Below are 248886 nucleotides of genomic sequence, written 5' to 3'. Positions count from 1 at the left end.
AAAAAAGAATCGTTGTGAAACACTTCTTACCTTATCAATAATCTATGCCAGCTTTCTAATTTATACCTGAATTATAAGGTATAAACTTTATCTTGCTCCTTGAACAATATGCTAACACTAACGTAAGATGGTGCACAGCTTGCAACAAGAACAAACAGTAATAAACAAATGGAGAGAGGCCAAGAGCTCAAACCTCGCAGACTTCGAACGAGCTAGGAAGAGAAAAATGACGTCATTTTGACGTCACGTTTCTACTCCTAGGGAAAACCTGAAACCTCGCACTTTCGAACGGATTTTGCTAACGGGCTGCGATCTTCATTTTCCCTCCCATCTATCGGAAAGCTTTCACCTAACAATTTGCTGGTGAAAGCGATTCGAACGTTCGAATAGGATACGTTTAACGCTGGGATTAAATTAGATTTCCGATTTCAAAGATAATTTTTACCCAGATATTTTATGATTTTTTATAATCATTTACCTAGATATTTTATGAATATATTTCAGACATAATTTTTTCTCTTACAAATTTATTATTTCATATAATAAATGGATTAAATAATTAGTTTCGGTTTCTAGCAGAACTTATAATAAAATCTATAATAATCTTGCACGACTTTAAATAAAAGGTGAACATTTTTTCTGTTCCAAATTTTTGTGTATTCTTCGCCATAATATGTTTAGTATAATTATTGCCATGTTTTTATTAACTTTTATTTTAATTACCTCGTAATATTTTCAAAATAACTGCAGAAAAAAAATGGAATTTTTTTCTTTAAAAAATTGGTGAGTTATGACTGAGATTAGTGCCAAATAAATAAAAAAGATTACTATAACTAAATCGTATAAAATTTAAATAAGAATTACTATAAATTGTATGCTTATTTTTAATCCGCTATGCAATTTTCTATCGGAGATTTGAAAGAACTGAAGCTTTTAGAATATGATCGGTTTTGTAATTTTTATAAAGTAGTTGATTAGTTTAGATGCATAATTAAGAAGCATAATTTCATTTATTTTCACTTGTCTTTTGAGTTGGGTAGTATATAAGTGGGTAATAAAAAGCATGGAATATGAAGAGCATAAATTTTTTCGATATAATCGTTTTTGAATTATTATTAAGTTGCAGTTAAATTTAGATGCATAATTAAGAAAGATTTTTATTATTTTTTTTATTTTTCTGTTCATACTTTAAATGCGAAAATTTCATCTTTTATTTTCTAAGACAAAAAGATATTTTTACTCTTATATCTATCTATAATGCCAAAATATATTCGACAATTTATTTTTTGAAAAATTATCTATTATTTTTAGGAATAAAATTTGTTAAGATTAAGATTTAAAAAATTCTAAAATCACCTTTTTTAAATTTTTTTTTGTTAGAAATAGCATTAAAAAAGCAATTGAATAAGAAAAGCGTTTTAGAGTTATTTCTTAATCTTCTGTTTGACATTTGATCTTTTTAAAATAATTACTCCTTTAATAAAATGGTAAGTAATAAGTTTTAGGGTGGCAAAAAAACTTATTTTCTTTTCTGTTTCGAGATTCTCCATTAAGTATCAGCTAAGTTATTCTAAAGATATTCACTTATATTTATTTGTTATTATTAAACTAGCGTTATTATGTTTTTATTCAAGTAATACTTTAAATTATCTTAATGTATGCGATTAATTCTACTTCAAAAAGCTTTTTTCGAATTTTTGCGACGTGTAAAAAGAGAGAATTTCTTTTGAATTGCTTTAGCATAATTTATTTATATACAGAATGGTAAATCATAAGAAAAAAATATCCTGCGTCAATCAGAAAAACAATTGAGAAAATTTTGTTCTTAAAAATGTGTGCAATAAAAACTAGTTGATATTTGCATCGAGCTAAACTACTAACACTAATTTGTGATAAAATAAAATCACGAATAATCCTTATGGCTAGACCATTTTCCATTGCTGTACAATGGAAATGTATAACTAAAAGTTCTAACTCCCAAAAAGTCTAACAAAGTTCTCATGACTTGGCACCCTTGTCTTCTGAGTTGGATTCCATATAAGAGCATAATAAAAAGACCGGAATATAAAGAAAGAAAACTTTTTTAATAAAATTGTTTTTGAATTAATTGTTTTAAAGTTGCTGGTAAATTTAGATGCATAATTAAGAAACTTTTTTTTATTATTTTTTTCCTTAATTTTCCTGTTCTCAATATTCCAAGAAATTTTTTTTTATATTTCTAGTTTTATAATTATGGCATCGAAATATACTCTAAAATTTGTTTTTTAAAATTATATAATATTTTATGAAAAAAAAATTGTTAAAATAAACATTAAAAAATTTCTAAAAAAAATCACGTTGTTTTAAATATTTTGTTTAAAAATTGTACTAAAAAAATTCTAGACTAAAGAAAACTTTTTAGTTATTTCTTAAGCTGTTGTTTGACATTTGAATTTTTGAAAATACTTATTGTTAGTATTACAAATTTTAGGGAGAGAAAAAATCAAGCATAATTGTTTTCTCTGTTTTGAGATTTTTTTTTTAAATATTAGTTAAGTATTAATAATTTGCTAAGTATTATTAATTTTTAAATATTAACTAATATATTCTGTTTTATCTGTATTCATTGGTAATTATTATACTAATCTTTTTTTGGTATTATTCGAATAATATTTTAAGTTATCCTCATTGATGCAATTAATTCTAATTCAAAAAGTCTCTTACAAATTTATGTGGCACTTAAAACAAATATTTTTCCGAATTACTTTTTCATAATTTATTTACATACACAATGGTAAATGATAAGGCAAAAAAAATAAAATCCAGCATCAAATATAAAAACAATTGAGAGCATTTTGAAATTGAAAATGTGTTTAATTGAAAGTATTAAAAATACTTTTAACGAGTTAAACTTTAAAAACGAATTTGTGATATAAAAAAAATCACGAACTGCCCTTATGGTTAGAACGACAATAGTGAAATTGTGTAACTAATAACTCTAGCATGAAATTCTTAAATAAAGTACAACTACTTGGCATCCTTGTCTTCTGAGTTGGGTTTAATGTAAGAGGGTAATGTAAGGCAAAAAATCCATTGCAGAGAATTTTTTTCCAAATCTAGTTCAATATAACATAACGATTGAAAATACCATTTCCAAAAAAGAGATAAATTATTAAATTTGAAAAATAAATATTGCATTGTTTGAGTTGCGAATTGTAATTTATTAAAAAAAATATTATAAAAAAGAAGAAAATAATGTTTTTCTTGAAAAAATAACTTACAATTATTAAAATCTATAAGTCTGCAATTGCGAAAAAAAAAGGAAAAAAAAAGAGGAATCATAACAAAAAAGAAAGTTAAAAATTGAAAAAGCAGTTTCTTTTAAAATTGTAAAGCAAATTTTTTTTAAGATTATTTAAACTAACAATTATTTAAAAAATGCTAGTTTAAAGTTTATTTCATGCATTCTACCGATTTATTAAAGTTTATTTATTGCGCGTTATTTTGATACTTATTGTAGCTTTAAAACTAAAAGATTTTAGTGTTATAAAGTATAAAGCTACACATTTTATCAATTGCAAATAATAATAAAAAAATAATAATTATAAATAATAGAAGGTAATGAAGTAATCATAAATATAATAAAAATTTTATAAATAATAAAATAAGTAAAAATAGAAAATTGCAAAATTTTGTGAAATTAAATAACCTTTATTAATTATTAGTTCTTTAAATCTAAAAGCACTCGATAATATACATATAATTTCTAAAGTTTCATAATCTAGTGATAAAATTTCTGATTGACTCAATTACATATATTTAAAACAACATTCAAAGTATGATTTTTAGAAAAGGTAATAAATAAAGATGTATTGGATTTGTATTATTTGACGTATTATTTTTTATTTTAAGAATATTTCTTTTTTTTGGCAAACTGTTAGTAAATATAGTTATAAGTGAATCGATTCTCTAATAATAAATACAATAATGCAAACAAGTTTAAAACGAATACTACATATTAAATTCTTGAAGAAAGATCAAAGATTAAAATATGTAGATATTTATTTTAGACTATGTATGCAACTGTCAAAATGAAAGAAGAATACATTCTCTTTCTGAAAGAACACTGTAAACTCTGGGATAGAGGTCACGACCCCTAAGCGAAGGGAGAACGATTAAAGGATAAACAAAAGTCATTGGTCACTTTCCTATAACTATCGATACAAAACGTCACTTCCTAGGGGGAGGGTCCGAACCTTTGTTCGAGGGCTGGGATTCCCTTCACCGCTCTCTTCGGGAGTTGCGAGGTTTGGATTTTGTTTTACTATCGGACGGTGGTATAGAATAGACTCCGGGTAATAGTGACGTCACCGTCCGTGTTCAAAAGCTGCGAGGTTTGGGGTCCAAATCAGGACTGCCAAAAAAGCGAGTTATTCAAAATCTAGCAACCATTTCACCTTTTTCAATAATATATCTATAAATAACTAAAACAATCACTTCAAACTCACCAGAACAGGGCCGGATTATGCATACGCGGGGCCCTAGGCCATTTAATTTTTTTTTCTCATATATTTTTTATTTATTCTAATATAAAAGTATTTATATATCTTTTCATTTAAGAAAGCATATTTAAAATAATAATAAATTGAATTTTACTTTATTTTGTTAAATTAGAACTAAAAAAATTATCGTATTTTATTAATATATATTTGAAATTGATTTTTTTTAAATAATTGTTTTTCTTAATTTTTTAAAATTTATTTTTAAAATTTTTTTTTAATAAGGACCCTAATCATTGGGGGCCTTAGGCCATCAGTCTGGCCTAATGGGCAATTCAGCCCTGCACCAGAATTATTCAATATCATTAATATCTTATGAAATACGACAGATTTGAGCTCAGAAATTATCTAATTTATTTCTTTTATTAAAAACAAAATTATCCGTTTAAAAATGGATGGTGTTTTCAGTAGAAAAGTAAACAATAACAATCTCGAGCTCGGGACCTACTCTAGTTCCGGTTAAAAAGTTTGCAGCTGCTTACTACATGTTATTCTGATAGGCGATGTTTTCAAACGGATAATTTTGTTTTCAATAAAAGAAATAAATTAGATAATTTCTGAGCTCAAATCTGCTGTATCTCATAAGATATTAATGTTATTATGTAATTCTGGGGAGTTTGGAGTGAAAATTTGTTTTAGTTATTTTGTAATTTATTACTAAAAAAGGTGACATGGCTGCTAGATTTTGAATAACTCGCTTTTTTGGCAGTCTTGATTTGGCCTCTTTCCATTTGTTTATTACTGTTTGTTCGTGTTGTAAGCTGTGCACCATCTTACGTTAGTGTTAACCCTTTTAGTATTGTAAACACAAGTATTGTTAGCATTGTAAACATAAGTAATAAGTAATCAAATACATTGCTTGCAAGAATCTCAAAACACAATGATGCCAAATGGCTTTAAAATACAACTGAAACAGTAACCCGGAAATTTAGGCAGTCCCGAGCTTGCAGCGTTCCCTAGTGTAGAAAACACCATCCATATCACCTCACAGAATAAGCTTTAGTAAGCAGTTTCAAACTTTCTAACCGGAACTAGAGCAGGTATGGAGCTAGAGATTGTTATTGTTTACATTTACATTGAAAACACCATCCATTTACTTCCTGAGAATTTGGTGGTGTCAAGGAACAATTGCGCCAGTATGAATTTCTTTCAAAGCTCTTTTTAATTGAGATGACTTGATTTTTTTCCCACTGATTTATATGAGCTAAATTGCAACGCATATATTTTTTTATTTCATGGACATGGATATATAGGTTAAACAATTAAAATTGATTCGAGGCACTTTCCTGAAACTCAGAAAACTAACTAAACTTCGTGGAAGGGAGAGTGACATGCTTGCTGGGATCTTAACATTACCGTCCTTGTGTATGGGCACATCTGGGCAATGTCTGGGAGCACTGACGTCGTAACCAGGGGAGTCCGAACCCCCTCCCCAATAAATGGGAGGCCAGGGTCCATTATTTTGAGCAAATATTTCTGTTTTGTTTCTAGGTCTTTTACTCTCCTTTTTCTCCTTTTTTTACATAGTGCTACTTATTATATTCTATTATTAAAAGAAAATTAATTAAAAATAAAATAAATAAAAAATGCACTACATAAAAAAATGAAACAATTGCTTAGAGAACTTCAGAAATTGACATTGAATTTTTTCCCTCTTCCATGACTTTTCGTTATTAGATTAAGCGAAACACATTTTTTAAGAAGTTCAGTTAAACAAAATAAAGATTTAACTGCCGATATTCAAAAAGACCAACGCATTATAGTCAAAAGTTACCTCAAGCAAATTTCTCCTTTAATTTTAATCTCAAAAAAAGAACTTTTGTTTTTTATTTCAAATTACCCTTGATTTTAAAATATTTAGCCTCATAGAAATGTTGCAAAAGCGAAACTATGAACAAAAGAAACGTGATACATGGGTTCAGATGTGACTTTGAGCTAAAATGCCAATTGTTTTGTTCCTTGAGTTTACCTAATGAAACAAACCAAAAGCTATTTCGTTATTAAAGATTTTAATAACGAACTTTTGTTTTTTATTTCAAATTACCCTTGATTTTAAAATATTTATCCTCATAGAAATGTTGCAAAAGCGAAACTATGAATAAAAGAAACGTGGTTAGAACGTATGAACAAAAGAACATGGATTCAGATGTGACTTTGAGCTAAAATGCCAATTGTTTTGTTCCTTGAGTTTACCTAATGAAACAAACCAAAAACTATTTCGTTATTAAAGATTTTAATAACGAACTTTTGTTTTTTATTTCAAATTACCCTTGATTTTAAAATATTTAGCCTCATAGAAATGTTGCAAAAGCGAAACTATGAACAAAAGAAACGTGGTTAGAACGTATGAACAAAAGAACATGGATTCAGATGTGACTTTGAGCTAAAATGCCAATTGTTTTGTTCCTTGAGTTTACCTAATGAAACAAACCAAAAACTATTTCGTTATTAAAGATTTTAATAACGAACTTTTGTTTTTTATTTCAAATTACCCTTGATTTTAAAATATTTAGCCTCATAGAAATGTTGCAAAAGCGAAACTATGAACAAAAGAAACGTGGTCAGAACGTATGAACAAAAGAACATGGATTCAGATGTGACTTTGAGCTAAAATGCCAATTGTTTTGTTCCTTGAGTTTACCTAATGAAACAAACCAAAAACTATTTCGTTATTAAAGATTTTAATAACGAACTTTTGTTTTTTATTTCAAATTACCCTTGATTTTAAAATATTTAGCCTCACAGAAATGTTGCAAAAGCGAAACTATGAACAAAAGAAACGTGGTTAGAACGTATGAACAAAAGAACATGGATTCAGATGTGACTTTGATCTAAAATGCCAATTGTTTTGTTCCTTGAATTTATCTAATGAAACAAACCAAAAACTATTTCGTTATTAAAGATTTTGCAATTAACGACGTTTTTTAACTATATCTCAAATCTTATTTTTCAATTCGATTATTTTCAATTCGATTTTCGTCAAAAAAATTTCCATATTCTCAAAATTTTTTTGGAAAATGACATAGTTATGATTATTAATTATTATTTTCTCAATTTATCTAAAAAGATTTGCCCACTGTTGGATGGTTTCATATTTGTCACGTTTGTTTTATTTTCTTTAAAATTTTATTTTGATTAACGATAACTTATTTAAATATCACAATGGTATAAATCATTTTTAAATCAATGAATAAAGCGATGAGCTGTGGTGGCGCATGGGATAAAGCACTCGCCTCCCCGTGAGATGATCCGGGTTCGATTCTCAACGATGGCTGCTCGAAACGAATTCCGCATCCGGGTTGCACCGACCACAGTACTGACGTAAAATAACATCAGTGGTAGACAGATCAAAGGTTAGAATCCCCTTGCCATCAAGCTAACCGGGAGGGGATTCATGTTTTTTCTCTCCATGTAATGCAAATGCGGGTTAGTTCCATCGGAAATTCCTCCACGAAGGCAAATTTTCCCCAATTCTTGATCCAGGATTTCTCTTGTCTTCTGGATTGGGTTCAAAATTACAAGGCTACGGAGTTGAACATTACTAGTCGTAACCGAAATTTGGGTCAGCTCTTCAACGATGGTTATAAAAACAGACTGGTTTAAGCTGTGATTGGTCAGGAGATAGAGCGTTCGCCTTCAAATGAGGTGAACCGGGTTCGAATCCCATTGATGGCTGGTTGATACAATTTCCGCACCCGTCTGACACCGACCACAGCGCTGACATAAAGCATCCTCAGTGGTAGACGCATTATAGGTTAGAGCCCCCTCGCCCTCAGGTTAACTGTGGCAGTTTTTCGTGGCTTTCCTCTCCAAGTAACGCCAATGCTGGTTAATTCCATCAAAAGTCGTCCACGAAAGCAAATTTCTCCCAATACTTGATCCAGGAGTTCCCTTGACTTCTAGTCGCAACCCAAAATTTGGGTCGACTGTGCAACGACAGTTATAAAATAAAATGATATCAAACTGGTTTTAAAGTTTTCAATTCCGTTTATCTTAATAGTAATTCTTAAGATTTCCATCTAGTTTTTTCCCGCTCATAGTAGTTTGCCTAAATAATACTTACATAGTAGTACTTAATTTGTAAATTTTTTTAAAACTTAATTCTTAAAGACAATTCTAAAAATACCTATGAGGACGAACACTCTGCATAGTATCAAGCTGTTTCAGTTTTCATAATAATGTATTGAATGTTAGCAAAAGATATTGTCTTTGGGAAATATAATTATTTTATGTTTGATGTCATGTTTTTGTCATACGTTAAACTCTACTATTATCAATCTATGTGAGTATGTATTTCTGATTTTATATATTGATTTTATATATATATATATATATATATATATATATATATATATATATATATATATATATATATATATATATATATATATATATATATATATATATATATATATATATATATATATATATATATATGTGCGTGTGTGTGTGTGTGTGTTACGGTGAAACACCGAAATCTGGAGAATGACGACATTCACCGGTGAATGTCAATATTCACGTAGTCGCTTGGTGTATGTCCGAAATATTTGCTAAATATCCTTATTTCTGACTCTCACCGGTGAATGTCAACAATCATATAGTCGCTTTGGTGACTGTCCGAAATATTCGTTATATCCAATTTTATATTAATTTATTCGTCAATATTATTATATTTATTTGATATATTTATATTTATTCTATATTTTAATACTTACTGACGATAGATTAGAAGAAACATCAGTGTTTGGAGTATCGGGCAAATGTATACCGGACAGTGGTACTTGACCTTAAAAAAGGGGGTCCGGTGTCATCAACTGAACAAAAACAAAATTTAGAAATGTAATGTATGCGATAAATGTAAATAATGTAATATCTGCTTGCTTGAACGGGTCCATTATGATAATTTACAATTATCTATATTATATAAAACGCTAATACGTACGTACGTATGTATGTATCAATAAAACCGATGATATTTCTTTTCTCGCGCTGGCAACACTTTTCATTTTTAATTGATTGGATTCGGCGCGCAAGAGCACGTAGTTAGCAACCAGATAACAACAACCAGAGTGAGCATTATCAGGTTGTTCAATTCAGATTCATGCACTAAAAGCAAGACAAAATTTAAACTCGATTAGGAATTAATTAATTAATTGAAGTGAGAATGCTTTAAAAGGCCGCTGTTGAATTGATATTTTTCTACTGGGAGCTACCTTAACGTCTAAAAAACGTTTAAGTGTTTGTATTGAATGCATTGAATTTTTTTTATATTTCGCGTTTATTTATGCATTGAATTTTCACGCTTTAAAATGCAGAATAATTGTGAAGCAATATTTGATAATTTATTTTGCTAATATGTTTCTTATTTAGCTAATGTTTTGATTTTTTCACCAAGTACAATCTAAATAGCTAATATACTTTTTTAAAAGCCAATAAGAACATTGGTAGAATTCTTCTACATAAGTACAATACTATGTCTTTGATGATAAAATACTATGTCTTTGATGATAATATATTATGTCTTTGTGCTAGAATATTGTGTTCATTGGCGAGCGAGCGCAGCGAGCCATGGTTCACGGCGTGAACCACATAGGATTGCGTAGCAATTCTCGGGGGTTGGCGAGCGTTAGCGAGCAGGGGGCGGAGCCTCCTAGTGAAAATGTAAAATTTTAAGAAGTCATCAATGTGTGCGTGTCTAAGAAAATCAGACAAATACTAAAAAAAAAAAATTACTAAATTTTTTTAAAAAAAATTAGTTATTTTTAATGCTAATTATTATTTGCATTTATAATTGCAATTAATTAACAATTTTTTTGAGAAATATACTTTTTATTCATTAATTCCACTAATTTATTATGTTACAAAGTAGAATTAAATCGAGTCGAGCATTTTTGTTTAAGCAGTGGTAAATTAAAATGAAAGACAGGCCATGACTGCTTGGCAGAGCATCAGAATGGAATGAGCCGTCCAATATTTCATTTTACGTTGAACAGCAGATCTAATTTTAGTTTACCAATGTTCAACTCCGTAGCCTTGTAATTTTGAACCAGATCCAGAAGACAAGAGAACTCCTGGATCAAGTATTGGGAGAAATTTCCCTTCGTGGAGGGCTTTTTTGATAGAACTAACCCGTATTTGCGTTGCATTGAGAGGAAAACCTCCCACTGTTAGACTGACGGCAAGGGGGGGTTCTAATCCAGGATCCGTTTACCACTGATGTTATTTTACATCAGCGCTGTGGTCGGTGCGAGTCGGGTGTGAAATTCGCATAAATCAATCATCGCTGGTATTCGAACTTGTGTTATCCCATTTGGAGGTGAGCGCTTTGTTTCCTGAGATCAGCTAGCTATATATGTAACAAGATTTGTGTTTTATAAGAATTTTCTTTTTTGACATTCCGAAATTTCCAGAGAGTAATTGTCTCTGTAGCCGATAATTGTATGCAGACCCATAACTGGGAACTCGAATTTATTTTTCTAACATTATTTTCATTCATCTAATGTCTTATTCTACAGATTAGTCAAATTGCTAAGATTTTTCAGATGTCACTGAAAATACTGATTATTAGAACAAAATCTTTTACTTCAATGTTACTTCGACCGTGAGAAAGTAAAAATTAATAAATATGTAAATAAATAGGTACGTAAATAAATAAAAAAGTAAATAAATAAATAAGTAAATGAATATATAAATAAATAAAATACTATAATCCTTATTTTTATTCCATTAAATAATATCTTACTATATATAAAATTCTAATGATGGTGTCGCAGTTTTCCATTGTTGTCGGCGCATTTTTATTGGGTGGAAAATCACGTGGTAGGATCCAGTTTTCCCCCATTCATTTCCATATTGTTTAGGTTGTCATCAGCATAAAATTAACAAAAGTCGTGAAGGTATTGTTTTCCTTTAAATATTTTTGTATCCCTAATTTAAAGTTATTTTTCAGTACTGCTATTATTAGTGAAAATTTTAAATTATGGTTGTGAACTCATCAAATTTGTTTGAACAATATAATGTATTAAGAATATAAATGTTATTTTAAAAAAATGATAATTAAAAAATCACTTCTGTTCACCAAGAGATCTAAATGTTTATAATACTTTGGAAGTGGGAAGTAGAGGAGCAAGAGAGTAAGTAAACAGAAATCCTTTTAGTACATAGATGTTAGGTGAATATCTTTACTTTTAGTAGAAAAACTGTTTTCTGGCAAGAAAAAACAATTATTGCGAAGCAATCATCGGGGTTGGTGAGCGGTAGCGAACAGGGGGCTTTGCCCCCTAGTACTTAATATTTACCATTCTTTTAAAAATGTAAGCTAATTTATTTGCGGTTCTACCAACGAAGGTAAAATATAGGGTCAATCAAAGCTAATCTACAAAAATCTTATATTTCACTGTTATTTTCAATCTGGCTAAAAATGGAGAAAAAAATTTTAATCATGCTTTTGTTTTACTTATCTGTTGAATGAAAACAAAAGTTCAAAATGCCTTACAAATAAAACTTTTAGAAAATTTTTAACCGTGTTTCATTTTGATAATTCTACATCGAAGGTAAATACTTGATCAATCAGGGCTAATATGCGAAAAAAATCGTAAAGTTCACTGCCATTTTTAATAAGAATTAAAAAATAATAAAAAATTCCCGTATTTTTGTTTTACTTCTTTATGGATAAAATAAAGTGCTAAATATATTAGAATTAAAATTTTTAATAAAAATTCAAATAGTGTTTCATATTAGCCTCAACTTCCATGAAAGAAAAACAATGATTGATTTTAGAAATTAAGAGAACGTTTTAAAATAACACTTTTCAATGCAGTAACTAGGGCATGATGCTTGGTTCGATGTTCTTCGTAGCAACTCATGGCCAAAAACGATCGATGCTTTAGGTGCTGTGATGGCTCTGGCGCATTCCAATTCCACAAGACGCAAACGTTTCTAGAGAATAAAGACTAACAAATCATTCTTTCCAAATAAATTCATTTTGTCTTCTTTCGCAACCACAACAGGTAAGGGCATCAATATTAATTTCAAATTATTTTACAATCAAACTATTTTTAAAAATAGTTTTAAGAAAAAAATCGGAATAAAAACATTATTTACTGACAAAAATAGCATAAAATCTTGAATTGCGTCATAGTTTAGAAAACTTATTAATTATAATTTTTTAATTTGATGAAGTTCAGAAATCCGTTGCTTGCGGGGTAAGTTTTTCTAAAGTTTAAAAGGTAAGTTTCACTATATATATTAGTGAAAAATAAATATTAATAAATTAAATTTAAAATACGAAATAAAAACTAAAATAAATAAACAAAAAGATTTGTGTCATGTTTTATATTTTAATAGTATATACTTTAATTGTCATAACTTGTAATGTAGTTATACCTTAATAAGTTTTGCGAATCAGTAAATTTTATATTTTTAAAAATAATTTGATTCTTTAATAAACAGTTGCCTAAATCTGAAATTATTGTACTGCATATTATTATAGATTTTTTTTTTAATAATTGATCGCTATTAGCATCCTGCCAAACAAACTTCTATTATCCAATAGCCTGGCAGCTCATGTTTAATAATGAATTAACGCATGAGTTAATGAGCTAATAAATATTGGGATAGAAGTTTATGCTTGTTTTCATTTAATAGTAATTCAAATTTAATTGATAACTTTTTTCTGGTGCAGAAAAGGAAAAATTTTCGACATAATAAATACTGATTAAATCAATAAAATTGAAGTCCTTAAAATAGAGATAAAATAAGATTTTGAAAAATATGAAACACTACGCATAGCTCTGCATTACTGGCTCTTATGAGGCCTTAAATGGCAGAATATATTACAGAAATGTGTAGTTAGAAGTAAGTAATGCCAAAAAATTTTTTAAAAAATCTAATTAAACTTGATTAATTTCTCAGTTATTTTTTATTATTAATAAAAATAATGATATTTAGATTTTTTTATAGCATATTGTAAGTATATTTTCACTCACGATTTTCACAATGTCAGTATATTTTCATTCCCGAGTAAGACTAACTTTACGCGAATTTCTTATAATTTTACGATGTAACAGAGCTCCAACCAACAAGCATAAATCCAGTATTATTTTTTCTAAGACTATCGCTTTGTAAAGCATTGTCCAATATATTGGACGCTGGGTGTCTCAAGTGGCTATTATCGCGAATTTTCTTTATGTTTATGTTTCAGTTTTGCATTTTTTTATATGCAAATTTTCAGCAAATTTTTTTTATTTTTTTTTCTCTAAAAATTGCAATTTAAATCCCTAAAAATAAATAGTTAAGCTTAAAAGTAATCGCCCTCCGAATACCCCTCTTTAAATTTGTACCCCTGTTTACTTTTGCTAAGACCTAATAATGTCTAATAAGACCTAATAATTCGAAACCTCTTCGTAGTGTATTGTGGGAGATTGTTAACTTGAATGATGAAACTAGAATAAAGACTATACAAGCGAAAATAAACTGACCAGATGCGCTGACCGGTTTGCATGGTGGTCAAAAAGTTGACCTTGTGCCAGACAGATCCGGAGTTCAATTCCCTCTTCAGGCATGGGTGTAATAATCTATCCTTATTGTTTCTTACCGTCTATATGGTGCCCCCTTTAAAGTGATTACTGAAAAAGTTAGTTTCATTAGACGCTACTAGTTTCTTCCTTTTGGGGGGGGGGGGAATAGAATGATGAAATATTGCTTTAATTTTGACAAAATTCGTTTCCTAGAAGAATGAAATGTTGCTTTGACGAAATGTTGCTCGTATCATATACCAAGAAACGGTTTCGTCAAAAACGAAGAAAATTTCGTAATGATCGAGTATCCGTTTTTTACAGTTCATCAAGCAAAAACATCATGCTAAAAGATACAGAATACAAATAATTTATTATGATTTGATGAACAACTAGAAGCGTGGTTTTTTAATCTAATGACGTAAAGCCATCGGCAAGTGCCAAAAATAATAACAATTAAAAAAAACTGATATTATTTTAGCTTTATTCATTTTATAAGTTTTTTAGTTTTAAGCGGATTTTTTTTCCTTTGTAGTGTTGCTCAGTTTAGATTTATTGATTATTTACCCCCCCCCCCTAATGAGAACAGGTTTTCAGCTAATAAATGAATGAAATAGAATATTATAAAAACATTAGGAAACTGCTAAAAAATATATTATCGTTAAGCATAGCGAAATTCATTTAGGATTCTTTTCATGATTTATTAAATCGCTTCTAAATTAAATGAACTCTTACCACTATTAGTTTTTCCCAAAGCTCGGAAATTCAGGAACATTTCTTTAAAACTGTTTCAAAATTTGTTTAAAATATAACATGAGAAATCATATATTTCGACTTCTTAGGGAATAATAAAAATTGTTTCATGAATTTTTTAAAACGTTTTCTCTAACAGTAAAGGAATAGAAGAGGTGATATGAAAGCGATTAATAATGAAATGAAATCAAACCTAATAATGAAAGCGATTTCTTAATAGTATGCTACTTAATTTTTTTCATTCTTTATTGAATATCTATTTACCTATCTGTTTTAAAAGGATCTGAAAAGTATCTCTGCACTTGAGGAGTACAATCTGGCTGGCTTTGAAGAAATAGTACGAGCATCTGATATTAATAACTGTAACGAAGTAAGTAGAATTTGGAGATCTTGTACCGACAATTTTAATCTATATGTTATATATATTATCTATATTTTAAAAATATTAATTATGCTCTTATTGAAAAAAAAAACGTTTTATTGTATCAACTAACACAGAGTTGAAAAAATTTAAAAATAGCAGTAATAAATCTTATGAAATGGTGAAAGTATAAATTTAGGAAACTAAGAACGGGGAATATTAAACTAGGAATTTGGGATCAGGATGCAGAAAACCAGGATTCAGCTAGATATTGATAAAATTATCTAATTACATTGCAAAAACTAATAGTAGCTAGAGTTAAAAGAAAAAAAAAACTTTTGGATAACTTGCCTTCTGGTAACAGGATTTCCGTGTACTATATTGCAATATTTATGGTTTGAATTGCATTCTAGCACTGTCTCGCAGTGGTGGATGACCACTTGGTTACACTTGAGTAGGGACCCGAGGGTGTGCGGTATTGGTCCTCGTTAAACTGTTCTACCGTAAAGTGCTCAACTTCGTGTGAAGATTGTCGGGCTACCAAAGCGGGGGTGCCATCTCCTCTACAGAGGATCAAAATTGTGATGGCAAGTCTTCGGATTATCCTCTGGGAAGTTTCCCAGACCGTTGTCAATAGCCCATTGTGCAGCTCTAGTGCGACGCAAATGAACTACAACAACAACAGCATTCCAGGACTAGTTAATTTTTGCTCACCATTCGGAAACCTGATCCAAAGCGTGTTTTTTCTGAAAAAACATACATAATTTTAACCAATTTCTTATTCCCTTAACTGTGTTGTGTTAACCTTCAAATTGTAGTTTACATCAACACAATTAACAATTCCAATAAAGAGTGAAATTTGACACCATTCTATGTTATTTCTCTTCTTTGCTATATTCGGTGAAAGTTTTATAAACACAACAATTTTCTACATAATCCGTTTTTATGCATCGTTTAGTAAAACTGCGAAGTGTCTACGAGCCTCTTTGATTTCACGTTTGTACTGAAGGTCTTTCCTTACCTCAGTTGTAGTTGTAGTAGTAGTTCATTTACGTCACACTAGAGCTGCACGATGGGCTATTGGCGACGGTCTGGGAAACATCCCTGAGGATAATCCGAAGACATGCCATCACAATTTTAATCCTCTGCAGAGGGGATGGCTACCCCGCTTTGGTAGCCCAACGACCTGCACGTGAAGTCGGGCACTCTACGGTGGAACAGTTTAACGAGGACCAATACCGCGCACCCTCGGTCCCTACGCAGACTAATCCAAGTGGTCACCCACCCGCACACTGACCGCAGCCAGTGATGCTTGACTTCGGTGATCTGATGGGAATCGTGTCTTAACGATCAGTCCACTGCGGGACCTTTCCTTACTTCAGAAGTAAAAAACGAAAAAATTAAGGATGCTACTAGATGCTTCGTATTTTTTCTTAGTAATTCCGAGTTTTTAAAAAGGATTTTGGGTACTTACTGTAACATACACAATTATATAGCTTGTTTGATCGGAAATAATGTCCCTTTAAACACTTATTAATCTAACTTTTCTTTCTTATTATTTATTGATTTAATTATGAGCGAATTCTTTTTTAAGTGAATTAATTGTTTTACGTTATTTTATATGCAATTTACTAGTTTTCGCGAAATAAGAATTGTCAAAGTTTATTAAGTAAGAGAGGTTTTGAAAAGCGTTACGGTTTCCCCTAACGATATTTGAGTTTCACTTGCGTATTATACTATTTTGTTTCGGGATAGAAAACAGGGTCAGCGTTGTGCTTACCATGAAACAAACGCTTTGCAAAATCTCTCTAGTAAGTGAACTAAATACACATCGTAACGAAGTATATTAAACTAAAATCCTTAAAGCCGTTTATTTGCTGTGTAAATCTCTAACGCGTTCCTATTGACTACTTCGATTGGACAAAGTAATTAATGCAATAACTTTTATTGAATAATGTAATTAACATATTCATTTCTATGACAAAAATATTGCTATAATACTTTTTAGTTCAACGAAGCAACTATATGATGAATCTAATTTTATTTTGTGACTTTGATTCGCCAGATTTTGACTACGTGTTTACTTTTTGTCCTATATATTATGTTATATGTATACTTTAGTCCTCTATATTTGACTATAATTTGATATATAGTTTAATAAACGACAAACAATAAAAAATTTCATTTTAACCATTTTAGGAGGGAGAATGTTTCGTCCACATAGCTTCTGGCATGGGTCAACTGGATGTGTTGAGATTCCTTCATTTCAAAGGTGCAGATTTATTTCGGATTGATGCAGTAAGTGGTTTTTGAATCTCAGAGAAACGATCAGTGATATTTCAAAGAAGCATAAAATGTCGAAATTTAAGATTTAAAAAAGAGAAAAAAAAATCACGTTAACTACAAGGTTTACGAACAAGGATTTAAACGATACCACAATATTTAAGAAAAAACTAGATACGTTTAATTGCGGAGCTTTAAGAACTGCTGATGTTGAGATACCGTCGCATATAAGAACTATCATGGTCCCTTGACTAGAGTATGATGCAGAAAAATGTCATTGTAATTGTACAGGGCTATTCATAATTCCCTCCGCCTGTAAACGCCATTTTTCTTTACTACAACTGGCTTCAGTTGTACATGTTACTGCCATCTACCGGCAAGTGCTTAAATTAAAACTTGAATACTTTCGGAATAATTTCATATGTTCTTTTTGCCATATTCGTCTTCGTTTTTTTTACTACAACGCTTCGAAACCCCGGAGGGAATTATGAATAACCCTGTAGTTATCTTGTGCTTGTATGATAAGGAGCGAATTGTGACAGGGTTCTCAGTTGTGAAAGCCCCTTACACGTGGCAGATATGTGACAAATACTGTTGTGTTCAATACCTTATAGGGGCGCTTAGTTCTTCGTAGCTAAGCTTGAAGGGTTGCAGTGTCGTTGCGACGACAGGTTGAACGCTAGTTCAGTACAGGGCTAAAGAGAATACAAGGGCTAGTTCACTCCGCTCTTAGAGCTGAAGCTACGATTTCCCTCCTCATGACGTCACTGTGTCTACAGATCTCGGAGATCGCAAGCAAAGATATGATAACTTTGCATCTTTCTCTTGTAAAAATAAGTTAGACTTTTTCTGGTTATTAGCCTTCAAACTTTACGTAATTAAAACATTATTTCAGTTCATAAACATAGTTCAAAAAAAACTTTCTTGGTTATTATATTAAAAAAATACCATTTTAAACTTATAAAAATGTTTTGCTAGTTGGTGAAAATGACACGATAAATACTTTATTTTAAAAAGTTCAGTTTTAACTTTAACTATTAAGAAAAATGAAGGCATATATCGACACTTTTTTTATCTACATATTCTTTTATAAAGATAAGTTAAGTTAAATTTAGAATCCCTGATTTTAAAATATGTCGTTAATAGCAATTTGTTCATACTTAATCATTAGGAAACATCAACCTTAAACGCTAATTACTGAAACAAAATAATAATTTAGGTTCATAATGACATCAGAAATTTTACAATTGTTTATAGACATTTAAATTTACGATGATATAATATATAGATATTTAAATTGAAGAGAATATAATTTTTAAAAAAAATCATAAATATTTAGAATAACTACATTAAAAAATATGTTATGAAATTAGGAGAATTTCAACTATATACTATATATTTTATTTATACTTTTTACTTACATTTTAATTTTCTTTGACTTTATCTATTTTTTAATTCTTTTCACCTGCCTTTCTTTATGAAGTAGCGAGGCGGTTTCTATTTAGATAATGAATTTTTCTAAAGTTCTTTACGACAGAATAAACGTATTGCGGTTTTATATTAACTGTGTCATTTCGGAATCCATTCTTTACATAGTTGTTCATTTACTTTAGGGAACACGAGAAAAATTATACTTTTTCCTTTTGTTTTTATATCAGAATTTTTGCAAGTTGCAATCGCGCAAACTGGCATTTCGATAATAGTTTTAAATTCTTGTAAATTCACTGCAAAAACTGAGGAAAGTCATTATAGAAAATATCAAATGTCTTAGAATATCTCGCAAAAAGAAATGATCCAATATTAGTTAGAGCTAGTAAGGCCAAACGCTCCGTTCTTGAAGTAAAAGTGCGAGCTTTGCGCCAAAGTGACGTCACTAGAGTGACGTCAGAGGATCGGCGCGGCAAGAGATACTTCAAAGGAGTGAACCAGCCCTTCTATTCTCTTTAGCCCTGAGTTCAGTAGTGAATTTATTGAAGAGTGATTACATGACAGGTGCGGCAGTAGAAAAATTGTAACGAAATCTTCTGGAACTAGATTATTCATAATTACAAATGGATTCCCAAGCTTGAAAGTAAAACTAATACTCATAAAGTACGTTTATATTTGAACTTCGGCACTCCATAACTTAACCAATTACTCTACCAATAACTTGGTTAGAACTTAAGTAATTTTATTGGTCTTTTCTGCGGGTTCATTTCGCACCACTACTTAAAAAAAAATAATACAGATCACTCGCAAAAAAAAAAGTCATTCCATAAGTTGTTTCTGTATCCTAGCAACCAACATTTCCTCTTCTGTCAACATAAAACAGCGGCTATTGTAAATCATATAATTTCAACATTTTATCTAGATTTGATCGAAGTACATTCCCTTCCCAAAGTCAGACATATCATTGAATAGCAATCATTTTGCTAAATTACACAGAGGGATAAAGTGAGAATGCCATCGCTGTGATTGTTCATTAAAAAAAGGTATTGAACCCATGAGAACACGCACATTTATTAGTTCATTTTTTACGACATTCGCGTTCAAAATTATGTGGGATACGTAGACCACATAATGACCAGATCTTTTGAACAGATTTAAATGAAATTGTCTTTGAACGTAGATGCGAAGCATAAACAAATGAATAATAATATAATCAGAATTGCAGGACTCTTATCGATCGTAATCGGATGGTGTGAAATCGAATAAAAAAAAATTTACAGTTATATAAATTCACATGCAGTGATTATGCAGTTTATGAGCTATTGTGGCGATAAATGTAGTTCAAAGGCGCTGTTTCTGACCCTGGGTCATCGAAGGAACACTGTTGCCATTTGGCATATCTTTTCATTAAATCGTCATGAGATGTCTAAGCTGACATCTCTTCAATTATTTGCCAGCTGAAGATTCATTCATTATTAATCAGTTACTCGAAGCAACCGATTGGAATGCGTCTCTTTCTTCAAACAACAACTTCTTGTGTGAACAACTGATTGCATTCACAACCACACTATTAAGGGTACGACGATTCATTAAATGAAGTGATATAGTTCAGCCTCTGACTTGCACACCTCTATGGAGTGGATATCTTGGGGATCTACTTTCAACTTTTCAAGGATGCAATTAGTCATGATTTGATTTCAATATTTATAGACGACAACGAGAAAACACACACACACAAATTTAGAGGTCAGGTTCGAGTTCAAATAGTTTTTCTAGGCTTAGTTTAAATCAAGGTCTAGGCCTAGTTCAAATGGTTTTTTCTTTCTTTCGTAAGGAGAAAAATTAGATAAATATTATATAGTCAAACACTTTTCGAATTTAAATTTTTAAGCAAAAAGGTATTGCTTAAAATTATTTTTAATTTCTTAAAATTAAAAACAAGTATGATGCATAATTTTTCGTTAAATTGTGTATCATTTATCGTTAATCTATTACGTGTAATAATTTTATAATATATAATCGAAACTCAAATATTATTAATCGTAATAATTTTACTCTTATAAAAATTAATTTATAAGTAAAGAACATTTTTAAATAATTAAAATGCAAAGTATATTAAATAGGGAGTTAAATTAAGTATGCATCTCGACAACCTTTGTGAAGTAGGAGAAATTTAAAAAAAAAAAAAAATCTGATAACTTTTTAGAATTGTTACATTATTTCAAGACTATTCAGAATACTATGTCCTTTATTACATTTCAAATCGCAAATGCGTGCAAAATAACTATTATAGCATAGCATTTTCTTTTTCTTCCAATTAACTGTATTTTAAAAATGTTTTATCATATATTCCAAATAAAGAAAAAATAAATAAAAAAATTGTTGTTAAGTTTTCCTTTCTAAATTTAGAATGGTGAGAATGGTGTTCATTGGGCTGCTAGACAAGGTCATAAAAACGTGATTGTGTTCTTGCAACAGCATGGATTATCGCTGAATTCGCCGAACAAAGTAAGTGGCTATAACATACTTATTATTAGCAAATGAATTGAATAATTTTAATTGTTAGAACAAAATTGAGCCAGTAAAATTTTACAGTTATTCAGAAAAAGAAAAGCATCTAAGGCCAATTTACACAATAATATGACACCGAATACGACCCAAATATAATCTGTATATGCAAAGAGCTCCCCTCGCCATTTGTCTGGAAAATTGACGGTGCCAATGGTTACGAGGTTTTACTGTATCAAGCAAGTTGGGTCAGTATTTAAGATAGATTTAGTGTCCAACGAGATAAGGGAAATCAGCGTAGAGAGAAACTCCCTATATGAAAAACAAAGAGATATGAAAAACAAAGTGCATTTTTAACAGGACACACATTAGGTTGTGGCAAACTTACGAATAAAAACAGGGTTTTTCCAATCAGCGACCTTAAAAATTTAACAGATATATTAACGCAGCTACCGCTGCTCTTTTATTAATTGATTTTAGAAGTTTAAATTAATGGAATGCTAAAATTAAGCGCTTACGGCATTCACTCAAAATAACGAGTTTATTGCTAACAGAACCTTAAAAATAAATAGCTGTAACCTATTTATTTATTTATTATTATTTGAAAATGCGAGCTTTTTTCTGGGATTCAGAAAAGTTTAAAAATTTTGATAACAGCCTTATACCATTTGAGTTGATGAAGTTTTTGTTGCAAAAATGATTCATTTAATTTTTGTTTGTTTCAGTATGGTGATACACCGTTGCATTTGGCTTCCAAGCATGGTCATTCGCTCATTGTAGAAATGCTCATTAAACATTCGGATGATATTAATCAATTAAATGAAGTGAGTAAGATCCTTATTGTTAGAGAATATTTTGATCGGCTTCTTTTTTTATTACTTGCTAAAGTTTTAATTTGTTGCCTAAATATCACTAACTTTTAAGTTGGGAGGATTTGAAACTAAAACAGGCAAGTGGAGTAAGTCCCTTAGTGTTGACTAAATTATGGGTGACTTGTGTGTGGTTCTTTTTGAGGAGAAATAGATTTTCTCCCTCAAAAAATTTAAACATAATTAAAGTTTCCGGAATATTTCCTTTTCAAAAATATAAACAAATATACATAACTAGTGGGATGCGCCCCCTGCTCGCTAACGCTCGCCAACCCCGAAAATTGCTGCGCAATTTTCGACCGAGCTTTCTCCATATCAAACTATCAACCAAATTCACGCTACTTAAACTCTTTTATCGGATAAATCGACCATTATGGAAGCGAAAGAATGGAGCATTTCGCGGCATACGATAAAGTTCAATTTACATTGAGTTTCAAAATCTTCGCAAGCGCGTTTAGGGCATTATGAATGGCTGCTGTGGTCATGTTAATTGACCCTGGGATCTATATTTGTATTTAAATTTATGTAAATTTATATGAGAAGAAAAATGTTAAGTGGACATTTTAACCAAATTTCTTGTTTCTACATGTTCATTTGTTTTTAAAATATACATAGAACAGTTGTACCTTTACTTTTGGAGGTCAGTGTATTTATTTATTCACAACAATATTCAAATGGGCTAAAATAAAAATTACTGGATATATCAAGCAGGATATCAGGCAGGTTCGAAAGAAATTTAAGCTTATTTTTGTATAACATTGTAAAACTTTTAAAAGTATCACAAATAAATTATTTTTTTACTTTGTAACCAATTTATTGTTATTTTAACTCAGATTTTTAGTTAGAGTCAAAGAAAATGTGCATTTAATGTTCGCAACGTTTCAAAGGTGAAAGTTAATTTCGTTTTAAAATTCCTTACTTTATTGTATATTTTTAGGAAGGAGATACTGCGTTGCATTTAGCAGCCTTTCGAGGTAATCTAGATACAGCTCGTTGCCTTATAAATGCTGGTGCTAAAATGGATATGCAAAACAAAGTATGTATTTGTGTTATAAATTTGAACTAAATGAACTCTAACAATGTAATTTTTTTTTATTGTGATATTGTTGTGAGTGGAATTCACTGATCTGTATTCGGTAGTTGGTTTGCTGATTCAATCTTGTAGTCCACTTTGTCAAAAAACGAGAATGGGGATGAAGTTAGGTAGAATTTTGGCATTACCGCATTTCCGTGCAACTAATCCTCCCTTGATTTTTGTCTATATCGATAATAAGGAAGTAGACGAAATGTATTTCTTATATTAAATAAAAGTTAACAATAATTTCGTTCTATGATGTAAATAATTCTGGAATCTGCTTATAAAAAATTAAAATGCTGGTTATTTGTATAATTTAAGAGATAACTTTTAGAAAACAGCCACTCCCACAGAGTTTGTCATGCTTCAATTTACGAGATCAGTGCAATCCTCTTTATCGAGATCAGTGGAAGAGTAGATACAAAGGTGTGTAGACAATCTCCCTAAAAGTCTATTCCGCAGAGCCAAATGAACAAGAATGTTCTCACTCATAACTAAAATATAGTATACCTGTTTTTATCAAAATTAAAATTGTTCCATTGAAATTAAACCGATTTTGTGCCGAAATTAGGAACAAAGGAAACCAATGAGTAAAAAAACATATAGTATATTAAGGATGACTAATACATATTTTTAAGGAGTTACCTGGGTTGGGGAAAAAAGTGTTCCGTCTAAATAAAGCCTCTATTGTTAATGGCAAACATGTTAGATATGATGCTACCTACTATACCAATCCTTGGAGAACAATCGCTTGAATATCATCCCAAAATTCAATGATACCAGCCTAACTGAACTTTCAGCCATTGCACTAGATATGCTAATAGTGGTTTATAGAGTATACCCTCTCACATTTTTATGAAGATAAGGGGAAAGGACATGAAACTTATTATCTAAAATCCATACACACGAAGACTGTGTAAATGGTAATAATTCTAACAGTTTTGGAAATCCACGGCAGGGGAAACGTGAAGTTTTTTTCTGACACTATTATTGAGACACCATTTTGCTGTCAATGGGGCGTTCGCCTTTTCTTTTTATAACTACTGTTTTTATATCCTTCAATCAATTTGCGACTTAGTTTAACAGTAGCTCAGGCTCAAAAGTAAGCAAAGAAGTGCGGAATTCCAGCGATGTCTGGTCGATACGAATTCCGCAACCAGCTTGCACCGACCATAGTGCTGACGTAAAATATTCTCAGTAGTGGGTGGATCATGGGTTAGAGTCCCCTAGACGTCAGGCTAACCATGTGAGTTCGCGGTTTTCGTTATTTTCCCCTTCATGTAGCGTAAAGGCGGGTTACTTCCATCAGAAAATTAACCACAGAGGAAAAGCTCTTCCAATACTTGATCCATGGGTTCCCTATCTTCCAGATTAGATTCAAAAGGCTACGGAATCGAACATCAGTAGTCGTAAACCCCAAAAAGCGGAAGATATATATACATATATAAAAGATATATAATATATATATATATATATATATATATACACTGGTTATCATAAATTAAGGAAAAATCACAAAAATAGCGATAACTCTTTCAAAAGTAAGCCAAACCGTGCAAAATTTGCATATGTTGTCCACTAAGAGTAGCTGAGTAAAATTGCAATATGCAAATTAGTGGCGCTGCACTCGGCTTACGTCATCTGCCTGGAGCATAAAAGTCCAAGTTTGAGAGAAAGCACACAAATTTTACTGTGATTGCGACATTGAAAATCTGAGATAGCCAATTCGTAATAATGACCTCTAGGCATCATTTGCCTGAAGAACTACGATGGAGAGCCATCGGGAGACTAGAGGCAGAGCAGAGTCAATCAGAAGTGGCCAGATGGCTAAATGTGAGTCCATCTGTGGTTCATAGACTTTGGAGGCAATTTCAAACCACAGATTCGGCATCTAGGAGGTTCAGTCAAGGACGGCCAACTGTTACGACCAGTGCCGATGACCGATATTTGACATTAAGTGCACGCAGGAATAGAACCGCTACTCCGACACATCTTAGATCCTCTCTTGCTGCAGCCACCGGAAGGTTGGTGTCAACGTCAACTGTGCGCAGAAGGCTCCACGAAGGTGGTCTGTATGCGAGACGACCAGCCATTTGCGTGCCGCTCACATCACGCCATAGGAGAGACCGTTTGCAGTGGGCCCGACAACATGTCCACTGGACGTCAGATCAATGGAGGCCTGTTCTCTTTACGGATGAGTCCAGGTTTAGTCTAGAAAGTGACAGTAGACGTTATTTGATATGGAGAGAACCTGGGACCCGTTATCATCCATCAAACATCCGTGAAAGAGATGCATACGGAAGAGGCAGTGTCTGTGTTTGGGGAGGCATATCCTTAGGAGGGCGCACATACCTCCATGTCTTTCCAAGGGGAACCGTGAATGCTCAGGTTTATCGAGACAACATCCTTGATGCTTATGTGCGCCCATATGCCGGGGCAATTGGTGATTGCTTCCTGTTACAGGACGATAATGCAAGACCACACAGAGCTCGCATTGTTGATGATTATCTTCAACAGGAAACAATTACTCGCATGGAGTGGCCAGCTCGATCCCCGGACTTGAATCCTATCGAGCACGTTTCGGATGCTCTAGGGAGGCGTGTATCTGCCATCAATCCGCCCCCTCAGACCCTTGCCACGCTTGCAACTGCTTTACAAGAGCAATGGCTCTCACTTCCTATTGAACTGATAGACCGCATAATTGAAAGCATCACACATCGCTGTTTGTGCTGTATTGCTTCTAGAGGCAATCATATTCCATATTAAAGGTACTTTTTCTATTGCAAACCGATACTTCCAATTTGTTTATTTTATACATGTGCTAATTTCTATACTACTATTAATGTCTGATAATTTCTTTTTATGTTGTTTAATACCTTACTATGTGTTGTATATTGTGGGTAAGTTTCATAAAATTCCATGTGTAATTTCTTGAGTTATCGCGATTTTTGTGAATTTTCCTTAATTTATGATAACCAGTGTATATATATATATATATATATATATATATATATATATATATATATATATATATATATATATATATATATATATATATATATATATATTGTGGGATTGATTGGTATCTTTGTTAGAGTCCCCACTTAAACTCTAAAAAGAAATATAACTCTAGGAAGGCGTTCCACATGAAAATGTTTCTGAGAACGGGTTATAGGTTTCTTCATGAATAACACTAATTTTAAATATATAACTATCTTTATTAACATTTAGGAGACTTGTAAATTTAACTAAAACATTTTAACATATATAAAACTTAACCACTTTAACATGGAAGCAGCATAGAAATAAACTGCGAAAAGGTAAACGGTGAGAACATGCCGTATTGCTAGCTAGAACCGACGGGGAGAGAGAGCAAGCTGTGAGGATACGGCCAAGTTATATCCAAAACATACTGTGCGCATTTTGCTGATTTCGTCCTTCACGCATATCTCCATTCAGGTATGAGGTTTACGTCAATTATCGGCTGCGAGCGACGTAGTCCAACGTCAGAGATTCGTAATTCGGACTTTGCATTTCAGACCACAACGCCACAATATATATATATATATATAATATAATATAATATAATATAATATAATATAATATAATATAATATAATATAATATAATATAATATAATATAATATAATATAATATAATATAATATAATATAATATAATATAATATAACATAATATAATATAACATATTTTTCAGTATATTGTTACTTACGTAACAGTAACAATATACTGAAAAAGCTGAGTATGCACAAAATAATATTTATTTTCAACGTGACTTTCCTAAGAAGAAAAAATTAACTCCTTTAACATGGTAGTGTGTCTGAAACACAAAGTATTGCGAGGCAGATACAATAAAATTATATGTTGAAGCCATTTAAGGGTTATTTTTCATCTTTCTATTTTTTAATGATTCATTCGTTAAAGAAATTTTCGCATTTTCCCTTAATATGTGGAAGCTGCAATTTCAAGTTTTCGATTTTCTTAACTCGTCTTAGAGTTGGAGTGATTTTCGAGTGTTGCTTGTTGGTTATTTATTACCAAGACACTAACCTGGTTCTTTCCCCCGAAGATTACTCAAATAATGTTACTAACTTCCACTTCTTCTACCGAGTATCTTCGGAATTAATAGATTTAAGATTATAAATGATTTTTATATATTTAAGTAAGACTAAAATAAAAACTTTTTCCTATAAATCTAAATTTTTTGCAAAAGTGACATTTACCTGGTTCTTCCAATAAGCTCTTCATTAAGAATGATGTTTTTTCTATTTTTTACAGAAAGGATGTACTGCTTTGCATTTAGCTTTACATAAACACCACACTGCTCTCGCTATAATGCTTTTGCAAAGTGGATGCAACATAGAAATATTGGATAACGTAAGTTAATATAATATTGTATAATGCTATTTTAATAAATAATGGATAATCTTAATTTATGTATATATATGAGTCATTCTCACGAAAACTGTCATTTTTCAGTTCATAAAATCCCAAAAAAGTAAAGTGAATAAAAAGCTCTGAAACTTTTTATATTAATAGAAATATGTAATGGCATTATAAAAAAAAGTATATATCCTATAAATTATACTTACGATTTAAATTAATATTTTTTAAAAAATTATTTTATAATTAATTAATTAATAATAATTAATTAATTAATTAAATAAATTAATTATTTTAATAAATTAATTTATTAATTTTTTAATTTATTTTTCAAATTAATTAATAAGTAAATTAATTATTTTCACTATTTAAAAAGTGAGGGAATGATACTAATAGTGAGGGAATGATATTTTATTTTAATACATGTTTCTATCTAAGTTACATCTGCCTAAAGTTTGAAAATGATAACATACTAAGTATATCTAATATTTATTATAATTTAGTCTTATATATTTAATAGTTTTTACAGGTTTGGGAAATAAAATTGGCTGGCACGATTGAACAAAACAAAATTTGATAATATACTCATCTTGAATCATTCCCTCACTTCAGCGTCATTCCCTCACTTTATACACTAGTGAGGGAATGACGAATTCAATAAAATTTAAAAATAACAGTTAGGCCTAATTAATTTCTGAAGTCAATCACATACAATTATATTCATGCAAGAAAGCAACATATAATTATTCACTTTCTCGATGAAATTGTATTTTATTTTACTCTAAAAAATGACATGAGGGAATGACAAATGTAAAAAATTTTACCTGGTTTGATTCATTCAAATTTATTCCACACCAAAGTACATACTACAATTACACATACTACAATTTTGTTCTATGATGCCAGTTGTTAACTTCTGAAGTTTTTATTAAAATATTTTTATTCTAAGAAGATTGCAGGTGATAAGAGCATTGTTGTGAGGGAATGACGCGAAACACTGGGGACAAAGTTTAAAATAGTGCTGTGTTAATATTTTTATCAGAAATTAAATTTAAAATTTATTTTCTGAATTCTATATTTCAATATTCTCAAATAAAAAACACAAATTTGTAAAAAAAAAAGTTTTTATTTCAGAAACAATTTTTTTCTTTTTTTAAATCAGCAGTGGGGACAAGTGAGGGAATGACATATTGGTATATTTTTATTACCTAAAATCAATAAAAAATAAAAATTGATAATTTTATTTTTATTCTTTTGTTAGCTTGCATTCTGAAGGACACTTTCCCTGAAAATTTTTTTTTCGTAAGTTGTAAAACAAACATAAAATATACTGGGGACATGAAAATGACTGTTTTTGTGAGAATGACCCATATATGCATTCATCTATAATTCTCCTACTTTCCATGAAGTGTTAAAGGGCGAAAATTCAAAACATGTGTTCTTTATGCGATAAATAGAAAAACAAATAAGTTTCATATCGATATTTTCTAATAATCGGGATAATTATGAACTCCACATTTTCTCTGCTTTGTTAAAATGTAATTTACACGATTGAAGTCAATTTCAATCATAGATGAGCTTGGGAATGAAATTAAAAAAATTAAAAAAGGCAATTTAAAAAGAAAATGCCGCATGACGAAATTTTGGACATTTTTTTGCGATTTTAGGTGTTGAAGAAATAAATTAGATCTTGTTGATTAATTTGAATTTAATTATGTGCAATGATTTATCGTAATATAAAATTTACTTTCAACAGATTAAAATTAAAAATCATTCATTGACCTCTAATCGACTCCTAATTAGTATATCATATCGACCGCCAGGGATCGATATGAGCTACTTATTCTACGCTTGATTTTTAATCGATTAATTCTTGTTTTTTCTACAATTAAATGTAAAATGGTATCACATTATTGGGGAAGTGTGGGTGTTGTTCGGGTATTGTCTTATTGATCTTCTCCATTCCAGAGGTTATAGCTATACAAATCTGGAACTTTTTCCGTTGCGCCACTCCGGAATCAGTGCGGGGGTCAATGATAGCGGGATCAGTTTCTTTTACATCTCATTATCAAAAAAAAGCTGTTTCGTTATGCTTTTTTATTAGCCAAAGCTCTCGTGAATGTGGCAAAAATACGTAAATTATTGATTTACTGATCTCTAGCACTTGAAATAATTTTTTTAACTAGAAAATTAATGTTTCGTCCAAAATTAACAGTGTTTTTGGCATATTAATTACATCAATAACTTGTTCAAAAGCGTTAAGTATGGATAACATAAATTAAATGAATAATCCCAAGAAACTAGAGCGGTAAGATATTACCTGATGGAAAACTTCCTACGCTTCAAAAATATATAAAATTGAAATGACAGTCGACATATTTCAAGCGCATCAAAAATAGATAATCTAACAAAAAACCAAACCTTTTCAGTAACTTTTACGTCTGTCAAGTATTAAAAATGGCCACCTATTTCTGATGCACTTAAAACATGACGGCTATCATTTCAATTTTATGGCCATACTATAATTTTTTAATTATTTCTTGAAATATATAATGGGTGCTTAATAACAAATTTGATGTTTTGAATGTTTAAAATTAGTTAAAAAAGTTTTCCGAAGAGTTACTACAATTTATGTTTTTCGCTTAGTGTGACGGAAATAAAACTATATTCTCAGTTTTGTTCAATTTAAAAAACATGGTTTATAAAAACTTTTTTATAATACATAAATGACTTAAATTATCAAAATAATCTTTCATAATTTTTCTCTGTACCTGTATTTAAATTACTTCATTCTCTTATGTAGCAAGGAGAAGCTGCAATCCACATTGTTGCTAGAGAAGGCTTGCTACCAATGGCTCAAACCCTCTGTGCTTTTGGCTGTAAAGTTGAAGTTCAGAATAAGGTATTTATATGGATTAAACGTAAAAGTTATACTAAAGAAATTTAACAACGACATACTTGCTGCAACATAAGAAAAATAATAGTTTTATTGCAGTTTTAATTTTTTTAAACTAATGCAACAACGTTCTAACAGTGCCGGGATAGCCTGGTCGGTAGGGCGCTAGGCCCATGTCCGAGAGTTCGCGGGTTCAAACACCGCCGACCGAAGACTCCCCGTGTAGTAAAGTGACTGATGCACGTAAAATCTGTCGAGTCGCAAAAGTTTTCCATGTTCCCATAACAAATCAATACCTCTGTGGGTACTGGATTGGAGATCGATCGTTCTCTGATTCAGGTCAAAATTACGATCTGTGGATGAATGAATGGATGTATGAATTGGTCCGCCCTATAAACAGGTGCGACATACGGTGTGGCAGAAGTCGAATTCTTGGCCATAGATGGCGCCACTGAAAAACAAGAAACGCACACTCTGCCTTAAATTTCTCGGTTTCACCAAGCAGACTTGCCCCCGTGTGGCAAGTGGCATTAGAAGCAACAACAACGTTCTAACAATGTTCCAACTATTTTAGAAATTTTGTGACAAATCTCCCACAAAAATTCCTGTGTTATTTCGGAGAAAATAAATTTTTGTGTCTGGTTTTCTAACTTCCAGCTTAAAAAATTATTCGAATCATAATAATCTAAATCCAACTCCTAAATGTGAAAAAGCTTTGCTAGAATTATTATGTGGTAGCAACTTTATGAGAACCACAGTCCAAAAAATTTTATATTTTTTTGTTTTTTTGCCTAAAATTTTATACCTTCGTAATTGAAAATTAAGTATCAACACAGACAAAAATTAAGTTACTCTTGGGAAATATTGCTGCCAGGGAAATTTGAAAATTAACCAAACTTGTACTTCAGATTAAAAATAAGGAAAACAGCTAGGTCAGTCAAATTTTAAAAACTGATTTACCTTATACCATATTAAATTTGAAAGCATGCTTTGTATTTCATTTTGTGATAAATTGAGTTAAACAGGTAGTTATGCAAAATCTGAGAAGACTGATGACCTTTTCTGATTATGAAAGCAATTTGTCCTTACACATTTTTCTTGAAATCCTGGTTAATGTTTGTAATAAAATACCAATAAAGAAAGTAGAAAAACAAGAATGCCAAATGTAAGAACAACAAAAAAAAAAAAAAGAAAATGTTAAAGAAAAGAAAATTTTGGGAGTAAAAAAATTAGAATAATAAGAATGTAAGCAAAGTGAATTTAAAGAAAAACAAAATAAAATATGGACTGAAAAAAAAAAAGATTTATAGTAAAATTGAAAATAATCTTGAATTTTCTGATATTCCTGAGACTGATTGTGATAACGTGTGTGGGAAATCATATTATTTTCGCCTTTAAAATCCTTACGGGTAAAAAAGTCTACTTTTTTATGTTAACTTATTGAAAATGCTATTAACATATTGATACATCTCTGTTAACATATTGAAAATGCTATTAACATAGTGATATATTCCTGTTAACATATTGAAAATGCATAATTTCCAATCAAAACATAACTTCTTAATTTATTAAAATATTTTTCGAACACGAATATCTGCTTCTCCGAAACAAATTGAAAAAATAAAATAAATTACCACTAAATTAATTAATAATTTTGTACACGAGAGTCAGAAATTTTTTTTTAGCTATTAGCTAATAATAATTCGACTAATATTAATGTTCTAATCCTTAGATTTCATTTTTGATGAGTATTTTAAATATGTTTCAAATGTTTAGAGCAGTTATTTCAGAATACCTTAAATAAATAGTACAGTTAGCGATATTTATGAGTAATTGTGTAGTAAATTACCTTATTATATTTCAGGAAGGATTTTATCCGTTGCATTTGGCGGCTAAGAATGGTCACACTGAATTGGTACGATGTCTATGCTTGGCTGGATGTAACGTAGAACTGAAGAACAAAGTATACATTTTCTATCTTACTTTGATTTTATAACCGTCGTGAGCTAGTTTAGCTGCTGGAAAAAAATCTGTTTAGCGTGAATTTCGCTTAACCTAATTTATTATTTGAAACTGTAAAATCGGTCAGATCTGTAATACTAAGTTTTCTCGTATTGTTAAAGTTTTGTGGGGAAAATTTCTGTGGAAATAATAAAGTAACGGATCACACTAGGCCGGGCTGTTATTTATTATGAAAATATCGAAAAACAAAAAGTTTTTTTTTAATTTTGTTCTTATAGACCTTTTCAAAAAATATGAAATTTTGCGCATTATTAGAATAAAAATGCTAACGAAGCGTTATTAATGCGTGCTTTATTTTCTAGTGTTTCTTTTTTCTAAGTGGATTTTTTTTTCTTTTTTAGTTTAGAGTGTTAAAATAAGTAGAATTGTGATCGTTCCCTTAAGGCCTGGTTTCTTAGGACAGGACGCAGTCAGCTGGAAATCAGCGCTAACCCCTGATTGGTCCATTTGTGAGTTTGATAGTATACGTCATCGAACGCTCATCTTGAACTACAATTGCCGTCCAACTCAACTGCAGTTGGATTACAACGTGACGTTAACCACAGAAGCAATGGCGGACAACATTTAACAGCACATTGAAATCAGCCAAGATTTCAATTTTGACATTAAACATAGCTTCTTCATTAAACATAGCACTCTTCATTTAGCTCAGCTATAATGTGTTTTTTCTTGGACGAAGTCATTATTTGTTCTCAGAAACACTGGTCGACAATAACAAAATCAATACAAACTCAAAATAAATATTTGTTTACGTTATTAACGCATGCGCAATGAGAGATAATGTCTGCGTTGGACCGACTGCTCACGTTGAGCTAACAAAAAAATATTTTTTTGGCGTCAGCTCTACGTCAACTTTCCGCTGACGTCCAGATAAGGCGCTAGTTCTAAGAAACCAGGCCTTGAGCTAACAAACCAGTATTTTGTTGGCGTCAGCGGGACGTTGACGTCCCGCTGGCACCCAGATAAGGCGCTTGTCCTAAGAAACCAGACCTTTTACGTGTTCCCTTAGATGTGAAATACGTCAATTAATTTTTTTTTATGGTTATTAAATGATTATGTTTTACTTTTTCGACAGTGTATTGGCTTGTTAATGTAATACATATCTTTTTTTTCTCTTTTTTTGCTTGGAAAAGGTCCCTTATAGACCTTTTTAAAGTTTCGAATTAGTTTTGAAGTTTTGAAATTTCAGCTTTTTTTGAAATTCCTCCTTTATTGAAATTTAACCTTTTTTTTTTTTTTGATGAATTATGGAATGTCAATACACGGCAACGGGCTAAGAACCACTATGCAACATATTGTAATAGTGTTTATCTACATTAAAGAAATTACTGTTTAATTACAAGTGTAATGAATTGCAAAAAATTCTAAAATGCTCTATTTTGTGTTTCAGGACGGTATTGTTGCTGAAATAACTGCTCTTGCTCAAGGTCACAACGAAATGGCAAATATTTTAAATAGGCTTAGAAACGTAGGTTTATTATTACAATAACTCACATTTCATAAACTATTAATACAAGGGCACTGGGATTTAATTTCTTGAAAACGTTTTAATTAAATGATTATCATTTCATTTCTATTCCTAAAGAATTGTTCAGTATGAGAAACTAAAAAGAAATCAATGAGTTTTTAAAACAGGTAATTTATAGTGGATTTCTAGACTGGGTGATATGTTACCTGACTTATCAATTTAATTACAGTAATTACAGTAAAAACAATGAAGCAGGTATGTTGCGTACGGATGAAAATAAGCACAGAGCTCCTGAGTTCGAGACTGAGGAGATTAATCACGTGACTAATTCGAGACAAATTGAAAATATTGTTTCCAAAAACGCATTGAGAGATTTTTTCTAAAATCTCGGACTGACATTCTATGAAAAGCGGTTGCATTGCCCTATACACATTCTTAGAGCACAGTATAGATCATAGAGTAAATTGGAGAGAATATAATTTATTAAAAATATACTGCCCTTTAAAAGTTTAGATATAACATCTTTTCTATATCTAATTTTAAAATGAGTGAACATCGGAGCAAAACATGTGAAGAAATGTGTATTTAATAGTTATTTTTTAAATCCCAGATAAATATCTACATAAATTCTAATGCAAATATGATTTGTAACAAAAAAAGCAAACTAGGCAAGAATGCTCTTTTCTAAAAAAGCTAATGCATCATAGTTTCATGTGGAAAATTATCACTAAAATGTTATAAAAATAGATCCTAGTAAGGAATGTGTCCCCTCCTTACAGCAATGCATTGGCGGCACTGATTTTCAATTAAGTGGTCGAGGAGGGAAATAAAGGACGAAGGCCAGTCATTGAGTTAACTTTGGTCCAACTCATTTAACGATCGAGGATATGTACTCAAAGCAGCAACTTACCTGACAAAATAGGCTCTGACAGGCGCCTATAGGCTCAATCTTGTCATAAATGTAAGAGTTTTTTTTTAAAAAAAAAATTTTGGCATGATTTATGGCTGTGATTTATGGGCTGTGCTTTGTCGTTCTCAAAAATGAAATAAGAAGCAACTGTATCCTAAGAAAACAAAACAGAAATAGGGCTTTGAGAACGTATTTTTTTGCTTAAATCAGTTACAGCAAATCTTTTAAAGACAAAGAGGTCGCGTGACTATCCAACATGTACATAATTCCTACTCTGACCGTCGAACTTTCGCTATTAGAACAGCATATCTTTGGATATTAAAGGGCCAGTAGCGTGGCCCTGATAAATACTTTTGTATAAAGAGGGGTCTCTCACCTGCTGACCGAGTTCTTGAGCCGTTACGAAAGCGAAAGTTTTTGATGGTCTCGTAAGGCATCTTATGTCTTTATCGCCACATACCTACTATGCTTAAAAGGGCGCCGCTACTAGATTAAATATAGAGGTGTGTTCTTGGAGTCCTGTATTTATTTTTTTAGGGATTCACTTGGCCTTGATATAATTTCAATGGGTCATTTTTGCAATAGAAAACTGAATTCAGTTTTGAGTCCTGCTGTGGCAAAAGCAAATTGTTACCATGGGACTCATGTATGTTTATCAATGAAATGTAAAGAGTTCATTGTTTCGTTAAACATTGTTTAAGACAATATGAATTTTTTTTTTATTTCAAAGTAATGTTACAATACCGGTAAAAATTGTGCATGGCTCAAACAGGCATAGAAGGTGGGTGTATCAAAATAAAAATTTCAGATTAACGATCTAATAGTGCTTCACTAGGAATAGATGAAGAAAGTGTAATTCTAAGCTAAGTTTAATTACAAAACAATAAGATAAAGAACAGTTTCATTTTTATAAATGTTAAAAGAAATTGAAATAGCATTTATTTATGCAATGGTTTAAATACTATAATTTAAATGAAAGATCAAAAGTCAGAAATGATTATTAAAATTTTAAAAAAAGAAATGACTTTTTAGCTCTAAGTCAATTTTTTCCATTTTCAAAATAGTGGCTCATAACTTGATTTGATTTAAACTCGATATCTCTATGTGCTGATAACTATGTAATATGCAAGTGTGATATTCTAATTAATTCCATAACATTTGATCCTAATAATTAAGATTATTTTGATCCTCCTTTCAGATATATTTGAAAGAAGAATTTATATCTCAGTTAATCCCTTCAACGAAAACAATATCAAAGATTAAATTAAAACTATTTGGACACAGTGGTGTGGGAAAGACAACTTTCATCGACAGCATCAAGTGTGGATATTTCACTTCATGGTTCAAACGATCATTGGGATCCATGTCACCAACTCACTCGAAGAACAAAAAAGGTAAAGTCCCTCTTGAAAGCATATTTGATGACATTTAAAAATCTTTTTTCTCTATCTGTTTATTAGATTTTCGACGAACCCAGGTAAGAGACATTTTCAGAGAGGCTATAATCAGGGTAAGAAGAAAAAAGTGATCTTCTATTTTATACCCGATTTATTAGAAAGCAGGATAAAGAATTATTCATCCTATTTTACTTTCTGATGCCTGATTTGAAAATAAAAATTATGCAGGCATGCAAAAAACTAATGTTGATTAGTTATGTTAAGTTCAAGTTTGAAAGCAAAATAAATTTTGTCACATAAAACGTGCCTATATTAATTCAACTACTTTACTTTATTTTCACTGGTTCATAAGTACCCATAAAAATGTCACTTACCTGGTTCGTCCACTAAGCTCTTTAATTACGTAAGTATATGCCTTTCAGTTTTGAACATGATTCTGTAGTGTTGCTCAGTACTGATTAATTGATTTTTTTTATTCACCCCGCACGAAGAACGGGTATTCAGCTTGTTATTAAATATAACATTAAATGAAATAGAACATTTTCAAATTTTGGATTTAACAAGTGAGGCAAACTGTGAAAAATTATGTGGTAGAGGAAAAGAAAAAGTTTACTTTATACGCGAGTGATTATTTGAGTCTCAATACCTACAATTGAAAATTTTTTTTGTAGGAAACATCACTAATAAATCTATCATAGAGCTTAATAGTTCAGGATCAGCAGAAACCAGATTAAGTTTTGATACTTGTTACGATACTTATAGCCGAGGAATTGATATCCAACAAGTCAATATATCAGGTATGTACTTCACAATATGCGTTCCTTTGTTTATTTTGTGCACCGTTAAAAGCAATATAACTACAGGGCTATTCATAATTCCCTCCTCCTGCAAACGCCATTTTTCTTTACTGCAACTGGCTTCAGTGGTACATGTTACTGCCATCTACCGGCAACTGCTTAAATTAAAAGTTGAATACTTTCGGAATAATTTCATACGTTCTTTTTTGCCATTTTCGTCTTCGTTTTCTTACTATAACGCTTCGGAGCCTCGGAGGGAATTATGAATAACCCTGTACACTATCGCATTGCTTTTATCTGTCAATATTATACTTCAATAGTTTATCCAATAATCATATGTAGCGCATTATACTTTTAGGTATTGGAAATGTGAGTATATGGGAATTTTCAGGACACGAACCTTATTACATGACATACGATAACTTCATAGGAAACACCAACTGTTTGCACATTGTTTTCTTCAGTCTCAAGGACGAATATGATATCCAGTTACAGCAAGTACTTTATTGGCTGGCCTTCCTTCAATCTAGGATACCTATTCAGGAACCACTAGGTATAAATGATTATTAGATCTGATAAAAAAAATGTAAATTGTTCAAAATTTCGATTATAATAATAATGTTGCAATATTAATAATGGTATATCAATAATAATCTGTGCTAATAGTAGTACGCTAATTAAAAAATTTCTGTCGATGATGTCAAAATAATCTCATAACAATGCAGGATCAGAAATGTAACAACAACAAAAAAATACTTAAAGCATATGAGTCAAGAAGTTGTTGCGAATGCTATCAAACGGAATTCATTGTGATAGCAAAATAAAAAATTTCAATCCCGGAATTGAAAGACCATAACAAGTCTATACCTCTGGTTCAGGTCAAAATTACGATCTGTGGATGAATGAATGGGTCTGCCCTATAAACGGGTGTGACGTATGGTGTGGCAGAAGTCAAATTCTTGGTCATAAATGGCGCCACTGGTAAACAAGAACAATCGCACTCCCTCTGCCTAAACAGGCATACGTCAACAACAACAAGACCATAAAAATCATTCTTCTTAACTTATGAAGGTCCTTGTGGTGTAACAAGGCATGCACGCTAAGAAATGCGCTGAGCGTTTTGAAATGGTGCATCTTCGTGGACCCTGCGCATTACAAACGTTTGAGATTCTACATAATATCCAGATTAGAATTTTTGTTAAGAAATTCGTGACTTAGCAAATTTTCATTGCTACTTGAAATCACATTTACTCTCCTAACATACTCCACAAGTTCATCTAGGATTGCATTTCCGACTTGTCATGTGGTTATGCTCAACGCTCCAGAGGCGCAAACGGTAAATCCAAAGCCTCCTAGAGTAGTGGCTTTGGATTTGGCCCCTCTCTAGGAGGCTTTGGTAAATCCCTCCACTGGTGGAGAGCTGCGGTCACGATTTCCATCCACTGAACAACAAGTGTGCCTCTGTGTTTAATCTGTCGTCATCAGTCACAAGTCCTCTCGTTGGTTGTGATTTAGAAGTTTGGAAACAGGGATTATACCAGTTCAGAAGTGGTCCGCGTAGTCTATCAGGGATCAAAATTAAGTTGTAATCCTAGCATTGCCTTTAGAGATAAATGATTCCTAAAAAACAGAAGTAGGGGCTTGGCTATTGTTGGGTGCTTTGATGTATTATAATACATGATTCTGAATCATATGCTAAGTGTACCCAATCTCTCCTACAAGTTTGGTCCCATGGTTTTGAATCATTCTGTAGACGTGTTTTGTCTAAAATAATTTTCCATGATTAATCTATAAATACCTGAGTCACAATATTTAGTAATATTTTGTAAATTAATGTTAAATGCCATGGCAGCAACTAGAAAATTACTAAATATCTTGGTTAAATATGTCTTACTTTTTTGTTGAAATATTGAACATTCATAAAATATCAGAACACAAAATTTTAAACAGCACCGTTTTCTAATGTTATGTGAGACCAAGAAGAAGTATCCAAGAAGAAGAAAAAATTATTCTTACTACTGAATGTTCCATGTTTGCTAAAAACTAATTAACAGCTTAAAATAACAAATAAACAAACTTTACACTTTCATTTTTATTAGAGAAAAATAAACTACTTTCGATTTAGATTTGATTAAGAAAAATTGTATGATCAACGGAATGCTTAATAATAATATAGAATGAAAATAAATAATAATAATAAAAAATTCAAAATAATACAGAATGCTTTTAAAAGTAAGAAGGATGATTCAAATCAAGGATTCAAGAATTCTTACTTTCAAATCAAGGATTCAGGATTTTAATTGAAGTTGTGATCATTCTGTTTCTCTTTTCATTGTAGGTTTCTGTGGTAAAAGCAGTAAGCCTGCTAGAATAGTTTTGATAGCGACTCATGCAGACTTGGCCTCATGCAGCAGGGTCACATCAACCGGAGAGTATCTGAGCAGCGAGGCCTCATCAATTCTGCAAGTTGCACGTCTTCATTTTGGCAATGTGTTTGATATTCATGACTCAGTGTTTGTTCTAGATGCACATGTTGTTGGTTCACCGGCCATAAAAGCTCTGAAAACATACATAGCACAGTGTAAGGAGAAATTAACGCAGGTTTGCATAAATTTAAACCTACATTAAATTGCGCACTAGGAATTTTTTTTAAAATGAAAAGAAAATAACTCTTAGTAAAGACTTCCAACGATGACTCAATTCAAGTCCTTTTTTTCAGCTACAGTACACGTACAGCAGACATTTAAATTGATATATTGGGAGTACAAATTAGTTCGGTCCGTTTTCAAAAGATGGCTCTGACTGTGAATGTTTCATATAGTGACAGCTGGTTTCGGTGGTTTCAGAAAGGTTAGACATCTGTCAATAATATCCAGTTTATATCGCTTCGAGTTTCATACAAAAACCCCGTTTTTTAATTTGTTGAATATGTCAAATTTTGTGCTAACTAAGCAACATTTGCGGGAGGTTTTATGTTTCTGCCTTAATTTTAAGAAAAGTGCAGCTGAAGCGCATCGAATGCTTGTAGAAGTTTATGGTGACAATGTTCCATTTGATAAATCATGTAGGGAATGGTTTCGACGTTTTAAGAATAGTGAATGCAGAATGGTGTTGCATACTATGAGCTGCTACAACCTGGCGATTCCCTGACGGGCGATCAGTATAGGCTACAATTGATTCGTTTGAGCCGTGGATTACGAATAAAACGGTCGGAATACGAGCAAAGACATGACAAAGTTAATCTTCTGCATGATAACGGTCGGCCTCATGTCGCAAAACATTATTTGGAAACGCTCAAGTGGGATATTTTACCGCACCCACAGTATTCACCGGATATTGCTCTTTCTGATTACTGGTTGTTCCGAGCATGCAGCATGACATGCAGCATGATTTTGCAGATCACTGGTTCTGAACTTGGCTTGCCTCAAAAGACGAAACATTTTTTCGAGATGGTGGGATGGTGGGGATGGTGCCCGAGAGGTGGGAAAAAGTAGTAGCCAGCGATGGACAATACTTTGATTAATCTGTTCATTCCTTTTGTTCTGAAATAAATGCATTTTTGACCACAAAGAAGGGTATTGAACTAATTTGTACTCCCAATAAATTCATTTAAACAGCCGTTGATTCTCTTTCATTTTTAGATACTAAGGGGTAAGGTTACTTTCTTTAAGGGGTGGAGCAGCTCTATCTCTTTTTCCATTGCTTAGGAATTTTTTTAATTGCTTAAAATTATGTAACATAAAACTTACGAGCAGAAAAAAATATCTGAGAGTTCGAAATATGAGTTTTTGTATTGCCTCCAGCAATCCACTTCGCCCATCAAGAAAACCAAAGAAGTGTTTTTTTTTTTTTTGTTTTTTTTTTTAAACTGTATTTTTTAGTCAACCGAAATATAACTCAAGCTTTTAATTTCTCTAATTAAATATTTTAAAAACAGTTTTGTAGGTTATAAGATTCGAAATTACCTTAATAAACTTTACTTATAAAGTCTGAGTTCCGCCGGAAGAAGGTTGATTATTTAGGTTTCAGTAGTCGAAAAAACGGATGGTTTAAAGTTTAAACCACAATAAAAAGGGGCGTTAAAAAGTGCTGAAAATGAAATTTCTTGACACTTTGAATTACTATTATTTTGATGTTTAGCAGCAAGATTTACTTAGATATTTATTTAGGGTCTACCAAAAATGACGGGTTTCTTAGAAGCTATTTGTGCTCAACTTCCTGATTGGAGAAAATCCCGAAGTGGCTGTCCCTCTCTATCTTGGAAGGAGTTCACTGATTTTATTCACTCAGAAGTGAATCCTTTGGCCGGTGAAGAGCACATGAAAGAACTGGTGCAACAGCTTCAGATCATGGGGGAAGTATGAACCATTTTTAATGTAGTAAAAAGAACATACTTTAATATAAAAAATGCTTAAAAAAAGATAATCATGAGGGAGAATTCCATACATCGAATCTCCCAGAAAAGACCGAGGCTTTGAAAATCAAATAGGAAAAGTGAAGGATTCAGAAATGTTTTATTTGCTGCGTTCTGTTAAGGAAACTAAATTTATTTTCACCAAGTTTAGAAATTAGTTACTAAATGAAGAAAACTATAAAGTAATGTATCGAAATAACCACCATTTACAGCAACAAGGTGGTGCAGTCTTGGTCCGTGCAGATAATTCATGTTCTGACAAACAGCACGAAAATAAAATTTTTACAATAAACAGGGTCATCTATTCATGAACTTTGTAACTAATTTTAAAACTTGGTTGCAGTAAGAACTTCGTTTGAATAAGCAGAACGCAACAACCGATCATTTGTTAACAAGAAAGAAAACTTGTTTGTGATTTTGTTGTAAGACTTTGCATGTAATTTGAATGAAATGCAAAATAAACAAGCGTTATTTTCTACGTAAGACATCCGAGGTTCCGTTTAATTGTAAGGATAGACATATAATAATTTATTTAGTGTGCATAGACAGATAAACATTTCAATTACGTGAAAGAAATTCTTTTCACTGAATTGCCACGAAGAACGAAACACAATCATTGTTCCCGTTTAAATCAGACAGCTTGTTTCTGAAAGAGAACTCATTTTCTCAGAATTATACTGTGCAGAGAAAAAAGTCTTATTATTTGCAAAATGGAGGAAAATCGTTTGATTTTAAAACCGCTCACTCCGTTTATTTGTTTATTTTCTCTCTTGGCGTATAATATTTTCCATTTTGAATGCTGAGCGTATCTTAGTTTTTTTCCCACTGGGTTTAGTGGTATATTAGAAACAACTAATTTTCTGTAGTTGATATTTTGTATTTGATCTAGAACCGTATCTGACACGAAAGTAACACGTTGCTTTCAAAAGTCGTTAGTAAACATTGGTGGAAAGTTGCGATTTGATTATTTTGTCAAAAACATATTTTCTCAAAATTCTTTTCCCTGATCAAACTGCTTACTTATTATTTATTTTTTTATTAACCCTAAGGTGCTCCTTAATAAAAGCAAACGATATGTGCGGAATAAAACCGTTTTGTTTTAAAAAAAAATTTAAAAAACTTCTACTTCAACTGTCTGACATAGAAATGAACCTGTAGCAGGCTCATTTCTATGTTAACAGAAGTTTCTCTCCCCCCACTAAAAAAATGTCTAGAAAAGTAAATGAACGAAAAATAGAAAAAAGAAGGGGACGCGCGATGTGCTGTTTTCTGTTTAAAGAACCAGTTAATCCTTTCTTCAAAAGTTTGAAAATTGTTTACAAAGTTCGATAACAGATGGCGCGGATGATTGGAAAAATTATCAAACAATGTCGACTGCTGCACGCCAGACTATCTAACTGAAATATTTTTATACGGATGCCTGTTAATTTCCCTCAGATGGGGCCGTATTGTTGCTGAAAGTTTAATTCCCACTTGAACACTGACAAAAACCACACAACATTGTTGTGTGGTTTTTCTCAGTTAATCGTGTGATATTTTGATAAAATTTGGAACTAATTTTGAAACAAAGAAAAAACCATAGTTTCCTTTAGCAGAGCGCATCAAGCTATGCATTTTGTTACAAAATTAAATTGAATAATTGGATAATTCAGTTAATTCAGGCATTGGTGCCGTTATACAAGGTATGGGATGACAAAAATATATTGAACAGTACGAAATTATGACCATTCATCATTAGAAGAGGCGAAATAAATTCAATTTGAAGGAAAATAACAAACAAATATGTTGAGACCGAAAATAGAAGGTAGTGAAAAACTAAAGGGGAACGTAGTCGCTTGCGAAATGTGGTAGTAAATAACAAATGAGCAATCCAATAAACTCAATGGTCAAATTATTTGAGGTTGAAATTGAACCCATTGATACCTTTAAAAATATTGAGTAGGGAAGACATAAATTAAAAAAAAAAAAAAAAAAAAAAAAAACAATCACATTTGATAATTGACGATATTTAAGTCGACACAAACATTTTAAAATGCGAGTCGACGATGTTTCCATTAACAACGTATCCATAGGGAAAAAAAGAACAAAATTTACTCACTGAAATGTTATGCTATTTATGAGAAATGGCAATACAAAGTGAGTCCGGGATAATAGTGAGTCCGGGATAATAGTCCAAAGTGAGTCCGGGATATAAATTTGCCTGGTCGGTAGGGCGCTGGGCCCATGTCCAAGAGTTCGTGGGTTCGATCCCCGTCGGCCGAAGACTCCCCGTGTAGAAAATGGTGACTGGTGCACGTTAAATCTGTCGAGTCGCAAAGTCCTCCATGTTCTCATAACAAATTAATACCTCTGGGGGTACTGATCCAGGAGTTTCCTTGTCTTCTGGATTGGTTCAAAATTACAAGGCTACGGAGTTGAACATTAGTAGTGGTAAACCCAAAAATTGGGTCGGATGTTCAACGACGGATATAAAATTAAATACATCAAAGCGAGCCGCGATGGCTCAGGGTATGGAGCGTTCGCCTTCCAATGAGGCGGACCGGGTTTGAATCCCAGTCGAAACGAATTTCGCATCCGGCTTGTACCGACCACATTGCTGATATGAAATATCCTCAGTATGGGTTAGAGTCCCCTTGCCGTCAGGCTAACCGTGGGAGATTCTCGTGGTCTTCCTCTCCATGTAACACAAATGCGGGTTAGCTCCATCAAAAAGTCCTTCACGAAGGCAAATTTCTCCCAATACTCGATCCAGGAGTTCCCTTGTCTTCTGGATTGGGTTCAAAATTGCAAGGCTACGGAGGTGAACATAAGTGGTTGTAAACCCATAAAACTGGGTCGGCTGTTCAACGGTTATAAAATAAAATAAAAAAAATCAAAGTAAAAATGAAGGAGCACTTTTTGATTATTATGATCATAATTTATTTTCCACAAACAAAATTAAAACACTAACGGATTTAAATTAAAAAACTTATTTTGACATGCATATGACCCGACACACACTGGAGCAACATTTAAAAAAAATATATGCATACACGATTCAACAAGAACATTTTTTTAAAAAAAACATAACACAAACAAAATTTATTCATAACACTTCTAGATTTTTCCTTTAGAAATTGGTAACAGGAGAAAAAAGTCAACAAATGCCAATTACACCTGATTTACTAAAAGAGAATCTGAGAAAGATAAAGAAAAAAAAATGATAGATTTAAGGATATAGTATCACAAGACAGGAATAAGCTGTAATATGTTACTTAAAAAATAATTATTCCTACATATCTCAACACAGTATGGTAGAATTTGGTTGTTGTGCCCATTAAACTCTACAATCAATCGATATTCCTATTGAAGTGCTGTACATTTTCAACTGGAATTTATTTTCCAGAATTATCGTTTTAAAATAAATTTTGCCATGTTTTGTTTTTTCCCTTAGGTGTTGTATATATCATGTGAAACAGAGGATGTTGTTATTTTAGAGCCCGCGTGGTTATGCAGCACTATTATTGGCTACTTGTTGTCACAGGAGAGTCTAGAAAAAGCCAGGGTGACAGGAATCTATTCTGCTGACGACATTCAACTTTTGTTTCCCGAAGCAGATGGTTTAAAACTCTTACAAGTGAGACTTCTGCTACTCTAGAAGAATAAATTGTTCTTTAAATTAGAATATATAGTTTTTAGTTTGTTTTTTTAAGCCCCCCCCCCCTCCATTCCAGATAATGTGCCATATATTTTTCAGTAATAATTATAGAGTAAATATGAATTTCTTGAACTGAAAAAAAAAGCAGTGTAATTTCATTCTTTCTTCGTTTTCTGAAAGCAATTTTTCCCCTTCTTTTTCTGTCTTTGAAATGTCTCAAGATTTTTTCTCGTGCTTTGTTTTTTGTTTTTAACTTTGAAACGTATTTTTTTTTTTTTTTCAAAAAGAAAAAACATCGTTCAAATTTATATATTTTTTATTAATGGATGAAAACTGAATATGTTGTGTTTACTTTTCAAGAAAATTCAAATATTTCCTTACAACAATCGTGTCTGTCTTTTCAAAATTACCGGGATATTTCAAACTGTAAAAAATTTTAACTGTTTTCTGATGCCAAAAATACAGGGTTATTCATAACTCCCTCCGCCTGTAAACGCCATTTTTCTTTACTACATCTGGCTTCAGTGGTAGATGTTACTGCCATCTACCGGCAACTGCTTAAATTAAAACTTGAATACTTTCGGAATAATTTCATATGTTCTTTCTTGTCATATTCGTCTTCGTTTTTTCATTATAACACTTCGAAATCCCGGAGGGAATTATGAATAACCCTGTATAATATTTAGTCAAAAAAAATTTTTTTTTTACAAAACGTCATACTTAGGAAATTAATCCCAGGAAACTGAAGCGGAAAGATATACTGGTTAATGTAAAAACTTCATTTGAAACATTCCATCTCTATAATTTTTTAAACAAATGAAATCTTAACAAATGTACCTTACTTTCAAAATTCGACCGTCATTCGCTCTAAGTCAATTTTAGTTTTATCAAAAATTACTCTTTAAAACTAAAATTGAAAGAAGTTTCTTCACGACCAAACTTTTCTTGTGTACTTCTCTTCAAAAAAAAAAAAAAAAAAAAAAAAAAAAAAAAAAAATGAAAGTTGATAACTTAATTATTTCTTTCAACATCAATTACATATACCAATATTTAATTAATAATAATAATAATATGAAATAAAGTAATAAGAATTTAATGAAATATAAATAAAATATAATGTGAATTTAATTATTAATAATATGAAATAAAGTAATATGAATTTAATGAAATATAAATAAAATATAATATGAATTTAATTATTAATAATATGAAATAAATACATTTACCATTTATTTACCAATATACATTATAATTAAAGTAGTTATATTTTGATCTGAAACTAAGGATGCGTAACATTCTTTTGAAACTAAAGTTATATTTACATTGGAAATTATTAACTCAATGTAAGTGAGAATTCCCTACCACTTTTTTCATAACTTTTTACATCACTACAAAGTGTTACACAAACGCAACGTCAACAGGAAATGGATTAATATCAAGAGATATAAATTGTTAGAAAGTTCGATTTGAATAAATACTTAAGTTTTTTTTTCTTTTAAATTTAGGTATATGCATGTCATCAAATCGTTTTGCGAATTTTTGAGAAAGGGGTAACTTTTTTCCCCAAATTAACTGAAATTGACTCACTTAACAGCTCACATACTAGTAAATAACAAATAATGATGAAAAACTTAAAAATAATTGACGTTTACAATGTATAATGTGTTTGTACTTACTTTTGCATATATGGAGTGGAATATGGCAATTGCAAAGTTGACCATCATCCGTCTAGCTAGAGCACTCAAATCTTTATTAGTGCTTTGTATCTGATGAAAATGCAATTTTCAATCGCTTCTTGTCTCCACAAATATAATTTATAATAATTTTATTTCTAAATAAAAGATATCGTCGATCGAAATTTCGACTAGCTAGATGATTCAAATTTCGTCTGGAGCTCTGTATCTGATTACAAAACAAGTTTCGTTCATTCGTGCTTCAATCAGAATTCATCGTCTTCCTACCTCGAAAAGGAATTTACAGTCAACCTAAATTCTATCCACTTATTGACTAACTCGGGATTTTTTTATCAATTGATGGCAATACAAGTAAAAAAAAATTGTTTTTTGAAAAAGGAAATCAAAATTTATCATGGAATAGAATTTATAGTTTACTTTCCAACATCAACAGGGAGACGGAAAAAAGAAATTAAAAAAATGAATAAAATAAAATTTAAAAAGGGTTTTTCAAATAATCTTAAAAGAGGAACTGATTTATGTTTTAGCTGACCTAAAAAAGATGTAACATTTAATTCTCTACTCGTCTTTGTAAGGATTTCGTATGACAAAATTAAAATTATTTTCTTCTTTTTCATCAACTTGTAAAAACGTAGTTTTTAAAATTTTAATTTCATTTGCCATATTAAATTATTTTGCTGCAAATGAGGACGGCATCTTGCAATCGAACCTTTGACCACTTTACGACTAGCATAAATGTCTGAATACTCAAATCTCAACTGGATCCCAATATATTATGATTATAAAAGTTCAATCTATGAAGTATCTATATCAATAACACCTGAATACTATTAAAAAAATTTGATGCCACATGAAGTTTCAGTAAAAAATTAGAAGCAAAAAAACTAATGGACACAAACTTAATAAGATAATTGGATGCCTACAATTGACGTCCACGGCATTTGTCTATTCAGATGTCAGTCAGGTTCGATTCACAGATGTGACGTCGCTAAAGGCATCCAATTAAATCTGATTTAAACCATATGTGGGTAGGCATAATCACTTCACTTTTTCTCGAGTTGCAAGTACCCAACTACAATTCAAATAGTAAATACATGTTGTAAAAGTAGATACTGCGTCAAGTTGCCTCAGAGCTCATATAAATCTTGATAGGCTAAATTAAGACTTACCTATTGAAACGCAGTGCTAGAAGCGAAAGCAGAGAGCACGCCGCACTTTACTATACTCAATACTCAATAAAAGTAGATTTAAATGGAGAAAACAATATGTCATAACTGTAAGGCAAAACAAAGGAAGCTGTTTTTTTTTTTTTCATTTTAGGTGCGACAAAAATCAAAATATTTTTTTTTTAATTTTCAACCAACTTAAAAAACGTATTTTTTTTAAAAAATCATTTTACATGTATTTTTCATTTTATTTCTAGAGCATCTATTATTGATTAGAATTAGATTTAAGCCAAAAATTGTTTTTTCTTAGATACTGGAAGCTCTTCAGCTTTGCACAAAATGTGAAACTGAAGATGATGTCGAATATGAGTTTCCTTGTTTTAACATGATGGAAATGCTCGATGGTATCTGGTCTCCTGCACAATACACTTTCTACGGAGGAGTAAGTTTAATGTGCAAAGAAAAACCTCTCCTAGGTTGTATTTTCCCAAAAATACAGGTAATACACATACACATACGTAATAATTAGAACATTTTTTACTTAGCTTTGTAGTTCACTATTTCAACGAATTCATCCTCTCTTACGAAAATTGTTTCGGTCAAGCGAGAATCTCCGGTCGTGGATCTTGCCCACTACATTAAGTGACTGGATATACTTGAGTTTCGGATATCTAAAGAGAGTCATAACTAGGACTGGGCTATAAATCGATATATCGAGACATATCGATTTAACGCCTATATCGGCAGGCCGATACAGCGACTTTCGTTCCAGACGATGCATCAGAAATCTGATTTAAGCCGTCGAGTAAAGAAGACGAACGCAAAACGATATAGCGATACAGCTACTCTCGCTTTGTTCCAGGCGATGCATCAGAAATCTGATTTAAGCCGTCGAGTAAAGAAGACGAACACAAAACGATATAACGATACAAGACACGCAAGGATCTTCTCTTACCTTCCGATGACAACTCGCGCTGTGGAAGACAATGTTCGCTTCGTTATGTTGAAATGGCCTTGATTGATGAGTGGTAGAATCAGAACCATAGTTTTGAGAATATATATCGTTTTCGCACCTCATAGTTTTTTTCTTTTCTTTGTCGCGACTTGATATCGTTTCTTGTAGATTATTTTCAGTGGGACAGACTTTGTGATCGCCGTCGTTACCTTGTTCTGAACGTAATCTATTATTGAAAAGAATATATAAAGAATGGTTTCTTAATTAATTAGGTAAAATTTTTTTAAAACAGAACGTTTTTTTTCATTTTTAAATGTGAAAATTAATTTTTTTATTATATGGTAATTTTTTACATTATTGAATTTATTACAGTCGGAAATCTAATTTAAGGTGCCTATAAAGAATTAAATTACAAAGTAATTAAATTTGTTAAGCTATTTTTTAATTTATTTAAAACTTTTTGGACAAAACTTCTAATAATTTAATGGGTTTTTATGACTGATTTTAAATTTATCAATCTTTAGTTGTTTTTATTTTTATAAATAAAATATAACAAAACTTATTTGTCCTCTTTTGGATTAGGACATAAGTCAATCAACTTTGTTTATTCAAAAAAATTAGTAAGGTTTGAGACTTCCTTTTTTTTTTTTTTTTTTTTTTTTTAATCATTTAGCACTTCGTTTCAATAAAGAGTATAATCGTGTTTTTTAATTTTCTTTCAATATAGTCAGTTAAATATATTATCGAATATCATAATTATTTTGTTTTTATTTTTAAGAAATTAAACCTTACTTTGTTTTTTTGTTCATAATTCGGAAATAATTCAATTTAACATATTTATGTGAAATAATAATGATAAAAAATAGTGTTTCAAAAGCCTTTTTTTTCTTAATTTATTTAGCACTTTGTTTTAAGCATACAAAAAATTTTTAACGAGCTTATTTTTAAACTAAGAAATCTTTCGTTATTTGCGCGATCATTTTTAGAAAATATAACATTAATATCTTTATTAAGCAAAACATATGTATCTTCAAATTCATAAATTGATTTAAATCAATCTGAGTATGAAGTTTTGATAGAAATCCGACTTTCTGTGCCTTACAAGTAAATGAAATTCAAAAATACTATATCACGATACATCGCTATATCGCGATGCAAAACTGACGATGCATCACGATATAAAATTTCTTATATCGCCCAGTCCTAGTCATAACTAACATTTCCGAAATCTTACAGAATAGGGAAAGGACATAAAAGAATTAATGTAGTTATACTTAGTGAGGTTTCCTTTCCTTTCTCATTCCACTTTCTTGTTATCCATATCGCTTTGTTTTCTTTCTTTTTTTTTGACAAAGCCACAAGACATGCAATCATGCCAAATTTGCACAGATTGCCGTTCAAATGATTCAGCTCTTTAAATATATCAAGAGAGTTATATTATTAGCTTGTTTACACGATGTTCAAATAATTAATGCTTTATTAAAAAAGTTAGCATTTTTTTTTTGGCAGATAATAACATAATTGCTAAGATTAGCAGTCAGCAGTCATGATATCTTTTAAAGCTAATTATTTCACAAATATGAATATTTATTACTGATTTTCCACGTAATAAGAGTAATGAATAGCTAAGACTACCAAATATTAAATCCACGAAAACGAAATTCAGACTCATAATTTTAAAATTTTGCTGTATAAAGATACATTGGGGATATACTCCATGCATCTGCATTGCACATGCACTCCATGTTCGCGCTGCTAGGGCATATTAATTTGATTCTCCACCATTTACACGCAACTGTTACACGCAAGTCAGAACTATTTGAATTACGTTTGCCTATAGCAGGGATGGCGAACCAATGGCACGCGTGCCATTTATGGCACGCGACACAATATTTTGGGCACTCCACCGATCACAATTGTTCTTAAACAAATGATATTACACTATGAAGCATATGTAACCATTAAATTAAAATTCACAAAAACAAACAAAATAATAAACCATTATTAATATAAAATTAGCAATTAATGCTAAAAAACAAATAGTAACCAAAAAAACTAGCAAAAAATAACTAGCAAAAAAATTTAACAGTCCTGCTTAAATTAACATCTTACAACCTAATATAAGTCATTTGTCATCTAATCTGCAACAACAGAAGTCACACTGATCTGATGTTACTTTAAGTAGAATTACGCGTACAACTGCGAAATTGCAAAAAAAATTTCTTCAAATAAAGAGTTTTGAGTTGATAGTATTTAGTATTATTATTTTCCCAATAATAACGAAGTCAAAATTATTTGACGGCACGTCTGTGACCTCATTAAACAATTTTTTAGAAAAAATGGCACGTTGGTGTGTAAAGGTTCGCCACCCCTGGCCTATAGGAACCCTAATTGCTAGTAAATCAATAAATTTTAAATTTTTTAAAGGGATACAGATTATTTATCAAATTAATTAACTGAATCATTTATGAAATGATAATTACGGAGTACAGTGCACAAAAAAAAAAAAAAAAAAAAATGGTGCGTGGAGTCCCTCCGCGCGGAAGAAGTGAAACTTCGTAATATGGAAATGAAAATAGGAAGGGGAAGAAATTGATTTTTAGTCAAATCATATTGTTTCTTTAAGACAAACTTTATTAACATTGCTTACAATTCACAATTGGTCGCATATTTTAATTATCATTTTCGAGTGGAGAAATATCCAAATCTATAACATTTACAATGGGATTATGATAACTGAAGTAAGATACGAAATGTTTGAGTTCTATTTTTTCAATATTTCTTGCTAAAACTGCATCAATGGTAGTTCCCCCTTTATTTTGTTGGATCATTCCTACCATTTATCTTTTCCAATCCACATTTGTCTTTAAGGAAGGTTAAATAATGTTTCAGCCTCAGGTAACGAGAAATTCACATTAAAATCTCCTGCAAGGATCACAGGCCGCTCGTTGCCATGGTAGCGTTAAACGTTTAACGCAACCTTGTTGGAAGTCGCATTAGAAGTTTCACTTCAAAAAAGACTTTTGATCTAGTGATCGGATCTTCACGATCTAGGACTCATTCTTAATGGTTCGTGGGGGTGATCTCAAATATGATAAATAATTAGTGCACACGATACTTTAAGTTACAAAATCAAACACAAAAACGTACTTAATCTGAATAAACATACCTTTTTTTCCACGGATTAATATTTCTGACCCTCAAAATATAGGGGGAGCCGCAGTCTGAGAAATAAGGTCCCAATAGTTTGGTCAGGAGAGCTGCTCAAAGTTTGGACCCCTTAATGTTAGCTTTTTCTTGCGTACTTCGTTATATCTTGACAACTTTTTAAGCGAATTGAAAAAATTTTGTACATTTCGTACATTTGTTTATCCAAAGATAAATTCCATGCAAAAAATTAATTTCAGTAAATATTTATTGTTTTAATTCGTTTATTTAATAATAGTAAAAAATTACTTGAATTGTAAGGTATACAATTTTTTTACATCATTTTAATGAATGTAATTTTACATGGCAAATTACAAAATTTGAGAGAAATCCGTAGAATAGGTCCTGGGAATTCGAATCTTAAAAATACGACTTCTTTTAAATTCTTTAAAATAGTGTAAAAATTGGATATCTTGTACTTCAAAATGTTTAAACGTTCGAACGTTATTAAGAAAAATAAAAAATGATTATTAAAAGTTTTTTTTCTTCTTTTGCATGGAATTATTTTTGGATAAACGAATTTTGTAATTGTGCGCAAAAAATTTTCCGTTCGCTTAAAATGTTCTTGATATAGCGAAATAAGCAAAAAAAGTTACCACGAAGGGATACAAACTTTGCACCGCTTTCCTGGCTAAACAATCGGGACCATATTTCTTAGATTGCGTCTACCCCCTGTATTTTGAGGGTCAAAAAACGAATCCTACGGGGGGAAAAAAGATATATTCATTCAGAGAAAGTGCGTTTTTGTGTTTGATTTCATAACTTTAAACATCGTCTACACTAATTAATTAGGATATTTTAGGTCAAGTCCCTCGAACCATTCAGATGAAGTCATAGAACGTGAAGATCATGAGAGCTAAAATTACTCAGTGTGGTCCGTTTTCTCTATACCCTTTTTTTTTCTTCTTTTGCTCACTGTACACTTCAATTGCACGTTAGTAGTAGTACTGGATCTTAAAAATTCGTGAGAAGTATTACTACTCAGGATATTGACAGTAAAAACACTTTAAACTTGTTACAACTCTATAAAAAAAAGTTTTTTTTTTTCAAAAATCGAGTAAAAAGTGTCCCTTTAAAAAAATTGTAAGACTATTTGCGAAAATTAGCATGTGGCATAAAAATAAATCTTCAAACTTATGCGGGTGCAGTGGCGTACGCAAGGGAGGGGTTTAGGGGTTTAAACACCCCCTTGAGCTCAGACAAAATGGCAAAATAAAAATTTTTGTAGAAATTATGCGAGCTATTATTTTTTAAGACTGTATATTTTTATTTGCCGCATGCCTACTTTTTTTTCTTCACGGTATTTCTCAGAATACTGTAAAAACACTTACTACACATAATAGGGTTGTACTTTTGAAACCAAATTCACGTGATACTGTTACGAACTGGTTCCTTTCTGTCCTGCCAGTATAGTTTTCGAGACTAGCTGTCATTCGCGAGGTCTTAACCATAACCTGGAATCCTAGACGTTCTGTCGTCTTAGAGACAATTCGAGAATTTTGGAGATGTGGTGAAAAATTATATAAAAGGGTGAACGGAGTATAGTGGAGTTAGTTAGTCAGACTAAGAGTTATCTCTGCCGCTTGTCTTTCGGAGCTTGTCGGTAAAACTGTTTTGTTTTGTCTTAACAAAAAGTTCATTCAATCGCAGAACTCGTCGTCGCCACTATTTCGATTAGTGAAAAAATCAGTAACAGTACCATTGGAGGTACTGTGCTCGTCAAAGTTATTCATTCCAGCTCGAAATTTTGAGATCATTGCATAGCGGATATCTCATCTCTATACCAATATATATATATATATATTTGCTGTTCTTGGATCTTTAGGGTGTCAAAGCGCAAGAATTTAACAATTTTTTAATTATTTTGAGAAAAAATAACGACCTGAAATTAGTGAGGTGACAGCATCTAGTACCAATGTAAGTTTTTCTGTTGTACAGAAATGTGATACTTCCGTTGAAGAAAAAGTTTCTAACATAACAAAATCTGATGAGTGTGAAAGTGGCCCTCAAAGTGTTACTTCCCACCTATATGACATTGGACTTTTTTTAGAAGATATTACATTATGTTCTTAAACTTAAAAAATCAAATCAAAATTTAACTAAACAATGTTGTCTAAATAAAAAGTCAAAATTGTCTAGCTGTCTAAATTAGGGAAATAATAGTGCTTTATTACAGACTCGAATTTCTTTTAGTAGTTTCAGAAAATTATGAACACCCCCCTTGAAAAAATTCTGCGTACGCCATTGTGCGGGTGTAACAATAACCTAAGTTATCCATAATTTTTTTTTTTTTTTAATGGCGGGCACTTGGAGCTATTGTCCATTGGCCACAGAAAGTGCCAGAACTGCTAATTCTCTTTTCGTTACCCAGTGGGCACCTGTGGCGAAGCCACGGCGGTGGAACAGCGTCGCCCACGTCACACTACCACAACCCGTTTATAGGGCGGGTCACATTCACACACAAAGGAGAAAGGACATAGAACACAGATAGAGGGAAAGAAACATCCATGCCTTGCCCGGGATTCGAACCCAGAACCTTTCTGATGCAAGGACAGTTCCCTGCCCCCTACACAGACTGGTCGGCAGTTATCCATAATAGATTCTGTGAGTTTGTATGCGAAAAAACATTATTTTATCAAGTTGCTGGTAAATTCCAAAGAGAAATCGGTAGGTGAAGGTATTAGCGTTCGAAAACTGTTATTTACAATTTTAGAATTAGAAAAGATCATTCCATAAGAGTTAAACAACTTGAAAGAAAAAGAATTTTTAAGAGCAATGTACAATCGAAAATTTTTCCTCGTTGGATTAAATTCAATTTCTACTATTATATTTTAAAGGTTAACTTACGCAGAATGTCCAAAGCAAACACAGAGAACGATCTTTACCAGTGGTGCCAAGGCAGCAAGTTCTGTTGCGGTCAGATAGAAGGTCTTGTTACGGTGAATGGCACAGCTTATGAAATCAGAGTGAGAGGAACAATGAAATCAGAATGGTAACATTTGATCTCTTGTGTATAATTTTGATAATCAATGATCCTACCCAATGAGGTGACCCAGGCTCGAATCCTAGCGATAGCTGGTTAATACGAGTTCTGCTCCAAGCTCACACTAACCACATTGTTGATATAAAATATTCTCTGTGCAGACGGATCATGTGTTAGAATTCCCTTGTCGTCGAGATCCGTGAGAGGTTTTTCTCTTAATGTAAAGCAATTGTTTTTATTTTTTTATGTTGCTGAACAGCCGACCCAATTTTATGGGTTTACGACTGCTAATGGAAGAATTTACCCCGACCCGCCCTTAATTAGGGCATACGGGTAAATGTTTATTAAAATTTTTAAAAAATCCAGAAAACAGTACAAACATAAAACACACATCAGACATGTCAACAGCCCATGAACATGGCGGACATAGAGCAGCTAAAATCATGTAAGGTGATAAACATCAAAACAGCAATATGGATGGGTGATCGTGTAAAGCTAAGGGTGGTGGCGCTAGTGGTAAAATTGCTCTTTCATGACTTCCGGGTTACTGCTTCCGATATATTTTTACGCCGCAGATTGAAAAAACGCGCCATCATATTATTGCATCATATCTTTTGCAGTATTTCACATGTACCGAGTTCTTTCTTTCAGCCTTTAAACTTCAGCATTATCATATTAATGTTATAATCATTAGAATATTTTCTAATTAGGCTATCTTAAAAAGATATTTTTAAAGATATTTTTGGCGACATTTTATTCAAATGTAGCCAAATAAGGGATAAAATACAAAACATGGCAAACCTTAAGAATTATTCCCAATGAGATATTAACTTTCCAAAATTTTTTTTGGCCTTACCACCTCTGAGAATCAATACATTTCTGAAAGCTCTTATGAATGGTACAATTATGTTTAGATTTGAACCCAAATTACAATAACAAAACTGCATAGAATATTAGGCTTGTTCACACATCGCCTCGTAGTCATAACATAAGCGGAGGGATACACCGGAAATTTTCTAAATTTCTTCCGGTTTAAGGACGCTTGTTATTGTTTACATTAGATCACCCATCCATATTAAAAGTGTCAATTAAAAGAATAATTTAAAAGATAAACGTGCAAAATTTACAAAAGAACAATAATGTAAAACATTTAAAAACAGTACTTTTAAAACCAATTAAATAGTACAAAAGTAAATATCAATAAAATTGGAGCAAGTAAAAGAAGAAGAGTTTATAAAAGACATAGTAAAAAAAAAATGAGACACCCAAGCTGGAAGGAACAAGCTCCGAGACATTATAGACCGTCCCCCAATACATCCTCTAAAGTTTGTTTAATAATCTTTTTTATGATATTTCTACAAGTCAGGTTAGCATAGCATTGATGTTGACCAATATTATTAAAGTTATTGCCCCGGATTGTCTGGAATTGAGAACAATTCATTAACAAGTGATCAATAGATTGATATTCACCACAGTAATTGCATTCTGGAGTTTTGTGGAATAATTTATATTGGTGTTCTCCAAACACTCCGTGGCCTGTTAAAAATTGATTAAGATAGAAGTTTGCTTGTAGTCTATTTAATTTCGGGTCTTTAAAAAACTTGAATGTCAGTCTCCCTTTCTCGGAACTCCGCCATTCCAGCCCCCAGCCCTTCATGCTATATAATTTAACCTGAGTTCTAGTAGTTGAACAGTTCTGAGTAGTTGAACATTAACGACTGCTAATGTTCAACTCCGCAGCCTTGTAATTTTGAACCCAATCCAGAAGACAAGGGAACTCCTGGATCGAGTATTGGGAGAAATTTGCCTTCGTGGAGGACTTTTTGATGGAGATAACCCGCATTTGCGTTACATGGACAGGAAGACGACGAGAACCTCTCTCGGTTAGCCTGACTGCACGGGGACTCTAACCCATGATCCGTCTACCACTGCGGATATTTCACGTGAGCACTGTGGTCGGTACAAGCCGGATGCTGAATTCGTATCGACTGGGATTCGAACCCGGTTCGCCTCATCGGAAGGCGAACGCTCTATCCCCTGAACCATCGCGACTCAAAAGCCGCAAGCAAATGTTTATTTTCAACAAAAAGTCTTCCACGAGGACTAGTTTATGATAATGCTTAAAGGAACGCCATACCACGGGGGAAACTTTTCATCGCAAATTCGTTTTTATCTTCATAACTAATTTAAATCGAGGGAAAAAATGAATTCAGACAAATCTACTGTAAGTCAGGAAGCTTCAATCGCTGAGAAAAAAATTCTAAATATCAAAATGCTGAAAAAAATAATGGAAGAATACTTCTCCATTGCGTAATCCTAAATTATCTTCTCATATTGTATTTTTATTTTGATACTTAAAAAATTTCTTATCAGCATTTGAAACTTTATGGTTTACTCTAGGTTTGTCTGAACTCACTTATTCTTTATTTTAAATCAATTAATAAGGAAAAGAGAATTTGCGAAGAAAAGTTCTCCCTGCGATGTGGCGTCCTCTTAATACAAGAGTTACCTTGTCTTCTAGGTTGGGTTAAAAATTACAAGGCTACGAGCATTGATAGCCGTAAACCTGAAAATTGGTTGGTCTTTTAACACCAGCTATATAAAATTGGCGATGATCATACGCTGATTGAATTCAATGTAAGCAGGGCCGTTTTATCCATTAGGCACTGTAGGCAACTGCCTAGGGGCCCCGCCACGTTCAGGGGCCCTGTGCTACAGAGAAAAAATTGACAATGTTTCTTAAACAGTAAAAATTTAATTCGAAATTTCAATGACGATTGTCTTGCGCTGTACATTACATCGACGCTATTTTAGTACATTTCTGAACGCATTCCAAATTAGATATTAATATTATGGTAGTTAGTTCATATATAACGCAGTAATATAATCGCAAGCAATTTTATCGCGGTAATTTTAACGCCGACTCATCAGATGACTATACAGCAAGAGCAGCTTTTTTTAACACAACACGCTTGAAAAACGCGCAAAATTCTACGTTGTGAATGCACACTTACTGTTCTGGTACCTACCATAGGTATGTATATTCTATGGCCAAGCTACCAAAGAGTATGTAAAAATAAGGTTGGCAGTACTGGTTCTTTCGTCGCATGACTTGGGAATTCCCCGATCCGCTAAATACATACGTTGTATTGTGTCATCGGCAACATTTTTAATGTAATCGTTGAAATTTCACTTCGTGCAATTTACTTGCGAGTTTTACGGCTGTGAATGAAAAGAGAGTTTTACAGTATTTTTATTGAATAATGTGATAATATACCTATGTAGTAAAAAACAGCGTAATTATGAATAAAGTGTTGTGTTAGCGAAAAAATATATTAGGAAGTTAGAAGACGGTAGGGGGGGGGCGAGACGAGCATTGCCTAGGGGCCGCGACATGCATAAGCCAGCTCTGAATGTAAGGGCTAAATGCACAAAGTGCAGAAAATGACATGCTGCACTGAGCCTAAGTTGATATCTTTTTGTAAGTTTGCGAGGATTAAAAGTTTGCCGTTTTATATTTTTGCACCAGATGTCAAAAGCTGCTATATGCAATGTACTGAAATCTTTAGACAGAAATAATGAAAATCTTGGAATTTCAATCAAAACCCAAAGGCAAAATATGCTAAATCTAACTTTGAAAAAAAAAAATTAAGAAGAGAGAGAAATTCTTACTCTTTTCGTCAATTTCTCCTTTTGTTTAATACTTGCCATAGATTTTTGAAACAGAATTTAGAATTAACAATAGAAAATTTAGATAATTTTAATAATTTAACAATTGAAAATTTAGACAAAATTTATATTTTTTTAATTTATTTTTTCCTCATCTAAATATTTAAAAAAGTGGTTTAAGACGTAAATCTTTAGGCAAGCATAATTGGAAAAACTTAGTAGTTACCTGAAAATTTGAGGTTTTTATTAATTTTAATTGTGGTAATCACTGGTAGTGATTTTGTTGAAATTGATAAACAGGCTATTTTGCAGAACGTTAAAAAAAATCATAATTGTTTTAGATTTTCTACAATTAAAAATTATATATGTACTGCTATACTTATTATGATTTTGATATTTACAATATTTTTTTCTTTTTTTTTTGTAAAAAATTAAAGAACAATGATGAAAAAGAATAATATTTTTAAGGTGTTATCTAACAACAAACTTAGTACATATTTTTAGAATCCTTATAATATATGCAATCGTTAAAATCTTATTATCGTGAAACGATAACAAGTGAAGAAAACAAAAATGTTATGTAACTAAATGTTCAACCAATTAATAAAAGGTTAGAACCACAAAAAACTGTGCAATATAATTAAAACTAGTTTGATAGAATAAACTGAAAGGAGATTACAGTTTCGGTGTCTTCGGATAAATAAATTGATATAGATATTTTAATGTCACATTTAATGTGATTACCCTAGAGAGAAATTTTCTTTATGCTTCTTTCACCTAAAGCATTATTTGAATTTTTATGTATGCAAATTTTTATATCTTCTCAAAAATTGTACTAGTTTTTTAAGGACAAACTTCAAAATATTGGCTGAAAAATTTTAAATGATTAAATAATTCTTAAAGTTTACTTTTAGCATGATTTTTCATAAATTATGTTGTAATTTTTTTCGATTAAACTAGTTTTCTAATTGGGTTCAAGGATTTTATAATCTGCCTTCTAATTTTAGAGATATCACGAAAAGCCTGAAATGTAAAATTTGACGTTAAAGTTTACAAACTACCTATACTACAAAAGTTTGGGCCATATTTTTTTTATTGCAGCTACCACCCATATTTTGAGAGTTGAATGCGGTTGCATGTTTAGGCAGAGAAAATACATTGTTCTAAACTCATTTTACAGGGATAATCAATTAATAAGTGGCCCCTTAAGGACCCCTTTTACTCCTTAACTATAGGGATCACGCCACTCTCCCTTCATGGCCCACGGTGTCACAAATATGAAATGATTCCACGGATCCCAACGTTAACTATTTTTCATTTCAAAATGTGAAAATCCAATCCCTAGATCAAAATTTCATTAAGTGTGATACTTTCTTTTATGCTCGCTGCACAATTCTTCATTTTATTTGCTTTCGTGCCGAAAAGGAATTCACTACAATTTTCTTTATTCCAGTTTCTATTTACAAGAGGAGTTGATCACTTTAATCACTCAAGTATTTGCAGACGTTTGTCCAGGCATTTTACTTGAAAGGCACGCCCTCAGCAGTTCTCAATTGCAAGATCATTCAAAATACACTTTTGCTTATCCCCCAAATGTACTCATGAATACTTTGATAAAAGATGGTATATATGGAACGGTTACAAACAAAGTAACTGGAGAAAGAGAAACTCTTTTGTCCATTTTATTTTTCAACGAGCCAAAAGTACTTCAATCGATCAAGCACTCCATTCCAACAGCATCTGATAAGTTACTCATTCCTCGAAGCAAAACATTTAGCTCATCGTTTCAAAATCAATCACTTTGTTCTAAAGCATGCCAAAGAAGAGGGTCCCTGCCACAGACTAGCAACAGCCTGCACTATAGCACTTCAAACTCTGCTCTGCATGACACTTTTCTTCGCAAAGACCGAGAAAAGTCGCCAGATTTCAACATTGATCAAAATATTGTTACTCTAGCACTCGATTTGCATGCCTCATATTTACCAATAGCATGCATACAGTGCCTTTGTGCAGTTCTGGATCCTCAGGATTCTATGGGTCGAGACTGGTGTATGCTGGGAGTTCTCTTGGGGATGGTACACAAAATGCCAAAAATTGATCCGGGTGACAATCCTGCATTTAGTCCTACAGCCTGCATTTTCCATGAGTGGATGAAGTCGGAGGAAAGCAACATTGGCACACTATTGTCGAAGCTCAAGGAATTAGAAAGAACAGATGCAAGTGAGAATTTCATACCTGTTTTGCCTTTGTTCAAAATTGAGCGTTTCAATGAAACAGCATTTAGTGGCTTAAAGACATGAACAGGAAATTTTTTTTATCTGTAATCATTTACTGGTGCGGTTATAGCTCTGTTTTGGTTTTTGTCAAGAACATAAATTAATATGTTTGCAGCCTTCTTTGAGATGTGATAATTTAATTAATGTTGTTTATTCGAAAATATTCTAGATGATGAATTTATGTAAATGTTAACATATAAACAAACTTAATCAACAAACATTAGACGTCTGATTTTGTTTTTAGAAGGTATATTTATTTTGCCAATTGGTCCACTTACATGAACTCAACTTCTCGCAGTTTTACGTGACTCTAAGGACTTCAGTAGCAATGTTCTAAATTCATGACATTGATATTTTAAATTGGAGGAATAATAGGGAATTTTCGTATTGCATTACTGTTTCCCCTCGAGTGCAAACGTAAATCAAGCTTCACAGAGCATTCGTGAAAATTAATGTACAAAAATAATGTATGCCTTTAAATACAGCTTTTGCATTATATGTGGCAAAACCTTAACACTATTTCTCAGAAGCTGCACATGTAATGATTTTATTGCTCTGTGTGCCGATTGTTCGCCTATCCGAAAGCATTTTTTCTTTATTTTCATTACTCTCAATATTCTTTATTTTCATTATTCTTCTTAAAATATGAATAAATGGCGATATACAATGATATAAAAGAGTGGTAAAGAGGAAATGCTTTTGCTGTTTCCTCTAACTTAGGTTTGGGAAGAAACATAAAGTGTATACAAATTTGCTTTAAATACAGTTACAGTTATTTGAATTTATTTAAAAATAAAACAAAACTGATACTTTTTTTAAAAAAAACTTTTTCCTTTCTTAACAATATATATATATATATATATATATATATATATATATATATATATATATATATATATATTGTGGCTTGAAATTTTGCTGAATTGTTCTCCAAAAAGATAGGTTTTATTTCTAATATTAAGAAGAAAGCCATTTTAATTTTGCAAGAATTTAGTAGATGAAAATAATTAATTAAATACAAATACAGAAGTTCTTTGTAACGACCATCTTGAAAGGTGAAGCTTTGTATTTCATAGAATTTTGTTACATAGATAATTTCTCATATCTATATAATTTCTCATATCCAAATAACTTACAACTTACTTTTAAAACTTACCTTCTGAACATAGAACTATTAGTCTGGAACAGATTACTGATAAAATGCTTCAATATAATATTTAGATAGAAATTAAAAAATACAAAATGGGCAATTAAATATTTATTACTAACAAAACAAAAACAAAAATTGAAATTTTTTAGAGCATTAGAACTAAATTAAGTTTATCCCTTTTTTTGTTTAACTTTTGAAAATGCATACTATTTGAACTATTAAATAATGTATATATAAAGTTAGTTGTTCTTGATTAGTTACAATTTTAATTTTTCACAGCTGCAAAAGTTAATGTGATTTATGGAGAATTATGATTTATAGTAATGTGTTATATAGATCTTCTACAATATTTGTCTTCTATTACATAAAAAAAAAAAAATTTCATTTAGCAGCAAAGATTTTAAAACTTCAAATAAGTTTTTCCATTTTTATTCATATAAATTTAGTTGAAAATATTTTCAAAATATACAAAATTTTTATACAACAGCGGGAATAAATATGACACTGACATTACTTGTATAAAAGAAGTATATAAGAAAGTATGAAAGAAAATGTTAAGATATTTTAGTTAAATGCTGTCGTGAATATTCCCAAATGAGTATAGCTCCACTAACATGAACATTTAGTGATCTAACAACTCCTTGTTGGGGTATTTCAACACAATAATCTAGCAATTGAATTAAATCAACTGGCAAACCTTCTTTTTCATGACCCAACAATAAAACGGATTTTTCTGGAAATTTAAAATTTTGAAGATAACAACTGTTCTCTGTTTGTTCAGCTCCTATCAAAACATAATCTTGTTCTTTCATTGAAACTAAATAATCTTTGAGATGATACGGTTTGACCTCTTTAATTGGGATCCATTTATCTGATGAGACAGCAAGTGTCTGGAATTGTTTATCTTCAACATACTTCAAACTTCCAATAACAAACTCTTTGACGCCAAATATTTCGCATGTGCGACAAAGGCCCCCTAGATTTGGTATACGATCACAGAGAGAGGCAACAACTACCAAACCATGTCTCATTAAATTTTGTTTTTTGATAAAAAGTTCTGACATTTGATCACCATCAAAACTTAAAAAATCTTTTAAAGGACAAATCTTTTTCTGAAAGTTATAGTCGAAAGACTCATTCTCTTCTGCGGTCTTTTCTTCCAGAGGTTTAAATGACCATTGGATTTGGAGACCACCCTTTGTTATGCTATTATCATTGAACACTCTAACAGCTTTGTTGCATTCTTCATCAAATAACGATGGCTTAATCCATTCATCAGGAGGAAGATTAACCAACCGAGGCAAATCAAAGAATAAAGTTTCTAAACTAAAATGACATATTGGGCTAAACACAGTAAAATAGAAATCTTCAGAGAGTTTCTTAATATTTCTAGAAAAATTTCCTTGCTCTGCTTGAATTTCATGCATTTCAGACAAATTCAAAACAAATTCATACTTATTTAAAATGTTTATAAAATTTCTTTCCTTACTTATGTGGAATAGTTTTATCAAAGTCATTTGAGCATAAAGTCTAACAGTGAAATTCTGTCCCATACTTTGGATAATAATTGAGGGAAAGCACTGCATTATTTCCCGTTCTGTCATTAGAACTTGATGGGTTACTAAAAGATACAATACTGTAACAATGGAAATAATACAACTAGGCCTTTTCTCTGGTAACTTATATAAAAAAGATAAGTATTTAGCTATCAGCATATTTTCAGTTTTAAGAATATTAAATATAATCCATTCCAGCTGATAACGAATTGAAGGTTGATGGGTTTTATTTTCTAGGGCAACGAAAATTTGGTCCAAAATTTGTTCATTAAAATCTACACTCGTCAGTAAAGGTTGCAGTAAGCATATGGATTGCCAAATTCTGTTTCTCATACGGTGGCTTAATGAGTTGGAGAAACGCGAAGTTCGAACATTGTAATGTTCATTATCGGCATCTAAAAGACCACTGATCAACTTAAATATAAAATCATCTCTAGACTTCTCAACATTTTTAATATTTCGCAACACATAATTAATGATCGCAACTCGAACAAAATATGATGGTTTGGTACAAACTGGTTCTTTATTAATAGGTAGCAAAGAACTGTTTTCTGTAATATAAACTAGGGTATCTTCGATTATTTTTTGTCCTTTTTCATGTGTTGGACCATATGTTAAAGCTTGCACAAACAGTTGCACATAATTAAATTTAGATTCAATTAAGCAAGGAATAGTAAAAGTGTTGCAAAAATGATTAATAACATAATAAAATATACCAAATGTATTTTCAGATAACGTGCTAAAATGGTCAATAAACTCATAAAGGATGTCAAAATAATGGTCTTCAAACATTTTCTTTTGAAAAACCGTTTTAATAAGGGAACACACAGCAGGTCTGAAAGCTTCACTCCCACGAAGCTCCAAGCACGCCTTTAATGACCCTATTAAGGCATCGTGCATTATTTTTGTATCTTCTATTCTAAGTTTGGGGATAATAAACTGTAGGCATTCAATGGCACAAGGTATTGCCACTTTGGGACCGTTATCAAAAGCTAGGTGAATTTTTTCAATCAGTGGTAAGAGTAAATTGGCAAGGTTATCACAAAAAGAATATTGCAAAATATCTGAACATGTGTTCCAAAACTGACAAATTGAATTTTCCACAAACTTTAGATTTTCCTCATTGTCTAGTTTTTTAGTGCCAGAGTTCCTAGTTAGAGAATCACATAAAAGGTTATTGTGAACAGCTTGAGAGATAACAGAAAAGTTGAGGGATTTTAAATCATCTGATTTTCCTGGAAACGAGCAGCAAGTATTTCCTTGTGAAAGGAAATACATTTTATTTGCTATAATCCATAAAGGTATCAAAAGAGTTGGTTTTAATTTTTCATCTTTTGCAACAATTGCACACCTTTCTATTATTTTCGGTACCATCATAAACACTAATTCTTTGAGATTAGGTTCGTGTACAGAAGTGTCTAAAAAGATGAAGATAATTCGGATCTTTAAAATGTAGTTGTCACTTTTTATCTCTGAAAATATCACTTGAAAAATAAACTCCATTGTCTCTGGACAATCTTGAAGGCACTTCATGAGAGGGGACATTAAAACGTGATATTTGTTACAATTTTTTCCCTTTTTAAGAAGATGAATTATAAGTAGCAGTGATGAAAGCAACATAGTAATTGGCATGTACGATCGTTTAGTTACATTCTGCAATACGTCAATAACAGGATTTAATATGACCTTCCACGACAAATTTGGTACATTACAGTTCTCATTTGAAGAAATAATTGATGCATCATTTAACAGTATGAAAATATTACAGATTTTTTCTATCAGCAGGAAATCAACCGAACCTTAAAAAGGAAGGAAAATATATAAGTTGCATATTATATAAATTAATGTATATTTACAGTAAATATTCATTTCTATCTTAGTATGAGAGGAATTATAACTTGACTATGTCAACCTTCATCTATCAAAAGGTACCTCATGATAGAATCAAGTTAACATGACTAGGGAATTGTCATTTAATAATTATAGTGGTAGTTACGCCACAAGTACTTATTTTGAAGGCAATATAAAGCATGATTTATTTTGTGCTCAAAATAATATAAATATGGGAATAATATTAGTATTTAACATTAGAATTACTAAAGGTCGCAGTAGCAGAAACCTTCCGGATATAGCATTGCGTGCTACTGATTAGTTTCCATCTTAATTTTATTTTTAATAAGTAAACAAACATAATGGGGAATTTCTCGAGACTCTTCGATAAGACGTTTTAAAACTTGTTACTAATAAAAATTAAAAAGCTAAATTGAGAATACTCCATGAAAACTCCACAAATTTTTTTAACGAAAAGTTAAAAAAATTCGTGTTACTTAATAACTTAATTATATATGGTTTTATTTTATAAATAATTAGATATGGATTATTTATTTTTTCATTATATAAAATTCAACTTTAATTGAAACAAAGTTTTCATGTAAAATTTTTTAGGATTTATCGTTATCAATTTTGCTACATGTATGTTAGATTATGCTGAATTTTGTAAGTACAGTAGAGTCCTGAATATCAGAGTTTCCGCTTTAACCGAGCTAACAAATATTTCAAGGATTTTTTTTTTGTTCTAGTTTATTTTTTACCTTTAAGACTACCGCCGAAAAAATCTGAATTTTATTTGCCAAACACTCAGGAAAACGAAATCCAACAACTTGATATAAAGAATTTATTGTTAATATTGCCGATAATGAAAATCAATCTAGCGAAGATGATGAAGAGAGTGATGATGAAAATTAACATTAAATATCTTTCATACAGATGGATTAAAAGATATCAAAAGTGCTATTGAATATATAGAACAACAAGAATAAGCGACACCAGCCTTCTTGTTATCCCTTAAAAAAATGGCTAAACATTGCTGAAGAAAAGCGCCAAAGTAATGTAAAACAAAAAACAATTCAAGACTTTTTTAAGTAAAAATTCTTTAATTCTCGTAAAGTGTGCTCTTTAAGTGTTTTTAACTAAGCTTTTTAGTTATAATATGAATAGTATGCAGTGTACTCGTATAAATTTTATATTTATTAAATATACAGTAGAGAACCAATTATCCGGGATGCTCGGGACCATCGCTATCCCGGATATCTGAATTTCCCGGTTTTCTGGATCGACCAAAAAGTGTCGTTAATCGATGTTTTATCGAACCCGAAGTACAAGGAAAAAGTGTAATGCATAAAGTAAGAGAAAAAAAAAAGGTACTCCTAACTTTAAAAAGAAAAAAAAAAGGTAGAAATATAACATTTAAAAGAATAAAAAAATTTGCAAGTTTAGACAAGAAAATCAAGTTTAAAAAATACAAAATTCTCATATTTATCTTTTAAAAATAATTACAATTCCTAAATTAAATAATATAAACAAAACCAATGATTGAATAACGCAATATATTTCATACCTAATTATACGGGGAGAAACGATAAAATAAAAAAAAACTTATTAATCTAAATAAAAATACTTGAAAATTATCGAACCGAAACGATAGTTAAAAAAAGGCAGTAGCATAAATATTAAAACCCGGAACAAGGCAAGATCAACGGAATTCAAAAAAAAAAAAAAAAAAAAAACTAATGATAAAATTTATGAATAAAAAGAATTAATTTATTGAGTGCGAAATTTATCGCGAAAAGAAAAAAAATCAAACGCAGTGGAATCAGAAAAACAAAACTGTAATCTGCTTCATAAAATAATCCTATGTTTAAATTAATAAACAATTCTCATTTTATTTTATTTTTTTTTGTTGATAAAAACAAGATTTTTAATTACAGCAGATGTGATTCCACACCAAGAAAAACTTGCAATTGATATCGCACTTCCAAAGAATGAGAATTTATTCAAAAGAAAAAGATTTTATTTTTATTAGTCGATGTCAAATAAATATATTTTTCTCTTTTCTTTTTCTGTTCACTGATATGCTTGCAATGCATTTTCCCCACCCCCCTCGTAAATCAGGCAGAAAACGAAATCAGCATGCCACACCCTAGAGCAGGGGTGGCGAACCTTTATTCACCAACGTGCCATTTTTTCTAAAAATTTGTTTAATGAAATCACAGACGTGCCGTCAAATAATTTTGACTTCATGATTATTGGAAAAATAATAATACTAAATACTATCAACTCAAAACTCTTTATTTACATTGAAAAGAAAATACATTTTGCAATGCATCAGTGGGACTTCTGTTATTGCAGATAACTTATATTAGGTTGCAAGATATTAGTTTAAGCAGGACTGTTGATTTTTTTGCTAGTTATTTATTGTTAGCTTGATTTTTATGGTTATTAATTGTTCTTTTAGCATTAATTGTTAATTTTTTTATTAATTATTGTTTATTATTTTGTTTGCTTTTTGTGAATTTTAATTTAATTGTTACATATGCTTCATAGTGTGTGTGACATTTGTGTAATAACAATTCATAGTGCAATAACAATTATGATCGGTGGCGTGCCCAAAATATTGTGCCGCGTGCCATAAATGGCACGCGTGCCATTGGTTCACCATCCCTGCCCTAGAGTTTAATTGACGGCCTAAAGAAAAAAATAAAGCATTTCTCCCTTCCCTGCCTTCAAGGTCACGGAGGAAATGACGTTTCTCTGGGAAAACGGGGAAATAATTTTTCCCCTTCCTTACATTTTTCCTCTACTCAACTTCAAGGATGAGTCCAATTTCCGCTTTTTTCGTTTTAGATTAAAATGGCGGGGAAATCGAGCAAAATTTTTCCCGGTTATCTGGATACCGGATAAATGGTTCTCTACTGTATTACATTTATACCTACTATTTTTCATTCCCTTTTTATACTCTCTTTTAACCGAGTTTTTTGGTTATCCGAGTGGTCCCGTGGTCCACATTAAATCGGATAATCGGGACTCTACTATATATATCTCTGACTGTGTTGAGCTTGCAGATAAATTTGGATTTAAGAAGATAGTGCTGTAGATTCCCTCCATAAATTCAGCTATGGGGCTAAAGATTTTAGGCAAACTACTTGAAAACAGATGAAAAATAAGTTTTGTAAAAGAGTGGACAGTCATAATGATTTACAAATTTTATTAATATTTTAAGACTATAGTTGTAGTCAATTTTTACAATACAGAAACGAGAATACATTTCTTTTTTGTAAAGTTTTAAGAAGAATCCTATAATTAAAATTTTACATTCGACTCTGAGATATTTCTATTTGTGTTCAGATTTCTGACTTGTTAGAACAATGAAATTTTTGAATTTTTACATCTAGCAATTATATCTTATAATAATTGTTAAAAAAAAAAACATTTTAAGTACAAGTAACTAAGAAACCAAATTTTAAAAGAAAGATATAAAAAATCAATCAATTTACTGAAATTTTGAAGAAAACTGAAATTTAAAATATGATCAATAAATCACAAATTATTTAAGAACCATTAAGAAAAAACAATACTTTACTTGAACAATTGGAATCTAGGATTCTTTTGATGTTTACATTGCAAAATTCTATTGCTCCACTATAGTTGTTCGAATGCTTCATGAAATTTTCTTTAAACTTGAATGTCATATCTATCCAAGTATCAGTATTTTGAAGATGGTTGACATTTTTAAAAATCACCAACAAATCTGCCAAATCTTCCAGATTAAAAGAACTCTATATTGAAAAAAAAAAAAACTTGAATTATTTTTGTTTATATTCTTCATGACTAGTACTAATACTTTCTAACTAATACTTTTGATACTAATTATATTAATCTTTTTAATATTAATCTCTTCATTGTTTTGGTATTATGCTCTCAGAAGGGAAGTGAGTTTTGATTTCTGCATCAAGCGAAACTTCTGTGCATGTGTTGGGGATATTGATTGTTAAAAGTCAAAGTGGTACAACAAAATTTTTCAAATTTCTATAGGGTTAATAGGGAACATCATGGGCTCATCACAAGCAAAAAAGTCAAATCTAGATATTTTTTTGGAAGAAATCCCTTAGAATCTTTAACTGCAGGGATAAGAGTTAAAGCCAGTTCACTGAGCTGCATGCAACAGTCATATTAATTTCTAGAACAGTTTTGATGCAGTTCAGGGCTAAAAGAAAGATCAGGAGAAAAGCTGTGAAGTAGAACAATCTTTAATCTGCCTGGTTTTCCCATGTATCAAACAGTCATTGCTATCAAGCAGTTATTGCTTCTCAGGTGAACGCCGATGCACAATTATCTCTATTCTCATCCTTACTGACTTAATATTGTCAATAGTAGGCCACTCCTTTCCTCTGGCAACAAAATTATGACTGTGGACTAACCTACACTCGGCTCGGCATCCTCTATCTACACCCATTGTTGGGAGTCAAAGGATTTTTTTTCAAGTTTACCCCTTAACCTTTATATGAATTATTTTTTTACGATTTAGTCTTATTTGTTATTTGCCAGTTTTGTTTACAGATCTTATTTTAGGAGAATTACTGTGTTTGGGAGAAGAATTCACCAACTGCAGGGGAAATGAAACAAAATTTGAAGGGGTAAAAACAGTGAGGACAAATTAAAGAATTTTATTGAACTTATCTCAGTATCTGTGAGTAATTTGTTAACTTTTCCTGCAGAAGGATAATTGACAATATTTCGTCTCAAAACCACAAATTTCTCCCTTGTAAGAGTATTGTTAAGTATCACGACAGTTATTAATTAACTCCGCCAAAGGTAAGGTCAGTATATTGTAATAACATTGTATAATAATGAGTAATGTATAATAATGAGTCTTCAATGGTGACAAATAGCGATGTATATTATGCATATCTGATTATAATACGGGCAGGGCAGGAACCACAAGAAACATCTACAATAAATCAGGGTTCATACACAAAAAGAGGACATTTTTCCCCTGACTTTCCCAGATAAATTTACATAAATTCCAGAATTTACATTTAATAAAAATGTAAATTGTAATTATAAATAATATCGCAATTCTAAGAAAGCATTACAGGAACATTAATCTAAGAAGGGAACTACAGGACATTCCGTGTTTGCTGAATATTGTTTCAACTATAAAGCTTTTCTGCTAGTCATGATCTAGAGTTTGAGTACAATAGACTTCTGGCTAAAATTTTGAAAAACAGGATATTTTTTTAAATTATAACATAGGAACTTTAAAAATAAGCCATTTTATTATTATGACTAATACTAATATTCATAATACTATTTTAAAAATAGGCCATAAATTTATTGACTAACTTTTAAAAAGCACCTTATTTTGTATTACATAAACTATTGAATAAAAAATTTAAGATAATGTTAAAATTGTTCAATTACACATACAAATTTCATAACTAATTATATACTTTTTAAACTCAATTATTTTTTTCAATTTACCCAGTCTAAAAATAAGCAACAGCACTTGAAAATCATATTCTCCAAAACAGATCGAAATGTTGGCTCTTGACTTCTTTGGCAATCAGAAACAATTTTTCTGAAAAGTATAGAAATAATCAATTGCAACTGCTTTACACCAAATCATATTTTATAAAAGCTTTTAAGTAAGATACATTGCAAATAGAAGAAAATGTGTCATCAATACAGTATTTTGAATGGTTTTATTTAAAATAAATATATACTTGAATCATAAATTTATAGAGTTAACTTCTTACTCTAGACATTTTCATAACTATAGGAATTATAAAAATCTTAACATTGAATATTTCCTCTATCCTATAACTCAATTGTTTCGATATAAAGTATTCACAAGACATCCAATCTTGTTTATAAATGGTTATACAACTTTTTTTTTAAAAATTATCAGCATAAAAAATCAAGAAAGACAAACTATAAAAAGCATAATTTTCTCCACTTGAGTATAAAGAAAGTAAATTTTATTGCAAAGAAAATAATACTATTTCTAATTTTGCAATTATTTTGCTTAGAGCAGAAAGTTTTAACAGTTGCCAGTATAATTTTATCAATATATACTTCAGCATGGAAAATTTTTCTAGTACAGTTGCATTAAAAAAATAGCAATTAATATTCTCTCATACCAATATGCAATTAAAATTTATAATTGAGTTCAATTTTTCTTAATAAAATAACTTTAAAGTAGAGTTTCAATAATCTTGGCATAAAAAAAACAGTGAATAAACTTAACATTTTCGTACATAAATTTCAAATGATGATCCCTCAATTCATCGTCTGAAAATTCTACAATATGCTGCATTGTTCATAGGAATTGATCAAAATGAAAATCAAAAGAAAGAGACAAATCAATAATTGTGAAACAGCAAAACACTTCTCTATAAGATTAGTCACAGTATTTGCTGAAAATAATATAGTCTAAGACCTCTAAATTCATTAACATAAAAAATTAATAATATAAAATTGTTAAATGTGTTTCTTTTTCATAGAATGACTGAACTTTCAAAAAGGTTAAAACAATGAATGCTATGGGTAAGGTTATAGGTTGCACCATCAATATAACTAGTAGACAGTTCCTAAATTGGAAGTATTAAATTTTGCACTTTCTACTATCATTTTTGATAAAAATAAAAAGATGTTGGATCAAAAATCTAAAATTTTTCAATTTTCAAACATATTTTTTTTTAAATTTTTTTAACTGTATTCTTAGAAAATGGGATGTTTTAAACACATACAAAAATAAAAAATATCAGGACAAAAATATTAGGAAAAATAAAGACAAAATATTTTACATCAGGAAAATTAAGAATACCAGGACAACCACAAAAAATTTTGGAGACTTTAGCTAATAAAATTAATTTAAATTTGAAAAGTCAAGTAAGAAACATAGTTTTGAACTATGACACTTATAGTTTATAATTTATCCAACATTATAGCTTCTTAACACATACCTATAATATTTAGCAAAGTAGTATATAATATGCTGTCACACATACTTGAAAAAGTTCTGATACAGGATAAAAAAAGTTTTTAAAAAAAAAAGTTTCAAAAAAATGTGAAGAAAATTTTAAATATTTGGGTCATTCATTTCTGTGGTTACTTCTGTTCTAATAAAAATTAAAGTTTTTTAAATTAATTTAAACGAGTCATAAACCTTAATGAATCATAAAATATAAATCAAAACAACAGTAAATTTAGAACAAAATATTACATTTATTGTTCAAACCTTGCACATAGGTGATTAGTCACATCTGTGACCTGACACTCCCACTGTTTCCCAGATTCCATACCTGCCAACTCTTCCGGATTTTCCGGAAGATTTTATTTTCATATTTAAAGTGGTAGTAAATATATACTATTTTTTCTTTTATAAACTTAATTTTTAAATGATTTTGATCACCACTATTCTTACAAAAATTAAGCACATATATCAATATGCGTTACTATCATGGTTGTCAACTTAAGTTTTTTCAAATGCAACGTATTTGTTTGCTTAAAATTGAAGTTTTAATTTCATTTTAATACCACTGGGGAAAATGATAATGGAAGGGATTAAAAGTTTGCAGGTATGCAGATTCCCAAGTTTATAGTTATAGAAATATGAAATAATCTTAAATAACTTTTTAATTGAGAATGTATTTAAAATACTGCACTTATAACAAAAAACTATATAAAAAATTTCAATGTAATTTCCATGTCAAGGTAAATACCAGTAACCAGAATAATGGGTTACAACAGATAACAGAAACAAAAATACCAATAAATTTTTCGGAAAAGCAGCAATATGCTATTACACTTCATGCATCTTTTTTGAAAGTGCCATTTTATTTAGAACTACAAACACAAGAGCATACTTGGGTAAACAATACAATATATTCAACTATATTTATTACTAAGCATTTGTCAAATTTTTGTTATATACTGAGATCAACACACAATGTCATATATGTGGGCCAACAGAATTTATATAATTTGACAAACTATTAAGTAAATCACTATATTTATAGATTTAAGCATCTAAAATGTGTTACAAATTTTTAGAACATATAGTCTCAAATGCATGGGAGTATTCACAATAGAAAATAATAGTTAAAAAATAAGCCTAAATCTAATTAAAAAATTTGTGCATTGAAATTCCTGCATTCTCACAAAATAATTCATATTACTAAGCATTTGTCACATTTGGAACAAAAAATGTGTACTGCAAAACTAAACAACTATTTGAAAGTAAAATTATTATGAAAATATATGTAGAACTAAAATCAGTCCTTATTTAGGTGAAGAAACACAAAATACACTTGCTTTTGAGAAAAATGGAAACAAAGTATATTATAAAATGTTTTGTTGTAAAAAAATGAGCAAAATAAATATTTTTTTAAAAAACCTTTTAATTTAAAATAATAAAAATTCACTTTTATTTTATAGAAATAAAAATATATGTACCTAATGTTTGGTATATCTTTAATGGTCCAAGCAGGAATACTATGCAATTTGGTTAAAGCAGATATTACATGAAGTAATGGTGCTATTGACCATGATTGTGAGGCAATGATGTGGAGGAAGCTCTTCAAAAATAACACTAAAATTCAATTTAAATATGCTGTATACAATACTGAAAATATAGCCAAAAATAAAAACACTCATTTTTCGCAAAATTTATGTAAAACCACTATCACTAGTAATATACAATACTATTTTTATAAAATCACTTAGTTTTTGTAAAAAGAAAACTTCAAAATGATTGGACTTCTACATAATTAAAAAAGCAAACCAGATAGTTTTCACACACAGCAAATGTCATAATAAAGGGAGTAATAAAAGAAAAATAAGAATTTTTTTTAGCAGATTCAAACAAATTCTTCAATCATTAGTCCTTCTTTGAAATTATCAAATTGTTTTGACCATTTATATTTTCTATTGAAACATTTTATTTTTTTATATTTAAGAAGCAAAAAATATACAAAAATTTTAAAACTTTATTTATTTTTTACTTTATTTATTTATTTTTTACTTTATTTATTTATTTTTTTGATGCCATGAAGAATATAAAATCAGGGTTCACACTCAAAGAGAAGGAACTTTTTCCCTCACTAAAATGTAATTAATTTACATAAAATCTTTATGAAAACGAAATTTACATTTAATAACTATGAATTATATTTAATGCAAAAAATAAACAAACATAATAATAAATAAAAATAAATATAGTTTTATATAAATTAGATTACTTTCAAAGATCATACAAAAAAAATTTTTTAAAGTAAAATGAAAAGTAAATTAAACATGTCAATATCAAGATTTAAATTTAAAGAGTAAAACTAGCTATTAAAATAATAATGTGATTTTTCTAAAAAAAATAAAATAATCAATTTAAAACATTTATGTAAAAATCAATGATTAAGATAATTTGCATGAGAATGGACACCTTTAAAATGATTATAACAATAAAAAAAAATAAAATATTACAGACTTAAATCACAAATCCAGCAAGGTAAATAATAAAACTATTAAGTGCATTTAGTCCCTCAGATCACACTAACACGAGTAAGAATGTGTCAAAAGTTATCCCTTCATCCTCTTTTTTTTTTTTAAATTCGTGATTTTTCAAAAACATTTTTTAATATTTTTTTCTTCTCCTTTAAAAAATCTTTATATTTGTTTTCATGTCTTCTCCATATTTTTAACTTATTTTATGGATTCTATGCATTTGCATCTTATGTGCTGTAACATATTATTTTTCTTAATTTTCTTTAATATTCTCTCTTTCCCTTTATCCTTTTTGTCTATTACGTTGCTATATATATACGTATATACATATATATATAAAACCTCTGCAATTAAAAAATTTAAAACCATTTCAGTTCTTTGAAGGAATTTCAACTGGACAATTGTCCTTCTCTTCCTTCCCTTGAGTATAGCCATGGAAATATGTACATTAATAAGAATATACATTTTATACAATATAATAAAAAGTATACTATTCTATATTTAAGTATTTCATTATTTGAGTATAACAATTACTATCTTAAATTATAATAATGAATTTTAAAGAAATTATGAGAATGAATTTTAAATTTTGTGAGAAACACAATATAGAGATGGATTTTTTGCGATTGCTTTTTTTCTTTTTCGCAACTTCATATTATAAAATAGTGTTTCTTGAAAAAGCAGTATTATTTAAAACATATGCAAACTTACAAAAATCTATACAAATATTCAATGTATTTTATTAATTTGAATATAATGCAACTAAAATTTATAAAGAATGTTTTACCTTTTTCAGTTTCCTGTGCAAAGGCACTGACATAATTATTTAGGAATATAGAAATTTTTTCTGATGAAAGAAACATAGCAAAATTATCTTGCTCAGAAGCCCTAATATAAGAATAATATAACATCTGATTAGATCAAGATACTGATAAAAATACAAATATAGTAGATGTCATTAAAAACACTGGTATGTGAGAAATAATCAAATTGAAAAAATATAGTTAAGTTTCCTTTTAAAATAATATAACAATATACAGTAGGGAACCGATTATCCGGAACGATCGGGACCATCGCTATTGTGGATAACTGATTTTTCCGGTTTTCTGAATCGCTACAAAAAGCCGTTTTTTTTTTATTGTTAAACCCAACTAAAAAAATAATATTTAGAAATAATCTTAAAAAGAAGAAAAAACGATGAAGTAATACTCTAATGATTATTTCCAAAACGATGGTAAGGTAAACATCTTTCAAAATAGAAAGAAAAATCCTAAAATCTTATGAGGAAAAAAAAATTTTTTTTTAAAAAATGGCAGGAAAATTTATCAAATTTCGTTCCGGTTTTTTGGTTTTCCGATTTCCGGATAACGGGTTCTGTACTGTATATGAACTTTTTAACTGAATAATAAGAAAAAAACTAAATTGAATAAATAAATATATCACCTTGAAAATAAAGTTTGATCATTAATTGCTTCAAATAGGAGCGTGATGAAATCCTAAAACAATAAATAAAGCAACAATAGATAAAGTACCAAAGAGCAACAATAAATAAAGTATTTCTCAACTTTGTTCTTCTTTTTATTTATTAAAAAACGGAATGATTTGCAAATGCAGAAATATAAAAACAAATATTCAAACATGGTATAACTATGCAAGCACTGATCTTTTTAACAACTTGAACAATCGTAAAGGTTAAAATAGGAATGGTTTTAGGCATTATGTATTACCCGGTTATGTTTTTAAATTTTAAAATGGTACAAGTATAAAGCACATAAAAATTTTATGTAACTTTTCATGTATATGAGAAAGAAGTTCCTGGCTTGAAACCAATTGGCATTTATAAAATACATATGATTTGTAGTTCATATAAAGGTATTCATTTTGAGTATTAAAAGAAAATAAATTACACAAAGCCTAATAGATAGAATTAATTACTTAAAATAAAGGAAATACTTCTAGATTCTTAATTATTTTCTAGCTACACATATTTATTTACAAAAAGAAGTAATATATCTTAGTAGTTTATTATATATTCTATATGATGTTTACAAAGTTTTGATATTATTGTTAATAATTTGTCCTAATAAAGTGATATACTTGTAGAGACAAGTACAGTGACAAAAAAAGTAAAGTGACATTCTTTTTTTAAAATGAAATACTCTGTATCAAGAAAATTAATAATTTAGATAAAATAATTATTAAAATTTTATTCTTAAGATTAAAAATTATTTGCTCATTGACAATTTCCTTTAGGTTTAAATTTATAAGTGAAAAAAAAAAGATAAATTTATTTAAAAAAATTTATGCCCAACTATTCTTGAAGTTGTTTATTTAGCAACTGCTTAAGAAATGGCAGAAAATACAAAACTACTTCGTAACATCAAATTTTATTTTATACACCTTTATTTTACTTATCCTTTTCATTTATATTGGATGAAAGTATCAAATTGGATACGGAAGCAGGGAAAAACAGTTGTGCCTCTATTAGATGCATCGACATTGTCATAAACTGAATACAGCTGAAATTGTATTTTTAAACCTGAGTTTAAAAAAATTTATTCATTATCTAAAAATAATTTTATGAGTTTCAGCTATGTTAACAATAAAAAAAAATTAATATACTTATTCATTTCTCTTTGGTGCTTATAACAGAATTAATAAAGAGAACTTTTATGATATGAATTTTCACTAAATATTTCTTTAAGCATTCCGAATCTAAAAATTGTTAAAAATTTAAATAACTTAATGATGCAGAGCATGAATTTTGTGTTATAAGAGTACCAGACAGACAAAAATTGTTGCTCATCACTATTTTTATGAAAAAATTAACAATTTTTCAAACGATAACAGATGTAATATCAAGAGCTTTTTGGTGCCACAAACTATAAAAAAAATTTAAAACTGAAAATCCCATTTATTTCACAGTAATAATAAAATAAGGTTACTGCAAGGTCTAAATATCATGAAGAAACTCTAAAGAGTTACAAAAAGAAAATACATTTGTTAATATTTTTTAAAATATGTCAAGGATACATTTTTCTGGTTGCATTTCCCCAGAAAAAAATTTATCCCTTGCGTATTATGAATCAAAAAGGTACAAAATAATTACTAGTTTTTAGCTGTCTTTTTACTACTAACTTCTGGTTATAGTTAAAAAGGCAACTAAAAAATAATCTATAGTTTATAGAAATAAAAGCAAAATATTTACATAAATAATTCAGAAAAAGGTAACAGTTCAATACCTCTGAATTTTCTTTTAAAATAGCATTATCTTCATAGCTTAATTGAAAAGTAAAATCCAACGTCCATTTAACCACACAGCGACTTTCATGTTTTAGCATTCTGCGAAAAAGAATCATGCACCATGAAGGACTCAGACAATTTCCATGCTGAGGAGCTGCAGTAAGATATATGCATTTTGATAACAATTTTTAAACAAAACATTTTTCATAAATAATTTTTAAAACATAAGCTACAAATAATTTTTGATTTGGTTATTTCAGAAGACATTCATTTTCTAATTAATAAATGCGCTGTTTCTATAGGTTGTAAATGTTTTCTTTTTTTCTAAAAAATTTACGATTACAATACATTACAAGATGAGAATTTGATTTTTTCCTTAACAAAATCGACTTATAGATTAGAATTGACATTTGGGGAAAAAAAGTTCCTTTGAATTATCAAAAAAAATAATAATAAAAAAATAGATTAATCAAACTTTAAGGAATGAAGAAAAAAAAGCAATGTTAAAACTGGAATTTTCTCCTAGGTTTTGAAAATACTTTGAATTATCTGAACTTTGAGTTATACACATTAAAATAATATAGAGGGTTTGGTTATATTTATATAATTTTAGAAAAATTCATATTTGGATTTGGGGCTCCTTGGAGTCTCATCCCTAAGGACATCTTGTAAAAACATCATTAAGAACAGTTCCTGCATTTAAAAATATGGTAATGAACACAACAAGGAAAAAATAGTTTGATAACCACATATAAGTACTTATTTAAAAGATTCTTACATTAGCTATTAAAAACGCAAATGTATAGTTTCTTTTTATCGAATAAAATTTATTTTCATATATGTAAATGACCGATGACAATAGAAGAAATGCGACTAAATAACAAAACAAATTTTTCCAATAAATTTACATTTCAGAATTTTAAATTTAATTTTTCTTATCATCAAGACTGATTACATCACTCTTAATTTTGAGAGTCCTAAAAAACATTATTTTTATTTACATAATTATATACTACATTTAACATCATTATATACTACATTTAACATCATTATATACCTACAGCACAATTGTACTATTCTGGAAAACTTGGGCAACACAGGCTTGATAATATGTATCTGCAAAAAAATCAAAATAATAATTAGTAAAGTCACATCTTTTATGTGATTCACGTGATCAGTAATAAACTGCTCATGTGAATCACATCAATGGCACTATTGCAGACATTTTTTAGCATTACTAAAAAAAGGTCAAAATTTTTTCATTCTAACGTGCAGGAATTTTTTTCTCTACTTCATGCACCTGTACTTTTCTCGCGATTACATCATTGCATTTTGCTTTAGTCATGTTCAACAGAGGTGAATTTTGCCGTTTTCTTTCCATTTAATAAAACAATTTGCCTTTCCAAAGAAAGTTAAATTTTTTTCTAATTCCCGAAAAAAAAATTGTTTTGACACGATTTCCCACCTATGCAAACGCGGTTTATAATTGCACACCATGTTTCATATTTTCAAAATTTTACATCAAATATTGTGATTCATATTCAAATGATTTAAAAGCCACTAATAAGATTCCTGTTCAAGTGACTTAAAAATTAAATGCAGAAATTTGCATTCACATGAATTTAAAACTAATAATACCCAGAGCTCATTCTAGGCAGAAAAAAGAGCAGGGTGCAAAAGTTTAAAAAAAAGAGCATTATTATTCTAAAAAGGCAATACTTTCCTTCTATGGGCTTTACACTTTCTATTAAAAACATTGTCTTTTTTTTTTTTAACTTGACTAAAAGTACCACAGCAATCATATTAATTGCTAATTTTTATTAATAAATTAACATATATGTATGAGTTAATGAGCTAATTAGCTTAGTCATTTATTTAAAATGCATGCATATATTAATAAAATAATAAATGTATGTTTTTAAGTGTCTGTAGTTATGATTTAATAATTAAAATGATTAATAATAATCATGATTTAACGATAGTGAAGTAACTGCAAACTTTCATCAAAGACAAGTGCACTATTTTTCTTTCCCCATATAAATCTATGTATTGACAGCAATGAAACTAAATAAAAAGAGTTGAAAATAAAGAGGGGTTGAGGAAAGAAAGGGCAAAAAGGGTATGGTGTCTATTACCAGGGCACTAATTTACTTCAGGGGCAACAGGGTGGATTCTTTTGACTAAAAGGGCAGCAGGGTGCTGCGCCCGGTTTACCCTGCCTAGAATGAGCTCTGTAATACCCACAACGAAAGGGGTATAATTAAAAATGTTTTTTGCATGCATATTATTCTATAAACATTTTATGCAAAGTTATAATTTAAATATTTTATGACTCTATTATCGATAGTTAGCCTGTTTTTTTTAACCCATTTTGAACTATAATAAAATGCATGCCTATCCCTCTTATTATACATCTTAGTAAGAAATCTTCAAAATTATGTCTTAAATAATCCCTTTTTTCAATTATATTGTATAATATTTTATACTTAAATTAATAATTTTAAAAAAAAATTTCTTTAAATTAATGCTTTTTATTTTTTAATAAATGAATGATAGGGATATGCAAGTGAAAATAATAGCTTATATGTATATCCCTTTCCTTATTTCTCAGCAAAAAAACTCTGAATCACACTGAAATCACACTTTTAAAACTATGAGACTCTAAAGAATGTAGAATATCAGGGTTCATTATAAATCTTGTACTGTAATAAAATAGCTTTCAATTCAGTTCAGTAGTAACTCAGTTCTAAGTAATTGCTATTAACTAATTAATTGGTAAGATAAGTTATTCAATTTATGTATTTCAAATAATTGATAAATTTAATCAGTAAAATATTATTAAAATTCCTTGTTACTAATAGTCAGTTATATTTAGTAATTAGAGTACAATTTAGAAGGTATTGATGATGGCAAATAAGTGCCTCAAATTTAATTTTTTCATTACTATTTAATCATTAATTAATAAATATATTATCATGACAATATCAACCAGATAATCCATGATGCACTCTTAGACTTTGCCCATTGCTACTGAATTTATTGAAGAAGATTTGAAGATGTAATAATAAAAAAATTGCAAATAAGTATTACCAAACATAATATTAGATAGTGGTCAAGTTGCAAAAAATAAAAATTGAAACTAAAGTTAATTCCAAGCATAAACTACACATTGAAACAGACATAAAACATTCCATCTACATATTAAACAATCTCATTGATAATATAGTGATAAAAAGATATGTTCTTTTATTTCGATGCTTATGACTGCAACTGAGGAATTTGATATTGAATCCTTTTATTGTCTTTATTGATTATGTGAAGTTCATGTGCAAATGTCTGGAATACTTCACCATATAACTAAAAAAGACTACCTATAAATTTCAAAATATAGCAGCAAAACAATAATTTTCAAAATAAAAATGCATTTTATATTTTTTATAATTTGATTCAACTTTTAAAAAAACTTACTTAAATCCAAAATAGAAATAAATTATAAATGCATGAACTTAAAAAGAAAGATATAAATTAGTAATATATGTACCTGTTTTTCTTCCAAAGTTTCAAAAATATTAATTATATCATCCCAAATTCTTAGGCCATCAGTGAAAGCTGTTGAAATGATGGTTGATGTAGTATTTCTTGCATTTACAGTCACATTAATACTCTCTGTTTTAGATAACCAACACAAAATTGTCTTAAATATGTTCACAGCAATTTTTCTAATATAATAAGCATCTGATGCTAAACCAGACTGTATAACATCCCAAAAGAGAACATTTTGGACAAAAAATAATTGAAGACCCTTTGATATACTAGAGATATACTTAGTAATTGAATACACCAAAATGTATATAGCATAATTATGACTTTGTGCGTCATTGCTTTGTTCATACTCAAGCTGAACGCAATCCCACATTACTTTAAATATGCTCTCTGTAATAAAAACATTACTCAATTTCAATACAACAGGAAGAATAAAGTTTGCGAAATATTTAATGGTTGATAAATCAGAAAATGATAAGTTGCCAACTATGCTGATAATCAGTTCAGCAGTTTCATGATCTTGTATAGTAGGAAAACAGTCCAGAAAACGAGAGAAAAATTTCAAGACTAGATAAATTTTTTTGTTTAAACAAGAATCGTAGCTTTGCAATTGAATATTTTCTTGCAACTTATTATGGGCAAAAAATTCGCTTATATAATTAAAAGTCTCTTTAACTAATTCTTCTTCGGTTTCAAAAAGCTTGGATAAACAAGTAGCAGTATCCAAAAGTAAAGAAATGTTTGAGCACTCATCGTCATTTTCAACTCTCTCAGAAAGAATACATTTTACATGTTTTGTGAAAAGAAGGTGAGTAATCGAAAGTAAAATCGTTTTGCAATCGCTACTTAAATGTTCTTCTAATTTATAAAATTTATTGCCCAAGAGATTTTCCTCTTCACATTTCTCAAAGGAATGTACAATGCCTAACAAATCAACCAATATTTTAGAATTAATAATGCATTTTTCCCGTAAAAGCACATCGTAAATACATCTCAAATTAGATAAAACCTTCTCCTCGTCAAAATATTTAAATAAAGTATTAAGTTCACCCTCCATATTTTCAAATGTTGCACATAGAATAGATAATTGAAACTGTACAATAATCCAAGTAAATCATCTAGTTTTTGAATTATAAAAACAAAGTACATAAATTATAAAACCTTTTATCTATAAACATATTTGATATGATTTTAAAGAACAAAGTTTTTAAATGGATACAAACATAGCTCGATCAGCGCGTCCACGCGTGAAATCAAAACAAAAACAAACGCTCTGAAAATATGTTGCCATTTAAAGGAAGATAAAAAAAAGAAAGAAATCGATAAATTATTTAAAGTGCGCCGCTTCAGTTGTTCTTTCATTGCTTCAAATGGAAAAGGTCCCGCAGTGGACTGATCGTTAAGACACGGTTCCCAGCAGATCACCGAAGTCAAGCATCACTGGCTACGGTCAGTGTGCGGGTGGGTGACCACTTGGATCAGTCTGCGTAGGGACCGAGGGTGTGCGGTATTGGTCCTCGTTAAACTGTGCTACCGTAAAGTGCTCGACTTCGCGCGCAGGTCGTTGGGCTACCGAAGCGGGGGTGCCATCCCCTCCGCAGAGGATCAAAATTGTGATGGCATGTCTTCGGATCATCCTCCGGGATGTTTCCCAGACCGTCGCCAATAGCCCATTGTGCAGCTCTAGTGCGACGTAAATTAACAACAACAACAACAACATCAAATGGAAAAGCTCATGTTTATAAATTTTTGTATTCGTTACATTTTAATTTAAACCTTTTCGTCCTGTATGTATTGTTTTCAAAATAAACAAATCCAATCAGTATTTGATTGTTAAATACATTTCTTTTGCGTTATAAATTTTTTCTCATATCCTTTCTATATTTCATAACATCATAGCAGGCCTGGAACGATGAATATTGTCCTTGCTTAATAACAAACGATACCTTTAGCTTCCACGGTGTTATATTAAACTAGCCGTTGAGTGACCCATACTAAGCTAGGCCTTCAATGTCTTGAGCTTAGGTTGAAATTTGTATTTTTTTTATTTTATTAACATCATTGTTGGGCTCTGGATAATGAGTTTTCAAAATAGCTATCATAGCAAATTTGCGAATTCTCTCGAATTCATCTGTTGTTTATTTAGCTGAAAGTTACATTATTGTTGGAACGTGCTATTTTGAAAACTCTGCAAGTAAACTGAAATATTGGATGGTGCATTTTTTCAAGCTAAGGCAAAACGTAAAAATCAGACGGAAGTAGCAACGCGGAAGTCTTAACCCCTAGCGCCATCTGCGCTTCGCTTTACGCGGTTAACCATCCATAGGAGGAACGATACGATTTTTACTACACCAGCATCGGTATCAACTTCTTATTACATTATGTTAGAAGAATATATATTTTAATGTTATAATTTTATTTTAACTCGGTAAGCTATAATTTAATTTCTAATTTTCTGGCAAAAATATTTACTCAAAGTGAAATTGTCGAGTGAAAGTTTTCATTCATGATCGCCGTTTAAAAGGTATCAGTCAGTGTACAAATTTGACATTACCAGACATGTCAATGTAAATAAAAGCTCATCTTTTAGTTTTCTTTTCATAGTAGTTATCTAAAAATTAATAATTTCTTTCTTTGTTTATCATATTTTAGTTAATAAGTTGATACGAATGGAGATTCAAAATTCTGTACATTCAATAAAATTTATTGTTATATAGTTTAGAGATGAATTAAATTATTTGTTTTTATATTTCAGCTGTAAAAAAAATTTCTGTGATCAGTGTGATGTATGTTTTTATTTGTTCTTTTGAATTCACGTAAATAAAATTCTTGTCGGTCTCAATTTTAAGAGGCTTAATTGTGAAAGCCTAAAAAATCAGTTCAGCTAATATTTATGACTGAGTATTATTAAAAGAAAAAGTGTTTAAAGTAGCATAATGATTTTTGAAAATGAATATGTAAAAATTAGCTCTTGTTATTATTAATTTTTGTCCGTTTTATCAGGATGTTTTTTTTTTTTAAAAAACATGTCTTTCTGCAGATTTTTAATGGTGTTAGAAATGATGTATGTCAAACTGTATTATTTATTATGGTATTGGTATTTCACCAGTATAGAGGAAAAATTGCCGTATTTTATAATTAAGTGGTGAATTTATCTGTGGATCTAAAAATTATTCTGTGTATATCTTACAATTATTTCTATCCAAAATTTTAAACTGAAAGTTTTTATCTTATAATTTTACACCAAAATGCTGATAAATTACTTTTCTATTATTCGGGCGTAAGCAAAAAGTTGCCAAAAAATATAGAACTTCACCAACTCTTTTTTACTTTTCTTTCAAATTACATAAAAAATTTTAAAAATAAAATTTAGTTTAAAATAATAAAAAAAAGTTGAAATTCCTTGCTCTCTGTTAACCAAAAAGTATTGCTGATCAAAACTTAAATATACCACTAATCATAAATTAAAAGTAATGACCATGAATTTAATTGTTAATTAAACTGCTAATTTAATAAATTTTTTTTAAATGAAAAAATTATTACTAGATATTTTAGAGTGTAAATGTAATGATTAAAAATGGTTATTTTAGTGTTTTTCAAGTGATGTGAAATAGTAAAGAAAAAAATACTACCTTTTATAAAACGAACTATAAAAAACTTTTATATATTACTAGCTGATTATCTGTTTATGAAAAGGTTAAAAATCTTGTAAATTATCAATGATTAGTATTGATTGATGTTATATTAATATACACAAATACGAAATGTTTATTTTTTTTTAAATTTTAAGGAAAGATGAACTAGCTGATGCTGATAGTTATGCTTTTCATTTTTGTTTGTGCTTATTTGATTCATCAAAGCTAAAATAATAAAAGATTGTGCAATTAACACCTAGGAAAACTCTTTTTTTTTATATGTAAAGAAGTTATATTTATTTTGAATAACTAGAATTAAAAGCTTATTAATTAGCTCATTAAAGGAAACAACAATTACTTGGGAGTAAAAAAAAAACTGCAATTTAAATTGCATCAATGCATTATGTTACACCAATGTGAAAATATAAAGATTTAATAAATTTAAGTACTTACTTGAAAATTTTACTCAATAATTCAATTTAAGATCTTTCAAAGTTGATGATGTGTATATTCATTACACCACACGTTCCTTGATTTTCAACTTCTTCAACATTTTATTTAATGCCTAATCCCGATGATAGTGAGGAAAGCAATATAGATGGGCACAAAATATCGGAGGATATACTCACAACTAATCAAAAGTTTAAAAGCATTAAAACTCTAAAGCATTTTAGGGTGTAAACCATAAAGCTAATTTGTGAACAGTAGTATTAAATATTGAAAGGGATATTGTTATAGTTGTATCAAAAAAACAAAAAACACTTAAAAATTTAATATTTTTTCTACTAGTTCATCTAAAAATATACTTTTTACCCCGATTTTACTTTACCTTGCTTCATGCGTTTTTTATGGCTAGTCTGACTAAAAACGTAAATTCGGTATGTGTGTGTCTATGCATATGTTTGCATCAAAACAAACTTAAATTTCTCTTTTCTCGATTTCTTTTAAAATTAGAGATATTAAACCCATCAATTAATTTTAAAAACCTTCTGTGTGTATTATTTTGACTCACTAAATTAAAATTCAATATTTTTGAAAAATATAAATTTACAAAATTGAATCAATAATATTTGCAAGTTGGCCCCCTTATTAAAGTGGCAGATGTAAATATTTCAGGATGAAATCGGCATGAATCAAGTCAGCATTAAATGTTGAAATTGTAGCATGAAAGCGAAATTTTTTTGTGCTATTGGATATTTTTTTATTTTATTCATTTATTTTATTTTGTTCAATATTGTTATGAATTGTTTTTTTAGATTTTATAAATATTTCCTAAAACAATTGTTTTATTTTATTAATCTAGGGAAACTATACTGCCAAAGCTAATTAGAAATTAAAGAATTATGATATAATTACATCTTGTTTTCCCTTTTCTAATTTGGTAAGTACTATCAGTAAAAACTTCAGTTTATTTTATTTCTAGCTCTAAAATTCATTATATTACATTGCTACTATTTTTGTTGTTTCAATTAATGTAATTAAAATTTTACATTTATTAATTTATTTCAAGTAATATCTCTGGCCTTAGTATTACTTATATTTATGAGGACGTACAATATCTTATTGCATGTCTTATTTAAGTTTGAAATGTGAATTAGATTCAGATTAGTTAGGTGAAAGAAGTTTTTATGCTGATGATCAAACTAAGCATGATCATAAGCAACTACGAAAACTTAATTCATATTACTAATGTGAATTAGCTAATGGCTCCTAAAAAATTTTTATTATTATTATTTGTTACTTGGTTTAGTATTTCTTTAATGAAATGATTTTAAAAGAAAATTCAACACTATTCTTTTGATGCTGAGCTGCATGGACTAGAATGTTGATGCACTAAAACTATTATAATGTAATAAAATAATATGTAGTTAGGAAATTTAAAATATTCATGTACAGTGCACTAGAAGAAAAAAAAAACAGGCCACCCTGTATAACTTTCCATTGAATAATCGAATCCTCACGTTCTAGGTCTCAATCTTAATGACTCAAGAGGGTGAGTAATCAATATGCTAATTAATAAGTGCAGACGATATTTTAAATGACGAAATCGGACACAAAAATGTACTTCTCTGAAGAAACATATTGTTTTTTTCCAATGGATTTGAATTTTTGAACCCCATAATATAGGGAGTAGGTCTTATAGGGAACTATGATCCCCATAGTTTGGTCAAAAAAGAGATTCAAAGTTTGGACTCTTTAATGTTGATTTTACTTTTTGCGTATTTAGCAATATCTCCAGAACTTTTTGAGCGAAATTGAAATTTTTTTTGCATACAGTTATAAACCCTGTGGCAGAATCGCAGCGACATGGCAGCATTGTCACAGAACATTATTGAGCTCTTGCAGAAAGAATTTTCTTTTGAAAAGTGAAAAAAAAATGTTTTTCTTTTTTACAGAAATTTATATGTAATGTTTGAACCATCCAATTAGATAATCACTTTTTGGGGCACTCAATTTACGCCGATAGTAATTGTAAATCGATGTAATGTTCCGATTGCATTTACGGCAGTTTATTGATTTTCACTTGGATCACACTATCTTAACCTTGTATTGATTCCAGCATTTCTTGAAAACTTTTATTGCATTCTGTGGGTAGCAAAGTTATTTTAACAAGTTTTATTATTTTTCCTGGTACATCCAAATCATTTAAGATTTGGTACAGTTCTGGTATTCTCACCTTAATTTTCTGGTATTCTCACCTTAATGTGGTGATATGGTTTGTGTTTTCTACATTCAGTCAGAGAGCTATGCCTGTGATAGCTTAGCTACTGGTAGGGTCATCCAAGCCAGTCAGATCAGAGAAGAGGCACCTGACACCCTGGTTCGTCAGGGTTGTTTTTAGTCGGGGCTGACAACCCGACACTGTAAAAAACCTTCTGTTTGGAAGCTTCTAAAAATATAATTCCCAAAATTACTGTAATTAAATGAATGAAGATTTTGGAAAGTATAACTTGGAGAGTAAAAATGTGAATTAGAAATTATCTGAGGTGCATAAAAATATAAGAATATATCTCAGTTACTGGGAAAAATCATCTCTGTTACTACGAAATAGCTTTGCTACAGTTCAGCATGTCTGGATACGTTACAAGTTGTATTAAAGGTCACTCGAAACTTGTACAGTACAGAACCCGTTATCCGGAAATCAGAAAACCGGAAACGAGCGAACGAAATTCTTTTGTCGAATTATCGAACGAAATTCGATAAATTTTCTCGCCATTTTTTAAAAAAAAAATTTTTTTTTTCCTTGTAAGATTTTAGGATTTTTCTTTCTTTTTTGTAAGATGTTTACCTTACCATCATTTTGGAAATAATCATTAGTGTATTACTTCATCGTTTTTTCTTCTTTTTAAGATTATTTCCAAAACATTTTTTTTAGTTGGGTTTAACAATAAAAAAAACGGCTTTTTGTAGCGATTCAGAAAACCGGAAAAGTCAGTTATCCGGAATAGCGATGGTCCCGATCGTTCCGGATAATCGGTTCCCTACTGTATCATCATTTTTTGTTTTAAATATTTAAAAACTGGTAGAATAGCATACAGCAAATATTATATTCTGTGTAGTAAATGATACCTTTCAGTCTAAATTATTCCTTTCAGTCTAAATTATTCAAATTTAAATAATTCTTAATTTTTCTTTCTATTATAAAAACTTGTATTGTGGAATATTTTCACATACATACAAGTGTTAATCTGGATCATACTTCCATTTTAAAAGCTAATCTAATTTAGTTTGCATTTAAAATGTAAACTATAAATTTTAGTTATTAACTGTTAAATTCCTTTTCAAGTTGGCATCAGATTTTCTTTCTCACACTTTTACTGAGAAACTTCACTAATATTGCAATAAGGCATGCAAATTTTTATTCAGTTTATATTTGGACCCAGAAGTTAGACATAAACAGTGCATGACTTTTTGTTTTATGGTTGATAATAGTCTTATTTTGAAGTTAATTCTGATTTTTTTCATTTCTCTAATGTTTTTAATTCTTAGTAATTCTATTTTTGTAGTAATTGAAAAAAAGTTTAAGACTAAAATGTTCAATTTTTGGAGTTTTAATTTTTTAGGAGTGAAACATTTTGAAAAATGGAAGACATATTGACTGAAGCTGAAGAAACGGTTAGTAGTTTTTTTTATATTCCGATTTGAATAATTAATTTAAACTATTTTTCAAATTAATGTGTATGCTTGAAAAAGGTCTTTTTTAACTAACAAGTTCTCATTAAGATCTGCTTAGAGGTTTAGTTTAATTTCATATTTTATGTTATGTAAATCATGTTTTGTAAAGTTTGTTCGTTCTTATATCGCCATGGTTGAATTACCTTAACTTTTGTTTTTTAGGCTGTAAAAGAGTTCATTGCCATTATTAAAGAGTTACATTTACATAGCAATGGGGATAAAAAGACTTGGAATAAATCCACTGCTATCAAGTTTATGATGGCCAGGAAATTTGACATTTGTCGTGCTGTGGCTTTATTTGAATCACATGAGGTAATGATGCTGAGCTTTTTTTCATTTATAATTTGTGATGGAATGTATATTTTTATTTTAATATACACACTTTTTAAATGCTAACCCATTTTGAAGCAGTTTTAATCTGTTAAAACTTTTTTTTATCAAACCATCTGAGATATAAGGTAATATTTGTATCAATGTATTTGATATTTTGTACTTAATACATAAAAGATCAAATACTTTCAATGAATACATCATTAAATTAGCAAGTTTGATTTATATAAATTATTTTTAAAATTATAAAATTAGTTTTAAAAGAAAGTCAAATTTAATTAACTGATATAGCCTAATCAGTGCATTATCTATTTGCTGCTGTACCTAGTATCTTTTTTATAGTAGTACTAACTGAAAGAAGAACTGTAAATATTGTAATTTCATGAGATGCGCCACCCTAGAATATAGGATTAGAATATTATGCATTTCAATAGCTTTTCAAAAGAACACAAAATTGTTCTGTGTACAATTGTTTGCAATTCAAATGCAACACAAGTATTTCCGAGTCTCAGATATATATAATAAAAATAATAAAGTTGACCTTCAGCTAAAAGTGGGGATGAACTTGGCCTTCAAGATAGATAATTTAAGCATTTCGCCTCACTCATTTATATTAGAAAATAACTTGCATAATTTTCTTTCTTTTTTTTTTCTTCACACCTGCAGCAGAAGAAAGGAGGAGGGGAAATTGTACTTCCGTCCATCCTCGTAAGGAACTATTCGCGAGGTCATTGTGAGAGGGGAATTCAGTAATGTCTTCTTTTGTTGAAAGGAAGAGCGTGTGTTGTGCTTTTGTTACATTCTTGTAAACTATTTTTCCCCTGCATTGTGAATTCTTTAAAGTATTATTGATTGTAATTTCAAAACTCAAGTAGTTAAAGAAAAAAACAAAAACAAACAGACCATCTCATTAGATATGCCGCACATATTAAAATTTAATGTTTCAAATCATAAACGCCTCGGCGTATCTCCATGAAGTTACTGTCCTTTTCCAATTCCTTTGAATTAATTCTAAATTAGCTCTATTTTGTAGCTGGTGACTTTAATCTCTGTATGCTTGTCTGTAGCAGTTTGCTTTGGATCAGTCTCAGTTCTCAGATATTTGAAGCTGTCACATTCTTCCTGCCTTGCCATAGAGAATTTTACTACTTTTCTTACATTATTTAGTTAAATTTTATGTGACATATTTAAATAATTAATCTCCCTTATTTTTTATTGTTTTGCTTAGTTAATAATACACTAGTAAATGAGTAGTAATAGTAAATTTTACGATATATATTTTGATATGTTTTATTTTAAAATGTTTTTATATTATTTCTTTGTTAGTTATTAACATCAAACAGAATTTAATGTTCAACAAGAGTATATATTTATGAAAAAATTTTGATTTGTCAGCAAATATATTGCTTTATTATTGACTCTTCGAAATGTTCCCATGTAAAATGTGTTAAATTTTAATAAAAATAAGTAGTCTTTACAATTTGATTAAAATGATTTATAAAATGTTATGGGTAATAATTAATTTTAACACTTTATTATTTAGGGTATTTTGTATATTCCAAACAGGAATAGTAGTTTAATCAAATTTTATTTCACTTTAATTGAATATTTTATTTTGTTAGTTACTACTTAAATAATAATAATAATAAAAAACTACAGCTGATTCACATTTTCAGACTTATGTAATAATTATGTTTAATTATTTCATAATAATTAATTAATAATTATGTTCATATTATAATTGTGTTTTTTTATAAAAAAAATAAAATATTTGTATTTGATTTGAATCACCTTTTGCTTTATTTTACGACCAAAATTATTTTTAAGTTTGCAATTCAAGGGACCTAAAATTCAAAATAACCTTATAAATTCTATATAAACTTTCAGCTCCAATAAATGCAATTAGTTAATATTTACTTACCCTGACTTTTGTTTTAAGATTGATGTGTATCTAATATTTAAAGTATAATGTTTTTGTAACTATATTTAGTTTTGTCAGTTTGTAACTGGTACTTTCCCATCTTTAATACAAACGTCATTGTTTATATATTTATATTATTGATACACATACTATCTATGATTTGATTCATAATTTTGTTTCTATGACAGGTGATGCGAAGACGTGAAGGGTTAATTAGATTTGATCCTACCAGTGATACGTTAAGAAGTGAGCTGGAAACTGGAAAATTTACAATACTGGTCTGTATCACTCATTTAAAGGTCAAAAATTTTTTTAACATTTAATGTTATTGTATTGAAATAAAGGCTTGATATAAGATTTTGTCTTAGCGATTAATTTGTGTGTTATGAAATATTTCGTAAACATAATATAGTATTATATGAATTTTTGAAGCTTATATTTCGTAATACAGTACAGAACTTCTTATCCTGAAAACCGGAACGAAATTCCATAAATTTTCACCCCATTTCTGGATGAGAAAAGAAAGGGAAGAAAGTATATATTTCTGTATATGTTTTTAATTTCATTTTTTTCTCCTCTTTATCTTATTAAACTTATGTATTATGCATGACTTCATCATTTTTTCTTCTTTTTAAAACTATTTCTAAATAATATTTTTAAAGTTAAGTTTGATAAACAATAAAAAAAAAAGCCGTTTTGTACCGAACCAGAAAACCGAAAAAATCAGTTATCCGGAATCGCGATGGTCCCGATCGTTCCGGATAATCGGTTCTCTACTGTATATTGAAAAATTTAGCCTTTTTTTGTTTTTATTTTCTTCATATTTTTAAAATCTTAAGTATTATTTAATGTCATAAATAGAAGGAAACCTTTTTTTTAAAAAAATATTATTCAGTGATAATTAGATTATATTTAAAAATCATATGTTTACTTGAATATATGTTACTTAGCCTGTTAGAGACAACAGTGGTGCTGCTATAGCTATATTTACTGCCAGCAAGCATGTGCCAATGGAAACATCTCATCAGATCACTCTACAAGGTGTTATATACCAACTAGATTGTGCTTTAGAGAGGTATTAAAACTAATATTTTATTCACATTCAATTCTAAAAATTGATATATAGTTGGAACATACCTGTTGGCTGTTTCCTAATGTAAAATTTTCATATTACAGCATAGAAACTCAGAGACGTGGAATTGTATTTATTTACAATATGACAGGATCAAGGTATGCTAATTTTGATTATGAGTTGAGCCAAAAGATTTTAAATTTACTGAAGGTAAGTTTAGATGGGGTTTTTTTCCCTACGATTTTTATATTAATTCGAACATAATTTAGTTAAGCTATGGTGTTTCATTGGCTATGGTTTCAAAGCTATGAAGCTTCATTTTATTTAATCATTTTTATTTAAGTCATTTTTATTGCTGTTATACTATTTTTATTTATTCAGGCTTAATATTTTTTAAGTTTCTTATATTTATTAAAGCAATTTGTGCAATATTGAACTACTAACTTTCCACACTGTAATGAAATAACAATTACATTATCAATTTTTTTTAAATCGTTCAGAAGCTCTTAATAACATTACATATTTATCAGGGCTTCACTATAAATTTTTTGGGTAATTTAAATATCAAGATGTTTAAACTTGTATCAAATTTAATGTAAAGTTACTACAGCTACAGCTTTTTACATTTGAGAAATCTTTGTTGCTAAAAGAGATAGAAGTTGGTAGGTCTGTTTATATATACATTTCTTCTCTGCTTTAAATTTTGAACGTTAATAAAATAATAATGTAAATAAACATTATTATTGTTATATGCCATGAAAAATAATAGTCTTTATTATTTTAAAAAAAATTTTTTCTTCAATGAACTATTGTAATGCTCACAATTTCAAATAATAAGAGAGCTAAGGTTGGGCAGAATAACTAATGTAAGGCAGAATCTAGGTTACATATAAAATGTGGCATCTATTTAAAATATGTCTTGTAATAGTAAACTTTTTTTAATAAAGGGGGAAAATTACTTCTTCATTTTTCGTTTGTACTTCTTCATTTTTCGTTTGTAATTCTTAACAAATATTCCTCACTTTTTCATGTCGCTTCCGTAAGATCTGTTCAAGACCTGATTTAACAACTTAGGTAAAAAATAAAATCTAGCTCCTTTTTGAGCATAAGTTTTCTACATTTTACTTTCGGTTTTATTCTATATCTTTTATTTGATTACAGTGCTTTAGAGCTTTTTTCCAAGAAAATTATTTTAAAAAATATATGTTTAAGGAAAGCATTAAATTATGTGTGATTTCATAGAAATTAATTAAATAGAAATTTTAAAGTTATTCACATTACAAAATTTGGCTGTGTTATATTTAAATATTGATATCTACCACATTCTGCGTTTTCATTCAAATTTGTGTTAGACTATTCTGTTTTTTATTTATTTATATTTCGAATTCACAATCCAGGGTGGTTATCCTGCTCGTCTGAAAAAGGTTCTTATAGTTGCTGCTCCATTGTGGTTCAAAGCACCATTCCGAATTTTCCAACTATTTTTAAGAGAAAAATTAAGAGATAGAGTAAGTATTGAAAACTTTGTTTTCGTAATTTAGACGTAGGATTGTGTGTACTTAATTTTGGATTTCAGGTTAATTTTTTTATGTTTTGTTCTTTAAAAAACTTGAGTATCATTCTATGGCACAGACTCTCTGATGAGGAATAAATAATAAAAGCTTTGCTTTATAAAGGTTGCGAAATAACACATAACTTAAATACCATTAAATTTTTATCAAACATTTAAAGCAAAAAATCTATGTAACCGATAATTTTGTAAAGATTATTATAATTCATGACTATATGTTTGTCACTTATATATTTAAATTTTTTTATTTTTGTTTAAACTAATGCTTAGAAATTTTTTTATCATATACAATGCAGTAATAAAATTTTTCAAAAACCTAAAATTTTTTAATAATATAAAACCTCTCACTCTTTAAATAATGTATTTTACATGATAGTATTGCTGTAATTTTAAGAAAATAAAAATTTCTAACAAATTTTAAAATACTGTGCACAATGACTCACATTCTATTTGTATTATGAATTAATATTAAAAAAAAAAAGAATCGCTTGTTTAATCATGAAAATTATATAAAGATTAATGTCATATTGACTATATGTTTGTCTTGTAATTATCTTTGAGTGAAATCTTTTGAGTGTTGCCTCTGTCCACAACCTTTCGTTCAAGGGTTTCTTGAGGGTGTTCTCTTGTCTCTTAGTGTTAAAGTCTAGGAAAAATCTGCATTCCAATTTTTATAAAAAATGGTTTGAAATTAACTTGGAATTTTTGCACAATTTTGTTTTGCTGTAAAATGTCTTGTAATCTACAAATTCCTTGATGTGCCATATTTCATTAATAATTGTTATTTTGAAATGGGATAAAACACTAAGTGCTTTGTAAAATTAATTCGATAAATGAGTTAACCGCATTTGAGCTATCACTTTTGGACTGTCTCCACAATCTCCTAGATTTTATTGACATTTTGTGTATTGGTCACTCTTGATAAACTAAGTAATTGTACCAATTTTTAGTATTTTGATTTGAAAACAGTCCTATTTATAGACATTTAAATAACTGAACGTTTCATAGAGAATGAAAAACTTGCATATATGTATAAATGGTTGCAACCTTTTCCTAATTGTAGCAGAAAAAATTTCAAATACCTCTGCAAAGATAAGAAATAGACCTTTCAATTGATTACCTTTATGACCTTTCGAAGTTAGGCTTTTTATTTTTACAGCATGTGTTTAAAATTTCTAGCCTAGTGTCTATAGGAAAGGGCAAGAATTGACGAAATTGAAATACTGTGTAAAAAAAAGTGATTTGCTGTTCAATGCATGCGACAAATATTTCTTTGGAAGAAAAAAATATATGTTTCATATTTACAAGTACAATACAAATATTTTATAAAAAATCAACAGATTTGGCACATGGCTGATTTTACATGATCACTACAATTTTTAATCAATATGCAAGTAATAAATCTTTTAAATAATCAGTTATAAAAATGTGATCCCTTTTTACAACTTTCCAATTTTTATATATTAGTTATTTACTCATTTCTCAAAACCTTATGTAAAAAAAAAATGAATTGTTTATCTTTATGTTTAATCAAAAATAAAATATTATAGTATTTAGTTCATATCAGTTATTATAGTTTACTAACTTAATAACAAAAAAATTTCAAAACTTTTTATATGTGACAATATTTAAGTTATTTTATTAAATAAAATCTGTAAGTAATCTAAGCAAACCTAAATAAAATAAAAAAAAGACATCGACTAAAAGAAATAAACCAGTATTTTGTTGATAAATCTTAAAAAAGGTTAATTTTCATTATGGTTTGATGAACTGAAATTGTCGTCTGCTATGTAAAAAGTTACTGCAGTTTGCTAAGTAACAGTGTGATTTTTTTTCCTCGTTTAAAAATTTATAATTTTTAGTTAACATTGATACCAAAGTGGTAATTTTTATAAATTCTAAACCTTAAACAAAGAAACTTCTGTTGATAAATTGTATAGTTAAATCTTATATTATCAATCTATTAATTTTATCTGTATATTTTTTAAAATCCTTTTTTTTTCTTCTTGTCCTATTTGTTGTTGCTCTAATAATGAATAGATTAATCATCCCAAGTTTATCTGTTACATAAATAAATTTAAAAGAAATCCTGTATATTCCTGTAATAATTTAATACAGTTTAATAAACAAAAAAAGAATGTTTGCATCATGTATAAAATTATAATTTCATATTAATATAAAACTGAATGTTTGTATAATTTTCCTGGTAGACGTAAATAGACGTTGTTCCATTTGTCTGTTTTGCATGGAATATTCAATAAAATTTATTGTGATTTACATTTTTAAGTTTTGTGGTTGTTCCCTTCTCCTGAAATGGATATGAAACATAGCATGCTTCTTGAAATGACTTGATGGAAATTTTGAACTTTCATTTATGATTTTCAACTTTGTCCAGGATATTTGCTCCCTTTCTGTTTTCTCCTTCCTTTGTGAACTTTTGCACGAAATAGGCAGTTGTGTTTTAGAAAAAACTCATTTAACAGAAATTGTGTTTTAATCTAATTTCTTAAAATATTTCATTTAGCAAACTGAAGGAGCAGCTGTGCAGAAGGTACAAAATGTTTTTCTAATTCATGAAATGTGTGTTTTGGTATTTTATCTCCTTTCTTTTGATGACATGAAGTTAGCTTCAAGATTTAAGTATTTGCATATAGATATTGTCATACAATCTTAATTTGCCCTCATATTTAGTAGTTATTTAATTTTTAAGAATAGCATTGAAAAGCATACATGTTCTTATAGCCAACTCATGTTAACTTTTAACAAAAGGTTCAGGATATTTTAAAAGGAAAATGAAAATATGTAAGAGGGCTTTCAGTGAAAATAATTTTGAAAATGTAATCTTTAAAATTATAATTTTTAACTGAAATTATTTACTAACACCCACTAGTTAAATAATGTGACAAAACTGAATGCAAAGTAAAGAAAGCAAATAAAATTTAAAGTAATTATTGAGCTTGCTTTTTTTTTTACAGTTAAGGGTTACATAGCATGCAAGTTAGCTGATATTAAAAATTATGTGTAATTAGCAATTTCAATAAAATGTAATAAATACTAACTTTACCATCTGCTTGTTAATGCTTATTTCAACTATCTGCCACTGAATTCTATTTTCACTTACTTCATATTAGACTATACATTTTAGTTAGAAATGAAGCTTATCAATATTTTAGTACTTTTCCTGTTTGCCATTGCAGACAATAAAGTCGATAATGCAAACTTACTAAGTGCAAGTAAATTCAACTTTAAAAAAAAAGAAAAAAATAGACTGAATAGCCAACATTATTTGTGCCAGTGAAGTGGAAAATTACCAATGTTTCACATTTTATGACAAGGGGACCAAAACAAACCATCCTGCAATCCTTCAGTTATATAAATTAAATTATGACAAAGAGGATAAGTTCGTTACAAATTGCATCATAAATTAGTTTTTAAATTGATATAGCAATGATGATCAGTAAAGATCAAAGTGTCTTTCTTTGATTTGATGAAAATACAACTTTAATAACTTGTTAAGTTAATTATTATTTTTTTAAAATAAACATTAGCTTGATAATGCAGTTAGCATAGCTCTATATTGCAAATTGTAGTAGTACAGTAAAATTTGAGTTATTTTACTTTAAAAATATTTAATTCTTTAATTACCTTTAACGACCTTAAACTGACAGATCCTTTTATCTTTCATATAAAGTAATGAACTCTTTAGTATTTAATTTTGTCATAAATAAAGCAAAAATTTACTTAATCTACTTGGATAGTTTTGTGCTGTACCTTTATTTTAATAGTCAGACTAACAAAATAGTAGTTCTTACTTTTGCACTACTTCATTAAGATCACTAATGAAAAATTGTATTAACATTATCATATCTTGGCGGTAGTATTATAATATAACTGCATCATAAAATACTCAAAATCAAAAACATGTTGAATGTTTTGTGATTAGATTATCTAGTTATAAACTTGAAATTCAATAACTAGATAACTCTTAACTTACCGTGTGTGGAACTTAGCAGTAGGTCTTAGAACTAGACATCTCTTAAACTATGTTGAAACATAAGTTTTTTCAAAGCAGGTGCTTCATAAATGTCTGCCTATAATACTTTACCCTCAATGTTAATAAAGGTATTACCCATTTAATGTTGATAAAGGTATTACCTGTTTAATGTTGATAAAGGTATTACTTGATTAAGATTATCAGAACATACTTATAAAATAGAAATCTCTCTACTGTCCTGTAAGTACCATCACCACATTCTATCACCAAATCCTATGCATTGTTTTATCTTAATTCATATTTAGCAATTTCTATTACATATTTTATATTTTATTACATTTAGCAGTTTCTATTACATATATGTGACATTTTCGACTAACAATAAAAAAAATATGGAATAATTATATTTTGATTCCTCAAAGTAAAATTGAAAAATTATGCATCCATATAGCTTTAAAAAAAATCAGTTCTCTGTCAAATTTATACACACTTTTAAACTTGAATCATTGCAGGTGTTTATGATAAGTGTCCCACAACTATGCCTACATGTTCCAATTGCTTCGTTACCTTTGGATTTGGGAGGTTCTTTCCATGTTGACCACAAACTGTGGCTGCAACATTGCTTAAAATCTACCCTTAATCGTAAGTCCGAAGAAACATCTAACTCACCATTGAGTCCTAGTCCCATTTTGAATGGGACTTCTTTTAATGGCAATATCACTGATTTGAGTGCTTTCCAACTCCAAACTTTTAATGACCTCGAGATGGATATTGATGAGACGAGTAGTGACCATCAAAATTCCATTCATGAGAAACACAATTCTGAAGAAAGAGAAAAAGAGGTAGAATACTTAAAGGAGAATTTACTTCAAGATGCAATTGTAAGTGTTTGAGTGATTTTTAGTTTCCTTTTTTTTTTAAATGCATTCTTTTTCTTAATTTATTATTAGTATTTTGTTAATATTAAATATTGAAATTTTTTTGTTTGTTGGATTGAAAAATTTAATCTTTTCAAGGTGAATTTTCACTGTTCAAAATGAAAAGGAAATTTTTAATGTATGTTTCATTTTAAAAAAATTACTTTAACCACTTTTTATTTATTTTTTAGTAAGATTTTTTTCTTCTTAAATTTTCTCTTGTTCTAAATATGATTCAATTCATTATGTTTTTCAATTTATTATGATGTGTATTCAAGGGTCTGTCTAGGTTTTTCTGAGAGGTACTTATTTTGTGAAAATTTGGACATAATTTGTGAAAAATAGAAAATTATATTAAAAAATCAACACAAAAATATGGTCAAAATATGGATTTAGCGTTTCTTAAGAGATACAAAAATAAAATTTTAAGAAAAAGTTTTTTGTGAAATTTCCTAAAGTTGAATTTGTGAAGGCACCCCTAAACGGTAGTAAATTCGGCCTGGACAGACCTGGTAATTCTTAAAATTCTTCTTCTTTTTTTTTTTTTTTTTTTTTTTTTTTTAAAGCTGAAAGACTTTAACAATCCCTGTAATTGGTTTTACTAATCAATTTTTTTTTTTTACTCTGCAGAAAAGATACTTTCTTCAAAAGTTTGCTTAATATTTTTAAGAATATTTTTTATTACACAGTGCATATTTATAAATTTTCTGACAACAATAGAATTTTAATAAGTCTTTTTTTTTTCTTTTTCAGAAAGATTCAGATGAGCCATGCCCCTTGACACCTGAATCTGTTGTGACAGATTTCACTGAGGAAGATGACAATGAGAAGCATTTGTCCAGTAGCTCTGCCTCTCTTTCCATTTGGGAAGATTCTGCTCAATCAGACACTGGAGGAGGAAGAACTCTGGAGGAGTTCATAGAATACCTCCGTACTAAAGGTAGAAAAGGACTATATCATGAATATGCAGAATTCAAGGCTGCTCCACCTGATGGAACATTTGAAACATCAAAGTAAGTGATCTCTGTATTTTAGGAAGTAAAGGATTTATGTATAATAAAATTCTTTTTTGAATTTGTTGTTTGAAAAAAGACATCGATCCCACTTCTGAAAATTATTTATTTTAGAAAACCTTTAAATGCAACAAATATTTTTTGCATTTAAAGGTTTTCTGAACTATTCTATTAACTATTCTAAAACTACTCTATCCATAAGCAAGAGCGTAACTTTACCTTAAATCATGTTATTATTCCAATTCCAATTGTTTACTTTATTCCAATTGTTTACTTTGAAAAAGAATAATAATTGAGTCTAGACTTTTTCATATTAAATAAATTACATGAAAACCTTGTTAGGAATTCTAAACAAAATTATATCAATAGATATATTTCAGCTATTGCCACCATCGTGATATTGGTTGCAAAATTATAGAGCCCTATCTTCAATGACCATGAAGATTGTTCATTTAATGCAGAAAGACTATGCTAAATCTATTTCTGAGCATACCAAATTTAGTTTTATTGTTTATTTAAATATTAACTCACAATTAAGTAATACAAATTCTGTATTATAAAGGGAAGGGTAAATAAAATAATTTCCGTTTTGTTTGCTAAGATTTATGTAACTTAAAAATTTTTGTTTATTGATTGTATCCTTTCCAATTTTACATTATTTTTGAGTAAATTTATTATAAAATAACTAAAAATTAAAAGCTATTAAAAATTTAAATCAAAATTCACTTAATTTGTATGCAAAAAATGCATGATTTTTTTTTCTTTCTGTTTCTTTTCAGGTTAAAAGCAAACCAGCCCAAAAACCGATACACAGATGTCCTCTGTTATGATCATAGTAGAGTAAAGCTTCCTATTATGGACGATGATCCCAATTCAGATTATATCAATGCAAATTTTGTTGATGGTTATAAACAAAAGAATGCCTTTATCTCATGTCAGGGTAATTTAATTGCTTTGTTTCCAGTTGTTAGAATTAATGTGTTTATGAAATATTCCTAAACTTTAAATTATTCTATCCGAAATAAAAAAAAGTTTTTTAATTTATAATGTCACAAATTAACTGCTAGCTATTACAATTATTTGTAAAAGTGCTTGAATTTCCTTGTTTTTATTGTCATTATTTAATAAGTAAAATCATTTCTCTTAATTCTTAAAATCATTTCTTTTTTAATTCTTTTTTTAAGACAAAAATATATTATATTCTGTTAGTTGAAGCAGCTACCTGTTGCAATCTCTCTATATTAAAAAGCAGGGATAAGATTCTTCCGCGGATTTGCGGATTTCCGCTTTTTTTTTAGATTTTTCCATTTTTCCCGCTAATTTCCGCGGAAATTTTTTTGAACAAGTTAAAATATTTTATGAGGATTTTAATTTTCCGCGGAGCGAAGGCATTGAAGTCCTCATTCCTCCCTCTGAAGTTTCTCAAAAAATCATTTCCTTGGGATAAAACTGGTTGACCTTACACAGAGATGAGATTTTTTCGCTTTTGCCTTTCGAATTTCAGCCTTTTTATCAAAAACTCGGATTCTCTAAAAGTTTCGTTTTTTCTTAAAATAAATATCCCGATTTTTTTTTTTTTTTTTTTTTTTTTTTTTTTTTTTTTTTTTTGAAAATTCAATCGTTGAAATAAAATAATCATATTTATTTACGATTTTCAAAGATAAACAAAAAATTCAAACTGCATCCTAGCTGCTAACCCTTCCGTATTTTTACTTATTTTAGCTATTTTCTCTTCACAGAAAATAAGATTTTCCGTATTTTTATTCGTCCGTCGGATAGCTCGTATTTTTGCAATTCAGACGTCATCAATTCATTCTGGCGTGAAAGCAAACGAAAAAAAAAAAAATAAATAAAATAATAGAGGTGGATTTAGGGTGAAATTATTTATTTGCTCATGCACTTAATCTTGTAAATTTTTATTTATTATGTCTAAACAAAAACAATACAAACAAGCCTTTTAGAAATCACAAGTCCAGTCTCTCGCGATTTTAATATCTATCATCGATTTCTTATTTACCTGATTTAAAAGTTGCGCTATGCGATTCTTATTTACGCTATTCAAACATCGCACATTAGGATTCTTAGTTACGAGATTTAAAAATCCAATATCGCGTTTTGCATTTATGCATTTTTAAAATCGCTATTATATTATCAAACATCGATTTTCGTATTTGCCTGATTTAAAAGTTGAACGTTGCGAGTCTTATTCAGGCGATTTAAATATCGTACATTGCGATTCTTATTTACGAGATTTAAAAATCCAATATAGCGATTTGTATTTACGCGCTTTTAAAACCCTATGTAGCGATTCGTATTCACGCGAGCTTAAAATCCTATGTCATGACTCGTTTTTGCGGTTGTAATATCAAACATCGATTTTCGTATTTATACGAAATCCAATCCAATAAAGTAATTTGTATTTACGCTTTTTAAAACCCTATGTAGCGATTGGTATTCATGCGAGCTTAAAATTCTATGTCGTGATACGTTTTTGCGTTTGTAAAATCAAACATCGATTTTCGTACTTAAACGTGCCTTAAAAATTAGACATTGTGATTTGTATTTATGCGGTTTGAAAATTATGCATTGTGATTCGTGTTTACGTGCTCTAAAAATTACGCATCATGATTTGTATTTCTGCATACTTTAAAATTCTATATAGAGTTTCATATTCACGTGATTTAAAAGCCTCATAGCGGGATTCATATTGTCTCAATTTAAAAATAAGACATGTGATTAATATTTATATATTCATGCAATTTTAAAATTAATCATCAGGATTTATAATCACATGGTTTACAAGTTTAAGGATCTCACTCTTTTTGTCAATTTTTTGTATATATATATATATATATATTCATTCTTGGATTTCCTCTTTTTTACTTTCTGACTACTCTCATCCCTGAAAAAGTCAAAAGCACGGCTGTTTCTGATATAGAACTTTTTGATACATTTTGTTTTGCAATTCTTAAAAACTTGAAATTATTAAGATGTGTAGAAAAGTATGCAGAGTGTATCACAGAATTAAAAAAAAAATGTAGCATGATAGTTAGTTTGAAAATTATAAGCTATCAAACTTGTATTTAAAAAGAAATTTTGCAGCTAAAGAGATGAAGTTTGGTATACTGAAAGGGCCATTTTTAATTATAAACTAACAATGTTTTTTTTTTTTTTTTTTTTTTTTTTTTTTTTTTTGAAATTTTTATATGTTTGAAAGTTATTGCAATTTAAGATGGTGACTAGGTATTTTGTAGTAAAGAATTTTATTTATCTCTTTGTAGATTTTTTTTTAATGTGTTCATGCTAGAGTTGACGTTGAAAGTAACAAAAAAAAATTAGAAAAGATTGATGTTTCCAAATATATCTTAAACTTTATATTGAAATTTTTAAAAATATAAAAAACTTAATTCAAGAATTCAATAGAGAGATAGAAACTTATTTCGATTTAAATTGTTGACACAATGACATAAGGTTGGTGTGATGCCACAATAGGTATTACATATTTCCTAGCCTTTATAATTTCTTTAATTTCTTACACTTATCTTTTTTAATCCTTCTTAATCAAATTTTAATTAATTTAAACCAATTATTTAATTTTTATTGCATTTTATAAAAAGCGTATGTAAAATATTTTGTTCTTTTTATAACAATCAATGCAATGGCTAACTTTTTATTTCAATGCTAATGTAAGACTCATTAATTCACTGTCGATTTATAACTTTTTTTTCTCACCACAAAAATTTTTCAGTTACATGGTTATACTAATTCTCACATTCTTTTTGGTGATTCGCTTTTGCCAAATTATTTTCAAATTTAATATTGATTATAGGATGTTGGCTTTATTTTTGGATTTGTTATCTTTCATTAAATCACCTACCATAGATCTATGCCCATGCTCCTAATTATCTGTTGGGAACAATTCAATCACTTTTTAATTTGGCTCTTGATTAGACCGGTCATGGGGATTTATCTCCCATGGCGTGTTTTTATTAATATTATTATGCAAAATTTATTTCGCTTGGAAAGTCTTATTATGGATAAAATATAATTTTGTATCTCAAGCTCTACAAATACTAAAGTTTCATTATAATTATGATCCAATTTACATCTTCAACTATTATTTTCATTATCCTGTTTTTCATCACATTCTTTAATTATACCATACAACTCCAACCACGACTTATTTTTGTCATTATAGTTAATATTCTACTTCTTTAATGAGTAAAATTATTTTTTCAACAAACTGTTCTTTACTTTTTTGGAAAAATACCCATTTTAAAAAAGCAATAAATGCGAAATAATAACGTGCGCTGGTGAGAAGTGAGCTGAGCCTCCTAGTTTATTTGAATAATATTGATTATGATTACTCCAAGATGAAGTCATCAAAATCATATTGTATACAAATGAATTGCATGCAATATTCTGATTTGTTTAATTTTTTTCTATCTTTTGAACCGAAATAGCTGAAATTAAAATTTTAATAGTTTCCTTTTTTTTTCAAAGTGGTAAAGCTTGATTTTTAAGTGTATATTGTTAATTTTTGAAGAGCTTAGTAAAAAATCGTGATAATTAGTAGCATTCTGAAAACACTAAAGTTCCTTGTATGAAAGCAATTTCATCTTGACTGTAAGTTTATTTGCCATTAGCTGTTTAATTTATTAAATATTTTTCAGTGTGTTCTTTCACTTAGCTGTTCAATTATGTTTAAAGACAGCTTGTGGAGATTGAAGCATAAAACTCAATGTTTATAATATATTTAAAATTTTTTTTAAATCTTTCAATAGCCATTAATAATTTAATTTTAAAATTTTAAGCAATTTTAAAATTTTAAGCAATTTTATAGATATAAAAAAATAAATATTGTAAATATTGTAATATTGTAAAAATAAATATAGTAAATATTGTAAGTGCTCTGCTTATTGATTTAATTGAAAAATATTAATTAGTCATTTATTAGGTAAAATCTGCTGCAAGGTTATTTTAATATTCTTAGATTTTATAAAAATTAGTTATGTTTATTGGCAGGGGCAATTTAAACAAAACTTTTCCTGTCAATCATATTTTCTTAATTGAAAAACAGTAAAGAAAAACTGGTGTTCAGTGCCAGAAAAATAACCATGCTGTAAATCAATAATGATGTTGAACTTAGAATTCAAGCTCATTATAAATACTATTTACATTTATAAATATTCTGATACGAAATTTTTGTAAGAGTTATTGTTTTGAAAGTAATTTTTTTAAAATAATTTCCTTTTAGGCCCTCTTCCAAAAACATTTGCGGATTATTGGCGCATGATCTGGGATCAAGAGAGTCATGTAATTGTTATGACTACCAAAACTATTGAAAGAGGAAAAGTAAAGTGTGGTCAGTACTGGCCAGCTGAAGAAAATTCATTGCAAGAATATGGAGAGTTTGTGGTGTTCAACAAGAAAGTAGAGAATTTCACCGACTATATAGTCACGAGTCTTGAGTTAACTAATAGGAAAGTATGTTAAAATTTATGTAAGAAAAATAAATGTTAAAAAGAAATTTGCTAATCCAATTTTTCAAAAAATATTTAGAATATTTACAGTAGTAGTTTCATTAATAAGGATTATCAAAAATGTGCTGGTGTCATATTTTTAAAATTTTTTTTTGTTTATCTACAAAAAAAATTGCGTGATAAAAATAGTAAAAAATTATTTAAAGTGTAGCCATCAGATATGCATACTTTGGTAACCTGACTTTGTTCACTCCAGGGCATAAATATGTATTTTTTAATTCAGTTTAATATTTAGCTTCAAGGTGTCCAGCAATAAGGAAAACCGGGACTTGTCAGGGAATTTACTGATGTTGAAAATTTCCGGGGATTTCTCAAAAATTTTAGTAAAACAGAACAATTTTAAAACAATTCGTACTTCACTAAGCAAGTTTTCTCCTATATTTCTTCCCCGTGGACCTGGAGTTTCCAATCGTTTTTTCAGTAGTAATTTATCGTTTTTGGTCATTTAAATATGCTTTCAAATTCCGTTTTTCTGATGTTTATTTGGAAATTATTTATCATTTTCAGCTCCTTTCTCATGGTTTTTTCAAATTCCAATATTTTTTATACAATGTTTTTAAGACTTGCATTTTCAAATTTGATTTATCACATTTTGACGATTTCTTCATAATTTCACATGGTCATTCATATGATAGATTTTCTGCAGTTTATCACTATTTTTTTTTTTCTAATCTTTTCACATAGCTTTTAAAATTATGACAGTTTAAACACTGTATTATTATGAAATGAGGATTTCAAATTTGAGTAATCACTTTTTGTAATGTTCGATTTGTGACTATATCAAAAATTCACATGGTTTGAGTTCTTTTACTAGTTATTTACCATTTTTGTAGCATTGTTTTTTTTTTAAAGTTCCGATATTTTCAATAGGATGTTGTGACAGCGGGAAAATCTCATGATCAATCTTCTTGACAGGTTCGATTCCTGAAGATTTTATCAAAACTTCACATGGTTGAATGTGTCCTTTTTTAGTTATCATTAGCATATTTTTGGGGCCTTTTTTACATGGTTTTTTGAGCTCTGTTTTTTTTAATGCATTACTATGACATGGAATTGAATTTGATTTTTCACTTTTTTACGTGTTCAATTCCTCCATAATCCCATGTCTTTTCCCTATTGTTTTTCAGTGATTTCTGCCTGTTTTTTCTAAATTTGATGTTCTCTATACAATATTAGGACAAGCATGCATTTCAAATTTGAGTCACATTTGTTACGTGCAGTTAGCAAATATTATATTGTTAATCTATGTCGTTTATAGATCTTTTTTTTTTTTTTTTGGATAGACATTTGATTCTTTTCTGGCTATTTTTGTGTGACCTTTTTTTCAATTCTGATACTTTTAATATGCTGTTGTAGTTTCCGAATTTCGTATTTAAGTAATCATTATCTTGACACTTGATTCGCGAAGATTCCAGCTCAGATTCACACTAGATTCCAATCTTTGTTTCCTCAGCTATTATAGTTGCTTATCGTTTCTACAGCTGTTGTGACGTGGTTTTTAAAATCCTGATATTTTTAATACATTATTATTATAACAAGCAACATTTTCAAAACATGAGAATTAAACTAATTTTAAAACTGGTTTATAGAACAGAATTATTTTAAGTTAAACTATCTCTTCAAAAAATAGGATTATTTTTTAATAATAAAATTAAGAACTTTGTATATTTTGGATCTTTTAAAAGTGACACAAAGTTTTGCAAAATGCAATGCACCTTTTTGTGATCAATATTCTTTTTCTTGTAGGAGAGTATAATGCCCTTTTCTGTTTATATCTTCTCCCTACCCTTTAAGGTCTAGAATAAAACCTATCTTACTTTCAAATACACATTTTAAAATATTAATCTGTCCATCAGTATTATTATTTGATTTTCCTCTGATTCATTATTTGTTTTAAATGATAATGTATTCTTTTATTTAATAAAATCTATATTATATAAAACGCTAATACGTATGTATGTATCAATAAAACCGATGATATTTCTTTTTTTGCATTGGCAACAGTTTTCATTTTTAATTGATAGGCTTCGGCGCGCAAGAGCACGTAGTGAGCATCATATGGCTAATCTATATTATATAAAACGCTAATATGTTTTAATTGATAGGCTTCGACGCGCAGGAGCACGTAGTGAGCATCATATGTCTAATCGGGTGAATTCTCACCGAATTATCAAAAAAATTCTCACAAAATTATCTTCAGCGAAGCCGATGCTTTACATCCGGCATTCAGTACTATTTCATATTGTTTTACAACACATGGTTTTAGCCCTCTGGTGTGAAAGACTTTAAAACAAAACTTACAACAGTTACTTTTCTCAACAACTGAAATTTAGAATAGTGTGATTAAGAAAAATATGTGAACTGCTTGCAATTTCAAATTAATATTGAAATGCACAGGTTTAGAATTTTCTACAGGGAAAAGTTTTCGGAACTTCAGTGTTCAAAAAATTATACAAAAGCTAGACGTTAAGAACGTATCCAATGAGCGAGCAAAGCGAGCATCGAATTGCGAAGCAATCCAAAATGAACTGCGAAAGCAGTTGCGGGGGTTGGCGAGCGCTAGCGAGCAGGGGGCGAAGCCTCCTAGTTAAATATTAAAAATCATCTGTACGATGCAGGGAAAATCTTGAACTTACAGGTAGAAGTCAGGGAATTTGAAAATGTCTTCTCACTGGACACCCTGAGCTGATTCCTTGAAAACCAATGCATTGTGTTATTAATTTCCAACATTAATGTTGCTCAATAGTGAAAATTAAATTATTGTACATGAGTGTACATTCGAATAACTACTCTATTAAATGAGAATAACTACTCTATTACTACTCTCTAGTTTAAATTAAAAAAACAATAGAATAAAAAACGAAAAACACACTTTTCAGGAACATTCAATAAGTAGTAGAATGTGTAGTTATTTCGATCGTCAGTTAAACTCTTTCTTTAAAAAAATAATAATAAATCAAGTTTTTTATTTGAAAACTTTGGTTTATAATTAGTTAAATAAAATTCTTGATTGAATTGTATTATTAAAAATGTCATAGAAGTATGTTTTTGAAACTACTAATAATTAGTTTTAGTACATAAACTGTTTTATAGTAATACGTTAATTTAAACTAGCTTAATTTCATTTATTTTTAACTAATTTTGGTACATAAAAAAACTTTTATATTAATACATAATTTAGGCAAATGCAGAATAACTGTAGATAAGCTTATATACGAAGAGAGACTAACTTAAATCTTCATAATAAAATAAAATCTTTTTATAAGAAGAAATAATCTGACTTTCATTTCGTTGCATTTTTTGTACCATACTAATAGTTTTCTTCTAATGTTGCACAAATTTTAAGATTTAGATATATATTTATAATATTTTTTAAAAAAAATAAGAAATAGTGTGGTTTTAAAGATTATGCTTAAAAATTAAGATATCAGAATATCTCTCATTGACCAGGCAAAGCTTTGCACCGAATGTGGAAAAAGATCCAAAAAAAAGAAACACTGAAAAATATTTACAAATAAGTAGATTCTAATGTATTAGAAATACTTGTGACTGGCTCTTATTTAGAGAGCTCTCTTTGACGATGCTATCAATTATTTAGTTTTAGAGAAGCTAAATTCGAAAAAAAGTTACTTTACACTAAACATCTAAACTAAACATCTTAAACAAACAGACCTCTCATTTTTTAAAGTAAACTAATTATGATATGAACTTAAGTGCAAGCTTCAGCAAAAAAGCATAATTGTTAATTTATTTATAGTTCTATCATTTATAATTGGTAAATTTGTTTTTACACATAATTATGTCAAAAGGAATAATTTTTATTGAGGCTAAATTTTATGCATCGATCTAGTTTTCACTGCACCAACACAAGTGGCATTTCTGCACCAAGAAAATTACATTAAGTAAAATTAAAATCACTTACAAAATATCATGTACCTTTGATAACATTTTGAAGTCAGAGGAAATAACCTCTAAGAACGACCAACCTCCATTACCGACTGTTTTACTCTGGAACAGAGTCTGTTTGCTCCCGAGCCTTTTCTATGTACACTTTTTCTGCTCATTAACGTTTAATTCTTTGTGATATTGTTTTTAATGTAAATCAAAAAATTATTCTGTAAGCACACAACTTTTCATTGTTATGAACAATGTTATTTATGGAGTATTTATACCTAAACTTACTACATATTATTTTTAATTCCAATGCATCATGTAATATTGAAGAAAGAACCCTTTCAAGTTTTAGATTTTTTTTAGTGGTAGATTTTGTTATTGATAATTGAGTCAATAATATAAGATTACTGCAGGCAATTTGTGCATTCGAATAACTTTTGAAATTCACTGTTATTTCTTCATTGTGTAAATGATGGTTTATTGTAGTATTGATTTACTATAACAAATTTCACTTATTTTTTTTTATCATTCCTTAGCAAAATACTTCACAAGAAGTTGCGCACATGCAGTTTACGAGTTGGCCTGATTATGGAGTACCTCCTTCTGCATTAGCTATGTTGGACTTCAGAGATAAAGTTCGAATGAAACAAGATGAAGCTGTTCGTTTAATTGGTGTGCATTGGCAGGGACATCCTTTGGGGCCACCCATTGTGGTACACTGCAGTGCTGGGATCGGGCGTACTGGTAAGGACACCTTTCGCATTATGACAAAGAAAGATTTTCAGTAAAAACATTATTTACAGAGACTTATTCATCTTTAATTTTATTAGTTGTAGTAATTAAATACTTATAACTTCTTTAGTAAGTGACAATTTAACTTAGTTATACTTTTAGTCTTGTGCAATTTTTCAAACCTGTATTTTAAATAAAAATGAAGTATCTGTATTTAGTAGTATTGCTGAATTGTTTATCAAATTAGCAGTTTTGAATGTCATTCATAAAAAAGTGTCTTTTTTTTTTTAATGTTTAACCGTCCCTTCTTCAACCTTTCAAAGGACTTGAATAAAATTTTAAAAAGAAAAGTTATTAAATTCAGCAATACTAATGAATATAATTAAACCATGGGACCCAGTTGCCTTTCAAGTTACAAGTGAGTATTGCGATTAACTTTTCTGTCTGAATGTCTGGAGATCTAAGAGATGCATAAACAATCACATAATAACTCTTCAATAACAAGGATTTTACAAGCTTCATGGATGGGGACCACATATGCCCCACCTAAACCCAGAGCACCTGAATGACATGACAGGGTATGTCCTGGTCGAAATTCTTGAGTCAATAGTGCTGGAATAGCAAATGTTCCTTTGTTGCATTTTGTTGATTGCAAACTTACACCTGCTACTAGACGACTCTTGTCTTCTCCCCATTACTTGTATCCCATCCTATTAATAAGAACAATAATAGTTCTTGGGTCCATAATTTTAACTCGTAAATTAAAAGCAGGTCCTTTGTTTATGTACCTATTTTTAGAATACTTATAAAATAAGAGCAAAATCTCCTGGAAGTATATCTCATGGGGAAAAATATTGAAATTGAAGAAGAGGGGGTTGTATCTAAAGTTTGAATTTTTTGAGGGTGTGATAAGGTTTGAAGAAATTATTGCATGGTGCATGCTTTTTAGCATACCTCTTTTTTGTTTTTTGCACACCTTGCACGTCTTTGTGTTTTCCCCTCAGTTGGGAGATGTTCTCCAGCATTAAAGAGTCTTGCTTTTCTATTAGACGTTTGCAATAATGTGGATTTGAGGAAAGAGTTCCTTATCATATTCACTTCCTTGCTTGCACTTCCTTTATATAAATAGAGGTTATGTATATGAACTAGATTATTCAAATCTAGGAAATCTGGCATGCTGGTCATTCTCACTCATTTCCGACTTGCCAGTTAATACAGTAAGTCTTGTTCATCATGGTTATTTAAATATAGATAGTAATCAACTTATTTATTTTTAAAAGATAATATAGGTCTAAATATATATGCTATAGTTTGCTAGCATAATGAGCAATTTTCCTGAACTACTTTGTTTTTTTACAGGTACTTTCATAACATTAGACATCAGTATTAACCGACTTGAAGCAACAGGATACATTGATATTGTTAAAACTGTTGAAAAAATTCGATCTCAAAGGGCTTACAGTATCCAAATGCCAGACCAGTATGTCTTCTGTCATTTAGCATTGTTAGAATATGCCCTGTGCCGTGGCTTGTTAGAAGATGTGGATCTTTCTGGCTTTAATGATGATGATTCTGAATCAGAATGAACTTTTTTTTTTTTAAATTATTTGTTTCAAAGAGAAAAAAAAATAGTGCTTGTTACACTCTAAATTGAATCATAAACTACTCACCTTGGACCTCAAGATTTTATTACAAACTCATCAATATTCATTATTTGAATTAATATTCTGCTTATTTCACATACTTTGAGTTTGGAATTTTACTTGAATGTACTATTTTTTTACCGGGATTAATACTGTTTAATGAAATCTAATCAAAATGCCATCTTATTCAAACTTTCTGTAATAATTATAAATTTTAATTTAATTAGTATATACTAGGAATTGATTTTCGATTTTCATTAGTATTATTACTATTTTACTGACTGTATTTATTTTGTTTTTTGGTAGATGTTTTGTTAGGATTTGTTGCTTGTTAAATGTTTAGCATTGGTGGACATTGTTACATTGGTATTTAACAATTGTAAATATCCAATGCATTGTGTATTTTTTAAAAATATTTTTCTACGTTGAAAACTTACTGCTTTTAATTTTTTTACATTAGTTATAATGTGAGTGAATTTCTAATTCAAGTGAATGAAAAAAAGGAAGAAATTTTTATTATTATAAGAAACAAATTTTTTTAGCTAATTTCGAAAATAGCTAAATAATTTTTTATTCCTCTCAAACAAAAAAAAAATGGTTAAACTGACCTCAACAAATTACTTTCTGTTGGTATATATATATACAGGTATAGGACAAAATAATAGGAACACCTGTACATAGTACTGCTATGCACCGGTGTTCCTATTATTTTGTCCTATACCTGTGTATCTATATATATATATATAAAATTAACAGTTAAAATTTTTTTTAAAGTAATTGTTTTGTGCGTCTCATGAAATTCAGTTTTGTACTAAAGGATTCATATATTCACAATAATAAGGAATGATTTTTATAATTATTTTGAAAATTTCAAGTGTTATCTTTTTTTTTATGAATGGTGTCATATTTTTGTATATTTACTTTCTTGCCAAATTGGTGTATTTATGTGCATTTCTCTATATAAATATCTCTTTTTCCAGATAATAGTTTTTATATTTTGTTATACTATGTGTTTACATTTAATAAGGTTGAAAAAATCTTTTTATTTTTGTATATAATTTTATTTATATATGTTTTCATCTTTTCTTTTATGATTGTGAATCTAAATCATTCTATGTTAAGAAAAAGGTAATAAAGCCTTTACTCCAATAACAATATACTTTAACTATGTTCAAAATTGCTAGTTGAGATTATTTTTTTCTGTTACCTAATTAATCTTAAACATGAAATGCAAACTCTGTACAGAAATCAAATTTATTTATGTGTTTTTTTAAACTTGTTTTATTAATTTTATTTCTATATGTGGTGCTAAAAATGTAGATTGTAAATAGTTACGAAAAGTCAAAATTTAGTATGTTGTGTACAACCTAATATAGATATTAATTGAAGAAACATCGATGTTGCCCAATCATATCAAGAAATGTAATTAAAATTTAGGTATATTAACTTAAGTTCTTTATGCAAGCTTTTTGTTTGATGAAAAACTATCATTTCGTGTTTGGATTAAACATACCTCATACTAAGTCATTGTTTGAAGTATAGTGATGCACAACCTTACGAAGTGAGCGTGTGGGTTCACGCTTTTAAGGGACACAACCTTGTAAGTTAAAAGTAATTTAATTATTCCTATAAAAACAATTTCCAAAGTTTTTAAATGTATTATTCTATTTAAATTAAACATCCTCATAATATGTATAAAACATGATAATGTAAATAAATAAATAAAATTAACATTTCTTTATGGGGAAGCAATTTTAATATATTTGAATGTGTATAAATGAAATCTTTTTTGTCATTAAAGAAAATTTTTAAATGTTGCTAATTTTTTAAATAAAAGTAAGATAAATTTTTTAGACATTTTGTTTAGATTTATTTGATAAGTTAAAAAAATGTATATGTATAAATTTTTTTGTCATAAAAGGCTGGAGTCGCATAGAAACCCTTCAAGGGTCACATTTGATCCCTATACCTCAGGCTGTGCACCTCTATTCGAAAAAATCATTTTTTGCCACATTTTGAAATGAAAGTTTCAAGTTCATATATCAAAAAATATGATGGGCTGTGAATTATCTTTTTATACTGTCGCTGCTACAGTACAGCCATAATTTTTTAATTAAATTCAACTGAAATTCTATATTGTTACAGTGCCTGTTCATCTCAGCACAATTGTACCTGCGTAATAACTTTGTGCATTTATTGCACTTTGATAATCATATAAAGCTCGTCCATTTGACATCGTTTTAAATGTCAGTCCACAAATCATTTCTCTAAATTAAGTGCAATCCAAAAATGTAAGTATTTACTTCAGATTGTGTGTTCATAGACTAGTATTTTTTCTTTTCTTTTTTAGTATCTTTGATCTTCTAATATGTGTGCGTGCAATATAACATTAGCCAATTCAGATGTATCTGAAAAATAGCATTGTTTAAAATTTAGTGTGTTAATTGTTTTTAATGAATTGTTTTGAATATGTAAGTAGACTTATATAACTCTTAAAAACTAATTTTTAGATTTATGTAACTTCTGAAAATGCTCAAAAATACATTTAAAAAAAAGTTGTTTGTAATTCCAATTATTTCTAGTTTAATGAATTTTTCGCTTATTCCTAAGCACATTGCTCAGCTGGTTTGAAGAATAAATTCAGCAATATCCCTCTGAAACCTCTTTATACTAAAAAATGGCTTTGTTAATTTATGATGTGGATTACTTGCATTTTTAGTTTTGCCAACAAAGTTTTTGTGTTTTAAGATAGGGCTGCAAGTAAAATGTATCTTTAAGAATTATCTTCAGTTATATCTGTTTAATTGCAGTTTATAATTAAGCAGTTCCTTATAAAAAATTTTAATAAAAGAAATTTAGTATGATAACAATAATTTGTGATGAGAAAATAAGTGTATATAATGCATTTTCAATTGATAGTCTTATTAGCTTTAAATAAAAATGATCTTTATTACAAATTTGAACTGGTGATCTACATTTTTCTAAAATTTTATGTCTTTAAGTAATGAAGTTCTAAATTGCAATAGATTCAAATATCAATTATCTCATCATACCATTCATTTAAAAGTGGTATATTAAGTAGTCTTTCTGCAACGGAAATTCTTGAAAAACACATTAGTCAATTTTCTTCCAGTGCATTTTTTTTTAACATTGTTCATTTTAATGTTGTTTACTTGTAGTCTTTCTATAACAGAAATTCTTAAAAAATATATTTATTAAATTTTTTTTAGTGCATTTTTAGATTAAGGTATTATTAATTTTGTTTGCTAGTTCTCAGATGATGAATATCTAATCAAGTTTTTAAGTTTATTCATTACTTTTACTACCTTGGTTACTTTTTTTAAATTTTAAATAATTAGATGGGAAATCAAAACATTCATATTTATGAATGCTTTTGGATATGAACTTAATATAATGCCTTTATGGATGTATATACATTTATATATTTATTCAAAGGCAAAGTTCTATATTTTTCCAGTTGTTCTTCAAAAAACCCAATTGTTCAGAAAATAAAACTACTAAATATATGTATTAATGTAATTTTTAAAAAGTATGATTAATAGCAATATTATTTTATGATGATTTGGAGCTGTAAGTTTAAAATCTGTGAATGTGGATGTTTAAGTTATTATAGTTTAATAATTATTCAATATGAACTAACATAATAATTGAATTCGTCGACGGATCCATATTCCTTAAATGCATTAAAAAGTTTCTTTGATAACTTTTTAATGGTAAAAAATGTATTGTAATAATGAATAATAACTATCAGAGTAAAAATATTTTAATTTTCATAACTTATCAAAAATTTTACATTTCTCTGATTAATGGTTTCTCAATTCTGTCTACCAGTTCAAATTAAGAAAAAAAGTATTTATGTATTAACTATTTACAAATAAGTGTTGATATATTCATAATTTCTAATACGTTGTGTATTATTCTTTAATATAATATAAATGTTTGTAGAAATTTTGTACTATTTGTATATCCATTATTGAATTCAGTCATGGGATACATTTTTGTCTTCTATTTATATATTGCTGTATGTCTTGTGAAATTTTTGTAAGTGTTACTTTTGTCTGTAGTATTGAGCAAAGGTGCTTTTTTCTGAACAAAATTGTTGTGATAAAGCTGTACAGCTGTATAACTAGTCATTATGTCACGACCTTTTTTTTTAAATAAAACCATTGTTAAATAAATTGGAGTTGTTTATTGCATTATACATTTTTCTAAACATATTTCAGTTTATGTTGCTTCAATAACTTTATCATCTTTTTTGTACTTTAAAAAAAATAAAAAAAATCACCAGTGAAATTTAGTTGCATTCATTATAATAAATTGCTTTAAATATGTTACCTTATGTAAAATCTTACTGTGCATAGGTCACTCAGTAAATCTTAAGTTGTTCAATTCGCTTTAAATGTAAGCATTAACAAAACATTGTAAACTTGCCATGTTATGTTTTGCATATAACCACCCATGCAACTAAGGCAATACTAAGAGTCTACAATTGAAAACAGAAATTGGCAAAACTACTTAAGGCTAAAAAGTAAATTGCATATTAAACTTTTATAATAGACTGTACTAACAGCTGATGTTGTAAATTTCACGCGCTTATTGGTCGGTAAATTTCACCGGCTTATTGTTATGAACTAGATTTGGTAATATATTCTCTACAATTAATTTTTTGTCTTTTATTAGCCTTTTACACTGAAATCAACTCAGGAGACAAGGGTGCCAAGTAGTTGCACTTTATTTGTCATGTAAGGATTTCATGTTAGATTGTTGGGTTATAAAATTTCAGCAATCTTGTCATTTTAGCCATAAGGGTTATTCCTGATTTTTTTAATGTTACCAATTCGTGTTTGAAAATTAACTCGATACAAGTGTTTCTAATACCTTTAATTAAACAAAGTTTTAATTACAAAATATTCTCAATTAATTTTATACTTAATGCTGGATTTATTTTTTGTCTTTATCATTTACCATTGTGTATGTAAAAAAATTATGAAAAAGTCATTAGAAAGAAATTTTTTTTTCACATGTTCGATCGATAAGTTTCTAAAATACTTTTTGAATTAGAATTAATTGCATCAATCAGGATAATCTGAAATATTATTTAAATAATACCAAAAAAATGCTAGTACAATAATAATTTATTAATGAAACAGAGTATATTTAGAAATATTTAAAATTTTTGAGTGTTAATCTTAAGAATGTTCCTAAAATATCAAATATATATATATATTTATTTGAAAAGTCAAGTAATCAATTTTATTTTGGTTTTATAGATATGAAAGTAAAAATATCTTTTTGTCTTGTTATTTTTCATTTGTAATTTTCGCATAGGCATAATTCGCTAGGTCAACAAAAAAGAAAAATAAACAAAATAAATGAAAATATGTTTCTTATGAATGTAAAGTTATAAACAACCTTATAATAATTTAAGAAACTTTTACGTTGTAAAAGCTTCCGTTCTTTCAAATTTCTTACAGAAAACTGTACAGTGGATGAAAAATATGTGTACAAATTATAGTTATTATTATTTATGCTTTATATGTCATTATAGTAATCTTATTTATTATTAATGTATCAATCTCCTTTATAACTCACTATTTTTTTTAAAGAAAAACCCGCAAGAATTTATTAAAAATCATTTTTTTTTTCTTTTTTTGACGATGAAGCATTTTTTTTCTCCTAATATTTTGAAAATATTACAAGGCAGGTAAAATAAAAATTTATAAAAATAAGACAATAATTATACTAAACACATATGGCCAAGAATATGCAAAAATTTGGAACAGAAAAAGGGTAGACTATATTTGAGGGTGCCCCTTGATTCTCGCCAAGTTGTGATTGCGGTTGATCGCCAAACTGGGCGATGTTGAAACCCAATCGTGATTCTGATTGGTTTAGATTTCAGCGTTAGTTTTAAATGTTCAATGGTATATGCAATTTCAGAAACTTGAACTGGTGTTTCTTATGGAGTGCCTGTCCGCGAAGCGGACAGTTGACTCCTTCATATGAGCTTGAGCAACACCTCCTAGAAGTATGAAGGCCTCAGCACGGATCAATTTAGTAGTCCGATGTGACGAAGTTAACTGCGCAGTTGATGAAAAATAAGAAAGATTTCATTACGTTCGGGGTACTAAGCTGCGTAGTGGTTGAAAATACGGCGTATGTCATTACGTTTGGACTACTAAAGGATATTTATGGTAACCCGTGCAGAGGCCTACTCTTTTCTAGGAGGTGTTGGCTTGAGCCCGTGGGCGCCTGTAATGTTGACAATGGAAAGATGGGTAGAGTGTCGAGCGAAAACACAGAAGTGGTAGTCACAAATCAGTTTAAACTAATAGTGAAAGGACCTAAAATGTAGTGGGGATGTACACAATCCCTTCAGGGGAGTTATGTACTGATGATATGGCAGATGTGGGGAAAAAACAAAGTTACGATGTGAAGAAAGTGGCAGTATAAAAGTTAGGTATAAGCTAGGGGTGGCATGCTCGCGAGTCGGGGATCACCCTTCTGGTCATTACCCCTCTCTGCGAGCATCCATATATGTAAAAAGGGGGGCCACTATTTGAAATATTTTGATAGTATGCAATCTGAGAGCAGGAATGCAGTTATGGGGTTGCGGTTCTTCATATCCACAATTAGTTCTTTATTTATCAGGGTGGGTCTTTGTGGGCAAATCAAAAAACAAACTTTGTAGCAAATCAAAAGACAAAGAACCCCTGGGTCTTTGTTTTTTGATTTGCTATAAAAACTAGCATTTGATCTGTTTATAAAATTCATGATTGGGTCTATTTTAAGTCATTTTTAATGTTAATATTTGGTAGATAGCGAGGCGCACCAGTGATGAGGCTCAATATTTTGTTTTTGGACTATTTCAAGTTTTTTTTTATTTGGGTATTGTTAATTATATTACCCCAGGCGGGGCATGCATTAGTAAGGATAGGCCTTAGGCATTGTAAATATAGCAAGCGTTTTAGGTTTATCGGGAGGGATGAATTAGCATTCAGAATAGGTTTGAGGCAGTTGTATGCTGCATAGGATTTATTTATAATATTTTGTACGTGGAGGCTCGACGTGAGTTTATCATTAAAGGTTACGCCTAGGCGACCTTATTAGTAATTGGGATTTTATCATTAAAAAGGATAACGTCACTGTTTATTTTTTTGTGCCCTTTTTTCCGCCTAATAATCATTAGTCGAGACTTATCAGTATTAATCGCTATTTTATTGTTGCGACACCATTGTTCAATTGGTGGTATTTGTTCGTTAATATTTTTAACTGCCTGATCAGGTTTTAATGATCTCATGGCAATCGCTGTCTCATCAGCGTAGAAAGCAATAAAATAATTATGGTTACTATAGTTAATAGGGAAATCGCTAGTGAGGAATTTCAGAGGTTCGTTAGTTCTACGTTGGATACCGGCTGGTAAGGTTACTTTTGCTTCTGGTCAATAAGATCGAAGGTATGTGGGCAGTCATAAAAAGCGACTTTAGAAAAAATTATCACCACCAGTCCGGTACCACAGACACCTTTTTCGATTCGTATTTCGCCGAATTTATGTGGCGATGGAGGTACATATGATAAATGTCTATTCTATTCATGATAAATTTAAACAGTATCTAACTGCCATTAGAAAATTCTGTGCACCTAAACCTGAGGATATTCAAACTTAATGAAGAAGTGAGTTGTTTTTTTTCCCTTTTCTTTCCGTCCATTAATTTTTGTTTCGATTCGAAATGCATTTTATTGGGTTTATTAATTTTGCTTATATTGGGTTCATTGCAGTTTTATAAAGCTTTGGCCGATGTTTTGTTGAAATTTTCCAGTGTTTTATTGAAATTACATTATGTTTTGGCAGATATTCCTGTTCCCACGGTGTTCCACGCAAACAGGAATGGCTCCAAACATAAGTCGCCAATTTCGTCAAGGGGCACCCTCAAGTATATTTATATCCCCCCCCCCCCAAAAAAAAAAAATTCAGGTTTTTATTTCAAAATAAGTTATGCAAGAGACTAATTTATTTAATTGATTTATTACACGAAACAATAAATTTGTGATAGAAAAAATTATGTCTGTCTAATATATTCATAAAATATCTGGGTAAAAATTAGCTTTGAAATCAGAAATCTAATTTAATCTCAGCATTAAGCGCATCCTATTCGAATCGCTTTTACCAGCAAATTGTTAGGTGAAAGACATAGAACTGAGGAAAATGGTACAAACAAGAGATCTTCAAGGGGACTTCAAATTAAGCAAGTAATGAGCCAAAAGGGACAAATGAGTCAAACATTATATTCAACTAATTCGTGGATTTTTTTTGTTCGCCAGTAGGGGATAGAAATGCCAAATGCTATAAACCAAAAACATCGATTTAGCAATAGTGATGAAAACGATGATAATTACAGCCACCCAAACAGGTGTAAAAGTCAGGCAACAAAGCCAGAGACTTTAAATGAATTATGAAAGTTAATATATATTTCTTACTTTAGAATCTTTGGAAAATTATGCGTTTTTACAGCAAGTGGTTACGTGTTCCATACTCTAAATGTGAATTAATATATCTGCAAAAAAATTTAATAATTTAATTTATGTCATAACCGTAAAAGAAAAGATAAACAAAAACAGAAAAATGCATGACTTTCTTGTTCCTGTTTCCAGCCATCACACATAAAAATTTAGACTTTTATTTTAACTTTATATTTTGTGACATGACAGGTAATTAATAATTAAGTTTTGAAAAGCATTTTGAGCACTCATATGTTTTTTTTTATTATTAAGTTAGTTTTATTACACAATCTTTTTATGTTTTTAAGTATTTTCGATAGATTTTTTTCACCGATTTACTTTTTTTTAAAACCTGTCAAAGAGTTTCTTTCTTAAACCGTTTCTTACTGTGGGAATGGCCTTTATTCAGACGACTAATATTATTGATTGATACATATATATTGATTGTATCATATTGATTGATATTATATAGTCGTTAATCATTTTAAATATTATTTATTAAACATGATTTATTAGTATTTACACTTAGTAAACATGGTTCATTTATTAGGCTGAAAGAAGACAAATCTTGTGATATTAAATCATATGTACTGGTTTTTAAGTAACACTTTTTATAATTCTTAAATGATTTTTGCTCTATGTTTGCTGTGTTGTACATTAATTATTTTATATTTTTCTTTTATCTCATTTGTTGTATTTTTTAAAACTTAGTTTAAAGAATTGAGTTGTATTTTATCTGCACATTTATCAATTGGATGGTCTTGTTTAGATTTGTATTCATAAAAGAAGTTCAAATCTTTAATTTATTTTCTAAAATTATGTATTAGCCAAACTTGCTTTTCCCCCTTTTCTTAGTCTATGAATAGAGAACGATTACTGGTTATTTTACTTGAAGTCTCTTCCAATTACTGAAAGGAAATAAATTATTTTCATTTCAGTTTGTTATTTTTTTAGCGATTTTTATAGATTATTCTTTTAAATTAGAAAACTTGGGATAAGCATAAAAAGTGGTTTAGTTTCTTCTAGATGTGAAGCATTAATGCCTGTCCTCCCTAATATCCTCAAATTTTGATGATAAATGGGTAGTGGCAATACAAGAAATTAAGAAGAAATAGTAATGAATATACATTAACAAACTTGAAGAGTATAATTTGTAGCCACCCCTAGTCAAACCTCCTTCTTTAAAAATTTGTTTTTAAAACTTTTTGTTATTACAAAAATACTTTGATGCCTTGCTGATGGCAGGTGACAAAGAACAAGTACTGATAAGAAAATGTTCCCAGTATTTTGTTGTTGTATTCAATTATGAATTAATAATCTATGATTATTTCCATGTTGGTATTTGTTTATACCTTGAAATCAGCATTGGAAACTGTTTCCTGTACTGGTAAATTATGAATTCAATAGCTTTTTTTAAGATATTATTTACATGATAACTTGACATTTCGCTCCAGATGGTTCTGCATCCAACCCCAAATGCCTCATCAAATGGATATTTTATAGTAGTTGAGGGGAATTATAAATTGACTATGTCAACCTTCATCTATCAAAAGGTACCTACCTCATGATAGAGTCAAGTTAACATGTCTTATATACTAGTGAATTGGTATTTAATATTTATAGTGGTAGTTACGCCACATAGTTTTATTTATCAATATTTCAGTTTGATAATTAATTGGTTTATCTGAAGAAAAAAAACCTTTTAACTTTAGAACAATTGACTATTCCGGCCCATTGCATTTGCACACAATTGTTGTTAATTTTTGGGTATAAATTTGAAATATAGTGAGTGTTACTTAGAATCTATATTGATAGCCTAGTAGTGGCATAGCTAGGGGCAAGAGAAAACATCTGTTCCTAGGTTCACCATTAGAGGGGCAATAATTTCATAAAAATATATTAAATTAAATTCCTAAGTAAATTCTTTTTTCCTTTTTAAAGACCCACAGTTTCACTTGCTAATGACAGGTTTCACTACTTCCTCAAATTTTAATTCGGTTTGCCTAAAAATTGAACTGGATGTCTATTATCATTGTAGTGTGCTTTGTCTATTTTTATATTTATTTATTATTTTTTAAAATTATCTTTAATAAATTAACTGATATACTAGATAAAAAATGCCTTTAGAATAAACGCTTATCATTCACTCATAAACAGTAAATGCAATCAATAACCTTTAAATGTAATAGAAACTACATTAGTAACATATACTGTCAATTTTAAACTGAATCGAATGAAGGTTGTTTCTATGTTCAAACATTATTTAAAGTTGCAAAATCTTATTCAAAATTTATTTATTGTATTCGTTTTTTTACATAATCTAAAACTTGAAATGATTTTTAAAGGCTCCTGTAAGACTGCAGAATATTGCAAGGAGATGCAAATTTCAGTTTGTCCTCTGACATTGTAAGCCCTAGCTATGCCTCTATTGCTTGGCCACCCTTTTCTTCTGATATCAACAATCATGTCTGTTTTTGTATGTTATATTTAAGACAAAGTGTATGACTCTGAAACCATGTTTGAACTCACACACTGCACTTCAAAAAGTCATTAGGTTAGCCTAATGACCTCTTCTGCAAATATGACCCTCTTCAACTGGGTTATGCAGAGTTTGGCTATTTGTTTTAGCCACATGATAGCCATTGATGACAAACATACATTAAGCTTGTCATAAACTACATCAGAATACCTCAAATTGCTTTTAAAATTTTTGAACTTTTTAACTACTTTGTATTATAATAAAGCTTCTGTGGAATTTTTTAAAAATTTTGCATTGCTCATTACCTGTTATTAGTCATATAGTCTTCTTCTATTGGATTTTATATCATTTTGTTTTGCTGTTATTGAACTTAAATTTTCTTGAAATAATGCATTTTTGCTTTTAACTTTTAAATGGTGATTAAATAAAAGAATTTTTTATCATTTACTTAGGTGTTTCTCTGCTTCTAACGAAAAACTACTTTGAATAAAAGTGGTAAACAACATGGAATTCATTGATTCAAAATTATCAACAATATCTAACTCTGCTGAGTACATAAGCTTTAGAAGCAGAGTTCCTCAGAAAAAAGTAAGTTTCTTACTTGAAAAATTCATAGCTTATTAGCAAAATGCATTTAAAGTGTTTAAAAAGCACCAAGTTTTCGCAGAAATGATTTTCACAAATGATTTTTTCTTTACATTTTCAAAAAGCTGAACTCGTGTAATACCCAATATATTCAATTCTTTCATAATTTCAGTTTTATTAAAAAAAATTTTTTTTTCTTAAAGAAAACATGTTCAAAATAAATGTTTTATTAAAATTGAAGATTCAAGTAGTTTATACAGCAGATCTTAAAACAGAAACCTTGAAACATGAAGCTTTGCATTATATTAAATCTTGTGTTAGATAGTACATCACTCAATAAACATCCGGTTTAGCTAAGAATTTTTTTTTTGGAAATTTGGCTTTATTTATTAAGATACTTTCCTTCAAGATACATTCATTCCAATGCATCTCTAACTTTTCAATGTCTTTTTTGTAGAACAATTTGTCTTTTCTCTCAAAATTAGGCATCAGTTTTATTAATGGCTTGTTTATTTGTGCCAAATATTTTTCCCTATAGCATCTTTTTGAGGTCTGCAAAAAGTCAGAAGCCACTTGGGATCAAATCTGTAGAACAAGTTGAATAAGGAAGCATTTCAAACCGTAATTCATTTAATTTAACCATCGTTTCTATCAATTTGTAACAAGGGTCATAATCTTGGTGAAACAGAATTGTTTTTTTACATGTGAGGCTGTTTTTTTTTGAAGCAGCTGTATCAATAGGAATAAACTTTTCGAGGGGATGTGTGAATTTGGAATTCCACGGAAACCTACTAATCTGGTTAAAATGACTCTGCGAAGTGTTAAATGTCGAATTAAGTTTATGTCTGATACATCAGAAGTTTTCTATACTGAGAGAGGTCTCAGACAAGGAGATTCGCTATCATGCAGCATCTTATTTAACGTTGCCCTCAAAAAAGGTATAAGAGATTCTAGGATTAACACTAGGAACACCATTCTGCAAAGATCTATACAATTGCCTTATGAAACGGGATGTGGTAGAGATGATCCTTGAGGATGCTGTTAAATTTTTTACTTGATATTAAAATCACTAAATGTTAAGGTATATTCTATGAAATCATTCTAATTTGGAGAATAAATAGCATTAAATGTATTTCATTTATAACCAATTCTTATCTCATTGGAAATTGAATTATGTCAGTGTAGCTATGTCCAAACTAGCCCGACCAACATGTGTCTATGCTGGCCCCACCAACATGTGTCTACGCTAGCCCCACGAAAATATGTGTTTGTTTGTTGTGTTGTTTATGCTTAATGCTGATTGTTTGAAAGTACACAAAGCAAAACTTAAAAACAAAGTAGATAAAAAAAAACTGTATAATTCATAACATATTGTTACCTTTTGTTTAAATTCTGAAAATAAAATATGTTAAAGATAAAGAGAGAGAGAGAGTTACTTTTGTAACCTTCTTTCACAAATTTCTCCTAAATTATTCACTCTCTGATTTCTGATTATACAATGGAAGTGTACTTCAATGTTACAAATCTAAGTTATCTCACTGAGGAAATCTGAGTAAAATAAAAAGTCTGTTCTAGCTCCCTTCTCCCCTATGTGTATTGCCTGTAACAACAATTTCATCCACTATTTTGAATTGTTATTATAACAGATTTTTTTCTCTAGTTACAAAAAAAAAGAACATTAATATCTGCAAAGAGAAAGTTAACCTGCTGTAATTTGATTTGATTTAAGAAGACAAAGTATGCAAAACTTTGATTTTTTTAAAAAAAAATTAAAACATTACTTTTTTATTGCATTAAGGATCAATTGTTATATTATCATTTATTATAAAAACTAAATATTATCAGTTGTTATAAAATTTAAATTCATCCAAAACAAATGTCCCAAAAGCTAAAATTTTTCTTCGATGACCCTCTTATAAAAAACTCTCCATACCCACTTCTGAAACATTCTTATACCCAGCTTTGGCTATTCTGTATTTTATAATTTTTTTTTATTTTTAAATGCAGCCTTTTTTTTCTCCAGATTATTGTTGATGAAGATTCCAATAAAGTATGGACAATATATGATTTTGGCCCACGTAGTATTACTTGTCCTCTAATATGTTTACCTCCAGTAAGTGGTACAGCAGATATATTTTTCAACCAGATAATATCATTGTGTGCTAAAGGATACAGAGTGATTGCGGTAAGTACTTAACAATTAATTGATGAAATTTTTTTGTTTTAAATAATTAATGTCTTATCAAAGTTTTGCATTGATCATAAGTAGTGTTCAAGTTTTTTGCATGAAAAAAGAACAAAATTTGTGCAGTTTTTGGAAAAAATTTAAATATTTTGAATTAACATAAAAGCAAAAAAAATTTACCATATATGCACAATGCGACTAAATAAGCAAATTAACTGAAAATTTTTTAATTTATGCTACATTAATTACTTCATTCAAGGGAACAAAATTCGGTACAATACATTGTTGAATAATTTATCAGTTATTCATCACAAATTTTGATTTTTTGGCAAATTACTAATTGCTGTTAAAATATACATGCTCCTTAAGGTCTTGTTTATGAAAATCTATTTAGCAAAGCAATTTAACAAAACAATTTAAATCTTTTTTTTTTTAGAAGTAAAAATCCTTTGTCTATTAACTAAGCCTTAAACTTTTGATATTCCATTATGTTCACAAATTTTTTTTAAATGCATGTTAAATTATTTTGTTAAAAAATTTAATTTTTTGTTTATTAATTTATTTTTAGCTATTCACAGATTTAGTTAACTGTTCCATTTGTTTTATCAATTTTATTAGCTTTAATTGTGCTACAATCTTTGTATTATTTTTTCCTAATTAAAATTATTATAAGCAGCAATTATGAATGATTAAATATAAATATAACTTTTAATTTATACTTTAATAAAATAGTTTAACAAATACTGTGAATATGCTATAAAAATTATTCACAACAATTCTATATACAGGTGCAGTATCCTGTTTACTGGACTATGAATGAATTTACAAATGGATTTAGCAAACTACTTGATCATCTTGGATTGGACAAAGTATTTTATTTTAAAATATTTCAACAAATAGTTCAAATTTTCAATTAATTTAAACCCTGAGAAGTTAACAATTATGTATTTTAATACTAATTAATACAGTCTGTGCTCTTTAATATCCTACATTACTGCAGCCCATCTATCGTCTCAACCAATTTGCAAAGTTCCACAAAGTTAATTTTGTGAAGAAGGGAGCAAAAGAGATGTTTGTTGGCTGCAGTAAGGATTCAGAGTCTAGCCACCATAGAAAAGGGTGTGTATACCAGATCTGTGTGAGTTATGTACGGAAGCTTTATGTATAGTGGCTGCCCCACATACCCCCTCCAGTGATTGAGAAGTCAGATTCGTTGGCAGTCGTGAGCATTTCATGAGACTGAGAGGCCGTGAGACATTGACTGAAGTCGCCATTTCAATACAGTTCAGGCTTCGACGTTGTGGATCCAGATGATTTGTTTGTCGGATCCAGACAAACCGTGGAACAAAGGGATGTAGTGTAAAGCGAGGGTGCCATTTTTCGAATAGTGAGACTGCTGCATTGTGTGTTCAAGCATCCGTAGTTGCTAACGTAGAGAGAGTATGTGAGAGATGTTTGTTGGCTTTTAGCAGGATTCGATCCAAGGACCTCTGGCATTGTAGTTAGATGCTGTAACCACCATAGAAAAAGGTGTACACTCCAGTCCAGAAGATAAACTTCATGTATAGTGACCGTTGCAATGTAATTTTTACCTATTAAATTATCCGAAGTGAGCTATTCATTCCAAAATATCAATTAAAATCTGTGTCATAAGTTTTTTTTTATTTTTAAATTCCAAGAAAGTGGTACTAAAAACCGGTGTATATTTACAATAAATTTTAAATCATAAAATGAAAGTAAATTAGTTTTTATATCTTTAATTGAGCTATCAATGCTTTTAAGAATGAATTTTCTGGTGAAAAGCCAATCCCAACACAGTTGAATAATGATGGAAATTTAATGATACGTCATGTCATGGCATGATATTGCAGAATTACAAAATTAAAACAATTTTGCGCTTTCAAAACAAATACAGTACAGAACCCGTTATCCGGAAATCAGAAAACCGGGAAACCAAAAAACCGGAACGAAATTCGTTACATTTTCCCGCCATTAAAACAAATTTTTTTTTTTCCTCATAAGATTTTAGGATTTTTCTTTCTTTTTTTGAAAGATGTTTACCTTACCATCATTTTGGAAATAATCATTAGTGTATTATTTCACAGTTTTTTCTTCTTTTTAAGATTATTTCCAATTTTTTTTTTGTAGTTGGGTTTAACAATAAAAAAAACCGGCTTTTTGTAGCGATTCAGAAAACCGGAAAAATCAGTTATCCGGAATGGTGATGGTCCTGATCGTTCCGGATAATCGGTTCCCTACTGTATTATCCATTGTCAATGAGTTAATGGTTAGCTAATCTGTGGCAGAAATTATTCTAACCATTTATTCTAACCATATTCTAACCAATAATTTGAAGCCTTTTTGAATTCCTAATAAATAGAGAAAGAGTGACTGAACCATCTATTCTTTTATTAGGTCTTTGGCGTAATCTATGATAAAAAAGACAGTGAAAAATATTGGTTACTTTGCATAATAGAGATGCGCATTGTATTTTTCTGTATAAATAAAAGTTTTGTGCATGCACTAATTACCATTGTTAGTTTTTTTCCCAACGGGTTCAATATTTTCATTTGTCTCTTTTCATGAAGTGTTATAATAGGTGGTTTATTTTGAAGTTAAAATGTGTGTTATTTATATTCTTCTTGATTTATTTTTGCTTAGACTTTGAGGCAAGGCGGGCATGATTTAAATAAACTTGAAATATTTTTTTTTTTTGGAATATATGCTAATAGATTCAGAAGTACATATTTTATTTTATACCAATTTTTCCAAAAATAATTTATTTTTTTCTTAAATAAATTTTTAAATTACATTACTAGAAATTTGCTTATAAATATGAATTCGAATGTAATAATTATTTTACTAATGTAACTAAACAATTGTTTTAAATGAACAATTATAATATTAGTGAATATTTCTTCTAGTTTAAGTCCAACCATTAAATAAAATTAGCTTGAGGACATACACTTTAGAAGTTTACAGGATTCATACAGTGGATTGTGAAAGGATTGAAAGCAATTCCAAGTTCCTATACTTCGATATTTTACATGTTAATAAAAAGAATGAAACTTTGGCTTATAAATTTAAGGTATTAAGATGCCTTTAGAGAGAAGAAAAAGCCAGATGATTTTTATAAAATCTTAAAATGGCCTAACCTCTTAAGCATTTTCTATTTCTTAAGTTTAACATATATGATAAATTAGTCATTAGTATATGGTAATTAAACTTGCATGTAAGTTTTGATATCTTTTTTTTTAAAAAAATATTATTAATATCCTGTTTTTATTATTGGTATTTATTTGTTTTCACACATAAAAAATATGAATGAAGTATAATAGTAATTCTAAAACCTGCATATTTTATAGGTTCATTTGTTTGGTGCTTCTCTTGGAGGTTTCTTAGCACAAAAATTTGCAGAAGCTACTTTCCACACTCACACAGTTCACTCAATTATTCTTTGCAATAGTTTTACTGACACATCTATTTTTAACTTCACTGATACAGCAGTTGTGTAAGTTTTCTATGCTTATCTATTGCTATTATCTTAATAAGTCCACTGTCAAGGAAGTATGTAATTCATTAACATGTAAGGTATCACATTCACATACAAACTTTGGCCTACAATAAATCAAGACTTAACAAACACTTTTTTTTTTCTGCATAGCAGGTAATTGAAAAAGCAAATAATGATTACATTTGACAGAAAGTTAAGCAAAATCACTTCATACCTGATATAAGTCAGATTTAATGGCATTTTTACAACATAATTTTTTAATGTTGAAAGCTAAAATTTGAAATAAATTGGCTCTTGAGATAGAGCAATTCAAACGTATTACTTTTTTTTAATCTGCATTCTAAAATTTTTTTTTGTTGAAATTTTCACTGATATTGCTCAGTACTATTTCTTAGAAGCTTGTTTTGCTTAATTGATCTATAGCAGTCGCTCTTTTTATTGTTCTACTGCAAAAAGTACTTGTATATATGTGTTATTTCACCCTTTAAAGTGAGGCTGGCAACTTTTGCCGTATCCTAATCCAATTTTTAGACAGGTAAATTTAAATGCGCCATGTAACTGGAAGACTATGTATAATGAATTTTTGTGTAAACTTTATTTTTACTCATTGTTTTCAATCTGGAAAGTTATGATTAAACAATTATCTAAGATATGTAAAATGAAGTCAATAAAAACTAAAGAGAAACAGAAGCTTTACGGTATATAAAAACTGTCTGAAGTGCATCATGTGTCACAGTTAAAGTCTTTTTCTCTGTAAGGGAAACACCCAGCATATTAAATGCCTTTCTTCTTTAAAAGCTATTGAGCACAGTTTTGAATAAAATATAATTGTATTTTATGTTTCACATATGCTTGAATTGATGAGAGGGGGAAAAATTGCTGAAATAATTGTGTTCTATATTATATGCAAGAAATTTGATTCAATTTTATAAAAATAATTATAATTTTGTAAGAAATGACATTAAGGATAAGAAGTACACCTTTTAAATCCCCGCCTCTCTTTTTTTTATAAACGTAAATTGTTTCATTTTTAATCATAATGAAATAGTTTAAAGTAAATATTTTTTCTCTGAAAATCACATCTGTTTGATTTGTGAAATTTGGGTAACATTGGCAAGGGGTTAGTTTTTGTAAAAAAGATATGGACACCGAGACGTCATTTTTAACTTAAATATGTATGTCATGATTAGTTATATAGTGTGCTGAATTTAGAGCAAGTATTGATACTCCAGGGAATTACATATTTTTAATTTTTAGAAATTGTAAATTTAAACGGAATTTTATTATTTTAAGTAACTATGCCAATTTTTCAAACAATATTCCATTTTATTTAAAATATTATGTTATGTTCATCACAGCCTATGATGAGTTTCAAAACGCTGTTTAATTTTAGCAATACTTTAAGTGAAATTTAGAAAAAAAAAGAAAATTTCAGATGAAGAAGTAGTTTCAGATTTTCTTTAAAAGGAGTTATTTTTCAATAATAATTCAATTAATATTCCATTTTATTTAAATTATTATATTATATTCATCACAGCCTGTGATAAGTTTCAAAATGCTGTTTAATTTTAACAATACTTTAAGTGAAATTTAGGAGAAAACACACACACACACACACACACACACACACACACACACACACACACACACACACACACACACACACACACACACACACACACACACACACACACACACACACACACACACACACACACACACACACACACACACACACACACACACACACACACACACACACACACACACACACACACACACACACACACACACACACACACACACACACACACACACACACACACACACACACACACACACACACACACACACACACACACACACACACACACACACACACACACACACACACACACACACACACACACACACACACACACACACACACACACACACACACACACACACACACACACACACACACACACACACACACACACACACACACACACACACACACACACACACACACACACACACACACACACACACACACACACACACACACACACACACACACACACACACACACACACACACACACACACACACACACACACACACACACACACACACACACACACACACACACACACACACACACACACACACACACACACACACACACACACACACACACACACACACACACACACACACACACACACACACACACACACACACACACACACACACACACACACACACACACACACACACACACACACACACACACACACACACACACACACACACACACACACACACACACAGAGAGAGAGAGAGAGAGAGAGAGAGAGAGAGAGAGAGAGAGAGAGAGAGAGAGAGAGAGAGAGAGATATATCTGTAATAATTTTATAAAAAGTAATATTTTGCATAACAATTAAAAATAAAGTGAATAATTTCTTTCATGGATTAAAAAATTTTTTTTTTACATTCTGAATAATTCTAAATGAAATTATCATCAAATTATTATTTATAGTTCAATTCAACAATATTTAGTTTTTATCTTAAATTTTGGTGTTAAAAATATCAATTTCGACATTATGTGAAATGACACCAGAACAATAGTTATTTAAATTTATAATAGATTAAACATAAAAGGAACAATACAATGAATCCAAGGAAAAAATCAGGTAGAAATATCTTCCCATCATCATCATCTTTTTTTCACAGGCTCAGTCTTTTATCCTATTATTATCCTATTATCTTATTATTTTTATCCTATTATTTTTTTAGTATGAGGTGATGTGAGCACACACAATAAGCGAAGAGTTAGAGCATGCCATAGTGTTATATAAATTTCTTATTTTTATACAAATATTAAGCTGCTTCATATGTAATCCAAAAAGTAATTTTAAGTTTATTTGTAAAAAGTAATTTCTTTTAAAAATTTCTATTCAGATTTTGGATGTTTCCCGCTGTTGTTCTTAAAAGAATGGTTATGGGTAATTTCTCCAAAGGATATGTGGATGCCTCCATTGCAGATTCTATAGATTTTATGGTTGAAAAGGTAAAGATATATATATTTTTTTAAATAAAATTGTTTACTTAGAAGTTTTTAAATTTTTTTTTACTTATAAATATTGTTATTAAAATATTTTCTTGCCTTTATCAAATACATCTTTTTATGTTATATATTTTTTAAAACTTTCCCTGTATTTTGAAAAGTGTAAACTAAATATCACATGACACATTTTTCTTTTCAAATTTGGCAGCAAGGAAGGTAATTTATGATTAAATTATAAGCAACCTTATTCATACTTCATAATTGGATTTGTTCTCTGTACCAGAAAACAATTCAGTACATTGTCACATATCTTCTTCATTATCAAATATAAACTCAATCTTTTGTTTATGGCTGGTAAAACAAGTGAATCAGAAAGACGAAATTCCTTATACAAGTGCCGTAATCAAAGGGTAAGTATCAAATAAACATCACATCAAATATCGAAATTTGTATTTCATTTGACTATGTGTCATATATATATAAATATACATTATCAAATCTAATATAAATTCCTCCAGTACATTATCAAATGAATTCCTTTTTGTGTTCTAGTAATGCTTCTAAAATAATATTAGCTAGAATTGAACGCTAGCTAGATTATTAAAATTAGCTAAAATAACAAAATGTATTTTAGATCATTTAATATTCATCTGATAAGAACTTTGATATAAGCAATAAAAATCATTTTATTTACTGCCCCTTAAAAATAAATAAAAAGAACATCTATGTTCTTTATTATATTGCAAAACTAGCTGTTTATTACTAACTTTCTGTACAGTAACCATTAAGACTAGTTTATGGGTAGCACAGCCGACTTGTAATGATGGGGTAATGGGTTTGAATCCGGCATTCGTCACATTAGGTTTTACTTGCATGCAATTTCTAATTTTATTTTTCTGATACACAGTACCAAGCCCATATATGGACACTTGTTTATCAGAATCGGCTACTTTACCCACACCTATTATTTATTCTGCTTCAATAAGTACATTAAAAGAGTTGCTGAAAAGATGAGAGAAGTTAAAGAAAAACACACATTTGTGAGAAAAATAACCTATGAATGTTTAAAGTGTTTGATAAGAACACCAGCAGACCAGCAGTGTTTCTCTTTAAATTATGATTGTTTTTATTAAATTATATTAATTTACATTTGAAACATTAGGCTTTTTTAATGTTATTTTTATCTGATTATCTGCCTAGTTAATTCATTACATGAAATGAGTTGTTTTAATGCTGAAAATTGTAGAAAAAAAAAGTCTACATAACTTTCAAATTGTCTTCATTGTCTCTTTCTACATAAGGTGATCTAGAAAGCAAGTTTCATTTTTTAGTTTGATTAAATCAAGCCCAAACGTTGTTTCTATTGAACCAAGTGAGAAGAGGTATTTTCAGATTACTGACTTATGCAGCATTTGTTTGATGAGGAAATTTCGACAATAATATAAAAATTTTAATTAAAGACCATCAAGCATCTAGCTGCACACCAGAAATGGTTTTTCCATGTGAGGAACACCTAAATTTATAAAATTCCTTGACAACTTCCTTTGTGAATTATACAGAGCTAATGTGTAGAGAACAATGCAATGTTGGAACAATGCAATAAGCAATGGGAAGCTTTAAGCTGGTGCTAATCTTGATTCAAACAAAAAGTTTTCCCCACATTACTTAACAAAAGAAAGTGCATAATAAGCAATTTCATAACTGTTTTGCCCAGAGGTTGAATGTTAAAAAGGTTAATGTTTATCTCATAGAAAACTATATTTCAAATTTGCTCTAATAATTTCTCTAATAAGTTTTGATTGATTTTTTAAATATTAGTCGAAATATGACTTGTTAACATTACTTACATTTGATTCATTACTTATTTTCTATAGCTTGAAACCTTGTCTCAACAAGAGCTTGCATCTCGTTTAACCCTCACTTGTATGAATTGCTATGTGGAACCTCAAAAACTGCGAAGCATTCCTATCACAATAGTTGATGTAAGAAATATATCCTGTTTTTATTACAATTAAAGCAAAATGTTGCACAAATGTGTCATGGTAATGCTATTCATTTAAAAATTAAGTTAAATAAGATTTGAATACACAAGTTTTAAATGTTAAAACTAAATTATATTTTTGATTAATTCATTGAAACTTTAGATAATACAGAATATGTATTTAATGTCTATATTTGGTATTTTCAGCGGTCTACTTCGACATATTAGAAATTTGCTATATTGTAATAAAAAATAGCAGGTTTATGCACCAAGATATATGGTTATTATAAGGCAAGTATTGTGAATGATTTAAAGAGTTATATAATAAGCAGTGATTAAAATAATAAAATGTCCTCAATGGCAAAAAAGAAACTTGTCCCGGGGTTTTCGTCAGATTTCAACATTTTATGACACTTTTCAACAGATTTTTAAAGTGTCATATTTAAAACCCAACCCTGGTTAATAATTTAAATTCGTGATAATAAATTGTGTGTATCAACTTAAAAAATGTTTGTAAGAGTAAAAAGATTGTTTTTTTTCTTCTATTGCTGTTATTAAAAAAAAAAAACTTAGCTTTAAATGCTGTTATTAATGGAGTATGGTCAATATTTTTACCATCTTCTTCACGAGTCATTTCCTAGGTTTAGTTATGTATATTATCAGGGTGGCCACCCACCTGGAAAACCTTGAAAACCTGGAATTATCAGGGAATTTTTTTATACTGGAAAAAACCTGGAAATATCAGGGAAATTTGGATAAAAACCTGGAAAAATCAGGGAATTTTAAAGAAAAGCTGGAAATTTTTCTTTGATAATTTTTTTAATTTCACTAATTTAAATTATTTACTAATTTTCTTAATTTAAATTATTTCATGCATTATACCCACTTTTTTTAAACGGAAATGTATCGCCAAACAGTTGAAATATCATCAACTTAGCTATACTTTGCTTGCATCAAAATTTGCTCCATTACAGCTCTGTTAAACTAGAATGCCACATAAAATTCTCACACAGTTGCTAAACGAATGTAGAAACCTTTGACTGCTATGGGACTGTGCAATTTAGGCAAGATTCTGGTGGGGGTGGAAAAAGGGATTAGGATATTAGCTTCTTTTTTTTAAAAAATTCTCTCCTTGGGCTGAATCCATTTATGGCTCAACTTTGTTCCAATGCTTTGGTGGTAATTTTTTTTTCTATTTTGACAAAATGTTTTTGTATTTTTAACTTTATAAAATTCTCCAAAAATTAGTTGGTTATAATTTAATAATAGATTTTATATCGCAGTCTTTTTCTGAAAGCTTTTCTACTCCCAATCAAAGAAATCTGAATTATTTTTCTCAGCAAACCAACCAATCACACATTTTTTTACAATCGCTAACAGCAATGTTTGTCGACAAATCGTTACAATTGTTGCATTAATGCTAATTTTTTCTATTTCATTTTAACCTTTTATAACATATTTTAATTTTAAAAAAATGTTTTTTTAAGAACCAACTATATATTTATATTTAATTTTACTCTTTTGTTGGTCAATATGATTTTTGATTCGATATTTTGTACCAAAACATTAAAAAATAAATTTTAAAAAATCTTGAAAATTGTCAAAATAAATTATTTTTTTCAAGATGATATGTTAAAAAAATAACATTTTGAATAAAATATTTTATAATATCGACACTTTTCTTGTACACATCCTATACTTTATATGAAAAAAGAAACAAAAACCTGGAAATTTTATGATTTTTATCTGGAAAACCTGGAAAAATCAGGGAAATTTGAAATCGGATTTGAGTGGCCACCCTGATTATATATGTAATCATCACTGTAAGATTATTAACAAAGCATGATAATTGTCTTTCCTTTTAGGTTTATTATGCATGTCAACGTTAAAAATTTATTCTAATATTCATTGTTAGAATAACTTATTAACATTAATAAATTGATTTAGTTATTGGAAAATGATTATTTTTATACATAGATAACACACATGTGTATGTTAGTGTAGTCTATATATATATATTTTAATTGGTTAATCATGTAAAGTAATTCTTTTTAAAACAGGTTTTTGATGACAGTGCATTGAGCATTGCAGCACGTGAAGAAATGTACAAATTTTATCCTGATGCTAAACGAGCTCATTTGAAGAAAGGAGGAAACTTTCCTTACTTAAGTTGTAGTGAAGAAGTGAATCTACATATTCAAGTAAGCATTTGATATGTTTTCTTTCATAAGTTCTTACTGTCTTTTAAAGGTGTATATGTTAGACATTGAAACCTGTAACATTTGTGAGGTACTAATTTTTGAAGTTGATGGGACACTTCTTGCTTTTAAAAACAGAAAATATTAAGATTAACATTTTCTTAATAAAAAGCAATTATATAAATGAGGTCTATAAAAAGAACTTTTATTTATCAGTATTTTCTTTACTCTTTTTAATTAGAGTCATGTGTATTGCTTTCTTATTAAAAAGTTAAAATTATTATATGTAAATTTTACCTTCAATGTAGCAAAAGTTTCTATGTCATTAAACTTCTTACCAATTAACATTTGGACGCCCATGCAAATGCAGATATTCTCTGTCCTCATATATGTTGCACTCCTGCTATTGAATATTGTTACTAGCCCTTAAAGAAAAAGGTGTTTTAAACAGCAACATACAGTGTGCAAAAAAAAGAGGACCACCCTGAATAACTTATGATTTAATAATCGGATCTTCACGTTCTAGGAACTAAATCTTAATGGCTCGAGGGGTTACCTCAATCAATTATGCAAATTAATAAGTGCAGACGGTATTTTAAGTCACCAAAACAGACACAAAAACATAGTTTCTCTGATTTAACATATCTTTTTTTCGATGATTTGAATTTTTGACCTCAAAATATAAGGTGTAGCCGCAATCTGGACAATATGGTCCCAATAGTTTGTTTTGGAGAGCGGGCCAAAGTTTTGATCCCTTAATGTTAATTTTACTTTTTACGTATTTCGCTACATCTTGAACATTTTTTAAGCGAATTGAAATATTTTTGCACGCAATTATCATATTCATTTGCCCAAAGATAATTCCATGCAAAAAATAACCTGTATTTTTTTTTATTTAATAATAGTCGAAAACTTTTGAATTGTAAGGTATACAATTTTTTTGCATCATTTTAAAGAATATAATTTTACATGGAAAAATATAAAATTTGAGCAAAATGGGTGAAATAGTTCCTGAGAAATCTAATTTTAAATATCTGCTGTTTTTGAAATTCAATTTCTCAGGAACATTCAACCGATTATGCTCAAATTTTGTATTGTATACCTTGCAATTCAAAATTTTTGCAACCATTATGAAATAAAATAACAAATATTTAACAAACGTTATTTTTTGCATGGAATTATCTTTGGACAAACAAATTTTATAATTGTGTGCAAAAATCTATCAATTCACTTAAAAAAATAAAAAATATTTGAGAACAGAAAACCAACAAGATGAATTGACTTAGGCCTAAGTGGTTCTGAGGGGAAAAGTGAGCTGTAATTGTTGGAACGTGTCCAGATAAGCAGACACATGAAAGTGTGAGGTTGATGTGCTCTGAAACAATTGTTTCTATCTTACCTAGAGTACAGCTTCTTGATATTCCGATTTTGTTACAATATTATCAGGCTTGTTTTTTCCCAAAAGTTTTCAATTACTAAACTAGAATTCTTTAAAAAAATAAATGAAAAAAAGTTTAATTAGCCTCTTTTATCAAAACACTTTTTAACATTTCTAAGAAGCAATCAAAACTTGTAAATTATGTTCTCTTTAAAGTTTTACATCTTGTTGAATTCAAACTAGATGATACTTGTTTTAATGACTGCAATATTCAAGAACAATTTGTCAAATTTTATTTAAAGCATGTAAGTTTTTTTCATGAAATTTTTTTTTTTTATTTATTTTAAATTTCAGATTCATCTTCGTCCATTTGAAGGTACAAAAGTATCAGCTTGTGAAGGAGCGTCTGTTTGTAATGAGGCTATTGATAGTCTGGAAGATTTGTAAGATTCTTAAATATTGCTTTCAACACAATTTTAAAATGTTATGACCTTAAGAGTATTGCACAAATTCTAATTGTTGTATCTTGCATAATTTTTTAACTGTGATATGTCACGACAGTTTTGTAATAAATATTTTTTTGTAGAAATATGTGTCTTTGAATGTGAAAAGTTAAATTGTTGTTAGAACAGGGTGCATAGTGTTTGTAAAAAGTACTTAAAGGTGCTTTTTTGGGGATTTCATTTTTAAAAGCTTTTAAAGGTGCTTTTTTTCATCTGGCGTTTTTAAAAAGTGCTTTTTTTCCTTCAGTGATATCTGGTGGATCCCATGCATTTCACGAAAAATGGGGAGTTTGCTACGTAATCATTCACGCGGACTTCATGTCGTACCCACGTTATGACTTGCGCATGCGCGCACACTTGAAACCGAAACCCGAGTGCTCCAATTCGGATAGAGAATATCAGATCCTTATGAAATGTTTTTCTTTTTAATTTTGTTCTTGTGTATTTTATTTTACTTCTAACACTTTTTTTTGACGTAGGGGGTAAGGGTACTTTTGTTCTGAGTTCAGGGTCAAGTTGAATTCACTCTGTGATGTGGGAAAGTACTGATTGTTTCGATTTACGTCCGTTTCTTTTTGGTTTTTTTTTTTTAACACTAAAACTGTTTATAAAAAGTTTTTGTTTTTCAATAATATCATTGATTGAATATGAATTTTTTGAGTGCTTGAAAAGTTTTTAAAAAGTGCTTATTTTTGATTCAAAGATTTGGCTACGCACCCTGTAGAAGGTTATAGGAAAAGATTAATTTAAAAAGAGACTTGTAGCTAAATATCAATATGTTTAGATATTCAATATTAATATTATTAAAACCCTAATGAGGGGTGACTCACTTTCCTAAACATAAAATATTCAGTAGGCTGAATATTGTTTTATAAATTGAATGGCACCATACAACAATAGTGAAAATTTTTATTGTTTAAATAATCTAAAACAAGAAGGAAGTGACTGAGGTAATTTACTTGTTAAAACTGAGTGCTCATTAAACTGAGTCTACAAATGTGTGGTTTTTTGTTTTTTAATTTCTTTGAATATGAACAACAGAAGTGGCATTAAAAATTCATTTTTTACATTAAGCTATTGGAGTTGCATGTTGATAGAATGAATGCTGAGCTTTTAAAATTGTAAACCTTTATTGTTTAGCTATATATTTTTTTTTACAAATTAAATGAATCTCAACCAGGGCTCGAAAAACAGCCCGTCCTCGACGGTCAAAAATTCTCCGCGGACGAATTTCTCGAATCCGACGTCCGCACGGACGGCCATTTTCCCGTTAATGTTCGTGATACATTTTAAATTTTTGTTATCTTACAAGAGTCTTTTAAGTTACAAGGCAGCAAAATGACCCACAATACAGCAACATACTGCGCATATATTGATGTTTTCTCTGTCTGGGAGTACTGCAGCGGTTGAAAGGTGCTTTGCAGCAATAAACTTACAAAAAAACACAATACGTACTGGTCTTAAACAAGAAGCTTTAAAAGCAATTATGAACATCTACCTAAATGGAAAACCCCTTTCGGATTTCTGTTCAGAAACCTCTGTAAATCATTGGCTTGATTGTGGAACTGGCAAACGTCATATTTGATTCATTTGAAATATGCAGTACCCTCGGATAACTTGACATTCCAGATAACTTGACCCTTGTCATTTAAATTATTTCATAAAAGAAATACTAGGTTACTATTAGTAACCTAGTATTTCTTTTATTACTGTATAATGTAATCCTAGTAACGACTCATTCATTGTGCAATTTATATAAATGTCTGTAATAAATAGGAGAAAATTATATTTTTATTTATTTAAAAGCGACGGGTTAGTTTCAACGGAGGACGGGTGCATTGTTGGACAAGCCGTCCTCGGGGACGGGTAAAATTTCTGTTTTTTCGAGCCCTGATCTCAACACTTTTTGCTTGGCGAATTCAACAAAATAGTTATTAGGAATTTATGAAAAGGTTTTCATTTAATACAAGTTGTGTTCATAACAATAGTTTTATTTTAGCTTTTTAACAGTAAATGAACCATTTATAATTTTTCTTCTTCTTTAAATCAGGGCTCGCAGAGACAGTTTTATTGCTTTAGAAATACTATTAGTTATGCTAAATCAGGGTTGCCACTCCACAGGGAAAACCTGGAAAATACAGGGAATTTAAAAATCACGCGGAAAATGCAGGTAATTTTGATTTTTTTTTGGTCTTTTAAAAAATGGTGACCACTGAAAGTGTAGTCAATGGGATATTTAACCATGATATTTCAGCTATACTAAACTATTTAATTCACCATAGCATTATTTAAGCATGTTCAGCTGTTTCCCCAGCAATTGAAACTAATAAATATAGTTAGCCCAATATAGCTCACACAAGAGCACAGTAATTGTTGTTCCCTCTTAATATATTGCGTATAACATGTACAGGGAATTTTTTTTCCAGATTTGAGTGGCAACACTGAATGCATAAAGCTATTTTATTTGCGGAGATATTATATAAAACAATATTACTAACAAACATTTGTGAATTATTCTTTTGTAATTGGTTCCGAAATTTCATTAGTTATTGAGTCGCCAAATTGATTTAATATCTACTAAGAGTAAATCTGGAGGTTTAATATTGTGTTTAATATCTTTTTATCTGAACTTAATGCTATTAATTAAAAAAAGTTTGATTAATTTCAAATACAGGAAAACATGCAGTGGACCCCATATTTAAAATTCTTTGATTCTAGAATTAAAATCATTTTAGATAATTTTTCCAAAGAGATTAATAATAATAAAAAAAAAAAAACGTAAGTATATCTTTAACAATAAACTAAATAAAAGAAAGTGAATAAATGTTATAACTGATTTATCATTTAAACTCTAGAAAAATATCAACCAATAATTTTGGAAAAAAAAAAAATCTAATCTCTATCATACAAGATTTATCACTGTATCTTTTTAAAAGAAATAAATGATTAAAAATTTTAGAATAGATTTTAGAAAGAAAATTGAAAAACTTAAATGTTTTTCAACATCATAAATTTATGCAATAGTTCAAAAAATTCTCAAACAACAAATCACTTTTGTACAATTTGTGGATGGTCTCTTAGCTCAGCAGGTCAAATTTTACCAATTTTACAATTGTGAATAATTCTTATTTTAGAAATTAAAGGACTGATAATCAAGAGAAATATGTCAAATTTTTACAAAATTAACTTTTTTTAAATGAAAATTAATGGTTTTAATTTTATCTCTTACAGCAGTACAGCATTTAAATTTATTATTTGTTAATAAGAGAGAAGTTTGACTCCTCAGTTTAGCCAAATTTAATTTAAAAACTGGTTATTCACAGCACCCTACCTTATTTCAATAAGCTTTAAAAAAAAAGAAAAATAATAACATGGAATTTTACCAAGAACAGAAAAACCATTAGGGTTGTTTATATACAGATTAACCAACTGGCTTATTGTCTAAAACAATTGATTAAATTGTCATTAACACTTGGTTAAAGTCTCTAACTTAAAGATCATTCTAACCTTGTTAAGCTATTAAATTGACGTATATACTCAATTTAAAAGCTTTTTGTTAAAGAAAATCACTGGTAGATGACATACGCAAAAATCCAATAAAAAGAATTGTGATAAAATGAAATTGATTAAAATGCATACAATTTTAATCATAATTACACACAACCATTAGCTATAAAAATAAGAATAGTGATCTACAATTGCACATAATTATGATTAATTTAATCCTGATTATATGTAAATTTTAATATATTACAAATTATTAAGTACTGTGTACAAGACAAATAATTATACATGAGTGTGATTGAATTTACCACAGTGTTGGATTGAGTGTGCTTCCCATAACATTTTCTTTTTATGACTTTCATATGCAGTGAACTTTTCATTAAGTCATTTTCATGGGTATCTCAAATAAAAATTATAGCTTAATATCATCTGTGGTCTAAATGGTAATGAAGTTTGGGTCTATTAAGATAGCAGAATCAAATTTTTCGAATGGATATCATTTGCAGCCTTAATGGACTAATCAAAACTTTGGTGCCACGAAGGTTGAAAAAGATGTTAAATTATTCTAAAATTTTGGCCTATTGAGACGGCAGAAGATATCAATTCAGAGTTATAAAATTTTGTATGCTTTTTAATAATTGACAATTTTCCCCTACTAATCATTGACAGATTTAATATAATTTAACTTTTTTGACCTATTCTATGATAGATTTCTGAAATCAGGGAAGGAAATTTGAATAAATCAGATGTTACATTTACTACAATAATGTCAAATGAGTATTTAAAAAAATTTAATTTCACAATCTATTTACAATCATCAAGTATCACAGTATCGATCAACAGTCAATAAATACAAATGAGATTCTATAACATGAATTTTCATTTACTAAAAAAACTGAATCATGCACTAATGAGATAAAAAAAAAATAGTTTCCTATGCATCTAAATGATTTTCATGGTAATGATTCATACTTAATTCATGTTTAAAAAACGTTAATTTTGTTTAGGGAACATCAACATATAATACTTTTAACTTACTATATTACTACATGCATTAAAAAAATGTTGATCAAATTATAAAAATGAGCAGCTAATTACACATTGATTTCAACATCATCTAAAGCTCAAATTGTACTGGCTAGATGTTAAACTTCCATTCCTTGCAAAGTTGGTCGCTTCTTGTTCCTCTTCTTCATCATCAAAATCTTCAGAATTATATCTCAGCAATTCTTCATCTGTATAGTGGCAACCAGTGTCTACAAATTTGGAAAACCTGAAACAAAATAGAAGCCTTTTATAAAATGTTTTATTAAAAACTAATTTTGCTGGATTGTGATTAAAGAATATATTTTAATAACTTTAGTAAAAAAGAATATTTAAATTTATATGGAGTTAACTGCAAAAGTATTGTAGAGCAATAATATTTACTACATTAAGTATAACAATTTGATTTTGATATTAATAAAAATAGGACCTTGCACATTGTCAAAGTGAAAAAATTACCAGTTGATGGTCTTGTTAGTTTAAATTTTAAGTAAGTACAATAAAGGAAATTTTTGGCAATCACATACACAATAAATTGATTTTCACATTGTTATGTGTGCTTGGGAAACAAAATTAATCTCCCTACCAATGCCCTATAATAACTTATTTAAAATTAATTGAATTACATGTTAATTTAAAATAAAATTAGATGAATGGAAATCAAATTCAAAAAATCGAAACTTAAATTTTGTGAATACTAAAAAACGTAAGCTAAATTATTGTAAAAACGATAGCATAGTATATTTTTGAATATTTTTCAAAAATAAATTTAAATATTTTATTAAATTTATGTAATTTGAAAGAGTTCTTTAAAGCTTCAAAATTATAATTTTCTTACAGTAACATGCACGCATTTAAAAGAACTCCATTTTTATCTATAAGGATGATCAGATATGATTAAAATCTAAATTAAATGATGTTATTTTAGAATGAGACATGTTAAATGTACATATATAGCTTTCTTTTATGTAAACATAGTAACAGAGGTTAGAAAAAGTATAACAAAGATTAAAAATAATTTAATAAGCGTAATATGAAATTGAATCATAACTGAAAATTATTTAAATTTTTTTATAAAATATTTAAAATCGAACCTGATAGGATCTTTCAATTGCCGAACCATTTTCCATGTGTTACAATCTGGACTACTACAAAATCTTCTCAATTCATCTAAAGCTTTCGCAGTCTCAATACTTCCCTGCTCAATATATTCTACTTCAGTTAGAAGTTTTATTTTAGGTGGAAATAAACGAAGCCTGAAATTAAACAAAGTTGAGAAATTTTTAACAACTGTAAAGATAACACTACAACTCATTTGATAAAATAACATTAGCAAAAATTTAAAACACAAAAATGAATTTTTTTCATATAAATAATGTGAAAATTGATTTCATAAACACATAAAAAATAATTACAAGTTTTGAAAGAAAAATAAAAAAATATTGGTAAATGTTGTCATTCCCTGGGAAGGATAGCTAGGAAGTCTTTTTCTTTTTATACCGCCAGATAGCGTTCTTTTTAAATTTGTATGTGTTTGTTTGTTTTTTGTTAATAAACTTTTACTTTCTGTCTGAATCTCGATCCATGGACTACAGTTGGCAGCATGGCAGTGGTTTTTGAATTATCAGATTTGAAAATCAAGATAAACATTCTAGTGAAAATTTCGCACTTACCGCTGAACATGAACAACATCGCGTAAATTCTAGTGCTACAGGTAAAAACAAAACGGTTTTCATTTTGGATTCTGGTGCTATTTCACACATGGTAAAAGATATAAACTTTTTTGAAAACTTAAATGATGTTAATGGAATAATACAATTAGCAGGTAAGAAGTCAAATTTAATTTCGAAAGGTATTGGTATTGTACAAGTTACAACAACAGTTGATAATTGCAGTAAAAATCTAACAATATACGATGTAATATATGTACCAGATTTAAGAAACAATTTAATTTCAGTATCTAAATTAATTGATAAAGGTTATAAAATTGAATCTAATGGTAATGATATTTTGATTTTAAGTAACGACAATCGCATTGTTTTAAAAGCTGTAAAAGTAAACAATTGTTTTGAAATTTTAATGGAACCGTGTAGTAACATTTCACCTAATTCATTTACTTATAACGATGTAAATAATTCTGAGTTAGAATGTAATGAAGTAAGTAATCTGGATACTTATAATATGTGGCATAAAAGACTATGTCATTTAAATCCACAATACATGGTTAAAATGCAAAATGTTATTGGTACAAATTTTAAGGATTTTGAAAATTATCATTGTGAATCTTGTGACATAAGTAAAGTAACCCATAAGAGTCATCCAACAATTAATATTGCACAAAGTAATTCTACATTAGAGTTACTAATTCATGCGGACCTAGCAGGCCCAATAAATTGTGATTCATTAGGGAATTCAAAGTATTTTTTAGTTCTAGTGGATGATTTTTCTGGGATGTACTTTTCTTATTTTTTGAAACATAAAAATGATGTATTTGAAATGTTTTGCATGTTTAAAGAAAGGTATGGAAATTTAATGAATAAGAAAATCAAAAGATTCAGAACAGATAACGGTCTAGAATTTGTCAATAACGAGATTGATAGTTTTTTAGAAAAATACGGGATCATACATGAAAAAACAGTACCGTATAATCCTTCGTCGAATGGACGTGCTGAGCGAGCCATAAGAGTGTTAGTAGAAAGGGCTAGGACATTATTATATGAAAGTGAATTACCGTTAAAATTTTGGGCTGAAGCAATAAGTTTTAGCACTCCCATTTCTAATCTTACACCTCGTAAAAATAACAGAATCTTCCGATTGAAATATGGTCAGGAAAAGAACCGAAACTTAACTACTTAAAAGTATTCGGATGCGTCGTTTATTTTCATATACCTAAACAATTCCGAAATAAATTTGATATTCCGGGAAAACGTGGCATTTTCGTCGGTTATTCTAGAGAAAGGCGTGTGTATATAATATATGACGTCCATAAAAATATTGTAATTGAAGAGCGATCTGTTAAATTTAACGAATCATTAAGAGGAAATAAAATTTCTAACAAACAAAAATGAATGTAGCATATGGAACATTGAGGATTTGACCCAGTTTAATATATCTCTACCACAGACCGAAACTGAAACCCAAAACTCCCCTCCAACTGAATCAAGCAGTGAACATTTTTTTTCACATAAATCGTCCCAAGAAAGTTCTGATTCACAAAATGAAAATAATCAAAATACTCCTGCATTAAGACGTTCTGAAAGAATAAAAAACAAAATATCCGCAAACGCGAACTTAGCCTTGAAAGGATCATCTATTCCTCAAAATTATGACCAGGCGATAAATAGTAATAAATATTCCGAGTGGAAAACCGCAATGGAAAACGAACTTCTTTCGATGGAGAAACATAAGGTTTTCGAATTAATTGAGAGGCCTAAGAAGGAAAAAATAATAAAAAGTAAATGGGTGTACACAATTAAAAATGACGATAATAAACAAAATAATAACAAAATTTTCAAAGCGCGACTGGTTGCAGCAGGTTTTAATCAAATAAAAAATGTTGATTATTCTGAATCATATTTACCTGTGGTAAATATTGAATCATTCAGGTTATTAATTGCTTTATCAGCAAAATTGGATTTATTTGTTAAATTTTTTGATATTAAAACTGCATATTTATATGGTGATATTGATGAAACTGTATACATGGAAATACCTCCAGGTTTTGAAGATAAATATGGTGAAAATAAAGTGTGCAAATTAAATAAAAGTATTTATGGTCTACCTCAATCTGGTAGAAATTGGCATATAAAGTTAAAAAATGAACTTAAAAAGATTGGTCTCACTCAACTTGCATCTGACAATTGCGTATTTACTAAAATTAATGATAATGATTTTTTTGCAATTTGTGTATACGTAGATGATATGGCAGTATTTTCTAATAATTCGAAATTATACAAGGGTATCACTTCAAAACTTAATCAAACATTTGAAATAAAAGAAACAACTAACGATTCAAAATTTTTAGGCATTGAGATTTCACAAAAAAAAAAACGAAATTGGTCTATCTCAAACTCATTACATTGAAACTTTAATGAAAAAATATGGTTTGGAAAATTGTAAGAAAACAAATACTCTCATAACTAAAGGTGAAGATAGATGTTTTAATCCTACTAATGATTTAGTAGATCAGACTGATTATCAGGAAATCGTCGGTGAACTTTTAAATTTAGCAAATAGAACCCGACCACATATTGCTTTTGTAACTAGTTATTTATCACAATTTAATAAACGTCCTGCAAAAAGGCATTATGTTTTAGCTAAAAGAGTTTTGAAATATTTGAACGGTTCAAAAGATAGAGTCTTGTTTTATAGTAAAGAATTCGGTTTTTTAAACTGTAGTGCGGATGCAATTGGGGCAATGCAGAAGGAGAAAAATCTTTTTCAGGTTGTGTAATTATGATTGGTAATTCTCTCATAACATGGAAAAGTAGAAAACAAAGATGTGTAGGACTATCAACATGTGAAGCTGAATTATTTGCTGCAGCTGACACAGCTCGAGAACTTACGTGGATAATGAATATGTTAAATGAACTGAACTGTAAAAAATTTATTAATGCTCCTGTTACAATTTTTTCTGATAGCCAAGCAGCTATTGACTGGTTGAACAATGGTAAATCTTCTAACAAAACCAGGCATGTAAATCTTAAATTTCATTTTGTGCGAGATATGATAGAAGATAAAATATTGAAAACTGTTTATAAGAATACTAATGATAATATTTCTGATTTTTTAACTAAAGCTGTAACGTTTGAGAAGTTAATTTTCTCTTTGGAAAAAATAAGTTTAATTTGAAATTTATATTAAGAGAATTAATATTTTTGATGTATATTGTTATTTGTGTCGAAAAATAAAAACATTCTCGCAGGGGGAGATTGTTGTCATTCCCTGGGAAGGATAGCTATGAAGTCTTTTTCTTTTTATACCGCCAGATAGTGTTCTTTTTAAATTTGTATGTGTTTGTTTTTGTTAATAAACTTTTACTTTCTGTCTGAATCTCGATCCACGGACTACAGTAAAGTCATTTTTAGTGATAGAAAGATATAAAATAAAATTTAATATTTGCTTAAATGTTGTCTTTTTCAACTAAAAAAATACAGAAATATAGCAAAAATTATGAAGAAAAAAAAATCGGTGAAAAAAATTCTTTAATTAAAATAACTAATAAAAAAATTATGACCTTTTCTCTTTTTTACATTCTGAGGTAATTTGCCCTTATGTTAAATTTTAAAGTGGTGTGTGCCTCTAAGATCAGGACACAGACCTTATTTAATTATATGCATAAATAGAAAGTATAGTGCTTAATTAAAGTTATAAAGTAGTTTTACGCAATGAGTACAAACTTAAAAGAAAAAAAAAATCAATCTTTGTAAAATATTTCACAAAAAGTATTTCTTACTGGAATTTAAGTTTTGCTTTATCTATTTGTAAGATAAAAAAGTGATTACTATCTATTGAAAATTTGTTTTTATTTTTAACACCTTTAAGCATTAAATTGTCCTGTATTTCAAAATAAAGGTGATGAGTCCATAAAAATAATTATTTTTGTAAAAGAAAAGTTATAAAGCATCACAATACCAAATTGTTTGCAAGCGAGAAATCCAACGGGCTGGAATGAGGTAGATGGATCCCAAAATTATGATAATTGCAGTTGAAACTTCTCGATATTCTGATCCAAGATAAATCAATACTAAAGCAATTAACTGAAAACAAAAGTAAACTATTTAAGAAGGAATATATGCGCAATAATCATTAGGAATTACAATAGTGAAATCACCAAATTTTCAAGTATAAGAGAGCTGGTAAATCAAAAAATTATTTTGAAGATTCATATATACATATATTTCAATGAAGATAATATTAAATTTTATAAAAATTTCAAAATTATAATTGTAAAGTGTCCAGTTGCACAGGGTTGGCCTACGAAAACAGAGTACAAGAAAAGTACTTAGAATAACAGAGAAGATAATTTTTTTTTCTCCATTTTTTCTTCAATACAGAACTTGAACTCTGAAACTAATAACAGACATGCGATTGCTGGAAGAAGAAATTATCTGAATTTTTTTTTCCTATGTGAAAAAAAAAGGATTCTAAAAACTGTGAAATCCATGGAAATAACTGAAAAAAAGAGATTAATTAAATGCCCATTTTGAAATTCATGTGTTGTAATATATTAAAAATATAAAATTAATTTTTATTTTATTAATAATTTTATTAATAATACTAAAATGCGATATTCGAAATTTTAATGATGTAAAATCATGTTAATAATTTATTAGATCTAATTGTAGTTGTCAAGGAATAAGAAAGGGGGCAAATATATCACATTGCTTAAATAATTTTCGGGTACAAATTGTAATTTGCAACTAAATTGCTACTCATTAAACCATAAGTTTAGAAAAAAAAAACACACTTTTTTCTAGCAAGAAATCTTTTAAATGTTTATTATTTCAGAAATATCAGGGTTGCCACTCAAATCTGGAAAAAAAATTCCCTGTGTTTTCCCTGTACATGTTATATGCAATATATTAAGAGGAAACAACAATTACTGTGCTCTTGTGTGAGCTATATTGGGCTAACTATATTTATTAGTTTCAATTGCTGGGAAAACAGCTGAACATACTTAAATAATGCTATGGTAAATGAAATAGTTCAGTATAGCTGAAATATCATGGTTAAATATCCCATTGACTACACTTTCAGTGGTCACCATTTTTTAAACGACAAAAATAAAAAAAAAACAAAATTCATGTATTTTCCCAGTTTGTAAAGAAAAAATCAAAATTCCCTGTATTTTCCAGGTTTTCCCTGTGGAGTGGCAACCCTGATTATTATTTAGATTATCAATTTTATACTTTTGTGTTTGCCTCAGTAGTTCATTGATTTTATGAAATTTTTTTCTGTTTGGTGTTTCTGAAGTTTATATGAAGTTGTGTTTTCTCTAACAAATCAGCATGAAAAAATTATGGCATGTGAATGAGAAAAAAAAAGAGGGTGCTGATAAGGGTGGAATAAATGACTCGTTAACAAGATTTTGCCTAAGTAACGGAATTTAAATTTAGATTAGCAGAATTTTAAATTTGGTTGGAAAATATATTATTGATAGGCAGAAGTCCACGAATCAAGGGTCTCGAGATTCCTGGAATTCCTCAAATTAAGGGAAGAATCATATGCAGGGGTGATTGTGAGTCCAAGTCAAAATTCCGGAAAATTTCCTGAATTTGAAAAAAAAAAAACAAAAAAAAAAACAGTTTACATTTAAAAATTAGAAAAAATTTAAACAAGGTTTTTTTTCTTCCGTTTTCTCAATATTTCTTAGTTTACTAAAAATATATTTAAAATTTTACACATACTTATACCATTTACACATACCTATGATAACCTGGAGAAGTAAATAAAATTTACAAATATGTCTTTTTTTTTTTTGAGTTTATGATTATAACAACTATTTAGTGATAAAAAATGAATATTAATCATGAATATAAGCTTATAAAGTATTTCTGTGGCTCTCCCTTACAAACAAATTAAATAAACTGTGTTTTTAAGTTCCACCTTTAAAAATTTGATTTCCGGAAACTTAAGTGATCAATGATTTTTTGAAACGTCTGGACTTTCGATCTCCAGAAACTTCCGGATCACTGTTAGCGAAAAATCCGGAAATCAGGATTTTTTCCGGAGCACAATCAGCCCTGCATATGCTTATAATTAATAAAGGTTTTTTTTTTTACACATTTTTATGAATACTTTGAACAGTGCAAAAATATAATTGAATGCCACTTAAAAAGAGAGAGAGAGAGACAGATAGCCATTCTATTTGTTTGGAAAATCAATATCCTGGTAGTTTAATAGTATCATACAGAAATGCACCTCCAAACAAGCAGTCCTCTAGCAAACTGTCTTTTATTTTTAACCTAAAATAGTAAGGAAGTTGTTTGTTGTGAAAAGTTGTATCATCTTTTATAGTAGTGATTTCTAGTTTTGCTTCACCTTGTATATCTCAAATAACTGAATAAAAATAACTGAACTCAAATAACTGAACTCAAATAACTGAATTTTTATCAATAATAATATTAAACCAATAATATTAAAGCAAAATGAAGTTATCATTAGGTTTTAAATGTTACTGCAGGTGTCATTGGTGAGAAGTTGGAAACAGCATTTTTTAATCTAAATTAAAAATAAAAATGCCATTGCTTGATTTCAAAATACTTCCAAGTGCTGCTTAATTTGAGGAACGACAATCTAACCATGTATACGAGGGTTGCTATTTATATTTCTGGCCTTGGCAACAGTAAGTGTTGCTAGGCGACCGCAGACGATTTTAATCGAAAGTTTGATATTTTTAAACATAAATTCAGCAGACGATTTACCATTATAGCTTCATTTGTGGTGTTGACAGTAAATTGAAAAGTTCTTCTCTTTCAAAAAATGGAATTGAATCGTGAACATTTTCGTGCCATTATTTTTCATAACTTTCGACGTGGATTGTCAAGACAAGAGTGCTTTGATGAACTTAATTCTTTATTCAGCGATAAAGCGCCATCCTACAGCACTGTAAAAAAATTGGTGTAACGAATTTAATCGTGGTCGATCCAGGACGAATCCCGTGCAGGCCGTCCAAAATCCGTTGTTGTGCCAGAAAAGATCAATGCTGTGCGTGAACTGATAAAGCAAAATCGTCATGTGACATACCGTGAGATAGAGGCGTCTTTGGACATTAGTATGACTAGCATCAATAAAATATTGCATGAACATTTGAGCGTAAAAATACCGCATAATCTGACAAACGCTCAAAAAAAGGCTCGTATTGATTGGTGCAAGGAAATGTTGGAAAAATATGTTCAAGGTACATCAAAGGCTGTGTATAACATCTACACAGGTGACGAATCATGGATTTATGCATATGAGCCAGAAACAAAACAGCAATCAACTGTATGGGTCTTCCAAGACGAGGCAAAACCAACAAAAGTTGTTCGAGGAAGAAGCGCATTGAAACAAATGATTGCCTGTTTCTTCGGCATTAACGGTCATGTGGCAACAGTGGCGTTAGAGCAACGCAGGACAGTCAATTCTGAATAGTACACGACCATTTGTTTGCCAGAAGTCATCGGAGAAATTCGAAAAAAGCAGAAGAACAGGCGAATCATTCTTCATCATGACAATGCGAGCTCTCACGCATCGACTCAAACAAAGGCATTTCTGGCGGAGCGAAAGATCGAACTGATGGGTCATCCGCTGTACAGCCCTGATTTGGCACCCAATGACTTCTTCTTATTCCCACACATCAAAAATAAATTACGCGGACAACGATTTTCGACCCCCGAAGAAGCGGTTGATGCATTCAAAACGCATGTTTTGGAGTTACCTCAATCGAACTGGAAAAAGTTCTTTGAAAATTGGTTCAAACACATGCAAAAGTGTTTTGATCATCATGGAGAATATTTTGAAAAACAATAAAAACAATTTCGATCCCACATATTTGTTTTTTCTTTATTAGGCCAGAAATATAAATAGCAACCCTCATAGTTTAAAATTCAATACTTCAAAGATCAAAGTTAAAAAATTTTTTTGGCCAATGATGACCTGCTGAGTGAAAATTTTGCACTCTGCTTTAAATAGCTATACTCAAAATAATAATAATAAAAAAAAAAACTGTTAAAAAATTTAATTTGCAATTTATACAAAACTTTCAACAAAAAAATTTATTTTCCAACATTTGTAATAAAAATTTAAAATTGAATAATTTGAAAAGAAAAATACTTTACACCATTTGAATTTTAGTAAGCAAAAGCAATGTTTTCAGATATTTTAATTTACAAAAATTCATGATTTTAGTTAACAAAATAACATTATAACAATGGATTTAGTTACAAAATAACACAACATTACATTAGTTTATAAAATATAATTTAAAAAGAAATGGATGACTGTACAGTTTTAATGTGTGACAAATAAAATAAAACCAAACAACAAACACTGCTCTAAATTGATTAAAAATGTTCATAAATAACTACAACTAGCAAAATTAGAAATAACTATAACATACTTGCATGCACCCTTGTATGATCTTAAAAGTGCGAACATTTTCAACAGGTCCCAGGCGATAACACACAATAAAGCTAATCAATGCAGCACACAGGCAATAAATCAACAAAATATCCATGTAGTTAGAAACAATATCATTGAAGTGTTGCCACACATTTTGCAATAAATACAAGATAAAAGAATAACCAAAAACCATAACTGCATATGCATATGTAGATCTCTATAAAAGAAAAAAAAAAACACAGTTCCAATAAAAAGTACAAACAAAATCATACATTATTTTAAAAAATATTATTATTTGAGAGTGTGAACAAATGAGAGTGTGAATGATGAAACAAATGGAAAAAACAGCCAGATTTTTTTTTTTAATTACAGTACAGAACCTGTTATCTGGAAATCAGAAAACCGGAACAAAATTCAATAAATTTTCCCGCCATTTTTTTATTCCTCATAAGATTTTAGGATTTTTCTTTCTTTTTTGAAAGATGTTTACCTTACCATCATTTTGGAAATAATCATTAGTGTATTACTTCATCGTTTTTTCTTCTTTTTAAGATTATTTCCAAAGATTTTTTTCTTAGTTGAGTTTAACAATAAAAAAACGGCTTTTTGTAGCGATTCAGAAAACCGGAAAAATCAGTTATCCGGAATAGCGATGGTCCCGATAATCGGTTCCCTACTGTACTTATCTTGATCTACAATGTTTGCCAACAGAACTAAAATGGAATATAATTTTATTTTAATCTGTCCTAAAATTAAAACACAAGGCAAATAACTTTTGAAAGAGGTGGGGAGAATTTTTAGTGATGATAGAGACTTAGTATGATAATGCTTTACTTTTTTCATCTTAGTTCAGAAAAGAATACAATTTTGTTACCACTATTAGAATCTTGAAAAATGCAGTTTTTAAATTATCTTCAATTTAAATATTTTATTTATTCTATTATTTTTTCTAATTTCAGTTTTTAGTATAAAACCTTGTTTATATAGAACTCATGGAGAGTGTTTTCTCAACACACAAAGCAGGCATGAATTAACATTTTGAATAAACGCAACGATATGGTGTTGACTTGTAATTTGCGATAGAAAAGAAAATTAAGAAAAGAGAGAAAATGTATTCACAGACCATTTGCAGCCTGATATTGGCTCAAAATTACGAAATTGACGATAAATTTTGCTTGCAGAGGTCAAGAAACAATTGAAAGTTGTCAGGCACAAAGGTGCAATTGAAATTCGAGGACTCTAGGTACTTGGAAAGTAGACAGAATTTTGATTGATAATGAATTCTATTTGAGAAGAAACTAATGATAAAGTCTGCTAGTAGCAGTCAGAAGATGATTGAACATTGTCATCAGGTGCAGAGGTGCAACTGAAATTCAAACTCTCTGGGTAATAGGAAAGTAGTTGGAATTTTGATTGTAGATAAATGCTATTTGACAATAAAGTGACTACAAATTCTGCTAGGCTAGTAGTATTCCAGAAACTATATGCAACTATACTGACCTATCAATCCATTCTTTTGTTGATTGAGCCTATCAAAAGATGGTGATCAAATTGCTCTAGGTATTATTAAACAATTATAAACAGCTATGCATGCTTAACTGAAGAAACAAAATGTTCACAGCAATGTTTCGATGGGTGTAGTTAAAGAGGCAAAATTTGTAACCATATTTAAAGCTTTTTTAATCAATAGATCTTTCTATGTTCTTAAACTTATTCGTGAAATATTTTTGAAAAAAAAAGCATTAGTAGATTTTTCATTTAAAATGTTTCCTGTCCCCAAACTAAATACATTAAATACAGAAATTTCAGAAAAGGGTGATATTTTATTTTATACAAACAAATAAAAGCATAATACCCCAGGAATGAAGCGTCCTACTATGTAAATAATAATAAGAAGTGATGCAACAACTCCTACAGAAACACCAGATGTGTAATGGAAAAATGGATTCCTGGAAGAAAAAAAAATTAATTATATAAACCATGAATATTCACTTAACTCAGAGTAAGCCTGAAAACTGGAATTGCTCAATTTTTAGAAATATGTGAGAGACTAAAGATAAAAATCAAAGAATCAATTTAAGTTATTTTCTTGCTAATTGCACTTTCATAGTACAGTGTGCAAAAAAAGAAAAGAAAGGAGAACGCTCTGAAATTTTTTTTAAAAAATCAGATTTTCCTCTACTAGGACTCAATTTTAAAGGCTAGCAGATCTCACTTTAAGCATATTAAGTAGACTTAAAGATAAGTTATAAAACTAGGCACAAAAAGCTACATTCTCTAAACATACCTTTTTTTTTAAGGGATTTGGATTTTCTACTCTCAAAATATGGTAGATAGCAGTAATCCTGAAACTACGGTCCAAATAGTTTAGATAGGAAAATTGTCTAAAGTTTGTACCCCTTAATGTTAATTTCACTATTTGCATATTTCGCTATATCTTAAGAACTTTTAAAGGAATTGAAATATTTTTTCACACAATTATAAAATTTATTTAACTAAAGAAAATTTCAAGTAAAAAATAATTCATAATTAAATAACAATTTTAAATAACAAAATTTGAGGTAAATTGACTGAATAGTTCCTAAGAAAACAAAATTAAAAAATTCGATTTTTTTTAAAAACATGACAAAGGCTGAAAATCTATGTTCTAGCAATAAACAGTGTTCATTTTGGTACAGAAAACAAACAAATAACAATCCACAGTTTCTCGCGGTACAGATAAAAGTATATATGTAATTACATACATTCGGTTTAAAATTTCAGAATAAAATTAAAAAGCCAGCATTTATATATTAAGTAATGCTTAAAATATTTCACAATACAGAATGATGCTTATTTAAATGAGTGAAGAAATAGAAAAATACCTGCTAAGAGAAGGTGCACTGAAAAACAGAACAATACCAACAATCATTTGTATTACTTTCCAGTAATTCACCACTGAAAAAAAAAATGCATATATATACACACAGACATTTAATATGACACATTATTTTTACTAAGTTTCATAATTAACTGTCAGTGAGATATCCAGTTTGCAGATAACCTTTTGGTGGAATAATTTAAACATAGCTACACTATTTATTAAAAACATGAGTTTCAAATGAGATTTGTTTTATTACTACAAGTGAAACCTTAACAGAACAATGTGTTGCATGATAACGAAACAAAGGTGTTCAACTGATTTCATTAAGAAAGTATTACTTGGTACAATTTTGATTAGCCAAAATAAGTAAACTCTGGCATAGTGCTTCATTCCCCCTTTTTTTAATTGTAAAAATTGACGAAATTTTTTTTAATGCTTATTCCAGATTTTTTAATAATTTAATAAAATTTACTTTATTTAAAAATTGGTAATTTAAACGATAGAAATAAATTGCACAACTTAATGTCTAATTTTATTATTACGTGTTATGTACCCTCAAAGTAATTTAACACATTACATGATGCAATAGCATCATGAGAAAAGTCATAAATATTAAAAAACCATGCAGTTTTATTTAGAAATAAAACACTACAGAACTGATTTTAGCACTTAGATGTGATGCAACTTATAGGCTCTAACTTAGTAAAGAACCCAAACAACATTAATTTCATTGTATAATTTCTATTTATCTAGTTCTTGGTAGTAAAATAGGTTTAGAGTTAGACAAATGTTTTTAAAGGCAAGTCAATGATTTGATTAGCACATGATTATCTTGTGTTTATTATTTTTAAGCTATTTTAATTGCTTTAAATATATTTGAAAAATATATTTGAATGCATATGTTAATTCTGAACTAACTACAAATAATAATACTTTATTTTAAAAAATAAACCAACTTACATACTTTTAAAATAAACCACCTTACATACTGGTGCAAAAATTGCACCAGTATGTAAGTTGGTTAAAAAGCAATTCATCACTTTTTTCGTATTCTTGACAAATTTTTATAAAGCTTTTTTTAATAATAAAGTATAATAAAATAAAATTTTATAGTTGTTCTTATATCAATGTAAAGAATTTATTCATATAAGATTTCTGACCTTGGGTTACAAATTGCACTTTGGCTGGATAATTTAACTCAGAATGGTTCTTTATTTTTAAAATTGATTATTTTTAAGCTTTATTCAATGCTAGTAAAATTTGTTTCCAAATTATTTCTAATAGGTATAATATAAGGTAATATGTCTATTAGAAACATATATCATTAATATTATACAATTTATAATAGATTTCAATCGCTAAATATGAAGAGTTGCGCCTACAATGCATACTATTTTTGTTATCAGACAAAAAATGACACTCAGTGATCGAAAATTCAGCCTAGATGATAAATATCTGGTTTTTGGCCTAACCACTATATGTTGCTCAAAAATTGCTATATAATATTATAATTTTTATTTAATCAGTGAAAAATCTTACCAACCTCGTACTTTAAGAAACAAAGCATAGTTTTCCCTTGATGAGAATCCAACACAATATGGAGAAAATGCTGGAAATTCCACAGTAGTTTTCTGACTATAAAACCAAGATGAAGGACTCCACATTGATTTTTCATTTGATTTCTTAAGCACCACAGAAGGGTCTTCCCCAGTAAAAATGTCATAAGAAGTTGGTGCCTTCTCAAGAAGCAGCTATCAGAAAACATATTTGGTTTAAAGAGCATAGGGAAAAAAGTTTAAAAAAAGTAACTTATTTCAATAGTAAATAATACCACAGAAAAATGGACTTTAAAAAAAAGTTCAGAGTTATTAAAATAACGCATAAATCATTTTTTTAAAATACGCATACTTTGACTGGAAAGATTATTGATCTTCTCAAAAAAAAAAAAAAAAAACTCTATAACCATTGATAAAAAATATTAGAAATTGTATTAATTAATTAAATTTTATAACAATTATTACTTGAAAAATAAAACATTATAAATGAGATTTTATAGCTTCGCTAAATTTTTCTTATGAAAATACCTGCCAACTCAATACTTTTCCAAAAAAAAGATCATGTAGACACAATTTTTAACTCAAATTGTATGGTTTATTTTTTTCCTATTAGTATTTAAAAATGTTAATTTTACTAACAGTTTTTATCAAGAACAATTAAACGATAACATATTAAATCATATTTTTTACTGTATGTATGGGCTTAGAGTTGGTCAATGGGTCAGAATGGCAAAGGCTTACCATTAGGATTTTCTTGGTAATATGTAAAACAATGTTATGAAAGGACGTATATGAGAACTATAGATGTTTGTAATAAATTTGCAGTAATTTTTCAGAGTTGATTTTTCATGCATCTGTCCCTCTTTATCAGAGATTTTGCTTTTTTTACCGACATTTGTAATCATGAATATTAATGTGGTATTTGGATTGTACTTATGCTTGCAGAAAAAAGTCTAATGTACCTACTGACCAAGAAAGTAAAGATTTCAACTTAATATCTTCACCGTTTTTTTCCTTTCTTCAAATCTAAGTGCAATCGCCTGGGATAAAATTGTAAGTAAACTTCACTTTACTGATGCTTTTTTAAGGTTAAGGAATTGCCTGAATGAAAATTGTAGGTAATTTTGGCTACATATTTAAATATACACATTCATTCACATACCAATCACTCATAATTTTATACATTTATTAATTAATCAAACAGTGAAAAAAAATTACAAAAAAACAAATTACTTGAACACTTCTCCAAATTTGCAGAAATGACTTAGGGACATTGTCAAAACAATATACAACAAGCTCTGTGTCATTGTTTTTATTCACTATTTCATTAGGTAACAACTGAACCATTGGAACATCTAAAGAAAGTAATACAAATAAATGCAAATATTTTTATTTAAGATTTTAAAACGTTAGACAGAAATTTATCGAAACAATATATATATATTTTAAAGAATACCTTATAATGGATTCTTATTAACATAAATCTTTTAGGTAATATTAGCTCATAGGTCTCTGAGCAATAACATTTTTAGTGGCTGTTAATTTAGCTTTCGTAAATATCATTTTCTTATCCTTAAATTGAAGATGTAGCTTTAAAAAATAAAGTAAAAAATTTAATATTAAGTTTTGAGAATTTACAATATGTAAATAGTGAAATTACGAATATTTTAAGATATTAAAAAAATAGTTCTCTTTTTTGGATGGAAAAAAAACTATTTTTTTGTTCATCAAACTCGAGTAAAAAGAGCTTGACAAAATCCTGTATTTACGATTAACGAGATAAACAAAGAAAACTCTTATAATACTATTAATAGGTCATTCAATTTTATTTTCTTACTATTAAATATGAGAAGAATAGGTACCTAAGGAAGTAGAGTATGATAACGTTAAAGTAGCATAGAAAATTACCAAACTTCTAAAGATTACCGCCATTGCAATAAATTTTGAAATTTAAAACACAGAGCAGCAGGAAACAAGGAATTGTTTGATTGATGTAAATATTGGCATACTTAGAATTAAGCTTATAGCTTTTATAGGAATCAATCAATATTGAGATTATCCTATCTATTTGGATAGTTTTTGGTAATAAAAACACTAAAATTTGCACCAAAAATTATTTTTATTTCCATCAAGCTCCGAGTTTTCTTTTTCTAAACGCTGAAAATGCTTCAGATAACAAAATGATAAAATTTCTACCTGATCAGGCTCAAGCATATCAATGCTACAGGTACACGTTTTGATGACGAGTTCTGCGGAGATCGGGAATTTTTTTTCACTATTTGTTATTTAATCGAACTTTCTTCTATTCTCTGTATATATTACAGTCAAATATCTGGGGCTCTTGACAAGAAATGAAAACAGTTTAATCATGGTTCTAATTGAAAACGAAGCTGTAAATATTATTATTACTTTTCTTAATCATTATTTTGGGTCGTTTTAATAATATGAAAGTCTTGTTTCATGAACTTAAAAATATTTCGTATTGGCTAAAACTATATATATGCACTGATATTCTTGTGATAAAACATTTATCTCGGATAAGGACAATTTTTGAAACAGCTGATCATATCGGTGTTTTTTAAATTGACAATATTTCTCTTGATTGATTTTTCTTTCTTATTACAGAAGTACTATAACAATTAATCTTTTTCAAAATTGCATAAAATTGTTCAATGATATTTCAATTCACCTAAAAAATTAAATGCCAGATTTTAAAGATAAAAATAAAACTCTGTAGTTGGCACTATCTGAAATTCCATGTTTATCTTCCTCCTAGAAGTACATAAAAATATCATTTTAGTGCTAAGTATGAAATTTCAACTTTCAAGGTGCTCCCCAAAATTTTTATGAAAAGTATGAAGTATTATTAAAATGACCCCTACTGATATAGTTATGTGTAACAACAAATTTATCAATTATGAATAATAGAACTATTTTAATTAAATAAAAAATTGTGTTTTTTGTCTAATTTTCTATTTTATTTTATATCATACAAATTAGTTTACTTTAAGGGCAGAGGCTTGTTTGGCTTGCTAATTATTATTATTTTTTTATTTAAATTTCTAGCTAAACTTTCAGCTCTTAATTTAAATCATTAATTTCATCATCTTTACTGCATTTTGACTGCAACATGAGGTTGACACTCTCTTTGACAGATCGTCATTTGAATCAACTTAATTTGGTTTGTTGATATTTTTACTTCACATTTTCCGCATTTGGTGTAGAAGTTTGTGTGGTTGCTAGGAGAGGTTTTGGTGATCTCTGTTAAATTTGTTCTTCAACATAAAGTTTATGGAAAACATTCCATGCCTGCCAAAAGGGATCTTAAATAGAGGAGGTCGCTATACAGAGGTAGTGTTTCCGGGAGGTTTCACTGTACTGATAATTTATCTAAATGAGTACATATTTATTTAGAAAAATAAAATATTATCCAATTAAAAAATAAAACATTATAATAGATTAAGTAGATTTTAATATTCTGTACAGAAGTAAAATATGAAGTTTTTTTTTAAAAGAGTAAATATGAAGAGATTTATTTAACTTTTTGTACTAAATTAAATTTTATATGTTTAAATTTAAACTAATATTTGTAGCTAAACAATTCTACTTTCCACTTTTTAGATTTTAGTTGCATTTACTAGTTACAATATATAAATTTGAAGGAATTAAGAAAAAAAATTATATTTGAGATTAATCTTTAATCGCGAAGATGGGTTAGGATTGAAATTTAAATGCTCTCAAATTCATCAGTTTCTTGAACAGATATATATGATTTGGATTGAAAATTATATTGTGCATATTTGCTTACTTAAATTCAAATATAAAAATCTGTAAATCATTGAAACTAATAGCCTAATTTTTAAAAAGTAACATGAAATAGAAAAATGATATCAATAATCATGCAGGTGGATGTCTATTTGAGTGGATGAAGTCAAGCAAGGATTTTCGGCAGTAAATGATGTGCTTGGTTAATAAAATTAGTTTCATTTTGCATTGAATATAGTGAATTAAAAAAAAAAGAAGAAAGAAAGGCACAGAAAAAAAGAACTCTGAAATTTTCTTTCAGAAACAAAAATAATTTTCCATACAATAGCAATTTTACATGTTCTATATTGAACAATCCTTACTTTTAGTTATAAAGTAAACTCAACTTAATTATAGCTAAAGCTGATTTTATCTGATTATTCTTTTTCATAATTTTTTTTCTGATATTTTTATGTTTTTTTATTAATATTATTTTGGTCTTAAAAAATACAGAGAAAAAAAAACAAATCTGGAAAATCACATTTGAGACAAGATTCAAATTTAGAATAGTAAAACGTTGAAACTTCTTTTTATGAAACTATTTTATTGAAGCAAAGTGTGATCTTTTATTTTGTGCATCAATAGAAATGAAGTTTGATGGAGATAGAAATCGGTTTTCCCCATCACTCCCATTTTCTCCGCTATGAAGAGATAAAAACATTCTGAAATAGAAAATAGGTGTTTGAAACCACGCACGAATTCCGCATTTTCCAGGAAGTATAATGGTTGCTTTTCTTTTACAACATTTATAGACGAATCTATTGTGGACATCACAGATCAAGTTTCATTTGGTCTGATGGAGGGTGGTGTTTTCTTTGAGCATTTCATTGAAACAGGTGGTTTAAAAAATAAATAAAAGGGTAGTAAAAAAGCGGCAAGGAGGTTTATAAGCTGGGCAGACTGGCCTTCTAAAAACATATAACTGAATCTATTTCAAATGTATAATGAAGAAATGTTTTTTTACTCCCTTTTTGATTTGCACTAATCAAAAAATTTTTATTTTCTAGTTCCTTAGTGAATTAACAAGATTATTTCAAAAGGCTCGGAATACTGGCTCTGTATGTATCACAATGAAGAGATGTAAGTGTAATTTTAAATATTAAAATCTATTATTCTTTTATATAACTCTTATTGCAATGATTTGATCTTGCAGCATATTTCATAATTTGATACAGTGTTTGGTAGCTTATAATTTTCAAAAAGTTAAATGTTTTCAATAGTGTAGTTTTTAAATAAGATGCGTAAGAGGAAATCGTGGTAAATAGGTTAATGGACGAAAGAGAAATGCAATCATAGCATCAACTAATTAATCAATTACCATAAAATACCAATAAAACGCCCCCACTCCAGAAAGCGCCTCTCTTGTTTCGCACAAATACTGATTTTCAATCAGTACCAAAAAAGTGCCCCCTTTCTTTTAACACAAATTTTTTTTAGAATTTCTTAAAGAACTTGTTTCTAAAAGTAATTTTTTCTGATGTTTAGGGTAGAAGATTAATGTTATATCATTAATAAGCAATGAGTCGGGAGAAAGAAAGAGGATCAATCAATCACAGTGACTGAAATGAAGATTGCTAACAAAAGGGCAGGTGTTGTAAAGTCCAGTAAGAAGAGAAGAAGAAGTACTCCTCTGCACATGTGATCAACACTTCCTCCATGCTGCATGTAGGCCAAGGTTGTGTTTTTTATGTGTGCTCCTCGACAAGTAAGGGGGAAATTTTAAGGTGGGGTTGCAGATGGGAGAGCTCTTCAAAATGTTCTAACAGGGGAAGAAAACTGTGAATAAAAAGGGGGTGGAATTGAATGGAAGAGATATGGAGTAAAAGGAGTAATCGCTTTTTGGAATCCTTTTTTAAAATTGCCTAAAAATACCAGACATTAAAGTTACCTGCTTTGTATGGATGACAGCTAACCTTATGGAAAGTTGACTAAGGAGGATTTGAGGTCCAAATGAGGATAATGCTCGGAGGTTAATCATTTTGGATTGGGCCTCAAGAAGCCATCTCTGAAGAGAGGATCTCAAGCATTGCAGTATAAAGCATTGCAATATTTCCAACACATTAGATGAAAGCGAAGATGGGCTTTTCATTCCCTATTAGCGGAAGTTAATGTCAGATCTATAGACAATGATATTAATAATAAACCGAATAAAGAGTGTGTTGATCTTATTCTGGACGAGGACTTATTTGGACAATTTTTATTTCTGAATCAATGAGATAATAAAATAGCAGGGTTTGCTTTCAAGTTGAAAGTTCAAGTTGAAGTTTTATAATTATTTATCACTTGCTTAGTTGCGATGTTAGTGTGATTTTCTCAAAACATTAACTTTTGCCTAAGACAATTAGAAAAAATTTATCTCATAATTAATTTTATGTTGATAATTTTTGCATTTAGACCATACCTTAAAGTGTACAAATCGATGACCAGTAAGGAAAAAAACCTTAAAAAATAAAATTTAGTGGCAGTAAAACTGCCACTAAATTTTATTTTTAATTGCATATTTAATTATTTTATATTTAATTTTAATTGCATAGGAAAATGTAATTACTGTACTGTCCTCTCACTTAAACGCACATGAAAAATTCCCCGCCCCCAAAAGAAATCACTAAACATTGGGTGCAGATGCATTAGAAATCAGTTCTGATAAAAATATTAATGTATTCATATTGATACCCTTTTAATTATGAAGATAAAATTTCTTACGAAAATTGGAGATTTGTCAGCTATAGTAAGAAGGAAGGCATTAATAATAGACTCTCCTTAGTATGGCATTAGTAATTCTTAAAAGGAATGTACTTCTCTAAAAAGACGCATATTAAATTTTGAAATTGTTATTTTTCTTTTTATAGATGATGGCAGAACAAAACCTAATCCTCGTCCATCAAAGCTGGCCAAAAACCCTTTGCCCCCTGCTTCTGAATATAAATGTTTGGTTCGTGCTCATCTTGGAAACAGAAAACTTAGCACTGTGGTATTTTTTTTTTCAGTCTTTCTAAAGTGTTTTTGAACTTGGCTGTTTCTTATAATTTTTAATTGAGAATGTATATAATTTTTATATTTTAATAAAAAATTTATTGAAGTTCGTGGCACAAATTATGCAGCTTTGTTTTTAGGGATTTGTATGCTTCAAAGTATAAAGAAGAAATCTTTGCTTTTTAACTATTATTTGCATATGGTTTTAAGATTAGTGAAGCTATTTTGCTTTCAGCAAAGTCCATTAATTTTTTATTGTCAGTGTATTTGACATTGTGTAAAATTTAAAATGTGATCAAGTGGAGTAATTAATAAATATTCAATTGGTCACAGGTCTTTTATGACCTGCTTAATTTTTAAAAAAACTAGCTCTGAGTAAAAATTTTAAATGTTTTAGTAAGTTTTGCGTGCATCTTTCTTTCAGTCATGTGTATATCTTTTTTTAAAGTAATGTCATCTAGATGTTAAATATTAATACATAAAATTGAGATTATTAAAATATTATTATTTTTTATAAGTTTTAAGGCTTTTACGAACTTTGTAGTTTGGAAAGTATGAATCCTAAATGTACTCATTAATTCCATGATTAAAAGTATGTATTTGTTTATATACTACGTGCAAAATACCGATCTCTAAAATGTACCTTTACTTTTATGAAACATGCAGTATTGTCAAATTATTTTTTTATTATTTCAACAAAGAATAATTATTTTTAAATTATTACAGGTTAGTTGCAAAGATGTGAACAAATTTCAGTTGGTAAGTAATATGGTGGATGTATTAAACTAATTGATATTTGTATTCTTTAAATTTGTGTTTTCCTATATATTGAAACACTGGCTTAGATTAATTTAAGATAATTTTGTGACAAAGGAAAAAAAATGATTAAATTTACATTAATGTCTATTTAACAAGAATCATTAAAATCTGCCTTCCAATTTTAAAGTTTAACCTTTGCAAGTAGTGCTTTTTACAAATAAAAAAAAATCTAATTTTTTCCTGTTTGGTTTATATAATATCTTCAATTATCCTTCAATTCATTAGAGTTGATTCCAGTCACTTGCAAATAATGAATACACTTTTGGGAGAATTCGAAGGTCTGACCTAAGAAAGAATAAAAGACGAATTTTATTTAAATTAGTTGAAGGCTCCATTTATTCACCAAGATAGGCTATAGGACTGGAAAATACTCACATATTCTAAATCAGTGATTCTCAACCTTTTTTTGTTGTGGCACACTTTTGACGATTTCGAAATTTGATTGCACACAAAGAAAAAAATAAGTTTAAAAGTCGTTTGTGATAATAGTTTTGAATGTAAAATAAAATAATATGTACTAAACAAAAGTGTATCTATTAAGGGATTAATTACAAGTTAATAATAAGTATACTTTTAATGAGAAATTTGAGCTTGATGTTTTCATTTATATTTGGTCGTAAAAATGATAGTGCTTCTCTCATATTGTCTTCTACATTTAACAGTCTCCATCTTTTTTTCGTTTTTATGTTGGTTAATATTGAAAATCCGAATTTACAAAAATGAAATGTAGAAAATTGTAATAATATTTTTAAAGCTCTTTTGGCTATCATGGGATAGTCAAATCTAATGCTAATAAATCCTAAATGAATTAATGGATTCTTTCGAATATTTTAAAATTAGATCTCAATTATTAGAAAGCGAAATTAGTTCTTCCTCTTTATTCAAATACAGAAGTATTCGTTATCACAAATGGATTACGAACCCAATAAAATTTGTTTTCGATCTAAATTTGGGAAATAATGAACAATTCTCTCCTCTAATGTTGTTAAATGGTCAATAACAATTTTATGAATGGTTTTATTAATATCTATTGGGACAGACTCAAACTTTTTCAAATTGCTTTCCTGAATTTTATTCTTTCATAAAGTTATTTGTTTTTGGAATCCAACCAGTTATATGTATATAATATATTTTTATCTTTTAATTAATTACAGTTTAAATGTGCGTTCAATTATATATAAATATTGTATAATAAGAAAATTTTATCTGAAAACGTGTTTAAGGGTTTTTTCATGTTTAAATGAATTGATCCTAAAAATGTCTTCTCAGTAAAGCAAATGAAGAAAGTGGGGTTTTTGTTTGGAGATGAATTAGTTTCCAAGGTGAAGGAATCGGCGTGTCAGCCAGCTCTTATGACTTGTGCAATTCTTATTTTGCTTTCTTTCTCTCGCGTCATTTAATAGTTTTTTTTATTAGTTATTAACTGTTATTTTATTTTTTGTCTATATTTTATAGTTATTATTAGTTTTTTAAACATTAATTGTTATTTTTTGTGATTCCTCGTTAACTTGTTTTTTTTGTTGCTAATTATCAATTGTCAGCTTATTTTTTTTTTTAGTTATCCTTTGTTAATATAACTATTAATTGCATAGCTTATTTTGTTTGCTTTTATTTCTAAGTTAATATTCTTTTTAAAAATTGCAGGCTTATGCCAATTTAATTAAAGGAAATATGGATGGATTAAAGAAGAAAGATAAGAAAAAAGTAACTTCTTCAACTAAAGCAACTCAATGAGAAATGTACATATTTATTTTTGTAATAAAATAAGTTAAGTTTTTACATTGTGATCTTTTTTGTTGTATACACATTTTAGGTTTCATTTTTTACATTAAAATTAAGCAAATATTCGCTGTGAATGATTATGTTAATGTTATTTATTATTATGTAATGTTTTTTTTAAATTTTACAAGCATAGCTAATTTTAAAATTATTTTTATTTAATTGTACAATGATTGAATGAAACATTGCGTGTATTATTTATGTACTTTTTTTTTACTTGACATTCCTCAACTACTAGTTGTATAATAGATAAATAAATTTAAATAATTTGTGAAAAAAATTTCAGAAGCTTTTTTGTTAATTTTTAAAAATACGAAAAAAAAGTGCCGCCAATAGTAGTTTTTCTCTTCCCAAAAAATTGAAATATTGCAGAATCAGTTCTGTTGAATATTTGATTAGAAGAAGTTATTCAGGGTGGATGGTCGCAGCAACATTTTAAAAATATATTACAAACCTCAAAATATTTAAGCACTCAAAAACAAACTGAGACAAATTATTCAGTTTCAGAAACTATTTAGCTGCAAAGATCTTCAGATAATCTATACAAAATAGTAGAAAGATGTTAAAACGACTGTCATTTTGCGACTTAACATATTAAATGACGATCATAAATTTTTTAAACATTTACTGAAGTGGATATTTTTTCCAGCAATAAGCCAAGTAGATATCTCAATAATTTTAAACATTATAGTTATTTTAATTATATTTAACAAATTAAAAATTAGGGAAAAGCTAAAAAATTTTAATTTATTTTTTGGCCCATAACTTTGACCTTCACTATCCATAAAATAAAATCTATTTTTAAAATTTAATAATAGTGTGATAATTTGAAAAAAAAAAGTTTAAACAGAACTTTTTTAATTATAAAAGACTCAAATAATTCAATTATTCAGCTTTTATAGATAGCACAATAAATTATTTATGCATACATAAATAATTGCATTTGACCATTAAAAAAAGTAAATATTTTCTTAACGTACCAAAAAAGGGACAAGATGGCTTGATGGAAAGTATCTTTTAGTGATGACCACATGCAAAATTAATGGCAGGATGACCAAAAATCTGGTGAGCTCATTTGAAGTGCGAGGTTGCTCTGTGGTTTATGATTAGATTTATCTAGATTTTTAAGAAAAAGAACACCCAGAAAGTTTCCACAGGAAGAAGTTTGAGTTTGGATCATGAGAAGAAAACGAGACGCTCAGAAAGGAGACTGTCAACACTTTCCCAGAAGCAATAAAGATATGATCCAGTGACATTTGAATGAAATATATTGTTCCATTGGTCAGAAAAGATACATATATCACCTCTAGAGGGGGATGCTTCTGTAGCTGTTTCTGCTAAAGCTTTCTTAAAATAAAAACTTTTTTTTAAACCAAGAACAGAAGGTTCTACCAGAATATTTTTGTTGATCAAGCAGGTGGGGTGGTTGTTAGTTTCTGAGAGCTTGCAAGTGGTTATACTGTGATCTTCGACCTCTGCACCCTCTTTATGGTCAGAAAGGAAAAAAAAAAGAATTTCCCTTAGGGTATACAATGTGAAAATAAAAATAATTTAAAATTTCAGAAAAAAGTTTGGCACATTCATTACAAATACTTCTTTTTCCAAAAAAAAAGTAATGAAAAGCAAAAACAAGAGTACAGGTAAAAGTACGCACTTTTTACTTCCATTAAAAGTAACGAAAATAAAAGTATTGCAATGTATGAGTATATGTAGCAAATTTTTAATGCAATATTGACTAACGAATCTAACCAAACACCCAAGAGTCTGAGTTCTTCTCAATATCGAAGAATCGTGCAAGCCAAACTTTGGCACTGAAGTTGAAACAACTAAGAATGATAATGAATGTATCTTGGATATTAATTTTGAGATAAGTCCTTTTGAGGCATTGTATTATAAAAAAACATATGATTCTGTAAGTAATCAAAGTCAGAAAATGGTAACTGAAGATTCACTAGATATAAGTAATCGAAAGAAGACTTTGAACCTCCTTTCTTCCGTCTGTTATTCAGTGAAAAATTATAGAAATGTTACTGAAAAATCAGAAGAAATTTGGAAGAACTATTTACATTGGGCAAATATTGCAAAAAAAAAAGGAATAAATTACCTTTTGCATTAACTTCAGAAAAATTGCGGCATGGTAAATTAAAGCAAGAAATAAAACTTAAAAGAAAAAAGAGTAAACAAATGTGATAAAATAATAATAAAAACATTAGATAACACTATGAATAACATTCATGATTCAGACTCAAATATCAAATTGTAAGAAAGAAAATGAAATTTTTTAAATCATGTATTCAAAACCACTTTATTTTCATGACACAACTGAAAAAAAAAAGTAAAATTTTCGACTTTAATTGTGGTTATATGTTATAATCCCAAGGAAGATCTTGTTTTCAGGTATTTATATGGCTTATAAATTCATCAACTGTAACATTTAGTGTTCATTCACTAAGTTATCTTTACTATTATTTGAATCACCAAAAGTTTTAAATAATATTATTTAAGTTCTCTGAAATCCCCCCCCCCCATAATTTGCATTTAATAACATATGTTGACACTGTCATTAACCTAAAATTACAGTTTTTTAAAGACAAGCTATGCTTAAGTGTTCCTTTACTGGCTAGTTTACCCAACTTTCAATTGTGCTTTATTCACATTTTTTGCTTTAGTACTTTTACTTGTGTCTGATTTTTTAGTTGATAAACTCCTTTCTAATACTTTTATTTTATCCAAATAATTGGTAAATTTGTCTTTAAACTGTTTACAACCAATAGAAAATTAATTCGATAGCAAAATTGTTTTCACTTTCAATTAAACACATAAAAACAAAACTTTTTTTTTTGTTATAGCCCAGGAAAAAAAATGCTGTCCATTTTTAAATCTAAAACTTGTTACACTATGCTGTAACCAAAATAATTTAAAATATCTGTATGAACGCAACTTTCCTGCATAATTTACGCTTAGGTGTTGTTTAAGAATAAAAAAAAGAAAAAAAAAACTTATATAATTTCTCAGAATTATCAACTTTCTTCATTGATACTGTTGTGTTATACTTTCATTTATTTTTTGATTAATAATTCATTTACAAACAAGAAAACATACATAATACCAGAAGTTTTTATTTACAATTTCATTATGTACACAATAATTTCTTAGGAACAAAAAATTCCTATGCACTAGAGTGATCTGAAAACACACTTTTTCCCAATCACTATAGTATGGAAAAGTTGTATAGAAAAGAAAAAATTGGTTTTACAAATGAAACATTTTACTACCAATTTTCTGTTCTTCACAAAGTCCCAGTATTAAACTGACACATAAAAACTAAATTAGAGACTTACTTTTTTTTTTAAAAATATTAAGCATTTGCACATAAATTTTTTAATTAAAAAATTTTTTTTTCTTCTCCTTTTTTAAATAAATTTTAAAGTTGACATGTGAAATAAAACATTTCGTAATAATTTTTTCCTTTACATACTAGATTAGGATTTCTTGTAATTTAGCTATAGTGGAAAAAAAAAAAAGTTTTTTTCCGGGCCACTCTAATATGCAGTGAGATTAATAAAAACATTAACAAGGTAAGACAACACACATTATTTACACCAACAAGCATAAGTATGTCTATTATCTTGCATACATCTAAACAACAGCAGTAAAAAAAGATTTATTTAGCAAAAGCAAAATAGTAAATATACAATGAAAATGATAGATTGAAAAAATGATTACATAAATGAGTGCACAATAAAAAAATATTTGAAGGAAAGATAAAATCTATCACATAAAAAAACTTAGTGAGGATAAGAAATTAAATTCTTATGGTACAATAAGCTGCCATGCAGAAAAGCAAGCGAACTTTCATTTCAAACTAAATTCTAATTACATGTTCTCTCAGTAAAACATGATTCCTCTTTTTTCAATAGTAAAATATATGGAGTAAATCATTTTCTTCCATTACAAAATTCTTTCCACATTGACCTCTGCATATGCATTTTACATCCACTTTACCAGAAGAGAATTTCACTAATCTGTCAAAGAGCTCCTTAAAAATAAGTTGCCTCCGAATATTTTATTCCACCTTTATTTCAAACAAAATCCTGATTATATGTTTTCTCAGTCAAACAAGATTAATTTTGTCTCATCAGTAAAATAAAGTGACTGAATCATTTTCTTGCATAACAAAATTCTTTCCATGTAGACCTGTGTACGCATTTCACCTCTACCTTACCAGAAGAGAATTCCACCAATTTGTCAAAGAGTTCCTTAAAAGTAAGCTGTGTGCTAATAGCCTGTTCAACACTTTTCATTTCTAGGACTTGAGAATTTGCATCCTCCACTTCAGAGATGATTCCCCAGCAAATATATTTCAGTCTTTTGCAACTTGAAATAGCTTGGAACAGATTATGATTAACTAATGGACCCTGAAAGAATAAGAACTCATTCTATAAAAACCATAGTCACGTCATATAATTATTTATTCAACAAAGTCAGTATAAAAAAATAAAATAAATTTATATCTAAGTTTTTTTTTTTTTTAAAAAAAAAGGCATTTCATTTTCTTGCCTATAATTTTTTCCTGTCCAATAAGAACTAATTCTTCAGGAAGGAGGTGCAAGAATCTAGTTAAGAATTAAAAAAATAATAATAATGAATAAATGAAATAATCCCTGAACTAAAAAGTTTAAAATAAAAATCAACAAAAAAAGTTGTAATCGCCTTATTATGATCGCTGGTAACTCATTAGCAATGTTGGCACGTTTCTGCAGAGGTGGTTAAAACCGGCATGGCAGAAACCGGTTTCTGCCACATTTGTGGCAGAAATTCAGAAAATGACAAAAGTACTGAGATTGACATACAATGGATAATTCATAGAAAAAACAATTAAATGTTAAACAAAGTGCCATTTATTTACAAAATTATCACCGTTCAAAATTAAATATTATATTGTTTGCAGTCTGCAGTAATCTATAACAAAAGACAAGTTTTGATGCAGTTTATAAACCTAATAAATTTCTCAATTTGCTATGCACAAAGGAGAAATTTGAGAAGATTCTCTCAAGTCCAGCAGAACTAACAGGCATTGCCATCAAGGAACAAGCAAGATTTGTGAAACTTTCATCTATTGCATATTTTTTAAAACTGGACCACCATGTAGCAGCTGGGGTAGTTGTCAAAACTTGATCATATTTTCTTCAAACCAATATCTAAAGTAAAATGTTTAGATAATGTTGATTTTGAATTAATATTATTATTTGCAGAGCTTTTCAGTTTTTAATTGCAAAATCATCGAATATTTTGTTGCATTCTCTATAGAGAAATATATATTCTTCACATTTTATTTTTTGCTTTTTTATTTGAAATCAAAATAATTAAAGAATTGCAATCTTGCCACATGCTTTTTTATTTTAGATGAATTAATTTTTTTAAATTTTATAACTAAAAACATGTACCTGTAGAGTGCAGAGAAAAAGAAAGAAGTTTTGTTTTCCTTATTCTTAATAAACACATATAAATAAATTTCTTCATATTCTATATATATACATCATTTAACATGTTACTCATAAATTACTTTGCTTTTTCCAGGATTTAGGGAAAAAAGAAAAACAATTTAGGAAATATTTTCGGAGTATACGCAACAATCATTAATTTTCAACATTGCGACTGGCTTCACAATTTGAATCGAAAATCAAATATTTACCAACAAAACAGTAAAATTGAATGTTATCAAAACATAGTTGGTTCTTAAAAGAACCCTTTTAAAATTAAAATATGTTAAAAAGTTATAATAAAATCGAGAAAATTAACATCCATGCAACAATTGTAATGATTTGTATACAGACATTGTTGTTAGCAATTTAAGAAAAAGATGTGTGGTTGGTTGGCTTGGAGGAGTAGAAAATAATTCGACAATTTCATTGGGCAGGAGTACGAAAGCTTTCAGAATAAGAGTGTGAAATAAAATTTATTGTTATTGAGTAATGCCGAAATAATGTTTTGAGAACTTTATAAAATAAAATATACTACAATATTTGGAGTCATTGTCAAAAGAAAAAAAATACTCCCAAAGCATAAGGGAATAAACTTCAACGAAAAATGTTTTTGATCCAGGGACTGGAAGACAAAAAAGAAAATCTCCTGGTTTTGAACCGGAGCAAATATCCTAATCCCATCTCCTGCCCTACCACATTCATTGCCTTTCATGAACCGCATCTCTACAGAGGTCAAAGTTTCTTCAAGGATTTAGCAACCATGCAAGAGTTTCACGCTAGAGTGGGTTAAAAAAATGTTTTTTTTTTTCTTCTTTTTTTTTCCTCAACACTTTAGTGTGGAAAAGTTGCTGTTTGTTTTGAGAATAAAAACGCTAATTATCTTTCTTTCATGCAGCACACTTAAAATTTAGAAAAAATAGTGCTTTACTTTTTTAATGATTGTTTAATGCTATGAATATCCTAAATAAATTAAATTCTGATGAATAATTTAAATTTCTAGCATTTTAGGGAACCCCCCCCAGAAGTTTACCAATTTTTTGTAATTTTCACTGCATATCTCTTCACTCAATATTCTAGATTAGAACAACCTAAATCTTACTGCGTGAAGATGGCTGCAAATCTAGTTCTGCCAACACTCGACCCAACCAAACTTTGTAGGGAATTTTATTTTATATTTACAGCTATATACAATGATTTTTAATGTAGTAGGATTCTTTGGCTTACTGCATTATTTAGGTTCATTTTTTTTTTTATCTACTTAATACCTAAAGCCTAATTTCTTTTGAGAAATGGGGCGAAACAGATAAAGACAGTGTTGCTCTGATACATCAATCGCTAGCTTCATGCTTGCATATTTTATTAGAAGTTCTGCCACAAGTTTGACACAGCCTTAGAGTTGAGAGAAAGTTAGGTATTTCTCTAATGCGTGCAGTGTCAGCACAATGTGCGATTTAAATGTGTGAATTTCTCATTTAAGTCGTGCAGCATTGAGGAAGGATATACCACACCAATGAATGATTTCAAAGTAATCCGACAGTTCAAAATTTCTAACAGTTTTTCTCTTTGGAACTACCTTTTAAGATCTTTCCTATATACAACCTAAGGACTTGGTTGACAAAAGTTAGCAGTCAGGAGTTGGACAAAGGAACTGGATCGTGATTTTTCAAGACTTCTAGGCAATGCCCAAAGTGATTGAAATTAAAATGTACAGCAGATATTGTAATTTGATAGGAAACTTTTGCAAAGACCAAATTTTTTACTATTGAAGATTAACTTCAAATGCTCTAGATTAATTAAAATTCTTGAGAGGTATATTCTCCCCTAACGCTCAGAGATTTAAGTGAAGATGATATTAAATCACTGATCTATTCCGACACCATGTGCATTAGAGAAATACTAGTTACTCCATAAGTCCTAGGCTTTAGAAAGATGCACCAAACTTGTTACATCAGCTAGAATAAAATATGTGAACATGAAGCTAGAGATGGATATATATTAGCAACACCAAGATCTAGATCAGTTCAGCCTCTTATCTTCAAATAATCAAATTTTAAATATGCATTAGGCATAAACAAAAACTGTAATATTTTAGCAAGATGCAAGTCCATTAAAAATTTTTGTAACTAGTTGTAAATATAGTGTAAAAACGAAATCAAAAATTGGATGGTTTGTTGGGTAGGGTGTAGGTGGAACTTGTCATGCAACTATCACATTAGTGGTGAGTTCCAGGATTGTTCTGATTTTGCATAATGTGTTAAGAGATATTCTTCAAAAATTTAGAAAAATTGGTGTACCTAGGTTTTTTCTAAAATGTTGCATGACTGTAAAAAATTAAATAATTGATCAAAATTGAATTTATTTAGGGCATTTGAATCATTCAACAAGCATAAAAAAACTAAAGCATGTTTATTTCATAAGTCTTAACCAACTGAATTTTAAAATTTTTTTTTTACAAAGGTTCAATTTTTCATCATTAATTTTAAGTTTTAATTAATTTTAAGTATGTGTTAACTGAAGATATTAATAGTTTTAAAAAATTTTCATGCCAAATTTTATTCTTTTTACAATAGGTAACATTTCCGAACTAAAGCATACCAAAATTCAAAAATTCATTTTTTCAACCAACTCTATTTCATGAGGCTTACAGGGTGAAAATACATTAGCTTAACAGGGTAAAAATATAGCAATTTTTTATGCCAGCAAAGTGTTGCTAAGTTGGCAACATTTCAACCGTTAGGCAGTAAATTTCCATCTAAAAAAAGAGAGTAAAATGGATGGTAAAATAATAGTGAAATTCAGAAAATTGTAGAAAAAAAAGCCCCTGATTTTTCAAAGGTTTTACACAAATTTGTTTTTTTCCGAATAAAAAAATTCCCTGATAATTCCAGGTGGATGACAACCCCGCTAATGTGAGAGTTTTAAATCAATGTGAATATGAATTTTAAAATGCAATTTTAAATGGTGTGAAAATGAATTGCGTGAATACAGATCTATTACGATGTACTCAGGATGTGCAATTTTAAGTTGCAATATGTAAACAACTCACAATTTTCCCCCTTATTTCTTAACAAAAATTATTTAAACACGAATCTTGACAAGTGCTTTTTAAGTCACATGAATACAATTCGTAATATGTATCATTAAATAGAGTGAATATAGATCAAGATGTGTAATACTAAATTGCATGAATATGAATGAAATGTGTACATTTAAATCACATTTACTTAGGTAGGAAAAAGTGCAAAAATGAATATTTTTGGGGGATTTCGCAAAAGCAGAACTCATCCCTGATTATATGATTTACAAAGAAACATAAAAGAAGCTTACTTCACTTGTATTATCTGGCCAAACATTCAAATGGATAAGTTCCATTAACTGCTTTAAAGTATCAGACAAAGTATGTGGGATTTTATAGTTCATTAATTCAAGATGTATCAAGCTATGGAATATAAATTGTATAATTAGTAGAAAGTAACATTTTCAAACGTTTATTCACTAAAACTTTGCGCAAATAAAAATTTTCAGAAGTAAATCATTTTTGCTAACAATGCTGAATATCATAAGCTAACACATATCTCTTTGGCATTATTTGGTCTGTTATTGACAAAGTGCCAGTATTTTTTGTGAATCAATTATTTACTGCAAAACACACACACAAAAATAAAAACATTTTCCTCATGCAAACAGATGTGTGCTAAAGTTCCATTTATGAAATTATACAAAGAGCACTTTGAAGAACTTTCATTAATAACACTAAAACAGCTCATAATTTTTTTTTCAATTACTTTATTCAGAAGAAGTGTTTCAGAAGGGTTCAACAATTCTATCAATTCACATTTTTATTCTAACTATACCAGAAGTAGTTTTTGATTATTTTAAATATTTGGTGTCACTTCTCAAAACTAAAAATGAAACAAAACAGCAAAAACATTTTTTCTAAAATTATTGTTTAAGATCATCTGAATTCAGATATAAATTCCCTTCAATAGTTAGATTAACATAATGAAAGTTTTTTTTGACAAACAATAATTAAATTTTTTTAAATAATTTAACTGTGATGCTATTTAGGTGTCTCCCCCCCCCTTTAGAAATCCTCAGAAATTTGCACCTATCCTTTATACTTTGAAAGTCGGAAATAGGAGTCTATCAAAAATAAGGGACGTTTATTTAGAGAAAGTATGTTTTTGTATCTGATTTCATAATACAAAATATTGTCTGCACTAATTAATTAGCACATTTCAAACCTTTATGATTAAGTTCTAGAACGTTAAGATTTTTAGATCAAAAGTTATTTAGGGCGGTCTGTTTTTTATTTTTGGCACTGACACCGTTTCAAATCTAAAGTGTGGATTAACATTTGCTATATATTTAAAAATTGTTTAAACAGTGATAAGTATGAATTAATTATATTAAAATAAGAATTATTAAGAATTGTGTTGTAGGTCACTGAAATTATTGTGTGTGATTGATTATGGTATAATATAAAATGTACATTATACATTTTTATGTTACCGTATTTAGCAAATTTAATTTCTCGTAGATACATTCTTGAAAAGTTTGATTGTGGAACTTTACTTGAAGCATGGCTTGTATTTTAATAAAAATTTTTGTAGCAGGATATGCAAAATTTAAATATATTTTCATGCTTGTATGAGTATTAATTTTTTTCCCTTTCTTTTTATACCTACACTTTAACTTTAATTGAACTCCATTTCTATTTTTTTACAACTATCATTCAAAACTCTTGAGAGTGTTCTCAATACTTTTGCCCAAATTATACCTAACTTTTTTTAAAAGCAGAAACTAAAAAAAAAATATAATAATTTAATTTTTATATTAAAAAAAAAAGATGTGATGAAATTTATTTAGATTAATTTTCTTCAAATCAGAAATAAATTTTAGTAAATATAAATTTGTGTAAATTTATCTAAAAATATTTATAAATTAGTTTAAAACATATTTAATTACCCTTTCTTCATTGACAGTAAATGCAATGTTTTATTTATTAAAGAAACGGAAAAAGATAACACCATAACTGGATCCGAAAATAAATAGTTTTAAAATGTGATGAATTTTAAAACATGAACAAGTCAGGAATTTGAAACCATGTTATTACTGAGAGATATTACTGAGCCTAAGGTGTCTGCTTTGCACCATCAGCAAAAAAGAAAATTGCAATATAACATCACAATTTACGTGCTGATTTCTCAGAAATAATCAAGTCAAGTTCGAATAATCTTCCCCTTCTTTTTAGTGCTCATAATTATTTTTATTCAAGAGTAATAATCTTGCAAAATATTTTTTTCTTACTGTTTCATTTCCAACAATGCTTCAGGAAGACCAGTATTATCCACACTCCCACCATTTTCTAAGCGTAACTTCTCAAGGTTTGTCAGCTGCTTTAATATTCCATATATCTAAAAAAAACAAAAACAGGATAGAATCAACAAGAGTAAGCGATAAATAAAAACAGTTATCTTTTACTATAACTTTTATTCAAATTGTAAACATATTAATTCTTCAAAATTGTAACCTAATTATAAACATATTAATTATTTAATTAAAAAAAAATAATATGTAAACAAAATGCAATGATAGAAATATTTCTCAAATGTAAAGTATGTGGGATGTTTTTATAGTTTTAAGTTAAAAACATGCAATATCAAACAATTGATATTAATTTAAACACACACTCATTGCTATTGAAAAAAATAACACAGTAGAGAATCCTTTATCCGGAATCCAGAAAATGGGAAAAACTATGCTTAGTTTTCCCGCCATTTTGAACTAAAACGATTATGGAAAAAAAGTGGAAGTTTGACTCAGCCTTGAAGTTGAGTAAAGGAAAATGTGGGGGGAGGGTGGATTTTTCTCCTCCGTTTGTCTAGAGAAACTTCAATATTTCTTCCATGAACTTGATCTTTAGATCAAAAGGGGGCAGGGAAGGTACAAATGTTTAATTATCTTCTGTGTCTTCGAAAGAATCGCTGTTTTGCTGATAAGCTGCCACCAATCAAACTTAAAAAAGTGGCATGCTGATTTCGTTTTCTCTTTGATTTACGAGGGGGGTAGGGGAAATGCATTGCATGCGCATATCAGTGAACAGAAGATGGAAGCGAAATAAAAAGAAAAATACATCCCTCTATTTTACTAACCCCTTGACATACGAAGACGTCATTAGTTTTTTTTTATGTCAAAACAATAATTTATGTGTCTCAGACGTCTTCAACACAAGAGATGCCAACTTGCTCCGGACAATAAATAAATATTTTAAAGTGGTAGTTTATCAATTGTGATTCTTGGATTAATAAATTCAATTTAGTAGATTTTATCCACCATTATTTCTATATAATTCGTAGGCTTATATAATTCATCACTTTATAGTAGTTATGTCAAGCACAGTTTAGAGTTTTAAAATGATATGTCAAGGGGTTAAGAAAAATTAAATGGAAAGACGAAAACGATTGAAATACGGCTATTTATTATTCAATAATAAAGTACGAACATAGTTAAGCTCAATTTAATCATTTAAGAAATAATCAGAATTTTATAAATTATAATTTAGTAAATTATTAACTAATTGGCTAAGCTAGGGGGGGGGGAAATACAAAAACAACCAAGCTAGCATTAAATGATTCGAAAGAGAGTTATAAAACATCCTATTAAATGGAATTTAAAAACATAAAAAGTAGTAGGCATTTTTACATTAAACACATTAATGGTAAAAAAAAAAAAAAAAAAAAAAAAACTCACTTCAGGCTCAATATCATAGCAATGACCAAGCTCTAGAGACACTAAATTTTGATTCTGAGATAATACTTCTAGATTCTTCACAGAGTTAAATTTGAATCCAGTTAATGACTGAAAAATGAAAAAAATAAGCAAGTTAAGAATGTTAAAATCCAAAAAAGAGCAAGAATATTAATTATCCTTTAAATTTTTGAGAGTTAGACATAGATTTTTTTAAAGATTTGAAGTTACTGGTTTTCCTGCATCCAAAAATAGTTATCTGTATTATTTAATGGTAAAATAGAGCAAAGCAGGGAAATTTCCGTAAAATTTTGCTCAAAGGTTTAAGACTTTTAGAATCCACACTCTAAGCATTAGTCCTAATCCCCCTAAACTAAGCTAATGATTTTCTTATAAATATTAATCAATTTTTAATATGTAAATCGATTAAAAAAAATAAAGAGTAATAGGGAACGCTCAATATATTTTTGACCAGAGTGTCAATGCTATAAATCATTAAAAAAAAATATTCCTTGTTATTCCATTCTTTAGTTTCCAGTTTTCATAAAAATATTATCAGTGAAATATTGTGTGAAAAGTAATATACACAAAGATGTCAACCTGTATCGACATTTCTAAGCATAAATTTTTAGAGCTAATTATTTTTCTTTAGTAATGGAGATAATTTTTTGGTAGTAATATTAGAATTGAGGGTATTCATTTTAGTACTTTTTTCATGTCTTAAAATTAGAGAGCAGGAATGTTGATTTAAAGATCAATTTTTAAATAAAAAAAGCTTAGTAAACATTTATTTTTAAATAAAGGAGGCTCATAGCTGCTAACTTATATAGGAAAAAATTCAGTAGACTTTACGAGATAGTACAAATTTAATTATAATCGTTGCATAACATACTAAATATTTTACACATAGGGAATTTTTATAGTCAAAATACAAAAACATTATCTCACTAATAACTATAAATGGACTGTAATATGTTCCATTTATGATTGACAATAAATGCATTTAAAATGTTTTTATTATATTAACTCATAATTTTGAATAGTAAGAGAAAAGAAATTTATTAATGATAGTTAAAGGATTTCTTTAATAAATTTGAAAAGGGAGTTCTGAATAAAAATAAACTGAGAACATAAAAAAAAAGAAAAGAGAGAAAATCTTTAAATTGATTACTATAATTGAGACAGCAAGCGATAAATTTTTTATTTTATTTCAATAGAGATTTTTTTAGGAAACTTACTCAATTTCGGGGAATTTTCTAAAATATACAAAAACTAGTAAAATTTTTATTAAACCAGTAGAAACTTGGTAAAACCAAGTAGTCTACAGGTAAATTCAGTAGAGCTGGCAGCTATGGAGATAGCAAAATTTTAAAATTGACAAAATCAGAGGTGTTAATAAATGGAGTTGTGGTTTTACATATTTAAAAATACAATTTTCATCAATGTACCAATTAAAATGTTTTTTGAAGCAATTTTACAAGCGGTATCGGCCATTACACAGAATTTTGATCAAACTAGTTTTCTGAGAACTTGTTTAGTATAAAAATTAAGATTTTAATGCAAGAAAAGTACTTTTTTTAAAATTTTTTATATCTGCTTTCTATATGTATACCAATGACAGAATCGAAATTGTCAAAGATATGAGAATGCGTACCATAGCTGCACTATTGATTTGTTGGAAAAATTAAATGATTTTTAATTTAATACAAAATAGGAGAATAGTATTGAAATATTGAATATCAGGATTCAAAGAAAAAATTAGGGAATTTTCTAGTAGAAATAACAGCAGAAATTGAAATATAGAGTTAGTGAGTATGTACTATATGATAAGCGAAATTAAAATTTGGTTGGGAGTGAGAAGCAAATAAAATTAATAACTTAAAAACTGCAATAAAAGAAAAGAATAAGATTAAAATCAATAACAATTAGCAAACTTCAGAATTATTGGTTTTAACATTTACTTACTAAATATCTTAAATTAGGTAAATACGGCATTTGGTACATGGACATATCTTTTAAAATTATTCCTCCAAGTGACCCAATTTGCAGTGTACTAAGTTTTGAAAGGCTTCTAAGACGTGAAATTTCCAACTCGCAGGGTGTTGACCTGAAAATAGCGAAAGAAAACATACAAAAATCCACAAAATTGTTAGAAATATCAACAAATCAAGTTACATTCATTAATAACTCTTATGCAAAAGTTCTAAAAGGGTTAAATCAGACAAACAACTATTATAACATATAGATTAAGTGCACCGTCAAATTTTTCTGAAAACCACCACCCGGTTAAAGAAGGCTGATAAATAATAATAAAGAAATATGCAAATTATGTTTTTTATTTTATTTTTAAATTAACTTTATTTGATAAGAAATTTGTTGAATTTAATAATAAATAAACAAAAATAAAGTAGATCGAAAGGATTATAAAAATAAATTCAATTTTTAATAATTTGCTTTCCATTCCAGTTCTTTATTTTTGCATTTTAATATGACCAAGGATGTCCAACGAGCAAAAGTAATAATTATCTATGAAAAAATAAATTGATAACAAAACAAAAAAAATTGTGTGCATTAAAATTCCCAATTTTTTTTTTAAAAAAAAGAATACTTAAAGGTCATATCATATTGCCTTAGATAATGAGTTCGTGATTCTAGAAACTTTTTTTCTCAGATTATTGTTTTGCTGACATTTTTTTTTATTGCAAATACATTAATACATGTTGCAAATTAACAATCAAAGGCAAAACCAAAGCTTTAAGTTAGATGAACATGCCATTTTACTCCTAAAAATTATCAATATAAACGGAATCTCTAAAGCTATTAGTACACGTTTCTTCATTTGTAAAAAGACTATTGAAATACATAAAAACAGATTTTTTTTATAGACGTTATTACACTGTGATATGACTTTCCAATTAAAATAAAGTTTAATTTTCGGGCTCACTATTGATTGTAGCAAACTAAAAATTATAAAAATAGTTTAAGGATTTTTCATTAAAAAAGAGGACAATTTATATTTATCAAACTGTGACATAGTTTGGGAATCCCATAACTAGTAAATAAGACGGGAATGAGGTAAAAGTTATTATTTGTTTCATGAATGAATTGTACACACAGAACTTAATGCAAACATACCATATTTCTGGTTCAGATAATACTGAAGTAAGGAAACATTCCAATTTGTGTAACTGACTCATATATGTAGCGATAAGATATAACAAAGATGGAGGTACTTTGTCTATTACTAAATCCCGAATTCCAGATAACTTCATGATAATTGTTTTGAAACCTTTCCAAGGATCATTTGTATCATCAACTATAACATCACACATATCCTATAATTAAAAAGCTTATAGTTAGTTTTGAAATGCAACATTAATTATAAAAAAAAAAGGAAATCAAAGGAAAAAAATATTGTGTGATGAGTTAAAGAGACACAAAGGAAAAAAAAAATTTAAATTTTTGCATAAATATCAGGTTTGTAATCAAATTCATACCTGCCAACATTGGAGAAATAAAATAGCAGAGAATTTACTAGAGACATTTCAAAGAAGAGAAATTCAAAATTGGAAATAATATAAGCATTTACATTTAGTAAAGTAAAGAATATGTATATAAATCTTAATCTAAAAAGGATTTTTTCAACCATTATTTATAATTACTTAAACTGTTTTATTTCATAAATGTTGCTGAACAGTCGACACAATTTTTTGGGTTAACGACTACTAATATTCAACTCCATAGCTTTTTAACTTTGAATCATATCCAGAAAACAAAAGAACTCATGGATCAAGTATTATAAGAAATTTGTCATTGTGGAGGACTTAGTGATGAAACTAACCCGTATTTGCGTTACACGAAGAGAGGAAAACCACGAAAAATTCCCACAGTTAGTCAGGCGGCAAGGGGACTGTCTACCACTGAGGATATTTTTACTTAAACTATTAACACTCAACATACTGCAGTACTGGCAATAGTACTATCTGTTGAGGAATAAGAGAAGTATTTTTGCCATCCGCAGATATTTTATTGCCAATTTAAAATTTTCTTTTCTTAAAAATTTCATCAACAGGACAGGAGATAGTTGCAAAATACAGGAGTTTTTATTATTTAAAAAAAAAAAGAAGAAAAAAAAAAAGGGAGACTTGGGAGGTATGCAAATTTAATGGGGGTATTTAGAAAATTTATAACAATGAGAGTGGATTCTGAACAGAAAAATAAAAATGCTATCATGCTAGGAGATTTCAATATTTGTTCAGAAATTTTTTTTTTCAGTACATACCAATGTTTTGGTTCTATGCTTCTGTAAAGTATGACAGCATTTGTCCCAGTCTGTAATTCTAAGTCCTCTGAAAGACACTTGTTTCCACTGAAACAAACAAATAATTTTCTTAGATTAATATAAAAGCATTTTTAATTTTTTTTTTCACTTAACATAGAATTACAGAAATTAATATTAAAAGTAACCTCAAACATGATTAAATTGACTAGGATAATCCCCCTATTCAATAGCAATGTGGAATTACTTCATGAAGCAATACGTTTATTTACCTATATAAAAACTTATATAGTCAACTCTCTATATTATGAACTTCAAGGGAGGCAAGGAAAATTTCCTGATATTGAAAAATTGATAGTATTTTTAACATTTTATTCAAAATAATAATTGTCAGTTTTTTATAAGTTATTTAGCATGTATTTAATTCTTAAACAGAAAACAAATACAAAGAAACTATGCTCTAGATTTTCCTATCATCAATACTTAGAAATTTTCAGTGACGAAATTCGCCTTTAATGACTATTGCCTGATTGGGTCACATTTGAAAAAAAGAGAGCTGCTTCATCAATAAAAAATATTTTTAGGTTATTTTATAATAGTTGAAAACATTTTGAATTGTAAGGTACAAAATTTTTGCAGCATTTTAAAGAATATAATTTTATATTGCAAAATACAAAACTTGTGGAAAATCGTTCGAATAGTTCTCAGAAACTGAATGTGAAAAAAGTCAGATACTTAAAATTCGATTTCTCAGGAACTATTGCACCAATTTTGCTTAAATTTGGCATTTCCCTACATAAAATAAATTTTTTTAAAAGTATGGAAAAAATTGTATAACTAACAATTCAATTTTTTTTTACCATTCTTAAATAAAAAAAAAATTTACTAAAAAATATTTTTTTGCATGAAATTACCTCAGGATAAACAAATTTTATAAAAAAAAAAAATATAAAAAACTTTTGTATTTGCATTGCGTAAAATTTTTTCTATTCGCTCAAAAAGTTCTTAAGATATAGCGAAATATGCAAATTAAAATTAACATTAAGAGGTTCAAACTTTGGAGGACTCTCCTGTTTTTGTGTCTGATTTCGTAGCTTAAAAATCGTCTGCACAAATTAATTAGCATATTTGAGGTCAACCCTTCGAACTATTAAGAGTCATAGAACGTGAAGATTCGATCATTAGATCAAAAGTTATTGAGAGTGGTCCGTTTTTTTTATTTACGCACTGTACATTAAGCAATCTATATTTCAAACCTTTAACAAAATAAACAAAACTTAGGTTAGGATACTCGATTATATAATTTTTCTATATTTTGGATCATCATTGCTTTGCCTGCTAATGTCTTTTAGAAGACATTAAAAAGCAAAGACATACTCCTTATTTTTTATCAACAGAAGTATTTTGTGGGAGCAAGGGTAGGCAAAATTTTTTTTTTTTTAAAACAGACTTTATAATATGGAAAAATTGATTACTTTGAAGTTCACCTGCATGAAAACAGTCTGTATTAAAGGATAAGGAAAACTCTGTCGTTTTAAAACAACATACAATCATATACAACATCAACTCTTGAATAAATAAGATTGCTGAAATAAATATACAGTAAATACTCCGGATATTCCTTCTTCTTTTCAAACAATTTGCAATTCAGTCAAAATAAATAGGGCAAGGTTTAAGTTATGAAGAAATTCATTTGTTAAGGGTCTTTAATTGTTCTACTCCTATCTTCTAGAGCCTTGTTTTTGCCTGCTACCTTTTATTTTTCCACACCTTTCTCATTACCTTTTGTAGTTTTTACTGGTAATTATAAATATAAATTTGATTGCCAATAACTTAGTAATATGTAAGTATGATATAACAGATAGACATGTAACTCTAAATTAAAAAAAATACTGTATTAACACAATCATGAAAATTAATCAAAATAATTTATGGCACTGTTGAATTTGCAGACAAGATTTCACTTTAGTCCCTAAGCCTTTTTTCATTTTAAAATTTTACAAATTTAATAAAAATACTGAAAAACATAAGTGGGGTAGGCATTAAAAGTCTTTTTGATTATTTTTTTTTCATTAGTAAAGCAATATTAGGGTATAAAACATAAAATATTTTTTTTTTTAAATTTAAGCAAAAATATTAACACTTACCAACTCTTTTTGTTCTACTAAACACTTCCAGAAGGTGTTTATTTGAGAAGCTCTATAGTAAAAGGAGAGATATATCAGTATTATAATGCAATTTAAAGACATATTCAACTGAACTCATCCTGAAATAACATGATCATGCAAATATTTCTAACTATTTTATGATACTGATAAGTTTGCATACAAGTTTTCACTTCTGAATAAGCAGTTTCTAACCTTTTTTTCTCATTGAATTCAGTAAAACAACTGAAAATCATTGAAAGAGAAATAAAATTGGATAGTTACAATACTTCTTGAAATTTTTACAGCTCGAGTCGCATATTATCAACTCCCAACTCAAAAGTTTTAAAAATACTAATTATGTACTTCTAATTATGAGCAAAAAAATTTTCTTCATAGTGAAGAAAGAATGATTAACTTTAAAAATAAAAGTCATACTTTTTCCCAGAAGTTATCTAAAAAAAAGCCTGTTTCTAAAATGAAAACAAAAAATTGACAGTAGGCAAAAACAAAGTTAAAATAAATCGCTGTCTGAAATACTCATAGGAATGGGTGGCATTTAGACATTTATAAGTAGAGTCATATACCAACCATCTCTAATGCCCAAGCTAAAAAATCATAGTATTATACACAATTTTGAATTAGAATACTAATTAGGGCAAATAAAACATAAACTTAAATAAGAATATTTAAAATTAAAAAAATAAAGAGCCAGTTGTTAGCCAATGGGATTAGAGATTAAGGCTCAACGATTTCAAGGTGACGGAATGTGGTCAGCAATGTGCACTGGGTATTTTACTTCCGATACGATTTGAAGCTGGGTTGGTTTTAAGAAGAGTAGAAGTGTAATGGCAATTCTGTTCATTAAAATATCTTTTTCTTTACTATCTTGGATTTCAATTAAAAACTTTAATTTTTGTTCTTCAATATTTGATAATTAAGAGTCATTCAACAGCGTATCTTTAGAAAAAAATGAAAATAAATAATTCCCTTAGGCAGACTCTTTGTTTTCTCAAGAATTTAGAGCCATGTACCTAGTAGTTTCTTTTAGTAGTTTTAAGTAGGTAATTTCGTATAGTATATTTGTCAGTTTCTAAATTTTTAGAAGTTTACTTTTATTTTGATTTGCATTGATTTGGATGAAGCAGAAAAAAATTCATTTAATAAAAATTGCATGAAAAAAAAGTTTTAAAACGGACAAAGGTGTAATACTAAATTATCTTCCTAAAAATATTGACAGTAAAAATTTTATTAGCATAATTGCAAAAAAATTGTGTGTTGTATTTCTCCAATTCTGATTTGGCAATGAACCCTTTTTTAACACCAAAGCTTCTGTAAACTACAGTAATCATATAAATATGTTTAAAAACATATTTAACTATCTGCTCTTTTCTGTTAATTTAAAAACTAAATAAATCTTAATCAATGACTTAGCAGATAAAAGTTAAGCTAAACAATGACACGTCTTAAACCTAAAATTTTAAACTTTTTTTTTCAGAATGTCATTCTGTACTTATTTTTACTAAGTGCTTTAATAATCTCAGAATGTACTGACTACGAATAAAGATTGAAAAAAGTACAGGCCAACTATGAATAATTAGCAAATCAGAAAAATTACTTATAGAGAAATAACTTACTTCATCAATCCATAAACATTCAGATACTTGGATATTAAATCAAAGCATTTAGCTTCCTTAAAATTGTTTAGATTTATTGTGGGAGATACAATATTTAATTCTGGTTGTAGACTACTTGGCTTGATTTGGCTTGGCAATTCAGATTGCAGTCTTGTAGCAGTGCCATTTTTTCTCGTGTAATCTTTAATTCCACTTGGAATGGAAGAATTTATGACTGTTCTGTAAGCATCATTAAATAAAGAAGATGTTGGAGTATTTGTATGCTGAAGTGTAAATCTAAAGGGATCATAAGTAGAAGTTGTAGGTTGAAGTGGCATTCTGTAAGATCCACCAATCATTTGAGGTGTTGTTGCAGACTGTAGTGGTATTCTGTAAGGACCACTAATTATGTGAGATATTGCTGGAGAAGTTGCAGGCTGAAGTGGCATTCTATAAAAGCCACTCATTGTGTGAGATGGCATTGTAGAGGATATAGGATGCATGGGCATTCTATAAGTATCACTAATTATGTGAGATGTTGCAGAAATGGTTGATTGAAGTGGAATTCCAGCACCAGTAGTGTTACACATTAGAGGATTAGCAGGAAGTACTCCGGGTGTAACCTGACAATTGGTTGGGGTACGGATTATGAAACCAGGAGGTAATTTTCTCACAATAATTTGCTTAGAGAATACATTTGGGTTTGATGCAATGACAGGCATAAAATTGTCATATGAGGACTTAGAGACACTAATGGGTTTTGATGCTAAAGGGATCAAGGGTGAAAGGTTTTGTACAGAAGTATTTGGAGTTATAGGTCTTTCAATGTTTGGTAACATAACTGCATTTGGACAAACTGGCCTCATTAAGTGTGAAAAAAGCAAAGGAGAAGAAACTACCAGAGGTGAAGAATTATTTGATTTAACGCCATAGGATCCAAAATTATTATTAAGGTGGTTATTTTGTCCGAAAGGGAAAGAGGGAGGTTCACAAGTATTATTAGCCATATCAGGTTGAAGATCCAACCAATTAGATGGGAGATCCACCCAATGCTTTGATCCTTCTTCCAAACAAATGAAGGGTTCCAAAACTTTCTGATCAGTATGTTCAGGAAAATCTGGACATTTTGTATCATCATACAAAAATGGCCCTGCGGATGATGATGTAGCATTTCTTAGTTCTGCATAACAAGCAATTTTAGCTTTTCCACAAGTCTAAAAAAAAAAGAATAACAAAATTAATAAAGCTTTAGAGATTTTATATACAAGTTTAGATCATATAATATGAATACCTTTTTTCATATTATATGATCTAAATCACTTAATGATCTGCTCATATTCAATTTCTTAATCTCATGATAAATATCTAACTTTTTAGAGCATGAAATTTTTCAAATTTAATTTAGATAGTGATCAAAAATTTATTAAAAAAAATACATTTTAATAATGCTACTTTAAATTAGTATTTTAAAATATGATCTAACTTAAATGTATACAATGTAGAGCTTAACATATATTATAATCACATTCTTTTTAAAATGTGTTCATCTCAATGCGGTGGACAGCACATGTAGCAAGAATGAAATTTAAATCAGGTCGACAAGCTTTTAGATACAATTTAAAAACCTTCTGTAATAATTATCTCTACTATCCCTACTAGCCCCCTTTTTTTTTCAAAACTTATAAAAAATTTTCTGACCATAGCCAGATTTTGAATAAGTTTTCTATAAGCAATAATGAACGATTGAAAAATAAGTAAAAAAAAAAAAATTATTTTAAATTAACAACATAAAATTTTGGTTTTATCCCTTTTGGTAGAGTATTTGTACGTGAACAATACTATTAAGATAAGAAATTAGCAAAAATCTATGACAGGTGTAACAATCTGTGGATTAACAGCATCTAATGTGCCTCCAGAGAGGTTATTTACCAAAATTACATTCAATTTATCTTTTTTATTTACCTCTTGTAATAACCACGAAACTTGCAACTAGATAGCCTAATTGTTGGTTGCAATGTCAGGATTTCTGTTAGTTAGTGTTTGCAATTCTTTAAAGTAAATTGCTGATAGCTTATTTTAGGTGGCATCATTATGCAAATTATTATATTCATTGTAAATTAGATGGGTAATGCAAATTTTTGAATTAGTTTCATCGACATGGTGTTCATTGTAAATGTTTACGCAATTCTGATTAAATGTTGAATTTCTGTTTACTGCATCGAATTCTTTTACTCATTAATAAATGAACCTGGTACTGATCTCAGGGATGAGAGTAGTCAGATAGTAAAAAAGAGGAAATCCAAGAAATATATATATATATATATATATATATATATATATATATATATATTAAACAAAAATTTGACAAAAAAGTGCGATTTTTAAACTTGTACACCATGTGATTATAAATCCCGATATGAGTCTTTTAAATCACGTGGATATGAAACTCAACACCGAATTTAAAAAATGCGAAAATACAAATCATGATGCGTAATTTTTAGAGCACGATGCATAATTTTTAAATCGCGCAATATTACAACCGCAAAAACGAACCCACGACATTGGATTTTAAGCTCGCGTAGCTACATAGAGTTTTAAAAGCTCGTAAATACAAATCGCGATATTGGTTTTTTAAATCTCGTAAATAAGAATCGCAATGTACAATATTTAAATCGCCTGAATAAGAATCACAACGTTCAACTTTTAAATCAGGTAAATACGAAAATCGATGTTTGATAATAAAATCACGATTTTAAAAATGCATAAATACAAAACACGATATTGGACTTTTAAATCTCGTAAATATGAGTCATAATGTACGATATTTAAAAAGCGTAAATAAGAATTGCAATGCGCAACTTTTAAATCAGGTAAATACGAAAATCGATTATTGATATTAAAATCGCGTGAATAAAAATCGAGATATTTGCAGAGTCTGAACTTGGGATTTCTAAAAGGCTTGTTCGTATTGTTTTATGTTTGGACATAATAAATAAAGATTTACAAGATTAATTGAATGAGCAAATAAATATTTTCACTGCAAATCCACCTCTATTTTTTTCCTCTTTTTTTGTTTGCTTTCACTCCAGAATACAAGAAGCAGCGACGTCTGAATTACGAAAACACGAGCTATCCCGCCAACGGATAAAAAATACGGAAAATCTTATTTTCTGTCCGTGAAATCGGAGAAATTAGAAAATATAAGTAAAAATGCGGAAGGGTTAGCAGCTAGGACGTAGTTTGAATTTTCTGTTTTTCTTTGAAAATCGTAAATTAGTATAATTATTTTACTTCAACGACTGAATTTTCAAAAAAAAGCGGGATACTTATATAAAAAAAAAATAAAAAAACGAAACTTTTAGAGAATAGGAGTTTTTGATAAAAAGGCTGAAATTCGAGAGACAAAAGCGAAAAAAAATCTCATTCCTGTATAAAGGTCAACCAGTTTTATCCCAAGGAAATGATTTTTAGAGGAACTTCAGAAGGAGGAATGAGGACCTCAATAATTTCGCTCTGCGGAAAATTAAATTCCTCATAAAATATTTTAACTTGTGTAAAATAAAATTTCAGCGGAAATTAGCGGGAAAAATGGAAAAATCTGAAAAAAAAAGCGGAAATCCGCGAAAGAATCTCATCCCTGTGATCTGATAGCTATCGGATTTCTATCGTCATTGGCTTATAATTTCCTACCTTGACAAGGAGAATGGTAAGCCTGTATCAGGGGTCTGTCCAGGCCGAATTTACTACCGTTTAGCGGTACCTTCACAAATTCAATTTTAGGTAAAACGGTAGTTTCACAAATTCAACTTTAGGAAAAACGGTAATTTCACAAAATGCTTTTTCTTAAAATTTTACTTTTGTATCCCTTAAGAAACAATAAATCTATATTTTTACCATGTTTTTCTATTGATTTTTTAATATAATTTTTAATTTTTCACAAATTATGTCTAAATTTTCACAAAATAGGTACCTTTCAGAAAAACCTAGACAGACCCCTGTGTATACTGCTATGCAACTGGAAAAAAAATGACAACGTTTCTCCTTCTATTGCTGAAGCTATTAATGCTGAAATAGAATTTCAAAAAACTGATAAAACAAACTTTATTTTTTAAATTTTTTTTTTGCAATATGTAGCTTACCATATAAAGATGCCAAATATAGAAAAATCTCAATTTTGAATTTCTTAATGCTTATGTTGATTTTTCAATTGCACAGCCGTATACTCCCTCCTTTATACAAGGCAAAAGAAATAAAAAATCTACAAATGTAACTGTAATTTGGGTTTATGACTGACAGTTAGATCCATAGAGAAGAAATTCCAAAGGTCATCTTTCCAAAAGATTTACATTTATTGACTTTATTTTCTGAAAAAAATTGTTATGTCTTAAGATAAAAAATTTGAAGGAAAAAAAAAGAATTCTTTGGATATTTAATAAATACAGTGAAACCTCAATTATACGGACACTCCTGGGATAAAAAAATTGTCCATTTTCAGGGATTCACTAATAATGAAGTTTAACACCAACCATAAATTATTTTTAGAATAATTGCAACAATATAGAAATAATTAAATAACCTATAATAACAATTTACATTGACATTTAGTTAAACTTAAAAAAATATTTTTTTCATTACAAAAAGAAAAAGCTCGATATATTTTCATAATATTAAAAGTAGCTACAGAAAAATTAATATGCTTTTCCTATTTACACAGAAGTTCAAGTTAGTCATATGATACCGAATAGAGGTTTTTAGTCATATGTCACTTTTTAAGTCAGTTCAAATTATTAAGTTTACATTCATAACACCTCTCCATCACTTGATAGGAAACGGGGTAAGACCTCCCTGAATGTAAACCTCCTGCGATACCTAGAAAAAAGAAAGTAATAACACATACCCGTAAGGCACTAGGCTCTATGACGAGTTGTTATATTCACAATCGATCATCTACCAAGCGTCTGAATAAATGTTTAATTTATATCAACGCTTCAACGACTAGATATTTTTAAAAACTTAGATGTGTTAAATACATGGGTGAAATTGAAAGAAAGGAATTTTTCAGTGGAGAGAAGGAGTTAGAGCATTTAATATATCATTTCAGCTTGTGAGGTCTTTTAGCCAGTGTTGTCCAGGTGAAAAGATGTCGCTACTCTAAATATTTCACATGCAGATACCATTCTCTCGTCTTTCTTTGTGACGATAAAGGAAGGCGACAGGAGAAGGATTGATTCCTTTTAGTTATAGATAAGGCAAAAAAAAATTTATATTCTTTAAAAATGGTCGAAAGTTGAAATTGTTTTGGAAATTTAAAGTAAAAACAGTACACTCCCGATTATCTGTGCACGGATTATCCGTGCTCATTCCGGAGTCACACAGAAAATATAAAGAGAAACATTTTCAAAATTAAAAAAATTTGATTCATGAAGTTATAACACTACCAAATGTTTGGAAGCAATATTTGTTATTGGATTGCAGTATATGGAATATCAGCAACATGGTCAAAGGTAAAATCGTCTACGTTATCTCGATCTTGGAGAAAGATCATACCGCTTGATGAACAATCCTCTTCAGATGTTCAAGAAAAATATAATAACAGTATTCTCGAACAAGCAAAATAAATCTAAGGTTTCGAAATTCTTGATGAAGAAAATTTAGAAGATTGGTTTCAAAGTGATGCATGTGAGCCTGGCTGCCAGTATTTGACTGATGAAGACATCGTTATGTTGTTAAATCAAATAGTAATGATAGTAACTGATGCAGAAGATGTAGTAAATGAATGAAATACAATTTCTCACTCTGCTGCTCCGTGGAAGCTTTATTAGATTATATGGGAGGATTTGATTACGGTGACATTATTGCGGTTCGTAAAATATGTGTATCGATATATGGCGAAGACGCATTACACATTTTTTAAAAAGGAAAATTCCTAGTTTGATGCTATGCATGCAAATGTCAGTAATTTTTATATTTTTTGTACTGATGTTGAATTTTTCTTGAACAAAAGGAGTTTTCGGATTATCCGTGTTTTTCGATTGTCCTTACGACATGTCCCACCCGGATAATCGGGAATACACAGTAATTCTTTTCTCAAATTCAGAAAAATTGGTGTCCAGTTTAAAGAAACAGAAAATAACGTTTTGGGACATAAATGACTGTTTGCTTTATGGAAAGGGTACATAATGGCTTATTCATAGATTTACGGGGAAATAAAAATATGTTTGTGATGAGAGGCGTCCGTTTTGTAGGAGTGACTGTAACGCGAGGTTTTACTGTATATATGTAAGATATATAAATATAATTATATATGTAGCACTTCATATTAACTATTAGACACTTTACTAAGAGCAGTTCCCCTTGTCTAGAACCGAGCCAATGAGAATTTCCCAAGGGGAAAATGGGGAAAATTTTATATTTACAAGGGGGGAATTCAGTCTTACTAGTTAAACAAAAATTAAATAACACTAAAACAGATTAAAAAAAAAAAAAAAAAAACCACTGATTTTACTACAATTAGTCTATAATTTTTTTTTATCATAGCCATTAAAAAATATTTAGGATGGTGTATTATTTACAACTAAAAATGAAAAAAAAAAAATGTAACTATTCATATCTTTCATTTACCCACTTCACAGGGAAACTAAGAAAATTGGCATGTATTCCTACATGCCAATGTAGGAATACATGCAGTTACTATGTGGATTACCCTTGAACACAATCACCCCTAAGATCACCTGATTATTGGAGACTCTTTAACATGTTTCAATATCATTACCAAATTGTTTCCATTAAATAATTGTGATTAATCCATGTTTTTGAACATTGTAAATTAATTACCTGGCAAATAAATGGAAATTCTTTTGGTACGGTTGGAATACAGCTTTCATGGAAAAACCGAAGGCACGAAGTACACTCAATATGTTTTTGATTTCTGGAAACATTACAATGATAACTACAAAACTCTAATGGAGCACTAAAGAAAAAGAAAAAATATAATTCAGTGAACTAATACAAATTTTTTTTTTTTCTGCAGTTGAAAAATATTTCATTAGTAATATAAATTTTTACTTATTTTAATAAAAATTACCTATATACACAGAAAAAATGCACACTTTTATTTTAATAAAGTTTCAAAAATATATTGGGGTTAACAAAACTTATAATTTAATCACTTATTTAAATAACCATAAAAAGCATTTGTATATTTATGCTGAAACAAATTTGTCAGTTTTTTTTTTCTAATGATAGACCTATTTTCAAGATGAGTAAAGGCAAACTCCTGCCTTTTGATAATAGAGCTTAAAGGAACTTTCTATGTTTGCACAATATACCAACTGTTTATTTTGCATTGATAAACAAATAAGGTTCTGATTTTTATTTGAGACTTAAACACTAGCATTTTTAATTCCATTAAATTCAGAGCAGCACTAAATGTTATTAAAAAAATGTTCAATTTCTTCAAAAAACAAATGCTAATTTGTTCTTGTATAAAGGGAAGGCACAAAAAAATTTCTTTTTTTCAGTAAAATCTCTTCAAGTGAGATAAAAGCTACGATCATGATTTTTTAAAAATAAAAAAAAAATCTGATTTATTTCATTAAAATTCGATATTTTGATTTAAATAGGATTTTATTAAAAGATACTTTGATAATATTCATTTTGTAATTGTTAAAATTCATTAAGTTAATTAAAATTGAAACATTAATAAAAAATAACATTACCTTTGAATCTATATTGTGTTGTTTTATACTTAAATAATTAATATATGCAAATGCAAGATTCAAAATCATTGAAAATGGAGAAAAAGCATGGCATCAAAGAAGGAAAAAGTGGCAAAAATAAACAGATTAATTTAATATCCCAAATCTTTTTTTTTTTTTTTTTAAATAACAAAATAAATTTGTTGTCTTATACCTCAATTGCAGGTTTATAAAAAGTTCAGTTTATAAAATAACATAACTTATCAATTTACTATAAAAAAAATCATAATGAGAAAAAACAGTTCGAATTTATCTTTTAGTTTTATCTAATGCTATATTAAGCTAATTTCCCTTATTCTCAGCAATACTAATACATTTATAATAATTTAAGATTAAATACGAAGGACTTTACATTCCACTCTTTTGTTAACGTTGAATAAATAACTCAAATGTGAATAAATTTGTATTTACTGGGTGAGCTAATGATTACATTTTTTAATATAAAAATTTTTTTTTTTTTTTTTATAATAAAAATTTCAGATTGAAATTTGTAACTTAAAAATGAGTATAAATATATAGTAAATTTGCCGCAACTTCAGTTTATTATCTGGCAGTGGAGCTTCGAAAATTTTTTGACTTCAGATCCATGCACAATAAGGAATGAAAAAAGTATGGCTCTTTAAATTTGAATGATTTTTTTCCTGCAAACTAATACCAATACAATTCTGAGATCAATATTTACAAAAAGGTAATCTAGTTTTTTTTTTTTTTTTTTTTAAAATAGCTATGTTTTGAAGAAATTTACATAAAAGGAATTTCTGGCATTGTTCTGTATGAAATATCCCTGACAAATGCAAAAATACAAAGAATGACTTTTTTTCTCCAGAAGAACATCTAAAATTTAATAGTAAGTATAAAATCAATTATACAAATTTTAACTAATTTTAGAGGGCACATGTGTTAATATTATTCTATTTTTCAAACTTTTAAAAAGAAAATAATTACAGATGCAGATTTAATTAAAAAGAAGGGAATATGGTTAATCAATAATAAAATAAAGATAATTATGAAATGAATAAAGTAGAATTACAGTATTTGTTTTTGCACAATTTCTATAAATTATCTAATTTTTTAATAAACATTAAGCAGCAAGGGAAAAAAAATCATTATTAGTACACCGCAAACAATTACCTTATAATATAAAAATAAACCACAACTTAAAATAGAAATGAAAATAGTGTGCAATTATTTTTTAAATAAATGACAAGAGACCCCAATATAACAAATTATAAGTTATCATGACTTTTCCCAATTATTAACACAATATTCCCGATTTTTGAACCATTTAATATTGCCAGACAACATGATTTTTTTTTAATTATCTAAAATGGTTTTGGTAAGTACAAATAAAAAAATCTAAAAAGTTTAAACTCTACAGTATTTTTAAAATTACTAACAACATATCTTTATTTTAAATTTTTGCACAGAAGTAATAAATATAATTAAGACCTATTTCTTTTAATCTAACAAAGCAAGCATTATGTCAATTTTTTTTTATAAAAGACTGTAGATACTCAATTATAATTTTGTTTATAAAATTAAATGAAAATCCAACTAATTCTAATGATTTTGAATTAAAAATCATTAAAATGTAAAGAAATGGTATTCATTTTTCCAATTCAGCAATAATTGAAGTGCACCACATCAGTATTTCAGACATCATGCACAAATGGGGATGGAGATATTATTTTATTACATTTTCATGATTCTTTTTGAAATAAGAATTATTCTGTAACAAATAATTGATATTTATATTGTTTTTGCTTTTCAAATCTTGGCAATATATATATTCAAGATTTGAAAGGCATGGTTATGAAGTAATTTTAATTTACATCAATATCTAGATATAAAAAAAGATGATGAAACAATTGTATTTATTTTTACAGGGTAAAAAAAAAAAAGAGAAAGGTCCATGCTCAATAACTTTTGATTTAATGATAGGATCTTCACGTAGCATTTAGTTATTTAATAAGTTGAATTTTTTTATTTTATTTGTAAGGTATAAAAATTTTTACATCACTTTAAAAAATTTAATTTTCATGGCAAAATACAAAATTTGAGTGAAATCGGTTGAATAATTCCCAAGGAATCCAAATTTGAATCGATCACTTTTTTAAAATTTGATTTCTCAGGGACTATTTAACCAATTTCATTCAAATTCTGTATTTCGCCATGAAAAATTAGCTATTTTAAAATGACGTAAAAAAGCGTATACCTAACAATTCAAAATGTTTTGAACTATTATTCAATAAAATAAAAAATATTTAAAAAAATTTATACATGGAATTTTCGAATATACTTTGGTAAACGAATTTTATAATTGCACGTAAAAGTTTTTAAATTCCTTTTTTAAAAAATTATCAAGATACGACGAAATACACAAAAAAAAAAATTTACATTAGAGCAGTGCTTCCCAAAGTGGTCCAAATGAACCCCCCAGGGGTCCGTGAAAAATAAAAACTGATTTAGGGGTCCCTGAACAATGTCAGGGGGTCCATGGGTCAAAAAAGTTTAGGAGCCACTGCATTAGAGGGTCCATACTATTAAGACCATATTTCCTAGATTGTGACTACTCCCATACATAGGAGTTAGAAATCTGAATCTGTCGAAAAGATATTTTTATTTAGAGAAAATATGGTTTTGCGTCTGATTTCCTAACTTGAAATATCACCTGCACTAACTAATAAGCGTATTGAGGTCACCTCTTCGAACTATTAGGAATGAGTCTTAGATTATTTTAAGATTCGATCATTAGTGAAAAAGTTATTAGGGGTGGTCCATTTTCCTTGGAATGGCAGGATGGATTTTTCTTTTTTAATAATATATAATACTGCTTAACAATTAAAATCTCTCACGTCATGATTGCCATATTATTTCCATAACAAAAATAATAAAAAATGTTTTAAAAGGATATGCATCAGTTCATGTACATTTAAATTAGTTAGCATTGCTACTGATGATTAGCATGCTTATAGTAGGAGATCCATAACTAGGGTATAAGCAAGGGGCACATGTATTTCCAGATTATACTGATTTGTTTTCATTTCCCCCCTCTTTTAAATCCACAGTATTAGTTTTTTTTAAATATATTTTCCTAACTTTTACCTGCTTGATGTTTTAGCCTTTGTCTTAAGATGTACAAAATGTGGTCCGCAAATAGTTTAAATGTGACCTCCCGTTTCTAGCTAAAAATTGTAATAAATCCTAAAAACACTGTACCTTTAAAACTATTATAATCATTTAAACTGTACAAAATATTCAAATTGCAAAAAAAAATCTAATTCTTTTTTATTAATTTGAGGAAATTAAATTTTGAAGAAATTGTTAAAACTGCAGTTTCAGGAATTATTTTAAAAACAAAGGGTGTAATTATTACAAAGACAAAAATATTAAAATTGGCTTATGTAGAAATGTTTTTTTAAAAAAATATATTTTTACGCTGTAATCTTGTACATTTTTTTTCAATTTAAGTAGATTAACACATTTTTAGAAAATTAAATAAGTTTAGTTTCCCATTGGTAATTACATTGCTTTTATTTTAAATAAAAATTGAATAAATTTGCAACCCTTAAAAATTTGTAATTTTTAAATTCATTTAATCTAGAGGCCAACCCCTGATAAAAGTTGCCCACCACTACAAACTGACTGCTCATAATAACTAGAAGTATTTACGATAATATAGATATTTGACATGTTAATATTTGACGAGTAAATCAAACTACACATTTACTATACAATACATTTTTGCATACTATACTATATTTCGTAAATGAAAAAAAAAGAAGCTTTTAGCAAAACCTTAATAATAAATTATCAGTGAATCTCAATACTGTAAAGATATTAAACATTTATTTCATATTAAAATAATTCAATTAATAATATTTATTTTTGAAAAGATTGGCTGTTGAGAAACACTGATAATTTAATAGAAAACATTTTGCAACAAAAGTTCTGTTTAATTATATGAAATATTCAATAAAACCAGAAAAATAACCCAGTTCTTATTAAAAAAAGATTTTATTAAACACATCAATACAGTATACATACAATGAATTTAAAAAACATGCCTTTTTATAACAGTGTTTATATTAAAATCAGTGTTTCTCAACCCGAATCAGAATATTATTGATTTAGAGCTAGAAGTCTGTAAAAGAAAGAGAAAAACACAAAGAACATTTCTGTATACAGTATTTATATACATATTATATTAAGCAATAATAAATGAATATCTCATTTTTTCTCTCATTAAAACGAACATATTCTGACACACTATAAACAACAAATTCTCTATTATGCTTTATAAGAGATCACAAAAAAGTAAATTTTAAAAATATATACCAATTACTGTACAAAAATTGCTAATAGAATAAAATTTAAATATTTTCAGATAATAAAGAGTAGTAAATAATTAAACATTCTAAAATAAAGCCATTCAATATTAAAATAGGAAATTAAAATTTAAAAGGAAAAAGAAGAAAAAAAATCAATCATTGATACAATATTAAATTATTATTTATCAAAAAAAAAAGATTGAACCTTAAAAAAAAAATATATATATATATATATATATACAATAAATTAAATTATTTTGATGTTGGAAATTGTCATTAAATTTTGTCACAATAATTTTCAAAATGAATTATTGTATCAGTAGAAATCTAATTGAAGGAAGGTTGCATTAGAGCTGAAAATAATTTAGAGTATCTGATAAAAAAACATCAAATAGATTTTTCACCAATTTATAAAACAAAAAAATAGCTCTTAAAGGGGGGAAAGAAGGAGTTGATCAAGGATGTTCAGATAACAGCAACTAGTGGTTTGCAAGGAGTAGGAATACAATTTGTTGAGTGAATTTGTTTTTTAAAAAAATATTTTATTTATAACTAAAAAAAAAGAGAGCATTTTTGTTTTCCAAAGTAATTTACTTTAAAACTGTAGAAACTCTTATGAGAGCATTATATTTACAAATTCAAGTTAGAGATCCGATGTAAGATTGAACGTGGCCTCGATCATCCAAAGTATATTGGAATCAGAACTACTGCACAATTAGAGTAAATTTTTAAAAAAAATCTTCATGCATTCAGAATCACTCAAAATCACAGAAAACATTTTATTACTTCTCTAAGAGTGTTAATTATTATGTTATTTTTAATCGGAAACAGGGAATCTCAAACTGACGTCATTTGTGTCCATCTGCTGCTGTTAATTAAAAGCAATTTCATTCTTGCTTTCGTTTGAATTTTCGAAATTGAAAGAAACTATTTTAGTTCGTGAATAATTAAGAACAAAGATATGAATAATAAATTATACCTTGATGCAACTTATTAAAAATATGGGCTTAATACAACATATTTTTATAATATCATTAAAATTTAATGTCACCCTCTGAACCATTGTTACTTATAACTTGATTGAATAATTAAATTTCTTTCAGAAAATAACTCAAGAATGCTGAATTTTCTGCTAATCACAAATCTAGTAAGACAGATGAAAAAAAAAAATTATTATTCACAATTAGTGAACGGTCCCAAGAACTAATTTTACGAATTAAGAATTTTATCTTAGTTCGTAATTGTCTCAAAAGCTTGATTCTGCTGGGCAACAGATGCAAACAGAAATCAAGGACATACCAACAGTAAGTTACGTGTTATTATAAACCTCCACTGCTCAAGGAAATTTCTTGAAAATTTGGTCACAGATGCAACACTTGGGGAATTAAATAAATACTAGTATGAACTTATGAATGAGTTAAAATCAAAAATAATTTATTTAATTTAAAACCTACGGATTATTTAGTGATTATTTTGAATAAAAAATATTCCACAATTTAAAAAAAATAATCACTATTGTAAAAAAAAGAGGCAAAAGAAAATAAAAATCCAAAGATTAAATGCTTCTTTTTTTTAAAACTCTGTATAAAGAATAGATATAAAAAATTCTACTGCTTTAATTCCCCATAAAAATTTAAAATATGTAATTTTAGAATCTGCATGGAAAAAATTTGTTTATGAATTCAAGGATGGAAGGAATGTAGATTTGAATGGCACAAGAGCAAGAATTTACTACACTGTAGCATTGCTAAGCTTCCCAAATGTCGTAATAAAATAAGAATGATGCAAAAGAAGGAAGCGCACAGAGTAATCTCAGGATCACGTTTTAATCAATAGAAAGTAAACAAATTCAGAGAACAGAACAGACATGGCATTACATTCAGAGAGTTAAGTCTTAATTATAAAACTATATGTCTGTTGTTTTTTTTAAAATTAAATTTCTGGTCATCTTATTAATATGTTAAATCATAAAATAACATAAGTTTGTTGATTCCAGACATGAAAAAATGTTTTAGATTCACATCTACCTAAGTTTCACATTTGGTCTTTAAGATATAGAAGCAATAAGAACAATGGAAATTGGTGTTTAAATAAGATAATATGAAATATATATTTGTGGTTAAATCAAATCTACAAACCAACCAAACATTATTGAAAATATTAATTAGAAATGATATCTTCACGGTGATATCTACATGATAATTAATATTATTCTATTTCTTTGTTAGACTAGATACATACAAAATAAAGAATTCACAAGTGCCATAAGATAAATTTTTCTTGTCTCTATCCATCTGATTAAGATAAAAAAAAATATAAACAAGTAAAAGATAAAAAAGAATTCTTGATTAATGCCTCAACGTTAATCCCAAATGAAACTGTTTCATATTAGGCAGAATGAGATTTAAAACTGACTTTTGGTTTCAAAATAAACATGCGACAATTTATACAAACAAGTAATAAGAGTAGTATTTCAAAATTTTTTTTCTGAATGCCTCTTTTTCTGGAATGCATTTGATATATTTGATTATATAGGAGCCTTTTGAGAATACCAAATGCAATTTTAAAGTAATAAACATTAATCACATCATAGTAATGAATGAATAAGCACAAATAAATTAATTTCAATTAAAAATTAAACTGTTTCACTTAATTTTTGTTTATTTTTAAGATAAAATTTCATTTTAACATCAATGCAAATTATCAAATTTCTACTATAGAGTATATTTATTTTATATGACAAACAAGAAAAATAAATAAATATTTTTACAAGAAATTACTTTTAAGGAAAAAAATATTTCTGAATTAAAACTAAAGAGGAATTAGAATCAAAGACACACTCTATAAATTATGACAACAAATAACTTAAAAAAAATTGACCAATGAATGACCACAATTTATAAAAACTTATTTTAAACGAGTTAATTTATTATTAATTATAAAAGAAAAATTGATTAAGTATTATTTGTAAATTACTAAAATGAATAACATAAATATAAAAGACTTTCAATATGAAAGTATCTAACATAGTCATAACATGTATAACTATTTAAGATTTTCTTAAAATTTAACAAAACAGGGATAGACAAAGTAATGCACATTTTTAACATCAATAACAAATCAATCTATATACTCAGTACAGTAGAGTCCTGATTACCCCACACCTTCGAGACCAGTGGTAAATTGGAAAATTGATGGATAAATGGGGAAACTTTACAATTAGATTTAAGAGTATAAATTACAGTTAAGTTATTTTTTCAAATAATAATTATAAAACACTTTCGTTTTATTATTTAATCATAAATAACCCCTTTAATTAACTTTTTAGTCATTTTTTTACTAGTAGTAATAGTAATGAGGTAATATCAGCTGTAAAAATGGTGATAAGCACTGGAAAACTTATTTACTCCGGCCAGAAGGGATGTCAGATAACTGAAGTGAAGTAATCAGGGTTTTATTGTAGACGTAAAGACACAAACAGGTATATCGTTTGCAGTATGAGAGAACACCAATTTTTAAAGGAAATATCTTGGAGATGCATTCGCAGAAGAATTAATATAATATACAATCTCATTATTAAAAAAAAAAAAAAAAAATGATACTTACAGCTTATGAAAAGGAAATTTCACTTTAATAAGTTTTTTAGATGCAGTGTTCTGTGCAATACAGTTACTATTCAAAAACACATCACCAGGTTTCGAAGAGTCTTTATTTAATGTTTGTTTAGTACCAGCTTTTGAAAGCTTTCTTCTTTTTACGGGAGAAAGATCTTCTGACTCGGAAAGACCACTTTCCGTTGAAGCGGTAGATAGACGATTACTTTTCCTAGTAGGAGATTTCTTTTCAGGAATATTATCACAAGCTCGTTTACAAGTCTTTTTTGCTGATTTGGGTTTGTCAGCAAGTTTGGGTTTCATTTGTGCCGGAGATAAATGTTTATCAGAGCCTGCTTTATCGACAGAAGTTTGCCGGCCTCTTTTCACAACAGATTTCTTAGATTCGTCTTTAGATGTGATAGGTGTAATTTCTAAGTTGGGTAATGAAGGTAATTTCTTTGCTTTAGATACACTCTTTTTCTTTGGAGTATTTTCAGATTTTGGTACAGGACTGGCACTCTCAGACATTATAACAGATTGAGATTTAACAGGTTTTGTAGTTGCCTTTTTCTTTGGTGAAACAGAAATCTTTATTGCACTACTATTGCTTTTTGTCGATGGAGCAAAAGCTGATTTTTGTTTAGCATCACGCTCAATTTCAAATGGTTCTCTGTAGATAAGGTTTTTTGAAAAAGTAAAATTGGCATTAGATAAATCCTTAATATTATGCTTGGACACTGGAAAAAAAATAGTTAGCTATTAATAACAGAATGCATAGCTAATACACATTAAAAAAAAAAAAAGAAGCTTCATACCAGTTGCAACAAACATACAACACTTAAAAAATACTATTTATTTTAGGACCTGCTCAATTTATCATACTTAAAATTAATCTAAGGAAAGAAGAAATGTCATGTTTAGTGAAATTTTAAACGTTAATATATCAGCAGAATTTTAGATTAAATTATAAATACACAACCAGAAAAAAAAAAAAACATTTACGACATATTTATATTACTTTCAAACTGAATCTAAGTATACACTGCAATTTTTTAATTACAACATTATGTTAATCCCAATATAGTATTTTGTAGTTTTAGTGTACTACTGCCTGAAATAGCAATTTCATTTAAAAAAATTTTGGTGGACATTGTTTTGAAAAACACAGTATAACAGAAAATATTATTTCTAGTAAACATTGTTGTATTTCATCATTAATTTACAAGTCTAGAAGAAAGCAACCATATTAATTAAAATTACTTTCATTGGAGATTATAATTGAAAAGTTGTAAGTAAATTTTTTACTGCATATTAAAATTTAGCACATGAAACAAAATACAGCATTTTATAAAATAATAATTGTTCAAAATACATTATTATATTTTTCACAGCTCAAAATTTTCATTTTTTTCATATTAAGAACAAAGCTACAATTGTAGAGATAGGAGAAAAGAAAAGGTGTCCATAAAAGCTTTAGAGTATTTTTTCGTACAAGACAGAGCACTTTATTATTAGCATAAGAATTTAAAAATTAATGTAAAAAATAAAATTTTTATTTCAAAATTAATCCAACAACAAACTTCAGAGGCTCCTTTAAGTTAGTTAATACATGACAACCTTTGCTAAGCTAATCATGAATTTCAAATTTAACTAAATGCTATTTAGGTTCTCTTAATGTTGAAAACTTTATTTAATCACATTAAATTTATAAAATATGTGAAAAATAAAAAGTCTTAAATAACATACAAATTCATTTTCAAATGTGAGAAATAAGTACTTACAGTAAGCTAAAACTTCAGGCATAGACCTCTGCAAGAAAAAGAAAATATAAATAGATTAGACCATACAAAATAACAGAAGTGAGGATTTAAATAAAATTTAGTAAAAAGGTGAACATTAAAAGAGAGAAAAAACAAACTTGAGGGAACAGAATAAATTAACAATCCAAATCAATGACATATATGCAACTTTTTAGCTAAATTTTAAAAGGAGTAGTAATAAGGATATTTCTTTTAGGGTTTTCAACATTTTTAATATGGTAGGTAAAACAAATCATTAAGTCTAAAATTGTCTTAGACTGTTCAACTTGAGTGCAAAAACTGCTAAAAAGCATAATGGAGAAAAAAAAAAAAAAAAAAAAAACTCCAACTATTTCAGGTATGTCAGGATAATTTCTATAAAAATCCAGACCATATTTTATCGATATCATAAAATTTTTTTGTCAGGAGACTGATCTTTATTTTTAATGTCAGATATTAAATTTTGAGAGTCAAAAATAGCATTGAATGAGGAGGATTGCATGGTTGTGGAACCATTAAAAAGTGAAATTTTTACAACAAATAATTGTATAAGATGCTAAAATTATTTGACTCAAATCTCAATAACTGATTACAGTTACTGAAAATTCTGAGACTGGTTATTTTTCAAGGATAATGTAGGATTTTCCAAGTTTTTGCAAAAAATTGCTACTTCCTCTGCTTTTTAAGAGTCAAAATAAATTTTTTAAATAAATTATTAAAAAAAAATTTTTTTTTGTTGATAATTTTGGGTTTCCCCTGTTTTCCCAAATCCGTGTGGGTTTCTAGTAAAAGTGGAGTCTTAGGAACTCTTTACATAACAAAGTAGGAGTTTTTAACCCATGGTCCATTAAAGGTATTTTAGTGGCCAAGCCTTTGTAATGAAATGTAAATGAAACATGCAGAATTCCATTTCTACACTTGAGGTAAAGGGGATTAGAAAAACTGGTTTTTCAGGCTAGAGACAACCTTGGGCCAGGGTAGGGATTAAATGAATGCAGTAATATGCAAGTACCCTGGAATACATTGTGTTCATAAAATTAGTTGTCATTTTCTAAAAATAGTAGCCTTCATAGCTGTTTTTTTGGAAGAAATAGTAGCCTTCTCTTGATTTTAGTAGCAAATACCCAGTGGAGGGTTTGAACGTAATAGCTTTTACTCAACCTTTTTTTATTATGTTGCATTAATCTCATAAAAGAGACATAGTCGGAATCGGCTACAGAGAATGAAGGATAAAAAACATCATTACTTACAAGTTTTTTACCATCTGGTCCAAAGTAATAGACGTCAGACATTTTTTTGCCCGATTTACATTCTTGATTTGCTCTATGAACCAACTCTCGAGACCAACCTGAAATAATAATCAGAGTTAAATGTTTTCAAACTATATAAATTCACCACCATTTTAAAATTTTCAAAATTGTTGCAGAAATTACAAAAAAAAAAAAAATCCATTTGCTAGATTGATTTGTTTACTGTAATGGCAGTCCATGGACTGCCTGCCTGCCTGCTATCTATGTATTCATCTTGATTCAGGGGTCATTGTGACACAAAGTAAAAAATCCTGAAAACTTCAAGAGGAAAAAATTGATATAAAGTCATCAATTTATAGATCAAACACATTTCATATTTAACTTACTAATGTTTTGCATTAACATTTATAAATAAATTACCTAGCAATGAAGAATATCACACCTTTATAGTAACTAAATCAGGGAAAAAACTTACTTCTAATAATAATCGAGATATTGGATTTTAAAATCGTGTGGATGTGAATTGTGACATTAGATTCTAAAATTGTGTGAATATGAACGATATCGAAGTTTTAAGTCTCAATGCATAATTTTAAGATGGCCTGAATCTGAATTGCGATGCATAATTTCTATACCACTTATAAATCTGAAAATAGATGTTTGATATTACAACCCTGTGAATCCGAATCGCAATATGGGATTTTAAAAATGAATTTCAGCGAAACTTTTAAATCAGATTAATACAAAAAGCAATGTTCAATATTAAAATAGTGTGAATAAGAATCCTGATACTAACAGATTCCAGCACAGTTCCAAATATTCAAAATGACAAAATTCTGCCAAACCAAAAGAATCAGGTCAGCGGAAGAATTAGGGGATATACAACAAAAGTTTCAAAATTCCGCCAGATTGATTTTGATTTGCCGAAGTCTGCAATCAAATGGTCTGGAGATTCGCGGAATTCTGCAATATTCGCAGAAAATCATATTCCTTGCTTCTAATTTTCAGATCCAGAATACAATGACTCCTGTTGATTGGATTTTACAAGATCAAGAATAAAAAGATTTAATGACTGCATTTTAGGATTATTTCAATCAGAGTTTGTTTAGATTAGAATGGAGATAATTAAAAAGGAGAGCTTACTGACAATTTTATAACAGCACACAGACATATGGTGGAAGAAATTATTTGAAATTTTCCCCCCATATTTTTTAAGTGCTTAATTTTTTATCTTTTTAAATACATAGAAAATAAATAAAAAACTGTCATTTTCATGCACAAAAGTAAAAGAATATATACACATGAAAAATGTACACATTCCACCTTTTTCGCATTTCATAAATTGTCATTGCATCAGAAAAAAAAAAAAAATTTAGAAATCTACGACAAAAATTGAAAAAAGTCTGATGATAATTCCCCGTGTGTATATACGATGAAAACTCTCTTTACATATTTAAAGAGCTGAATCATTTGAGCGGCAATTTGTGCAAATTTGGCATACACCGATCGTAGGCGACAAAAGGGAATTAAATAAATGTATAATTCGAGGTTCACATGTTCTAACAAATTATAATTTGAAAAATTTGCAACAATCAAGTGATAACTGCGGAAAAATTGAAAAAAAAAAAAAAAAGATACAGTACAGAGCCCGTTATCCGGAAAACCAAAAAACTGGAACGAAATTCGATAAATTTTCCCGCCATTAATTTTTTTTATTCATAAGATTTTAGGATTTTCCTTTCCTTTTTGAAAGATGTTCACCTTACCATCATTAGTGTATCACTTAATTGTTTTTTCTTCTTTCTAAGATTATTTCCAATTTTTTTTTTATAGTTGGGTTTAACAATAAAAAAAAACGGCTTTTTGTAGTGATTCCGAAAACCGGAAATATCAGTTATCCGGAAAAGCGATGGCCCCGATCGTTCCGGATAATCGGTTCCCTACTGTATAATTAACACTTCAAACAGTGAATATTCAGGTATTCGAGATTTGAAATCCTCATATCATAACATTATCAGGATTTTGTAAATTTTTGATTATATTTCCGTTAGTCATTGCCACAGATTTTCTTAGTTATTAATGATTCATTATCACATGCGAGAAATTTCAAATAATGTATTTGAAGGACCACTTTTTTACACACTGGATCATTGACGATACACCTGTCAACTTATGAGGCTCTATTGATTGCTTTTTATTACTGAGCTTCGAATTACACATTTGAAGAATAACTGTTTGATGCACCCCATATGCAATAATTTTATTGAACACACGGTTTTGTTGATGGCATTTTCAACAGTTTGCGACTTCCACATAACTTTTAAAATTTTGATTTCTTTTATGAAGAATTTTTAATTACGATGTTGAATAACTACTTTATGATACGCTCTAGTGATTTGTAGAATTATGCAAATTAGAGGAAGAATCACATGTCTGTATATATGGTGAAAAAAAAAATGCAAACAGAAACTAGAATTACTTACCCATTGTGAAAGGAATTGCAACAGTTTCAAGTGAAAAACTTTTCCCACGAGGTGTCATCATAAAAGACGAAGACACTTCTTCTGTTTTATATATGAAAAAAAGTAAAACAAGAAATGTAAAGCAATGGTTACATAAATTGAGTTGTTTCAAAAGAAACACAAGAAACTAAAGTAGTTTAGAATTTGATATTTAAAAGGTCATGTATTCAATACTCTATGCATTCAACGACACCCTAACATTATAATGAACAATACACCAAGTCCAGTTTTGAATTTCAGACAACTACATCATTTAAGCAGTTCATCCTGGTATACAGTATACTCTCTATATCTCGTCTATCTATATAAGTTATAGCAGGGATGAGAGTAGTCAGAAAGTAAAAAAGAGGAAATCCAAGAAAAAAAAATAAATATATATATATATATATATATAAACAAAAATTTGACAAAAAAAGTTCGATTTTTAAACTTGTAAACCATGTGATAATAAATCCCGATATGAGGCTTTTAAATCACGTGAATTTGAAACTCTACATCGAATTTAAAAAATGCGCAAAATACAAATCATGATGCGTATTTTTTAGATCACGATGCATAATTTTTAAATCGCGCTATATTACAACCGCAAAAACGAATCACGACATTGGATTTTAAGCTCGCGTAGCTACATAGGGTTTTAAAAGCTCGTAAATACAAATCGCGATATTGGTTTTTTTAATCTCGTAAATAAGAATCGCAATGTACAATATTTAAATCGCCTGAATAAGAATCGCAACGTTCAACTTTTAAATCAGGTAAATACGAAAATCGATGTTTGATAATAAAATCGCAGTTTTAAAAATACATAAATACAAAACACGATATTGGATTTTTAAATCTCGTAAATAAGAATCATAATGTACGATATTTAAATAGCGCAAATAAGAATCGCAATGCGCAACTTTTAAATCAGGTAAATACGAAAATCGATGATTGATATTAAAATCGCGTGAATAAAAATCGAGTTATTTGCAGAGTCTGGACTTGAAATTTCTAAAAGGCTTGTTTGTATTGCTTTTGTTTAGACATAATAAATAAAAATTTACAAGATTAATTGAATGAGCAAATAAATATTTTCACCGCAAATCCACCTATATTTTTTTTCCTATTTTTTTGTTTGTTTTCACGCCAGAATACAAGAAGCAGCGACGTCTGAATTACGAAAATACGAGCTATCCCGCCGACGGATAAAAAATACGGAAAATCTTATTTTCTGTGCGTGAAATCGGAGAAAACAGCTAATATAAGTAAAAATGCGGAAGGGTTAGCAGCTAGAACGTAGTTTGAATTTTCAGTTTATCTTTGAAAATCGTAAATAAATATAATTATTTTACTTCAATGACTGAATTTTAAAAAAAAAGCGGGATATTTATTAAAAAAACGAAACTTTTAGAGAATCGGAGTTTTTGATAAAAAGGTTGAAATTCGAGAGACAAAAAGAATCTCATCCCTGTATAAAGATCAACCAGTTTTATCCCAAGGAAATGATTTTTAGAGAAACTTCAGAGGGTGGAATAAAGACTTCAGTAATTTCGCTCCGTGGAAAATTAAATTCCTCATAAAATATTTTAACTTGTGCAAAAAAAAATTTCAGCGGAAATCAGCGGGAAAAATGGAAAAATCTGAAAAAAAGCGGAAATCCGCGGATCCGCGGAAGAATCTCATCCCTGTTATAGGAAGGCTAAATTTCAAGATAGTGAGTTTTCGAGATAACAAGTAAAAAGATAAATATGTTCTAAAAAGTAGAAAAATTTATTATAAAATAGAACTATAGAAAGTAGCTTCATGAAACAAAAGAATAATTGCTAATAATTATGCATGTAATGATAGTTGACTTTAAGTTTAAATACAGCAATGATAATTTTCAAAAGACAAAAATAATTATGCATTAAATAGAAAAGAATTGGTCTACAACAAACGTACGTTGTGATTTTGCCTTTAAAAAAAAATCATTTCCCGTTTTGGAAAATATTTGACAAAAAGAGGTTTTGAGGAGAAACTCTTCGCATAGGAACTCAAATTAACAATTGGATATGTAATGAATGGCAAGAGGAAAAAATATTTTTTTGACATAACAAGGTTTTCGAGATATAAAATCTTGGGATATCAAGAGTAGGACTGTGCTAACAAAAATTTAATTACATTTTATTTCATTTCCGAAAATCACTTCAAAATTAAGTGGTGAAAACATGTTTTAAAAACAATAGGCTTAATTTGCAAAGCTATTTGGCAACAAAAGTTTCTTAAAAATTATTCAAATTACAATTTCTTTGAAAGAGAAAGTTATCGTGCATTGTACCTAAGGTATCATTAATTTTCTCTGAATGAAAGAACGACACATTCCCCTATTATCAGTCAACGATTGGTGCTCTGCAAAAGAATTAGAATATTTAGCATCTGTCAAATATTCAGCCTTTCTACTAATGTAAAATTATCGGCTTTCATTGAAGTGACTGGTGCCGACAACTACAATGTCTTTACGTATTTGCTTCGTGGTATCTTAAAAAATTATTATATTTTGATAAGTTTAATGATTTTTAAAATAGTTCTTGAAAACTATCATCAGCATGGATCAAAATTAACTATTGTAAATTCAAAATGCTTGTTACAATTTATTATTGGTGGCTTTCAAATGTTCTTATGTAAAGAAATAGATTAACAGTATACAAATGTAGAAGCTAAGGTATAACGAATAATTTTTCAAGTGTCAATTGCAGAATAGAATATAATATTGTCCAAAACGTTTTTAGCTAGTAATTTAGCTTAAGATAAGCTGCAAGCTTCACATTTCGATAGAGCAACAGGCTTACATTTTAAATCTGTAAATAGATAATGCCAAGTAGCATAAATATCCATCAGTCTGTTTATGTGTGAAAATTAATTAAATTAAAATAATTAAAGCGTAGGCATTGAACAGGCTCTTGAAATAAATAATCAATGAAACAAACATTCACTTACGTCTGATCAGCAAAATGAATAATAGTAATAATAATAATAAAAAAAAATTACCTTTCATATCCTCCACAGTTTTCAGTTCTTTCTTCATAGCTAGACTTGCGATATTCATGTCAGGAGAGAATGGCCGAGGAGCTTTCTTTGAACGCTTTGACTTCTTTACTGTAGAGCTATTATCTGCCACGGGAGGAGCTTCTTCAATTTTAATGTTCAGAGAAGAGCTGGGAAAGTCAATCAATGGCATTTCTTCAATATCCATTGGTTCTTCCTTAACTACGACAGGTGGAACAGGGAGGTTTTCAGATTGAACATTAAAACTATCAGACAAAGTTTTATCACGGTTTTCTATACTTTTCGAAACACCAGAGTTATCCTCAGCTGTATCAACAGTTACTGTAGAAGAGCTCGTTTTAGTGGCACAGGTAATAGTAACAGAGCCTTTTTGATTAGAGGAGTCCTCAAATGAATTTAACAAATCAGAGGCATCAGGAATAGAGTCAGTTGAGCATTTTCGCTCAGAAAAATACCATTTTATGGAACCTTTTTTAGCTGAAGAATTAAGATTTTTAGCCACAGTTAATTTTACTTTTGGACACGTCTTTTTCTTTGAAGTGAGATTAGTAACCGATTTTTTCCTGCCCCTTTTCTTCTTTGTTTCAGAACTATTACTTTCATCTAATATTGTTTCGCATGAATTTGTCAGATTCAAATTCTCATTTTTTTCAGTTGCGGCTGTATTCTGACAACACTTATTTCCTGAAAGATCAAGTTCTTCTTGTAGAATTTGATTACCTAAATCTTCCATACTATTTCCATCATCAAGGTTTAAGGGCAAAACTGCATTATTCTTATCAGAAAGATCTACTTGTATGTCACTATTTTTACAAGAGTCTAGTTGGACACCATTATTTTTATCAAAAGAATCTGAGTCCATATCAGCACTAATTTTACTGGAAGAATTTAACTGGCTGTCACTATTAATTTTATCAGAAGAGTCTAGTCTGATGTCATTATTAACTTCATCATAAGAGTTTAAATGGACATTGCTATCAAATTCAACAGAGTCAATCTGGATGTCACTATTAGTTTCTACAGAAGAGACTTGATGCCTGTTATTATCATCATTTACATTAGAAGGATCTTGCTCGATGTTATTAATTTTATCATCAGATATTTTTAACTGGATATTACTGTCAATTTTACTAGAACAGTCTATCTGAATATCACTATAAACTTCATTAGAAGAATTAAGTTTAATATCACAATTTTTATTGGAAATGCCTAATGAAGCATCACTGTCACCTCTTACATTTGAAACAATATCTGACAAAATGGAAGAAATGAGCTTATCTTCACAAGTATTAGAAACTGTTACAAGTGTTCCTTCAGATTTATAAGACGACATGCTATTTTCACAAATATCAAAAAATTTTCTGCCAGATTTTATTTCATTATCTAAAATTTCATCACCCACATTAATCTTCTTTTCAGTAATATTAAAAGTTTCAGGGCATTCACTACCGATATCAGAGAGGTTTATAGACTGGGATACAATGTTTTTATTTTCATTTCCTTCGACTGAGGATATATCACCTACCAAGTTATCAGCACTTAATTTAGAATCATCATTTACTTGAACATCATGAGTTTGATTTAAACAGCTTTCTTCATTATTTATAGATGAGGATTGAGCATTTAATTCAAATTCATCTGAATTATTACTAGCATTAACAGCATTTGGTTCAACTATTTTTGCTATGGGATCTGTTAGTTTTTCTGAGTCATTTAACAATAACTCATCCAAAGAGTTTTCTTTAGGAGAAATAGTTAAGCTGGCATTGATCAAAGAATCACCAGAATTTGAATGATCAAGCTGCGTTCTTGGAAAATCATTCTCTAGGTGATTAGAATTTTCAATCTCAGAATCAACTTCCTTCTGGTGAAGAGAGGTACTGCTAGTATCATGCTCAAATCCATCCTCATTTGGAGTTCCCATTTTATCAACTACCTTCGTTCTGAAAGTAGAAGTAAGAGTTTTGTTATTTGATTGGTCACAATTTTCATTTTTTGAGTCACAACAATTAAGATCACTTTCATTTAAACTATTCTCATTGGACTTGGAATTTGGTTTTTTAAAAAGAACTTTAAGTGTTTTTATTCTTTTTCTTTTATTTTTACAAGTAGATTTCATTTTGGATTTGTTGCTTAAATTACTAGGTGTTTCTGTAACTAGAGTCTTTTCTAATGAAATACTTTTAGCTTGTTTTCCTTTTCTTTTCAATTTCCCCCCAGTTATTGTTTTGATTTCTTGTATGATATCAATTGGTTTACTTATTTTTTTCTTTCCTTTCAAAGATTTGACAGATAAAAAGTTTCTTTTTGCTTTGTTTTTAAAACTATGTGCAAAATACTTCCTTCTTTTATTATTTGGAGCTGGAAGATTTGGAGATTTGTTTTCAATTACTTCAGTATCTGACTTTTCAGGTGTTTGTAGTAATCTTCCTGATTGTCGACGTTTACAAGAAGATGGACTTGATAAACTTTCAACCATTTTAATAAGATTGCCATCTTCAGTGTTAAAATCTACTTCGGTATCTGACTTTTCAGGTGTTCGTAGTAATCTTCCCGACTGTCGACGTTTGCATGAAGGAGTCATAGATGGACTAGGTAAATCTTCAATAATTTTAATAAGGCTTCCATATTCAGTGTTGAAATCTTGATTTTGTTCAGGTACAGTTTTTTCTGGCGTTTTCAATAATCTTCCTGTATGGCGGAGCTGTCTAGATCTAAGAGAACCTACAGGTGAAGCTGTTAATGTCTCAGCCTTTTCAATATTAAGCGAAGTATTATTGTGCATATCATTAGTCTGATCAAGGCAAGGAGAAGAATCTGTATCTTTCATAGATGTTTTTCTTCTTCTGACATCTGGATTACTGGCTGATACATTTAATAATACATCAGTCTCTTGATTAAGAGCATCAACATTAACTGTAGAACTGAGATCATTAGTTTCTAATATTTTATTACATTTTATAATATCTTTATCTACTAACTTGTGAGTCATATCATTAGAAATTTCTGCAACCGTAGATGAAATGATTTTGATATCTTTTTTTGAATTAGATACAGAATCCAGAGAAGGCTGTTTATTTTGTTTTCTCTTATATTTGTATTTGATTACTTTATTTGGCTCATTGTGCTCATCATTTAATACTTGTGCATTTGTAGGTGTATTTAGTGCTTCAGCTAAATGAGATTCAGTGGGTTCTATGTGCGTGACATCTACACAAGCATCTTCGGAAAAATCATCATCATCAAATCCAAACAATATGTCATTTAAAGTTGAATTATATGCTTTACAAATTTCAGTTTTAGGCACAAGAGAAACTGAAGTAGATTGTTGATCACCCTTTATATTAGATGGCTTAGATCTTAGAGATTTTTTCGCTTGCGTTTTAAAAGCTTTTGCCATAACATCCATAATCAAATCGGCAGAACTTACAGATTCCCTTTCTTTTGTTTTTTGTAACTCAGTGTTTTGGTTGGATAAATCATAATCCAAGTTTTGTTCATCATCATCTTGCGATTTTCCCGTGGATGGATTTTCGATTCCAGTATCTTGCAAAATAGGCTCATTTATAATCTTCTCCAGACTGTTGTGTACAGTTTTGGAAGGTGTAACAAAAGATTTTTCAGTTTCTTGCACCTTAAAATCTTTCTGATACTTGGAAGGAGACTTTATTTTAGGCGAACAGAAATTATCGGACATGATATCAAACGGCTCATTAATGACATTTGGTTTAATAGAAGTTTTAGAATATTTGATGTGTGGTTCAACAAGAGTGAAATTTTTCGACTTGACAAGCGAAGAAGCAGAATCTTGCTTTGGTTTTGAATAAATATGTGGTGACACAGTATTATTTACAGATTTTAAGGTAACAGGACTAACATATTGTTTGGGAGCTATTATTTGAAACATTTTGCACCTGTTATTATTTGAAACATCTTTAAATCTGTTAATGCTAGTAACAAGAGGCAATTTGTAGTTTTGTGCACCCAAACTCTGTTGTTTTATAGGAAATAAAGTGGATTTCTGTGGAGAAGAAAAATGAGGACCGACAATCCTGATTAATCTCTCATTTCCATTAAAGTTTTGTTTAATAACAGAATGTGTTACATCAGACAGATTGTCGGAAACCCTATTCAAGAACAGTGGCATATTTTTATTACCAGTTTCAAAACCATTACTTGGTATTGTTTTTGGATGTAATGCACTTACAAGAATGCCAGATGCATTAGTAGGTAAAGATTTACTACCACTCACTGGTTTTTTAACTTTAGGAATTCTTGAAATAGGTTTTGCTCGCACTCTTTTAACACCAGGACTTATCCCACTTTTTTTAGGAGTCTTCACATGAGATAAAGGCCAATTACTAACCTTAATATTGTTCATTTTTACAAAATTTTCAATATCTAATTTTTCACACTTAATTACGGGATATTTACCAAACACTTTTATGTGATTCTTGACAAAATCTTTGCCCTTTGAAAAATTTCTATATTTCTTTAGTGGATTTGAAAAACCTAAAGGACTTTTAGGCTTGATATACTTTTTGGGAGATATTTTACTTGGAGAGAAAACATTTTCTTTGATTTTAGTTGGACTACCAATATTAAGTGGAACTTCTGCCAAATTCATATCTAGAATTGGTAAAGGGGGGTCACCTGCTGCATGAACAGCAGGTGCACCCGAAGTATTATCATAAGAATCTAGTGTTTTTAATGTTGTGTTATCTGGTAAAGCAGGAGTGGAATCAATTAATGAAGTTGTAACACGGAACTGAGAATGACTATCATCTGCAGTTGAATCAACAGCATTTTCAGGGGTCGTTTCAGTTAAAAGGGGAATATCTTGCAAAAAAGCTGACAAATCAATGGTAACTGGTTCTTCTTCTACTTCTTCTGGTTCAAAAATTTCTGGGTAATTTACTTTTTCATTATCCTCATGGTAATCGTAAGTATCAAATTTTGTCTGTTCACAAGATAGCAAATTATCAACAGATTCAATATATGAAGCTCGTCCTTTGACACACCGCCTTCTGTTACTAGGACCAAACAAGCTCTCAGTGATTATTGTTGCCATGTTGAGAAAATTGTACAGAAACTGCAATAAAATATTCAAAATGTAACCAATCAGAATTCAATTTCTTTCAATAAATAAATGTACACAGGCTTCTTATTGATTCATGCAAAATTTCACCAAAACTTTTGTTTAAAAATAAGGTCTAAGAGCTTAAAAATGAGATAGTTGTAAAAATGCTGGAAAAATAAAACGCCCATGAATTGATTTATTTTAAATTCAGAATGATTTGAAAAAATTTGAACAATCTTTACTATAACTAAACTTAAATCAAACTACAGTTCAAGCAGACTTAGCAAAAATAGTAACTGTTAAAGGTACATATCACTTAATATGTAGTACAGAGTTCAGTTTCCTACCCGCAAATGCTGTTAAAAGATGTCAAATAAATTTTTTCTTTTCAATTGGGCACATTATGTTTGTCAGACTATTAACCAATAATAAAAAAATTATCGTTGCTTAAAGTAATATAAAAAGCAATGTAGGTAATTAAATGAATTTTGAATAATGCAAACTGTAAATCACTGCATTTAGCTCGAATAAAAAGAAATACTAACATAGTCAAATCACAAATATATTTTTAATAATTTCAATAGAAATGACACTTGAAATTATTTAAAAAAAATTATTCTAAATTTATATTCTTATTCCTACAAAGGCTGCTTATGAACAACTACAAAAATCTATATATACTGTGTTCATTAAAATATTAATCTCAAATAAGAAATATTTAATCATTAACAATAAATGAGATTTCAGAAAATAAGTTAAATATAAAAAAATGGTTCCTTAATCATAAGCAAACAACAGAATAAAATATAATGTAGAAAAATACGAACACAATGAATATATTTTTTATAACATTCATTAATCAAAGAATTATTCATTAATCAAAATCATATTTTCAATCACATTTTACTTTTTGAAAAACTCATTTTGATTTTTAATTAAAATCTCTATATATCTATCTATTAATATATAAAAAGAATATTGAAAAAATATTTTTTTTATCCAGCAATTGTTAACTAAATTGCTTTACCAAACACTATATTAACATCATTTAAGAAAATATTTCCCATTTTAATGAAAAAAGATTAAGTTCTAAGTCATTTTACATTAGAAATATTTTCTCATTTAAAAATATTTGCTAGTGATACAATATTAAAGATACTAAAAATGATATTTTTGTAAAATTAATTCTAATGAACTAATTTTTTATTACTAGCTTATTTTAAAAAGATGGTTTACATGCACAGGTTAAATCAGAAACAATGATTTTCTCCACATTTATTTTGTTTTGTACATACTCTTTACATTCATGATCTTTAGTTTCCTTGAAGATTGCTGATGCATAATTTGCAACTTAGTATTGATTGTACATTGCAACTTTCCTCGTCAAATTACTATTTCTTTTCTATTGGTTTGATGCCATTAAATAACTTTTTATTCGAGCGATATACATGTTAACCTGGCTGCCAGTGATTCTTTATTTGCTGTATGTCTATAAAAATGTGCTGAAAGCTCTTTTTTTGTGACAACTAATGTAAGAGAACAGGGGACTGTCTAGGTTTTTCTGAGAGGTACCTATTTTGTGAAAACTTAGATATAATCTGTGAAAATTAAAAATTATATTAAAAAATCAACACAAAAATAAAATTTTAATAAAAGTATTTTGTGAAACTACTTTTTTTTTCTTAAGTTGAATTTGTAAAGGTACCTCTAAATCAAGGCTCAAAAACTCCCAACGAATTTCTCAAATCTGACGTCGAGTGGACGACCATTTTCCCATTAATGCTCGTGATACATTTTCAATTTTTTAAATCCTTCAAGAGTCTAACGCCTCACTTCTAAAATGACCCCACTAATCTAGAAATCCTGTTAATTCCTTCGGCAGACCAAATGCGCATGCTCACGTAAATGGTAAAGAAAAGAAAAGTTGCTCTGTGCATGCGCATTTGGACTCCAAACGAAGAAATTAACAACTCCTCTGATCACGTAACGCCCAACTCATGAGGTCACTGTAGACTTCTCCTTGCTGCCTCCAACCAGGGCTCTCAAATACTGGAGATTTACATATTTACGGCAGCAAAGCAATAGCAATTATTTTGATAGCGGAATCAGAAATGATACCAATAAAAAGGTGAAAACCATAACAGTAAAGAGTGGTCCATCCAACGATATCGGAAAAAAAGAAAAAGTCTTCAAATTTACGACAAAGAGAAGAGAAAGCGACCATTTCTAGAGATTTGGAAAAAAGAATTTCCATGGGTGGAGTTCTCTGTAGTATGTGGTTAAATAAAACCTTCTTTAAACAGAATTCTTAGACCAGAAACTAACCATTTGCCACAAGAGGTGTCAACAAAAAAAAAGTTGCGACTTAAGTAAATAACTGGTCACTTTTTTCACACACCTTTTTTAAATTATTAATTTCATACTTTTGTGTTTGCCTCAGTAGTTCACTATTTCTAACCGAAGTTAGTATCCCCCCCCGCCTTATGTTCTTGCAATTTATCCAAAGTTTTTCTTTTCTTTAACAAATCTGCATAAATGAGTGAGTCATTATGGTGCACGAATAAGAACTGAACAATAAAATGGAATGATGTAAGGGCGGAATAAATGTCTTGTTTATGAGATTTTACGTAAGTATCAAAAATTAAATTATAGATTAGCGAAATCCTGAGAAAATTTTGTCAGAATATAAATTATTAATTCACTGAAATCCGTGAATAATCGGTCTTGAGATTTGTGGAACCCCGCGAATTAGTGGAAGAATCACAAGCCTGCAAGGTTGTTAATTAAATAGAATAAAATTCACTAACTTTCCAGATATATTTTTCACGTTTTTTTTTGAACGATAGTCAAATATATTCTAAGAAATTGAACTTTAAAGAAGTTATATATTTAAAGTTAAATCCTTAAGGAGCTTCTAGACTTAATTTTGTTCAAATTTAGCCTTAGGAAATTACAAACTTTAAAAATTTGTTTGACATTTTTTTAAAATAGAATAAAAAATGATTAAAAATTTATCTTTTACAAGGCATTAACTTTGGGCAAACTGATATTATAATCGTGAGAAATTTTTTTCAATTGGCTTAAAAAGTTTTCAAGATACGCAAAAAGTAAAATTAACATTAAGGGGGTCGAAACTTTATAATGGTCAACTGACCAAACTATTAGGACCACATTTTCCAGATTGCAGCTACCCCCATATTTTAAGGGGTCGGAAATCCGAATCAGTTAGAGAAAAAGTATGGTTATCCAGAGAAAGTACGTTTTTGCATCTGATTTCATAACTTAAAATACCATCTGCACCAGGGTTGGAGTTTTTGCCGGCAAAAAGGGGTTTTTGCCAGGACAGTGGCAAAAACCTGGTAAAAACAGGCAAAAACTGGTAAAAACCGGCAAAAACCAAATTATCTAAATTGCTGATAAAATATTATTACAAAATACTTGAAACAAATTTAAATCAATCATAAGGAATAATAATTTTGATACATTACATGAAAAAATTATTTTTAACATATTAATAATTAATATAATGGTAATAATTTTTAAAAGATTGAAAGTTTGTGATCTCTTTTCATTTTAGAATCCTAAAATAAATGTTTTTTTACAAATAAATAAATATTATTATTTGCATAATATTATTATTTATTATAAAAAATTATTATTTGTACAATAATTAACTACACATATTGATAGTTATTTTATGTTTTAAATTATAATTATATAAGTTCATTTCACTGGAGAAAAAAAAAGAATAATCACAAATTTTCCAATCAATAATCTTTTAAACTACTAAAATGATATATTATTACATGATCATTTAATTATGGAATAATAATTTTGTTAATTTTTTTGTAATTATTTATATTTATAGTATATATTTCAATTTTAGGAATAATTTTGTATCAAAAATGTGTTTTTGTCCTCTCATCTTGGAAAATATAGGTTTTTGCCACTTTTTGCCAATTTGCTTGGCAAAAACCTGTTTTTGCCAGGACGGTTTTTACCGGTATTTACCATGGTTTTTTCCACCTGTGGCAAAATCTTGCCAACCCTGATCTGCACTAATTAGTCTTTGAGGTTCACCCTTCAACCATTAAGATCAAGTCCTTGAATACGAAGATCCAATCATTAGATCAAAATTTATTAAGGGTGGTAAATTTTTTCCTTGTCGCACTGTAAATAAACCATAAAACACAATAGTATTACAAAGAAAAGATGATTTTTTTTAAAGAACAGAAAATTATTAATAAATAGAATATTTAAAAAGAAAAAAAAAAAAGACCTAACTATTGGGACCACACTTGACAGGTTGTAGCTACCCCTTATATTTCGGAACTCAGAAATTCAAAGAACAAATGAAGACTATATAAAACAAAGAATATATAAAACATATAAAGACTTACTTAAGATGAAAGGAAAGCTTCAGTACAATACAATAAACATATATTTCTCATCCTGCAAATAAAGATCATGTAAGAAATCTCATTTAAAATACTACAGAAAATGCAAAATCTTTGATTCCAATTGCGTCTTATAACAAAAAAAAAAAACTGCTTAAAGGGTGTGAAAAATTTGCAATGACGCATCTTATAGGACGCCCAATTCTTTAGGCATGCGTGGTCGGACAAAATGTTTTCTGGTGCACTATCAATCAAATAGTATTAATTATGCATTTAAATAAAATAATACAAACGTGCTTAAAAAAATCAGTCAAATTTTTTTTTTAATCCCTTGTCTACAATCAATGGTAGAAAACATGATAATTTCTCTGCTATATTTTTTTTTCTAAGTATTTTCCCTTCGTATTTATTTTGTCTTCAATTAACTCAGCAACAGAGGCCAGTTCTTTAAGTAACAGTGAAGGATCAGCCTATGAAATAAAATAAGTTTGTACTAGACCAGGGATGGCGAACCAATGGCACGTGACACAATATTTTGGGCACGCCACCAATCACCATGTTCACTATTAACAATTAAATTAAAATTCACAAAAAACAAACAAAAAAATGAACAATTATTTATAAAAAATTACAATTAATGCAAAAAAAAAAAAAATTAATAAATAACTAATAAAAAACAAAACAAGAGAACAATTACGCTATGCGAGTGAAAGCGAAATAAAATAATATGATAAGATAAGAAGAAAGAGATAACATGAAGAAAAAAATTCATTCATACTAGGGATGTAACGAATATTCGGCCACTATTCGCTATTCGGCCTAGCCGAATACTGAAGTTATTTGGCTAAATATGAATACTATTAGATATTTGGCTGAATAAGTGCATAATAATAAAGAAAGATATTTTTTTAAATGTGCTTTTAAATACATTTAATCATGACTATTGCAGAGTTACATTTCACTGCATTAATTATTAGAAAATCTAACATTTACTCAATTTAAGTTGTATAATACATAAGTGTATTTAATAATGTTACATAAATAAAAACATTTTCTTGTTGCAAATTTGTTAATATTTATTACATTTTTAATTTAAAATTTGAAAATTATTTAATTACAAAATTAAAATTTCAGAAGTGAAACTTTTGAAAAAGTTCTTAATTTTCTGGGTTTTAATAATTTTTCTAACTAAAAAGAAAGTTAAGAATACATTTAACAGTAGTAATGAGTTCTTATTTTAAATAAAATAGCATATAAATTACAAGTATAACTATAACTAAAATATGCTATTATTAATTATTTAGATTTATAAAAGCCATATTGCCTTGTTATTGGCATCAAGATATTTATATTATTACACAAAATAAATCAAGTTAAATTTTATTTCATTTTTAATTTAAAATTACTTTAATTACAAAATTACAATCAAAAGAGAAATTTTTAAAAAGTAAGTATTCGGCCCCATCACTATTCGTTACATCACTAATTCATACTTTACACAGAATTGCCCAATAGTTAAAACATTTAACAATTTAATGGAAAAAAAGGAAATATTGGAGACATGAAATGCTAAACACCTAAACTAGGGGTGCACAACCTTTTTGAGTGAAGGGCCACTTGCACAGCAGGTTGGCTAACGAAGGGCCGCACATGTATTTGGAGATGTTAATGACAAATGTAGTAATGTTTATTTAAACATTAGCGTTCCATTTTTTTTTATCAATAAACTTAGTCATATCAATAACTTAGTAGTGTTCCATTATTAGAATTCATTCAAAAATAAAAAAACTTATCCTTTTTTTTTTTACAAAAAAAAACTTGCTATTTTTATCATATGAACAATAGATTTATCAAAATAAATAAACATTGAAGAAAAGAAATGTTTTTTTTTCTATCATATGCAATACGAAAATTTATTTTAGAATTAAATTCTAATAAATAAAAAAAAACTGCAATCCCCACAGAATGAAATTAGGAAAAATTTTAGTCATAATTAAGTAGGTAATATAAATTTAAATTAAATATTTTAATGGAAGAAAATTTATAGGTTTTAAACAAAAGCCTAAAATAAAAACAAAACTGTGATAGTTCAAAATAAAATTAAATGCTTATTTTGTAATGTACTTTATTATTTTATTTTATTAATTATTAGATTTTTCTATATCGTAAACATTTTCCTTTTTTTTTATCGAAAAAGATCACTTAAGCAACAAAAAATTGAAATCTAAACTACAAACAGTGAGCAGTTTAAAAATTCACGTTTTCCGCCATTTTATGAATTTCTCAAGTTGCAATAACAATTGCATTTAAACTAGGGAGGGATGTAACAAGTACTTGGCCCTTCTGTGGAAAATTCAGTTGGTTGAATGATCAGTCAAATATTCGGCAGAATATTTTTTAGAAATGTATTTTTCTAAGTTTTTTTTATTTTTGAATTTTTATAGATATTATTATTATTATTTTTTTAAAATTATAATCAGACAAGTCAATTTTGTCATTTTTTCGATACTTTGAGAATTGAGAAGGATTTTTTTCCATTCCTTGCTGTTTTTATTATAACCCAGCATTTTAACAGAATGTTTCATACTATTAATTTATTATCACTCTCTCCTTGTACTGTAATATAAATAACCAGTAACATAGAAAAGTGTAATTTTCAGTATAAAAGTTTTGCTTCAGGAACTAAGAAATATTTGTTTTTTCTGTTTTTCTTTTTTTAGGCATTTTTATTAAGACTCAACCTTTTTTTTAAAAATAAAGTTACTAATAAAATTTATTTTAGAGCAATTTTTTTTCTTCTAAAATTATGGCAATGAGAAAAATTTAAATTGAGATTTTCGGCATAAGAATTTCATTTAAAAAATTAAAAACCATATTTTCTATCTTTTTATTTTCTTTAAATAAAAAAAAACTTTTTTTGGACGTTTTCATTATAACGTAGTAATTTTAATAGCATTTCTGTTGACTCAATTCCTTTTTCTTGGCTTTTTCTGGTAATTGAAAAACTGAGATGTTCAGCTTTAAAAATTTTTTTCAAAAATTAAGATTGATTTTTATGTTCTCTGCTTCGCTTTTCAACATTTTCAAAAACGTTCTTGATTGGCCTTATTTTTTAGAGTTAATTTATGAATACGTTTTTCCAGGAAATATTATTCTGAGCATTGAAATTTTGTTTCAGTGTTGCTATGCTGCTAAAAGATTTTGCTATTTGGCCCCAAGTGTACGGCGTTCAGTCGATTTTTTCTTCTTTTTTTTGCCGAATACTTGGTTTTTGATTAAATCACAATTCATTACCACATTCGACCAAATCATATTCGTTGTGGAAATAAAAGTGAAGGAAAAATAACTAGGATTTATGATAAAACTGTACCGAAATACAGTATCAAAAAGTGATTATTTAATTGCGCGATTAACAATCACGTGTCGTAATAACATCATAGTTAAATAACGGGATCGTCCAAATCATGTGGAAAAGTATAGAAATAATTGGGAAAAAATATATTTATGCTGAACTCAGCACGAATAAAGCGTGTTAAATGCATGATTCAAAATTTGCATGTCGTAATAGAATAATTGGAATTTTTATAATACATGGGAACGCATAGCAATAACTGCCGAAAAAAATGTTGAAAAAAAAGAAAGAATTGCAAAATAAAGATAAAAAATCACTTAGATTTAAGATGAAATCGTCATAAATAAAGTGCACAAAAAGTGATTATGCGATCGGAAACTCGCGTCGTAATAAAAATTCGGGATTTTCGAAATCACGTAGAAAAGCGGAAATAACTGTTTAAAAAAATCATTTATATTTACGATAAAATCGGCTTAAAGAAAGCGCATTAAACGTACATTTACTAAAGAATCTGTTAAAATTGATTGGGTCAAAACGTGATGATTTAAAAGTGCGATTAAAAATTGCCATTTTTAAATTTTTTTTATTGTGTTTAGAAGCTCTCGCGGGCCGCACTTAATTAGTCGAAGGGCCGCATTTGGCCCGCGGGCCGCAGGTTGTGCACCCCTAACCTAAACTAAAGCTGCCAGCATGCAGCATTTTAGTTAACACAAAATTTTTTTCTTCTATAACTTTTTTAAAACTGTTATACAATAAAGTTGTTTTTTATTCAGGGATAATAAACTCATAGTCAAAAACTAATCCTCTACATGCATAATTTTTTCTTCTTTTTCTTTGGTATTCACAGCTGAAGGAAAACATTAGAATAATTCAAGTTAACAAATTCCATCATTGCTATTACTTGAGTATCACTGCTATTTATTCATCGGGGTTGTTTTCGAATCGTGATCTGTCGAGCATACTACAATCGCCTTGGTGCCAAATAGATTTTAAGCTTGCAAATTTAAAAAACAAAACAAAACATGTAGATGTTTGCCTGGGGGAGGTTTCAAGTTATGGCTTTCAAGATGGTCCCTTTCTACGATGTTTTCATTAGTTTCTAGCAGGCCACTGGCAGGAAGTTTCTAAGACTTTGGGATTATTCTGTCACAGATTACGATACGGAAATCTCCCCTACTCTCCCTTACCTACTTCATTAACAATAACTTTAAATAAGCGAGACTTTACACTCTTGAAAATATTGATCCCTTATTTAAATAATTTATGACTCTTTACTGCAATTAAGGCCATTTTTAAAAAAGGACGAACTTTATAACTGTGAATTTACGTTTACTGGCTATTACCACACAAATACATAGCGTATAAGTTAGTTATAGATCTGAATATTGTTGAAGTAAAACTTATTTTCAATAATATAAACATTGCATCAGAATGAACAAAAATGAGACATATTTAGCAGTTTGTGACTAAATGGAGTTAACCTGCTGAATGAACACAAAAAAGAATTTCTTTTATATAATAATCTTTATATTATTAAATTTCGATTTAAATAAAATTAATTTCCATGTAAAAAATTCATTCATATTTACATATTATTAAAGGGTGACTTTATACAGGTTATTTATGAGGTACGAAAAAGTAATATGTAGACGAAGTACAAGAAACAATAATAAAAAAGATGCTAAGAGTTTTGAGGATTCGTATTTATATAAATGAAACAATGCTACATTGAATGTCAAAGAAATAAGTCTAACGAAACAATTAAAATTTCATCCACGTCAAGCACTAAATAGTTTAAAACTACAAGCCACAGTAAAAATCAAAAATATTTAGCATTAAAATATCACTTACCCATCATAATATATTATCTCAAAAGCATTTTCTGAACGCCCTTCCGCTGAACATCTATAAACTAGATCGAAACAATGGCTGCGTTCGTACTCTACGATCAGCATAAAGACAGGAGCAGTGTCACTATAAATTAAGGTTAGTTGAAAACTAATGTTTCAATCAGCAAAAAAGGTTCATTACAACAAAAAAAATCCTTTATAAGTATAACTGGCGCCAAAATCACATTCACTTTTAATTATTTGAAACAAAATGAATAAAACACATTTACCATAAAAATCATTGAGAAAAGCCAAATTAAAACCTTGTTCATATAAATAACATAATCAAATAATATGTTATTGTTTTTATTTTTAATAAGGTAATAATATTTAAAGTTATAAAAGCGTTTTACATTTTTTTTAGGGAAATTGCTGTAACTTGTAACTCGTCACCCACGCAGTTACAGTTTCATTTAAATTTAGCAACTTAGCAACAATTACGACATCCTAATGGAATAACTTTAACTTTGATTTTAAGAAAAACTGAAATAAACTGAAATGAAGTGACTTAATTTTTTTGTTTTTCTATCTTATATCGGTAAAAAATTAAAAAATAGTCTAGTTCATGATTTTTAAGGTTATTTATTTAGAACCTTTATATATTCTCTAATTCCTGCGACATAATTTGAGTACAATAATCGGTTGTAAAAATCGGCATTAAAATATTTAGGATTTTTTAACTGTATTTAAAAAAATGAATGATGGAGATTGGATTTGTTCAGATTCTCAGTAAGATTTTTTATGGAAGCAAAATCATTGAATTTCTATCCAATATTTGTAGATTTCATTTTCATTGCATTGCTTCAGTTTTACTATTATATTTTATAGCTTACATTAATAATAATCAAATAACTGTTCCTTCTTGCTTGTAAATCTTAACTGTTCGTGTAATTTCATTTGAAATTTAACAAAATTACATAGTGAAGAGGGTGCACTTTTCTTCGTTACTTCGAGATTATTTTACTGAAACAGTGTATTTGAACTGAAATGTTTACGTGCTTGTTAATTTATTAAAGTTTTTTTCGTACACTTAATTAAAACGTATTATATACTTCATGCTTTTCTCACATCACTTTTTTCAGAAGTGTGTTTCTAAGAAGTAAAAATCACTAATTTTGATACCATAATATGCAGATTCATTTTAATGTAAATCTAAATCGGGGGATTAAAAACATGTAGATGTTTGCCCGGGGGTGACTACGAGTTATACCTTTCGAGTTTGGTCCCTTTCTGCGATGTTTTTTTTAGTTTCCCGTGGGCCACTGCCCGGAAGTTTCCAAGATTTGGCGATTATTCTGCCACAGATCACGATATGGAAATCTCCCCCTAAATTGCATTTTTCTTTCTGTTATCGTCTATCGATGTATTTTTCTATTAATGTATTGTGCAATTTACAACACACTGTAAGTTTAGAAATAACTTCTGTAATGAAGAAAAATTACTCTCATAGTCACCGCTCTTTCCGAAAATTTCCGCATTTCTCACTTTCATAATGCAAAAATTATTCATTATTTAAAATTCGAAATCTCATGTACATTTAACGAAACATTTAAAGAACATTCCATTATGAAAAAGCTATTATGTATCAATTGACTTTTGAGTAATTTAAAAGTTGTATTTAATTTTCTATTCTCTACCGTTTATAAGTTCAATTTTGCAAATAAAGCTATAAGAGCATTTTTGAAAACACATATTCTATCAGAAGATATCATGCTCCGTTTTTACAAGCTTTGAAATGGTTTTGCCCATTAAATTATAAAGTTAATTTTTTTTAAAATTGCCACATAGTATAATTTTATAGACAAAAAGAGGACTAGTATAATTTTATAGACAAAGGATCGATCTTAATATGTATATATATGGAAATAAATATCGACAGACTTTTAAAAATTCTTCCTATGATTTCTTTCTATTGAAGATGCTTTTAAAGTGAACTTGTGTCGACGGCAAAATGTTAATTTCTTCATTTGAGAAAGAATGAGTCTATCGGCTTAAAATACAAATTTCAATTAATGTATAGCTAAAATTTTTAATATTTTATTCACTTCATTAATTAGATTTAGTATTTTTATCTTCCAATTTATAATCTTGCATTTAAACATTCTTAACTGTAAATATTTACTTTTTACTAATTTTAACTACAAATCATAATCACAATGCTAATTTAGAATTTGGTGGGTTTAAAGTTAATGCGGTAAAGTGGAACTTTCCAAGTAGGTGTTTGGCCAAAACAGTTGCCAAATTTTGGTAATAGAGCAGTCACAATTGACAAACTAAAAATACATAATATTAAAGAAAAGATCAATTTAAAGTGTGTAGCTAGTAGACACACTCACTTCTCCCGAGGCAAACCACTAAAAAGTTTTTTGCTAAATACAAAAACCCTTTTGTTCAATATCCGTTATATTTTCCAATTTAATAGCCTTTGATTTTAAAAAATTGATATCCCTTTGGCTGTAGTAAATTTTTTGTTATTGCTTTTTTCAGCTTTAATTTAAAAGATGAATAACTCAAAATAAAGTTTAGCTTAGTGAAAATCAAACTACAGTACAGAACCCGTTATCCGGAAATCAGAAAACTGGAGTGAAATTCTATACATTTTCCCGCAATTTTTTAAAAAAAATTTTTTTTTCCTCATAAGATTTTAGGATTTTTCTTTCTTTCTTGAAATATGTTTACCTTACCATCATTTCAGAAATAATCATTAGTGTATTACCTCATCGTTTTTTCTCATTTTTAAGATTATTTCCAAATTTTTTTTTTTTTAGTTGGGTTTAACAATAAAAAAACGGATTTTTGTAGCGATTCAGAAAACCGGAAAAATCAGTTATCCAGAATAGCGATGGTCCCGATCGTTCCGGATAATCGGTTCTCTACTGTACAATAATTTGACTTTATTGACAAACAAGTAATTTATATGCCTCATTTATAATTTACAGTGTTTTCATTTTAATTAATTATTTATTTTGAAATGATTAAAAAGCTTTTAATATGCTATTTCAATTGAATTAAAACAAATATCTGTAGAATTTAAATTTTTTTTTATTTATAGGTGTAGCAATGTTAATTTTGCAAGAAGAACAACCTGTAATAGATGTGGAAAAGGTAAATTTTGTTTACTTTTTTATAAGATAAGAAAAAATTTGTTTGCTGAAAGTTTATTTGCACGAAGTTGCACCCCATTTGATATTTTTTGTTTTGAATTCTGTTTGTGAAACGGATGTTTGTAATAAAGTTTTTTTTTAAAATATAAATATATTAATATATTTAAATATTATATTGCTTTTATTTGCCTTAGACATAAATATGCTGTTATTATTTTTAGAAAAAGCAGCCATACCACAGAGAAAAAAATTAGGACATGAGATAGGCAAAGCAGCTGCTGAGAAGAGTCGTGGTCTATTTAGTGCTGATGACTGGCAATGTGGAAGGTCCAGAAATATTTTTTCTTTAATTTATGATTTATATTTTAACCATTTCTTGCATAAAATGATACTGTGCAATTAGGTGCTGGAAAGTGTTTTTAAATCCTAATTTATATATTTCTTTTTTAAAAAAAAAAAAGAAAAAGAAAACTAAATCAATTTAAATTGTTTTAGTTTAATAAAAAATTACGAAATAAAGCAGTTTGAAAATAATAATGAATAAATACATAGATATTAAAAATGCTAGTTCCTTCAAAATTATTTTTTAATTCAAGTATTTTATTATTTTTTAAATGCTATTAAAAAGTAAATATAAAAATAAAATCAGGAACTAAATTGCTTGATGCACTTTTTTTTTATTTTAGTGCAAAGCTGAATTTGGTTAAAAGAAATTTTGAATTCAGGCAATTATTGCAAAGTTTTCATCATTTTCTAGTTTTGGTAGTTCTTTTTCATTCTCAAAAATGCTGTTTATTTTTATTTATTTATTGTGAATGAAAAATGGGATGTTCTTACGCTAACTTGGTTCAGTTTATTGTAAATTTCTGATCATTTTGGGCATATTTTTGTTTATGCTCATTTGTAATAGTAATTAATCATAAGATCAATGCTTAAGAGTCTATTTAACTCCTCATCTTAGTTTTTGCATTGAAGTGATGAAAATATGAAATGATTGAATCCAAAATAAAACTCATCTATTGATGAAGGAATCAATTATGGAATGGTCTCAGAATTGCACATATTTTGAGGATTATTTATTAAAAAAAAGTATATTTTCTCTATTCTTTTGATTTGAAACTGATCTTTATTTTGATTGGTTTATTTTTTACAAATTTCAAAATTAGGATGATCTTTGTGTTGCATTTTTTTGAAAATATTTTGAGATATTTCACTGCTTTCTTAGAATTTTCATGTAAGCTTTCACAATAATGTATCAAAAGGTTTTAAAAATTGAATAATTTAAAATTTGCCTTTCTACAAATTTAAAGACTTGAAGAAGTATATATCTGCTTAAACTTAGTATATTCAAAACAATTAGAAAAATAGCCTTATCATTTAACCCTTTTTTGTTGTTGTTATGATTAATATGGCATATAATGTGTAGAAAACATGCCATATAAAACATTTAGTTTGCTTGCAAACCATGTTAAATTGATTTTTATTTAAATCTAAAATTTTTGGCATGGCATTTTGCATGAAATTAAATTGTTAATTCTTTTAAGGGGATCTTGTGATGGAGTGTCAATATATTTTACCGCTGTTATAAATTTTTTGATGCAATTTTAAAAAACTCATATCTATGTTTATTGATGTAATTTTTGTCTCAAAGGTGTGGAAATGTAAATTGGGCCAGACGGCAACAGTGTAATATGTGTAATGCCCCCAAGTTTGGTGAAGTAGAAGAAAGAACTGGTAAATATTCTCTCTTTTTTATTGTAGATTTATAGAAAAATTTTATGTTTATTTTTTTATACTTAGCCTTTCATATATTTTGATATAGCTGATTTCAGTCTTTGCAAGGTTGAATATGCTCCATAGCAAAATTTGTGTTCCTAAATTTTGTTTTTTCGCCTAAAATCATACCAAACTGCTTCAAATCTCTTTTTCAAAAAACACAACTTAGGCACATTTTGTGAACAAAAGCCTTTTTTTTCCCTCCAACACAGCAAGTGATTGTCCTTTTTTACCTAAATGTCAATATGTTTATCAATCTGGTAAAAAAAAAGTTTGTGGTTTTTTCTCCTTATTATTATATCAAGAACATCAAAATTTGGTTACTGAAACACAAAATTCGATGCTGGACACGACATTGTAATAAAACTATCAAAATGAGAAAAACCGTATGGAAGGGTCGATGACACAAAAAATAAACAATTAGGATTAACGTTAGAAACATGAAAGATAAAGTTCGTAAGAAAGAAATACCTAAGATTCGAAAGACGCGTGTTGTTATAACACTGTATTTAAAATATAAGAATTAGAGAGAAGTGAGAGTGGCCGAAAAAGAGTGTAGAACAATAGGATCAAGAGCGTCAAACATTGATTTAAGATGAAATCATTAACGAATTGCCATTTTTTTTTATTTGCAAGTCACAAAAAAATCTTATTAAAATATCAGAATTTGAATTATTATCCAAGGAAATGTCTGAAGAAATTTCTAAAAAGATGATAATCAAACAACCTTAATCTACGATTGAGTTGCCGCTTATTGAGCACATGAAGAAGTGATAACTCAAACATTAAATATATCAGAATCTGAAAAATCCTGCAAAAATGATTTAAAAAATAATGAAACTCCAGAAAAAATGAACTGAAAAAGTTTTGAATTTAGAATTGGCTCAATCTAGTTTTTTTTAATAAATATATCAGGACGTATAATACAAATCAAAAGGTATGCTAGGCAGCGTCCTCCGAAATCCCTTTACCCTACTTTGATAATGTTATAGATTATTGGTAATATTTTATTTTTAACTTGTGATGGTGAAAATAGTTTAATTTAAAGTTGGAATTTTATTTAGCTTTTTCAAATATTATATATTTCTTTTATCTATTTATTTAAAATCTACTTATTTTTTCTAGAAACCAATTGAGTAATTTTTTTTAGCTGAATATAGAAGTAATGTTATATGATAGAAAATCTAAATTTGTTTGATCAACAATGGTTGCTCAGAATACAAAAATTATTTTTTCTAATCTTTTTCAAAGAACCACATTTACTTGCTTTGAAACAGATTTCTTTTGGTCTAAAATGGTTATACTGCTGTTCCATCCCTGTATTTGGTTTCGCTGAAAAAAAGAATCTATCGCCTTGACTTAATTAATTTCATTTATTTATTTTTTACTTCTCTTTTTTTTTTTTTAAATTGTTGATTGAAATTATATTTTGTGTGTTTAACACAATTATTATCCTTCTCTTGCAACATTCTTATAATTTCATCTGAATCGTGTACTCGTTTCCAGAATTTTTGTCATCAAGGTCATCTTCTAATATCCAACTGCCTCCTAACTGGTCCAAGTAATATTCAATGTCCTGCTCTTCTGAATTTATCTACAAAAATAACATAAAATAGACATAGTTAAAGCCATTTTTGTCATACATTGGAAGTGAAACAACTGCATTGTGATGTAAATTTCTGTTGCATGGTTTCGGGAGGATTATTTGGGGCATTCAATATAAATTGCATAGAAAACAACAGAAACACAAAAAACAAACTTTTTCCCTCCTCATTATCGCTATTATTGGCAAAAAAAAAAAAAACCCAGATAAGTTATGGAGAAATATTCAAGAAATCGCATGTTTCTTCCACCCACAACAAACAACGGGGTGACAAGTTCAAACCTGATAGATTGTGCTGCTAAGTTCCTACTCAATAGTTGGGAAAAGAGTTGTCAGCAACAACTAATTTACAGTATACCTGTTCTGAGTAAATTTTTCTTCACAAAATGTTATGATGAAAATTTCCATCATCATGCAAAAAAGTGTTAATAAGAATTTTCTGATTTCTGATTTTTTAATTTGTTGACAAAAGAAATTTAAAATCCATAGATTGTGTAGTAGTTTTAAAGTAGTATACCAATGTGTAGAAATTTAAGAAATAATGAATGATTATTAGGATAGGATCTATTATATGTAGGGCTGCAAAATTTTCAAAATGCTTCAATTTGCATAAAAATTGTTTACTATTTGATATTTATTTAATCATATAAGCTTTTCTTTTGAAAAAATTAATGTGTTTAAGGTTTAAAAAATTTAAAATAATTGTTTTTAAAAATTTCCTGTGAATTTCCTTTTTTTTTCTGTGAGAAACTTGCTATCATTGCTTGAATAGTCAAATTTAAAATTCTCTATTTTATTCATGGATTTGTTATAAGCTCCTTTTTAAATTTTTTGTAACTAATTCGATTTTTAAAAAAATAATATTTATAGGTCTAGGTGGTGGCTATAATGAACGAGAGAATGTTGAATACATAGAAAGAGAGGAATCAGATGGTGAATATGATGAGGTAAACTATACTAGTTAAAATTTTATTTTATGTGGAATATTATTCAGTTATCCACTGCTTGAGCTTGCATACAAGCATGACTAATTGGAATTCTCAGGGATTTATTTGTAAATTTATGATATTTGAATCAACATTACACACTAAAACGAGTCTATTACAATGCTAATTCCATCAAGTTTTTTTTTGAAGATCTCTGGCCAAATAAAATAAAACTACAAATAGGAAGCCATTAATTAGATAATGTATGTATATTATCTTACTGAAAAGAATTGACTGGAGGTAGAAGCAGGAAAATATTTGAAAAGTTATTAAACTTTTTAAAACAAATCCCCAAGTTAGCAACATTTTTTCACCTGTACATAGCTGCCAACCCTACTGGATTTTCCAGGACTCTACTGGATTTCCCGCAGTTCTCCCGCGCTACCAGATTAATTAAAATTTTTCTGATTTTTTTAAGGTTTATGGAAACATCCTTATGCTTAGGGAAGTATTTTTTTAAAAAAAATCCCTATAACAGGAGAAATGGTATCCCATTGGTTCTGAATTAGGGTGATTGAATCCAATATTTTTAAATTGCTTTCGTTCATAAAATTTATATTTAAAAGCAATACAATAAGCTCAAAATATGCAACGATTTGATATGAAGTATTCAAAACACAAAATATGTTCTAGTTAAACATAACCTCACGAAACTCACGGTACATTATAATGGTGTGTTTATATATTGTGATTTTAAAAACTATGTGCAAATCTATAACAATAGAGGCCAAAATATTGATTGACAAACTACATATATTTTTTGTGAAATCTTCGCTGATCGAGTAGGTCAAAATGAAAAGTAATTACTCAAATGTGTGATTCAAATTTGCAGTACACTATAAAGTCGTTTTAAATAATTGAGATTTTAAAAACTGTATGAAAATATATAGTAATAACTGCCAAAAACAATATCAATAAGAAATGAGTGAAATGTAGAATTTATCAGAAAATTAATGAAAGTTTACTTAGCTCATTAGTATGCATTGTGTTACAAATTTTAAAAAAATATTAATTTTAAATAAATCAGTGATTATCAAAAGAAATGTATTACATAAAATTCATAAATATCTAGTTGCGAAATTTTTTCTATTTTTTTAAATAAATTTTTTGATACCTACATAGTTTATCTAATTAAAACTTGAAAAAAAATTTAGAATAAATTTTGAAAAAAGGAGTTTCAGTGTTCTAAAAAAAATGTTTTTGTAAGTTTTTAAATCAGTGTTAAATAGTTTTCTAATTTAACATAATGTTTTTTTTTAATAGATTGATTTAAATCAAAGACCCCTGTTCATGATTGGGCTTATTTGTAGTAACTTAGATATTATACTAAAATTATCAATATTGTCCTATATTTTATCTTTATTAATATTGTCCTATCTTTATTCTAAGATTGTCCTATATTTTTCTTATATTTTTGAGAAAAAAAAATGCTACTAAGTCGAATACAAGTAGTTCCTGAAGTGAAGTAAAACATATTAGGAAACTAATGAAAAAAGATCAATTTGAATTTCTTGAAAATTTAAAAAGTTTCAAACTCTTTTCTATGTAGTTTTTGTACTTTTTAAAAGAAATTCAAAATTTAAAGGGTTCAAGGTTTAAAACTCAAGGGGTTTTCTACAAATATAAGAAAAGATACTTTTATGGGGGATAATCCCCAATAATGCTGGTGTCATTTTTAATAAATCTTGTTTAATAGTACAAAATTTTTTTTTGTGTAAAACCTCCTATCATTTATCACCCCTTATATTTTAAAACGTACATACTTAGAAATGGTTTGAAACTTTTTAAATTTTTAAGATATTCAAAACTGACTTTTTCTATTAGTTTCCAAGTACAATTCACTGCAAATAAAAGAAAAAAAAATTAAATTTTTCCTGCACAGTATAGTATGAAATAACTACTTATATCTTGCTCAGTTTTAAACAAATTTTTCTCAAATTTTGAGAAATTTTGTCATTGATTTTAAATTGCTCCAATAGTTTTGTTTAATTTCATTGAATATTTTTAAAGTTATAGCAAAGAATCAAAACAAAAGGACACCAAAAGTTTTTTTATAAAAACGTCCATATTTCCATAAATATTTGATCTAGGTTTACAAAATTTTATGAAATCATTGTATATAATGTCCAAAATAATTGTTATAAGTTACGAATTTATTGTTACATATTTTGGCATAGGATGTTTAAAAACACTATTTTCGGTTTGTAATTTATTGCTGGTACCTCGAACCCCTAGAAGCTTTACACTTCATTTATCTCTCTCTTAGTATTTTTTGAGAAAGATCAAAAAATGTGTTTGTATAGAAGTGTTTCCATTATTTTGTATAGATAAAATCTTATAATTTTTTGTGTTTTTGCTGCTGGGACTGTATATGAAAAAGTGATCAATTTGTTATAGAACACTATTTGAGAAATGTACATGCTATTGCATCAAAATTATCTAATTTTATTTTATTTCTTATGCAAGGCTAAAATTAAACTAGTATTAAAAATTGTTTATGTTGGTAAGCGGTTTCTAAATATATAGCAATTTCTCATGTAATTTCTAAACATACAATCTCACATCCAAAATCTAATCTGATCTTTTAGATTGGAACATATTGATCACTTACTGTGCAGTTCAGATGTGTGATTTTCACTTGTTTTGCTATCTTGAGGAATTTTCCAGTGACAAGTGCTTCTGCTATATATGCTAAGTGAAAGAAGCAGAGGTTATTCTGGCAGACAACTGTCTTCTTTATGATTTAGGCACATAGAAGAAAGTTATGTCAAATATTTAAACAAATATGAAAATTTGGTAGAAAAATAGAAAAGCATGTAAGGAATTAAATAAAAATTTCGTAGAAAAAATCTTTGATTTCAAGATATTGAACCTTGCTTTTCAAATTACTTTCATAATTGAATTTGATTTATTAATGTTTTTCTCAATTTATTTTTGTTACTCCAGCTGCTTTATTCTTTTATTTAGTTTGGACGCAAAAAGAAAAAGTATCGTGGGAATGATGAGAAACCTCTTAAAACAAAACCTCCTCATATAAATGAAGTAAAAGAAAAAGAAGTAAAAATTACATTAGAGGTACATTTTTCTGTTGATTTGTATTTATGAGAAAATCTTTTCTTACAGTTGTAATTTATGTTTATTTAATTCGAAGTATATGCATCAAATAAATTTTAGTGTTGAAAAGTTAATAATTTTTCTTATTTAGAATACATGATATGATTTTTGTCATTTTAGCTTATATTTTTAGTAACAATAAAGTGAAAAAAAAATTTTTTTAAAGAAAAAGATGGAACAAATACATGTATTCTTGTATCATCAAGTAAAAAACAAAGAAAAACGTTTTGAATTAAGAATGTATTTTAAAAATCAAAAAATTGCTTTTCTTTTCTTTTTTTCTTTCTCTGTTCGTAAAAAGCATAATGGCCGCTACCCTCATTTTGGGTGTTCAACTGAACTCTTTGCTGCATAAATCTTGAACTTATAGAAGTGTATAGAAAAACATACCAGGAGTTAGATGAAATAAAAAAGAAAAAACTAATTTTCAACCATTAGATTGAGAATTATTTATTGTTTAATTTGGTCGAATAAATACCATGTGGGCCTCTCTACAAGATGCGACAATGCAACTATAAAGTTGAAATTTGACCTGCTGAAAGACAATTTTGTTTATAAACATGAGCTATTATTATTATTATTATTTTTTTAAATTCCCATTTGTTTGTAAGTTTGCATTAAGTGCTTTTTTAAAAAAATTTTCATTTATTTATTTTACATTACATTTTGCTTTACTGGGCAAAATCTGCAAGACTAAGTAATTTGAAATTACAAAGTTGTGTTGAAAAATTAATGAAATAAAAAGATTTAAAATTCAATTTTTAGTTCAAGAACTATTAGCTTTTAAACTTGTATTTTTTAAAAAAGAAAAAATATCCTTTTATGGGTGATCTACTGCCTACTGAAATGCAACTACAGAGTTCAAATCTTATGTGCTGTGAAAGAGCCTTTTTCAATTATACGAGTCTCTTACAAAATTCCAATTTGTTTGAAAAATATTGCAGTCTTAAGTGTTTTTTTTTTTTTGTTGAAGTAATGATTATTTATCTAATATTGTTGGGAAATTTATCTCTCTCGACATTTTTATTTTAACATTTGTACTTAATTTGATGTCAAAAGTATTAAAAATGATCAAATAAAGTTTTTAAAAAAAAGAGAGGAAAGCAATTAGATCTTTCTAGGGATAACCATTTTGTTACAATTAACATCCTAACAAAATTATTTTAATTACAATGTTACAATGCTTTGCAATTATAATAACTTAATTTTTTATTAATTAAAGGAATTTTTTTTTTTTTTTTTAAATTAACTTTTAAGTAAAAAGAAATGAGGACATCAGGAGGTTTGGTTATAGGAGTATGCAGAGGACAGACCCTCTTAGTGTTTTCGAATTCTGCTAAAAATCTGATTATTTATATTTACTGACATATTTACTCATTAATTCTATTGTATGATATAGATAACTAATACTCACTGCTCAAAATTCTGCATGCTAAGACAAATGAACTACTATACTTTGTTGCAAGTTAAGAGAAGATTATTGCGGTATAGGATTCAAGTAATCATCTGCGTCTGCATATAGTTCTGTTTTATTTTGCTGTCAAATTATACAAATATGTTTTAAAACCAATATAAAAACTTTTCAAACTTGAACACGTCATACAGAAATTTTATTCTTTCTTGGCGATACATATTTCGATAAATAAGAACATTCGTTCTGGAAAAAGAAACAAATACATGACGTTACAAGAGCAATGGATTTAATTGGGCCATAAAAAAGGGCATGTCCTATGCTAACATGCCTTTAATAAATCAAATGAGAGATAAAGAATTCTTACTCAGAAGAAACAATATTTATTCTTTCATCAGTTTCTTTAATTTTGAATAGAATGGCATATATTTATTGAGAGTTTTCGATATCATTTTTATTAATTCTTATTACTTGTCAATTGATTATTTAATAAGTTTTGTTTCCCTCATTTCACACAATTTAAAAAAGCAAGCTAAAAGAGGGTTTTGAACACTGTTTTAAGAGTTAACGCTGTTGATATATGTTTGCACTGGAAGCTTAGCATCAATTTGACGTACACTTAGATGCAAAGAAGCTCTCTCCATTGGGATAATGGTTTTTTCTAAACATGCAACAGAGTATAAGTAGAGTATATACAGTTTATATCTGTACAAGATTGGATAAAAAATTTTCCTCGATACAGAAGTTTTTTGTTAAATTACAAAGCGATTTCTTTATTCACTTTTTGTCTGGAAAAACAAATAGGTGCAAGAACATTTTTTTTCCAAACTCTGTCTTTTGAATAAAATATGTTTGTTGCTAGTTAACTATCATTGGCCAAAAATGATGTCAAACAGTATGTTGTTGTTGCTGGCCCACACGGTTAGCGGAGCTAAACCAAGTCCATGACTCCAGAGACTCTGAGCAAGTCTGTAACAAAAAGTGGATCTGAAAAGAGGTCCACTTTAGAGATATTTAGGCATTGAAGTATATGTTCAGGAGTAGCTTGTTGGTCGTTACACTTAGTGCAAACAGGGAAAACTCTTGAACCATTACTGAACAACATAGTTCTTAGGTGACCGCTTCGAAATCTTGATATAACCGTCTGATCCCGCCTGCTGCACTGAAGGGTCAGGCTGCCACCTGGGCGGTTGCACTGATACCAATGATGAACAGGAGGGGCCACAGGATCACGAACAACAGTATAAAACAACAGACTTTCAAATTTTCAGAAGGTTAAATTTTCCCCATTTGTTTCTCTTACAGCATATATTTTTCTTTCCCAAAACTGTTTGACATAGATATTAATTAGTTTAGGATAGGGGTGCACAGCCTGCGAGCCAAATGCTGCCCACTGACTGTTTATGTGTGACTCGCGGGAACTTCTGTACGCAACAAAAAATTTCTTTCAATTTGGTTTTTGTTTAAACATTATAAATTTTCTTAAATTAAAATAATTAATTCAAATTTATATTACTCTAAAATGCATATATCTTTTGCTTTTTCATTCTGTAAGCTTCTTTTTGGTTAGAATTTATCTCCCCTAATATTTATGTATATCTATATATATTTAATAAATTAATTATTGTGAAAAATGAAAAAAGTTTCTTGAAAAAAGTATCAGTTTTTTTTTTAAAATTCAAATAATAAAAAGCCTTTAATTTTTTGCAAATATGTTATTAAGCTTACTGATAAAAATATTAAGTGCTTAGAACACTAATATTTATATAAAAAGTATCATATTTGCCGCTACCTTCATTAAATATGCGTGCGACCCTTCATTAATCTACCTGCTGTGCAAGTGGCCCTTCACTCAAAAAGGTTGTGCACCCCTAGTTTAAGAGCTGTAGGAATATATTGCATGTAAACATTATTTCAGAGTAATTTATTTTCCTATAAAAATCAAAATTTAGAATCTGCATTAATTAAAATAGTGAATTAAGGAATAAAGTTGTATTCAATTAAAGCATAATAATTTTTATGGTACAAAGCATAAAAGTCAGTCAAGTAATTCTAGAAATACTTCAGTAGTAAACTTCTGTCATATACATATATATATTTGTATTCAAAAGTGTATTAATGCATTCAATAGTTCCATATTTCTTCTGTGTTTATTGTGATGAATATCTAAAATTTTTTTAGAGAAGGATTTTAGGATTTAAAAAAGAAAGTTCAACCTTGTTTATTTGTATTTTTACAGGAAGAGGAGGAAGATGACGAGGATGATGAAGACGGTGATCTTTCAAAGTACGACCTCTCTGGGTGGGGAGACGATGAAGAGGATGAAAAAACTTCCAAAAATGATAAAAAGTCAGAATCACGTTCACATTCTTCTGCATCATCTAGCTCTGACTCTTCCCGGTCAAGGTCTTCGAGTAGCTCATCTCGCTCCTCAAAATCTTCTCATTCTAGTTCAGACTCCGAAAGGACAAATTCCAAAAATAAACGTCATCACTCCAGGTCCAGGTAAAAGGGCGGGTGGTAATGGTTGAAAGGTCAATATCGAGATTTTTCTGTCTCTTTATGTTATTAATGTTCTTTTTTTTTGCATATATGTTATATTGTTTAAGTTGTAATTTTTTTAAACTACCAAAAAAAAAAATATTTAAAAATATTCTATTTATTATATTATTATCACAAATGATTATATTATTGAAAATGTATTTAAGCTTGTAAATTTGATCTTCATAAAAATCATTTTGCCCTAGTTTAATATCTCCAATTTTTATAGAAAAAATATGTGTTAGTATGAAACAAACAAATATGCTGTTCCTACTACTAATTTTTCATACGCCCTTCTCTGTGTCAAGATTCATTATGTCCATATTAATTCAATTATTTCGCTCAAAAAAATTTGTCGGGAATGTTTATTCACATTATGATCACTTATTTTTTTTTTGCTTGTGCTTTGAGCTACCATCTATATTTTCATTGGTACCATCCATATTTTCATTGGTTATTTTCTTTCTTTTTTTCCTCTTTATTTTTTGGACTGATATTTGCATGCCAATTAATCAAAATTGTCATCTGCTTCCGCAACAGATATAATTGCTTGTATATTAGTGTTTTTTTCCCTTTTCCTGATATAAAAAACAAAGCTCTATATTAATAACAACTTGTACGTGTTAAGACAGAAATCGATATAACAGGTTTTGATGTTTTAAGGAAGTTGTTTCCAACGAAATATAAATGCGTATTGGGTAATGTTGCTCGCCTCTGTGACTTTGGCTCACAGGTGCCCACTGGGTAACGATAAATGAGCAACACTTCCGACATCTTCTAAGGCGAAGAACGAAAGTTCAGTGCCTGCCATTATTTTAAAAAAATAAAATAAATAATAATAATAAATGCAGCTCTACGTCTATTCTTTCATACTAATTGAAATACTTCTTGAAAATAGCCTCAAGAAACCACCTTTTGAAGGCATGCGCCCAAGCTTACGAAATTTCTGAGATTCATACTTGCAAATTTAAATAAGAACGGAATTCAACTCTGTAATTTAAATAAGAATGGAAAATTCCATTTTGTTACAATTATTTTGCAACTAATAAAATGTAAACAACTGCAGTTCTTTTTTGCCTAATCGTGTACTGTAGCGCAGGGCTGCCGTTGGCAATTAAAAAGGCCGTTAAAACATTTATTTATACAAAAAGATACTAAGGCAACCAAATTTGCAATTCATTCTTTTCTCTTATTTGAAGTTATAAAATAAGGTAGTGGCTGAGGGAAGACCCCCTATATTGGCTTCTTCATTGTAAAGGTAATTTTCCTCATGTAAATAGTACTAGATTGTCATAAAAAAATCCATTCTGTTCTACTGGCTTCTAAGCGATGACAGTGTCATAATTACAAATTCTGAGCATTCTGAAGAACACACAATCTTCAAGCAGCAATAGCAGCAATTCTTATTTATTAAGCTTTATGCACTCCAGTTCTAAGAGTGACTCAGAAAATTATCATATAATCTTGGCACATTTTAAATAGTTTTTGTAGAAAAATTGCGATCAAAATCCCAATTCTTGTCAGTCTTACTGTTATTTCAAAATGATTGCAATGTTTTCATAAAATTGCAAGGGAAGGAAGATGGCCACCTCATTTAAAATTTAATTCATTTAAATTTAAAATCGGAAATTCATTTGTTCGATGATATGATGTAGTGAAAATTTATGTTTTGAGCAATATTCAAATGTAATAAAAAAAGCAAGTATAAATTTTAGCTAATTGAAATCTAAGTTATTAACTACATGCTAAGGGAAAATTCTTTTTAGTCCCACAACAAAACTTTATTTTATTTATAATCTCCGATATCACAATGTTCTTTCGAAGCCACCTGACTTTTATGATTCTATGGTTGATTCCCCCTATGCACCTAGGGGAAAAAAAGCCTGCCACATAGCTGCCAACCCTTCTGCATTTTGCAGAAGCTTTCTGCATTTTTACTTATTTTAGCTATTTTTTCCTCTTTTATGCACAGAAGATAAGATCTTCTGCATTTTACCCATCTGCCTGATAGCTAGTATTTTCTTTAAGTCAGACGTCGCTGTTCCTCTTGTAACAGCGTTTGGCAGGGCCGTAACTACATTTTTAATCGAATATTGTACCATCAAGTAGCTGCTCGAAAGTTTTTTTAAAATATATTTGCTTTTTTTTGCTAATATTAAGTGGATTTATAAATAAATAATTAATTAAAATCCGCTTCTTTTATAAATTTATTGGTAATTAGTATGTGCTTGCGAATCTTCTGCATTTTTAGGCATTTCTTCTGCATTTTTTTTGTCTATCTTCTACATTTTTATAACTAGAGGTTTGCCACAATTCAAGCACCACCTTGAAATCTGAGGCATTTAAGGCACTTCAGAATGAAAAGAGTGAAAAGAACAGAGTAATAAGAAAAATAAATGTAGAAAATTTATGTACTGTGCACAAACTAAAAAAAAGTCCACCCTGAATAACTTTTGATCTAGTTATTGGATCTTCATGTTCTAGGATTCAATCATGTGAATTCAGACTAAAACTAATTAACTATAAACTAATTAATGCAGTTACTAATTAGTTATGAAATCAGACACAAAAACATAATTTCTCTGAATAAAAATACCTCTTTTTTAGGTGGATTCAGATTTGGGACCCCCACGATATGGGGGGTAGCCGCAATCTGGGAAGTGTGGTCCCTATAGTTTGATCAGGAGAGAGATTCAAAGCGTTAATTTTATTTTTATTCGCCATATCTTAAGAGCTCTTTAAGCGAATTGAAATATTTCTGCACACAATTATGAAATTTGTTTCCCCAAGTACAATTCATTGCAAAGAATAGCTTTCTATAAATATTTTATTTTTTATGACTTTTTAAATAATAATTGAAAGATTTTGAATTGCAAGGTTTAAAACTTTTTACACCATCTGAAGGAAAGCAATTTTACATGGTAAAATACAAAATTTGTGTGAAATTGGTCGAATACTTTCTGAAAAATCAAATTTTAAAGAAGCCGAAATTTTACACTTCAATTCCTCAGGAACTATTCGATTGATTTTGCTCAAATTTCGTATTTTACCTCGCAAAATTATTTTTTCTAAAATGGTGTAAGAAATTATATACCTTGGGGATTCAAAATTTTTTCGACCATTGTTAAATGAAATAATAAAAAGTAATAAATTTTAAAAAAAAGTTATATTTTGCATGGAATTATCTTCGGAAAACAAATTTTATAATTGTGTGCAAAAATGTTTCAACTCGGTTAAAAAATTCTTGAGATAGGCGAAATGTGCAAAAGAAAAATAAATTTAGCAATAAATGGTGCAAACTTTGGACCGCTCTTCTGACCAAGCTATGGGGACTATATATTGTGGCACCCACTATATTTGGAGGGTCAAAAAATCCAAATTCATCAAGAGAAAAAAGTTGTGTTAATTCAGAGAAAGTATTATGTTTTTCTTCTGAGTTTGTAACTTAAAGTATCTGTGCTAATTAATTAGCATTTCAAGGGTCACCCCCTCAATTAATTTAGATTGAGTACTGGAATGTAAAGATCCAATCATTACATTTAAGTTATGCAGGGAAGTCCGGTTTTTATTTTTCGCTCTGTCTAATATAAAATTTAAATGTATTATAGTTCATGGTCTAACCTGATTTTAGAAAAACCTTTTTAATATTTTTTCTCTGATATATAGAATACTTTTGATTGATGAAAAATAATAAAGCTTTTATTTTATTTGCTTTGAAAATTTTAGGTCTAATTCACCAACGAACAAGAAAAAAATTAGAAAAAGGTCATCTAGTAGTAGATCGCCATCAAGAGACAGGTTTGCCTATTAAAGATTATTTTTTAATTTTTAAAAATTATAGATTTTTTATGTTGTGTATGGGCCTGAATATTTTGTTAATCGAAACTTAACGTGACTGTTTATTTTCAGATCAATTTCACATTCACCTGCGAGCCGCAAAAGATGAGGCTGTCTTGAAAGTTAATGTTTGAACCTTCACTTTGAGGAAAAGCAAAAGTAATGGACGATACTACAAGTGCTCTTCAGTACCAAAAATAAATTGCATGTGCGTTCCTTCCTTTATTTAATTATACTTATTCTATTAGATGTTTTTCTCTCCTCCCTTTTTATTTTTCCTCTCCATTTTAGCATAGGTTAAGTAATCATATACAACTTAAATGATCTTCCAATTTACATCTCTAAAGCTATTCAATTTTTGAAAAAAATTCAGTGCTATCAAGCTCCATTTTGATGCCATTATATGTGTCACTCTGCAAGATTAGAAATCATTGCTTTTAAGCAATGAATCTGTAAACAAGCTAATAAATTATTATAACTCAAATAGTGTATTTATTTATTTTTCATAACTTCTTGCTCTTATACATATTTCTTGTTAGAGTGATAAAAAAAATGACATTTTAGCATTAAAAATATTAAAATTTTTCCATTACGAGGATACAAAAATAAAATAAACGTTTTTTAAAATTTTATTTCCTATGAGCTGCACAATCAGTCTTCCCGATGAGCAGACCTAGTGCGTTCTCCTGAAGTGGTATCCACTCTTTCAAGAAGAATTTATTACATATTTCTTGTTAGAGTGATAAAAAAAATGACATTTTAGCATTAAAAATATTAAAATTTTTCCATTACGAGGATACAAAAATAAAATAAACGTTTTTTAAAATTTTATTTCCTATGAGCTGCACGATCAGTCTTCCCGATGAGCAGACCTAGTGCATTCTCCTGAAGTGGTATCCACTCTTTCAAGACCGCTACACTGGGTGAGATAGCGTTGGCCATGACAATTTGCATGTCTAGTTTCTGCCACACTAGATGGCAGCACCGAGACTATATTTGGATGCTCTAAGAGCAAGAGCCAATAAGGCACTCCAGGGATCTTTTACATGCCGCATAATCATACGACATGGCCGCTGAGGATTTTCTGCATCCCAAAAATCCGGTGTCTAGGCCGGGGATCGAACCCGCAGACTTGGGTTCAGAAGGCCGACGACTGCGCCACCCAGCCACATAAAATAAACATTTAATTGGACAATTTATCGCAGCATGTTGCATACATTTTCATCAAAGCAGTACAAACTCATTTTGGAAGATATTCTATCTTGATATCTTAAACTGAAAAATTATGTTCTTAAAAATTTTTAAAAGCATGTTTTATATAGACTATCAAGAAACTTGTAACATTTATTTATGAATTTATTGAAAAACAGGTAATAATTTAATTTAGTTTGTGAATAAAAATAAAATATAAATTAATACCTGGTAGAGATATCTAAGCAATTTTTAAGTTTAGTTGCAATTTTTCAAGAATGTTCAAATTGTATTGTATTATCACATGCTTTTTAATACTCTTAAAATTGAAAGATAATTTCCAAAAGCAAATTGTTATATTTTGAAAATACTCTTTTTAACATTAACACTTGTTGCTGAGAGATATTTAAAACAAGATGCACTTCACAATTTATACTAATTTATAAGGAAAAAATTTACTCACAATCAAATTCCATTGAAAAATGAAAAAATATTATTCAAGATATGTAAAACTTACCAATATATATATTTTACAATTCAGTATGTAAAGCAAAGTGAAAGATTATTAAAAGTTTGGAAGTAAAAGAAATAAGATATATAATTCCAAGTCACAACGGCACCAAGCTGCTAATGTTATAACTGCAAAAAATATTTGAAGAAAATTTAAATCTAAATCAATTACCCAACCTCACAGGAGGAACAATACAACTAACATTTGTTTTTCGGTGTGTTCCATTTCTGTTCTTTATTTTGTGGATATTTACTATTGTGTAGTGTTTTAATGTTGGTTGAATTATTCCCGCTATATATATACACATTTAAATTTTTTGGATTTGGGTATTGTAAAAGAAGAAAATATCTGCTTTGTTAATCTATACACTAAAAGAAATTATTTTAATTTTAAAAAAAAGAAAAACAAGTTTCTTGGCATCCTAATGTTTCTAAATCCATCTATTTAAACATAATTTTCAATGAAATGAATAGGATTAAAATATGTAGTAATGTTTTTTATCCAAAAAACAGACAAACTCTTAAAATTTGGTAAAAAGCAATGGATACCTAAATAAAGTAATTAAATTCTATAAAAAAATCATTGAGCTGATTGTTTGTTATTATAAATAATGTTACTAAAAATTATAATATAACTAATAAGTAATTTTGTAAAAATAAGCCGCTATCTCTTAAAAACATTCCCTTTTTATTCATATTCCATATAAAAAAAATTTAATTCACTGTTTAAATAATAATTACACGCTTTTAAAATTATCTGTATTTATTGGTTTAATTCTGATTACCATTGCAAAGATTTACTTTGTTATGATTATTCTCGACTGGTTAAATTTTTATAAATTTCTCTTCTTTCAGCAGAGGGGGTTTATTAAAAAATTTTGTTTAGTGATTTTAAAATAATTTTTTGACTAAATACTTAAAAAAAAAAATTCATCTTAAATTTTTAATTTTTTTTAATTAGTATTTTCAGTTTAAATTATAGAAAAAAACTTTCAAGCTGTTTATCAATTCTATATATATATTTTTTAGTTTACTTTTTTTCTTTTTGAAAAATTATTCACAGAGATTTTCTTTTAGCTGCCTTTAATTTTTATAAACTACAATTTTTCCTTTATCTTGACAATGAGTGAGAATTACTTTTTGAAATATACACATTATATAGTATAAGAGTGTAATTTTAAAATTGTTGAGAATCAAATTCTGTTATTACATAATATTACACATTTTGATAAATTTTTGTGGCGTTAAGTAAGTGCCCTTTTTTGAGAGAAAGTACCCTGCCCTTTTTTATTCCTAGTCAGAACTCAGGATTTATCACAATTTCTTGCATTTCTATGAAATACATCTATTATAAAGACGAAAATCATGCATTGTCTACAAAAGCTAATTAATTAGTGATTAGTCAAATATTACGGAAGCACCTAAGTTTGGAGTGGATTGTGATTTGCTTATTGTTACTTACAAGGGGGCAGAAGCGTATGAGCAATGCTTGTGTAGGACACTACAAATGAAGGAGATTTTCAATTTTTCTTAAATGCGAAGAAGTTCTACATCGAAATAAATGTTTGGCCAGCATATAAAGCCATTCTAGGACCTATTATTACAAAACTTATGCGCGTCAATCTTGGTCAAATATCGAAAGCCATTCTAGGATCATTGTCTAGAAATATATAAGGCCATTACAGGCTTGTCATTAAGGACCATTTTGCTATTTACAAAACCATTCTGATTTTATTTAAATTTAGCACCTTATACAGAGCACTAAAATGAGAGAGAAAAACCCTTATAACGAGAATAATCTTTGTTCTGATGATTGGATTTATGAAAACTAAAAAGTGTTAATCTTAACATCGCAAATGGGTGAACTCAAGTGATAACTAATTAGTGATAACTGTTGACTAATTAATATATTTCAATTGCGTTACAGAATCGAACTCTTTCCAATTTTTTGGTGAATTGGTTAAAAGCTTTCACCAATTTCTAATTATTTTGTCTTTTCATTTTTTCTAATTAAATTTCTTAAATTGCCAAACAAGCAAAAAATACAGACAATTAAACACAAAATTTATCTTATTTAATTATTAGCATTTATCTTTACTAAGATTCAGCATTCTTGAAAATTGAGGAATTACTTAAGCACAAAAACATATAATTAATAAGTATATATTATACATCAATAATGAAGTACATAAGTTAAAAGGTT

At 28.8% G+C, this 248886-nt stretch overlaps 8 protein-coding genes across 22 annotated transcripts; 5 read left to right on the top strand and 3 right to left on the bottom strand.

The window, feature by feature from the left end:
* Window positions 1-12350: 12350 nt before the first annotated feature.
* Window positions 12351-61440, top strand: LOC107439026 (death-associated protein kinase 1). 2 transcript variants are annotated; one of them, XM_087167427.1, is made up of 19 exons: window positions 12351-12547; window positions 15087-15176; window positions 17367-17465; window positions 21288-21386; window positions 22112-22210; window positions 23193-23291; window positions 27627-27725; window positions 30535-30633; window positions 32492-32590; window positions 34040-34117; window positions 36226-36421; window positions 37096-37221; window positions 37580-37774; window positions 39560-39822; window positions 41391-41579; window positions 45069-45251; window positions 48443-48631; window positions 55132-55286; window positions 60400-61440. In XM_087167427.1, exons 3-19 carry the CDS (start codon window positions 17400-17402, stop codon window positions 61244-61246), a joined length of 3081 nt encoding a protein of 1026 aa, XP_087023553.1. In that variant the 5' UTR covers window positions 12351-12547; window positions 15087-15176; window positions 17367-17399; the 3' UTR covers window positions 61247-61440. The 2 variants fall into 2 exon arrangements, with proteins under 2 accessions (XP_087023553.1, XP_087023554.1); XM_087167428.1 differs by lacking the exon at window positions 12351-12547 and adding an exon at window positions 12720-12766.
* A 1357-nt stretch (window positions 61441-62797) lies between these two features.
* LOC107439031 (tRNA (guanosine(18)-2'-O)-methyltransferase TARBP1) lies at window positions 62798-83337 on the bottom strand. Its single transcript, XM_087167426.1, has 9 exons — window positions 82053-83337; window positions 79573-79627; window positions 78511-78665; window positions 76712-76764; window positions 76056-76156; window positions 74225-74360; window positions 71249-71345; window positions 69348-69543; window positions 62798-65727 (listed from the first exon to the last, which is right to left on the bottom strand). Exons 1-9 carry the CDS (start codon window positions 83109-83111, stop codon window positions 62927-62929), a joined length of 4653 nt encoding a protein of 1550 aa, XP_087023552.1. The 5' UTR covers window positions 83112-83337; the 3' UTR covers window positions 62798-62926.
* Window positions 83338-84339: 1002 nt separating this feature from the next.
* On the top strand, window positions 84340-113156 carry LOC107439027 (tyrosine-protein phosphatase non-receptor type 9). Of its 8 annotated transcripts, none has more exons than XM_087167420.1 (15): window positions 84365-84482; window positions 86993-87070; window positions 89754-89805; window positions 90028-90177; window positions 92305-92394; window positions 93067-93191; window positions 93293-93398; window positions 94586-94696; window positions 97283-97309; window positions 99265-99633; window positions 100423-100682; window positions 101462-101622; window positions 105940-106169; window positions 110656-110863; window positions 112211-113156. In XM_087167420.1, the coding sequence occupies exons 3-15, from the start codon at window positions 89773-89775 to the stop codon at window positions 112435-112437; spliced, it is 2097 nt and encodes a 698-aa protein (XP_087023546.1). In that variant the 5' UTR covers window positions 84365-84482; window positions 86993-87070; window positions 89754-89772; the 3' UTR covers window positions 112438-113156. The 8 variants fall into 8 exon arrangements, with proteins under 8 accessions (XP_087023549.1, XP_042910680.2, XP_087023546.1 ...); XM_071182918.2 differs by having other exon boundaries at window positions 84400-84578; XM_087167421.1 differs by lacking the exon at window positions 84365-84482 and adding an exon at window positions 84579-84621.
* A 7764-nt stretch (window positions 113157-120920) lies between these two features.
* LOC107439032 (maspardin) lies at window positions 120921-138975 on the top strand. Of its 3 annotated transcripts, none has more exons than XM_043054741.3 (9): window positions 120921-121224; window positions 123946-124081; window positions 126102-126263; window positions 127052-127132; window positions 129629-129774; window positions 132724-132832; window positions 134704-134811; window positions 136871-137011; window positions 138741-138975. In XM_043054741.3, the coding sequence occupies exons 2-9, from the start codon at window positions 123998-124000 to the stop codon at window positions 138831-138833; spliced, it is 924 nt and encodes a 307-aa protein (XP_042910675.1). In that variant the 5' UTR covers window positions 120921-121224; window positions 123946-123997; the 3' UTR covers window positions 138834-138975. The 3 variants fall into 3 exon arrangements, with proteins under 3 accessions (XP_042910675.1, XP_042910679.1, XP_042910677.1); XM_043054743.3 differs by lacking the exon at window positions 120921-121224 and adding an exon at window positions 121450-121615; XM_043054745.3 differs by lacking the exon at window positions 127052-127132 and having other exon boundaries at window positions 121089-121224.
* A 4192-nt stretch (window positions 138976-143167) lies between these two features.
* Window positions 143168-160112, bottom strand: Nemp (Nuclear envelope integral membrane protein). Of its 2 annotated transcripts, none has more exons than XM_087167417.1 (9): window positions 159823-160112; window positions 159194-159315; window positions 157948-158155; window positions 156406-156478; window positions 155397-155490; window positions 153540-153758; window positions 149072-149196; window positions 144532-144693; window positions 143168-143666 (listed from the first exon to the last, which is right to left on the bottom strand). In XM_087167417.1, the coding sequence occupies exons 1-9, from the start codon at window positions 159890-159892 to the stop codon at window positions 143507-143509; spliced, it is 1233 nt and encodes a 410-aa protein (XP_087023543.1). In that variant the 5' UTR covers window positions 159893-160112; the 3' UTR covers window positions 143168-143506. The 2 variants fall into 2 exon arrangements, with proteins under 2 accessions (XP_087023543.1, XP_087023544.1); XM_087167418.1 differs by having other exon boundaries at window positions 159869-159971.
* A 77-nt stretch (window positions 160113-160189) lies between these two features.
* On the top strand, window positions 160190-167335 carry Srp14 (signal recognition particle 14). The gene is made up of 5 exons (XM_087167419.1): window positions 160190-160352; window positions 162772-162844; window positions 164614-164735; window positions 165464-165496; window positions 167201-167335. The coding sequence occupies exons 1-5, from the start codon at window positions 160329-160331 to the stop codon at window positions 167288-167290; spliced, it is 342 nt and encodes a 113-aa protein (XP_087023545.1). The 5' UTR covers window positions 160190-160328; the 3' UTR covers window positions 167291-167335.
* A 3103-nt stretch (window positions 167336-170438) lies between these two features.
* LOC107457197 (uncharacterized) lies at window positions 170439-227054 on the bottom strand. 3 transcript variants are annotated; one of them, XM_071182921.2, is made up of 18 exons: window positions 226841-227042; window positions 226573-226695; window positions 221373-221424; window positions 211875-216984; window positions 208827-208907; window positions 206344-206441; window positions 205076-205103; window positions 203305-204031; window positions 194445-194580; window positions 187632-188824; window positions 185998-186049; window positions 183854-183940; window positions 182707-182906; window positions 181537-181678; window positions 179575-179682; window positions 178132-178238; window positions 176149-176260; window positions 170439-171753 (listed from the first exon to the last, which is right to left on the bottom strand). In XM_071182921.2, exons 4-18 carry the CDS (start codon window positions 216961-216963, stop codon window positions 171496-171498), a joined length of 8418 nt encoding a protein of 2805 aa, XP_071039022.2. In that variant the 5' UTR covers window positions 216964-216984; window positions 221373-221424; window positions 226573-226695; window positions 226841-227042; the 3' UTR covers window positions 170439-171495. The 3 variants fall into 3 exon arrangements, with proteins under 3 accessions (XP_071039022.2, XP_071039023.2, XP_071039024.2); XM_071182922.2 differs by lacking the exon at window positions 226573-226695 and having other exon boundaries at window positions 226841-227054; XM_071182923.2 differs by lacking the exons at window positions 221373-221424; window positions 226573-226695; window positions 226841-227042 and adding an exon at window positions 218268-218325.
* A 31-nt stretch (window positions 227055-227085) lies between these two features.
* Window positions 227086-245466, top strand: LOC107457194 (zinc finger Ran-binding domain-containing protein 2). 2 transcript variants are annotated; one of them, XM_071182925.2, is made up of 9 exons: window positions 227086-227339; window positions 229663-229715; window positions 229936-230041; window positions 231366-231448; window positions 233964-234040; window positions 237047-237154; window positions 240844-241109; window positions 244872-244943; window positions 245055-245466. In XM_071182925.2, exons 1-9 carry the CDS (start codon window positions 227305-227307, stop codon window positions 245089-245091), a joined length of 837 nt encoding a protein of 278 aa, XP_071039026.2. In that variant the 5' UTR covers window positions 227086-227304; the 3' UTR covers window positions 245092-245466. The 2 variants fall into 2 exon arrangements, 1 of the variants encoding a protein (XP_071039026.2); XR_015435393.1 differs by having other exon boundaries at window positions 227087-227339; window positions 240844-241138; window positions 245055-245107.
* Window positions 245467-248886: the final 3420 nt, after the last annotated feature.

Source organism: Parasteatoda tepidariorum, chromosome 7 (genome assembly GCF_982258835.1).
Source record: "Parasteatoda tepidariorum strain Cologne lab strain chromosome 7, Ptep-v5.0, whole genome shotgun sequence".
Taxonomy (NCBI): Eukaryota; Metazoa; Arthropoda; class Arachnida; order Araneae; family Theridiidae; genus Parasteatoda; species Parasteatoda tepidariorum.
The sequence above is the reverse complement of the archived record's forward strand: the minus strand, read 5'-3'. Positions and strand labels throughout refer to the sequence as shown.

Bases quoted from the DNA above. Each gene is read 5' to 3' on its own strand.
- LOC107439027 (XM_087167420.1), top strand. From the start codon at position 89,773: ATGGAAGACATATTGACTGAAGCTGAAGAAACG. The intron at 92,395-93,066 runs GTCTGTATCACT...TATGTTACTTAG, and splicing joins CTGGAAAATTTACAATACTG to CCTGTTAGAGACAACAGTGG. The intron at 93,192-93,292 runs GTATTAAAACTA...TTCATATTACAG, and splicing joins CTAGATTGTGCTTTAGAGAG to CATAGAAACTCAGAGACGTG.
- LOC107439032 (XM_043054741.3), top strand. From the start codon at position 123,998: ATGGAATTCATTGATTCAAAATTATCAACAATATCTAACTCTGCTGAG. The intron at 124,082-126,101 runs GTAAGTTTCTTA...TTTTTTCTCCAG, and splicing joins GCAGAGTTCCTCAGAAAAAA to ATTATTGTTGATGAAGATTC. The intron at 129,775-132,723 runs GTAAGTTTTCTA...ATTTCTATTCAG, and splicing joins TTCACTGATACAGCAGTTGT to ATTTTGGATGTTTCCCGCTG.
- LOC107457194 (XM_071182925.2), top strand. From the start codon at position 227,305: ATGAATGATGGAGATTGGATTTGTTCAGATTCTCA. The intron at 229,716-229,935 runs GTAAATTTTGTT...TATTATTTTTAG, and splicing joins CTGTAATAGATGTGGAAAAG to AAAAAGCAGCCATACCACAG. The intron at 231,449-233,963 runs GTAAATATTCTC...TAATATTTATAG, and splicing joins TGAAGTAGAAGAAAGAACTG to GTCTAGGTGGTGGCTATAAT.
- LOC107439031 (XM_087167426.1), bottom strand. From the start codon at position 83,111: ATGGAGGGTGAACTTAATACTTTATTTAAATATTTTGACGAGGAGAAG. The intron at 76,765-78,510 runs GTATTGAACTGT...TTATTGTTTTAG, and splicing joins TTTTAAAAGAAAATTCAGAG to GATTTCATCACGCTCCTATT. The intron at 71,346-74,224 runs GTACATATATTT...TATACTTTTCAG, and splicing joins AAAGATATACCAAACATTAG to AAAAATTGTTTCTGATTGCC.
- LOC107457197 (XM_071182922.2), bottom strand. From the start codon at position 216,963: ATGGCAACAATAATCACTGAGAGCTTGTTTGGTCCTAGTAACAGAAGG. The intron at 179,683-181,536 runs GTAAGTAAATGT...TTCATTTTTCAG, and splicing joins TACCTAATTTAAGATATTTA to TCATTAACTGGATTCAAATT. The intron at 171,754-176,148 runs GTAAGCTTCTTT...TTATTCTTTCAG, and splicing joins GGCCAGATAATACAAGTGAA to GGTCCATTAGTTAATCATAA.
- Srp14 (XM_087167419.1), top strand. From the start codon at position 160,329: ATGGTTCTAATTGAAAACGAAGCT. The intron at 160,353-162,771 runs GTAAATATTATT...TTTATTTTCTAG, and splicing joins TTCTAATTGAAAACGAAGCT to TTCCTTAGTGAATTAACAAG. The intron at 162,845-164,613 runs GTAAGTGTAATT...TTCTTTTTATAG, and splicing joins ATGTATCACAATGAAGAGAT to ATGATGGCAGAACAAAACCT.
- LOC107439026 (XM_087167427.1), top strand. From the start codon at position 17,400: ATGGGTCAACTGGATGTGTTGAGATTCCTTCATTTCAAAGGTGCAGAT. The intron at 45,252-48,442 runs GTGAGACTTCTG...GTTTTTTCTTAG, and splicing joins ATGGTTTAAAACTCTTACAA to ATACTGGAAGCTCTTCAGCT. The intron at 48,632-55,131 runs GTAATACACATA...TATATTTTAAAG, and splicing joins GTATTTTCCCAAAAATACAG to GTTAACTTACGCAGAATGTC.
- Nemp (XM_087167417.1), bottom strand. From the start codon at position 159,892: ATGGCGGTAATCTTTAGAAGTTTGGTAATTTTCTATGCTACTTTAACG. The intron at 159,316-159,822 runs GTACCTATTCTT...TACTTTCTTTAG, and splicing joins ATCATACTCTACTTCCTTAG to ATGTTCCAATGGTTCAGTTG. The intron at 156,479-157,947 runs GTTGGTAAGATT...TTTTTTTTTCAG, and splicing joins TTTGTTTCTTAAAGTACGAG to TGGTGAATTACTGGAAAGTA.